The following is a 235,822-nucleotide window of genomic DNA, read 5'->3' as shown; positions in this document are numbered from 1 at the left end:
CGCACCCCGGCAGGGCAGCTGCGCGGAGGAGGGGTCCCCGCGTCAAGGGGCCAGCGGCGGCCAGCGGGGATTCCCACGGGCTGGACCGGGCTATGCCGCCGCCGGGAGCCGTGTGGCGCCGCGCCGGGCCGCGCTGCCATGACAGCGCGCAGTGCCGGAGCGGTCACCGCTCGGCGCCACCCGGCCCCGCCGCTCCCCGCGCCCGCCCCGCTCCCGTCCGCCTCCCTCCCTCCCTTCCCGGCGGAGAGGCGGCCGCCCGCCGGGCCCGTCCCCCCGGACCCGCGTCCCGCCGCCGCCCCCCCCCCCCCGGGGTCAACCGGGGACAGCGCCCGCCTCCCACCGCAGGAAGCGCCGCAGCCGCCGCTGGCGCTTCCCGCTCGGCGCTCGCCGGTGGCAGGTGAGACTCCCGCGTCCCTCCTCGCTCCCCCGCCCGGCGCGCTGGCGGGGGGATGCCCCTCGGGCCGCCGGGTGGGGCGGGAAGCCCGAGCGGGGGTTCCGCAGGCGCGGGCCGGGGCTGCTTGGCTGGGCGGCTGCGCAGCGACTGGGGATGGAGCGGCCCGGGCGGGAGCGGCGCCGCTGGCCCGTCACCGCAGCCCGGGGCCCGGCTGCCGCGGAGTCGGGGAGGACTCGGTGCGCTGCCCGCCCGGAGAGCGCTGCGGCTGCGGCCGCCGCTTCCCAGCCGCGCTGGACCTGCGCTTCGGCCCTCGGCTCCCCGCGCCGATTGTGGGAGGACTGGGCTGGAGCTGCCAGGGCAGCCTCAACTCTTGGCTGTCCTCCGGGTTACCAGATAGATTGTACTTGTTACATGGGAAGAAAATAGCCTCCAGGAAGGGCTACGTCGTGTTTACTGCTCCGGCAGACTTCACCTCTTTCCCCACCCACCCCCCAGGAAGGGCTGCTCCCCACGGCGCTGCGCGCCGCTTTCCCTGCGCGGTGCGTGTGGGAGCGCTGAGCTGAGCTGAGGTGGGAGCATGGGAGATGCCTGGGAAACGCCAGGGAGTTCGGGTCCCAGATGGCAAGGACCGCGCACGGTTATCGATCCAGATAGTATTGTGGCCAGCAGACAAACGGACAAGGTGTAAGGATCTCTCTGTGAATGCAGTATCGCTGTTTGTTAATCGTACTTGGGGCTATGAAGGATGATTAACCAGTATTTTTAAAATAGGTAGGTGCTACTGGCCTGCTAGTCAAGTGAACTTAATACCTCATGGAAAAAACACACAGTTGCATGGCGTGTTCTGTGGGATGCTTCTGCGGGAGAGATGTAAACAAACTCACAGGGAATACACGTTTTGTGGAAAACGCAAGACGCAGGAATCTGGAGTAATTTAGGATCTAAGTCCTGCGGCAACAGGTGGCAGAGCTGAGGAGAAGAGAGCGCTGTCCTGGCTCTGTCATAGCGCAGTGTTCCTCCATTAGGGGCAGAGCTTCCTCTCGCCAAATGAGCAGCAAAACACCATCAGCTGCAGGGAAGGCAGCTTACAAAGACAATATAATTATAAAGAGCTGAGATTAATTTATTATTATTAGACCAGTAAAGCACCAGGGGATAAGGGCAGAAATATCCCTGTAATTTGTGCTCAAACCGCATGACCAGAAAAAGTTTTCTGGAGAGGAAATTGGGGCTTTCCCGGGTCTGTTGTCATGCGTTGTGAGGTGACCACTGTAGTCACTGCAGGACACTCTACGAGGTCGTGCAGTGTGGGTCGGTTGTGCCCTGGAGCAATCAGGAGGCAGTCAAAAGCAGAAAGAGCCTCGATGAAATGAAAGCAGAGCGTATCTATAGGATAGTCAAATCACAGTGCTTTCACATTACATTCCTTTCCTCCCTAAAACCGTACCTGAAAGAAAATACTACAGGGGGCTGAGGCGCTAAGCCAGAGGCAAAGAAAAGCAGAAAGATACTGTGCTCATTAAAAAACTTGTTAGACTCTACAAGCAAGATTTCCAAAAGGAGTAAGACATGGTTATGAGTTCAAAGCACAACAGCATGCTGGGCTGCAGAAATTTAATGTCTTGGTCTTTGTCATTGAACCAATAAACATGAAATATACAGCTTCTAATACAGTTAATTACAGTTAGCTTCTAGTACTGAGCAGTTCAGATAAAACTTGAACAGGATAAATGAGAAGGCAGCATTGTTAGTTAAAAAATGCTTGGGAAATGCATGTTAGGATTTATTAGGGAAATGAAGAAAGACATTGTCTCAGATTTAAAAAGGACCTCTCAAAAAAATGAGGGAGGGAGGAGAGGAAAAAGGAAAGGAAGAAGGGAAGGGAAGGGAAAGGAAAGGAAAGGAAAAAGGAAAGGAAAGGAAAAAGGAAAGGAAAGGAAACTGCTGATACAACAGTTCTTTGTTTTCTGGAAAAAGCTGAAATTGGAAAGATTTGAGGAAAAAAAAAGCTGTGAGAAAAAAGAGAAATCTAAATAAATGTCTTTGATAATGATAGAAACCTCTACTAAAAAGAAGTTGGAGTGCTCCAGGTGACATAACACTTTGAGAAGGTAATTTTGAAGTTAGTTGATTGGCTTAAGACAGTCAAACAAAGCACAGGTTAGTGTTACTCAGCAGCTGAAACAAAGGAGATGAATTACATTTATAGACATCACACAGTTTCAGTCTGGAGATCACCCTGAATAAGGCACAAAAAGAGAGGTAGCTTGTAGAAAAGTTGTGGAAAAGGATTAGGAAAAGAGAGCTGGAAGCAGCATACGTAGGTAGCTGGACTGCTACAGACATTCCTGGAGACTTTAATCTGGAAGGGATGCGACACTGCTGTCCTAGGGAGCTGTGGGCTAGTTTTGCTGTGCGGATGACAGATAAAACTAAGATCTTGCTGTTTCATTTTCCGGGCAAATGAAGGAGGAACCTGAGAAATTCTGCAGTGTGTTAAGAGCTACATTTCCAGGAAAGGGAAAAGAACTAAGCAGGAAGAGAGCTGATACAGAATGATGTATCTGCCCCAACTGGGGGATGTCAGAGGGAAGGTCAAGAAAGTTGAGGAAAAATGGAAACTGCCTTAAGGGGCAGTGCAAACCAAGGATACCTACAGGAAATACAGATTATATATATATGTGGAAGAAAGGCAGAGAGTTGTGAGGTGGTTTCCTGGCAAGTATCACCAAGTAGAAGGGTAACTGTGATAAGGGCCGAGTTTCAGCAGCTCTTGTGCAGGAGCACGTACACAACTATGAGGTATGGTCTGTTACAGGATGTCTCAGACATGGGAGCAGCATACAGCTCTCCTGTACGAAGCGGGGCCTTATAGGCCACAGCAAAGCAACATTTCTTGTAAAGAACGGAGGGCAGGTACTACCCTCTTCATCCACCCAGAGGAAATGTAGCACTTTGAATGGGGTGTTTGCCACCATAACAGGAAAAAAGAAAATAATAATAAGGAAAATGCAAGGAAAGCTTTTGTAGAAAGACAAAAGTAGCGAAGTGGTACAGTTATGAGAATACAGACAGTTAAAGGCTTGACATAAATAAAAAGAGAGGAAAAACAGAGTAAACTTCCTGACCTTTCCAAGACAACAAAGCAATTTGCAATCAGTCATAAATAATGGCAGTCATTTTAACAAAGGTATCCTTAGATTAGAATATATTCTGACATAGAGCTTACACTTGGGTCTGGCCTAAGCTTCCTGAATACATAACAGTCTGTTTTTACAGTTCTTAATACTTCCTCTACAGTTCTTAAATTTGCAATTTAAAAAATGTGCTGTGGAAGTGAAAACATTAATAGTATTACGCCTAACCTGTACATCTGTGCCTATGGTTGAGCAAAATGTAAGGGAGAATACAGGAAACCTCTGAGCACATGAAACCTGAGGAACCTATGAAACTCAAGCCAAAAGAGGGGTGGAGATATGCAGGCTCTTCCAAACGTTTCCTGATTTTTATGTTTATAGATTAGTAAACAAGTAATCGGAGGAAGAAAAGCATCCACACAAAGCTTTCAACATATTAGCTGAATCATTACACTTGTCTGCATATCTCAAACGAGATATTGGGGTCTGTAATATTTGAATGCATTATATAAATGGTGTTATGAGTTGGGTTATCTTTCTTATGCAGATTAAAGTTTCAGCTGTAATGAAGAGGTTTGGTCTAGCCATTTTTGGAAAATGATAGAAAGCAAAAGCCATGTGGATACCTCAGACAGATGTTTTTTCTTTAGGTTTCTAGAGATGGGCACAAGAGAAACCCCTGACTTTCTTCTGTATGGCTAGGTCCTGGTGGTTACCCTTGATCAAGCTCATGGTAAAGTAAAACTTCAGGAAGTTTACTTCTCCTCCTGGTGAAGGTAAGGAGATTTTTATTAATAGGTTTGACTTCTGAATGACAGGTGACTATTTCAAGCATGAGTTGAGGGAATGTAAATCTTTGTGTGGAGATGAACTGATGAGAGCCAATTTGTAAATTAGACAGCTGAAGATCAAATGGCAGAGAAAACTGAGTAACTAAGACAGGGAGACACTTAGAGGGTTTCTGTGTCCCAACATTGTGATTAAGAGAGGATTGGAGTGGAAAATACTGGAAATAACTTCTGTGGCTTTGGCAAAAGAATGTTGTACAACATCATCTTCCTAACTTTCTTAGTATAATGACAGGTTAATAAGAAAAGGTTAAGAAAAAGAGAATTGTAAATAACTACATAAATAATATAATAACCAAGCAAATAACTAAGTATAATAGGGACCATTGCACTATGAAATTGCAGAACAAGTTTACATCTGGAATTGAAAACTCAAAACCTACTTACTAGATGTGTGCACATTTTATTCTTCTTTACCTGGCCAGGGTATTTGAAGTATGGTTCATTTACGGTGTTATTTTTTGAGATATAATAGATGTACTCTGGATTTGAGATGTGTCCAGTCCTCCGGGATTCAGTTGGATGATCTCATTAGATTCAGAGTCACTGCAGTAAATCCAGCAATGTGCAGATGCTAAACATAACGCTGGATTTTAATTATTGTTTACAGTTAATTAAAATGCTATTTTTGTTTGGTTTGCCTCCCTCTGTCTTCTTCAAGTTCTAATTAACTCTTAACTGTGGGTGGTGGGATTAAGCTTGGCAGCAAGACACACCTCAAACAGCCCACCAGCACCTATGGCTGTACGTGCAGTGGTGCTGCAGAAGCAGAGATCAAATTCTTGAGAAGTTAGATAAAGGTCGCTATTGTTCTTGCTGCCAAAATTATTTTGATCACATTGTCAACATATTTGTTAATGCACAAACATGCAGGTGAGATACAGAACACATGAAACTCATAACAAGTTGCAGACTTTGTATATGCGTGAAATTAGAGCATTGAAGATGGGATGTATAGAAAAGTGCTGAAGGGGAGCAAGTGTTTGCTTGGCAGATAAAGGAACTGGCTGTCACTGTTCCTTATGTTAAACCTCTTGGTGACATTTATGGCACTGATAAATAAAATCTATGAGGAAATATCATTAATCGATGTGGTTCAAGGAGTGGCTATTTGGCATGTTGCTATGGAGCTGGTATTTCAGGTGTATAACCAAATTACGATCAAAGGGTTTGGTTTGGGTTTTTTCATCCTATAATGTTGAAGTTATTTCAGAGATACAATGAGGTTTGGTTTTTTTTTGCTTAAAAGTGCTGCTGCAGTTGGTTTCTAGGGCTTTCTTGATTTGACCTAATTGAACATTTTGACAGGTTGCCAAAGTATGGGGTAAGATTTTGCCAGGTTCCTGTCAATGATTAATAAAGCTCATTTGGAGGATCAGTTAGAGTCCCAAAAAGAAGATTTTGAGTTGAAATTGTTATAAAACCAATGAATGTTGTTTTATCAGTGGACATTTTCAATGTTGAATGCTGAAACACGACACTGTCATTAACAGTAAATAAGAATCTCCCCCTTTAGATGATAATTACATTATTTCAGGAATTCTATAGTCAGCATGGAGAAACACTTTCATTCTGTTTTGTAATGACATTTTGAGCAAAATTCAAGTTGATGTTTTAAAAAATCATTAGACCATTAAAAAGTGGTTTTAACAGGTAAGATTTCCTCAAAGGTTTATTTCCTCCTCACAGGGCTGAAAGTGTAAATGCCAGCTTTCTGAAAGTCCTTAGAAAGAGCAAGTAACTGCTTTTGGTGTGCCTGAAGACCTAGTGAATTACAAGAAACAAAGTGATATGTTTGAAGGGAGGAACAGCAGGCAGTGTATGCCATTATCACTTCCTAATCGTCCCCACCTCCTCCCCAAGCTCCTTTTTATAAAGATAAAACAACGTGTAAGTTGTTCAGTCTGTCTCTGTGCATTTCTAATTTGCTTATTGCCCTGCTACACCAGTATGGATTTGTTGGGTATTTTCTCCTATAGTCAGAGGGCTGACTAGGGTAGGTAAGTTAGCAAGCAGGAGGCTCCTGCATGTTGGAATTAGCTACTTACCTGTCTCATCCATTGTTTGTTTTTTCATGTTTTGCTCCTTCAGAGGTATCCTAAAGAAATGAGATACCCAGCTATTACGGTAGTGCCAGGTTCTAATCTGTTCCAGGAGTTCGTAGCCGTGGGTCTGAGTGCACCAGGCAGGGTCTGTAGGTGTTCCCATGACGCTTCTCATTGCACCTGGGTCATAATTAGCTTTTTAATTTTATGTTATTGGGTTTTGGTTAACTATGAAAAAAGTAATAACACTGCTGATGAATGCTATGCTATAACTTGCTAAACTTCCCTTAGAAGTCAAAGATTTATGCACACTGGGTAACACTGCCACTCTCCTGCAGCATGTTTGTACTGGGTAAGGTCACTTGAAGAGCCAGAGTTTTGACTAAATTAGGACTTTCCTTGGCTGGTCCTACAGAGAGATTTTTCAAGCTGTCCTCCAAAGCATCTTTTGGGATTCCTGGCAGATCAGGTTTTCTACGGTAAGGAACTGCTTCTTTTTTTCAGACACTGTTAGCATAAATATCGTAACCTGAAGCCCACAATCACACTCAGAAGATGCTTTCTTCTTGTATGTCAGGCAAATTGTGTTTAAATTGGCATATAGAGAAACACGACTGTTCGAAGTGTTGCAGCGCGCCATATTACACTGAGCAGGTATACATACCACAGTACGTGCTGTGCTTTGAGCAAAAAATGGTAACAGCCATTCTAAATAACAGACTCATAGTGCTAAACCCTTATATTGTTTCTGCTGGCACCATGGTAATATTTCTGTTCCATACCTTTCAAAAGAACTTGGGAACCAAAACACTTCAATGAAAATTCAGTGCATATCTCTGAATTACTCCAGAAATTCAGCTCTGATTTGATTCAGGATGAAGGTGGTAAAGTGATCTCATTCACTCCATGTTTTAGGCCTGCTGAGATAAAGCTTGATTAAATACTGCTAAAGTAAGAGATGGAGAAGGAATGAAAAGATGATAGTGCATTATTTTACATTTTCACTTACTGACATGTGTAAATGTCTTCATCTTCTCCAGAGAAGGGATGCCAGGCTTCTATGTTCTGTGCTTAGTAGAAAGGTGAGAACTCAATTCTTAGTTTTTTGTTATTTTTAATCAGAGGTGGGGGTTGTTTCCCAGCATCTCTGTATTTCTTGATGTGTTTTCCATAGTGATGTTCACTTATGAAAACGAAGTGGATTTAGAATACAACAAGCTGCATGTTCCCTCAATTAATACATCCACCCCCCCTGTTAGTTTTTCTCCATATGGTTTTAGATCAGGAATGAGAGACCTTGCAAAGCGCTTGCTTCTGTCAGACCTCCAAAATCAAGCCTCTCCCCACTGGGTTTTAACTTTCCCTCAGTTATAATTATTAGCAACTGCAGGAGCTTTTCTAAGCCCTAATCTTTTAACTGAAACTGCAGGGGTTTGGGACAAGGGGTCTGGTTTCAGTAGGACTTCCAGCCATCTTCCCCCTCTGCCTTCTCTCAGAGCTGTGTTCACTCTTGCTTTGATTCTTCTCAAAAAGGGTATCGCCTATCCACCACTGAAAGGAAACTGTGCAAAGTGGTGCTATCACACCTACTACAAACTAGAGGCTTTTTCTGCAGGTCACTTCAATGCTATTTCTTCTTGCTTGATAGGCTGTCCTTACTAGTGTGCCCATCTCACCCTTTGTCCATCACATTCAGTGTGAAGGAAAAGCTACAGATCTGAGCTAATGAAGCCTATAATTTATCATCTGTTTTTACTGTTTATTTATTAATGTGGAGTTGCTTCTGCTGTGATTTTTGGGAAATCAAACTAGCTCCACTCTCATTTCTATGAGATGGAGCCGTGACTTGGATCAGGTGGCAGCATAACATAACAAGAATGGCCTTGATGACCTGCTGGTTTTGTTTACCCCAATAGCTCACCAAGCCATCTTTGACTGATGAGTAGAGGATGCTTGCAGAAAGACTGGATGAAATGGGACGAGTGTAGGATTTCCTAACTTCTGGCAGTCAGAAGTTATGGGGATTTCCTGAGCCAGAAATTCCACTGGATTGCATCATGTTTACTAGCCATTGATAGATTTATCGACTATGAATTGTCTGATCTCTTTTGAACTTTCTTGAACCTCCACATCATCCTTTAGTGGCAGTCCAAATAGTCTTTTTTTAGTAAAACAGCTTTTGCAATAAAGGGGGGAGTATACACAAATTCCTGTGTAGTCTGGAAGCCTGCTTCAGGGGTAAGGCTGTTTTCCCCAATATTTTGTACAATTTTGCACAATTCTAAATACAATTTAGAAACACAGATTTTAAAGATAATTTTTGGTGATAACTTAATCTCGCTGGTTTTCTTTCAGCTGAGGTATTTTTGCCCTTGTTCATTTGGTTTTGTGGGCTGAGCTCTAATGTCCTGTGCCATGTGCATCCCTGCATAACATGAGAAGAATTCCCTGCTGTGTTTCTGCATGGAAGATCAAAACTGGATATGAACTGTTCATTGGAGGTTAGATTGTGCCTCTAGGTTTGTTTCTCTCTTTCTTGCTTTCCTTCTTGTTATTTTTCTTTCCCATTTGCCTGATTTTCATTCATTTCTCTTGTCACACATTGGCTGTGGTTCCCCTCAAATTCTGATGGCAGGATGGAATTGGATCTCTGTGCAAAATGAAAGCATTATTACATTAGGTTATTTTCAGGTTCCTCAGAAATCTTGAAACAGACATATATTACACTGTATTGTAAAATGAAAATCAAAGAGGAAAAGAAATAGTGTACAGTATTAGTGATTTAGTTTCAGGTTTTTTTTCAGGAAGTAGATGTTTGCCCCAGAGAAAGACTGGAGACTGTTGGCTAACTAAGTACCTTCAGTTTACACCAAAATGTATTGAAGTGTTTCATGGCATTTAGAGAAGATTGGTGACAGCTATCATTAGTAATAAACAGAAATTAATCTGAAGTCACTGTATTCACGTACTGCCTGGTAGATTTGTTGTGTGTATAAGCACTGGTTATCCCTGGTTTAAAGAGGGACCCACACAGGATGCTTTCCTGCTGTGCTGACTCACTACTGGTGGTCTAAAGAATGAAAAGGCATCTGTAAGCTTCCTGATTTACACATTCCTTGTAAGGTTTCTAGACCAAAATGTCTTGGATTCCCTTTGTCTGCCAAAAGGTGAGGTTCTCATTTCATCAACAGACTCCAGAGTGATCTTAAACTGCTGATAGTTTGTGCTGCTCTGCCATAACTGGTTTAGTTTTCAGTCACCATTTTCCCACACACTGTAGTACATGCTATTTCAGACAGCTGAGGAAATATGAGGCCTGAGAAATTACAAACAGTAAGAAAACCTACATGTCTCATAAGGCCCTCCTTCAGAAAGTGACTAGGGGCTCTTCTGTCATAAGATAATGTGGTCCATTGGTTATGCTATCTGCCTGCTTGTGTATAAACAAATTAGTAGCCCTCCTCCTCAAACAAGAGCGGAACAGATGAAGTGTGTAATACTTCTGAGAAGACCACAAAGTTGTTTGTATCTGAACTGATTTGCCAAGCAACCATTCTAAAATCAAAGATCCATTGGGAAAACCAACCAAAATACCCAGTAACAAATTACCACTTGGTGGCAGATGGAAGATGTCCATTACTATTAGAAAGCCCAGCTGAACTGAGGTTCTCCCTTTCCTGCACAGCCCCAAGGGGGTAAAGCTAGACAAAAGATACTTAGGGAGAAAACTAAACTAAGAGTAATAAGGGCTTTAAAAGCTGAAATCCACCAAGGTACCAAGTTATGCAAAAGAAAAAATGCTGTTCATTGCAGAGAGCCTTATGCCCTGAAAGATGTACAGATTCTTTTCCAGGTCATCTCGGAGCTGGATTACATCTTGTGCACTTCTGGTCCAGCTCTTGGTTGTTTGTTGAGGTCAGTGTTAGGTTGCTTTTTAATTGAAGGGACTTTTTGACTCCTGTATTTGTGAGCAGTCAAGGTCTGTGGGAAACTAATGCAGTGGGAGCTTATGTCTGTAGATGACCTGAACTTCTGTTCTCAGGGAAAAGTAAAATGTTGTCGTTACTTTCCTGGTTGTATAAGCTATGCGCTCCCTCTCTTTGTCCCTCCTTCCCTCTTCAGTGCCCATTCTGGGGTAGGCAGTACAGACCGTGCATGGTTTCAGAGGCTCTTCTGTGTGCCCTGCAGTTGTACTGACCCCCGTCTCATGGTCTCTGCATAAGAAAAGCATTTATGTGAGTGCATGGTAGACACAGCACAGCCCTGGTACCAACAAGGCAAGCAGAGATTCCTCACACTCCTGGAGGGAACAAGAGGACATCTCTTTCTGCCAGGCAGGAGTAGTGTCTCAAGCACTGATGAGGGCCATTGCTAGTGAAAGTCACAGAGGTCTTAGGGCCCTGGATTGCCTAAATCTGGGGCCCTCTGTTCCACTGGTGCCCATAGCACACACATTGGACCCTGGGCAGCTGTATTGCCCTAAGTCCAGCCCCTCCTTGACTCGTTACCTAAATATTGTGGACTCCTTCCCACTTCTGTCCTACTGCATAGGTGGGAATTTTTGTCCATGTGTAGCTTCATTTGTCCGAGCAGGTGGAAGGGAGACTGTGGTCTTGTGAGGGCCCAGGGACATATGTCCTCATGTTAAAACACAAAATAGGTGGTTAGAGGAGCGCTTTGAGATACTCTGAAATACCTCGTCTGAATGATGTGGGGAATTGGCGTCAGAAACCATCTAAGAAGCCATCCCTCTCTAGTATCCCCAAATATTTGCCACTGCATCAGTGAATGCGTTCCAGATCAGTTTCACTTGACGGGGATGATGACACATTTTGAGGCTCCCGTTCTCACCATCACGTGGCTTTGTGTCCCTGCATTTCAGTCATTTCAGAGCAGTGCATCACCACCCCACTGGCTCAGGATGTGCTCTGTGTTTAGCAGCACATATTTATGACATGAGGAGCGAAGAATGAAGTTTAACTCATGTCCTTAACTAACCCATAAGTGAGGGATTATCTGCCTACTGCATTCTTTTACTAAGTATTAATCACTTCACATTATTTGCATTTTTTTAAAAGTCTTTTGCTTCTTTAGTATGTCAGCACACAACTTGGTTTGCAGTCACAGCCTTTGAAGGGCTGCTGATGTATTAGTCACGCCACTGCTGTCCTCAGCCTGACAAGGGGCCTGTTGTGCTGCTTTCTGGGTGAAGGAAAAACTACCCGTCGATGGGCTACAGCTGGGTTATCAAGGTTTGCTCTTGCTTCACAAACCTGTCTTCCTGGCTGTGGTAGAGTTAAAAAAATAATTACAAGCTATTCAAAGGATCACCCACATACACATGGTATGAGAGCTCTTTTCTTTGTTGGTTTCATTTTATTTGTACATGACTCACTCTTGGCAAAATGAGTGAGCCTCATGAGCCTGTAAAAATTCTGTTTGGATTAAATGATTTGCATTAAATGATTTATAACTGCAAGAAGGGTTTAATATTCCTGTAATTCCTTAAGGAAAAACAAACTGATCTTATTCTTTCAAGTACCTATTGCTTTCACTCCTGTTACTTCAGTCGCCATCTTACTCGCTCGAGCTGATAGCTGTTAATGAGACTCTGGGTGCTTCTCCTTCCTCACTTTCCATGCCTCATGAGTTAGAGATGGGTGGTGGGGATGTGCAGTAATCTTTTCCCTCGCACATCCTTCCTGACCGATGGCCAGGGAATGTAGGGCCTCCCAAAACTGCCGGCCTTGCTATGGCAGCGAGCAGCATTTGTGCTGGGCTGAGGTGCAGTGATTGTATTTGTGAGACTCGGGTTCCCAGGGATTTGGAGGCTAGGGGCCCATCAGCCTTCGTGTTCCCGTTGTCGGGGTAGGTGTGTTGGGTACAGCCTGCCTCATCCCTGCGGCTTCCTCCAGGGGTCGTATGACTGCAGGACCAATGGCCTGCCCAACCCAGACCGGGGTTCCCTAAACACAGGGATGCAGGGGCGCGGGAAGAGCCTCCACTGGCCATCCCCGCAGAGACGGAACCCCCATCCGGGGCTGCCTGTATCCCTGCGAGGGAGGCCTCGTGGTGTGGTGTGCTTGTGAAAGCCCATCAGGGAAAGGCACGGCGTGCCGGGGGAGGGGGGGGGGAATAAATAATCGGCACTGCCCGGTAGGATGCAGAAGGTGCAGTCAGAAGGCGCTTTGACACTGTGTTTGCGCAAAGCCGCGGCTGGGTTGGGTGCTCGCTTCCAGAGGCGGCGGCACAGCCTCCGTGCCCGCGGCGAAGTTGTTAGCGGGGGCCGCTGCCTTTAGCCTCTGAATACGGCGGAGCCCGAGTCCTCCTTCGCCAGGGTGACCCAGGGTCGCACGTTGCGGCGTTACCGCCGTGGGATTTCAATTCCCGTGGCAGCAAAGCGTCGCGGGTCCCCCCGCAGCCGCGTCGTCACACCTCACCGCCCGAGCCCGCGGGGACAAGCGGGGACCGGCGGCGCCCCGGGGCCCGCCCTGCCCGGGTACAGCCAGGGAGATCCCGGCTGCCTGCGGGCGCCCGCCCCGGTGGCGCTACAAGTGGCCGCCGGGGGCGGTTTGGGCTCCGGTTCCGCCGCGGTTTCCCTCCGCCCCGCAGCCTCCTCACGGCGACCCCCTCTCCGCGGTGCGGAGGGGCCGCGGGCCGCGTTGCGTAACGCTGCGCTCCGCTCCGCCGCGCGTCGCTCGGGGCGGCGAGGAGACGAGGCGGGTCGCCGCGGCCGGAGGTGAGCGGCGGCGGCGGCGGGGCGGGAGGGCCGCGGGGGGCGCAGCGCGGCGCGGCGTGTGCGCGGCCCTGCGGGAGGCGGCGGTGCAGGCGGGGGGAATCCAGGTCACGTCCGCAGCCAGACGGCGCCTGGCGGGAGGGACGAGGCGAGAGGCACCGCGCCCGGGCGGGCGGCGAGGGGCGCGGGCCGGGCCGCGCTCCGCCGGTAAGTCAGCCCGGCTCCCGCTCGGCGGGGTGCGGGAGGTCAGCGCAGGCGTGGACGGGCGCTCCGGCGTGGGGTCGGCTTGCCGGGGCGCCCCGGGCGCACGGAGCGCCGTCCCCCTTCGTGGACGGTCCCCGTCCTGGAGTGGGAAGAAAGGGGCTTCGGGTGCGGGAGAGGCGAGCTGCGCTCTTCGCCGCTGTATTTATCTGTCACCGGTGGCGAGCGCGGCGGCAGCGGCGAGGGAGATCGCTGCCCGTCGCGAGTCGCAGCACCTGGGAGCGGCGGGGGGCGACCGGCCCGGCCCGGCGGGAAGGGGAACGGTGACACCGCCGGTATTTGTCACCGAGGTGCCGGGGAGATAGAGGGAGAGCCGGCGGTATGCGTGTCTGCCGGCGGTTCCTTATTTATTTATGTTTGCAGCATAGGTGGCGTTTCCCCGTTAAGAGTTTATCCATGCAAGTTTTATTTGACTTTCTAAAGGAGCAGAAATCCGTGAAGTTAAAAAGTCAAATGTGTTAATTGTTAACTAAACATAGTTTGGAAGCTGCGGTGGGTGGGTGGATTGGGTAGCGTATGAGTGTAAAGGGAAAGGAAAAACTGTCGGCCGTGCGAAGCCGTTTGCCGGTAGGAAGGGTCGCACCTCCTCTGCTGAGCGCCGGGAGCCCGGTAGTTCCGTGGTCCCCAGAAACCTTGTTTGCACTCGCGTCGTGCCGGCGGTGGAAGGAGAAGGCCAGGTTGAAAATGCTTTAAGGAATACCGGCTCCGGCTCAGGAGGGCGAATGAGACTTCTTTTTCTACAGTATACACAGTGTTCCTTTTATTATCTGAACTTAACACCAAATTCATGCATTCGAACGGAGCCTTCTGCTAGTTATAGTAATATATTTAGCTTTTATTTACAAAACTTAGTCTGTCGTAAATACCTGTTTGCATAATTGGTAGACTGTGGATCTCTTTATAAAGTAGTTTGTTTTCCTTTTGCAGTTCAGTACTAGTTGTGTGTTGGGACAATTTACTAGGTTTTCTGGTTTCTGTTTTTTCAGCTCCAATTTCCAAATAAACAGTTGAGAAAAAAGGAAAAAAAAAAACCAACCAAAGAACAAAAAACAAAACCAGAGCAAAGGGTTTGATCTTTATAAGAAATCTATGTAGTAACAAAGTAATTTTCAGGGGACTTTATCATAATCAGTGCAACTTCATTAGTTAGCAATATTGCCTTACAGTGAGAGGCTTGAGTTCTCTCCCTTACTTTGGGCTGCAAATGATGTAACTATTTAAATTTATCGCCTTTTTTAAAGTGAAGAAGCTGGACGAAGCCCCTGGAAAGTATAGCACTTCATTTTCTCATACAACAGTGGTTTAAGCACAATGACAACAGAAGTTTTGTGAAACTGGATATGCCTACTTCCTTCCTCACAAGGGTTTTTCTCTTCTTTTCTATTAACTGGTCAAAATCAGCCTTCATATTAGTCCCAGGACCTTTAAATTAGTCTCAGCCTTCCTTCAGTTCATTTGAATTGTTGACCTTTGGATGAGCTGGTGTGTTCCGTTGTTACTGATGGATGGAATAATCTAGTCCTGACATACCAGTTGTGAAACCGAGAGCACTGCTACTTGATGATCCTGAGGAAATTTAAACGTCACATGAATCTGTGTTGGAAAAGGAAGGATTTAGCTGTGGTTTGCATCGGCTTCTAACTCTGCGGACTCTGATGTTCAGAGCTGAGAAGGCTCAAACTGGAGTCTGTTAGAGTCGATGGAAAAATCTCCCATTGATTTTTAGTGGTTTTGGATCAAGTCTTGTACGAGCTAGTGTTGAGCACATCATGGCTACTACAGATTGTTCAGTGCTTTTGAAATTCTTTGCATATCCAAGTCATTATGTAAAGTCAAGTTTACTGTGCTGTCTCCTCCTGTGTGGGAATGTTCTTTTGCTGAGTAGAAAGAGGTAGCAGTGTTTTCGTACGCTTTTTTATATGCTACAGCATATAAATTGTTAGTGGTAACAGATACTGGTGTTGCATAAAGAAGCTTGCAGAATAACACATACCTGTGGTAGGCATATATCCTCTCTTGGCTTCCCTATTGTTGATGATGAGCAGAATTTTTCCTCTTGGCTATACCCCAGCCAAGAGAAGTACGGAGGAGAAGGGTTACTAAACTTAAATCATGGAAGTTTGTCAGAGTTTATCGTCTAGTGTAGCATGTCTTGGAATTTGATTCTGTTTGGAAGGGAATCAAGAGATGAAACCTCAAAAAAACCCACCTGATTTGAGGCAGGACATCCTCCAGCAAGAATCTCATTTGCTACCGGAAGGGTGAGACCAGGAATTTTGGCTCCTTGGAAAAGGAAATTCTGGAGCATATTATCTCTCCTCCATCATATTCTGGTTTACTGATTTGAGGTTTGCTTGTTAGTAAAAGTTGAAGAAGGCAAAAGAGGCATGCATATGAAAGAAGGTCAGATAAATAGCCTCAGATGAGGGAAGGCAGGAGAAGGAAGGTAGCATATGAATGTGAGCCCTCATGTCTTTAATTTCCTTCTAGGACTTGGGAAGTTCAAATTCTTCCAGCCAAACTAATTTGCTCTTTAATAGGAGACGGCTGTCATGGCAGAAGGCAGAGCTGTACTGCAGGATGCAGGGTAGCAGTGCAGAGCTGTGTATTTTCTCTGTCTTACCCTTCCTCATGCTGGATTTCCAAAGCACAAAAGAATCTGGCATCCAGAGCAAAGGAGGAGGTGCTGCTGGGGCACTGTCCACCTACTTGCAGGGAATGATGTGGCATGTTGATGCTGTGGGTTTCTAGAGAGTATAGTCAGGATCAGAATTTGTGAATTTCCCATCAGACAGGACTGATCACAGAAGATTATCTTAATATTTCCACTGTTTGTCTTTGTTCCCTCCTTTCCAGATTTCAGAAATAGCTACATCTACAGTCCTACATTCTCTCCTGCATGGCCCCATTCACATAAATAAATGCATGCTTTTCAGTAGCTCTTCAGGTTTAGGACAGCAGAATTCTGCTAAGTCACGGAAGTACTCTCCCTCTATCTGCCTAACTGAAAGTAAGGCCTCTGAGGTGGCTGAGGAAATCTGTACTGGAAAATGCAGTAGAGGTATGTTATTCCAGGGGTCTGCTTGGGTTAATTTATCCTGTCTTTGATGGGATAAAAAGTAGAATAATTCACATGGCCATTAGTGTGGCAATACTGCTTCTGATGCCTTTTAAACTTGCCATTGTGCAATGGAGCACACTGTCTTCTCAGGGATGAGGTAGGATTTTACATGTTTTACAGGGACAACTAACTGAGCAGTGCATGTATTATGAGAACTGTTGTTAGAAAAATGAAGGGCAGACTATAAATAAATATAATTTCTGTGTAATGATTAAAGAATTGTATCTCTTCAATTCTGTGTTATTTCATTGGTTGTATGTAGTCCAAGAGGACATTCTGAATAAAGTAATTAAGTCTTGCTAAGTTGTTTCTCTCATTTAATTCACAACACGTGAACGAGATTCTTTCCACTACTCATCACTATTTTACTTTAAACATGGTTATGGTAGAGGGACAATGCAAGGAAAAAAGTTGTTTGGAAAACTTGATTCTGTTGTTAGCTTTGTCAGTTTGTGGTCATGCTGCTGAAGTGTGTGCAGCCTGCAACTGTATAGGATGAAATTATAAGCAAATACAATGTTGGAGGTTTTTTTTAAATGCAAAAATTAAACTGTTAAATTCTGAATGCTTTTGTTCATAAAAATTCTCATTTTACTCTGACCTATTGTAGCTTGTTAGAAATTACGGTCTTGTGAAACTTAATAAATTAGTCAAAGGATAAGGGAATAAATTACAGTTTAAAAAAACCTACAGTATAACCTCAAGTGTCTTAAGTATACAGAATCATAATGATTTTTACTGATGAACTAAACCAGCAAATACTCTTATGTTATAATTAGATTATACGCGTGAAAGCAGTGTGATCATTCTAGCTTACAGAGCTGTTCTCTGTCCTCTGGTGAACCTAATCCAATAAATTAGGGTTCTGTTTTCCATTGGAAGAAATAAAAGGACTGATTGTCAAACTGCCTAACAATAAGGTAGAAAACGGGGCAAGATTAGTGTCTCTTCAAGTGAATTTAAAGTCAAAATGTCTTTGCTGGATGAGGAAGGAGTGAAGTTGGTGGATGCAGAAACAAATTGCTAATATGTATGTGTTTGCAATGCATACACAGAATAGATAGAAGACCATTGATTTTGCTCACCTGCTAAATATTTCTGCCTGTTCTAACAGTGATGTTTGGATGTCTTCTTGGTTCCTTCATGGGAGTTGGAAGAAATGAACTGTAAGCCACAGGTACAGCAGCAATGTTGCTTGACTGTAGGATGTGCTTTGGAACAGCTGTGGTGTAAGGGAAATAAAGGAGCTCTTTGAAGAAAATTAGAAGTGCTTGTCAACTGCATAAGTAGTAGGATCATTGGATAATTGCTCAGTAACTGCAATCTCAGTGACACGCATATGGATGAACCTTTTTTAAAATACAAGAAAGATACACTTCTGTGGGTAAGAACAGCTGTTTCATCAGCATTGCAAGATGTCTTCCTTGAGACATGTCATGTTTGCTCTCATTATCTGCATTTGTACAACATTCTTGAATGCTGTGCCTTTTCTTTTCTCGTACTTCGTGGGTTTGCAGACCTTTATGTCTTACTTCCACTGACTTAGTCTTGCACTTTGGCTTCCTTTAGTATACTGTTAACTCTGCACCTCCCACCCATGACTGTTATTTCCCTTAACTCAGCTATACCAGCTACTTGCCATGTGCTCTTGCCAAGCTGTACCAAGCAGGTATGCAGCGCTGCTGCTACTGCTTTTTGGTTTCCTACCTATGGAAGGAATAAGTACTAATAAATTGAAGTTACTTCTTCTTTACCATTGTTTTTTCCTTTGGCTTTTAGCACAATCTTATAATTCGTAGCCCATTTGCCTACCTCATTGCCGCTCTTGACAGGTAGGATTGCCTTCATGTGACATCTTACCATCTGCTTTCTAGCTTTACATTAAAATAATTTTATTTCCATGGTTTATTGACTTATCCCGGGCTCTCTCATTTTTGGTTGATTGGTTGGGATTTTTTTTTTTTTTTTGTAATATTTCTGTATTTATTTTTAATATTTCAGTCATCTTTTTTTTAAAAATAGGGTGTGTTTGTGTGCAAGTGCTTCAAAGTGTATAGAATCATAGCATGGGTTGGGTTGGAAGGATCCTTAGAGTTCATCTAGTCCAGCCCTGCTGTCATGGGCAGAGGCATGTTTCACTAGATCAGGTTGTTCTGAGTCCTGTCCAACCTGATTTTAGGCTTAGCTTAGGCTAAACCTGTGTAAGGCTTTGAATAACTTTGTTCATGGCTTCAGGAAATGGCTGTCTTGAGCTTTCTTTTATAAGTTAGGTGTCTTACTTTCCATATTGTATTTATTCTCCTAACAAAGATAAGGTGTCACGCATTATCCAGCTAGATAAACAGGGAAAGATTCTGCGCAGAGTTATATCCATATAAATCCAGGATATACATGCCTACGCACGTAGCATTAAAAGAGTATTAGCCTATAACTTATTTGTGGCAAATTTAATTTTTGAAACAAAATAATTACTTTCATTAATTATTAAAATAGAATTTTATTTCTACAAATAGAGAGAAAATTATGCCTGGAACACTTCCTATGCAGCGTTAAACTGCATGTGTTTTATGTTATGCCAGTTTCACTGATGTGACTTACTGGAGTGATATGGTTTATTCCGTTGCTCAATGTGACCAGAATAAAATAGCTTAGTTGGGCCAGAAGACTTGGAAAAACTGTTTAACTCCATAAGTTACTGATTTCAAAGGTCAAGCACTAAGGAAAAAGACGCCAAAATTCACATTGATTATGCAACTTTAATTCAGGTATCTTTGAGTATATGCACAAAGCTAAGGTTTAGAATCCACAGACGGTACTGTTTCACTTTTAAGTGTTCTTAGCCATATGTAGTAATAGTTGTGTTTGAAAACTATGCTTCCTCTTATCTTTGTTTGAAACTGTGAAACTTCATGGAGAAGATCCTCCTGGAAACTATGATAAGGCATACGGACAGTAGGGGGGTTATAGGTGACAGGCAGCATGCTTTCACTAAGAGCAAATCATACCTGACAAATTTGGTGGCCTTCAAATTTGGTTGACAGCATTGGTGGATCAGGGAAGAGTGACTGATCTCATGTACCTGGAGTTGTGCAAAGTATTTGACGCTGTCCCGCACAACATCCTTGTAGAGACATGGATTTGATGGATGGACCTCTCAGTGGATAAGGAATTGGCTGGAAGATCCACTCAAAGAGTAGTGGTCAACAGCTAAGTGTCGAAGTGGAGACCAGTGGCACGTGGCGTTCCTCAGAGATCAGTAGTAGGACTGGCACTGTTTAACATTTTTGTGGCAGCATGGACAGTGGGATTGCGTGCCCCTTCAGCAAGTTTGCCGATGACACCAAGCGGTGTGGTTCGGTTGACATGGTGGAGGGAAGGAATGCCATCCAGAGGGACCTTGACAGACTGGAGAGGTAGCCAGTGCCAACCTCATGAAGTTCAACAAGGCCAAGTGCAAGGTTCTATACCTGAGTTGGGGCAACCCCAGGCACAGCTGCAGGTTGGGCAGAGAATGGATTGAGAACAGACCTGAGAAGAAGCACCTGGGGGTGTTGGTTGATGGGAAGCTCAACATGAGCCAGCTTCAGTGTGCACTCACAGACCAGAAGGAGAACTGTGTGCTGGGCCACATCAAAAGGAGTGTGTATGTGTGGGGTTGAACTAGGTGGTCTTTAAGGTCCCTTTCAACTCAAACCATTCTATGATTCTGAACATCAGATCACAGGGAATGCAGCTGGTTATATTGAATATGGGGACCTTATGTACACATTATTGTACACATGTAACAGTAGTTTGTCACTGGGTATTTGTGAATTTTGTGTTGAAAATCACTTTAGTTCTGCACCATGAAGGTATCTAACCTGATTATCCAACTTAGCATTCAAGTTTTTCTTCCCTTTACTCCAAGGTCCCCTGCCTCAGATACTTCACACTTTTCTCCTTTGCCAGAAATAGGACAGAGATAGTAGAGACATTTTCTTTTCTTGAAGAGGCATATTCATGGAAATAGCATCCTCAACCTCATTTCCGTGTAGGATGTCCCATCAGTTGGTCTGGTTGCTCAGTCTGGCAGATATAGAAGGCATCTGCCACATGCCTGCTGTTGGCAGAGTGGGTTGCAGTGTCCTTGGTGTCATCTGCTGTTCTCTCAATGGGGCCTTTGGGGTCTTCTTGCCACCAAAAGGGATGAGTCAATGACAAGAGTACTGCTTGCCATTATGTTGACCAGACCCTATGCTGTTGTCTTCTCATCTTTCTGCGTTACTGAGGGTTGGGTTCCTTGGTGGTGCTGGTTTGGTTTTTTATGTCTCCAGTCCTACTGCCTTTTTGGCATCTCCCTCCCTTGCCCTTCTACTTGGCATTTCTGCTGTGTCTGTATGTGACCACTGCTGTGATAGATTGTCAAAAATGGTGATAACCTCTGAAATGTACGAAACCGCCTTTTTCATCAAGTAGCTGTCTTCATTTCCATTGAACTCTGGAAGAACCCAGAGACTGTTCTGGTAGTCAGGCCTTGTGGGAAGCCCTTTTGCTTTCATCCTCTGCCCAGGGAAGATGAATCTCACCCACTGTTACTCTTCTGGTGGGATGCAGGGAATGTGCTTGCAGCCATTCTGGCCATGCCTTTCCAGTTGGTGGATGGTGGGAGTGTTTTTGTGAGACAGAAGGATCTTCTGCTGTGGTCTCTTCAAGAGACCTCTTATCAAAGCACTCTTCAATCTTGTGAAGGTAGGAATGCTTTGCTCAGAGGTTAGGCATGGGTGGGAATGGTGTGGCCTGGGGCAGGGAAGTGCTGGATTCCCTAATTCCTGAGTGAGGGGGGGCTCTGGTCATACCCTCTCTGTAGAGCTGTTCCCTGAGCTAGCCCTTCTGGTATCCCCATCCCACTCGCAGTGATGTTGATAAGGTGACTCCTTTGGCATAGGATACTTGGGAGGAGGGACAGCCAGGCTATGATGCTTCCCTTCCTCTGCTGCTTCCATCTCCTTCTCTCCTCTGCCCTACTTTCTCTTTAGGGCACATTGCCCATTCCTTACCCAGGCCTACAGGTGTTTGCCTTCAGCCCTCCTTTTGCAGCACAGCTGAGTGCTGTCTGTGTTCACTGTTTGTGGTCAAACCCGCTTATGACCGAACCTGTCAGTTGTGGAGTGCTGCAGCGTTTTCCCCCACCTGCCTAATCCTTCATTATCAAGCCCTTCTTTTACTTTCTTTGTGAGAGATTGAAGGGATTAGTGCCCAGTGGCCAGGCTTTGGGAGTACTCTTGTTGGCATCTGTTGGTGAGGGATGTTTGTAGCTCCAAACCAGAGGACATGGAGTGGACAGAGCCTTGCCAGTTCATCCAGGTCACGGTTCTGGTGTGGTGGCTGTATGAGGGTTGACAAGCAGGCTTTCCCCAGGCTGCCCTAGAGCTAGGGTTGGTGTGCCAGGCAGCTGCTCTCCCCTGGCCTCTCCTCCTTGTTCTCCTGACTGCAGTCCCAGAGGCAGGCACTGTGGGCTGGCAAGGGGCTGAACTTGTGCAGGCTCCCTGAACTCTCCTGGGGAAGAGAGCAGACCTGGCTGCACTTTTTCTGCAGTCAGGACCCTACCTCTGGCCTTCAAGGCTCTGCAGTGGCTTCTTTGCAGTGCCTGGTTCCTGGTGTGGAGCGATGTATATGGAGAAATGTATGTATATATATAGCATGGTTCCTTCTGTATTTAGATGTCAGATCTTCTGGAATCCCTGATAGCTGGTAAATTCAGGCATCTGAATGAAACAAGATGGATTTTTTTCCAAATACTGTAACAATTTTTGTGGAGCACAAACAAATTTAGGCAAGCCCCTCTCCCCTGTTTTCTTTTTCTGACTAGATTTTCACAGGGACAGCAGGATTAATTCCTGTCATAAGGGCCTTGCTTACCAAATTTCAGGTTCTGTGCCAAGGAACAGGAGAACTCAAATAGCTGAAAGAAAAAAAGTCTAAAATTTTGCATATAGCAAACCCCCCAAGCCTGCAGAAATAGCAAGACCGTTTTGACTTCTTGGACACCAGAACAGGTTACCCAGAGAGGTTGTGGCTTCTCCATCCTTGGAGATATTGAAACCTGAAGTGTACATGGTCTTAAGCAGCCTGCTCCAGGTGACCCTGTTTGAGCAGGGGGAAAACTAGAAAGTCTCCAGAAGCACCTTCCAGCCTCAGCCGTTCTCTGAATGAAACTTCCTGAAGAAAATCATCTTGAAATGGGCAGTCGGATACAGGGAATTGCAGTTTACTTGGCTACAGATGAGTGAAGTGGAAAATAATTTAAGACAGACTCACTTAATGGGAAGTGTAGAGAAAAATAAGCTGGTCTGCCAGGCGTGCCCTTAATAAATTCAGGGGAGTCAATAAAAACATTATGAATTCATACCAAAATAAAAGAAAGCAATTGACTACACAAACAGTTTAAGCTGCTCTGTAACTTTAATTAGTGCCCTAAATGCATTTTTAATGCACACACTGAAGTTGTGAGATTACTTAGAACCAGGATTCATGCTCTCACATTTACACATAAGGGGCCAATGCTCGAGATCATTACCGCTGATCCCGTAGAAAGAGTCATATGGGCATAAAAATAGCCAGGACTTGGCTGCTGTTTAGGAGTCATTTTCTGATCATGCTTTGCTCATGGGATTGTAAGCATAAAAAGCCAAATTTACATAAGCAAACTGCTTGATGAACCCTTGCCCTCCCCCCTCCCTTGACCTTTACTGCCTATTTGGCTCCATGGAGCTTTTCCAGAGATCTCATTTTTTGGGCTATGTGTCTCTCCAGCAAGAAACCCAAGTTCTGCAAGCAAGAAGGTGATGTAATTCAGCCACAAAACCTGAGAGCTCAAGCAGACAGTCTTCCCTCTCCCTTTGCTAATGCACCTCCTCACAAGGCAGCCCTGTGGGGACCAATGTGGACACTGGCTGGCAGCCAAGGCATGTAAATCTCCTTACCTTTGCTCATAGCTTGAGTTCATCCACAAATGGCAGCTGAAAAGTCATGCCCATAATACAAGTTCACATCAGTTTAACCCTTATTTTGCAACAACACTGCAGGCTTCTTTTTTTTTTTTTCTAAAAGCCTTCTATTTCTCAATATTTTTCACATATTTTATTTCCTCAACTTATGAGGACTAGCAGGTAGGTTTGTCAGCAGTTTACCTTGGAGATAGAAGGCAAAGGGGAAGTGGCTTGCTGACAGGAAATTGCTTGCTGTCCAGGCAAGCATAGCATGAAATAAGATGAAAAGCTTGGACTCCCCTTTGTGAAGTTCAACTCAAAGCCAAATTATAACTTGAGCTCAGTCTCTTCAAAATATGTCTGTGTAGATATAGCTGTAGACCGTTTTGATGATCATAAATCTGCAGCTGAATTAATTGGTGGTGCAGGAAAAATATTTAAAGGCAGAGATTTACCATTCATAAATCCAGATGTACAAGATCAGATCTGTAGTCTGATCTTTTTAATGTTTTGTAGCTGAGAGTTTCCTGATACATTATGCCTAATCTTGTCAATATTTCTTTAGGTCTTGCTCCTTTAAATAGCTTTGGATGAGTGGAACATCCTGCACTTTTGCAAAGACCTCCTGAAGTCAGTGAAAGCCATTTGTGAGCATTGTCAGCGGAAAGAAGCAAAAGTTTTGCGTGTGCTGCACAGTCATAAGCCAGGCTGTGTTTGGGAAATGAGAGTAGTATAGTGTTACTGTGTTTGCTTTGGAAAGTAATCTAATCTAAAAGAGCTTGAAACAATTTGCAAATTAGTATTGTGAAAACCTCACTGTCATTTTTTATTTCTTTAAGAGAACAAGTATTTAAACCCAGAAAGAGCAAAAGGCTTGAAGAATTCAGGAGATTCAACCTGGCAGATGTTGCGAGGCATGGGATAGAATAGAGCTACGCTTTACCTGTTGCTGTGTGAAGGTTAAGAGCTGCAATCTCTGTTAGGAGATCCAAATTTCCCAACAGTCGGGTGATGGTGTAACAGGAAGAAAGGTGTGGGCAAAACTACAGAGTGACATATGAGTAATTCAAGACCTCACCTGTTTTCCCATCTGGAGAGCAGGCCTAAGTGAGGAAAGCAGATGGGCGGATCAGAAGTTACAGTTCAAATGCTTAGTTTTGCTGAGCTTGTCCGTATTAAGGGTAATCTTTGGGGATTCATGTTTGTTATGTGCTTTTTGTGTGTTTGGATGGATGTTTTTTGAGTCAGAAAATGTGATGTCTGGTGTTACTCCTTTTATATACTGTATCAGCGTAGCGGATCTGAGTTGCTAGCTTATAGCCAGCAGTCTTTGTGATACTTTACTGCTAATTTACCTGGATGTGTTTTCTTCAATAATGTTCCCAATAGTGAATGAGCTACCTTTTTAATAATATCAAAGTGGTGGAATTGCTGTCTCATTTCCATGTGAAAAAGTCTTGGTGAATATCAAAGGCAGATTTTGACCTTAAGTGATGCTCAGAAGCATTTATGTCAGAAAGAAGAAGTTACGATCCCAACAGTGATTTTTGAAATTCAGTCGACATTATGTAAGTTTCATAAATACACATCTTCCTTCAGTGTTTGAAATCAGGGGTCAGGACTCCAAAATAAAACTTAATATGAGATTACCTTCTGTGGTTATTACTGCCAGGGAAATGAGAAGGGCAAAAGTAAAGGTAGGCGATACAAGCTCACCGTTTCCCAAAGTTCAACAGATTTTGTGAGCGAAATGATCTGCTTACAGTGTGTTTTTAAGGTGGAAGTAATTTTATCTACAGTGCTGCATTTGGAGTCAGTATACCCAGCCATCTGCAGCTGTATGTATGGCAAGCCTAATATCTTGATTTAGGGATTAAATTTATACCATGCTCTTGTTTGTTTGTCTAAAGACTTTTGCTGCATCACCTGTTTGGGGTTTTGTTTGTGATGTAATGCACAGTCTCAGTGAATTTTGTTGTATTTCTTGTTTACTGGTATCTTTATGAAAAACTTGGCAAAAGTTTGTGAAAACTCAGTATAAGAGTCGTTATACCTTTATATGTCAGTTGGCCAGTGGTATTAATATTTAAAGTAATTAATGCTCTTCCCTTTTTAATCCAGGCTAATGTCTTCTAATCAAATGATGTAATTCAACAAATATAGCAAAACCTACTGAATTAAGATACTGTACTCTTCTGTTATCTCTGGGTAACAGTATAGCACATGTATTTTGAGCATTTTGGGGATTAGTAGCTGAATTTCTGGTAGTAAATGCATTTTATTTTTGAGTCAATAAATTTCATTTTGTGTCAATGCTTACCTTCAAGTTACATTTCTGCTGAATTACCCGTTGTTAATTAAAAATAATTTTATCTTTTGGGTTAACATAAGAAATTAGGACATTATTAGGGCGTTGGCCTTGATGTTTCGATAACAGGTTAGCTGCTTTGATCTGGCTGTGTTGACAGTAAAATCGGGTCTTCCACTTGGACGTGTAGGAGAAATACGTGTTTGGTTAGACCGCTGTCAAATTGGACAAAGTAACTAGAGTCAGTAAAGCAAAGACAGGCACAGCAATAATAAAAACAGAGAAAAAATAATACAACACAGGGTCATGCAGGACGCTGTCACTTTGCCAGTATCATTTACGGCTGTAAACAGAGGTCATGACGTCATGCTACAGCAATCCCAGCTCTTCTCAGATTTGTACCATTTTCCTACAACTCACATAAGCCCAGTCCTAGAACATTGCGTTCCCTTTTGTGTACCAAAGTTACTTATTATTTTTTCTGACCAGAAGAGATTAAACAGCAGAGAGTTCAGGGAGGAGCTGGAAAATAATAGAGCGAAAGGAAAATGACATGACCAAAGTCTGCAGAGTGGCTGTACGTGTATATTGGTGACACATGGCTGAAAGTAGTTGAAAAAGGTAACTGAAAAAAGTGAAAGTGGATTGTTTGGGTTGCTTTCTTTCATTTTAGCAGAGGGATCTATTAGAAGAGTTTGTTCCCTGTGTTATCAGCTTGGAAGTGATCGATAGGAATCTTAAGGTGTATAAAGCACCAGCAGCTGTATAATATGGAATGATACAACTTTGATAGAATGAGGGATAGGCAGCTACTGAAGTCCCCTCTTATATGATTATTTTTCATAGTTTCAGATGTTCTGATTCTGAACACTAAATAATGCCTCTGATGTAATTTAACTGTGGTATAACAACATTAAGAATATGGACCATTTACATCACGAGAAGAAAAAAAGGGAAAATACTTTGAAGAATTTCCTGGGTTTAGAGTAATATTTTTTCTTAATTACTCATAATTAATTAATTAATATAATTAATATAAATCAAAACACAGGAAAAATAGGATTCTATTATATTTGCCTGGTGTAGGTGTATGTAATCTTGTAAGCACCATGTGACATTTTAGATTTTATTTCATTTTCCCTTTAGGCTGCAGACTGGCAGTTAAAGTGCCCTGAAGGGGTCTTTATTCTAGTTGAAGTACTCTTGATTGCACCCGTCTTTTTTTTACTTTCCTTTATAGTAGTGTTTTAAGTTTGATGGATTGTTGTTGGAGAAGTGGCATCTTTTCTGTTATGATCAGTGGTAGCTAAAGCTGCTCCGTGCCTTTTCAGTGATCCTAACAATCATCAATCAGCCAAAAAATGAGTACCTCATAGAACTGCAGGTTATGTGTGATCCTGATTCAGAAGTGTAAGTGTCTGAATTTAAGAACCTTTTAGGACAAGCTGTGCGCTCTGTTCGGTGGTTGGCCATCTCACTAGCTGTCCGGTTCTTCTCTAAAACATGCTATTTAAAATGTTATCACAACTTCTTAGAAACTTGTGATTTAAAATCACATATCTTCAAAAAACTGAACTGTGAATAACTATATAGACATTGTAGATTGGACAAAGAGGAGGGATTACATTCCAACACCAATATGCTAGCAAAATTACACAGGGAAGAAAGTGGAAAAAGAATTCTAGTCTTCATGTCAGAACTACCAGGTATGGTATATGTTCCGTTAGTTGCTTGGTACCCCAGCTGGGCAGCACTCCCCAGTCTGTGGTTGCCATACCCAGCTTTGAACAGAGTACCATGGTAATACTTCCCAACTTCCCAAAGAAATCTAATGTGACTATTTCATCCTCATGAATTTTTCACATATATCCTCTCTTCCTTGATTTCAGATTGTAACATGTCAAGTAAAGAGCGTTAATCCTAAAATTTGTACAACATGCATTTCAAGTTTCAGTCTGGGTCTTTTTCAAGTTCAGCAGTGTTCACAAAGAAAACAGGTTAGGTACATGTTTTTTCCTGCCTTCACATAATTCCTTATTGTCCTTAAATCTGATTGATTGTCTTTATTTTTTTTCTTTACAGTCCAGGTTGTTCTGCTTTAGTCCTTACAGATAAACACTTCAGAAGGTTATGTGAAAAGGCACAGTTACAGTAGAGCGTGTTTATGGTTTTTAACTCTTGCTGTCACTCCAGAGCCACCACTGTCAGCTGCTGAGATGTCGCAAGGGTCACCAGTTTCCATTTAATTTTGATTGTAAAACTGCTGATGAGCTTTATTGGTGTCTGGGAGGCTGTGCAAAATGGATGGGGCAAAGTGGCATAAGCAAAGTCCTTACACATAAACAGTATTTCAAATGGATGTGGTATAAGCATATTTTTCATAATCTTCATTCTGATGTCATATTCCCCAGAGGAACTTTTGGAGCCTAACAGTGAATTCAGAAACATATATAATAGCATTAGAAATGAGTATGGAAGTAGCAATAATAGGGGGGGAGAGTACTTCACCACTGTCAGTGATTGTCTGAAGATGAATTCCCCAGCACCAAATTCTCAAAGTGCTGGGAAGTGGTCTGAGAACATGCAGTAAAAATGAGCAGTTTACCTGCATGTTATAATTACAGTGTTAGATGATGTGCAGTCCTGGTTTCCTGCCTGATCGCCAATACATTGTGTTTCAATGGTCTGCACTGTTCATAAGGGTAGTGCAGTAACACATCAGGAATGACAGAACTACCATGGTGCGTTTGTGTTGTGAAAGCGAACCCAAAATCCCTCTTCCGTTTGTTCCTGCATGTATTTAAAACTGCATTTTGTTATTTGTATGTCTGTAAATGATGCTTTACAGGCATATGAAAACTGAGAGTTTTTCCAAGCTCTTATAACATAGTTTTATCTAATTGTGGTTATTTTCTATAGCCTTTATAGTTTTTTACACTATATTAGGGAAAGTGCACATAAGTGATTCAATTTTCAGTGCTGTTTACCCATGTTAGAAATTATTCTTTAACTCTGTGTGTTTGCTTTTTTAAGGATATCATGACTCATTATTTACTCATGGGTAATCATCTTTTAGTAAACAGTGCATCTTGTGAGAGAAAGAGCCCCTTCGATTCAAAAGTTCCTGCCAGCTGTCACCTCCACAGCTAGTATCACCTCATAATAGAGAGCTAGTTATGAAATACCAAAAATAATGGTTGTGTTTAGAGAAACAGGAAAGCTTCCAAATAAGCCAGAGCTCAATAACATGTCTGACTTCAGGGCTGCAGCAAAATATACCTGGGCATGTAATACTAGAGATCTCTATTTTGTGTCTGATACCTTACTGCTATGTCTGGTTGGTATTTTATACTTTTTCAATCAGTGAAAGAAAAAAAAAAAGTGGCATAAAATAAAGTTACTTAATCCTACCTTTTTTTCTGTTATGAGGAGAAGATAGACTTTGCCTTTATTGCCAGTTATGTTCCTAAAAACGATATCCTAGGTTTAGATTTTGAATCATTCCCTGGCTGACTAAGTGATGACTCTCTTGTTTTGTCTCCTATTTATAAAAGAAGGGAAAAGATTTAGCTCATGAATTTTTCATATAGAATACAGCTGTGCTGTCTGGGGCCAAATGCTGTCCTCGGTTACAAGTCAGTGTCTCTGGTTAGCTGTCTGAGTCAATGGCAGTGTTGTGAATGTATTTCAGGGTAGTACTGAGACTTAAATGTTTTGTTTCTACTGTGCATATGGGGGTAAGAATTAAGCAGATGATAGATAAACTGATTATAAAAATAGATAGGAAATAGAGGTTCATTTTTCAGTCCAACATGCTGCTGCCAGTAATGAAGTAGGAGTAAAACCATTACTCACTGCCCTGCGGGTGCTGCACCCTATAATGAATGAGTACCATGTTATATCCAGTAACATCATGAAAAACTCAAGTTGAAGCAGAAGTTCAGATCTTAATTAGTAGAACTGCCTTTCCCCCTTTGGTGCTGCCAACCAGAGAAGTCTGATTATATTTTAAACTTTCTGAAATGGACTTTGCCTTTTGACTCCTTAGGATCTGTGAAGCCGAGAGTGAGGAAAGGTGTAGTACAGGCTTTATGTGCCTTCATCGCCTGGTTTCAGGTTGGTAATGTCCCTCCGAAGTTTTACTTTCAGGGCAGCCTTTACACCTGTGTTCTTTCAGCCTCCAAGATTTTCTGTACAATCAGGTTAAAAATCAGGTTAACCTTTGACCAAGAATTTCAAAATCACCAGATGGAAAGCCCTTCCCTTTCTGCTGCCTGATTAAAAACTCTCCTCTGCATGTAAGACTCAAAAAGCCTCTGTAGAAAAGACATGAGGCTTTACTGATTCTGAATTGCAGTTTTTCTGAGTAATTCTTTATAGGAAGAGGCATCCTCATTAAGTGTTTGGAGCTCTTCCTTGCTTTTCAACCTAGAGAATAGGAAATCGGGCAAAAATAATTAGTGGGAAAAAAGTTAGTAGCACTGCTGTGATGTGAGGGCCCTGCCCGCAGCTGGGTCTGCCAGGTAAATACAAGGTTGTTCTCAGCCCTGCTAGAGAAATAGAAAGCAAACTCAAAAAAACCTAAATGGAAATACAGTGCTCTTCCACCTCATTTTATTGTGCTGTAATGAGGAAAAAAGTCCCTTTGTGCTGGGACAGCTTAAGGCTGATTTTCCCCCGTTGCTTGTCCCATTCCCAACTGTTTTCTGAAAAAGGGCTGAGCATTGTTCGTTGCTGGTTTTGCAGTCTGCTCAGCTGGTGGGCATAGGCAGTCTTCTCAGCCCCTGTACAAAATCTCAGTGAAAGACAGAGAGCATTGCCTGGTATAGGGTAGATGGTATATTTTATATATGAAATTCCAGTCACTGCTCCTTGCATGAGCATTGTGAGGTTTCTGAGGGGTTTTTTTTAGCAGTTTCATGGATTTCTGTCCTCCTCACGTAATGCTTTTCCAAACTCTTCCAGTGCTGTTGCTGGGGAGCTCACAGGCATGCTCATGCACTGTCTGTGGGAAGGTTTTTTGTCAGATGAGTGCTGGGCATCAGTACTGCCTATGTAGACCACCCCAGGGTGCTCAGGGAGCTAGCCCCACATCTGCTACATCCACCTCAGTGCTCCTGCCAGAAGGTTGCATGCAGAGGCAGCTTTCCATCAGATGCACATGGTAGCATCAGCAGCATGGTTCAGCAAATGTGCAGTTCTTCTTCAAGAGAGGGAGATTTCCAGGCTGCATCATGGTCATCAGAGCTGGTCAAGTGGTTTCTCTTGCACCTGAAGATAGTGCAGCAAGCTCTGCGCTTATATTCTGTATGTTCATGCCTCAGATTGAGAAGGTCAGAGGTCTCTGCTCATCATCTGGCTCTGAAAGCAGCAGAGTCAGGACATTTTTAGTACCCTTTCAGGAGGTGGTATGTTCCTGGAAGGGACATCTGTCTAATGCATGCAGCATTGTTTATTGTGGGATACACAGTGTGGGAAGGCAGGCGTGACACAAGCTATCTGGTACTATCAGGGTAATGCAAGATAGGTCTTTTAAAAGAAATCATAAACATGTTTGGCATATATACACAATAAAATGTCTCCTGTAGGACTCATTCTTCCAGTGTTGCTTAATCAATTTGGTATGTTGTTTTTGAAGCGTTGATCTTTTTTTTAAGCCTTGCATCTCCTTCTGATACTCAGATGTCTGGCTGATGAGGTCTTTTGATGCTATATGCTGTATTTATAGCCCTTATGAACTTGTCTTGCGAAATCACTAGATTTTAATCACTCGCTTCCTTGAGTACTGAATCCTAAATATGCAGACTTGTTAGCACTTAAAGAGCTTTATTTGTCTACCAAAGTACATTAGAAACAAGCCAGTCTATTGGAGCTGCCTATCTTGAAAGGGTTAGGATTAAGATACCAGCAGAAGTGAGGCAAATAACAGTAGATAGATGGACAGAAAGACTGGGAAGGAGCTATTAATGTAAATATCTTGGAGTTATACGCTGATGGTTTACCAGAGCAGGTCTGTCATTATCTGTTTTGCCCTTTTTGTGGGCAGTTCCCAGTCTGCTGTTGTATGCTACTTTGAAAATCTTTTCAAGGATAATTGCTGCTATGAAGGTAGACATTCCCACATTCTGTATGATGCCTGGGATGTAAAAATGGTGATGGCTCTAACTCCCCATTTCCTTGCTTTTTCATCTTTTCCTTGAAATTTAGAAAAAGAGGTGTTAGGGAATGACACTGGTAAAATGGATTGACTGTCCTTGATTTTTTAATTCCCAGTTTTTCTTTGTCGAATTTCTTGGATTATTCTTTACCTTTTAAGTTATTTTCCATAGAGAGTTAAACTTTTCAGGGAGGTTGTTAGGCAAGGAATGTGCACCATGATAACTAACAAAATAACATTTCCTATTGAAGCCTGTCTGAATTGATGTCTGCATGGCTATAAACACAGAACAGAAGAAAAGAGGAGTTCTGGAAGGAATCTCAAAAATCTGCTAAGTCCCCCCTCTTTTGCTGCTAAAATATCTTAAAAATGGAGAGAAAGTTGATAAGGCACTGTGTTGGAGATAGGCAATATGCTGTATAAAAGCAAAAGTTTAGCTTTCGACTTACATAATAAACATGGGAAAATGTCACTGCAGATTATGCTAGTTGCACTAAACGCTTGTCTATTAAAAGCAATTGAGTTCTTTTCCTGCTGTGCTGGCATATAGAGCTGCTGTCTTTGGTGCTGTAGCATTAAACCAACACAATGTTGAGGGGTATTTTTCCCCAAAGTCTATGTCTGCCAGTTACTTTGTAGAACTCGCTAGGAATTATGAATATAAATGTTGTGCATAAAAGAAGCAGGATGCTGTCCCACTGGTCTCTGCTTTTCAGTGTCTTTTCACATGAATGCGGTATTTTGTGCTGTGCAACACAAGCAATTGTATGTAAATTCAGGGTGAAGCAGAATCTTAAGAGTTTTGAAATGACAATTCTTCAAGCAAGAAAAGCTGCTGCTTATGGTACTTCTGCTGGGTAAATCTGGGATTTTGACCCTTTTTGGCCCTTATATTCAGTGATAGAAATACATGTTTGGTGTTAATGCCTAGAAGCACAGTGCTTGAAAAGGGATGATGTGTCATACATAACCACCATATCAATAAAAGTAGACAAGCTTATGTTACTACTGTTTTGATTTTTCTTCTAAAACAGAGGCCACACTTACTTAATTTGTGAGAAATCTACAACACAATTCCCCCTCCCACCCCTCCGTGTAAGAAAGAGGATTATTTTTATGTTTGTTTTCTTCCTTCAACTTTCATTTTTCCTGTCAGTTGAAACTCTTTCCTGTGGTGTTTTGTTTTAGGATAAAAACCAGCCAAAGTGGGATTTTCATTTTCTCCAAATTAGGGTGCTGCTCTGATAGTAGTGAAGGAATTTATTTTTTTGCTGCTTTTTGTTACTAGATACAGAATCTTTAATTTCCAAAAGTGATTAATGAATTTGGCATAAGGCCATTTTAGAGCGCATAACCTAAAACATCTGAAATATGGTGTTCAGTTCTTACTGGAAACGAGGTTCCATTAAAAACATCTCTGTTTGTCAGTGAAATGACCAGTCATCCAAAATCAGTGCTCTTATGTGCAAATGGAGCTTATGAGATTTCAGTCTGTTACTGAAAGCTTTTCATTACCTAAAAGTTAGAAGATTAAGACAAACAAAAAAATTACATCTATCTGTAATTAAATGATGTGATGTGATGATATTATAATTTCTTTTAAATGTAATTTATTATAAAACGGTTGCATTATTGCCTATGTTCTTGCAACAGGAAGGCAAGCAGGGATAATGGATGGCTAGACACTGTGTTAAATTTTGCTACTTTATGTACTACAGTCAGGCAGATGGTGTAGGTACATAGCTATAAGCTATTACGATTTTGGTTTCCTAAGCTCTAGACAATGCTAGATGGATGCTACAGGATCCTCTGTAATTTTCTCTTTACAGTCTGTACAACACTGACTCATTTAGTGGCTGTTTCATAGAATCACAGAATGGTTTGGGTTGGAAGGGACATTAAAGATTATCCAGTTCCAACTCCTCTGGCACAGGCAAAGATACCTTCCACTAGACCAGGTCGCTCAAAGCCTCGTCCAGCCTGGCCTTGAACACTGGCTGGGGATGGGGCATTCATGGCTTCTCTGGGCAACCTGTGCCAGTGCTTCATCATTCTCACAATAAAGAATTTCTTCCCAATGTCTAATCTAGATTCACCCTCTTTCAGTTTGCAGCCATTCCCCCTTGTCCTGTCACTACATGCCCTTGTAAGAAGTCCCTCTCCAGCTTTTCTTAGGCCCCCTTTAGATACTGGAAGCTGCTCTAATGTCTCCCTGGACTCTCCTCTTCTCCAGGCTGAAGAAGCAAGCCCATCTCTCTCAGACAACCCAGGTGCAGGACCTTGCACTTGGTCTTGTTGAACTTTGTAAGGTTGGCACTGGCCACCTCTCAAGCCTATCCAGGTCCCTCTGGATGGCATTGCTTCCCTCCAGCATGTCGACTGCACCACACAGCTTGGTGTCATCAGCAAACTTGCTGAGGATGCATCAATCCCACTGTCCATGTGGCTGACAAAGACAATGAACAGTGCTGCTTTTTCTTTTTTTTGCTTTTAGTTGGTGACGGAGCTGCTACAAACAAGTCATTAGGGAACAGCAGACATCAGTTTGTCAGTCTATGATTTCTTGAGGCTGCAGTGGGGGATGACAGCAGGGAAGAAGTTGGTAAGCTGCCTGACATCAAAGAGCTGGCTAAATCTAACAGGTCAAAATGTAAAACTGCAAGCAGTACCAAAATCAAAGGTGCCCCTGAAGGACAATTTGCTTATTGATAGGAAAAAGCAGAGTGCTGTGTTTGCACCTGCCAAAGAGACATTTTTCAGAACTTTTTTCACCAGTAAATGCTTCGTAGAATAAGCTGAATCAATCACCAGAATACATTTATGAAGACGTAAGTATGAGCTTGTTGGTGTGTTTCATTTCTGAACACTGGTCATTTCTGTTTACTGCCAAAACAATGGGGAAAATCACTCGAACATCGTAAATAAAAAGTTCTGATTTCAAATAGATGAGACTGTCGCAGTCATCTTTTGTGTTTATGGCATCACTTTTCAGCATAGCATAAAATGAGAAATTATGAAGTTACTTTAGAGTTCATCGTTGATGCATCCTGCAGGGCAGGTTTACAGTTCATTATTGTTTTGAGTGAAGAAACCAGGTAAAAAAATGCAAGGAAATTGAAAGTAGTTCCGTGAAACAGGCAAACGTTCATCAAAATAACCTGTTAACTGTCAGCATTTGTGCAAGACATGTTCATAGTTAATTGTTTGATTCTTTATCGGTGAGGAAACCCCAGAATATTCTATCCAAGTTGTTAAAGGTCCTGTCCAAAATGCCGTCCAAGATTTTGATTAAAGCAGAGTATGCCTTTTGCAGAATAAGATGTTATGGCTGGATCTGATTAACAATGAACAATTGGAACCATGGGAGAACAAAATAAAATAATGATTCAGATAAGTTACAGAGTTTTTCCATTCCATAGTGCATATGACCAATCCCAAATCATAGATTGATCTTGAAAAAAATATCCAAATCAGCCCAGACAATGTTGAAATATTATATGAAACAAAAGTTCTTTGTTCTTTAAAACGAAAAATGCAGATTTACTCCATTGCCATTGTCAGCTGCATGGACAGTGGGATTGCAATATTCAGTTGCTTTGTCATATTTTACTCATGATGCATTTGGAGAAGAGAATTCCTTCCTTATAATGAAACAAAACACATTCGAAAACCTTTTCTGAACTGTCGTGGTTTAAACCCAGTCAGGTAACTCGTTCACTCACTCCCCTCCCCCCCCCCCCCCCCTTTCCTTCCCCCTACTCCCGGAGGGACGGAGAGGAGAATCGAAAAGAATGCAACTTCCACGGGTTGAGATAAGAACAGTTTAGTAACTAAGGTATAACACAAATCACTGCTGCTACCACCAATAATAACAATGATAAAGGAAATAACAAGGGAAGAGAATACAACACCTCACCACCAGCCAACCGATAACTCACTCCCCCCAGCCCGACCAAGCACCGACCGATACCTCCTCCAACCCTGCAGTCTCGCAGCCCTTCTGGCTAACTCCCCGTTACCTCCTGGGCAGGACGTGCTGTGGTATGAAATACCTCTTTGGTCAGTTTGGGTCAGGTGTCCTGTCTCTGCTTCCTCACAGCTTCCCCTCCTCCCTGGCAGATCATGAGGCTCACAAAGTCCTTGGCCAAACCAAAACATCATTGTTATCAGCGCTGTTCCCGAGCTGAAAGTCAAAACACTGCACTGCACCAGCTACCAAGGAGGAGAAAAATGACTGCTACTGCTGAACCCAGGACATGAACAAATCAAAGAAAAGAGAAAGTAGGGTATTTTGTGTCTAATATCCCCTGTGGATATGGAATCATGCATCATAGCGATGAGGCTGGAAGACTGAACCTCTGCCTCTCCCCAGTATTCTCTACTTGTACCTTCTTTGCCCCTCTCCTCTACCAGCAGGCTTTGAGCATCTCCTTTTGGCTCCAGCTCTGTGGTGTCAAAACACGGAGGGATAGTGATGCTGCCCATTCCTCCCTCCTGTCAAATCAGGACCACTCAGCCCCCTTGTGCCACGAGTTTGCTGCACGGGCCCCATACCACTTTATTTCTGCCTGTGCATTGATGTTGCACTGGATTCCTGTGCCATGTCTGGTTCAGAGGTCTGTGCCAGAGCTCAAAACATTGTAATTAATGTATTAGAAACAGGTTCTGCATGGGAGACATATTACTCATGATATTGACATCTGTGGCACTGGATCCTGATTTCTCTTGACCATCTAATTAATTGTAGTGCCTGTCTCCATCAAAGAAATTACTAATAAACTAGTCGATTTTTTTCATACATACTGCTAGCAACTGTTCTGCTGTGTTCAAGGGTAACCTTGAAAATCCATAATTATACTCTGCATGCTGCTGCCCACTGATAATTAATTATGTACAAAATTTGAACTATGATAATGAATCACTGAGCTTAGAGAAGAGGTTTGGGAAAGAAATGTCAGTTTTATCCAATATAGTTTCTTGGATAACAGTCAGATTCTCCCATTTTTTCTGTAATAAGCCAGAAGAATCAAAAGAATCTCAGGATAAATTCATACAAAATGTCTTGACTTTTTTTTTGGTGATTCCCACCTCAGTGTTTTATTGTGAGGAGATGCATAAGTCTGCCTGACAGAACAAGAGCAGAAATTGTGGTAGCCATCGATAACTGAATGAAGAATGTGCACCATATTGAAAATAACTTCTCAGATATGTTCTGTTCATGAAATACATTGAAGTGAAGCATTACATTCTCTTTCATGTAGACAGTGGAGTGCTTGAAGTCATCTTTGTGTTTCTCTAGTCTTGGGACAGGCTGGCTGGCAGTTTGCTTCTCAGCATCCTCAGACACAACTGTAACTGGTATGTTGCACAGGGGAAAGCCACCGAGCTAGCCACGAGTCTCTTGTATGCAGGGAGTGCCTCAGGAGACTTCTGGTGAAGCAGAAAGTCCAAAATAGAGGCTGCATCCACCATGGACTATGGCATACTTTTTCTGTGTGTCCGAGTTCCTTTCTCAGAATCACAGAATGGGCTGCAAGCACACACTGCTGGCCCATGTTGAGCTTGTCACCCAATACCTCAAAAGTCCTCCTTAGGGCTGGGCTGCTCTCAATCTGTTCTCTACTCAGCCTGTAGCTGTGCTTGGGATTGCCCCGACCAAGGTGTGGGACCCTGAACTTGGCCTTGTTGAACTTCATGAGGTTGGCATTGGCCACCTCTCAAGCATGTCAGGGCCTCTCTAGATGGCATCCCTTCGCTCCAGCATGTCAGCCACACCACACAAGGTCCCTCTGAATGGACCAGTGCAAAGACAAGAACATGGTCTTTGTCTCTAGTGGTGTGTTACTCAGCTGATGCATTGTCAGTCATGTGCTGGTGGCCTGATGTGTAGCCAGAGTGGGCTCATAGGTCAGCTTTTCTGCTTGTGCTCATCAGGCAACCATGCAGCTTCTCAGTGTCGGCTGCTGGGGACTGCAGATACCACCTCTTGGTCTCTGCTCCTGTTTCACTGCCTAGACTTGCAGTAGCTGACATGCTTTGCCCGGTTGCTGGAGTGCATCTACCTTTAGTGTGGTTTATTGCTGTGGGCTAAAAGTTTGCTTGCTCATTCATCATCATTTGCTAACCGTAAAACAGGTATATGCTGCTAAGATCAGCCTGTGTAGGAGAGCTTGGCAGGGGCTGCAGGCATCCTTTAGAGATGACATGCATTTAAAATCCCTTTCATGGTAACATTACAAAATGGTCCTTAGTGTAAGTGGTGATAATGCTCAGAGGAATTTTTAAAAAAAGGTATTTTGTTATAGTATTTCTTTTAATATAGCCTTATGCATAAAGCCTCTCAGTGTAATTACAGCTTTGTAAATCCCCATTGTTTGTTCTCTGTAACAAAGGATTTGTCTGTTGAGTTACAACTGCAAATACCTCATAAACCTGGCAGCTGAGTATTATCTGTGATATACTGGTGGGAGAAAGCAAGCAAATACCGCAGTCTTTCTGAAAATACAGAAATGTAAATGAAGCCCTTTTTAATGGAACGTCCAAAATGGGGAAAATACCACTTTACCCTTTCCTGCTGATTGTGCATTCAGAAGTTTTCAACGTGCATGACTTCAGTTTTGAATTTGGTTACTTGGATAGATTTTATGTTTTTTTTCTGATCTCCTTTTGTAGAAATAAACATAAAAGGCAATTGCAGCACATTGACTTTGAGACATTATTGCATAGTTACTAAACAAATGTCTGAATCTTCCAGTTTGTCTGTTAATCAGAATTTAGCCCAGTTCCACCTGTCAAAAAACCCTGGCATTTCAGCATGCTTGGCCTTAGCTCCAGAAAATAAAGCAAATATCATGCCTTAAGGCTTTTGTCCTGTTAGCTTAGCCAGAAGATCTTGATTCAACACTGTTTAGAATTTAGTCATGGTTGGTTATCACTAGCAAATGATGTCATTGTCACTAGCAGTGTTTACCACCACCCCACCACAAATGATGAAGAGAAGTTAGACAGCTGCAGACATTACTTAAACTGTGTTTCAGTGAAGGTTTATATTTGCTGTATGCACTGGGCATAGGGAGACATTTTCCAAAGCCCCTGTTAGAAATACCTGTTTCTGTTTCGTTGTCTATTCCTTACATTGGCAACCAGAACTGCCATTTGAAAAACACTTCGCAGCAGAATTGCTGGCCTGATGATTATACAATGTTGTACAATACTCCTTAAAATCTTTACCATAAATAAGAAGAAAGTACTCTCTAAGCTTGCTTTCACTGACTTACAGTTGGCAATTTCCATTTTATTTATTCTTATGTTATTTTTCATAGCTTTGAAAATGTATGCAGAGCTTAAGGACATACTCCTTGCACAAACCATGCAGTGCCACAGTTCTGGACTGCATTGGGACATTTTACTGGGGCATGTGCTATACATGGGACTTAAATGAAGGCATGTGTCATACAGGTAGAAAAAGATAGAAGAAAGAAATATAGCAAAAAATAATCTTTAAATGAAAGATAAAGCCCCCAATTTACAGACTAGTTCACTATATTTTTTCCTTCTTTGATGCATTCATTAAACTTCTGCTTTCATAGAACTTTCTTACTTTAATTTTGGATGGACTTACCAGCTTCATTCCAGTGTGCAAGTGTGGTGGTTGCCATCCACCATCCCAAGCAGAACATGGCACCACCTACTCAGTTATTAGAAAAAGTACTGGGGGAAAAAAATAAGCATTCTGGATGTGTCATGAGTTGGAGTCAGCCCTGCTTTAAGGTCTGGGATGTGTTGGGCTGAAACTGGCATTCTGGAAAAGATAACAGGAGTCTGCCATGTTCCAGGACTTCATGATGACATTCACTGGCTGGGGATATTGTGCAGGAACATTCACTGCATGCTCTTTCTTCTATTTTTAATTCTGCCATCCCATAGAAGACACGCTATTAAGACAACCAGTCAACAATTAAGACAATTACTCTTATGTCAGTGGTGTGATTATAGTCAGAAAGATATGTGATACAAGATTTATGATTTCTGATACAAGGTTTGAAAGTCCAGATCTTATCTCTGATGTAGTTTGTGCTTACTCAGACATATGGACAAGGATAGAAATCAAGCGTCTGCTATAAAACAGTGTGAATCTAAGGATGAAGTTTTGGCTGTCTCAGCTTGTCTGCTCTCTAGGTTCCTCTTCAGTAAGCTGGAGGAAGAGAGGAGAAAATTCCACAGTGCTGTTTGCACCACTGATAACTGCAGTATATAGTTAAATACATGTGGGATTAATGCCACAGGATTTGAAACAATGATTTTTGGTACAGATTTTATTTTAAAAGTAAATTAGTTTAGTTTTGCCCTTTTTTTAAGTCAAGGAAAACAGTGTCATTAACATTTATAAAGTAAATTAAATATGCTCCAATAGATCTTGAAGGTCTACTAGCCAAAATATATTTTTATCTTGCTAATTTGTCATTTAAACAGAGAATTATAATGCAAATGCTGGCAAAAAAAAAGGACCATAGGCATTACTGTCTGTGGACTTGCCATTTACTGGAGTGGGTAATAGCTTCTGGGTATTGTATTCGTAGCATTTTCAGTAAAGCAGCTGTGAGTTTTTAGCTCTTTAGGATGATCTCAACATGGTAGTGGTGATCTTTGTTTCCTCATTGTTCTACCTCTGAACAGTTGAGTCGAGCTACCTGGCTGAAATACCAGATTTCTTAGACCCAGGAGGAGGCCTAGCTTCAAAAAGTCATTGAGCTTTATGATTTGAATGTCATCCAGTCAGTAAGAGAAATAATAAATAGTGGGTGTACAAAGAGGGATGTTCCTCAGCACTTCCTTGGGGAGAAGGACAGAAGTGAGACAGTGTTTCTGTGACTGGTTGTGCTGTTGGGGCAGCAGAACACGGACCACATATTCCTCTTGCAGCTGGCAGTTGTCTCTGTAGCTGTAGTTGAGGTTATATGCAATTTTTTGGCAATAACGGTTAACTTTTAATTTGTACATATGCTTTAAATGGAACGATTTTATGTGTTTTCTACCTTCCAGCTATGACCTTGTGTTTGCTGTCCAATCTAAACATGGGATTTCTTCTAGCCTTTTTATCCTGCAAAGAACATATACCATCATGGTAATTATGATTAGCATTTTACTGGTAGTAAACATTCTTGGGATGCATCTGTAGGTCCCAGAGTTTAGACTGTGCACACAGGCCTATCTGCTGCCTTGCCACACCTGCGCAGACCGGCTCTGGCTAAGAAGCACCAAACAATCCAAGGCATGCTGTGTGGAGTTCCAGGAATGAAAATGCTTGTCACAGATTAGAATTTGGCATGCTGCAGTCATGGCTTTTTGCTCTACAAAGTGCATAGCGCAATTTGCTAACTACTGCAAGTGCTGGAACTGTGAAATCAAATGGCCTTGAGTCAAGACTGGGGGGACAGGAAGAATTAAATTATGTTTCTATGCCAGCAGAGTTCCTTGCATCTTGAGGAGAAGCTTTGCTGTGGGGGGTCAGTGAGATCTTCCCCACTGGTGGTTTTTTGGTGTGGGTTTTTTCCTATTCCCCCCCTCCCCTCACTGTTGCACATTTTAATTCCTACTGAGAGCTGCTGAACAGCAGAACTGAAAGCCAAACTTCTGGAGTGGCTTTAGGAGTGAATTTGTTTCCTGCTCAGAATTCTTAGTTCCCCACCCCTTTCTTTTTCCTTTCTTGGCTTTGATGGAATGAGAACTCAGCGCCTTTTCCAGGCCTGGTTGGCTTTCTGTGATCTTTTGTGAAAAAGAAAATTGTAGTTGCTTTGCTCAGTCAGTCTCCTTGTGGGACCTCCGAACATTAGGGCATCCTGTGGGGGCTACAAAAATAAACTGAAACAAATTCTGGGGTGATGATGACTATGTTTAGAAGCCTGAATAGATTTGCATTTTTTGGTAACTTTAAAGAATTTTCCCCCTGCATATTTCTTTCCAGGTGAAGATGTCTGTGATGGGTTTCAGGAGCCTAAAAGTAATGTTCAGTAGGATGAATGGGATTTTGTTAGATAAGGATATATGTACAAGAAGAAGAGCAGTGACTTTATCCCTACTATGATATCTGTTCGAAGACATAGGTAGAATGTGTAATTTATATCTAAATTTTGTGAAGTGCACCTGGATGCCTTTTCTCCTACTGTGTACGGTGTAAGTGCTGAATCATTTGGAAATAACTTGTTTTAACTTATTGGTTGTATTTATTATAGGGATCAAACCCATGTTTTGGTTATGGCAAGATATGTTGCTGTATCTTCAGCTTTGCAGTTTTTACTAAACAGCATAAACAGAAAAGATGAAATAACAATGACTGAAACAAAAAGGAATGCTTTTATGTGTACAACTCCATGCAGTCAAGCATTTTCTGAGTCTGGTACAGGAGGAGATTTTCGATTCTCCTCTCCGTCCCTCCGAGAGCAGGGGGAGGGCAAGAAAGGGGGGGGGAAGTGAGCGAACGAATTACTTGACTGGGTTTAAACCACGACATACATCTATTCTGCTGTCTAATCGATTTGGCAGTATTAGTTTTCTGTGGCTCAGTTGGAGTCATTGGTGAGTCTTCTCTAAGAAGACTCATGAACAGCTTCAGTAGCAAAGTACATTGTTAAAACAATCTCTGTCAGTAGGTTTTTTTTAGTATTAGTATTTCCAAAAGTGATTAATAAGGAGTTATTCTGAAAGAGATGGAGCTTGCAAAAATATTTATATTTTTTCTTGTATCTGAATTTAAAGGATTCTGGTAAACCATTTGTTGAAACTACAGAGCCTTTTGTCACTGAGTGTGGACAGTGACCTGCTTTGTTTAACTTAATTGTACTGATGTACTTTTGAGGCAGTCTGCTAGAACCCCTCCAGAGTGCATACAGAGTTAGCACATTCGGTGACTGGCAACAAGTACAGTTTTTACTGTAAAGAGGCATATGCTTAGAAGGATGACACGTCTGAATATTGCAATGAAATGCAATTGCGTTTTTGGTAGAGATTGTTCTCTCCATCTGATCAAGGAGGTCAATAAGCATGAAAGCAGTGCAGGCAGTTAACAGGAGATGTATTTATGTGAAAGCAGAGAGTCCATGTGAAACTCTTTGCCAAGGTATCAGGGGCAGGTAAGACTAAGTCTTACCAGGCAAGCACTGTTGAATGCTTAGGGCCTCACTTACCCAGTGTGATTTTGAGAAGTTATCTCCACTTGGATAGAAGCCAGATCATCTGAAGATAGAGCCTTCCTGCTGCCTGATGGAAAACAATAATGGTCCATCTTTCTCTAGGTCCTCAGACATGGACTACTGAGGCAGGAAGCAGGGCCCATGAGAACATATGATAGGAGATACTCATGGCCCTCATTACAGCTTGTCCTGTTATCAACAGCTAGATCAGATAAGGCAAACTTATGCAAACTCTTTAAGCATGCTGGGGTTTGTTTTTTTTTTCTGGGAGTCATAAACCCTGCCAAAGTCAGCTTTCATTCTTCTTTTAAAGGTACGTAGGATGAGTTAAATATGCTTCAAAGCAGCCTGCGCTGTGAGTGTTTCTAGCATAGAAATACTTTGCTTCAAAAGCTGTGGATTTTGTCACAAATCCAGAATGACTTTTAGTCTTCTTCAGACTTGCGCCTGTATCTGCTTTGTGGTTACAGGCTATCCTGTAAGATATTCCTTTCCCTTCCCACAAAGAAGCATTCTGGTCCCATAAACTTTATGCTGTGGGCCGCTGTAGTATTGAGACAGGTGAGTAATAAAGAATCAGAGACATAATGTGTTCTCGGTTGCACTCTGGTTAGATTCAATGGGTGTTTTACGTGAGAAAAGTAAGGATTTGGTTCGTGCTGTAGTAAATCCCACTCAATCCTATTGAAACCATGCATAGCCTCCAGTGATAGAGTACCTACTGTTTCTGTCCCTTGATTACTGCATGCAAAACCTTTCTTAAGTTACCTCTCATGCGTGACCCACACCTAAAGCCAGATGTGAGGTAATCTGGTGCTGATGCATGTTTTAGCAGCTGATTATCAGAAGGAGTTGTAGAAAATTAAATCCATGAGTAAATCCTGGTTCCAGCTGTAACAGTTATTTTTCTTCTTCCTAGTAGCTGGTGCAGAGCTGTGTTTTTGTTTCCGTCTGAGAACAATGCTCATAACACGCTGATGTTTTAGTTGTTGCCCAGTAGCACTTACCCTGATCATGGACTTTTCAGTCTCATGCTCTGCCAGTGAGGAGGGGCACAAGAAGCCAGGAGGAAGCAGAGACAGGACACCTGACCCAAAGTAGCCAAAGGGGTATTCCATACCACAGCATGTCATGCTTAGCATATAAACTGGGGGGAGTCACCCGGAAGGTGAGATCACTGCTCTGGTCAGGCTGGGTATCGGTTGGCAGGTGGTGAGTAATTGCATTGTGCATCACTTGTGTTTATTTTTATTTTTTTTCCTTTCCCATTTTAGTTTTATATTATCTCCCCTTGTTACTTCTAGTATTATCATCACTAGTAGTAGTTTTATATTATCCTTTAGTTACTGGACTGTTACTGTCTCAACCCATGGGGTTTCCATTCTTTCTATTCTCTTCCACATCATGGCCTGGGGAGGAGGGAGTGTGGGAGGTGGGTGAATGGCTGCGTGGTGCTGAGTTGCCAGCTGGGTCTAAACCATGACAGTCCTTTTTGGTGCCCAGCGTGGGGCACAAAGGGTTGAGATGTATTTTACTAAGTAATGAAACTACCTCAGTTGTTCCTCTTCCTTTAAAGGTACACATATGCACCTCCTCAGCTGTGGGAAATCGGGCATTGCAAATGTCAGCTCTGATGAACTGTTTCATAAAAATGAGATCTCATGCCTTTTCTCAAAATGGATGGTTAATTTAATGTATGTCTGCTCTGCAGAAATGTTTCTTTTTACGTTTACCTGTTCCATTTCTGAAATAGGCTCATTTTATAGGTCTCCCATAAAAAAACAGGTGAACATACTCTAAGGGCAGAGGCACTTCTACTATTCACTTGAGCTTTGTTTCCCTCAGGTTGACAGATTCACAGCCATTCCTAGAAGAGTCTGTTGTTAACCCCACTGCCCCTCAAAACACAGTATTTTCACTGTAGAGCAGAGGATTAATTTCTTCAACCACTTCATTGATCACATGCTTCGAGGCCAAGCCTTAAATTCTTCCTTGGCAGAGATGAACAAGGTCTCTCCTTGTTTTCCCTTCATCTATAAATTTCTAACCATACTGACTGATGGCTAATGGAGTGTGTACAGAAAGTGCTAGAGGCTGAGATGTTTTGCCTGTGACTCAGCATGATTTCTCTGCTTTTCAACAAATACCACTAATAATTGTCATATTTTATTAGACTTGGCATTTTGTTTTCTGTTTTGTGCTGTGTATTATGCTAATTTTGAAAGTGAAATAAGATAAAGTGTGATTCTGTTCTTGCATATATTAGTGGCAAAATATACCCATTTAGTTCAGAGTTACCAGAATCCAATTCCCAGTTATAATGCTGATGCCTATAAATAGGTCCTGGTTGTAAAGGACTGAACAAAAGTCACAAAGAAATGAAAGGTTAATTAATATTTGCTATGCCCTCAAAAATCATTGATTGCTCTGAGTCATGCTGGAACTTTTTCAGCATAGTCTTATAGCTTTTTTGATTTTTTGATTTTGTGATGGATGTTGGTACACTGTTGGCAAATGTGCCATTTAGAATGGCTTAGTTGAAGCAGATGTTTAATGAAATGGCTTGATGCTTTCATTCTTATACAGGCTGACCCTACCTGTTTTGGGATTGAGCAGGAAAGAGCTGCTTTTAAAAGAAACTTTCAGGCTGAGAAGCAATTTGAATGAGCATATTGCAGGGCAAGTCCATCTTAGAATAGCAACTATCAAATGTCCAACAAAAAATAATAGCAATACCAGTGCCAGTCACAGAATACTGCTTGCAGTGAAAATAAACCTGTGAAGTCTACTGTTTAGGTGATGAATTGACTAGATCAGTTGTTTGTATTGATAGTTCCAAAGCATTTGAATTGTTTGTTCAGAAGAGCTGGTTAAGATAGTAAATAAATAAAGGCCTTCACCTGAGAGTGTTGAGAATGATTATCTCTCCAAATGAATGGAAATTTATTTCAGTTATGTGAAAAGAACCCCATAGTTTTGGTGTTAATTGAAGTGAAACTAAAATAATAACTTTACCATATAGATCTTTAATACAGATTTCTTTACTCTTTTCAGTGGAAGAACGGAAAATGAAGCTCTAATAAGGTAAGAATGTTTTATTCCACTTTAGTAAGATATTCAAGTTAATTGGAGGCAATTTTTAACAAATATGCTCAGCATTTCTGAACAGATCCTAAACATAGTGTGGGTCTGTGAAAAGGAGACAGCATTGCAGAATGAGTGTAAAAACATTTGACTGTTTTTTATTGTTGTTAAGCCACTGTTTGGTCTTTTAATCAAAATAAGATAGATTACTACATAGATTTGGAAACTTCTTTTTGCCTATGGGAAATTTGCAGGTCATTATTTTTCAACAGATTAGTTTTTACTACTCAGTTAATTAAAATCTTCACTTGTAAGGAGACCTTTCTTACAGTTTGAAAATTAAATGCTAGAGTACATGCTGAAATAAGTAGTATTGTGGCAAATTTGAGGGGTTTGACGTATGGCAGTGGGAGTTTACATAGTCAAATAAATGAATTACATAGTCAAATAAATGTACCTGTAGAGGACACGTGAACTCTTCTAGAAGTATTTCCTCTCCTATATGGCATGATTCAGGCTGCATCAGGAAGTGGATTCTCTGTGCATCTGCTAGATAAGCAAAAGGCAGAAGAAGGTCTTTCAGTACATTATCAACAGCAAGGGGTGTTAAAAAGTGGGGATTTATCTCTTTATTTCTTTCATTGCGAGTGAGGATGCTGACATTCATGTGCTGTGTTATCTAGAAAATGATGCAGCTACGTCAAATAACATAGCCAGGTGTGTGTGATAGCAAGTTGTTCTGACAGGCAGTGGCAGGATGAACCTGTTCAGAGCATTACAAAAATGCATAATTACTTTTCAGTCACAGGTGATAGTTTCAATTTTAATACCCATTCACAGGATGCCAAGGAAGGGAAGTGTTGTTGGTTACTGTTTTCCTTTCCTCCCAAATTAGCCTGTTTTGGTTTTTATAGGTAGTTCAAGTAAAAGCTTGCAGAGTTCTTAGTTGCATTTCCTGCACCTATTTCTAGTCAAACACCTTCCAAATGGAAGTGTGACTAAAAGGAATTTTTTTTTTAAACCTGATGACATTTTAAACCAGTAAAAGTCGATACATCTACATGAACTGTGTTCCTTATTTGCAGATGGGCATCCTTGGAATAGGGAAGAGGGAGGCTAAGAAGGAAATCAGTTAAGCTATGCAAAATGTAAGCTTTCTGATACCACAAGTGAGTAGAAATGTGAAATATTAATGGAAAAACAGAAGTGCTGTAAAAAAGTAATGAGGTGTCATATCACATATTTTTTGTTGTGGAAAATTTTAAAGTGATATAAGTAGCAGACAGTCGAGCTTTGCAGCTGGTGCATTATATTAGTACATGGAGAGCATGTGCAAGTATTTGCAGTTACAAAGGTTTGTGCGTACATAGTATATCTCTGAGACAGCAAGATGCTGCCGTTCTGCACCAAAACACTGTGAAGCACTGGAAGTCCTTCTGGAATAGGGCTAAGGAAGCTAAGGAACTTCATAATGTGTGGAGAATCACATGAGCTGTACAGGGATTTAGTAAATGCCAGAAGAAATTCTGGTTCTGAGCAGTCTTTGTACGCTGATCTCATCCACATCCATGATTCAGGGAGGACACAAGTCCTCCTTCAGTCTCCTTACCAGGATTGAGCCATACAAGAGCTGGGCAAACGCTGCAAAAATGGATTAAGCTTGCTGTGTTTGTAGTTGATCACCTAACACAAGAAAGCCTTATGTGAAGCCTCTGAATCCTACTGTAATATAAATGTCTAAGTAATATGCTTAAGTAATATGGCATGACAGCAGTAGTGGAATTTTACTCATTTTGTTTCCCAGAGTCACAACTGGAAGTATTTTCGGTACAGATTGCTCAATCCTGGATTTCTGCCTTGGCAGAAGTACTGGGTCATTCTGTTAGCAGGGTTTTTATATGATTTTGACATACAAGAACTAGAAAACCACCTGCCATCAGCCATCTATTTCTTTAACTATAGTATTCAGTAAGTATTGATCCAGTTTGAGCTGGAATTTATCAGTTAAGTTGAAAGTGAAACTCTGCAGATGGTGGTGCTATTGATCCCAAATTTCCAGGTCTTAAAAATGGGTGACTGCTATGAAAGCTGGAAAAGCTTGTTAAAGATGCTTAGTGCGCTTAAATTGACTTTTCTCTTTTTAGTCTCTATAGTCAAAAGCTATCTGTAATAGCACTGCAGCTGCTCTGCGTTGGATTCAGGAATCCCTGTTTTGATTTGCCAAACAGGCAAACTGTTTATCTCAAGTAAGAGAATTTTGAGGTGTGATGTGGTTAGTATCTAAAAATATCTGTGTAGGGAGATAGGATAGGGCTCCAACAGACAAAACCAGTGAGATAAGCAAGAGGAGTTCAAGTTGGAAATGTGATACTGTAGGTGTAATTAACCATTGGAAAAGCTTAGAAAGGAATGTGGTAGATCACTTGGAGTAATTAAATCAAGATTAGATCTCCTTATGAAATATCTTCTCGTAGAGTTACCAGTTTCTTGGGCTTCGTGAATAAATTGCTGTGTGAGGTATTAGAGCCTGTGCCAGGCAGGAAGTCAGACCAGATTATCATCAGAGTTCCTTCAGGCCTTTTAAATCCACATCTCCACCAACAAAGGCTCTTACGTGGTACAGGCAGCCACAAGATTTCCAAAATCAGAGCTGGAGCAGGTCACTCTTGTTTCAGTGGTGAAGGGTTGAAAAGTCTTTGAGCAGGTCCTTGAAGAAATGTGGTGGTGAGTACAGTGCTGCTGAGTTTGCAGGCTTTGTGTGCTACAGTCGTATGTACTAGGACTGAGCCAACTTCTGCTCTTTTCTGATCAGTCCATGGACACATCTTTCTGCATGATCTTCCAATATTTCAGCCAATTTACTTAGTAGCTTGCCTTTTGTGTTGAGTTCACTGAAAAGTCATGATTTGTCTGTGACGTTTATTGAATCCTTTCTGTGATATAACTAAAGGCCTGAATGAATTCAGAACCCTAACCCTAGCATAGGATCTTCTATAGCCAATCTTAATATCTGTATGAGCAGAAAGGGCAGGGTAGATTTTTAGCAGATAAGTAGAATTCTTAGTATAAAGTAATCTGCTTTCCCCAAAACTGGAAATAACTTGCATGTTTGCTCAGGAACCTCGATAGGATACTGAGAGACAGAGGAGGATGTTTCTCTTCCAGTTCTCATCAGCTAAATGAAAGTGTATCCGTGTGTTACTGGGTAAGAGGCAGCAGATCCTTTTTATAGAAAAGATAATAAAATATGGTTGATCCTAAAACTCATTTTATACTAGAAGAAACACCAAACACCATTTTGAACAAGAATAGCTCTGACTTTGTTTCTTTGACAAGCTCATTAATTTCCACATCCAAACTTAATCAGGAGTTATGGTGCAAAATCTTGCAAATAGAAAAATCCTTCAAGTTGAGCTCAGAGTTATGTCATCCTATTGCACTTACGTAGCATAGCTTCTGTTACAGGACTGTACAGCGTAACTCCACAGTAGCATGACAGGAGGAATAGGTAAGAGTTGTGCTGGTGGTATGCGTTCATGAACTGTTACTCAGGAGAATTTTTCATGTAATTCCAGCTCTATTGAAAAACCTGTGAAAAAGCTCTTCTGTATAACTATCCAGGTAATTTGAGAGTGAGCCCAGGCATAGCAGAGGATTTTGTGTTCCATAATACCTGTTAACCTACCTGCCGGCAAGTAGTGGGTTCTTGGTACCTGGCTTGTCATTCCTGTACTCTGACCATCCCTACTCTCTCCCTCCCTGGACTAAAGCATGTGTATGGTTTACACATGGTAGTCTAAACCTGAACTGAGAAAATCATTAGACTAAACAATAAAACAATAGGAAAATAATCAAAGTAGAGAAGAGAAATGCCCTTGTGTTTGATAACCTGAAGTAAGGTGGCTGAGGTAAGTCTGCATCCCTGCACAGGGAGGCATCTGCTTTCCTACATGTCCAGAGAAAAGAGAAAGGTCAGGGAGGGCAAGAGATTAGAAAAAGATAAAAGAAGGGTAGTTACCCTTGCTAGTAGGTAAGGGATTCGTGGCTGTGGTGAAGTAGAAAGGAGACTTTAGTTAGTCAGAGGTCAAACATTTTTGGCCGGTCGCTGTGTGCTAACAGTTGTGGGTTTTTTAGTATGATTTTTTTTTATGCACCATCTCTCCTGAAAATATATTCCATACCTCTGGTTTTCACAAATTCCTGATAGGGTAATACTGACCAAGGAGAGTATTTAAAAACAGACTGTAGGATGTCTTGTTTTCATATGTTTTTTCTACCACTGAGTCACTTTTAATGGGTACTTCAGTACTAAAAAGGAGTGCAGGAGGCTGTGCCATGGAAGAAAATTGTTCTCTCCATTAGTAAATGAATTTGAGCTATCAAATTGCTGCTGTTTTCTTCCATGTGAAAGCTTGTGGCTGAGTCAGTTAATGTAAAGGAAAACAGTCTTTCATACTACAGAAGAAACACCTCTAGTGGGCAGGGGTTCACAAGCCTGCAAAATTGATTTTGGTTATCCCTGAGAGCTTCTGCAGCATTTTTCTTTCTGTTCCGGCAACTCTGTAAGAGCACTCCAGATGACAAAAAGGAGGGGTTGTGCTGAGGTCTGGGGAGCTCCTTTGGCTGGTTTCCCATGCACTGCTAGTCCCAAAGTGGTTATTTATGCTAAAGAACTGAAGTTGCTTTAGAAGCTCAGTTTTACTGTGCTTAAAAGCTATTGAATCTTGTTTCCTGCACTTTGTTTACTTAATAACCCCTACCCAGGAATCCATGATTTTGCCTGGGTAACTTGCTGTTCTCTTCCGAGAAGTAAATATACCTTTTTTTGTCATTTTTAAATGACATGCTGGATTGGAGCACAGCTCACTGTAAAGAAGTACCCTGGTGCTTACACTGTGCTCACAGTGTCTGCTCAGATGAGAGTTAAGAGTGCTGTGCTCACTGTTACATAACTTTGCAAAAAGTGTCGATTTAGGGAAATTCTGCTGCTGTGAGAGAACAGGAGCATCAGGAATGTTCTCGCCCACTCAATGGAAATGTGGCTTTTGGAGACTAGTACATTTGAAAAATAGCAGATTGTGTGTATGTGCTCATTGATGGAGTGCAGCTTGAACATCACGATGGTGTTCAGGGCAGCAGGTCCTTCTGTTTGCTGCAGCCCTGGGAGGATGGATGTGGCCCCAGTAGCAGCAAGCTGCTACAGTATATGTCTGGCTGCTTCCAGAAGGGGTTTGCAGCCGGACAGTTTTGTTTTGCGTAACCTTTAGAAGACTGCCTCTGAAAGATTGCCAGGTTGGCCAAACAGATCAATTCCCATCAGAGGGAGACACAGCTGTTTATTTGATTATATCTACTTCACTTGGATGCGTGGGTCCTCCCACTGAACTGGCTGAGTTCCTAAGACCTACCTGTGGAGAAAGACAGGTAAAGCAACATGCACTGTGTCAGAAATTCTGTTCATCTTGTGGAGGGGTAGGTTGTTACTCTAATTTTTCTACCTTTACTATTTTGCATATAGCCCCTCTGTTTCAGCCCTGAGGGATCCTATTTACTATAGAATATTTCAAATTCCTGTACCCTTCTACCAGCAGTAGCCAAAGGCCCCCCTCCCATACATTACTGTGAAAATATGGACAAGAGCTGAGTTAATGGTTGGGCTCAGAAAGCCAATCGTATCCTGGGCTGCATCAAAAGGAACGTGACCTTTTGAGGTTGAGGGAGATGATTGTGCCCCTCTACCCAACTCTGGTGAGACCCCCACCTGCAGTACTGTGTTCAGCTCTGGTGCCCCAGACACATGAGAGACATGGACCTGCTCAAGTGAGTCCAGAAGAGGCCATGAAAGTTATACAAGGACTGGAGCACCTCTCCTATAAAGACAGGCTGAGAGAGCTGGACTTGTTCAGCCTGGAGAAAAGAAGGCTCTGGGGAGACCTTAGAGCAGCTTCCAGTGCCTAAAAGGGGCCAGCAAGAAAGCTGGAGAGGGACTTTCTTCCAAGGGCATATAATGACAGGACAAGGAGGCTTTAAGCTGACAGAGGGTAGATTTAGATTAGATATTAGGAAGAAATTCTTTACTGTGAGGGTGCTGAGGTGCTGTCACAGAGTGCCCAGAGAAGCTGTGGCTGCCCCATCCCTGGCAGTGTTCAAGGCCAGGTTGGATGGGGCTTGGAGCAACCTGGTCTAGTGGAAGGTGTCCCTGCCCATGGCAGGGGATTGGAAGCAAATGATCTTTAATGTCCCTTCCAACCCAAACCTTTCTATGATTCTGTGATTAGCTAGATTTGCTTCTAGGTCATTCTCATTAAGCAGCATCCTCAGAGCAAGCTTTGGTTCTGTTGTTTCGATTTCCTCATCTACTGCTTTAATCCAGTGCTCTTCCTTTAATCCCACCCTATATACACTTATCCTCCGAGTCCCATTTTGGAACCGTACTCCTCTCCAACTTTAGGGTCTCAGTTGTTTGCGCGGTTGCATGGGAGACTCTGTGAATGATTTAATTTTGTCAATTGAGGTAAACAGACAGTAAAAACATACACCGCAGCACAAAGTGTTCTCAAATCACTTATTTGACAAGTGCAGTTTAATTATTCAGCATAGCATGTAAAAGTAATGAAGTTCTAGTAACATGAGACTTAACACTCGCCTATTAATTTTTCCCTGAGAGGTGGGAAAAGACTGCTATATTTTTGTGTGCAAAATGAGAGCATGCAAACTAATGAGATTTGACTGAGAGTTCATAAAAGGGGCTGGAACCTTTCAGTGCTTCTTAATAGTTTTGCTAATAGGTAGCACATCCAAGAACATCCCACAGTTAGATAAGATTCTGCATCTGTTTGCAAACCAGAAGATGCTGTCTGATGCTTTGCCAAAACAAAACAGAGTTTTCTTGGCCCAGCTGTAGTTTTATTGAATGTGTAACTTAGTAAGAGGAAAAAGCTGAAAGTCACAGCCTTGCTGAAGAGGTGTAATTCAGAGTAATTTCTGTAGCATGATTGATTTCATGTTGCTGCAAAATAAATACTTAATCAGAGCTAATATTTTTGGTTCCCTTAGGCAGTGAGAGACGTAGAAGCTGTAACTTTCTGCTCAAGTAAGTGCAAATGCAATCTAGCAGGAAGTTTGAAGTAAAATGCATGTGTATCCTAGAATTTTTTTAAAATGGGTTTTGGGTGCAACCAGCCAGGATTGGTGGCTGATTTTGTTCCTGACAGAGAACTGTTTATCTCAAAGTTAAAAAAGCCCTCCTCCCCCAAAAAAGGAAAGGAACCCAAAAAGATTAATGTAAACCAAACTGCAAAGATAAATGTAAACCTAACTGCAAGCTAGCATGCCTGTTTGATCTGAGTTGTATGGTGATCTAGATCAGTTAGAATTACATTGGGGGTGGGAGGAAAGAAGAAGAAATACAGCCATAAACGCTTGGCTTTTCAGTTGCAAAACTACCTCAACCATTCCAGCCCAGCTCAGTGACTGAAAAGGGACAGTCTAGTGACTTGAGAGTCACACTTGCTGGTTAGTTTCTAACTCTTTGATCTTATGCGATGTGTTGGGCTTCACTTGTATAGTACAAAAGGGTGCTGTATTCAGGGCATATTTCTTATCTGAGCTGCTCCGTGAAGAGCAGTAGTGGAGTTTGGTCCTGGGAGGGCAGAAGCTTTCTGTGGGCTCTGAGTAACGCTGAAATCAGAGTGTTGTTGAGAGGTCAGAGATGGCTTCCTACGAAAGCCGTAGCTCTTATGATCCTTATCAGACAGGAGGATGGGAGATGAGGACTTTAATTGCTTGTGTTTTTTCTCCTGTGTTTTCACTCGAGATGATTTTGTTTGCAGATAGTGCAAGGACTAAATGGAGCCTACTATATTTTCCCTTCAAATGTGAATTTCTTACTTGAGGCTGCTTCTGCTGTTTTCCGTTTCTTCTATCAAGAGTCAGTAAGAGCTCTTCTCTGCATGATGAGCAGACCTGTATTTGTAATGAATCGGTCTTGAAACAGTTGTTGTGCTTGCATTTATGAAAACTTTCAGGACCCATCTTCTCATTAATGCTCTCTCTCTTTTGATCTGTTAGAAACATGTTCCTATCCATCTAGCCAACAACTAGACATCTTTCATTGTCCTTTCACAAATTAATTTAAAAGCCAGTCATCCCTTCTTTGATTTAATAATCACAAAAAAAACCAACAAAACAAAACAGCCAAACAACCAGCAACAAAACATCCCCAACCAGAGGTAAAGGTAACATAATGAAATTTCAGGGAGGGAAATTTACATTCATAACTTAGACTTGAAGTGGATGTGCCCCTCAGAGAAAGGCAGCAGGTTCCCGTAAAGGTCACTCAGAAACCAAGGGAAATGATCTCTGCCACATCTGACTGTCACCACGGAAAAGAAGGACTGAATTTTTGCTTATCGTGAGGGTGTCAGGTTAAAATGTGTCACAGTCCTTTAGTTATAATAGATATCTGCTACTGAGAGAGAATCCTGTTGAGCAGTTATAAGTTTTGACATTTCTGACTTCCTTTATATTAAGATGATAACCATAGACACCATTAGTCTCACCTCCTGACTGGGGCTGATTCAGAGAGCCTTATGTTTCACAGTTACATAGCAGGTATGTAAAATGTAAAGACATACAAGATAGTAAAAAATTCAGTGTAGAGCCATTTTAAAATACAGTGGCAGAACTAACCCATCAAGATTTTCAGCTATGTAGCCACAGTGTAGTTATTCACTGGCTCTGAATTTCTTGAGATATAGGAAGTTGTGTTTTTTTCTGGACAAAATTGCATTTCTGGAAATGGACTGATTGGAAAATACTGGGATTTATAGGAAGAGCTCCAGCTTCCGGGCAGCAAAAGCTGAGTGAAAATGGCAGGGAGTGCTCACTTCTTCCTCAAGCAACCTATCCTCAGTGGGAAAACGGGAGGCTGACCCTGATGTGTTCCTGTACTGCATGGGTGTATTGACATTCTGTGTTCCCAAAAGTTGATTAAAGCTGAAACTTTCATGTATAGGAAGATGATACACAGGTTAAATACAAGGCAGCTGTAAAATGTATTAGCATTCATAATTCTGTTTAAATTTTATTATTTCTTGCTTCCTGGAAATAAAATTAAAACAGAACCTGTAGGGAGTTTTTTGTTCCTATGGATCCTAAAAACCAGTTCTGACTGACATAGTAACTCAATCATTGCATCAAAACCTTTAGATCTTCTTAACTTTTTCTACCTTCCTTAGAATGCCAGTACAGTTTGCTCCAGCTAATTCTTAAATTTAGTGGAAAATATACAAATGGGAGTTACTTGAACCTGCAGAATGATTTTACACTCATGCTTACGCAATGAACTGGAGCTGCACAGCTGACCAGAAAACAGTCATTCCCAATACCAGCCTGTTTTTCACTTCAGCAGCTTTTTGAACTTCCCTGTAGTCTTCATGCATCGTTTTATGTAGCTTAACTGAAATTCTGAGAAAAGAAAGGAAAATGGACCATGGATGTGAAGAAATGTGCAAGGACAGGTGAAGAGAGAGGTTTCGTGTAGTGGAGAAAGCAGTGCTATGAGAACACGCTAAAGTGATGTATAGGAAAAAATAGATTAACTGAGGAAGAATGCATGTCAGGAGAGATGGGATTTATTGGACTGGAAGTCTTCCTGAAGGACACCAAGTCCAAGAATTTTCCTAAGAAAGTGTCTCTGTTCTTTTAGATTTCAAATCTTGGTTGAATAAACACTAGAAGATATCACTGTAAGACATGTGCTGCTAGAGGTGGGCTCTGTATGAGTGGAAAGCCTTCTCTGCCTCTGTATTCTGACTTACTTGAGACAGCTCTGCGAGTCTGGTTCAGACTTGGGATAAAACCATAAGGTGTGTTTTCTCTGCTCTCTCTTCCCCCTCCTAAATGTTATTATATTGCAGCTTGGCTCTGTCCGCATAGGCTGGAGGAGGCTGTGTTGTAACTTGCTTTAGCTGCTGCTGAGTTTAACAGTTTTTGGCTTTGTAAGCAATGCCTTAGGAGAACTCTTGCTCATCTGTTCCCTGAGCCAAAGGAAAACTCCTCCAGTAGCTTTCCCAGTGTTTTCTCTGGCTTGAACACATGGTTACCAATTGCTAGGTGAAACTACACTATCTTTAATCATGTTTTATTTTTGTATTTTTCATTTGTCTAGCTGACATATTCTAAGACATCAACTTCGGCTAGAATGGTGAAAAAGCCCTTTCACAATGGGTTTTTCTTTTGTCCCTTTTCCCTGTACTCCACATAATTCTTCCACTGGTGAGAAAAATGCTTTTCCTTGGTGTAAATGTGCAACAAGTACACAAATACTGAACCAGTTGGTTGCATTTCTCTGTTAAGCATACTTCTTCAAATATTTTTCATAACAAAAAGCTTTATCTTTGGAATCTTGTTCAAATATTTCTTTATATGGGTTTTCTAGCCCTTTGTGATTGGCTCTCCAGAAATCTGATCCTATTGGTATTTAATCCATTGACAGAAATGTGTCTACTGGGAACTTCTTAAATAGGATTGCAGTAAACATTTGGATTATATTTTGCAAGTACAAATCACTAGCAGATATTTTCATATTTACTTGTTGAATTTCAACTTCCACTTCAGGTTAGATGAGACATAAACATTTATACACCACCTCTGGCAAAGTATTAGTCTGAAAATCAAGTTAAAACAACACTGAGAAATCAGAGGAAGATTTCTGAAGTTTTAGAAAGAACTATCAACTGGTTGAACTTTGTTTTATCTCCATCAGTTTTATATCAAGTATGGAATTAATGTTGTAGGTTTTTTACTCTGATACATATTCCTTTTTGTTTTCCTCTAATATAATGTATCTTTCTAAAAAATATTCATGGCAGCACTGGTGAAAAGCAGGGACTGCACCTTCATTTACATCATTAAAGGAAAAAGTGGCTTTAAAGCCAGCTAAAAGATTCCTGTTTTTTGCCAGGATTCATGGATCAGTCTCTGCATTGGCCACAGATAAATGTGATCTGCCAGAAAGTGTTAATACGTTTTCTGCAACTAGTTCAGGGGAGGCTGGTGCAGTCAAGTGAAGTGTGAGAACTGCTGTAGTGGCAACCTAACTGGTGGTGATACACAACTGGAGTCTCAGGGATGTTTTCTGGCAAGAAATGTCTAGCAGTTTTAGTCTTCATGGTGTTTTTTATGATGATCTGGGGAAAAAAAACCAAACCTTCAAGCTCATCTTCACTTATGTCTTACATCAGTTTTAGCCAGAGGTCTGCTAAGCTAGGTAGGTCAAGTACAACAGCATGCTTCAGTGACCTAGCAGAGGAAATACCTGTTTGGATATATTCTTGGCCTGCTTCATATTAGGAAAATCACTGCAGAAATTAAGAGAAAATTAGTGTAATTAATTATAATTAGTATAGTGTTTATAGTGGATACTCCTTCAAAAATCTTTAACAGCAGTGAAGGATACCTTATGGCTCTCAGGAACTATAGATTTACAGGAGCAATTAGATCACTTAGGCCTGCCTCAGATATCTTTTGAACTTGGGTTTTACTGTCCATTTGCATCTTTGAAAATCATCCCAGTTACTGATAATTAAATATGGTGCCCAGGTGCTTGGTTACATAAAAGCAGTCGGCACACTTTTTCTGTCTGTGTTTTGGTGTGCCTTATTTACTTAGCAGCATTGCTGGATGTTAAGTTCTGGAGATAAACCAAAGTATTAGGAGCACTGGGCTTCCCTGCAGTTCATTGCTTGTCCTTTCCTGTACATGTGAATATGCAGGAAAGCCTTGCATTAACAGTGAAACTGGTAAATTCCCAATTCTCAAAAAAAAAGTGCTATTTTTATTGTATGATAAAAAAAAGTTCAGATGACACTACTTTGTATTCTGTTCCTACACATCTTCATGTCTTTTGAGGATCTGTCCTTATTATTTGCCTTATAGAATCTGTATTGTTTCAAGGGGAAAAAAAACAATTGTTGTGGTTTAAACCCAGCCACGCAGCCTCTCTCTCACTCTCCCCCCTTCCTCCCCCCAGCTCCTGGAGGGATGGGAAGGAGAATCAAAAGAATGTAACTCCCACGGGTCAAGATAAGAACAGTCCAGTAACTAAGGTATAACACAAACCACTGCTGCTACCACCAATAATAATAATGATAAGGAAAATAACAAGGGAAGAGAATACAACCGCTCACCACCTGCCGACCGATACCCAGCCTGACTGACCAGTGATCTGGTCAGTTACCTTCCGGGTAACTGCCCCCAGTTTATATACTGGGCATGACGTGCTGTGGTATGGAATACCTCTTTGGTCAGTTTGGGTCAGGTCTCCTGTCTCTGCTTCCTCCCAGTTTCCCCTCCTCCCTGGGAGAACATGAGACTCAGAAAGTCCTTGGTCAGAGTAAACATTGCTGAGCAGTAACTAAAAACATCGGTGTTATCAGCACTGTTACCAGGCTGAAAGTCAAAACCACAGCACTGCACCAGCTACTAAGGAGAAAAATGACTGCTACTGCTGAACCCAGGACAACAATAAAGTGTAGTATAGATTGTATGATCCAACTCTTTAATATGGTTTCACACTTTGATTGGAATAATCAAGGGTTGGAGTCTGTGCTTTGATTTGCAAAAAGATGTCTTAGTTAAGCCCTTGAATCATATTTACTTTTTAGCCACATGCTTCTGCAATTATTTCCAGTTTTGCAGAAAACTCCAATAATTATGTTCTGTATATGTGGTTCTTGTCAACTTTTTTTCCCCTCTATTTCACAAGCCTGAGGAGTTATCTCTTGACACCTAGCCTCTTACCAGACAATGAAGATTAGTCAAACTGGACTTACTGATCTTTAACATGAAATTCTTCCCACTACTTCTTTCATTTTCTTCTACTTAGATAGGTATCCATATTTCTTTAAGTTGTAGCTTCATGTACCATAATTCCTGCCCTACATTGTAGTTACTCTTTCTTCTTTTTCCTTCCCTGTTGCTTGCAGGACCTATTTGCAGTTGTCAGTGAATTAAACTTCTCATAGCTGAAGGATATGAAAGAGGTTTTCTACCCTTGGTCACAACTGAAACCTTTCGTCTAAGAGAGCTTGGTTCAGGCTGGGCAGATAACTGCCTTTCAGATGTGTCCAAAAATTTAAGAAGTCAGTGTCCAGAAGAAGCTAGCATTTACTGAAAATTTAGTCTGGATGGGTTTTCTCTGGGCCTTTTATTTTTCCTTGAAGGCAGAGACAGGAAGGATGTGCAATGATGCAGCACTGAATGAAGGATAGCAGAAAAGACACTGAGACTGGATGCAGGAATAAGCGATTTACTTTCTTCAATGTTACCTGATAGGATCTACTTTTACATAGAAATGTCACTTGACAGAAGTCAGGAGAGAGAATATCTAAGTAGTTTAAATGCAGCTAAAGGCAGGGAGCTAAATACATGAGGGAAAAGAAGAAGCACTTGAGGTGATGTGGATGCACAACTGTATATAAAAATACAAGTTGGAAGGGAGAGGTCTTTGAGGAAGCCAGCCACAGATGCATGTGCAGTGTGAAGGCTGTCACGAATTGGTAGTGGAGAAATCAAGTGAAAGTCTGTTACAATGGAGAACTCAGGTGAAAAAGGGAGAAACAGACACTAAAGAAGAAGAGTGGCACCAGAAAAAAACTAGGTTAAGATGGACATAGCTAGAGACTTGAGGCTAAGGAGAAACAAGGATGTGTTTCTACAGAAGAACTGTAGAAAATAGAAGATAGTTGAGCAGCAGAAGGGGAAAAGCCCCATGAGATCTGGCATTTATCATGCTATGAGGAAGATGCAGATGTGTGTTTCTGAAGACTCCTATAAGTTGAAAGACATGTCCACCAGCAGGGCTTAGCTAGGGGAAAGAGCAGTGTTTTGTTTTCCAGGAGCAAAGAAATACTATTCAGACTTAAAGCTGAAAACAGTCCTGAAGAAACTTGAGACAAAGATCTGTGTCCCTGTTGGAACAAAATGGAGGTTAATATGTCAAGCCAGAGAAAAGTCTCCTTAAAGCTGTTGCTGATGTGGTTGATATCAGTAGAATTACTTTGATCTCTGAGAAGACAGGGGATAGAATGACAAGCTAATGAAGATCTGGAAAGAGTCATGAAAAACTCAAGGTGGTGCAGGCATTAAGAGGTCTTCATGCATATAAATTAAATGTACTAGTAAATTAAATGGTGCTTGGAAGCATTTCCAGGCCCTGGATATCAGTTGTCTGTACTGTTAACTGGCCTACTTTTGGTTTATATTTATAGGAACTCACTTGAAATATTCCCAGGTAAAGTCTGAAAATTATTGTGGGATTATTCCCAGTAGGCAGTTTGAAAATAGCCACCTTGTTTTGGAAGGTGAGAGAATTTAATAGCATGGCACCTTTCTATGCCAGTTGGCCTCAGCAGTCTTGGCCATGTTTATTTTGCTTGTAGAAATACAGCTGTAAATGGCTCAGTAGATGCAATCCCTTGGAAGCTTAGGACACTGACTGCCTTGGGTGCCAGCTGTGACAGGCAATGAATGTGACTTCTTAAAAAGGGATTCTGAACTGAGATGTTGATGTGCTCTCTCAGTTTTCATTTTCATGTAGCATGAAGATACTATAGAGGAGTTGATCATACTAAATGATCTTGGATGAAACATACATGTAATTATTTCTGTTTAAATTCAATACAAACACAAGCAAACATAGCTCCTTCTAACAAAAGAATAGGCTTTGAAATTAAGGAAACAAGGTAGTAATGTTGGTAGGTAGTTAAATTGGCTGGACTAAAAAGCCTAAGACATTTAAAAGTAGAGAAAATATTTTTAAAAGTACTTGAAACTTGTATCAAAACAAGGCAAATCTCCAGTAATGTTGCCCTGGAAAGATCAGTATGGATCTAGAGTGGAATAGGGGTAATGTGAAAGTGATGAAGGCATGGAAATTTTACAGTCATTGAAGAAAAGCATATAAAATGAAATGCCATGTGTTGCGTTGTATGTAATTCTGGGTTTTGAATTCAAGAGCAATTCAAACGAGGACAGGTACAGAAAGAAAAGTATTTCTGAGAGCCTGTATGTTAGCATAATAGGCTAGCAAAGTAAAGCCTGAGGCATGATAAGATAGTTCATAATAAATAGATCAGGGAAAGGTCTGCTAGAGAAGAAGCTTAGCTAATTAAGCTAAACAGTGTTGACACATGGACAACGCTAATTACAGATTTCAATTTGAGCAGAAAGCAGCCAATTGATTCTGAAACTAAGTTAGATCATCCAGGTTACTAGAGAAGCAGCATGCATCTTAGCTCTCATTTTCTAAATGGGTTCATGAATGTGATTGATTCTTAATCACACTCATAGTGTTTTCTGACGAACTTCAGAGATGCGCAAGAGGAGCTGCACTTCCGATTTCAAATGCCGTAGCTTCTGAGGAGCCAAATGCTATGTTTTGGGAAAGGACTGTGCAGGGTATTTCAGCATGCTATCATTCTCGCAGCAGTCATCCCACTCTCACGGATGCTCTCCTCCAGATTTGCTGTGTCGTGATTTGATGTACAGGTTCCTCGTGTCCCTTCCATCACACGTGCTGCGCTGGTGTCCTGAATGACGTTAAGTATTTGGCTTTGGGGAATTAAGCCCACACAAGAAGTTCATCTGAAAGAGCTTATCTCCAGACAACTTGAGTTGTGTCAGACCATGTCAAACTTTTGCATTAGTTTTTTTCATGGTATGCTATGTTGCTGGAGTAGGATTTCATGGAGAGCATTTGAAATGTATATCAGTGTGATGCTGGGAAATGTTTTGTTCATATGTGGCTGAACTTGAATGGGAGTTGATAGTAATAATCCCTAATTGTGACAGAAATTAATTTGAATGTATTTTTTATTTCTGTTGGCCTTTGCATGTTTCCATAAATACTGGGTAGTTGGACAAATCCCAGGCTGATGAATGTGGAAGCCCACCTGTCAGTGTCTCAAAGGGAAAGCTTTCAAATATAAATAGCATTAAAAGTACAAATAACAAAATAATACTGTGTGTATCACTGACCACTTTCTTTTTTCCTTTCACTGCGTCTCTGATTTTATTTTTACTGATGCTTACTTAAAATAGTTTCCCTGTTTTCCTGTTGGAAATTAGAAGGCCACTCTGGAATCCATGTTTTCTAAGCCAGATGGTGAGGAAAGTGTTCCTTGCTCAAGCAGTGTCCACTTGAAGTCTTATCCCTTCAGGCCTTCTTTATTGAAGCATTGGCTTTGTCTGTTTGGTTGATTTTATATACATATTCTTGAACTAGTTTCAAAATGGGATTCCAGCACTGTTCAGGACCTCTGGTTCTTCTTACGTTGATGTTATTCCATGTCCCCCTCATTAGTTTGTAGCTCTGGTTTTAGCTAACTCTCTGAAGTCAATACTCTTCACAAATGTCACTGTGTTGGCTGCCATAACATTTTTCAAGTTTTGTTTTAATTCTGTAAATTCTAGAATGTGCATGTGTTGGTGATCACCTCAGCTGCTCACAAAGTAATAATGTGAACAGCTTTAAGTTTTTATGGCCCCGGGGCCTTAGCTTGACTTCACTGCTGCAGCCACAGCCTACTGTCCACTTACCATTTGCGCCATTTATATCCTTTCCCTCTTTAGCGAGTGTTAATAAATTCATAATTTTAAAGTAGGGTTGGTCTAGCATGAGCTACAACTGCTTTTTGATATGGTTTGCAAGCCAAAGTTGATCTTGCTTGAAGAGGTTGCAAATGGTTCTTTTCTCCTAACTTGGTTCTTTTCTCCTAAATTATCTCAAGGAGGGAAGTAAATCTCAGCAAGGACCAGCTTGTTATCTGTACACTGCTTTAACCATTTCTGCCTCAAATTGCAGGGCAAGATGAAATTAAGTGGGAGCTTCACACAGGATTTGTGCTTACCAGACAGCATTGTGGCCATCCCTGTAGCTGGAAGTGAGGATTCCTGGAAAAGGGTTGTATGAAGGGCATGGGGTTTTGGAGCACAGCAGGATTGTGCCTGCTGCTTGTAGCTGTGCTGGTGACATAGGTACTGACAACCAGCAACAGCTCCTGATGAGAGTGAGACCAAATGCAGGGTCACCCATATAGCTTACTGGGGCACTTTGGAGGTATTATCAGGGTCTAAGATTCCCATGGGAGCATCTGCTGTGCCCGGTGTCTGCTTGGGCACCCTGACCAGACAGCGTGGAAATGCAGTTATTTAAGGCAAATAAGGTCACAGTTGTTTCTTTGTATCTCTGACTGCATGTTTTCCACTTGGCCTGAAACACTGCCATGGGAAAGAATAGGAAGGAACCAAGAGGGAAGTCTCACATCAGAGAAGTAGGAAGCAAGTGGACTGTTTTGTGTTCCACACCATCAGCAGCACTTCAGTGCCAGCAGTTCCTCTCATACCAAGAGAAATGCCTTCTCCCGTGTCACTTTAGCCCAGCAGCCAGGAAGTAGATCTGTACAGGTGGATGAGCTGGGCCTAGTGTGCATGTCAGCCATGCCAAAGTCTTTGCTTCTGTTTTTTGTGGAGTTGGTGGAGTCTCAAGAGCAGTGGATTTGGGAGCTGAAAGTCATTAGGATGATGAGAGGATGTTCCTATCTATGCCCAAGCCTTTGCTATTGTAGTCACTCTCATGAAACCACTATACCTTGAACTTCTTGCAGCTGTGAAGAGGGAAAGGAGGAGGTGCAGGAGGCATTGCAATCAGTTAGTTAGGAAATCCCTGTAATGGCCAGCTCCCGATTGTAGGCTAAAGTTGTTTTCCTGCCCTTGTCAGGGGGGAATATTTTTCCTGCCAGTAGGCCGTCATGGAGATGTCTCAGCTTTACATCCAGGCAGATTGCTAATGCATCCAGGCAATGACAGGTAAAATGGTCTGTGTTCATGTGGCTCTGAGACTTTGGGAACTGTGGAATCATTTAATCATCAATCTTTATGCTTCAAGGCATGCCAGAGTCCACAAGCTTTTTGTTAGCTTCAAGTGCAATTTGTGCAGTTTTATTTTTATACAGTGCCCTGGGATGCTTGCTGTGGAAAGCTCTTAATATAGGTGTAACTGAGTGTGCTGTTCAGACTTCTCATTAATTTGCTTGTCTTCACTCTAACCCAGAGGTAAAATACAAAGCCTACAGAATGAGGAGTTTGGAATAAAATGATAGAAAATGTGGCTGTGAAATAAAGACATTTAGCACTGAGGACTCAGACTAGCAGTGGAGGAAACAGAACAGGATGTTCAGAAAGTCCAAGCCCTTTGGCGTGAGTTAAGGAGTTTGGAAATATGCAGGGCTACAGTGAATTTGTGAAACAATGTTTGTCTTCCTAAACTGAATGCTGGAAAGCACCCATTTCACACTTTGCCTTTGCCAGCACCCTGATATGTATTGTGGCACTCACAGCCTTTTTATTTTCTGAGAATTATTTGACTTAGTGTCTAGAATTTATTTGAAAGCTTCCTGCTTTCTTGTGGTGCTGACATGATTGTGTTGTGGCTACGAGTCTAAACTTTGGAGTTTTAGTCTTTGGTCCTGCTGGTACTGCCCTGTTTCTGATGTTTATATTTTAACTGCAGCATCAGGCTTGAAAGACTACACTTCCACTTTGCTTCACCACTGCTTTTTCTGCACTGGTAAGTTAATCAGGGCCAGGACTTGTATCTTATGATTGTCCGTATTGTTTCATTTCTAGCACATTCCGTGATATGGTTTTGGCCCGTGCCAGCTAGCACACCCCCAGATGACACCTGTGGCGGGATGGCGAGGGACTGTTCTCAGCAGGCATTATTGAAAAGGTAACCATATTTTGCAGGGGAAAAGAGTGTAGGGATGTGGATATGAGCTGGCTGTGCCTTTCCCCCCAGAGCCTCTGGATCCTGGTGCTAGACACTAGACAGTCTCTCTCAGGCTTAGCATTTGAGGAGGATGCTGAAATGCAAGCTTTTGCTTCCTATGTGCATTGGTAGCATTGTTATCCCTAATGATATCGAGCTGTCTCCTCTGACTGCCTGTGGGCCATCTGCTCAGGCTCACAGCACCACTCCATACCTCTGAGATCTTTTCTCTTTGGATAAGAGCCAGGTTAGGGGCACAAACCAAGTTTTACATCAAGCTAGCAACACAAGAGAACCCAACCTTGTGAACTTGAATGAGCTTTCAAGTGAGTGGTCTTCCATCATGCAGCTAATTTGCAAGCTCATAACAAAGCCACTGTTGTCGAAGGCCCACAACAGAAAGTTAGAGAAATAATGACTGTTCTGTTATGTATATTTTTACTTATCGCACAGGGCAGTGGTAATTGCACATACAGATTTGCTTGCACGTGTGTCTGGGGTTTCTTTTGACCTCACACCCCTAGTTCACTCTTCAGGCTTTGCAACACTTTACATGAAAATAGGTAGTGCTTAATTGTCTCTAGGACCTCTAGTTTGTAAAGGCCCTTTGCAGTTCTCTGTTGGAAGGGATCATGGAATTCCTGAGCACTGCTGATGTTTTGCCTGTGTTCCATAAATCGTGTGAGATACACCTATATATGTAATATTGTTTATAATCCTTGGTTGCTTTCTTTCTGATTTTTTTTTTCTGTTGTCTGAGTTTTTGGTTGCAAAGGGAGATGTTATTAAAAGCATTTCACTACAGAAAGTACTTCTTCATTTAGGTAGTACATGGTGCACAAGTAGGATGTACATCACTAGTAGCTGTAGGCTGCACAGACTTGTTGTTTTGTCTTGAAAACAATAGGATTAGCTGCATAGTGAACATGTATTTAGCATCACGATGTAAGCTCTCGAGGCGTTCTTGGTGCCTCTGCAGCAGCAAAGTTAGAAACCACTATTGAGTCATTGGACTAAGCAGCATAGCTTCTCTCCATCATGACGCTCTGAGTATAGCACTGTTACTGTGGTGTTTGGAAACACTGAGCAAAAAGGATTTTGTTGTGTCAGTGCTAGGTGAAATGGCATTTTTAAAAATTGGTTTGGTGGCCAGTTTGCTTTTGAGGCTGATGAGGGCCATGATGGTAATCATGCAGAAATTCTCATGAAAAAGACTGAGAGGTGGAGACCCTCCTGTGTAAACTGTGCTTACAGTTGTTGCCAGCCTATGTACTGCTCTCAGCATTTATTAGCTGAAGAGACTCAAAAGTCAATCTGGAAGGGATTGTGCTGACTGCAAGTTTTTGTAGCCTTTGGTGGTGCCAGATGCAGAAATAGGCAAATCCGGCTGCAGTGGAAGGGCGTGATGGGGCAGCTCCAGCCCAACTGCTACCCTGGAGGCGTTTTGGAGGCTTTGGCTGGGAGCCGTGAAATGCACCTCCCTGGGGAGGGCTGCATTGCAAACAGACCTTGCCCTTCCCTATCACTGAATTCCTCTGGCAGAAGGCTGGCACCAAAACACCTAAAAATATTTATGATAAAGCTGCAATGATTTTTCCCCTCTGTGAGATAGGGATGGGGTTTGCATTGTGTTTATTGATTCGTATCTCACACATGACTGTTTCAAAAGGTCTTGTAGCAGCCACTCATTAGTGGTGGCACTGTAACTGGCTGAAGGCCAGGTAATAGCATGTTTCTCAGTTTCTCCCTCTTACATGGCCTAAACCAAACACTTAACAGCTCCACACTGACTTAAGTAGCTGTTAGTTGGATCAAGCCACACTGTTGTAGGAAACAGAGGACCAAAGGAGTAGCTCCTATTTTTCCTGGGAAGTTCAGCTTTTATAAAGAGCAGAAGAAGAACTGAAAGGTCCTCTCCACCCCAAAGGTGCACCCAAAGGAGCACCTTTGAAATAGGATACGTGTTTATATGTATGAACAAATTAGCATTAGAAGTAACTTAGTGGTAATAATATTTATGAATGCTTCAGAACACTTTTCTCATGGAATTATGGTCCTTTGTAGCTTGGTCCACACTGTGTAGGAAATGCCTTTGTGGGAAGGTGTTAATGCACAGGGAGAATGCTGAACAAAGCAAGCCTGCTGCAAACTAAAAGTTTATAAAATTTAAGGTTAGTTTATCTGTCATCCTTTCACAGTTTCTTAAACTGAGTTAATCTTTTGCAGGGAATAATTTTTCTTGTTCATTTTATTTACTTCCTTTACTTATGGAGGGGAAAATGTTGGTATCACTCAGGAAATAAGAAGTCTCAATAAGAGCCAAACTCTGCTTCAAGCAGAAATTGGACCACAGCAAATGTAGATAGACCAGAGCTAGCTCACTTGAACTATAATGACACTTAAATTGTTGCTGAACTAAATATGCAGGTCAATGGGTAGGTCTGTCCATCCCATACCAGAGCTCATACTCCTGTATGATTTAGTGCTTTCATGACCTGCATTAGCAAGATTAAAGTCAGCACTCTGCTTTGCCTACCTAGGTCTTTTCTGAGTGTAGGGGGGAAATTCTGAATGCAGGGAAAAAATACTTGCGAAATTCTTAGCACACAGAGAACAATGAGATCCACATTTATCTTGTTGCAGTGATTTTTAGCCTTTTCCATGTTTTCCTGCAGGACAAATTGCTGTGTTGCCTCAGTTTAATTAGTGTTGTTCAGACATCATTTAATCACCCCTACCCTTGCACAAGTGCCAGAAGTCACAAATGTGGATATCTTGGACTCTGATTTTTCACAGCATTCATAACAAAAAGGCAGTTGGCTTCAGAGATCAGAGGCATCTTTGAATATGAAAAACCTGTTTAAGTGTATGTTTTTGTAAAGGCAGTTGCTCATTCAGAAGACTACAGTTCAAGTGCCTGCAGCCAGAACCCTCATTCCTCTGCTGCAGTGTGGTCTTGCTCCTGTTCAATCAATGGGTGGTTTGAGCCACCACAGCTCATAACCCAGGCTTTTCATCAGCTGCTGAATTCTGTTTATTTTCTGGAGTTTGGACCCTTAAAAATATGGTAGCCATTAGTAGAAAAACAACTGAAAGAAGAAGTGTCAAACTTGCTTTCTTTTTTAGGTACTATATGGTTCAATAACAAATAAAGGGTATAGATTATTTACTTGCATTCAAACAAATAATTTGCAGCAGCTGAAAACGAAGGGGAGCAGCCATGAGATGAGAATAAAATGCGCAGCACAATTCCATGTGCATTGTTGTTGAATCATTCCCATGCAACCCAGCAATGGCACAGAGATTTTGGGGATTATGTTCAGATTAAATGTCAACAAGAGCTGAGCCTTGGCAGTACGCCAGGAAGGTCATATGAGGAAGGTCCCAAACTTTTGCACTCAAGTTAAAATGTGTTCTGATTAATGCCCATAACATGCTGCAAATGTTAACGCAGCTAATGACTAATGACTTGGGTTAAGAAATCCCGTCATAACTTGCTTTTTTTAAAAACTGTTTAAAATTAGATTCAGGATTTTGTTGCTGCTTTTTGGAATTTAAGACTTTGTCAGTCATTTTATTTGGGGTTATGCTTCTACTGTAAAAATGCTTTCTTTTCAAGTTACACATAAATAGAACAATAACCCGTGAATGTTTTCACAACTAATATTATTTCACAGAATTGCCCCTATTATTGCTAAGATGAGGTCTAAGATATTTTAATTCAATGGCATTTATGGGAGAATATTAATGGAAGGGAATGAGAAAATAAAAATACATAGTTGGGAATTGCTCTTTCTTTTTATTTATCTGTGGTTGGTCTTTGACATTCCAAAACACCTCTGGAATTATGAAGGAATAGGCTGACATTGAGAATGTCTTATTTTGGTTTAATCTCATCTCTGTTCACAGTAGATTTGGTTTTAACTTTGAAAGGATGTTCTTACTCTGAGGGATATCTACACATGGAGTTGTATGGCCTTAGCTGTAGCACTTGAAAGAAACGCTCTTAATTTACTTGCCATCCCTGAAAAAACTATTTTAAAATTGATTTATATCCCTGGCGGTGTTAAACCAGGTTGGACAGAGCCTTGGGTGACATGGTTTAGTGTGAGGTGTCCCTGCCCATGGCAAGGGGGTTGGAACTAGATGATCTTAAGGTCCTTTCCATCCCTAACGATTCTGTGATTCTCTTAAATCCCTTAAGCACTATAAGTGTGATATTACTACTACATATGATCTTTTTATGTACAATTTTGTTTGCTCCCTTAGCACTAAACCCTGCAGTGGTGAGCACACCTTTCTCATGTCCCTCATGGGCATTGGGTTTTGTTGAGAGAATTTTCATGGGACTTCTGGATATGACCAACATACTGAATCAAAACACAGCTGTTGGATTTGGTTTACCAGTGAGCTTTGCTCCAAAACTGCCTCATGTGAACGGAAGCAAAACTTGGAGTCATTAGCCAAAGCAGCTAATGCTTCTGTGGATTCAGGAATTCACCTTTCATTCCTAATTTAGATATTCATCCCATATTTGTAAATCAGACTTTAGGTATACTACAGACACATAAATACACATTTATGTACATGTGTATGCATGTATGTATGTGTGCATGCTGAAGTTTCTTTTCCTCTTCCTTCCTCCTGTTTTTCCCCACTTCGCCTTCTGCAGTGAGACACAAGGGAGGGGAGAAAACTTTTAGCTGATTGAGGCCAACATTACCTTGGAAGGGTCTACAAACTGATCTGCAGTTTATTAAGCATGAAGGTTGGGAGATTGCAATTAGAGCAGTCAGGTTCTGGAAAGGGTCCCAGTGATAACAGTGGGGTAAAAAATCAAACTGACCAGGAGACATGGGGGGCTGCAGCAGCAGAACACAAAGGTGGGTGACCGGGTCCTGAGGCAGAGGTGCTGCTGGGGTTTGCAGTACAACACATTCAGTTGCTTTGTTATTTATGAAGGGTATGGTATGCATAAACCTTCTTTAAAGTGCAGGTTGAAGAAAGTACAGTTTAGAAGTCAGTCCTTTAAATGCTTTCAATAAATAAGGTAAATTCATAAATCATATTAATCAGCATTTTAATAAAACTTGTTTTAATAAAAATTTCATACCACTTATTTGTCCTGAATTATGAAATTAATAGGATTTTTTCCGTTATTTTTACTGGACCTTCATTTAAAGTAGTCAGTGAAATTTTATCATTCTGCATCCTGAGACGCACAGTAATAAATCAACCCTTATTCCTTATTTTCCTTATTTATTTTGTTTGAAGGTAATAGGACAACAAATATTCTGTTGGCATACATTATTTCTTTGTACTACAAAATATGCAAATATCTCAATGATTATACTTTTATCTCTCTGATATTTTACAAACATGATACAACGTGTTTCACCAATAAATGGAGTTACATGAAAGCAGCTTCAGATCTACATAATGCTTTTGCAAAACACTTCCTCTGTTTCAAACTAAAACATGTGTTCAGCTTGGGAATATGCTTGTAAAGAAACTTCATTTACTTTATACACTTGTGTGTTCTCTTAGGCTTCAGGTTTTTAATTTTAATTAATTGTTTTATCACTTTCTGGACTCCTGGCTGCCCAGGACTGGGAAAAGTTTGGTAAATTACAGTGCTGCTGAGTTCTGCAGTTAGATTGAGTTGGTTTCTTGTTTATGAGCAGCAGTTGCACAAACACAGAGCAGCCTCACTCTGCACGTGTTGCTGCACCTTGGTACCTTGCTCAAACAAGGACTGTGAAGGCAGCTGTGCTGCTTGGTACCTGTAGTGGATGTGGGTTACCTGTGTGTGCTGGCCACCCAGCCTGAGTTTCTTGGGGCATGGGTTAGTGCTACTTGAGTACTTATGGCTGCATAAGGTTGCATCCTGAATTATTGTAAGTGGTTTAGCCTAGTGTGGAAAGCAAAATGTGCTAGGGAGGAGTAAGTGTATTTCCCAAAGAAGGGAAAGAAACACATAATGATAGAGAAATTAATTACCTCTTAACTCTGGCTGTACTGTCTCAAGGTTTTCTCTTTATAAAACCACATAGCATTACTAAGGATCTGTTTGTTGGGTACAACACCCAGGTGTGCTTTATGTGCACAAGTGATTGTAGCCAGAAACATTGCTGCTGCCACTTTATGACTCAGATCATTCATTATTGCAATAATGGATTATCTGTGGCAGGCTTCTCACTGTGACAATTGCCCTTTGTTTGAAATCTGTGTTATACTTCCTATTTGCAGATTGCATCTGTGCTGCTGCTAAATTCAGGGTGTTACTCAGTGTAACAGTAAATAATTGGGAAGGTTCATAATTGAGTTAAAAAGCTTTAATCATCACTTTCATTGAGATGACACTGCTTCCTATTGTTCTTGAGGTTGTTTTGGTTTTTATTTGGGGTTGTTTTGGGTTGTTTGGGTTTTTTTATTAGTGTCTTGTCTTTTTGTTTTGAGTTGTTTGTTTTAAACTCCACCTGCTGATTAGAACTGGGTAAGTACTGCCAAGAGCATTTCGCTAGTTGTGACCTCGTAAGAGGTGTTCTCTATTGATAATGGTGATACTGTGTGCACATAATTTTTCATTAGTGTTTGGATTCAACTTAATTTTATTATTTACCTGAAATCTTATTTTATATATATATGTATGTATAAAATTACTCTAGTTTCATTAAAATGATTGCTGTTGAGTCCCCATGTTACAAGGTGATAATCTGCCACAGCAGGGTGATTACACTTTGTGATGGAACTGTGACCGGAGTGTTTTAGATGGTGTTTCTGCTAGTTTATGGCTGGGGCTTGTCTCCTGTACAAATGGGTGGTCAGGCTGAAACCAAGGCGTGATGAAAACAGACCTTTCCCCTGAGGGGAATGTTCCTGTGCAACCTTCCTCTGCGCAGAGTGTCTGGGTTGCTCATCCCTGGAGAGGCAGACTGGGAGCAGTTGGTATCGGAATCTTCCTCCTCTTTTGGCATCCCACGGTTTGCAGGCAGGTCTAGTGGCTGTGTGGAAAGGAGGCAATGATGAGTCCACAGGAATGATGAGTCAGTGTTGATGGCTGTATGCAGTATTTACACTTCCCTTTTAGAAAATGTACAGGTCATCCCAGCACGGAGCGAGCACTTAAGAGGGAATTGCCATTGCTGTTTGCTGCAGTAAAGTCTAAAATAACTGCGTTTCCCATGGAGGGTGTCAGCAGCTTGTAATGAAAATGCAGAGCAAGCTTGGTTCCTGAAAAGTACATCTGAAGCTAAAATAGTCCTTTTGGTTTTGATTCTTTGACGCCTTATTTTATCCTTGGAGCTCAGAGATGTCCTGATGTTCTAATTTGTAACTTTACTGTTTCATGCAGGGTGAACATGGCTTAAAATAAATCCAGTGCAATCACTGCAGAAACTCTGTCCTGTGCTTGGGCATGTGACTTCTCATTAATTCTACAAGAAAACATTGTTTAGGTTATCTGTGTTAGCTATGAATTTTCTGAATTCCAGGTCATTTTGTTGCAAGTAAACGTAGTATTTATGCACTCACTTTCAGTGATAAAAAAGCAGGAAGTAATTGTTTGACAGGTAAAATAAAGCATTTGACTCTTCTGCATTGTGTGGGGCGTTATGACAGATTTCTTTAGCTTGTGTGGCATTCAAATGACACATCAGTAGGGTAACATTACATTATGTTATCTGTCTGCACTTCTACAAGCAATTTCATTATTTTAGTAAGAATTTACAGTAACCTGAAAACCACTTTGTTACATATGTGGTGATAATTAAACCCATACGACTTTGTATAGTGTAACACAGATACACATTTTCTGCACCCTATAGCAAGAGATAGACAATTACTACTCTTGAGATACTTGCCGGGTAGTTGAACAGAAAACCTGAATTTTTTGCTGAAGGTTTTGGTGATCTCTGAAGGTATTCAAATTTTAGCCATTTCAGTTGCAGCTGGCAAAAAATCACTCTCATCACTGAGATAATAAAATTGATTTTACTGAAATGGAGAACAGTTTTTGAGACTTACTTATTTACAAATGAGATTAAATGGGAGCGCGATTTAATAATACCATTTGCCCTAAACAGTTAAAGGGTCAGTGTTCACTGATTACGTTTTTTACACATCTAAACCAGGGCTGTTTAAACAGCAGGCTTTCACCTAGATTTGGACCTCGAGTGTATTTGACCTTGCTACTACCACATGAAGTTCTCTGATGTTGTTGGATATGTGGCGCTTCTTGCTATTCTTTCTAGTATCTTGGAGAACGGATTTGCCTTTCCTAGTTGTCAAGATTGTGCATGACCCTTGGATAATGCAGATCAAGTGCACTACAAATAGCTGAACAGTCCTTAGTAAATTAACTGAATAATGCAGATTAATAAAGTGTTATATTGTTATTTAGTGCAAAAGATTTTTCACCTTTCATTCAAAAAATAAGTTTAAACTGCAGGATCCTGTTCGTGGTGAACTGCTTGATTTAACAGTTGTATATATGTTAAAAAAAAATCCTAATGTTTTTCACAAGAAAGAATTCCTTTGAAAACACATAAAACCTTTGTTGTGATCAGAACTTAGTTACCTAGTTTAATAGGTATTCATGTAATTTTTACTATGCGATACTTGAGGAAGTCATAAGGATCTTATGTTGGTTATAAGCATTATGAATGTCAGAAAATATATTGGGAGTCAGGGGTACTGACTTCTGATATTGTCCCCCATTTGTAAAAGTGCAAAGTAAGCAATAATTATATTGTGACTGTAATGATATGCATAAACTTTTAGACATAGGAAAAAAAATCTCCTTGGAGTTGCCAAGTATCAGCTTTCAGTTGAGTTGTTTCTTCTTATGTTTTGAGAAGTTCACAGATTTGCATTTGCAGTTTCATAGCAAATAGCAGATTTGAAGCTCTTTTGAGCAGGAGCACTAACACCATTACTGCCTGTTCACAACAGAGAAAAATCTTTAAAAGAAAACCCTCCCATTTCCAGTTTCCACGAAACTCTTAAAAAGGAACAATCGCATGAAAATATTTGCTTAAAATTGATTGACAATGCTATTCAAAAATGAGATGGTTTATTATCCTACTTGTTAACTCAGGCACTACCAGAAGATGATAATTCTTAGACCTGTGATTATTCACTGCTAAACTTATTAACAATGCTTCTATTTTATTCTCTTATTGCAGCTTTCCAAAGCAATCTATGTATTGCAAGGCAGTCTGTTCAGGTTTTCTTTTACCATCATAGTGTGCTTAATTATTTTTTTTTTATATAATTATCATATAGAAAAGGACACAAAATTTTAATACACAGCCTTACTAGAGAAGGAGGATAATAAGATAAATTAGCCCTAAAAGCAAAAGGCAAAACAAAGTTTAAAATCTAAGTAAGGCTCTGAACTGAACTTTGAGATATTTATCTAGATCAGTAATTATTTCCTTCGTGGGTATTGTAAAAGAAAAAAAAATAATCTGGAATTATTTGCCTAAGGTTGAAGCGTATCATCATTAGAAATGCGTCACTGCTGTCTGTGGACCATTCAGTGTGTAGCAATCATCTTATTTATAATATCAGAATTTTCTCCTTAAGTTGTTCACAAATGCTGAGGAAAGAGGGATTTTTAAGATTCTGGGGATTTTCTTGGTTGTTTTTTCTTCTTTTAATGTGGTGAAATTAGAAAGAAAAAAAAAAGGCAGTACCACTAAAACTTTATTAGTATACTTTCAGAAGAACTTCATTACACTCATGCAATGCTTTGCCCAAAAGCATCTTTTCCACTTCTCACTCATTTTTCTCTCAGTGTCCTGCAAGGGACACCTCAAGGATGTCTTCACTTCCTTCCTACCTCCTCCCATGTTATTTCTCCCATGACGGAGACATCAAAATACTTGTCTACTGAAGTGTTTGTTTTCAGGACCTCTGGAAATCAGTCTTGCCCTGAGACTGAATTGGTCCATTGTTCAGCTTAGCACTAAATAAAGAAAACATCTTTGTGCTTAGTAGGAATGGAAATGTATTTCCATGCTCATGAATTTCTATAGAGAAATCCATTTGATCAGTCTTTAATCTAATGATATTGTTGACAAAATTTCTGAATGCCTGCTATCGTTGTTTGCCATTGCCAGAAGAATTTGGAACTCACATGGTAAAGGCCATTACACCACACCATAATTAGTCTGTATTTCCCTCTGTTCTTCTATCTGAATAATCGTTCACTTGTTCACTGACTTTGAATAAGTGATAGTACAATACGTCTGTACCATACTGGTGAAATATTTAAGCAAAGGTACGAATGTGAAGAAGGGCTGTTCGAACTGGTCTGGCCAGGAGACAATGTTATTAAATCTTCTGCATGTACACACCCTTCTTAATCACTGAACATTTCATAAGGAGTTTTCGGCTTAGTGTGAGAGCTTGGCTGTAGAGCTGGAGTAACTGACCTTTGAAGCTAAAGACAACTTTGAAATCTATCTGGCAGATTATCTTCTGTACACCATAGCAATACCCTGAAACAAAACTCTGCCTGTCAGAAAAATGAACTTGGAACAATGAGTAAAAGCAAACACAATGCAGGTTTTGAACATCTAGTCTCAATTCATTTTATTAAACTATGGTATTTGGAAAGATACTGGCCAGTCTGTTTACAACAGCACCAAAGTATGCTCTGATCAAGACAGATATCTTGGTAGGCAAAGTCACAAAAAGCTTTTGGAAGTGTCCTTTCATCTGCTGGTGTGGCCTGTGTGGAATCCCCTAGAGGTTACTGTCATCAGTGAATCCCATGAGACTCCTAATGGAGGAGGCTTTTCAATACCAAATCTGAATCATGAAGTGTGGCTTTGATTGCAGTCTCATGTTTGGGAGTGTTAACTAATGTCTCAGTTCAGCTGCCAACATGCTGATGCCCAGTAATACTTGAGATGTTGCAGAGGGTGTCATGTCCCACTTGACCTCCAGCAGTGGCTCTAGAAGGTTGTCTTCTGTGGGAGATGCCCCCTCATGCTGGGGCAGTGCCTGGAAACAGGCAGTAGAGTGTAGTAAACTTTGTGTTACTTAATTGATAGTGAGATTTTATTTTCTTTTCATGCTTTTGCCTTTGATTTTTTCCTCTAGGAGTTAAATATTTATGTAAAAGGGGACCAGATTGGCAGCAAAGTTATCAACCACTTCTCACAAGAAAAAAAGTGTTAATCTTGGTATTCATCTGATGTAATAAGGGCAGAATGACCAAAACTTAGTATTTTTTCTTTAGTCTTTTTAACATGGAGATGAGCAGGTCATAAAATGTCTTTTGCTTTGGCTGGTGATCTCCTCATTATAGAATTGGAGGCTTTTAAAGGCAATTCAGTGAAGCTTTCAATGTGTTTCCTCTTGGATGAGAACCAGAGGATTCCAGTACGGTCATTCTGGCACAGTTGATATGTTTTATAACACAGGTGCCTACATGTGTGTAATAAATGTAGTTATGCTGTCCCATCTGAACAGATACTTTTAAATTATGTGTTATAGTGAACAAGGCTGGTAATTTAGCATGTCAGTAAAACAAAGTATAAGCAGCATTTGCGTGATGTGTATAACGTACAGTAATTCTGTAACATAACGGCTGCATTGTGTGAGCCATTTTTAAATTTATGTTCAAGATTTTCTTGATTAAGATCTTCATGTGTTTTTTTCCGTCACTAGCTGCCTTCCAGTTAAAATCTGAAAAACTGATTCTAATCTTGCTTGTAGTAGTATCAGCGAGACAGGTTAACCAGTAACAGTTCCTGACAAAGGGTATAAAATCAGTGAGGAAAAGAAGAACTGAATAATACACATGAGAAAGATATGTAGTAAACTAAAATCATCAATACCGTTGAGTTACCCTTGCATTCCAAGTGCAAGGTCCTACACCTGGGTCGGAGCAATCCCAGGCACAGCTACAGGTTGGGCAGGGAAGAGATTCAGAGCAGCCCTGCGGGGAAGGACTTGGGGGTATTGGTCAATGAGAAAATGAACATGAGCCGGCTTCAGTGTGCGCTTGCAGCCCAGAAAGCCAACCGTATCCTGGGCTGCATCAAAAGGAGCGTGACCAGCAGGTCGAAGGAGGTGATCCTGCCCCTCTACTCTGCTCTTGTGAGACCTCACCTGGAGTATTGTGTGCACTTCTGGTGTCCTCAGCATAAAAAGGACATGGAACTGTTGGAACAAGTCCAGAGAAGGGCCAGGAGGATGATCAGGGGACTGGAGCACCTCCTGTATGAAGACAGGCTGAGAAAGTTGGGTCTGTTCAGCCTGGAGAAGAGAAGGCTGCATGGAGACCTCATAGCAGCCTTCCAAGTATCTGAAGGGGGCCTATAGGGATGCTGGGGAGAGACTCTTCATTAGGGACTGCAGTGCCAGGACAAGGGGTAACGGGTTAAAACTTAAACAGGGGAAGTTTAGATTGGATATAAGGAGGAAATTTTTTCCTGTTAGGGTGATGAGGCACTGGAATGGGTTGCCCAAGGAAATTGTGAATGCTCCTTCATTCACCTGGCGGTGTTCAAGGCCAGGTTGGACAGAGCCTTGGATGAGATGTTTTAGTGTGAGGTGTCGCCCCCCATGGCAAGGGGGGTTGGATCTAGATGATCTTAAGGTCCTTTCCAACCCTAACTATTCTATGATTCTATGCCAGAGTCCTTTTTCCAGGTGATGTTCCAGTCTGTTCTGTGAAATCAAGAAGGCTTTTTTAGTCCTACCCATATCCCTTACATCAGACCATTGCTAGTTAAGTTACTAAGATTCAGCAATGTCTCGGGTGTTCTGGAAATCTTAGGGAACCGGTCTGGCCATTTTACTGCAGTAAGTTTCATCATTAGTATTGCGACTTTGGGGGCTTTTCTTACACATTTTCTTACATATTTTTAAAGGCTCAGTCCTTATTTCAGATTAGTGCTCTGCAGGATGGACCTAATTGCTGTATTCATTAGGAGTCCTGTGATCTTTCTGTGAGGAAGATCTTCAGTGTTTTTTAAAGCTCATGAATGGCTGAAAAAAAATTGGGCTCAAATGCAGTAACCTCCGTGGTTAACATTCTTGAATTAACAAATGAGGATTTACAAGGAGACAGTTAATACTGCATTTAATAGCAAAAGTTCTTCTAAGACCCAAAGGACTTGCTGTAGTTTGGACCCTGTTCCTCAAGTGCCTGAGGCATTCCAAGAGTTGCCTCCAACTCTGGGGAAAAAAACTAGCAGCTGTGACCAAAAATTTCAAATATGTAGAGAAAGTTCTGGATTCTCCACTGATTTGGGGTTTTCCTTAAAGGCATCCAGGAAAGTGTGCTGAAGTTGAGATTGGGATCTGTAGATGAGAATCTATATAGTGTAACTATATCTACATAGTATATCTTATTGTATCTGTATATTCAGGATCTATACATGAGTTTTATTATTTAAGGGGTGTGGCCTGCATAGCATGTTAAATGATAATCCAATTCCTCATTCCTTTAAACGCTCTATTTGGAAAAGTCCAACATCCCTAAGAAGCCACCTGGATACGAGTTAATAAATGGGATCATAGCAGACTCTTTTCACTTCTCTAGTGTTGTGGTTTAAACCCAGATGGTAACTCAGTACCAGGTAGCCATTTGCTCCCCCCCACCCCCACAACTTCTCCCCATCCCCAGGCAGGATGGGGAGGAGAACCAAAGGAATGTAAAACCCATGGGTTGAGATAACAAGGGAAATAACAAGGAGAGAGATATAAAATTAAAGGGGGGAAAATAGCAAGCAGCAACCAAAACAAAAAAAAACAACACAACAGTAAACAGCAGTGATGCACAGTACAATTGCTCACCACCCACTGACCAATACCCAGCCTGACCCAAGTAGCAATTAGGGCCTTCCAGGTGACTCCCCCCAGTTTATATACTGGGCATGACGTGCTGTAGTATGGAATACCCCTTTGGCTACTTTGGGTCAGGTGTCCTGTCTCTTGGCTTGTTGTACCTCTACTCACTGGCAGTGCATGAGAGGCTGAAAAGTCCATGATCGGGGTAAGTGCTACGGAGCAACAACTAAAACATCAGTGTGTTATCAGCATTGTTATTGGACTAAAGCCCAAACACAGCACTGCACCAGCTACTAGGAGGAAAATTAACTCCATCCCAGCTGAAACCAGGTCATCTGGGATGGTTTGGTTTTGCACTTGAGCCCTGAGGTATGATCCTGAGAAGACAAATCCTAAGTGTTTGGGAGAGTGTGTATGTTGCTTCCCTTCCTCCTGCTCAGGATACCCAACTAGAGCTAAGGCTAGCTTACATGAATTAGCAGCTTTTGCACTTTATTAATCATCCTGAGTTTAGGAGAATAGATTCCCCTCATGGTCTGGCTTAGCTGCCCGAAGAGACTGGGAATTGTTCAGTATATTGTCTGGAAAAGTAGATAAATGAATGCTCTTCAAGCTGGGAATACTGTTTCAAGAAAAGCACTTCTTTTATGTGTCCTGATGCAATGATAGTCAGTTAATTGTAAAATCTAGTTTTCCTGGCTGGGTATTGTGGGGAGTCTGCAGATGTAAATACAAACTTCTGAAGAGCATTAGAATCTGTATATGAAGGGGTCAATGAACATACAAAACACTGAGAACGGTTTGTGCATTGTGCTTAGATTCAGCTGTAATTACATTTTGTGACCAAGAGGAGGAAAGAAGAATGATTTACAAGTGTTTGGGATGCTTTTTAAGGGTTTTGGCACTGCAACAGTATTCAGGCTCTTTTATTGTGTATTGCAAATCTTTCCTAGATGAGGGTAATACGGGTGGAAGCAAGAAAGCCATGATATTGATGACCGTGCTTATAAGAGTTGTGTGATAATCCATTCTAAAGCAAATGATGATATACAATAAACACCTGCCACAAAAAAGCATTGGATGCCTACACCTTGTTGAAAAGTAAAAGTGAAATACCCTATCTGCAGTACTGCATTTCCCTTGATTGTCATGTGTATAAATTGAAACTAATTACACCTAAATCAGTGAAATTATGTTACAGATCTACAAAAGATGTGAATTAACTCCTGCTGCTGGTTTACTGGAGACCTGAAAAGTTCCAGTACACATTTTGAAGGCAGTGTATGTTGTGGTCTCCCTGTACCTGGCATTAATGTGGATAGTTAAGAAATTGAAATAAATAGAAAGTGTCTATGTAGCAATGAGCTACATATCTGATCAGGAGGAAGGATGAGAGCTCCTGTGAATTGTGTTCCTCCACTGGGAGCTGTAGGATTGTCAGTCTTCAGACATTTGTGGGTGATAGTTCTGAGAACAGGCTTCAGTTTAAAGCAGACACTGGCATGGGGGTAATCTTTGTCTGATCACTCCATCCTTTCCACCTAGTAACAGAAAGTAGTGTATTTGGACAAGCAGTTATTGTTACAGTTGTTATGTATGTTTGCAAGCACAGGATGATTTAGATTTCAATATAAAAAAAAACTGTGTAAGTTAGATAATGTCAGCTTGGTGTTGACAAGAGAGTAGGTGACCAAGCCTTAGGTGCTTTAACTTCTTGAAGTAAATCTCAAGAACATGCATAGGGTGCATCAGAATATGGGTGCAGTATGCAGTGGGTGTTATGCTTATAGTATCTTGGACGTCATTTGAATAAAAATATTAGAGGCTTTACGCCTTACAGGTTGAAAATGAATGGAATGAATGAAGAACTGGATGGATGTTGAATAAATTGTTCCAACACCACCTTTCAAGTGAGGCTGGATTGAAATTATCCTGCTTCTGGTTTAAAATTGGAAGAGTTTTTAGAAACCAAAACTAATAGAAACAGAGGATCGAAAGTTTTACCATCTGGTTCATGGAGAACAATCCTATGCTTTTGTCAACATCTACTGCATATATTCTTCATAGAAATATGATCAATGTAAAATTAGTTTGTCACTATATATTAATGTCTTTTGCTTGTATGGATACAATCTCTAGGCTTCAGGTATATGGCATCCATAAAACAGTGACATAGACAGTAAATATGACACAGACCAGATTAAGGAAGGAGCAAACCAGGTTTTATTGGTGATATCTTAAGTATTCAGAAAGAATTGCACCTGGTTTTGTCACTGTGAAATACAGGCAGTACTAGCAAAACCCTTCATGCTAGCCTTGCCTGGTGATTTTTTCAGTGGTGATGCACACTTTTTTGTATGAGAAGGGAAAGAAGCTAAGTCCTTTACAGGTACACATAAAGTACACAATAGACAAAAACTTGTAAGAGTGCTGCTTAAGGTTATAATGTTCATCTGTCAACCTCAGAATAAAACTCAAATTATAATCCTAGTGTGCTGAGTGGTTTATGTTATGTGTGTAGCACAGGTATCATAATAGCTTTCCTTCTTTGATGTATTGGTAATTTACTGAATAGTGGCATGAAGTACTGATTTGTTTTATGGCTAAGAACATGGTTTAATTTTAATGCTTCATATTCCTCAGACTGAAATTGTTTGGATGCCTTCTATGTGTTATTGAAGGCTAGTGCTATATTTAAATGTGTTTTACCTTACTGATTTATCAGCTTTTCATAAGCATATCTGATTTGTCTCAAATACCCTCCTATCCCAAATCATTCAGTCTGTGTTATAGTCACTCAAACACCAAGTCCTGACAGCTGCCTGTCCTGTATGATCATCTGTGCTTTTATTCTCTGGTGGAAAGTGTAATTAGAGAACAATGATTTAGCTTTTGAGTTGACATACACTTCAAACTTACTACAGTACTCTTCATCTGCTGCTGTCATCTTATCCAAGTATTGTAAATACCTAATCTTTCTCTTCAGTTAACCCCCAGCTGTCCAAGGTGGAATGCTGTGTCCATTAGCCATACAAAAACTTGTTGCCTACGAGAGGAAAAGATTAGTTATTTCTCTTAGTTGGCCTAGTATGGGAATTTGGAGTGACAGAATGATTATTGAGCTTGAATTTTGGCCAATGCTCTGTTACACAGAGAGTTACAGTTTATGTATTTCTTTCATTCTTGTGATGTTAGGAAGAGCAGGAGGGAGACAATAGTGGGATTTTATGCTAATATAGAGAGTTTGGACTCTTGCTGGGGCAATGTGTTTCAGTTGTCACTGTTCTAAGCTGGACTGCCTTAAGTGGCTGTGGCTTATGTGAGGATGGGGGGTAAAAATGTGAGGATGGGGGGTAAAAATGTGAGGATAGGGGGTAAAAATGATAGCATTAGCTTCAGAAGAAATTATGGGGGAAAATATGGTTAATTATATATAAATCAAGCACATGAAAAACAGCCAGAGCACAAAAGAGCTACAGTGTATGCCCTCTGCCTTTCACAGACCATTTCCAACTCACTTGGTACTTTGTCTTGCTTTTCTTAAGCAATCCTTTTCACTTTATGTGCATCAACACACATTTTGTCGTAATTCATTGATGGTAACTTTTGGGCCAGATCTAGCAAGTCTCTAGTAGGCTGTTTAGCAATTAGCTCAAATATAAATCAAGAAGTTGCAGTATTAAGTTATATTTTGATTCCCCTGCTAGCTCCAGAGTTAATTTTTATAGGGCAGAAGTAGTGACAGTGACAAGTATTAAGACTGAATGCGTCCAGAACTGTGGGGGATGGAGAAGCTATGTATCCACTGAGGCTACTCTTCTCCCACATTATTGGGAACATACGCCACATCAGACGGCACTGATGGGAATAGTTTTATGCAATAGAGAAATGCAACTGGAGAGTAGATCTGTCTTTGTCCAATACACCCCTTGTTAAACGTCAGTTGTGTTCCTTTTCTTCACCACAGTTCTTCAAATGTTATCTAATAGTTTTCATTGAAATGATGGAAGGAAACTTTTCAAGGTCTTAACTTTTCTGAATCTCTTGGGTTTGTGCATTTGTCTTCTTAAGCACATGGTATGCAAAGTTCCAGTATGTTTCTATTCTTAAATAATAAGAAGAATAGTAACTCACATAGAATTAGGTCTGTTTTATTTCTATCTCTAAGCAAATGCTTGCATTCTGAAAAGGTTGTAGTACTGTGTTGTGTAATGGTTCTGCCGTCCTTGTAAAATGAGATTTACTTTCTCCTGTTAGAACTACTTAAGAGACACTGCAGTTATGAAATTACAAATCACCTCTCTCCTGGGAGACGATAATGTTCTTTGCTGAAGGAAAGTTGGCATTAATAGTGTTGTCATAATGGGTGCTATATATCTGTGGGAATAAATGATACTGTTTGGGGCAAGAAGAAAAGCAGGGTCCAGCTGTGTGGCCAGCATGCCTTTTCATCTTCTGCCTTTTAGACTAATTCATCATATAATCCGCTGGTTGTGCAAAGTGGAATTCAGTGCAGAAAGGAGAATAGGTGAATGATAGAATGCTGAAGATTGGGGTGGGGGTAATATAAATTGATAGATTTCTGTGTATATTTCTAAGTATAATCTCTGGGCACAACCTTGAACCATCAGTCACAGAAAGTTTTCTGCCTTATTTAATTTTGACTGTGGACCATGGTGTAGTTGCATGTGCAATGCCTGCTCTATGTTGAGCAATCAACACAAGAAATGTAAATGATTAACCAATCCTTGCATTTCCTTTCTGACTGCTGCTCCAAAATCACTGCAGAAATCAGTGGAAGCCTTCAGCAATCCTCCTGTGCTGAGGCAGAGTGCCTGTCCCACTCACCAGCCTGCAGAGGAGTGCAGTTCAGGGCTTGCCTGTCCTTGCCACCGCCTTTCTGGCACGATGACCTTGGGTTCACTGGCATGTCATGGCTGTGATGAAGCAATCATGCTGGAGCTAGGTCTGAGCTCTGGCTGCTCAAAGCCAGGGACACAGGAATTCTGACCATGCCAGCACTATGCTGCTACCACAGCAGGGTAGTATGTGTCTAAGGAGGTGTGTGCTGGGCTATACAGTAGCCATAGAGTAAACACACTTTCTGAAGAGTTTTGTTTAATGGTTTGTTCTCAGTCACGCTTGGTAGCTTCAGTGTCTTCTCCCAGGACTGTTGTAATGAAATGTCTATAGCTGGATTTGTAAGGAGAAAGGGAAGATTTTCAAAGGTATAAATTTTCATTAAAAACTCAGTAAGAGGTATTAGCTTGGTTGTTGTTTGAGGTACTTCATCTTTCTCATTTTTTATATATAGGTTTCTAATAATTGAAACAGCAAAGGAAGTTTATATACCCTTCAAAAAGAGGAATCTTCTGATTAACAAGGCTTATTTCTGGCTGCAGTTATGGGGATGCTTGGAGTCTAAATAACAGAGTACGTGCATGGAGGTTCCTAAATATTTAGAAGCAGCATGTTATAGTTGGTACCTGAGAACATTAGCTTTGTGTTGTCCATTTATGAATTACCATGCCATGATGTCCTTTTAAGTGCATTTTATTCTTATTTAAGTGCTGTGCACACAGAACACACAGAGTTTGCAAACTCAAGCTCTGTACCCTACCCATAACCCTGTCTACATGGGCCAGGTATACCTTCTTTCTCCTCTTTTCAGCAGGTTTGGGTTTTTGTTGTGTCAGCCTGGTCCTGCTCTCGGCAGTGCCTGACCTTCATCCTGGGCTGCATCACAGGCAGCAGGAATGGTAGGGAAGGCATCTCTCCCTCCTCTCCTCACCTGAGGATAGTGCTTGTCAGTGGTACCTGACATTAAAGCCATTATCCAGCACCTCTTACAAGGTTTTGAGTGTTATCAGATTTGAACTGGTTTTAACTGGCATGGCAAAAGCCACTTCCCTGACTAAAATGCACCTTCTGCCTGTTAAGAATGAAAAGGGTATTTGAATTCTTGAAGAAGAAGCAACCGGATATTTTTTTTTTTTCATTGTAAAACAATATATTTTTTTCCTGGCTGTTATCTTGGAAATCACTGAACAGTTTTAGCTGATGGAAGAAAAAATTAGCCTGAGGCACAAATCCAACATGGAAAGTTTCAGCCCAAACAATTAGTCTGGTAAAATTATAAGTATGTGAAAATCATGGGAAGTATTGGATAATCCTTAGCAACAGTTTGTGTCACAATTCCCACCTATGTGTATTGAATTTGCAATAACACTTTCATTTCAACATGCATGCATCTTGCACACACTCTTACCCAGCGTGTTCTGCTGAAAAGTATATCACTTAATTAAATAATCCACTTAACACACATAAGAATCTCTATCTTAGTATGACAGCAACTAATCGCTTGTGTTGTTAAACCTGTTAATTTTTTATCATCAATTTGCCTAGTTTGAATTTTATAACAGCAAACGGACCAGGACCAAATGCTCAGTGTACTACTAGATATAATAGAATAATGATAAATTTTTGTCCATGCTCAAATATATGCAGTATGTTATCCTATAAAAGGCCCGTGTTTGAGATACTGTCATGACATAGAAAGCTTTTAATTAGTAATTCTGGAAAATGATAATGGGAAGCCTTCAGTCTTCATTCTTCTAATACATGATTTTGGTTATTTCCATATTGCATTGTTCTCAGTAGGAGTTAGAGGAAGGCTTTGGCTGAATATTCTTTACCTCTAGCTAAGAGATTCTTGTTGTTTTCATTACATTTGCCTCCCATAATCACTCACTGTTAATTTCAAAAAGCTTTCATATTTCTGTTGTGTGTCCTAAACGATAAGCTGGTTATTGCCTTCTGACCTTTCACAGACCTTGTCCTTGTGAAAAACAGTGTCTGAATCTGGGTGTTAACTGCAGCTTGAGTGCAGATAACTTTACTCTTGTGTATGGTGCCTGCATTCCTAGGCAAGGTCAATGATCTGGTCAAGTGAGGCTTTCTTGTTTGGATGGCTTCTCTTGCCCACATTCCGTATAATAATTTTTTTCCTATATTCAGGTATGCTTCCTGAACCAACTCAATCTTTGTGGAGGGATCTCAGTATTTACTGTAGCCATGGATTGGCAATGCTCTGCATCTAGCCTTAGTACTCCTAGGACCAGATTGAAAATGCCAGGGTTCTACTGCAAAAGCAGGAGTAAGTATGAATGCCTTTCCTTCAGCTTGTCCCAGGTTCACATTGTGCCACAGGGACAAGTCCAGTGTCAGGGATGCTGGGGCAGAAGGCTGAAGCTTCTGAGAGAGACATGGAGAAGGAAGTTTGTGTGCAGAGAACACTGCCTTAAAGCTTATAATTTTCAGAGGAGCTGTTTGCCGGAATGCCATAGGCATGGAGGAATAATGATCTTGGGAGATCACTCTGGCAGCACCCTAGGATGTATACCAATTTATGGAAAGAGTCATCCTGTAATGTTATAGGTAGAGCTGTATGAATTCAAGTGGCCTAGGTGAACCCAGAAAATCACTTCCCAGCATTAAGCAGTTTGATAGGGGACTTTGGGTCCAGGAACCCCTGCTACTTAATTTCCTGGTAGACATAGTAGATACTTGCCACTCAGGATGTAGAGGGAAAGGATTTAAAGAAAAAAGTGAACAAAGCATTAGGAAATTCAGTGTCTGTGCACAGCACATATAATCAAAGCCTGCTAGAAACCCTTTGTGAGAGAAAGGATGTGCAGTTAAAATGGTACTCTGTAGTCTGGGCAAGTTCTTTTGAAGAAGGAAAGTGATTGACTGAATTTTTGGGTAATCATAGTGGTTACTTACAACCAGTGGTGGTGGTTACTTTTCTGGTTCTGCTCACTGTCCTGGCTTGGCCAGTTTTTCTCCTCTGCTAGTCTTTTCAAGGTGGACAGAGCCAAGGATGATTTTGCCCCAGTATGATGGCATCATGCCTTGCAGTCAATTCTAACATAAGGGAAAATGATGGAAGAAGGAACAAGAAGGAGGTGGTGGTGGGTCAGAGAGATGAAGAGAGTGCAGTGGTACTGTCCTGTTTTGTGGAAACAAAGGATCATACATTAAGGGAGAAGTTGGCTCTTGTGTGCACTGAGATTTGCACCACGCATGCTGATGTGCTGATCACAGCCAGTGACCTCATCCATGTGCAGGTCTGGATATCGCAGTGGTTAAGGTTTGCCAGCCAAGGACTGACTCTGGAGGGAAGTGAAGCCTGACTGTTTTTGGCAAAGAATTCCCACTCTGCAGAGTCATTTGGAGATGTGAAAGCCATGAATCTCGTGGTCTTTCCTGTTGCAGGGCTTTAAAGGTGGATTGGCAGATGGAATAAATTCATCTTCTGGTTATTTCATTCCTCAGCTAAACCTGCTTTCTATTTGTGCCTGTGTGAGCTCACTCATTTGCATTCCTGCACTGTGCTCTCACTTTCTTTTTGCTTCTGTTTTTCCCAGACTATCTTATTATGGAGTCCCCACAACCCAATACCCTACTAAGTCTATTGAGATGGAGCGGTGAAACTTGTACCATGTCTAGGCCAATGAGAATATCAGTTCTTCTGTTGGAAGGGTTGTGACAGTCTGGATCAGCAAGTTTAAGTCTAGGCTGTTTAAGTCTAGGCTGAAGCCTCTGTCCCTACAGATGCTGTCAGCTGGATGCAGGATTGTCAAGATGTCTTACCTGAACTAGGACTTTGTCTGTAACTCAGCCTTTCCATGCATGGAAACACATGCTAACAGGAAACAAATGGACCACTGTCTACTGGCAAAGCTACCCAGCCCTGCTCAGGATGTGCCAAGGCCTCATAAACATCTTATGCCTGCTCTTAACATACTTCTGGGATAGCAGTGTTTGGCATTTCCATTTAGAACTACTGATATTTAGGTTCCTTTAATAGTTCTGTATCTAGCAGTCCTTGCTAGAGTGTACTGTAAATATGTATGAAACTTTCCTATGGTCCCCACAGCCCTGCAGTAAAGGTACAACTGTCAGTCCCAAGAGGTAGAGCATTTTCCCATAAATTCTTTGTCCCAAATTAACTGATGATGGAGGAGGGAGAGAATGAAGGGAAAGAATAGCATCATAGAACTCTTCTGTTACATCACTGAAAACTCTCAAAGCATGTTTGTAAAGATCAGTGGTGCGTCTCTTCAAGGTGCTTGGGGGGCACAAGTCTTCAGTCAATTAAATCCTCATCTTTGGATATTCTTTCTTTCCCCAACCAGGCTTTTTAACTGCCTTTGTGCTGTTATATGTGCCTGGTGTCATTTTATTACCTAGAATAGTCGGTCAAGTTTTGCATATTTTAGATATAAGCTAGATAAGCAGATAATAATGGGAAATGTGAAATATGGTTCAAATTAAGAATTAGAAGTTGATGTAATCTGAATGTGAGCCACATGAGTGTGAATTCCAACTAGTTTAGATGATGCAATTGGGAAAATAATGGAAAGGATACCTGAGTACACATGACCTTCCAAAAATTTACATTCCGTTATTCTGGATAAAGCAGAGTATTGTATAAAATTCCTTATTTCCTTTTGGGATAATGCTTTCCAGTCTTAGGAGAGCAATCAAGATAAAATAAGATCTGTGAGCTGCCATTTTCTCTGCTAGGTGTAAAAAAAGTTGTTCTGGTATCTGTTCTGGACAGGTGAATGTGGCTTTTCTTATTGTAGTCCTAATTTTTATTTTGAATAGAGATATTAATCTGGCAAGCAGTGCTTTGATTTGTGTTTCAAAAAAACAAACAAAAACCAACAAACAAACAAGAAGCCTAGAGGGATATCTGTAAACCAGATAGGAATAATTTAATCTAATAGTACTAGCTCTTGTAACAACAAGTCATCCCTTCTTCTCAGTTCATCCCACTGCTTTTTTCTTCTATTTCAACTCCTCTGAGGGCTGGTATCCTGAGAAGACTTCCATTCCTTGCACTTTGTGTCTGACCTCCCAACAGTAGTATTTGTTTACCTAAAGAGAGAATTGTTTTCTGGAGAGCATCCAGCTGATAGCTTACTTTTTCATTAGACCTCTTTTTCCTATTAGTTATCTCCTGTTAGTTGATCTGTGTCATTTGATAAAACTAATTACATAATAAAAGACTGCTTCTGAACTCCTCCCTTTAATTTTGGCATGGTGAAATGTACTTCTTGGCACCTTGCTCTTCGCTCATAAAGACAGCCTTCAGTTGACAAACAACATTAATCCTAAGAAAACAAGCCAGTTCACGCATCCTCTCGATATATCCCTGTGCCAGAACAAAATAGTTCCTAACAAATTATTTGTACCAAAGATAGTGACATAACACTGGCTCCATTTTAGAGTTTTCCTAATGTTTGCAGGGCATCTCAGGAGGCCAGGCTAAAAATACTCAATAAAGACATTCAGCATTCTACTAAAAGCATTTTGTTTCCTAGGACTTTCCTCCCTTCTGAAAATGCCCTCCCACAGCTACATTACATTTATTAGAAGGCGTTTCAGGTATAAGGCAGGAACATCACATTTTATATTTTATTTTAGAATTTAGCCTAGTTTTCAGGTTCCCTATTTAGAATATATGGGTTTTTTATGAAATATCAGCACAAGAAAAGTTTATTATTAGCTTCAAGTTGAAGTGTACCCATCCAATGAGAAAGAGGCTGATAAGTTTATCCTTCATAAAAAAGTCTTCAGTTTGAGGTATCATAATATGCAGCATTTCAAAGATAGAAGAGAATTATCATTTCTGTATGATCTCTGCCACATCCTAACAGGGTAGAAATTGCCTGGGAATGCTGGTGGTTTTTCTTGATTGCTGCATGTGTACACCCCAGAACGAAGGTCTCAAAGCTTCCTTTGAGAAGAATATGAATATGCTGTGCTGAGATGCGAGATCTTTAGAAATCACTGTAGTCATCTTCCATTTGTGATGCTCCAATATGTGGAGGAGAAATAAATCCAGGATCCTGAAGGGTCTGAATGCCCAGCCCACCAGAAATTGGAGGGAAACAATTTTCCAGGTTTCAGGTATTTTATAAACAGCAATTGGTTTGTGGAGGGATGACCAAGGATAGGTGTTTAGCTTGGCTGATTGTACACATGCCCTGCCTAGGTTCATACAGGGTCCAGAGCAGCTGGTGGATGCCAGGTAGAATACATGAGGTCATGTGTGGATGACAGAACTGAACTCTTACCTAGTTTTGGTCTCTACAGCAGCACAATTTCAGCCTGGAAAAACATCTTTCAAACCAAGTAACATTAGACCATCTGAAGTATCTCCTCAGAATCTGGCCTGTGTTTTACACTCAGAAATGTCATCCCTCTTTAAAAAAGTGACTTCTGTCTGATCATTATTCAGTGTTAAATGCAACCAGCACTTTGATCAGGTCTGAAGAAGTGTTTTGGTATTAGTTGTATATTTACTGTGCACTGGATCTGCTTCCCTGTCAGGGAGATGTACCGTGGGATATTCAGAATCCATTGTGCTCACAGAGATTTGGAGTACTACATCTTCAGGGATGCAAGAGCCCCAAAATAGCAGCGTATGAAATGTTAAGATCTGTGGTATGATAAACTCAGTATGAGGGTGAATATGTGATAAATAAATTATAGAGTGATAGCGAAATTCAAGAAAAGATTCAACAAAAGTTTTGACTTGCTGACTTGCTTGACTTTGCCCCTGAACATTTTTACATATCTTCTCTTGATGCACTTAAAGCCAACTCTGACTCAGAGACATTTAGCTAAGGTTCCTGAAACGGTTATTATCCTTTGGAGCTGCTGCTTTTTCTATCAGGAACACTCCTGAGCTATTGCAATATATAACCTACTGTAACATCAGCTAAAATGTTTGACTGTTTTGACTAAGATATGTTATATCTCAGGCAAACTTGATTCTGCATTTCTACCATTAAACATTAAAGCTTTCTAAGCAAGTACCAGTTACCCCTGCTAGTGAACTGAAAGCATGGACTAGCATGCCGTTGTGTCAAATCTGATAACTGCTTTTTTAAGCAAGGTAAGCAGTTCTGGAAATTCAAATGACCAAGCCTGTTTTTCCTGTGTCCTTTCATTTAATGTGCTGTTCGTTTTCACTTCAGGTAGCTTCTCAGCCCTCCTGGCTGAAATAGAGTGCCCCAGTGACCCTATCAAAGCCTTGCATTAATTGTTCTGGTGCTGTGATTAGTGGTGCATCAATGAACTGTATATCCTGCGTGGTGTGACTAACAGCTTACTGTGAACAAATTCTCCAGGATTACAGATCTCCTAAGAGGTAGTGTTGAAACTCTGTGTGTTTGTAGGCAGCTTTGATGCCTGGCAGCATGACACCCATTTCTCCCCAGGGTCCCTTCATTGTCTGGGCTGTGGATGTGGAGCAGTGCCAGAGGCGCTCTTGCCAGTTCTTGCTGGCCTGACCCCAACCAGGGCACAGATAAGGAGCAGAGGAGGCTACAGACTGGTTTTGAATGGAATTGCTGTTGGTTTCTCTGCCTTGACTCAGTGTTTTAAGCCGTGGTCTCTGCAGCACCGTCAAGATCTGATCCATGGAAAGGAAAAGAGGCTGCTCAATTTTTACAGCTTCAATCCTGTCCCACGCACCACAAAAATATATGAAGAGGTGCTGTTGAGAAGGAATGCTGCTCTGGGTGTCCTGGCAGGAGGCAGTGTAGCACCTCTTCTGCTTTCTTGGCTGGACAGAGTGAGAGAGCTCCCCTACCCACTGCCTGTTCATGCTGCTGACAGATGCTGCCTGTACAACTGATCAGATAAGCAAACTTCCCTATCCCCACCCTTGCATGTGAAGGCAATGCACTTCGATATAACTTAGCCTTTTCATTGTGTATTAAAACAAAGTGTTAATGTATTGTGAATTAAACCATTAACTTTCCCATTTTCACTCATGTGGGGTCCATAAATGCTACTTATATATGGGATTAAGATTGCATAGCTGTAGGTGTAATGAGTGAACAAGGAGAGATGGGTCCTTACTACCTGGCAGCCATGCAGCTTCTTCTCCTGACTTTTGCAGGATTTCTTCTATAGTAGGAATTGCAGTTGTGACACTGTATTCTTCCCAGGTTTAACCAAATTGTGCGTAGGTGTGACAATTATTGCATTTACTTTTTCTGAATGAACACATCAGAAAAATGCCTTAAACCTGTTAGAAGATTTTAAAGAGAAAACCACACCCTATTTCACTGCCACACTACTGTGAGCTTTTCTGACAATTCAGCAGTGAATGACATTTTGCACTGCTTTTGTCTGTGCTAAAACAAAAAGGCTTTCTGATGTATGCCATGTTACATAGAATGCATATAAGAGCTAAAATGGAGCATACCTCTTGCAAAGGAAAATTAAAACTGGAAGGAAAATATACTAAATCATGGTGCTAGTGAAATGTGGTAATGACTTTCTTCTGTGCAAATTTAAAGATAAAAGGTAAAGAAAATACAAAATAGCTATCACTAGTAAACAGTATTTGTCTTCAGAGGGCCCTAGGGATTTTCATGATTTTCAGAAGATCCATAGGAGGAAGAGATGATTTGGCTTGACTTACAGATACTGCAGCCAAAGCAAAGAAGTTAGGTAACTGTCCATAGCACAGCCAAAATGAAATCTGACTCGGGTATTCCTGGTTTCTCCCGTTGTTCTCTGCTCGCTTGGCTGTCAGGGCAGACTGACACCACGTTTTCAGGAAGTCCACAAGTTCTTCTCAATTTATTATTATTATTATTTTTTAACTCGTTCAGCAGCTCTGGCTCTCTGTAACAGACATCATTTGTACCACAGATGCATAAAAGTGATTTGAGCATGTCTGCTTCCAGATATATTTTATTTTTAGAAACTGCAGAACTTTCGCTCCTTCTAACCTTCTCCTGTATTTTTACTCTGGAGTGTGATGGCTAAGAAGGCTATTTGTGTGATTAACATAAGAGAATAGAAATCATATGTCCTGGGTTTACAAATGCAGTTCAGTTGTGATGGTCAGTCCCTTAAGAGTACTAACAACAAGTAAACTTCCTCATCTGTAGAGGAATATTTATCTTATTAGAAGCGTGTAGGAGAAGTGAGGCTGTGTTGAGATTTGAAAAGCCCTGTGGGATCCATGTAGGAAAGTGTCTGTAAAAGTGGTGCTAAATTAGTGAGAGTGTAGAAAGAGTGTGTTCACCTGTAGTAAGCAGTGAGAGAATTAAGCTGAACAGGAACAAGACGCACTGGAATGAGTGTTGACACATGTAGTTAATTGAGGACAATTAAGTCTGTGTGTAGACAAGATCTACATAGTCCATTTGAACTGCATGGTATTATGTTGAGTAAAGGGTGCAGGATTAGACCCATTGTTTACAGATCTACCTAATGCTTTAAACTATTTGGATGAATGGTGTTACACAAATCTTAGTCATAATTATTGTTTAATTATGACCACATGTTTACTTTGAACATAGTCCTATGCTTAATATGTAGAAAAGCTGAGATAATATTGCAGCTTCAGTGTGTGAGCTACTGTTTGCCAAGCAGCATTTTGCTAATGGCTTCTCCATTTGTGTGGAGAAAATGCCTCCCTGCACTGTGAAGTTGTGCTGGTTGTGGTATGTAACAGGCAAATAGCCTTCATAAAAATACCGTCAGCTAGAACATTTTGAAACAGATGCACCTGAGATAGAATACTGTCTTATTAAGGTTAATGCTATTAAATGTGCTTTTGAATCATTTCAAAATATCTGAGATGCCAGTATTTCAGTCTGGTTGCATTGAGAGTGCAGAAAGTGCATTTTATGGTATGATTCATGAGATCAGGAGTGCTACAGAATTTCTGTAATTCATGTGTTGCTACTTACATTTGCATTTAGATGTTTAAACTGTTAAAAAATTTCATATTCTTTAAATTTTAGTTTTTTCATTCCTAAGCAGGATGGAGTTATTCTTTCTGCTAGTCTGTGTTTGGAGGTTTTCATTTGCTCAGATCTTCCATTTCAGTACTGTGGAAATCTTAAGTTTATGAGTGGCTACAGATATGAGCAAGGAAAAGAGCTAGTGGGGTTTTTTTATCACTGAATTTTTTGATCTTGTTTTAAGGAAGCAGTGTATAGTATATCCTAGGTTGCAAGAGATGGAATGCAGTTCTGTCCTTTTTACTAAGTTAGTGCTTTTTTAAGTAACTGAAGGTAATGGAGAACGTTAACCTTTTATTTATAATGCTTTTTGTGCTTTGAAGAGAGATATCTCGGTCTCTCCACACATGCCATTTTACAAGCATTGTTGGTGCTACTGAGCAGAGAAAAAGACCTCACTGGATACAGGCTGCACACATGGATTTCCATGAGGGATCACCCTCATTAATTCAAGAAATGTTTGTCTTTCCTTTAACCCAATACGGGAATCTTCTAATTCCTGACTCTCAGTTCCCGAATCTCATATAGTGACTGCAGCTTATCTTTCATTGTTTAAGGCACTTGTTTTTCCCTGTGGGTCTCCCCTCATGTGCTTCCCTGTTGGTACATGAGCTTGTGAACCCTACTCACTAACAGGTAGAAGAAGATCTTGGCCATATAAGGCTTAAGGTGACATGACACTTACCATGTACACTAAAAAAGCATTGGTGTACTTCAGTTGTCCCAACTGCCTGTTTGCTTTGGTAGAAAATTACTTTTCCAATACATTTTAAAAATGTATATATATATATTTTATTACATATAAAATATGTATGTATTTTATAATTTAGAATACATATATTCAATCATTTAGAATAAGTGTATGTTTTCTAAGGGGAAAAGGGGAGATGTGCTGATTCCTGTAGGAGAGAAGAAACTTTTTAAGAAGTCCTAGGTGTTGAAAGTTTGCTTAAACTTTCTTTCACACAAAAAAACATTCTGTTCTAGATGACTGTTCCTACTTGAAATAAAGTATTTTGGTAGAGGTAATTTATGTTTTATTTGAAAAGATTTCTGAAAGGAAGCTTGGTTTTAAGAAACCGTTTTGCCCCTTCAATTTATTATTTTGGTGTAGAAATGAAGGTAAAAATAATTTGTGAATGCAGTTTCCTTGCAAGGGCTTGAGTTTGTGCCCAACGCTCAAGCATTCCTTTGCCTTTTTCTGTGTTTTCCCAGCCTTGCCATATGATCAAATGTTTTAATATTGTAGTGTCAACAGTTCCTTGTATCCTCGCTTGATACAGTTGGGAAAAAGTTTTGACATTCAGCTGAATTGTTTGAGGAGCCATTTCCAGCATAATTCTGCTTCTTAAGTAGATCTCATCTTGCTGCTTGAAATCTAAATGGATTAATATTTTTAATGTCTTGTTTACAATGCTGCCTATGAAAGCCTGTATTTGTCTACTTGCCAACCTTCCTTCTTGGCCAGGAACCGTTCTGGCGTGAATCTCCATGCTGGGCTCACATCCATTTTCCTTGAGTCTCTCTGGTTCCCTCCCTTTTCCTCAGGGGCTCTCTGGAAGTTTGTCAGAAGGGCTTTAATTTCTTGAGCAAGTCAGCTTTTTTTGACTCCTAAATATTTCTGCCCCAGCCCTGAATTTTGGAGTTTGCCAGCCAACCACAGATGGCTTGCCCTGGTGGTGTTACAAAAAACCACATATTTTCTCAGGTTTTCATGAAAACAAACCTAAAAACAAACCAGTTTTCACTTTGCAAGTGGGCAGAAAAAGATGGTTAAGAAAAAAGAATCTTGCACTGTGTATGTGTATGTGTCTTGACAAGGTACCCAGAAGCCATGATGGAGTAAAGGTGAGCTAGTAGATAACTCCTAATGTAGATCAAATACATTATAGCATATAATACATTTAGCATATGGTACAGTATTTTACCAGCAGAGCCATACTAGCTGGGAATGCCAAAAAATATACTTTTTTCCCCCACAAAAAACCCCAAACCAGTATTGTGCAGTCTGGTGGCACTGGCTTGGGTATGATTGCTAAATGTCTTCAGAGGCAGGCAGGCTCTCAGAGGAGAGATAGGAGACTTCTGAGTGTGACAAGCTCAAATGCTAAAGCAGCAAACAAGGTATTAGAAAGTAGAAACCAGAGGTGTATGATATCAGACTACATTACGGTAAAATTAGGCAGCTGTAGGTATGGTGAACCCTCACTTCTGAGCAGGCCAGCAAATCCTCGCTAGTGGTTATTTTGATATGTGATACCCTGATGCTAATCTAAGGAGTTGAATGCAAAACCAAAGAAACCCCAGCAACAATAACAACCCTTAGCCGAGTGAGGAGCGCTTGGCAGTGCTCACTGCCTTCTTAGAAACGGAGGGTGAGCATGAGCTAACTCAGTGACAGGGTGACAGTTCGCGTGAAGGGATGGAGGGATCTTTGCACAGTCGTGTGGATCGGGTACATGTGGAAGGAAGAGGTGGTGTCTCTGCACTGCAAGACTGAACCAGTAATTGAGCAGGGCTCCCCCTCAAAGCAACAAAACTTTCTGCTTGGTCTGCCTTTGGATAAGGTGGGGGTTTGCCGCTCTGCCTGGCATTAGAGAGAAGCAGGGTGGTAGCCCTGGAGCAAAGCCCTGACGGGGACCTGTTTCATCTGCCTGTCCCTGCCCTTGGACAGACAGGAGCTGCTGCGACCCGCGTTACCCGCTGCCATCAGCACACGCTGGCCTGTCTCCTGCCCTTCCGCTTCCTTGGGACCTGGGCTTTCGCCTCCCAGGAAGAATCATCCTGCACTGGAGGTGAAGACCAAGGCACAGATGACAGCAGACAGCTGAACCCTTGCGTTCCTGCTCACGAGGGACTGGAGGCAGGGGAGAGCCGTACCCCTGGAGTGAGTGAGTGAATGCATGTTTGTGCATGTAAGATGCTGATTTCCAGAGATTTCAGCTTCTGGTTCTTAACATGCCATTTAGTTTTGAAAACATGGTATTACTCAAAATGAGACGGATTGACGAGACAAAATAGTCTTGACAATGTTTCATTACAGATACACAAGATATGTGAGTATCGTTCATGTTTTATAGATTAGTGTGTCTGGCACTAAAAAATTATAAAAGAAGTAGAAATAGCAGGGGTAAGGAAAAAAGGAAATTTGGATTTAATATGTGAAGCAGCCAAGTGGCTAGCCAGATCGATCACTGATCATTCTCTCTGCTGTTCAGAAACTATTTGGAGGCTGGGATTCTCAGGACTTTTATGGTTTTTTTTTAAAGTCTCTTTGCCTTTCTCAGATATCAGGATTACAAAACAAATGTGCAAACATGAGCGTGTGAGTCAGGAAACATGGCAGTGGAGGTGGCTGTGTGAGTGAGGCTGTAGGTAAACAGAAATAAAGTTAATTGGCAGTTTTGTTGTATAGCATGGGCAGCTGAAGTCCATCTTGCTGGAAGGAATTTTCTTTTCCTATTATCCTTCAGCATTCTCTTGGAGGGATTGTCTCAAGGGAAGTGAGTGAGTCAGAAAATATGCCAAGTTCATGTCATGGCTGTTTCGGCATTTCTTTCTCTTGCTGGCCTCCAGGAGCTTTATTGGCAAGTGTTTTTAAAGGAAATGTTGGCACAGGAAGGCCTTATTGTTTATGTCATGAAAGTCTCTTGGCATCTTCTGCCTTGTTATTTTCTCCGTTAAATGGGGAAATTAGGAGTGGGGGGGGTGACTGAGAAAAGAAAAGAGGAGAGAAGCAGAGTATTAGCTTTGAGTCTGTTGAGGGTTGCTACCAAAACTGTTCTCCCTACGTCAGGATGTATCTTGGTGAGTCCTCTCTTTTCTTTTTCTCTGTTGCTGCTTCACAGGCTCAGCTGCAGTGAGTGGTTTGATTCCTAAATGTGTTTTCTCTCCATGCTCTTCAAGAGGTGGCATTTAGAGAGCTTTTGGAAAAGGGGAAGCCAGCAGTTTTCTGGTGGACTCTCCACTGCCAGAGCAAGGCAAACGCAGAGCGTGGCTGGGGTCACATCACTGCCACCTTCTCACATGCGGAGCAGGGATCTGTGATGGGCTGTCAAGGGCATTTCGTTAAATTCCTTTCACTCTGTGTAAGGTTTGCATACAAAATGCAATGTGATTTCAGGAAAACAAATATATCGGGAAGCTCTTGTGGAGCCGATGCAGTGGCTACAGACAGAAACAATAGCGAGGCGCTTTTAGCATGGTCAGAAATACTTCTTGTTGAAAGCTAAAGCAAAGGCATTCATTTAAATGTATACACATTCTTATAAAAAAAAAAAAAAAGCCAAAACAACAGTCCATGTCCCCCCCCCCCCCATACTTATTCGTATGCACTTAAGCAATTTTGGCATAACATAAAAGCACATGCAAAAAGAATTATGTCCAGTGCAGCAATAAAATTTGCTGTAACCTATTACCCTCAAATTAGGTGAAAGTTGTGAAGTCTGTGAGGGTGCCCTTAAAGAACCAGATGTTACCATGTCAAAGAATGTTTCAGTATTGAATATTTTGTGATTTGGAAAGTAAAAAGTTAACTCTCTGCTTGTGATACATCATGGCAGAAAGTCTTTCTAAACCAGGCTTGTTTTGATCTATGATACGTGCCCCTCTGATATTTATGTGTGCAGCTCAAAGATAAGGATGAAATATACTTCAGGTTAATGTAGCAAATATATGCATTGATGTACAAAAAGAACAAACTCCTGTTTCTTCGGACTTGTTACCAGCAGGAAAAAAACAAATAAATAAGCAAAAAGAAAAATAAGGCAAGTGTCTTGTTTTGTGAGCTGAACATAAAGAGAGTGACATCTAAACCACTTCTCTTTGTACCCAGTTAAACTAAGGGTTGTCTGTGGGATTAAGTATCTATTTCAAGGCTGTGATGCAGTTTTTGTGATGTCTCTTCAAACACTAAGTATTTGTTGGTACGTAAGACATCTTTTTATTGTGGTGCCTTAGTTGCATTTTGGTGATGCTTTTTTGGAATGCTCTTTTTCAAAGAAAAGAGAGATGATTAATCTTGGTTCTTAAAACCTACATTTTCTCACTTTTCAACTCTTTCATGTGTTTTTGTTTTCTGACCTACCTATTTGTGGGTCTGTGCAAAATTCTGTGGTGTATAATAGTTCAATTTGTGGAAGATTTTCCCTTTTGTTCTTTGATTTGCTTAGAACTTGCCTTCTCTTTCTTTAAAAATGTATATACAGTTGAAAAAGGTTACTTCAGAGTAAAAGCTCTCATGGAACATGCATTTCTTCTAGACCTGAATATTCTTAGAGCTTGTTGTTTTTTCAGGCTTGGGATCTTGTTCAGATAGTCACAGGAAAAGTAACTGGCTACCAGCATCAGAATCCCAGGAACTGGAACCTGGATTTTGCTTGGAAGGCATCTTTAGGAAAGGTGGCTGTGGCTCTTACATTCCTGATTTCAAGTATTTTTACCAGGATTGATCTATAAGAATTACTTTGTAAAATTATGATCATAAAGCCAGGGAAAAAAAAATACCCGTTCTGGTAAGCAGGAGCTTATTTATTCATAGTGTCTTTTGAGTGGGCATTAATCTGTAACAATGTAATGCTTTGTAACAACAGTCTGTAACACTTTTGAGAGGGCCTCCTTGTTGCATATAGCATCTTGCTAGTGAGCCACTTTCACTATATTCCAACTGGTTATCTAGAGTAAGGCAAACTTTTCCTGGTTTTCTCTGTGTGTCTATACATGTATCTGTGGATATACTCAAATAGCTACAAGTATCTCAAATGATAAGCGTTTATGGGAAGATCACTATGACTTTTTCTTGTGTGTTCAGGATTCTGCATTTCTCTGTTCTAGCAGATAGAAACCTTTGTGCTGTGTTCCTTGCATCTCATGTCATAACATGAGAAAAGCCAAACCATAAAACAGGGTGTGAATAACTGTACTTTGGCCTTTGTCTGCTATCCACTTTAAAAGCCAGCCAAAATTCTTTAGACATGACAGTAAAAGCACAATATTAAACCATCAGCCTATACCTGCCGCTCCAGTGTCATAGACACTTTGACAATATTGCCTTATTGTTATGTGGGAGCATGAAGTGAAATACATTAGAGCTCTGTTAAGGGTGTCACAATGACATTTTAAATAGAAAATTGCAATTTCATGAATTACAAGTTCAATTCAAAACCTTTTGGGTTAGGTAAGCCTGTGTTAGACACAGGGGGCAGTTCCCTGATGACCCTGTCTTCTTCCTGGCAGACTGCTCCATAGAGAGGTGCCTGTTGTTGTCTAAGCTGGTGGGCAGGACGTGCTCCCCAGCTGCCAGGAGCCGGTGACCCTGTACCCCTTAGCTACACCTGGCTATCTGGGGTCCCCAGCTGCACCTATGTTTCAGCTTCTCTGAGAGGCTGCAGGTCTAGGGGGTGCATGACCCTTGCTCCCCAAACTTGGTATTTGTGAAACTTTGGCTAACGAAACATTGGCAACAAATTAAACTCATCAGGAAGGATTTTTGTCAGATGAGGAGAGAAACTGTGCACAAACCAAAGGTTGCACTGCACCCTGTTCCCGTTCTCTCCTTACTGTGCTGCAGGTCACCCCAGGCTGAGTGCCTGCATGGTGTCCTCCTGCTCCTCCTCTGGGAGCCTGGCTGGAGCTGATGACAGATCCTGGCTTCCCACTCAAGGGAGGCACTGCCCACTTCTCTTACCCTATGTCCAGCTCCTGCCTTGCTGTGGCTCTTGCCAGAACATGCAGGTATTTCAGACTTTGGTGTCCCTGTCGAAAAAGGGACATCCAACAGACAGAAGGTATGGGGCAGAGGGAGGGAATGCGATACTGAAGTGATGCACGGTCACTGTGATAAACCCTATTTCCTCTGGGAGTTGCATTGGAAATGTCCTCTGAAGCTTTGAAGTACCTGAGAGCTTAGAAGCCCTCAATTTGGGCCACTCCATTGGGATTAGGCTTGGTTTCCGTTGCAATGAACTCTAACAAAGCCACTTTCTCCATTTCGAGAGCTTTCTCCTCTCTCCCATACCTCCATTCATTTTTATTGCATTGGAGAAAGAAGAAAAGAAAAAACTGATATGGGAAGTAATGGTCTCGTAAAAAAACCCTAAATTTTCATAATTCATAACCATTAAATTTCTGACAACCAAGACCGTGTCACATGTATGTAAAGAGCTGATTGAGATGATGAATGCTATCAAACCACAGCTACAGTTAGCACTGCACATTGGAATGAATGGGAAGAGGGTGTTACTTATAATTTAGGATTGTGTTGTTCATCGTGGAGGCTAAATGGCATGGTGTAACAGGGAGAGGTCACAGTTCACAAGTCTACTCAGTTCTCCAAGGGAGGTAACAGTTTTGGGGGAAAAGGTGATGCAGTTATAACCTACTTGGATTTCCAGAAGTTTTCAATAAGGCTCTTTACTGAAGTCTTACAAAGAGTTAAAGCTGCTGTGTGATGAAAGGGAAACTCTTGTAATGAATTAATAGCAGGTTAAAAGTTAGAAAGCAACAGGGAGTAAATGGTCAAGTTTTACAATGGCAGGAAGTCACCAATGGAGTCCCAAAGGCATCAGTCCAAGCATCTGGGTGGTTCAACATATGGAAAAGGGGGTTAACACTGCAGTAATAAAGCCTGCTGACAGTGTTAAAATCAACTGAGAAGAGTTGTAGAAAGATCTGACAGTATTGACTGTGACCCAGTAATAAGATGGCAGAGGAAATTCAGTGACAGTACACTGACAGTACAGGGGGCAGAGAAAAATCCCATATTCTCCGTGTTTTATTCTGCATAGAACTGCATCCAAGTGATGTGATCTTTGTTCTGATCTGTGAGATTTTCATGTCTGTAGTGTTAGAGTACATATACCAGCACAGAATTTTACATCCTTAGATGAATCTTTTTCTGATGTGATCTAGAAACCGTGTAATACTGAAGAATAAATTAAGATAGACCCTGATTTTTCTTTTCTTTTTTTTTCTTTTTTATTTCAGTATTAATGCCTGTCGATGTTGTAACACTTTGATGGAAGGATTTAGATGTTAGTCATACTGGTTATTAAGAAAGCAAAATACGAAGAGTGTGTCTGGAAAATAAAATCAGTAAAGCCCTATCTGTATGAAATCTCATGCTGGAAAGAATTACAAATGGCAGTAGCTTTATGCTGAACAGAAGTTCTCCTTAATAAATAAGGATAGTTCAGCTGGGGAAGGTTCTGTGCACTTTGCTGTAGCATGCCTCTCTTCCATTATGGTTTATTCCAGGCTGTGCTATTCTCGGAGGACTTTCTGAAAGGGTAGATTCAGATGTTGATGCATACAGCTGTTATACCTACCAAATCCAGTATTGAATCTGGGTAATTTTACCCAGGAAAAATTGTCTGTAGGTGTTAAGCACCTGTATCATGTCCATAAATACGTAAAATTAACCAGTTTGCCATAAGTACTCTGCAGGTACAGTAACTGTTACATATTTTGTATATATTTCAGTTGCTCTCTTAGTTACACATAATACACTTAAAAGATTTCCACTTCCCCCCCCCCCCCATCCATCCATCTGAAGATATTTAACAGAATTAAAATGTTTGAATCATGCATTTCTGAAGGCATTGGTCTTTGGATCACATCTCTGTTTTTCTATGATGTTAGACATTTACAATTTCTAACAACAAAAAAAAATTGTAAAAGTCTTTGTCACTTAGAAAAGGCTCAAAATCATACTGAGGAGACTGCTCTTCCAAATTATGTAGTTGCATTTTAATAGCTCAAGAGATTATTATTATTGCTTCCCTGATACTAAAAAAGATAGGTTATGCTAATGTTGTTCTAAGTTTCATTTAATATCTATATATAGTAGTAAGTCGCTTTACAATTTACATATATACTCTAATTTAAATAGAAAAAGATTAAGAAAAGCAGAATAAACTTTGATAATCAGTATGGTTTTTCATGGAAAAAAGTAATTGCCACTGTATAAATAGATTGTGCATAATGAAAAAAAAGAAAACTTATTTCTGCATTACTTAATTTCTTATTTTTCTCCCTGACATTTCGAATCAAGCATTAGTCTGTAGAACAGAATCAAAATATCAGAGGTAATACAAAAAGCTGAACTTTGTCTGCAGGATGCAGTTTCATTAACTTGATTGGGCATTACTCAGAGTGGATCCATTTTTAGCATATTTCATTTGCATACTGACCTTTTCTGTGCCATGAATGAAAATTGGTGCTCTGATGTGTTGATTAATCCTGTAAAATAACATTTAAGACTTCATTTAAATATATTCTTAGGTGAACAGTAACAGCATTTAATCCATGGCAATAGTAAAAATGTCCACTACAATAATAGAAGTAAATCTAGGTAGCTTCCAGATTGCTGAGAAAGATGGTCTTGCAAAGCTTAGTCTTATTTTCAGAAGTGCTAACCAACATTTTCCTTCTGTCTTCAGTAGCTGTCACTCAAGTGCAAAACTGCTGGAAGTTTAACCATCTTAGGCAGGATAGATCTAGACATCAGCTCTGAAATGGGGGAATGCATACATTTCCATGTGAAAGCAGACCTACTCCAGAGGGAATAATCTGAAATAGTGTAGATTGCTCTAAGTAACGACTGAAAAACATGTACGTAACTACGTTGTCCAGCTGAGGTCCCAGCTGGAGTACCCACCCAAGTACTGTATTGTAGAAGTAATGAGCAACAGGAAAGAGTCTAGGCAGGAGTATCAAGAAGTACCAAAGGCATAGGAAACTTGAGTTCAAAGTAAAGGTTTAGAGCAAAACACAGCTGTTTAGTTTTGCAAAATGATGATTGGGAAGACCATGGTAATAGTTCTCATGAAATACATAAAAGTTAGCTGTGGAGAGGAGGGAAAGCTAGCATTACTTGTGGATGTAGCAGGACACTCAGAGTTGAATTTGCAGTATGAGAACTCTGTATTGGGAAAAAAAAACCTCTAATTAAAGGAAGAGATGCGAAATAGAAGAAGTTGCTTAGGGTAGGTGTGGTGTTTGAAGCTAGCATTGATGGGCCTGGATTTACAAGAGACATACACCAGCTAGCAAATCTCCCTTTATCCCACATGGTGAGGTATTCCCTTGTCTCATGCAAGACATGCTATAGCAGTCCCAATTAATAACTGCATATCCTGGAATTTATATAAAACCCCATAAGATGAAAACCCTTCCAGTCTTTTCTGTCTTCCACTACTTCTCCCTCCATTTACTGCAAATCCTGCTTATGAATTCCAGCAGTGCCCACCTTGCTAGCATGTATGGACAGACAAAATAAATTCATCACTGGACTGGAGATGAAAGAATGAACTTCAGACTAGTCAAAATGCTAAAAGCCCATTGAAAGCTGCAATAAAGTTTGTAACACAGGGCTTAAGGATGCTTCATTGCTCTACACAAATTAGTAAAATGCATGCAGATTGTGTTATTTCAGAGCGGTTATTTGGTGTTTGACTTTCTGCTGCGTTTCTTGGAAAGAGGAAGCAGCTTTCTGTCCTTCATGCTCCAGCATTCATTCTGAATGCTGTTTGCTGTACAGCCTACCGTGGCACCTTCTTTAATTAGCACTTGTCACTTCCCTTCTTCCGAGAGTTTTGGTGGTAGCAGATTTCATGTCTTTATTGCCAGTGAGATGGGAAAGGCTCCTGTAACTTTTATAACCGATCAGCCGAGACAGTCTAGTTGCCTGTGGTTCCTAATGAGCAGCGCATGACACAGTGCAGAGTATTGGCAAGATTAACGAACCCAGATTTCCTTACCAGCAGACTGACTTGTAATAGCAATGTAAAGAAGGAGTGAGAGCATTAGCACATACTCAGTAATATGGCATTATACCAAAATGAAAATCCTTCGCAACCAGCTACAGTAATATGTAAAACTTCAGGTTTATATTTCCAAATAAGAATTCATTAAATGGTTGTGTATTGACCATTGCTAAAAGACTGAAGTGCTGAAGTGGGAATCTGCTGTTGACCTTATTTTGAGAAAAAAAAACAGATCAGAATATGCTCCCTCAAAAAATGCTTGCAGTTCTCTTGGCAATATCCAAGGGTATTTTATTCTTGAAGTCCCACAGTACTTTTGTGACATCTTTAACATCCCCTCTTGTCTTTTAAACACGAAATTATTATCACATAAAACCCTTGAATTAAATAATAGTAATTCTGTTGTCTTGAATCAATGGATTCCTGCTAAGTTTTCCTCCTTTTTGGTGAAATTGCTTTCTATGTGCTTTTGTTTGAAAGCTAGTGATACGTGCTATGGTTTCTGACTGAGAATTTGCAAATATTGGAATTTCATTTGAAGTTTCTGATTTGGCAATGCAAAAGCTCTAAGGAAGTGTAATCTTCTGGGTAATCTTGAAATGGTGAGGACACGAGGCATACTTGCGTTGAATCATATAATATAACCATTCAAGTCATACTTTGGCAACTAAAGTGCTTAAAAACACCCACTGATTTCTTTACATTTCCTGACTCTTAAGGCAGACTAGAAAGATGAAATGTTAGGAGTCTAAACTATTCTATGATTCTATATGAAGAGGGGATGAGAAAAGACTAACATACTGAATATGAGCTTTATCCTACGTTCCTTCAAGGAGCTGAGCATCTGTACACTGGAGGGACCAGTGACTTTATTTGGAGATCAAAACGCTAAGCACAATGCAGGAGTCCTTTGTAGATAAGTGCATGAAGGTTTTGCTTTGTGACGCCTATTTCTTGGAGTCTGAAGGTTATTTCAGGCTTAGTTCTTGGGGTTCCTTACAGCACTTACAGATGAACCTGCTCCAGCTGCCCATAGCAAGAGTCGCCTTGGAGAGGAGTGGAAGCTAAGTCAAGTCCCACCCCTAAGCTAGTGAATTCGGGCTGACAGAGCTCACTCCTGAAGCCAGGCAAGTGACACCCATCCCTGTCTCGCAAAAGCTAGAGGAAATGCTCTTATGCACAACAGTTCAAGATTGCAGCACTGAGGCTTTCCTATTCCCATCTCTCATCTTCTCTTACGTGATCTTCAGCTCTCCTTGCTAGGTAGGTAGCATTGGCCACAGTGGGGGTCTCTCGGTATTCCTGCTGAAGCTGTTCTTCTTTTTATATAACATATTTAAATATTCCCTGAAGCCACAGAAAGAAAAATGTCAGCCTTTTCTGGGAGAAGTCATGGAACTAAAATCAGCCTGGAGGTTTTACATGGGTTTAAAACCAGGACAAAACAAAATATCTATTAGCTGTAAAAGAAGATAAAAAGAAACAAATATTCTGCAGCGTCAAGTGAGGGTTCGTTTGGTGAATATCTGAAAATGTAGATTTCTTCAGGTGATTACATGGCAATACAATGATTTAAAGATGGAAGAATATTTCAGAAATCAGCTATCCAGAGCAGCTGAGACTTACAAATGATGGGTATCATAGCCTGGTAAAATTTAACCTGAAGCCCTTGGTCTCAGTCAGTACATTTGAGTTGTGAGATGGTGTACTAGTGAGGGCTGTGGAATTGCAAATGAGCATCACACTCCTCCTGGTTGGTGTAGGCAGCTTTCTGCTCTAGGCTGCTGCCTACCTTGCCTGCTGCCTTGAGCTATCTCTGTTTTTCTGTGAAAGAATACAAGCAGTGGGTAGAAGTTCTCTTCAGTTTAAATGGGAACAGGATCAGGCTGTGATTCAGGATCAGACTGCTTGTTGGCTTTTTGCTTTTGCAAAGTCAAAAGTATTTCAGTTGGGAATCTTGTTATTCAATTTGAAACAGGCAACTGATGATCATTGTAAAGAGGAGCCTTACTTGTGATCATTCTTGTGTAAAGCTACCAAGTCTTATATCTGGGCCACAAATAAAAAGCGAGGTTTAGATCAAAAACCTGGAGAACTCTAATTACGGATGCCTAAGATTTATGGAAAGTCATTGCTCATATATTCATCTTGATTTTTTTTTTTTTAATGAAATCGGTGCAAGTTCTTTCCATTTGATTTCATCATTGTAAAATCTGTTAGGAAATCAATAGATTATAATAATAATAATTTAAAAAATGTTTTATCTGTATGCCAGAAGTTTTCCCAACAGTGCAGTAACAACAAAAAAAATACAGGTTATTTTATATTGTTTAGTTTATAAATGTGATTTTTGACACTGCGTATAGGTTGATCTGCTTCCAGACTATTGGCTATTTCAGTGATGCACAAATCCAAACAAATAAAGCTTTTTCTTTAGCAGCTTAAAATCTTATTCCTATTAAAAAAAAACCACTGTATAAAATACCCTCTTCATGAGACAGCATTAAAGAAGAATGTATGGCACTGTTAAATATGCAAGTGGACTGCTAAGCCAAACAACAAAAACTCTAAAGGCAAAGGCTAACATCCCAAGTCCCAGATTCTTCCTAGGAGTGCCTGGATTCTCTGGTGTTCTGCTGCTTTGTGCAGCCAGTTGTAGCACTGAATGGTGCTTTGCTCAGTTGTAGATGTGCTATGAACTCAGGAGGTGCTATTCAGTGGAGATTCTGTTGCTGCCTTTAAGAAAATGGATCAGGTTTTCATTAAAAAACCTTGTTGTGAGTAAAAGACAATATATTTAGTGAAGTTTCTAGGTTTGTATCTACTGCCGATGTCTTGGTGTGGAGCCAGTCATTAATCTTTCTGCAGGCTGGTCTCTAGATTCTATTAGTTTTCTTGTTAATGAACAAGACCCTTTTTCTTCTTTTTGTCTATCTCCAGCTGAGAGTCGTAGGACTTGCCTTTTCTTTTTGAGGATATTGACTCTTGCAGATAAATTTTCTCTCTGGTATCTCACTTCACGTTTGAAGCAAACTCCAGAAAGCTGGCACCTGAAGGCAGCACATCTGTCTGCTGAATGTAATTTCACTCATCAGCATCAGTAGCCTACACTCCGAGAGGGGGTGTTTGGATTCATGTATCTGTAAGGCTAATACGCTGCATACTCCTTTTAAGGGCAATTTGCGCAGTGTCTAAAGACAGTAGTAATTACAAAGAAAACTGTGTCTGTATGAAACTAACTGACAAAAAATCTAGATTTTAGGAAAGTGCCAGTGGAAAAAACAATTTGGAAAGAAGAGACTTCTGTTTTCACCTAGTCCCTAACAAAAATAACACTTTCAATATAAGAATGCAATAATTACGTGTGGCATTTTTGTGAAGAAATATGGGCAGTTTGGTTTCGTTACCCATTCTGCTGCTCACCAAATTTGAAGGTGTTAACTCCTTCTTCATGACTAGGCAAGCAGTAAAGTGACTTTGGATGATTTGCCAGCATACATATGTTGCATAGATGCATATAAAAATAATCACCTGCTCCTTGCCAGTGAAATTATCCTGGCAAACCCCTAACATATATGAAGGTCTGCCAATAAAAAAGTGCCACTTCCTCTATTAGTTTGGCTGAAGCCATTTTGGGAAGATGATGCTGCATTGGTTGGAGGGGGTTTCCTTCTGCCTGTGTGCATTTGAGGAGAAGGTCAGGAAGAGACTGACACTGTCAGGCCTGGCACAGGCACTACCGTGGCAACATTGGATGCTCAATCCATCTGCCTCGAATGTTCCCCTGAGTCCATCCCACCCAGTCCTCCCAAGCGCACCAGCAGGTTGGCATACATAGTGTGCTCAGAACAACAGACTTGGTTGGTTGTTCTGATTCAGGACAACAGGCTACAGTAGTCAAGGGCATGGCCATCTGATGGATACCCCCAGCCAAGTGACATGATAGGTCCTGCTGCCCTCCCTTTCCCTCTTCCGTGACATTTGGCCATTACTTGCTAGCTCCCCTTCACCCATCAGTGAAATGCAGCTATCCATCATTTTTGTTTGCAGTGTTTGCAATGTCACTCTGCCCGCCCAGTGTGTTCCCCAGGGTAGTGATTCCCACCCAAGCTACACAGGTGGCTGGGGTTGACATCCCAGATCCTACAGGAAATTTTCAGCATTGGAAAGAAAGTATACCTTGGGTACTGCCGTGGGAGTGGGAGAGAGTCATCATATGACCTGCAGCCAAGAGCTCACGTGAAAATGGCAGGTACGAGCCAACTTGGCAAGACGTAAAATAGGAGCTGGACTGCAGTGCTCAACACACAGACCCTTTTGTCCCTAAGGTTACTAGCCCTAAATGATGTATTCCCATGGGCAAATACTTTGGGCCCAAATTTGAAAAAGCTGTCTTGTTGCCAGTGCTATGGTTTCCAAAGGGTTGATGTCCAACAAAGGACCAACCTCTTTGAACCTGGTGCAGAAAGTACAGTAAATAAGAGGGTGAAGCAAAGGAATAAACTCAAATGGGCAGAGGAAAAGGCTTTCCTTTGTAAAATATGAAGGCCTGGCCCCTTGCCCAGACAGACTACATAATGTAAGGTAAAAGTTGTGTAAAGGTTGCAGGAATGATGGTCCCAGGGGATTTTATTGAGCCTGCTCAATAAAAATGAGCTCACATGAAGAAGTAAGTACAGATTTTGGCATGAGAAACTCTTCTTTGTGTCCTAATCCATGCTAGATGAATGTGGTACAAAATAGCTGATGTCAAGAGAAAGGCTCCCTCTGCTTCTGTGGGCTTTCCAGCAGACCCTTATCTTTTCTCGTACTATCTTAATGCTAGCAAAATGACTAATAACATACAGATATCCTAAAGCTGACAATAACATTTTAAATCTGTCCTGGCGAATCAAACACATTATTTATTTCTACAGCTGCTCAGGGCTTTCAGGAATTGTAGCCCATTAATCTACAAAAAAGTGTAAGGATGAATAAAACCAAAATGAACAAAATATATGTAACATGTAGTAAAAGGATATATGATTTTTAAAAATTGAACTGGAAGAGACACACGTATTTTGGCTATAGCTGTTGACCACAATAGCTCAGAAATAAAGCTCAGCGTGGCTGTGAATTCCAGCAAATTGATGGATTGTAGCAATGTCAGTTTGTTCAGAAGAAAAGATGTCTGTGTTACTAAAGTATTTCCAATGATCCAGTACTGTCAATTTCAAGCACTCGGGAACTGTGAATCAGGTCATTACTGGCAGCTGTACTTTTTCATTCTGAATTTCTAAGACTTCTTTTTCTGTTTCATTTTATTGTCTGTATGTGAGCAAGGACAGCCCTTTATAGTCCACTGTTACCTGGACTATAAAGCTGTAGTTTCTGTGCCAGTTCATAAAGTCCTGATAGTATACCAGTCTCACTTCTGAGAGATCTACAAAGATGTTATTAAGAAACACAAACAGCTGCTTTGAAAACATACCTCATCCTGTTTCACAAATCTTTTTTTGCTGTAATTTGGTTAGGATACCTCAAAGAAAACTCTTAAGTCAATATAAATAACTTCTTATGTAAGATTCTTCAGCAACTTCACAGATACCAAAAAGTAAGCCCTCTTTAGAAGCTGGTACATTTTGTGCTTCCCTTATAAGCAAACTGCATTATTGTTCAAACCAAAGTCACTTAGTGGATGGCAGAACATGAAAATAAATCTGGGAATCCTGTTCTGATAAAGTTTTCCCATAAAAACCAAAAAAAGCACTGTTGGTTGCAAATACTTTCCATGGACAATATGAGGTTTTCCTCTTGTTCTCTTATTCTGTCAGTGTCTTTGGGGTTTTTCTGATTACTCTATCTGCTTTTCATTGTAAATACAATCAGTTTTGATTGGCACAGAACAACAACTCAGTAACCTCCATGCTGTATTTCTTTTCCACAGAAATTTTGCTATGAGCTTTTGCAACCTCCACATACTGTATCTTGGCACGAAACACTACCTCTGCTTATGGTTTGCATCATTAAATATCAGATTGGCTGCTCACTGTGTTTATAGGATACAACAAGAAATAGCCTGTTAAATCTGGCTGGTTGGTAAAACTGGTGTCATTTGAATCATTACGCTACTGTGTTCCCACACCATATAGAGAACAAAATCCCATAAAACTAATAAGCTGTAAAACAGAATTAAAATCAATGGCAAAGAATTTGCTCAAATGCAGTAAGTAAATTGGGAATAACTTTTCAGAAGTCTAAAAAAAGTGATCTCCAAAACACTGAGCGTAGGCCAGAAATGCAATCTATAAAACTGTTTTGAAGTAAAAAATGCATGCCAAGCATAGATAATGTTGCTAATAGCAGTTCTGATGGCTTATCTGTAGATCTTACTGGTATACTGTTGGAACTGAAGTGAGTATTATCATCTCCACCTTATGGATGAGGAAGCTGGGTTACTGTAAGAATCAATGTTCAACACAGAACATGAGGCAGTGCTGACTCCAATTCCTGTTGCAACTCACATCTTTAATTATTTTTCTGTGAGCTTCGTTTGTTTCTCTTCATTATACAGAACTTGTTCTTTCAGCACAAGGTAATTTGGGTAACACTGACTGTAGATTGGATCCATCTATAAATACTTATGAATTTCATTAATTCTAAAATTGCTCTGATAGATTAGCTCCTTCCCATCACTGGATGGGGTGATGAATGTATAATCTGAGATCCTTGGGGATGAAATGTAGCATCCAGTTTTCCTGATACACATTCCCACAAGCAAAACTAGAAACTAGGATGGAAAGATTAATTGGAAAATTGACAATTTGGAAAGCAGGAGAAGGGAGAGAGGAGAGAATTATGTTTTAAAAGAAAAGCCTGGCGCATCCCCTTAACTCAGGAGTGCAAAGAAACCCTAATTGATACCCTAGTGTTACCTTGGGCACACAGCCATTGTGAAGTAGTGTAGTATTGAGAGTTTAATGAACTTAATAAAGGGAGTGGATAAGAATTCCCCCCTGTAATTTTCAGTGCAGTCTCTGGGTAAAGTGTGTCTGTTAATACCAGGGTTTCGCTTAGGATACTGGAAGGATGCTGCTTCCATACTGACTTCCCTCTCAGGACCTCTAATGTAACTGCTTTAATAAATACATGCCTTTATCCCAAGTACTTTATGTCTGTTAGGGGTTGAATGCAGGCAACAGTGAAACTAGAAAGGTCTGAGGGCACCAAGCCAACAGCTGGCAATCAGGGAAAGCAGAAGAGCTGCACATGTCCACCTCACACCTCAGGTGAGGTGTAGAACAGGGCTTTAGCAATAAAATCTCCCCTGCTTGTTCTTTTCCTGCTGTTCTCTGGAGTCTTGGGCTGCTTGTATGTTGTCTTCAGCAAGGGCCTCTGTCTATGCACACCTGTGCATGAGCCACACTCAAAGCTTTCTGCTTCTTTCAGTGGTTTTGTTTTCTCTATTGATCTAAGGTTCTCGAACATATGCTCCGAGCCTCATCATCTGAAGGTAGGGTCATGGTAAGACTGGTTGTACAGTATTAAAACATTTTCAGGATACTGCTATTAGGGATATCTTTCTGATTCTTAATTCACATCCATTTCTGCATCTTTGCCCCTCTTCCTCTCTTCTAAGCAACCATAAGCTTTCTTATTGCATCCTACCTCTCTATGCAACAGATTTATCTGTTTAATGAGCTTTTGATGGCTTCTCTTTGACAGGCCGTGCTGTCCCCAAAGGCCATCCAAAAGCTCCTCATTAAAAATTTAGAAGACACCACTATGTCTCCTGCCCTCCTTTGTGTCATTCTGTAGTCCCACATCTTCCTCCACAGCTGAAGCATTGCTCATGGTGGAAGTGCTAGCAAAGTGAATGGAGCGATGGGGTTCAAAGACTGGGAGGTGTCAAGGTGAGCTTCCCAGGCACATTGCCAGTGGAGGTGTGGAGCTACTGAGATCCACAAGGGATGATGCAGGATGAATGCAGCATTAGAAATCTGGCAGCAGCAAAATGCTGCACCAGAATCTTCCAGACATGAGCCATGTCTTGGTAGCTAGAATGCACAGATGACATAGGCTGAAAAGGTTTTGGAAGGGCTACATAGGTCTTATTAAGGTCTGCTCCATAAACTCCTCTAATTTCTTCTGTATTTTTCTGGTAGGAGAGGGAAGAAAGTAATTAACATCTAGAGCTTATCTTGGATTTTAGTATTAAGTTCTCAGAGCACAGTCTGTGTGGGAAGTTCAGCTTGATAAATCTGTTATCTTTCATATGTGTGGTCTTTATTTATTTGACTCAGTTCCCTTTAGGTAACTTAGCAAAAGTGTGCACTTGGTTTCTTGCTGGAAATTTGCATGTCTCATCAGTAGTAGATTCTTGACTTTATTTAGTACTAAAGAGAAGTTTGGTCTTACCAATTCATATTGCTATTCTCTAGAACATACAGCAAGCACTTTCCAGTGTCCTTCAGCATACAAGTGTCTAAATACTAAAATAAAGTTATAATGAATTGTGCCGTCATTAAGTTTGCTTTTCCCCACTGCTTGCAATCTTTAAAGGTGTTTCAGAAGCCATCATAAATTATTTTAACAGTTAAAAAAGTTATTTCAGTGCACAGAGTCAGAAATAGTTTATTACAAAAAGCATAAACCCATACTGTGTTCCTTTAGGGTGCCATTTTATGAGACAAGGTGAACATCATCCCCCTCCTCTTCCTTTCCTGCAGCTGTGGGCTCCTGCCACTTACTTTATGCCAGCTGTGGTGCTCCCCAGCCACCTCGCAGGGCTAATTCATTCAACTCACTAACCCAGCAAAAAACTAACCTAGCAAAAAAGTGGGTTTTCTGCTGGGTCAGTGAAGCAAGTCAAGTCACCCAAGGGGAAGAAGGGGGTTGTGCTACAGAGAACATAAATCCTTTATGTCTATCCTCAGTTTTTATAGTGTTTTATATGAAGATATTAAAGTGTGTTGACTGTTAGCCCCATACTTAAAACTCCCTGCATCTCATGTGTTAGAGCTTTCCTATTCTATTTGAAGTTCAGCTGTTAATATTAAGTTGTGTTGCATTTCAGAGTTCTACTGTACAGCAAAGAAAGCATTGTGGTGATAGGCATGTTCTAGAACTATTAACGTAATTAATCCTTTATTAAAAATTATTTCAAGAAACAAAATAATGTCCAATGTGATTTATATACAAGGAATAAAAAATGCGCTCCCATATTTGTAGTAAACTTTCACCCACTAGAATACGCTATTAGACATTAAAATCAAATGACCTCAGGAAAGCAGCTTAACTTTTCTTCATCTTCAGCAACTTCAGCAGTTTTGCAGAGAGCACCTATAACTCAGAGTGGTTCAACAGCTCCCCACTCGTGACCCTGTACAACCATACCAGGAACTAAATAAACCCTACTTACTAGCAATTAAAGTGATTTAATTTAAAACACAATGACAGATGCATAATGGGTTAATTACAAAGGAAGTAATTAGCAAATAGGATAGAAAAGGTTAAAAGGTTGTGGACTTCTGTTGTTTGCTTGCGAAAGATAGAGAAATCATCAGTGATTAAACTTTTTCTTTTAATTTCTGGGCCTGATTCTACTATTGTTGGCTGTAAATGAGGCAGCAAACTAGGAGGTTAAAAAAAAAAAAAAAAAGGAATCACAGCTTTACTGGACAAACTGAAAGGCCATTGTTAATACTGAGGCTATGTGATTTGTTTTCAGTCTGCACCCAAAAGTAGGTTTGCATCTATGCTGTTTGTACTTAACATTAGGATATGTACCTCTTCTGAGAAGAAGTAATTATCCTCTCCACTCCCTGCACTGAAGCCCCAGTGAGGTCAGGAAAAAGAGTATAAGGGGCAAGAGAGATAAGAGCACATCTCGTAGGAAACTCTAACTGCCTTAAAGAGTAAATCAGTGAATAATTTAGTTGGCAATATGCCATAATATATTTGTTCTCCAGCAAACAAAAAGTGAGGATAAAAAGAAGTAGAACTTTGAATAGGGAAACCTCTGAGTGTGAAAATCCTCATCTGAAATACTGTTAACTTCATGCTGGTCATGTAGACAGAGCCATTACGGAGCGTGCAAGTAATTTTCTGTCAAAATAAGAGCTTCTACTTAATTTTCACAAGTATTACTCTTTTTCTCCATGACTCCTGTCTGCCCAAAACCATAAGCAAATAGGTATTTAGATCATTTTAATACAGTCATATTTTATGACCACCAGCTTATTGCCAGGTAACTTGAAACTCTTTATTTATTTATAATAGCTATAAATATATTTATGTATCTATAAAACATGTGGTTTGTATTTGGAAACTTCAGAGGTGATGTTTGCAGAAAATTTTCCCCAACTTGAGCCTAATTGTTACTGAAGTCATTGATTTTTTTCTTTTGAAAAATAAGCTTTTTGGTAAACCTCAAAAATAGCAATATGGGCTTCTCCATTTCAAAATATCGATTAAAACCAGGCTGGAATTCTCCTTTGTAAATTTAGCTGCCATCTAACCTAGTTACATGTCCACTAGTAACCGTTAGCATAATTTAACAAGAATTTCCCAGAACAGTCACATTCTTCCATCATCCTGTGCTCTCTTTTTAGGGGAAGTTTAGATTGGATATAAGAAGGAAATTCTTTCCTGTTAGGGTGGTGAGGCACTGGAATGGGTTGCCCAGGGAGGTTGTGAATGCTCCATCGCTGGCGGTGTTCAAGACCAGGTTGGACGAGGCCTTGGGTGATATGATTTAGCGTAAAGTGTCCCTGCCCATGGCAGGGGGGTTGGAACTTGATGATCTTAAGGTCCTGTCCAACCCTAATGACTCTATGATTCTGATTCTATTAAGTGCTCACTTCTCTGACGCTTTGCCGAGCCATAGTTAACACTCACCTGATACATGTCAGTCTAGCCCCTTAATCATTTAACTTCACTTGTCTGTTCCTCCTTTTCTATTGTTCATAATTTTATTGTATCTCTGATATGCCTTCGTCATGCCTCCAGGGATATTATCTCCCTTACTGCTTGACATAAGGCTTGAACCTACACATCCAGAAATGCACTGTCCCCTTTTGGTGTGTATCACACTGTCAACGTCTGTCTGATGCCCGTTTCCCTTGACCTGCTACTACAGGAGTAGGCAAAGGTTCCAGGACCACCAATTCAACTTGTAGAAAGGATCTGTGCAGATTTTTTGGTAGTCTTTGTCCGCCTACCATAGGTTTTGCTGGCTAAGGATACAGATTTCAGGAAACAACTAAGTTTTTGTTCTGGTCTGTTACCTTAATTTTGTTGAAAATAAGGTTCTTCAAAGTTTTTCCCCAATTAAAATCGAATTTAAGTCATACATTTCAGGTCTGGAATCCTATGTTGAACATTTCAGAATTCAGTGGTTTTGCAAGTCAGCTATCAGTTTTTAGGACAAATAGATTCAGGTTTGGAAACTTATCAAGTCACACAATATGCAGAACACGTAAGGATAAACCCATAGCTGCAACAGCGTATCTTGTTTCTTTTCCAAGGATTTCTGCAAGGTTCTGTGTATTTGCACAGTATAACTCAAGGCATTGCGATATAGATAAAGATTTTTTTCAGTATTTAAAAATTATTTTTTTAAGTTAAATGGTGACTTTGTGAAGCTCTGGTTAAGAAAAGCAGAAAGCCTAAGGCTGTATTAATTCTGCTGTTCATATCTAAGTCCCTGAAAATAGCTCAAACAAATGCCAGTACCAATCTTTAGGGTAATACTTATCCCTATTCAGAGTGACATTTGCAGTTTAGAACGTACTCATTTCTGCTTCACTGATTTTTTTAGGCATGGCATATGTAAGCTGGTCTGACAAAATGCATTCGTATTAACAAGATTCATCCAAGTACCTCCCCTCTTGGCATTTAGAAAACGTTATTTTTCTTAATGCATTTAATCATGAGCATGGAAAATCACCACTTTTCATTGAAAGTCTTTGAAATCTAGTATCTTTGGGGTTATCTGATGTTAGTTGTAGAGATTTACTGGATAATTCAAGACAGCCTTCATCTATTACACACTTTACAGTGAGTAATAAGAGAAATTAGCATTGAAGATAAACTATCCCCTAATGAAATATCAGGGAGAGCTAATGTTTCTGGAGTTAACAGAAGAAAACAGACAAACAAGAAGTTATATGTCAAAGCTGTTGTTTGAATGAAACTCCCATATGCTGGAGAACAAACACGTAAGCCATGAAGTGTCTCAAAGGCTCTTCAAAAAAAGCAGGAATAATCACTCATATACGAGGTATTTTATGTTGTCCCTTTTGCTTTTCTATCATCTTTGGTCCTCCAGGATCCTGGCTTATTTGGATATTTATGCAAGTAGGTAGAGGTCTTTCTGAATTAAGGTCTAAATCGCTAATGATTTAAACATCATTTAATGCACAGTTATGGATCAGCTACTTTTTGGTAAATCTGCCTAGCTTGCATTGTAATGCTCCATGTTAAGAAAGTCCTCTGCAGGGAATAAAGCTGCTGGTTATCAAAATAGTGTCTAAACAAGGCTGCTTCTAGTTCTGTGCTCCTCTCATGCCCTCCTGTGTACACATGTAGTAGGATAAAGCAAAGTGCTGGAGAGCTGACATTTCTGCAAGGGGATGAAGTAAAACAAAAGCTACAGCCCACTGTGCTGACCACGTTTTAAGCTGAAAATAAGCAGATTTCACAGAGCCTTTGTCTTAGAGCCAGTCAGTGGCTCCACACCATAAGTGACTTGAGATACTCTCTGAGATAATGTTACGCATTTCTGTAAGTACAGGGCAAGGGAAGCATTACATGCTCAGTTTTCTGCTTGATGCCAGGTGGCATAAAGGTAATGTTACAGTACTCTCAATAATACCTTTCAGACTGCCTTTCTAGTGTGTTCAGGCGACTGGGAAATGGACAGAAATACTAAAACTCTTTTTATTTTTGTCTGTGACAAAATCAATTACTGTATGTTCCATTAGCTTATAAAAAGATACATTTAACCCAATGCAATAAGACATTAAGTTCTGGTAAAATCATAAAAACAACTTCTGTCTTGCTTTTATGTTGCATTACTTCATTTTGTGGTGCTGTGTCTATTCTTTGTAGACACATTCAAAACAAACAGCTTTATCATTCAGCCTGCTCTGCAAACAACATGCCAGTCCCCCCACCAGTGTGGGATAATAGAAGGAATGGCTTTGTCCAAATTAACATTGTTCATCCTGCAGTTCTGCTTGTTGAAACACAAGAGCTTTCAAAAATCCGTAAAGCAGTGAGGTTGCCATTATAATTTATCTGGCTTTTTGTCTGCATATAATAATTTTCTGGCTTTCATGCTGTAAAAAAAAAACTGCTAATACCTGCACAGAGCTGAGCACATACCATATTATGCTCTGATTGATGCAGGACATCCATAATCTTCACCTGTTAGCGCTCAGCAATTTTTAGAGCTTTAAGAAGCACGTTAAAAAGCCCGAAAGGTAAAACCAGTATCCTATTCTGAGGAGCACATATTGAGTATGTGTGTGGAGGACAGTTTAAAATTACACAGAACTACTGGACATTTGTATTAGAAAGCTCAGTAGCTCCTTGCCTTTTGATTGCTTCAGGACAGACTGCAAATGTTTATACAGATAGTGTTCTGTGGTTTAGATCTTACGCTTTATTGCATGGATTTTTTTGTTCTCAGGAGTTGAACAAGACTAGCAATAAAAAGCATGAGTCAGAGTCCGTTTCTGAGCTTGCGCCTACAAGCCAGTTCTGATGGGGGCTTTTTATTAAACGTAGCTAGAAACTAAATAGATTTTTGTTTCTCATAGAATGCAGTTGATCAGTGTGTTTTACAAGGGAGGGAATGTACACACTGTTTGCTCATTGTATAGGTACCTTGTACTGTAAGCTATAGCCTAGTACATTTTTCACTGAATATGTTTTAGTACAGAATTGTCTGTATAACTCTGCTCTAGAATACTGATTTTATTTTGCTGTTAAACATTGCAATGTTAAATATTGAAACAAATTTAAAATTTCACATAGGCATCTCTACAGCCTATAGGCTACCTTGTCATTTTTCCTGCTGTGGAGTTTCTACTTCCTATTTTTCACTACACACAAAATTGAAAGTAAGAACAAATTTCACGGAGGGGGTGCAGAACAAAATGTTCAGATGATACATCCTGTAATTCATCACCCCCAAGCCCCCAAGAAAAACAAAAGTGCCAGGGCAGAGCATGAGGGGCTGGCATCCTCAAGTGCTCGGTCTGACTGTGCTGGAGCTTTCCCCTGCACTCCGTTACAGGACCTATGTGCTCTGTTATCCTGCTCTGGACCCTTGCCTCCTCCCTACACCCTGGGACCTGGGTGGGCTCCATGCCCAGCAGCCCTCCCCTCCTCTCAGCACAAGAGGCAGCCCAGCTCCCAGCAACGGCAAGTGTTGTGTAAGTGTTGTATAAGGATGCAGGGATAAGCCACCGACATCAGGTATTGCAGGCAGGGTTACGCGTGTGGATGAGCCAGGTCACCCCATGGCCCTCCTGTTGCCTTTTAAAAGGGGATGTCAAGAGGGAGTCCAGGGAAGGGTGAGGAGCCAAATAGCTCGAAAGTGCTTCTGAAAGGTGAGGAATCCCTTTTCCTATCTGTTGCTACCTTGAGAAAAGATGGGAAGCAGCAATGCTTGTCCCCAGTGCTGCCTGGGGCAGCCGTTTGTGGAGCAGGAAAGGAAGCCTGAGGATAGCCAGAAAAGATGCAGCTCATGATACAGACAGGGACTGGGATTTACTGTGCACCTGGCCTGCAGGAGACTGACAGCTGGTACCTAAACTTTGAAGCAACAATGTCATGTTTTAAGCACAGCCAGCAACTAAGTACCATGCAGCTGCTTGCTCACTCATACCCCCCTGGATGGGATGGGGAGAATCAGAAGGTAAACCCCACAGGTTGAGATAAGAGCAGTTCAGTAATTAACATAAAGTGAAGTAATAATAATAATAATAAGGAAAGATAGGAAGAGGCATAAAATTCTGGAAACACAAGTGATGCCAATACAATTGCTCACCATCCACTGACTGATGCCCAGCCCGTTCCCAAGCACCAGCTGGTGGCTCCCAGCCAACTTCCCCCAGTTCATATACTGAACATTATGTTCTATGGTATGGAATACCCCTTTGGCTAGTTTGGTTCAGCTGTCCTGGCTGTGCCCCCATGGCTTCTTGGGCACCTCCTTACTGGAAGAACACAGGAAACAGAAAAGTCCTTGATTTAGAGTAAGCAACAAATAAAACACCAGTGTGTTATCAACATTATTCTCACACTAAATCCAAAACACAGCACTGCACCAGCTACTAGGAGAAAACCTACTATATCCCAGCCAAAACAGGACACCGTAAGGCAGAAAACACCCTCATCCCCCGAGCAGTGCAATCCTTTTATATAACCGTTGGTTAATCTGATGCATTTGTGTGAAGGAGAAGGCACTGGATGAGAGTGGGAGAACACTTAACCACATTGATTAATATTAATTGGTAAATTGTCTTTCATTATGGGAAAAGAAAGTAAGTGCAGTAATTGGCAGTATGGCTTGACAGTGGTTCTGTATTGGAGACCAAAGCCTGAGAATTCCAAATACCACATTTTCAGGCCAGAGGAGATGAAGATCCCCACAATGTCTTCTTTTATTTGGGGCAAAATAGGAATATTCTTTTCCTGGTGCAGGGCTGTAGATCTGAAATAGAACTCACTATCAGAATGGAATCAGCATGTTCCTACTTTTATTTTCTTTCAAAACAAAACAAAAAGCAGGGTTGAACTCCAGTGATGGAGAAAGAACACACTGCTGGCTCTTCCACCTGAGCTCTCTGGCAGGGAGGTCATGTGAGGTGTTAGATAACAACCACTAAAGTTAGTGCTGCATGCTCAGGGCTTGTGGTTCAGGGCCATGAGACTTTGTGTGGGCGAATGAGCGCTCCACAGACAAAAGCTAATCTAATGAAGCCTGCTGCCTGTGATGTCAGCAAAGTTTAACCATAAAAATCGTGTCACTTTTGGCAAGGAAGAAACTTGCTCTGCAATGTCTGTGAAGGCTCCCAGACATTATTCCCAGACAGACTCCGCCTGGTGTGGTGGAGCCTCGCCTGTGACTCATCCACATCATTCCAATTTGTGCCCCTCTGTGTGCTTTTTAGTTACAGACTACAGAAAAGTTGTACAGAGAGTTTTAGACTGTGAAAAAGAGTCTGATTTCCTCCAGTATTTTCCACATCTATGTCTTGAAGTGTAACTTGGTATATAAAGTGTAGACACTGCTTGTTCTTCTTGCTTATGTAAAGTAGCAACTGTGCTGGGCCTTCAGAAGACAGGCAAGGTTCTGGGTGCCAGAATGCGTAAATAGTTCTGCGCCCAATGTTTGCATTCATGTGCCACGTTCCTTAGAAAGAAAAAACAGAAAATCACTTCCAGCATGTAAAGGGCAGGATTAAAGCATCATCTCGAAAACATTCCTGATACATTTGGAAAGATTATTAAAATCACCATCAGGTGCAATATTTACCTTTTGGCACTTGCTGAATGGAGCTAGTGGAGATGCTGGATGAGCAAGATGCTGATGCACACTCTCCATTTTAAACTGTGGGGCATAGGAAGACTGTGCCAAAGCCAGATGCATTAGTATGATGCCTTAGACAAAAGACCATCTTTTCTACAATCATTTCATAATTAGTTTTTTTACACAAGTGACAACTGCCTTCATGCCAAGTCCTGGACTCATCAGGGAAAATGGCACAAGTCCCAGGATAGCTAGAATTTTTCACTTCATACAGATTCAGTGAAGAACCCTGTATTTCTCCTTTCTTTTTTTCCTTCTTTTTAATAGATTGGTGCAAAAACAATAATTTGGGTATTAGTAGCTGATTATTTGCAGGAGGGACAGGATTTTTATTTGAAACACTACGTTGTTTACTTCAAGAGCACTTGTGTGTCACTGAGTCACCAAACCACTATTAAATTCTGGGAAATGGCTTATTGTTGAGGTTCATGGGGTCCCATGACACGGTGGGATGGATCAGAGTCTGATTTTAATTGGAGGCCTGATCTAAATTTGTATCCTCTTTAATCCTGTGATTGACAGACTGTGAAGCGTTATGAAGTTCCACAGGATGGTAGGAGTGGAAGAAAGATCTTGTGTTGTCACCTCTACTTGCATTGTTTGTACATGGCAAATATCAAGCAGAGCATTTGCTTTTCACTTAAGAGTTGAAGGAGAATATTGTCTTTTGTCAGAACAGCATAGATGTAGTCTTGGGTGGTTTGCCTGGAAGAAAAGACAAGGAGATTAAAAATACATTTTAACACTATGCTGGAGGAGATTTTACCAGTTCCTGCTGTAAAACTTACGGTCTTTTTATTGCAAATACAGTAAACATGATGGGGTGGGGGGGGGTTCCTCTTGCTTGTTTCTCTTCTTTTTCTTTTCTTTTTTTTTGGGGGGGTGTGATTTATTTGGGAATTTTTGAATCATTAAAACAATTCTGAACCTTGGAGTAGCAATTAATTTAGTTTAAAGATTTACTAGATATGCCTGGCTAATGTAATGAGGCATAAAGTGATTTTAAAAATAAAAAAAAAGACAAGGAATACATTACAGAGAAGATAATAGAAATTAGGAAGGTTGAGATTTGCATGGAAGGAACCCCCCCAGCAACGCTGCATGGCAGTTGCAGGTTTGGCACACGGGGGTGTGCAACGATGTGCAGCAGTGTGCACGGTTGTGCAGCTGTGTATATAGAGGTGTGTGCAGCAGTATGTGGTGGTGTGCAAGGTTGTGCAGTGGTGTGCAGGGTTGTGCAGCTGTATACAGCAGTGTGCAGGGGTGTGTGCAGTGGTAGATAGTGGTGCACAAGGTAAAAAAAGGGCGTACAGCAGTGTGCAGCAGCATGCAGGGTTGTGCAGTGATGCGCAGCAGTGTGTACAGCAGCATGCAGGGGTGTGTGCCGTGGCATGCAGCAGCATGCAGGGTTGTGCAGCAGTGTACAATAGTGTGCAGCAGTGTCCACTGGTGTGCAGCGGTGCCCAGCAGTGTGCAGGGGTGGGCGGCAGTGTACAGTGCTGTGCAGTGGCGTGTGGAGCTGTGCAGTGGTGTGCAGTGGTGTGCAGCAGTGTCCAGCGGCGTGTAGGGCTGTGCAGCGCCTTACAGCAGTACGCAGTGGTGTGCGGTGGTGTGCGGTGGTGTCCAGCGAGCGGTGTGTGGTGCCGTCACTGTGCCCCGCGGCAGCCCCTCTCTGCGTACTGCCCCCGTGCTACCGCCAGGGGGCGCCGCAGCATCGCACCGCGCTGCGCGGCGGCGACCGGAGGGACTCGGAGCGGGGCCGGGCGGGTGTCTGTGATCAGACAAGGGCGCAGCGGGGACCCCCGCGCCCGCCTGCCTCTGTGTTAGAGCGGGCAGGCGGCGGCTCCCCCTGCGCTGAGCCTCACGGGGCGGGCAGCCGCGCTGCCCTGGGGTAGCGGGACGCAAAGGGGCTCATAGAGCGAGAGGAGGGGGGTTCCGCCCCACGCTGTGGAGCGTTTGACGGGTTACTGCAACGCCTTAGGTGCCCGAGCGCCAGGGCGAGCTTTGAGCCCTCGTCCGTGAAGCGCTGTTGGTGTTGATGATGGGGTTAGGTGAAACTGCGAGGCTGCGTCCCAGATACATTAATTACACGGAACATGCGGTTGCTGCAGTTCACCTGCGTTCTCATTCTGGTGGTGCAGTCTGTGGCTAAGCGGAGCAGATGTGCGGGATGTTCTCTCAGCCTGCTGGTGGTGGGGGATATGTATTTCAAGGACAAGGAAAGGGAAACACTGCGAGAGGAGAGAATCACAGGATCACAGAATGGTTTGGGTTAGAAGGGACCTTAGAAATCATCTAGTTTCAACCGCGCTACCACAGGCAGGGACACCTTCCACTAGACCAGGTTGCTCGAAGCCCCATCCAGCCTGGCTTTGAACTCTGCCAGGGATGGCGCAGCCACAACTGCTTTGGGCAACCTGTTCAGGTAAAGAATTTCTTCCTGATATCTAATCTAAATCTGCTGTAAAGTAAAAACCACTAGTTCCTCAAGTTCCCTATTAGAGCTAAAGGAACTTTTTAAAAAGCGTTCCATGAAGTGGGCAGAAGTATTTTTTATTCTGCATCAGTAGCCACTAGCTTTTTTGACCTTGCTTCCAAATCCCTGTTACCCACAGCTCCTCTGGTTCACCAGGTTTTGGACCTGACTTGAATTCATTGCCTCATGCAGTTTAGCAAGGTGAATTGAATTTAATGTGTTAAGCCATCAGACATCAGCTGTGGTATTCAAGATCCAAAATGTTCCATGCTGTGTAAATGTTAATGGTATTCTGCAGTTTGCATTTATGGACGTATTACATGGGACTTTCTTCCTTTTTTTGGCAGGTGACATTGGTGACGGAAGAAGAACAAGAATGATTACATATCCATAACTCCCAGCAGCATGTCAGGTAATCATATTTAATAAGAGAATCTATGCAATATTTCTTGCTTTGCCAGAGTGATTATATTAAATGTTTACTGCAAAATACTGCTTTAACAAGTTCTGAATGCACAGACACTGGGAGTTGAAGTCTTTTGTCTACCCAGAGCATAGAGATGTGGGGCACATAGTAATCTTCCCCAGCATTTTTCAGCTGAAACTCTCATTCTGCTTGGTTTTCCTTCAGAAATAAAGTTGTGTTTTGTTCTAAAGACACATTCCAACTTCAACATTTCTGCTGAAACTGACAGTGGAGTGACAGTTTCTGCTGAGTACATTAGTCCAACTTACTTTGTGAAGTAGACACATTTACTGAGGTTCAAAATGAGACAGTTAAATTCATTTTACATAGATTACCAAGTAATCTTCAGATAATAATTGACAAGATCCAGAGTTGAAATTACTGTTAACCACTTTAAGTCCACTTAACCGCTTTATCTCTGCCAGATGCAAAGGACTTGAAGGCTATACATGCATTAACTGTGTCAGAAAACCCATATATTCTAATCCCAGAACAGGGTGTCTAAAAAGATGTAATTATTACATGGAGATCATATAGAAAGCCAGTAGAACTTCAGACTTCCAAAATTTCTTTCAGTATTCCTCAAATTGCATAAGAGAAGAAAATGTTCTGCTGATGCTGTTTCTCAATGCATATTTCAAGAGCCAAATGACATAAATGGAACCTTTTAAAAGCCTGTTTGTAAAATGCAGCATGTGAAACATAGCGAAGGTCATAACAAAAAAGACTGAATTTCTGGCGTTATGCTCAAGGAACAGTTTAGTTTTGCTGACTGGGCAGATCAAATATCCTTTCTTTTCCCCTAGAAAGCTCCCATCCTTTTGTATTGACCAGCAAGGCGTAACAGCTGCATTTACCAACAAAGCTGGTCCTAGATATAAGGTAGAGAGTAAAATTCATGAGGAGAAACAGCATTATTTAAATGCATTCTTTCATAGTAAAATGTATTATTTGATAATATGCGAAGATGTGTCATTTGACTTCTGGTTTTATGGGGCTTTTGCTGTCCATTGAAGTGAAGGTTATGCACAGATGAATAGAAAGTGGAGGCAGAGGGCATTGAGGCTTTTTGCAAAATGAAGTGGAATATCTGACCCTCACTTGGTGTGTCAGGCTCTGTGTTAGCATCACTGTCACATGAGGATCAGGAAGGTGTTAGTATCCTTAGGCCACATTAGCAGTGCCCACTAGAGTGTTTTTGCATTCTTCTGCAGGCATTCTAGACATGATAATTCCATTTAACAAATACCTGGTTTGGAATAAATTTAAAGCATTGACATGTAACTCAGTCTTTCCAGCTTTCTATTCTGCTTTCTTCTGTCTCATGTTAAACTGTGTTTTTTGACCTTTAGCTACAGGGCTTCAGGGAGCAATTAGTAGCTTGTGCTGTGTAATGGCAAATGATGGGGGAGGAAATGCAGTGTATCCACTTTATCCTGACCTTATCTGTTTGGGTGTAGCTTCCTATGGAGGGGGCTTTTATGGGTAATTCCCACTAGTGATTTAACCAGACCTGTCTGTCTGGACTTCTCCCTGGCAGGGCAGCTAAGCTGAGTGAAACAAAAAGCCCAATTGGAAGGGCTACATTTTTCTTCCTTCTTCTTTAATGAAAAGGAAAAAAAAAAAAAAAAAGAAGTGGGCAGAATAAATATGTGCAAAGAAAATAATCACCAGGCTGAAAAAAAGAGGTTCATTGCAGAGGATGACTGTTGGTACAGCTGTAGATGTCCAGCACTTTTCACTATGAACAGTTTATGTTTTCTGTTTCTCATTATCGGATTGAAATTCCCTGCATGAGTGTGAATGTGAAAAGAAGCATGGATGAAATAAAAATCTTTCAAGCTCTTTAAAAGCCGCCATCTACAGCCAGACAGGAGTCCTTTCCTAACGAATGAAAATGAAAATGAAAGCTTATATTCTGTTACTGAGTCACTGGAATATGAAAGCAGAATCTAATCCAAAACCAAACCAGTTGCCTAAAATAATAGGCTGTATTATTCTGACTTTTTGATAGATAATTTCTCTGCCCGTATGTTACATTTCTGCTGCAGTAAAAATTTTCCCCTTGTAGGCACTGCCCAAAAGCCTCCAGTTTTTGGTGCAGTCTAGAGTTTTTCTGACAGGAGATTGTAGAATTTGGCCTTAGGTAGTAAAGCTGGGCTTTACTACATTTTGCAGTTGCCATAGGAAAAATATTTTGAGTATTTTGACATCTCAGCTTTAAAACCACCTACTGGTGTGATTATTCTATGGCACACGTTCTGTAATTGTGTGTGCTTATGGCTTTTAATAGAGTTCAAGTTTTCCAAAACTATTTTGGGTTACTTCAAAGTTACAGGTAACATGGAAGGATGTCAGAGGTGTAGAAGCCATTAGTTAAAAGTGAATAAAATAAAAAGTAAACAGCTAAATGAATGCATCCGGTACAATTTTTGAATGCAAAAAGATAAAGGCAAATATTGGGTTAATGAAGTCCAAACTACTCTTCTTTTTTCTTCATATGCAGTCAAATTAGAGTTCACCCATCAATAGAGTTAACGAACACCTAACAGTGGGCACTTCCTGACATTAGAAGCTGACAAATAAAAAGCTGGACCTGCAGGTTTTGTAAACACTGTCAGTGTTTTTGTCAGTTTCTGTCAGTGTATTTTTGCAGCTGCTAGTTCTGAGTGTCAGAAGTTGCCTAACCAGTTTTATGTACACATGTATGTTACATATTTTACGCACCAGTTTATGTACACATAACCAGTTTTATGTACACATAACTCAGATGATGACCAAACATTGAGATAAAGGGATGCTTCTGGAGAGGGAGAGCTGGGCATAATGCTGCTTGCAGTTGAGTACTAAGTCTGACAGACACATTCTGTTCTCATAAACTGAAGCTGGGTACCTCGCTAAACAGAATAGTTTTGAGTGATTACATACCTAAATGTAACAAAGCAAATCTGAAAGTTCAACTTTCCTGTTTTGAAACCTAATTTTTTGTAGAAGTTCATTTTCTTTCCTGATGAAAGCTGGAGCAGATCTGATGCTTTAAGTAAAAACATCAAAAATGTGTTTAGGGAATGTAAGTAAAATATGGTTGGTTGGTTGGTTTTTTTAAACAGAAACAAGTGGAAAATGACTGATTGGATGCTTCCTCCATAGTTAAAAACAGCTTCACAGCTGGCACTAGCAATTACCACAGGGTAATACCTGGGGAAAAAAAGTTATAAGTATTTTAAAAATTAGTACTATCTTAGCAATAACTACAAGTCTTTCTGCCATATATTTGTACAATAGAATAGAAAAAAATTAAAAGTTGGAAACGATTATTTTCTAATAGAGAAGATAGTACTTTCAAATAAGTAAGTATGTAACATAGTTCATTAAAAAATCCTTGCTGCTTAAATACTATTGTGGAGCTTCTGGTTTTAGCATCACTGTTCACTGGCAATAATCATTATTCACTGGCAATAATCTACCACTGAAGGCTGCCTTCTGTACATTTTCTCCCAAAATGCAGGACAAGTTCTGAGACAGATTTTTGTCTTAATTTACTGGAGTGAGAACTGAAGAAGGAATTCAAGCATGGGTTCTAAACACCAGAAAATAGTATTTGTAGAAAGCAGTAAAATCTCATTAGTTTCATCTTCATGGCTGATGAAGATTGACTTTAAAGAATGCCATAGCAGTGTCAGTGAAGTCTGCAGCAAGTGATTTCAATAAGGCCAGGATTTTACTCTGCTTTTACTTGGAGTTTCATAATTGACTCCGACAGTGTGCTTCTGCTCTCAAATATTCACACTGTTCTGTTTGGTAATGAGTGTAAAGTTAGATCAAGATAGGAATTACAATAAAATTAAGTGCTTACATTAGGGAATGTAAATGTCATAAATGCATATTTTCAGTAAGTAGGATTTAATATGCAGCATTTCTTGTAACAGGTCACTCATTGGAAAAGCAGTGTCTCTAAGGGTGTTGCATGTAGTTTCCAAGAACTGGTAAAAGTAATAGGATAGGAAAGGTACCACCTTTTCTTCATGAGTCTTTTCACTATATTGCTCGTTACCTTGTAAACTTGATATTAATTGAGATGGAAGATAGTTTATTGTGTAACATCAGCTGAGAAATTATTTGTCCTAAATGTGATCTTCCTAGGGTAATTTAATTTGACATATGTCACTGTCTGACACTTCTTGTCTGCCAGACCATGATAAAATCCGAGTAACTCAAGTGTATTATTTCTTTTAAGTAAAGGACTTTCTAGAAGGACAATAAATACTTTAATATGAGGTTTTGTTATGCCAGGATTCATCAGCTTTGTAATGAGCTTTTGGGGATTTTCAAAAGGTTAACAAGATTTATATTGTGGGATGTTTTTGCATGAAGCTATGAATCACTCCATGATGGCTCTTATTACTTAGAAGCGTATTTTTAAATATGCAGTTAAAAATATCACACTTGGTAAGTTCTAGGTTACAGACATTCTGGTTTAATTTTAACTTTTTTGTTTTAAACTTTGATGTTTTTAAAAAGTGCTTTCAGAAAGTCCTATATAACGCAAGTTTCAAGAGGCAAGGAGTCTGTATAATATTTGTAACTTTCTAATTTTTTATGCAATTCTTTAGTAATGCATTGGGGTTTTCTTTCCCATCATGGGGAGAAAAGGCTCTAAAGAGTGTATTTTTCTGTAGGATAAACATGAAGACCTTTATGTCTGTGTGCTCCTAAAGGTGCTTAAGTTTGACATTTACAGTTCATGGATACCCGCTACATTTTCCAGCGAGGGTACACACATTTGAAACTAACCAAGCCAAAAGATCTGGTTAGATTTCACAAGGAGCAGAGAAAACAAACACTTTTTTTTTACATCTGCAACATCTGCTAGCCATTTTCTGAAGCATGTTTCAGCATGTTAGTGCTGAGATTTTTTCTTTTCTATTTTTTTTATCAATAATCCATCAGTGTCCTGCCTGTAGGAGTTTTATTTTAACCAGAGGTGCTTCTTTTTGTTAACTCATCTGCCTGAATTTTATTTCTGATGGGAGTGGACTGTAGTGTTTGAGATTATGAGTATGGTTATAAGACTGTGCATCACTGTTTCACTGCTGCCATCAGTCAAGAGGAGTGTAAGTGTTGTCAGTATCAGACACAAAGGGGCAAAACCCTTTTAAAACAGTTAATGAAAAAAAAACCAACAAAATGTCCCTGTGTTTTAATAAGTCTTCTCCAGTAGCCTTATAAAACATTTTCCTTTGCTGTGCTTGCCACAGGAGTTGCAGCCTGACATTTTATGGTCTTCGTATGCCTGACCGCAGACTGCTCAGTTCAGTTCTTCTGATGACTGTATTGCAGAGCAACGAACTTACAATACTTGTCCTTCATATACAGTCCTACATGTAGAGAGCACTGTATTTTTTTTGTGCCAAAATACAAAGCTGTCAATGAACAACAGGAAAGCTGCTATCTAGTCTGGCATTTTCTTGTTAATTTCGTATAAATTAAGTATCTTTTATATTCCCTAAATGCATTTCTGATTATGTTCTTTAAAAGCATCAGATTTGCTACAGCACTTATCATAAAAGAAGATAAATGTTTATGGAAATGTTTAGAGGTTGCAGAACAGGGAGGCCAGACTTTCAGATCTTCTTTGTTCTGTATGTGATCATGTGCTCTGGAAACTGTTCAGGCCTGTACCAAGCTTCAGTTTAAAGAATTCTTACATCCCAGTTTCTGTGTCTTTCTGAAGAAGCCTTTGACTCCATTATTTGAGCAAATTTTATTTGTTTATTGGTTTTTGTATTTCACAAATATATCTGTCAAGATTCCTAGTTTTACTACCTGCTTTTCTACCTGGCCATTCCTCAAACTTCAGTCCTTGAACAGGAGGTGTTATTTCAAGATACTGGGTAGCTCTTAAGCTAAAAACTGAAATATCTTGAACTGTTTCATCATCTTGAAAAAACAAAGAGCTTCAATTATGTGCAGGTATCCCCAGGATTTGCTGTTAGTAAATGGTGGCCAAATATACCATCCATTCCACAATGGAGAGGGGTGGAAGGGTCTAATGTGTGACTGAGGGAAGACCATGTGAGGTGATTTGAAAGCTCACAGCAAAAGCAGTACTCAGAATCGGGATTTTACAAAATGGTGGTAGTGATTTGAAGTGATTTGTGGAAGTAATCTGTGTGTTTTCCCAAGTGGTTTCAATGTAACTTACATGTTTTAATGATCTATTTTATGGTGTTTTGATCCTTAATCTGGAAGTGTCCTCTCACTTTTATTTGAGCACATTCTCAGCATTTAAAGAATTACATAACACAATATGAAAAGATAAAAATCCATTAACGTTCCCGTATTCACACAAGCAGTAGACGGCAAAATGAGTCCTGGAGAGGTGGATTGCTCTCTGTTGAGTATCAAATTAATCTTGGTTTAAAGCAAACAGGAGGAGGTTGTTCTGCATATTAGAGACTAATACTGGAACTCCTTGCCAAGGAGTGGTGTGAATGCAAGAAGTGTACACAGGAGGAGACCGAGCTGCACTTCAAAAAGAGATCCTTTGGGTATTACTACAGTTTAGGTAGGCTACAGGGGCTCAGGCAATCCCTCGGGCTGACAAATAGCTGGGGATTGGGAGATTATTGGTAGGAACTCATTCATATGTGTTGTCTTTGCTCTTACTCTTGTCTGGGTACCTGCTTATGGCTCCTGCTGGAGAATAGAAACCAGACAAGCATTGGGGTTTGAACATAGCTGCAGTGCTCAGGTATACCTTGTTCTCAGAAAAACTCCCACGTTGTACAGATGTATGAGAGGGTCAGTTGCATTTAGCATCTGTGTGACTGTCTGGTTAACATCACCTATCTAGTTCCATTCTGTAACCCAGTATCTTCTGTGGTGATCTTACTGGGAGCTGTCATCACTCATTTCTTCCAGTATTTTCCTGGCATCTGTAGCTGTCACAAGATTCCATAGTTGGGTATGCAACTCGTGTTCATTTCTCTAAGGCAAGGTTTTCAGGTAGCTCTTTACATACCAAAACCCAGAACCATTTTCTTCTCTGTGCTCAGAACTTACCTCTGGTTGCCTTACAGATGAGCTGTCATGTTTTTCTGGATATTCTTTTCCTCCAATTAATCTTATGTTTAGAAATTTGAGCATAATGTCAAAGCCAGGTTCTTGATGAGATAATTATATGTCTGGTATTACTTTAATAGTTAATAGAAATTCAGCATGTTTTTAAAAAGCAATTACACTTGTTCACATTGAGGCGCTCATTAAGATACCTGGTGACAAGAACAAGGATAAAGCTATTACACTGTGTATTACAAGTTTCTTAATGTTACCTTTTCTTACACCTTAAAAACTCTTTAAAAAGTTTACTATAATATCTGGAAAATCTTCTTTTGTGATGATTTAATCTTTGTCCAAAAGATTGGAAATACTGAAATTTAGTTTATAATGAAAGACATATTCTAAAATGTAGCATCTAAATATTTTATAATATTACCACTGTTAAAGTAAGTAACAGTACAACAGTCTTGGATTAAATACTCCTGGCTATGTTTTTCTCCACAAGTATACACATAAACGTATACCTGTAAAATACTGGAACAACCTAGTGGTTTCAGTAGACATCACTAGTCCCACTTGCAGAGTCCCTTTCTCTCATTGTACAATTTTTCTTACAGTCCCTGTCATTTTTACATTTTATAATTTAGGAAACAAACCACATGTTCTCAAAGGTTTTATTTATCACATTACACAGATGAAGGGTTTGCATATTTAGGAAGAAGAACCTGGCTGGTCTGTATTAGCTGTGCTCCATCCTGCTTGTTCAAGGATCACATGAACCCAGTTTAAAAGTTGAGAAACTCTGTTGTGAAGTGTTTCCAGTTTTCATAAGGAAGAATGAGAATAAAATGCTATGGTGTTATTTGGAAGAAAAAGGAAGAAAGGGAGAGGAGAAGGGAGAAGAGGACAAGGAGAGGAGAAGCAAAGTAAATAAAATGCTGTAAACTGACTGCAACGTTAATGAAATGTTAGTTTCAGTATTAACAGAACAGTTACCATTCTCAGCACAAACACATATAAAAACTTTACATGCTTTTACTTATAGTTACTTTGTGTGCTTTAAAATGCTTGTACAAAACACGAATCAGGTTTTAATTTTGCTGGGGAGACATCCTTTAATTGTAGCTTGCTTGTTTTTTCTTAAGTCATGAAGAAAAATTGTCTAGTGTTATTGGACTGGGTCCATACAAAGCTAGGCTGCTTGATCAACCTACTGTGCACCCCTCAGTCCTAATCCTGATTACATTTGCCTTAGCTGATCTCTCTGAAGCCAACCCACTTCAGTGTCCTTAGATGCTCACATACTTAAATGTTTAAAGAAAACCCCCGTAAAGTGCTGTTGCCCTTGCTTCTGTGTTTTCAGTAAACTCCAAGTATGAGTAGAGGCAAAACTTATATATAAAGTTTTGCAATCAAGTATGTTAATGACAGTTCAGAGACTGCTAATACATTCACCTACTGCTGCTGTTTTGATCAGCTAGGAGTTAAAATTCATATAGGCTGTGAGCAGTTTGGCAATGTTAAATTACTTTTGAACTGTTGACTGCTCAGATGCCAGCTATTGCTATGATGTGCTGCTTTTATATCTGTGAAATTACTTGATGATTCCTTTACTTATGTTGACAAAAAGAGCTCTAGGCCGTTCTTATTAGTCCTCTTTACTCTGAAAAAAGGCCTGTGGTTTTAGTCGTGATTCATCCCAGTAGGCTGTACTGCTTTCTGCCTTTATTATGGCTATTTTAGCAATAGCTGGAGGGAGAGAGAGATGCTTCTCTTACAATTAGGGAGCTAAGACAAAATTATGTTATCATCCTTTATCAAGGGGTTGGGTTTGACAAACCAAGAGCAGATGTAGGAGATTTAAACTGCATTCTCTGCTGGGGGGGGGGGGGGGGGGGGGGGCAGGAAAGGAAGAAGAAAGGGTTCGAAAAATTCAGGCAAGATATTTCAGACAAAATGAGTAGAACAAATAATTTAGTCCTGTGGTGAAACTGTAATTTAACATTTTAATAAGCTGAATGGTAATTTAGCACATACGTATCTGCTGGGCCACAGTATAGGAAGTCTTAGAAAAGGAGAGAAAATATGAGAGCCTTCAGTGGTAGTTCCTTACAACTTAACCCTCATCTAGCAAAATTTAAATGTGAAGTGTCGCTGGTGACTGAAGGGTATTTGTGAAATAAGGTGGAAGCTTGTAAAATTAAGTAAACAGTATCTAACACAGGAGTCAAAATAATGGAGCAAATTTTAGAGGGAACTAAAAGAAAAATGGTACAGATGCTTGATGTTGGCTTAGCCTTTGTAAACTCTGCCTGAGCAAATTCCAAATGATGGAAGCTGTAATAGAATCAGTTTCTTCTCATAGTTTAAATGAATCCAAATCATATTTTGAAATCCTACAAACGCTGGCAAATGCAGAAATTGGAAAATACGGTTTTAACTCTGTTTTTTAAGTTAAGGAGGGCTTTAGATTTCCTCGCTAAAGTTAAAAATCTGTAAGCCTTATGTGACATCCTGTCTGAATCCTTGGGGAACAAAATTTTTGCCATTGCAGTGAGTGAATGTGTTTTAATTAAACAACAACATCAAGAATTGTGTGGGGCCAGTGGTCTGCTTAAGGAATCAACAAAGCATAGAAATATCTATTTAGGATTGAATTACAGAAATGCCTTTATTTTATTTCTTCTGTATCTGTTGTACATGCCTGACTCTCACATTTACATAATGATTATCCATGCAGGGAGATAACTAGAATATGATGGAAGATGAGAGAGAGTAGCCTTGTACTGAAGGGTATGTTATCTAAGGTTATACAGAGACTGGTGGAAGAGAGAGAGGGTTATAGTGCACAGTTTCTCTCCCTGCCAAGAAGAATGAAATGGCCCGGTCTGGTTCAGATCTTAGAGGGGAGTTCTGTGCAGCTCCCAGAGTGTCTTACCAGAACAATCCAGTCTCTCCTTCTGAGATTAAATTTCTTATGAAATCTAGAAGATACAAAAGTGTCCAATTTATGGAAAAAAAAAAGTTCTATATTCTGTTCTATTTTAAAAAATTGCCTGGTATTTTCTGGGTTACTTTCCCTTTTCTATTTTAAATCTGATTATCCTCCTACAAGTGATAGTGTCTTGTCATATTACCTGCATTTAAGAGTTAGTTTTTAATTTAAAGTTTTTAAAAATCAAGTCTTTACTAGGAGCAGATAAAGCCAGAAGTAGGTAGGTGCAAATTCTGTAGTTAATTTACCTGCCCTGTGCATTGAAGTCTGAGATGCCAGGTACTTTCTCATACAAATTCACGTGCTTAATGTCCAGCTGAGATACAGTGGTATCTCCAACTGAGATACAGCTGAGTTAGAAGGAAAGGACCCTTAACTTCAAATCTCAGGTGCGCTTACACTCCCACCAGAAAAAAAAAAGCTATGCATTTACATTTAAAATCAGACATTGAGAAAAACTATATATACTATCAGGGATTAACATAGGACAACAGTATTTAATACCGTATTTAAGTCTGCTAGATATGGTCTATATTGGCAGTGTTCCACTTAAGAGTACTCAAGATAAAACTTTCAGGAACAGCAATAGCATGATGCATCTGGTAACTGAAATCCAAAGTTATTTACTATTATGTATGCGGATTTCTATAGTGAGTGAAGTACATGTAAAATTAACTCTTAGATCCCTTAACATAGCAGAATCTTACTATGATTAAAACCACAGTGGATGTCAGTCATCACATGTCTGGAATTTGATATTTTCTATGTGAAAGTTAGAAGACTATTTTGTATTTTTAGTTTTGACACACATAATGTGTAAGAAATAATTGGTTTAAATGCGGAATATCATCTCTGATGTTTCATTTTTATAGAATTTAGTTTTGCAACCCAAAAATAGAAAATGGGCTATATTTAGTCCTACAGATTTATCAGCCAGTGATATCTCATTTTCTGTATCAAAGAATAAATAGATTTACTTAATCATTATGACGAATGAGATCAAATCATGCAGCTTTAATATCGTTCATTATTTACCATGGACCCAAGAGTCCATGCTTCTGTGATAAAATTAGTGTCTCTGATACTCCACTGTGACCACAACTGGAGAAAGGCAGTAGGTAGCAAAAGCGGAACTGCTAAGCATGCCCACATAAGAATGTCACACTTAGGTAACAGAGTGTCCCTCAGGTCAGCCTACGATAAGAGCAAAGTCAAACAAGGCTGAATCCTTGATGTTTTGTGTTTTAAGCATCTGAAAATTGTTCACGACCAGCCTCGACCTACAAGACCTCAAATGATCATATGAGCAAGGCAATAAATTGGTGGTAACTTGCCCTCAGGTCCATGTTGTAGTTGCAATGTTGTGAAAGTTACATCTAGTGTCTGCCTGTCCACATAGCTCTGCCTACTTGTTCAGGCTTCACAGACGGGGAAATTTTGTTTACTTGTACCGAAGGGGAACTATGGTGGCTGAATGGGCATGGCTGAAAGGCTCTGCATCGTGTCAGTGCGGTCGAGTGGAGATGCACAGGAATACCACAGCATCAGGAGAGCTGGGGAACCTCTTGCTTTCCAGAACTCCACACCTGAGCAAGATTTTGGCAATGCCAACAGTTTGTAGCCCAGCAGTATTTGCCAAACATCCAGGACGTGGCCTCCTGTCGTGGGACAAACTGATTCACCTTCCTGACAGAGATCAGAAATGGAATGTAGTGGGCATAGCAGAAAACTGTTTGTGTAGGAAAAGGCACTCCAAAAAATATGATATCCAGAGGAATGGACAGCAGCTTTCGCAATGTCTCCATGCTTCAACTTGGAATAGCACAGTTTTACAGCCAGGCCATACAAAAGCAAACTTTCAAGTCATGCCAGGTGCCCAAGAATGCCAAAAAGAAGAAAAAAAGTGTAAAGGTAACTGGCATTATTATGCAGAGTACAGCAAATGCTGTATTAAAAGCAAGCAAACAAAATAGGTTGTTATATCTGTGTTTATGGTTAGGAGGTTGACCATTGGTAAAAGCATTATTACCTGAGGGGGTGTTTTCTTGTTGCCAATTATTTTAATTTTATTTTTTTTCAGCAGCAATAATTGAGATTTTTACTATTCCTTTTTATTCAGTTTAATAGCTTTGTGAAGAGCCCTGAGGACGATGTGATGCGTAGTTCGAGGTTTTCTATGTGATACCCAATATAAAATAGTATCTATTCCTTTAGCCCTTTAAAGATGTATTTGTCTCTCTGTGGTTTTGATAAGCTGGTCAAAAATCTTTTTTGACCTGGTCTTTTTAAATAAAGAATGCTCCTGATACATTAAGAATGCAAAGGCAAACAAAAGCATTCTTTTACTACTTTCAGGGTGTTCAGTTCTCACCTGTGACTGTATTATTTGCCTTTTCTTCTTTATTATTAATCATCCCCAAAGCCTCAGTAAGTGCATATACAGAACTCAGATAAATGGAACTTCTTGTTATGAGTCTTTGCCTTATTAGTCAGGAACCGTTTTCTTTCAGGTAGCCTTTTTTGTTCACAGTGAAGGGATTCCTTTTAAGAATCACAGTTGCTTAGGTATTAGCACAAATTTAGTGCTTAAGTTATTTTTATTTCTTTTTAAACTGGGGTAAATAGTTCTTCATTGTTCTTTGCTCAAAAAAATAATTAGTCCATATTATGAGGGAGGGATTACAAATTGTTTTCTTTTACTTAAATCTTACGTCACTCCAGGAAGAAAGATTACAGTGTCAGGCAGGATATCACCTCATGGAAAAGTTAAACTGGTCTAAGTACCTGATTTCTTTAGATTTACTTGCTCTTTACCTCAGAATGCCTCTTTGCTAACAGATGTCAGGTGTTGATCGCTTTAACGTCTTACTAAGGGCTGTCAGGAGGTGGCCAAACCCAGACAGTCCCACCCGAGAGTCTGTTAATTATGTTGTGTCAAGCAAAATTAGGTAGCTTTCTGCTAGGTTTTATTTTTGAACAAATAGAACTTTTTACCTTCAAGTTTTCATGTGGAGTTGGGGTAGGGACTGACGCAGAAAAGGTACATGTTGTAAGTATTGGCAGTTACTTTCTCAAGAGATAAGGCATGTAATTAACTGATGTCTGCTAGCAGGGTCTTCCAGATATGATATATTGAGAGGCTTAACAAATTGGGTTGTCTGGGTCACAGGTCTATAATTACTCTAGGTAATATTTTCTCAGAGACCATGTTAAATGTTGTCAAACACTATTCAAGGATTTTGTTACCTGGTGCGTTGGGAGACCTCTCAAAGAGCAAATGCTTTTTGACAAGACTGTGTGCTACCTACATATGTTGTGAATAGTGCAAGGAGCTAGTGCAAGATAAAGCAAGCACGAACCCTGGAAGAGTCCTGATCATGAAACAGCAAGCTCCATTCTCTTTTAAACAAATTTATTCAAGGTGTCAAGTATTTTCAGGGATATCTGGATTTGTAGTGAACCTGAACATTTAAGTGTAAACTATGACATTCTTTGTTATCCAAACAGACTAATGAGTTTAAAGTGTTTCAATAAAAGGCACATCACACGCTGGCATTTTGTGAGTCATATACAAATTTAGTGGCATGTCATAACTGAGGTACAGCAGGTTTTGTGAGGGAAACAGTTTTAGAGAAAGAACTAATTTAATACCTGTTGAGAAAAGAGGTGTGCTATTACGTAAGTAAGATTTTCCTCAAGTTTAAACCAGGGGCGGCTGGTTTGAAAGTTGCTGCATCTGTTGAAAATGCGAAGAGATGATTTTGTGGCAAAAACTTGAGCTCTTTTTTCCTCAGCTCTATCAGTTGCTATTATAGTGTAGACAAAATGACAATTTTTAATGTGTTTGATTGCACTGAGACTTACTTCAGGAACTGTCAAGTGTTATTGTAACTGTACGGCACTAGAATTCCATAATTCTACGTGCTTTATGATGTAGTCACAAGTAGAGATTTAAAAATAAGATAAATACAACATAGAATTAATTTTCCTTTCTTGTAAGTGCTCAGTATTACTTTGGATTCTGATGTTTGAGGTTTTCATAGTTTAATCTTTAACAGTAAGTTTGCATAGTCGTATGTTTGAGGGACCATTTTGAGTCTCTGGTCATAGTATGTAACTCAAGATTCTTCCATGTGGTCCTTTAGAAGTAGTACTCTGCCCTCGCTAATTTGAATGCTCTGCAGTAACTCCCATGTACTGGCACTTCTGAAGCTTTCAGGAATGGGGGGCTCTAACTGCAGCATTAAGGTAGCCAGGACTCCAGACCAGGGGTGCACAGTTTGGGAACAATCAGGAGAATATGACTTGCAGGTAATACATCACCCGCACATTCATGCAGATAGCATATGTACGCAGCAGAATGGATTGTGGTAAATGACAGTTCTTTTGTGGGTGTCGGGGCTCTAGGTTGGTGGGGTATACTGTCAGGAGGATAATCCACAGCAATATTGTCTTGCCTTAACATTCCTGTGGGTTCATTTTGGTGAATTTTGTAACAAAGAGAGACTGTAAGTGCCAAGAGAAGTGAAGTGTGGTGGGGGGTTTGATTGTTCATAATCAAAAGCTTTCAGTCAGGATTTTAAAATCAGGACTTGATGAAGAGCTGCATGATCTCATGTAAGGCAGTGTCTCCTGCAGACATCTTTCAGGCATTCCCAGACTGACTTCTTCCAACCCAGTGTAACATCACTAACTGCACCACATTTACTTCTGATTTACACCCGGGTGAGTATTTCACAACCTTTGGTGCATTCACTGCTCATGTTCAGCAAGTATTTCTGCCTTCTTCAATACAATGAACTGACACCTGAGACCATGAAGGGGTCAAACTTTGGATCCTCTTACGCTGCAGTATCAGAGTTTCTGTTTTATCACTGGCCTGTTGGCTCACACCAGAGATTGTATTCTATTGGTGATTAATTTCCGTGTGTTCACATAAGCAGACACTTGTGAACTAATAAAATTCCAAATGCAATACTACATTGCTGAAGGCAATGAAAGTTCAACATGACATAATTTAAAGACTAGTATTCAAATCAGAATACGAGACAAAGAAAAGCTCTTCATATTATTTTCTACTCCATTTTTAGCCTTTTAATAAAGACCCTGTCTGACTGTCTTTTATCAGATGATTTAATTCAAAGTGATACATGGAAGGGACCTGCAGGATTGGATCCTCAGAAATTAAAATGAAAATATTTTAGGAATATTTCAGTTTTAATACGGATGTTAAATCTTTGCAGTGTTTCTTGAACTGATTTGTTTCCAAGGGAACAACAATCTGCAGTGCTATAAGCCTCTTTAATGTTAGCATATTACAGGTAAGCAACCTCTGTTCCCTGGCAGTGTTTATCATTCTTTTGTCAGAAAAGGTTCTCATCCATTTTTCCTTATCTCCTCGTTCTTCAGATTTTTGTGTAATTTAATTTCCTTGAGGTATTGCAGCAATTCCAACAAAAGTACATATGCCACATTTCTAAACATTATTGACAGCAGTAGAAAATAAGAAATATTTGAGGGATTTATTTTGGAACAGAAAGTTAAGTTGCAGGTGTGCCATGTTGAGATTCCATATCCTCAGGTGTCAGCCTGGCTGGGATGGCTCTGTCTACACACTGTCTTGTTTCTAGTTTGCTTTTGTTTTTTTTTCAGTAATAAAGCTAAATCAGACTGGGGGCAGGGGGAGATGAGGGGGGAAATGGGAGAACAAGAGAAGATTCATAGGAAGTTTATTAGTCTGGCAAAACAAATCCACATGGGGAAAAAAACCCACTAAGGATCTCTAAAGCCCAGCTCTCCAAAGCTTTTCTGGGTGGTGTAGAAATACCTAGGTATTCTGCTCTGGTAACCTGTAAAATACAGCCCCAGCTCTGTGCACAATCTCACATCAATTCCTGTTAGCTGTACAGGGGATCGTGTAGTGGTAAATGAACAACCCGCGTTTTGTAGTCGTGGAATGTTTTCTTTCTGGGGAATGTGGAGAAGAAAGCTTCTCGGATTGCATGGGTTGCATTTGTGTGTACTGCAGTGTTACCAAACTATCACATAAATAAGTACGGTTTGGGGATTTCTGTGTAAACAACTACTGCAGAGTTTCTTAGGAAACGTGTGTGTTCTACGAAGTGCTGAACATCGATTTGGGGAAGGTCAGATCTTGCCTAAGACGTGCTTTTTATCACAGACAGAATCACCGTTTGTAAAATCTAGATCATGGGCCTGAGCTGAAAGGAAAATTCACTTCTGTTGTGTGCTTTTTTCACATGGTATATCACAGTGTTACTTGTTGAGTTAGATCTTTGGTAAAAATGGCATGGAGAATGCCATTCATTCATTCATTGGTGTTGTACTTCTTGGGATTTCAGTAACTATTAGTGCTCCTAATGAAGAAAGATATTAGTTTCAATTATCAGAGTTTTAGTCGAATAAATTCATTTTGGAAGCAACTCCATTGACTTCATTACAGTTGATCTTGATAGAGTTGATTTTGACTTATCAAATGTATTACTGTTTTGTGAGGAAGTTAATAAGAGGTGTGTGTTAAAGATGCTTTTTTTACAGTTAGAGGGGAAGAAAATAAAAATCCAAGCATGAATTTTAACTTCTCCAATCCTCCAAAGGCATTTATCCTGAATTCTGCTAGCCTGCACATTAGATACTAATTGGCAATGCTTCTTATTTAGATAGGTTAGTTACAGGTGTATGTTGGAAGGGAGAGCATTTCTGCATTGGCTCTTTGCATTAGACAAACATTAAACAATATCGGGTAGGGAGAAATATGTATATGTCGTGCCCAGTTCTTACCTATTTCACTGAAATTTTGATTGACATTTAGGTATACATTCATCAAAGTTGTTTGATGTACACTTAAGATCCTAGATGAAAAAGGGGCAACCTACATGGTAATTTTGGCAATCCTGTGCATAGTTTAAAATGAGTGGAATAAGAAAGCTAAAACCTCATTATTAAATCAGTAATAATTCTGCTTCCTAATAAGTACAGACATTAAAGAGGGATACCGTCTTGTTACTGACTTCACAGGTTTTACCTATTAGCTGTGCTGTACAGAAAAATCAGGTTTTGCCTAGTAAAAAACCAATAACAGCTAATGTAACTTAGAATACAACCATTTCTTTTAGATCAGAAAGAATGGCTGACTGAACAAGGTGTATTAGTTTTTGGTGCATTAAGCAATTGTAAGTTCATATAGTTTTTGTTGTAGTGACATTGGCTCATAGGTGAGCCAAAATGAGCAAAAACGCCTCTTACTCTACTCTGTTGTCAAAAAAAAGATACGGTCCTAAAAGTTCTTCATTACTGAAACATAAAAGATAATAAGGCAAAACAGCAAAGCAATTAGCTTATTGATAATATTTAAGCAGTGTTCTAAGTTACCCACCTGTTGAACTCGATAGAAATTACCTCCCCAAATCACTGAAGTTTAGAACAGCTGCTTTCCCGTAAATGCATTACCAGGCAGTGGGGAGGATTGTGTATGTGTGGAAGGCTGGGGAGATTCATGCGTGTAATTCTGTAAAACAAAATCAATAAAGCTGATGACAGATTAAGTTGCTAAATTTTGTAAAACTAGACTACTGTTGGGGTCATCAGCACAACACTATTGGATTTTCTGTGGTTTAATGCTGAAAAACAGGATTATTGATTTTAGGATTTTCAGCATATCCCCTCTGGGAGTTCTTAAGCAGTCTTTATAATGCTTCACACTTAAGTTGACAACTACAGTGACATAACTGTGTCCTCGCCTTAGTAATCATTTTCTAATTATATTGGAAAGGCTGGAAATGGTTTATAAAATGATTATTCCAGACAAACGGGGGAACAGGAGGGTTGTCGGGATGTCGCTTCTTTGTCTGGTGGTCATTGCTACCTGCCTGCCATCTTCCCGTGGAATTAACTTACAGTCACAGATTAAGACCTTTGACTGTCATAAATCTGCTTCCCAATATGTTTGACTGGCAGGGGAGTTCACAAGGCATCCCAATATAAATAGGATTTTAGCACATCAGGTGGTGCTCTGAAGTAAAACGGACTGTTTTTCAGTTGACTTTGTTGGTGTATATTCATTGCTCCTCTCCCGTTCTATGTGTATGCATGCCTGTGTGTGTATGCATGTGTGTGAGTACGTGAAGTAGAAGCTGAGATAGGGTAACAAAATGAACTACTGTATGCAAGAAATATATGAAGTGCACCCAGCTGCCGGTAGCAATTGCTACATGCAGTCCACTGATTATTGCACATATATTGAAGATAATCAGGGTTACAGCAGTTGTGATGCTCAGGTCCTGCACAGTAACAACATATATATGGAACAGGCCTGGGCGGTGAATCAGCCTTATACCTGTAGTTACCCTGGAAACGTGTTTAAAAGCGAGTACTCTGACATGGACATGGCCCTGAATCAGTACAACCAACCTGAATATTTCACAGAAGAAAAACCTACTTTTTCTCAAGTGCAGTCGCCATCGTACTCTCAGAAGAAAGGTAGGGGCAATTTATTTAAATAACAAAAAAAATATAATCTCTGTTTTTGTTTTTGTTTTGCTTTAAACTTACAGGTGCATCAGTTGGCTCAGATGCATCTTTGGATGTGAAAGCTGCCTGTTCAAAATTGAAAGCAGCAGTAACATAGGTTGCTAGGTGATTGTAAGGTTTTTCTGTGAGCAGTGAGCATTTCCAAGCACTTTTTCTTAATCTGTAAGAAACATTTGCAAATATATTGCTTGTTTTCTGCTTTCTGGGGCTATTAAGTTCATTTGCTATTCACCAGTGAGCTAGGTAAGAAAGTTTCTCTTAGAAAATACCGTCATGATATATTCTGAGTCTTAACACTGCATTTCTGGTTACTTACAGACAGTTTGTGTGAGTCGTCATTATCAGCAAATGTGGACTGTGTGCACTCGGCAACTCTTGTAAAAATATTGTGAAAGTAGAACTGTAAATATGTATTGGAAAATGATTACATTTAAGAGTTACTGTCTTGTAAGTGAAAGCCATGTAGTTTCTTATTATGCAAAGCAAAAATGACTGAAAACATAGAACGTACCTATGTAAGAAAGACTGTTCTGCATCCAAAAAGTTGATGTGTTTGTGAGAGACAGAGAGAAGTATCTGCTCCCTCCGGGTTAAATCAGTGCCTGCTTTTAACATTTACTCTTTTACTTTCAAGTAAGCAAAGCAAATTCAAAAAAGAGCCCAAAATACCAGCAAACACTTGGAAATGTTTTTGGTGCTCTGAACTCAGACAAACAAACTGATGCATACAAAGTGTACGTTCTATGTGTTCCTGTAAAACCATATTATTAAAGGATAAAAACACGCAGTCTGTTGTACCAACATAATGTCCTTTTTCTGTTGAGACCAGACTTTCTGCATGCAGTTATCCGAAACGCAGGTGAATCTGATGTACCTCGGCAGATAGAGAAAACACCATTTGCTACTTTCAGAGTAGCTTTGCAGTAAAAAGCAGGCTAATTGATCTTATGAACTACATGAAAAACTGCAGTATTTTCTTTTATGCAGGCAATAGTCATTTAGGACTTGGTGCAGTAAGTCTGCTTTGGCAGAAATCTATGTTCGGTAGAAAAATGTCTGAGTTTTGTTACTTTGAACAGCTTTGTATTTCATAATAAAGGAAATGTTTTTTAAAATCCTGTTCTAGGAAGCTAGCAGAGCATGATCAGATTGTAGACTAAATTTGGTTGTGGATAATGCATGTTTTTGTGTTGTGCAACATTTTAAATGCTTTTTAAGGCTATTTATCTACTCTTGGGTTTTAATTAATGAATTTATAACTCTTTGTGGACTTTTCTCATGCTTTGTTTTTGGTTAAAGAAAAATAGCACTAAGGATTAATGCAGAGAAAATAAAGACTTGCTATTGCAAAGTCAGTGAAGGAATACATTTTTCATAACATTAAAATTTATAAATAATAATTGATATACCTAGATCAGAGCTTTAATTAGGGTATTTCAGGACTCAGACACCTGACATCTGCTCTGTTTAAAGTTTTTGTCTTTGTTTAGTTGAAAGAATAGTTTTTTTAAGCTGCTTGTCTGCCCTTCCTTTCTGCTACCTCAGTTTCACTAAGAAATGGCTGTGAATTTTGGTGGAAGCTGGCTTTCAAGCAGGCTTTTAATTGATCATTCACAGAGACTGAGCAACGTGCTTTGGGATTCTTTCAACCCTTAGAACCTTATTATTGTGATAATCAATAAGAAGTTGCCTCCCTTCTGTCAAACCTTTACAAACACCGAGTTTGTTAAGCAGAAGGGATATAAACTCTCTGGGACATGTGCATCTTCCTTTTTGTTTTTCCTAATTTCCATCTTTTAACCAAGCTATCCTAAAACTAACGAATCTTTTAATCCTGTCCTAAGAACAGAAGGCTCTACACAGGGCATGTGTGTCTGTATTGATCCAGAATTGATTTGGGGAGGTGACGATGAGGGAGTTTGTTAGAGAAGCCTTAGTAATAGCCCATTAAAGCAAAATTAAGTCCCTAAGCAGGTGTTCATGATAAGTCTTGATTGTTGCAGTTGGTATTTCTGTTAGTCCTCTGAAATTTGTAGTAACCTCAGTAGTATGCTGTTCAAATCAGATTGTCCTTTACAATAGCACATGAAGTCTTTTCCTATCCAAGTTACTAAGTGGTCAAATCTTTTTACCTCTGGCCAGAAAAAAAAACCAACATTTTATATGCTGAAAAAAATCTTCTTTATGAAGGGGAGTTTAATTACTGCTCTATCTTTATGTCTTTAAATCTTTATCTTTTTATTCTTTAAAAGAAGTCAGAAAATAACTTTAAAAAACAAGAACCAAAGACCCCAACAAAGTGTTACTGAAGGAAAAAGGAAAATACTTTGAAAGTATGGCTAGTTATTCTAAAATATAAGGAAGCACTTAAGCTGCTGCAGTTATTACATTACATTAAAAACTATTATTTCCTGATTATCTGTCACAAATTCTGATGAAAGACTTGAAATTGTGCTCCAGAAAATCAAGAGGTGGAAGTGCAGTTTTAGCTTTACATCTGCTTGCTGCTCCTTTTATCTCTTGTGCTGCAGTGTATGCTTTTAAAATATAGCAGCGCAATATTTGTGCAAGAGCTCACTGTTTTATTAAGCAAGCCATCTTGGACCTGATACTACTGCAGGAGACAGGCAACCGGATACACTTTGTGTTCTACATGGGGCTGTGAAATCTGATGAGCAGAACAGGGCTCATCGTGAATGCTCCATCCCTGGCGGTGTTCAAAGCAAGGTTGGACAAAGTCTTGGGTAACATGGTTTAGTGTGATGCGTCCCTGCCCATGGCAGAGAGGTTGGAACTAGATGATCTTAAGGTCCTTTCCGACCCTAACTATTCTATGATTCTGTGATTCTGTGATTGTGAGAATGAGGTGCTATTTCCAGTTCTGTCTCAGAGAGCTTAAACTGGAATATTTTTCCCCTCTTATACTATCACCAGCCATGGTTATCTTGCAACACTGCACACTGGATGGATGATGCTCAGAGGCAGCCTATGCCACCCTGCCCTTGTGCCAAAGCCGAAGATAGGCAAAAGTGTTCCTGGATCTCCTCGTACTGCCTCTACAATGAGAAGTACCTGGTGACAGGGTAGAGGTAGTACAGCCAGAAAAGTACAAAATAATTAGGTACAGAGGTCCAGAAACCTCAGTATCTCCGTATTTGGTCTGTGCGCAGTGTTCTGGCCATTGGGACAATGTGAGAAGTAGGTCTGCAAAGTTAAAACTGGGATGAGTTGTCTTTCACTTCCCTTTGCACAGTTCTTTATGGACAGAATTAATGAAAGATGCCTGAGTGTCCGTGAGGTTAGGCTTTAACTTCAGGCTCTGTAGAGTGGACCAGGAGTAACCAAAGGCTGCCCCCCAAACCAAGGGTCTGCAGGTGGGAATTGTTGAGTTCGGCTGTAGCGGTGCCAACCCCTCAGCGCTGTGGCTTACCTTGCTTCCCAGAAGCAAAGTGAGGGTAATGGTGTCTTTTTAAGGGCTCTTGTTACGGTGGGAGAATGGAACTTTAAAAGTTATTATTCTTGTTAATGTTAGAATTGTAAAATAATAATGTATATAATTGTAATTGTCATTATTATTTCCCTTTATATTCTCAGGCAATTTAGGTGCAGCTGAGAATATGTGCTGTTTGAGTGCAAGAGTATGGGAATGAATTAGTCCAAACTGAGTTCTTAGTGGTGTGAAAACATTAGAGTACTTTCTGAATAGCTAAGAAAATACAACATGGAGATTATATCAGAATGCCTTCTCATCGGTACAGGCAGGGCAGTATGTGTGCATATAACCAATTATTCACAGAAACACTGACAATTTGTTATCTTGGCCTTTGCATCAGAGCGGCTCTCAGAATGTTAACAATTCTTTTGGGCTTTAAAATGATTAATTTTGCTCTTGACCATTTATCTAAGGAGATAGCACTGACCAGAAAAGTTGCATCTTACTCAGCAGATCATTGCAATTATATGTTTCTTTTTTTAATAAAAGTTTCAGTGGAAAAAGGGTTTTCAGCTCCTTTAGTGTAACCTTTCCACAACCAAATGAAGGGTGCAAAAGTGAACTAAGTCATGCTCTGCTTTTGCATCAGTAGTAAAACTGATATTCAGTGAGGCTTAGCTTTCTGAACACAGAAGTTACATGTGATACTAAGCAATGGTGTCTAAAAAACTTTAAATAATTTGGGGGAAAATTTTGCAACAGTAGAGCATTTTGTACCTGTGGTTGGCAGTGATGCAGGTACAGAACTGATCACAGCAATTTAAGTGATAACACAGTTTGGACTAAAATGTTTTCAGCACATCTGAGCAAAATGCATTGCTTTTGATAAGGGTTCTGACCCAGCCCAAAGAACAGGGGTAGTACATAGATAAATCACTGAGGGAAAAGAGAGTGTAAAATGTTCCAGATTCTATCTTTGCAGAATCTCTTGCCAAATTTCAGTAATTCTGTAAATTGAAGAATGTCAACAGCAATCGAAATTGCAGACAAGAAAGCCAGTTAGTTAACAAGAAATGTGTAAATCTGTTTAACGACATGCTCCGTGCTTCCGAGCTCAATGGAGAAATAAGCAACTTTTCTCAGTGGGAATAATTTAAAGGAAATGGGAAACAAGGATCAGTCTACAGCCTAGCCTTTCAGATCAATATTGGTGATAGCACAAACAAGAATGGAGTATGCTTTTTGTCACTCAGCTCTATGCTTTCTCTGGTAAACACTCAATTTAAGCTTTTTCTACACAAGGATGTATCTTGGATGATACCTGGATGGTTCTTGTAATTTTTTGTAATTTGTAAAGAGTTACAATGTGACTACGGAGTTGGTAGAACAGCATATAAATTTTCAGTTCTAACGCAGTTGAGGATTCTCAAGGTAGTAATTAATTTCATCTTTTTCATTTTCTTATTGCAGTGTCTGGTAAGTGAATACGAGCTTACTGGTAAATCCTAAACTACTCATTTTAGCGAGTGATTGCTAGTCATGCAGACCATACTAGATAGGGAAAAGAAAGATTTCAGGGAATATATTTAATACATGACTCTGCCAGTGTACAGTGATAATCAAAATACTAAATAATGGTCTTAAAACACAAGTGTCCTTGTGCAGTAGCAAAAAATGGCTTTTTCTGCTTGCACAGTATAAGTGTATGGTGGATCAAGAGAAAACTACTAAGGAACATCTGGTATACAGGCATAATTTCTGTTGATGTCACCCATATCCCTGTTTGGTAGTCAAATATGGTTTGGGTCCTAGAATCTCTTTAAGGCGTGGTTTAATCCCTAAGCCAGTATTACATTATCTGTACAGACGCAGACCTGGAGATGTAGAGTCTATGCAATGAGACTTGAACAAAACTGAAATTGGTTCTTTACTTTTCTCAAAACATGGGGTTTTTTGTTGTTTGTTTTTTTTTTAATGTGTGCCAGGTACAGAGTTAAAAAAATCAGTATCATTTTTCGGGGGTTGTTTTCATTTCAATAGTTTACCTTGTTGCAGGAGAGGGGCAAGAATAGCCACCAAGTGTCCCATTTGTGTCCCTCCAATCTGTCACATATAATGCTTTAAGGTATCATTCCTGCAAATGGTAATTTGAGAGTGTAGGCATACCATATTAATGAAACAGAGTACCTCAGGTGACTGCATAGGTTAGCAGATCTCATTCTGTCCTTGCAGCTGCTGGGGCAAACTCATGGTGCCTTTTCCTATCAAAGGGAATAATTTCTTGCACGAGGAATCATTTCTTCATACCTCTACAAAGCTAGTGTTACAATGTAAAAGATGTAAATCACTATCAGGATTGCTATAATGGATTATATAATATATTATTCTAGACAGGGGGAACTAGTCTTGCTGAGTACTTAGCCTTGCCAAGACAGTAAGAGTAGGTGGGCTGGCAGGTGGGAGTCTGGGGAGCAAAGGAGTTGCATTAAGCTGCATGGAAAACACTAAACATGGCAGGTCAAGGTAATTCACTGGTGGTCTCCACTCCAGAGTGGGCATTGGGATGAACAATATCAAGTCATACTTGATAGATTGTTAACTTTGGGGATCATGCAGGATACACGAAATGATAGTCCTTGAGGATGTTAAAATACAGCAGAGTCTTGAAAGACCAAGAAATTATACTGGTTATTGTATTGTACAGTTCAGTGAGATTGGTGTTGCTTTTGAATGGTTCTTCTTAGCTGTTTACTCAGTAGGTTTTGACCAATAAATACAGGATGAAATGCAAACACCAGTAATAGAAACCTGCGCAGCGTTCCCATGAGATTTGTTGTCATCATTCTTTGTAAGAGAGCGCCTGGGCTACTCTGTCCAGACAGCATCTGCTTCTTCCACACAGGATTTTTTATTTTTGGTTTAGAGTTATTAAACACACAAGATGCCAAAGTACTTGCTGATATGAGAAACAAGTCCCTATTAGTCTGCCTCTCATCTTTTTTCCCCATGTGCTGAATGAGTGAGAGAAGTCTTTTGCTCTTCTTCTTCCTCAAACCATCCAACAGGCAACTCTGCTGCTATCCATGGCTTCGCCAGAAATCTCCGTTTCATTATTCACAGCTTCCATGCTAGTACCAACTTTGGAAAAACACTGTTGAATTTCCTCCTGCTGATATTGTTTCTAACTCCTGGGTAGCAGCAAAAATGCACTGAGGCACTTACCTGCATGTCTTCCAAGTTAAATCGCATTGAATTTATACAGAGGTCAGACTGGGTATTTGCAACTGCTAGAAATTATTTTGAGTGGACGTTACTGTTTGTACGAACTGAATGTAAGTCTCCTTATTCCTCTTGGCATCATGTCTGTTTGAATTAAATATTTTTAAAATACTCCTGAAGGTCCAACTCTCCTAATTTCTTGCAGTTTCTGACCCCATTAGCTGTTGGAAGGAGGGTTAAAAAGATGTTTATTGCACACTTCTTTCGCCAGTGATTTCTTGGGATAAGATTTTTTTTCTATCCATGTTTCCTCTTGAATCAGTAGAAGAGTTTGAAGTGTGTGCTTACCTTGTGACATGGGCACAATCCTGCAAATGTGGTGAACATAATATTTAAGTATCTTAAATAGCTGGCACTTACTTCTGATGCTGCAAAAGCGGGAACGTGGTTGCATATAAGGATGCCATTTTTAATTTCTTACTAGGAGTGCCTGTAGGAGATACGTGTTTTCTGCCAGGTTGGAAACTGTCTCCTGGGTTGGATAGTCATGACACTCCAAGAAGAAAATAGACACCAAGTGGTTACATGTGCAAGCTACTGTATGTATTAAGGAAGCAGCTTAGACAAGTGGTCTCCTGCTCCAGTAGAACAAAGCTGCCGTTACACAAACAGCGCTAACCAGATTATGTACTTAATGAAATATCAGGGCATTTAATGCACAAGTGATTCTTTAAGAAGCAAGCCAGGGATACTGAATTTTAGAGGACATAGTCTGTGCTACACCAAGTCTCTGTTTCATGAATAGCAGTAACTAGCAATACCAAGAAGCCATCAATCTTCATGAGAAATTTAGTGTAAAATTCTGCATCCCTTTGCTGACTCTGCTGCCTCTTGTAACAGTTCCATGTTGTATATGTGTTGCATGCACAGAGGCAGGTGTGAGCAAAAGGGAGACAGGATGGAGATAATAGCTTCTGCTAATCCCCCACTGGCATAATGTCCATTAGGAGTCAGTGATGTAAAGTCGAAACCCTGCTGTGTCTCTTCCCTCAAGGTCACAGAACCAGCTCTGTGTATCCACCAGTCTTTATCCAAGCACAACTTGTTCATCATGGAGACGTGTAACCTGAATGTAAATCTGATCTTTTACTGTATTATTGACTGATGCTATACATCAGTAAGATCTCAGCTCAGTTCCCCTCTCCACTTTCAGATGCCAGTAGGCGTATTGGCAAACCTGATAAGCAGCTAGCTGGGCATGGCTTCAGAGTGCTCCTGCTTCCCAGCATTATGGAAAGGCAGGAAAGACTAAGAGGGTGACCAAGCACTTGCACAGACTTCCAGAATGGCTGTGAAGTCTTCATCCTTACAGATACTCAAAGCCCATCAGAACATGGTCCTGGGCAACTGGCTGTAGGTGGCCCTGCTTAAGCAGAGAGGTTGAACCAGATGACCTCCAGAGGTTCCTTCCAACCTCAGCCATTCTGGGTTTCTGTGAAATTTTTACTACACTTTAATAATCTTATGTGGTTATACACATAGCTGCACTTCCTTCTCTTCCCTCAAAATGAATCTGAGATCCCTGTATTGCATCTTTATGGATACATTTTTCAGAAGGAAAAGTTATGTACCATAGCTCCATTGATTGTGAGTCATGAGAACACTTACATTAAATGGTTTGTAATTTACCCTGTTTAAAAATTTTCTTTAGTTTAGAATTGCCTTTTGGTTGCCATCAGAATTGTTTTGGGTTTTTGCTCAAATTGAAAATACGTTTATGTTATCAAAATGAATGTCATTGTGGGAAAAGGATCAAGCATTGCCAATGTTTTTTATAGCAGTGATACTTGATTTCTTTTGTTGGGCATCCGGTAAACAACGTCAGGAGAGAAAGTATTATTCTAACACATGCACATACGCGCACACGCATACTTGTTTGCCCACGTATTTTGTCCTAAATCCAGGCTATAGTCAATGTTCTTGTGGAACACATCCAGGCCAGGTATGATCAGTACAGTTTGGGATGTCTATTGCTGGTACTTGTCTCCTGTGCAGTTTTCTTTAAGCTAACAATCTCTCAGTAAATACTTCTTATTACCAGGTCCATAAGGCACCCTACAACCAGGGATCTCATCTTCAGTGTACAACTATATCTGGTTTTATGTGAAACGGGAAAGAGAAATATCTAGTATGTTATTTGATCTTTTCACATCAAAACCTTTGAGGTAAAAATAAATATATTTATTTTTCTGAGGTAATATCTCACTCAGAAGAGAGCAATCATGTTCCAGTTTCTCCCTCTTGACCAGCAGATGCTGAAACAGTCTGAAAAGTAGAAGATACTCTAGACTGTGTTTCAGTAAGTCTGTAACATAGTATGAGCTTTTTATTCAGGAAATTCAGTGGGTTCAGAAGCATGGGGCTGGTAGACAAGATCTGCAGTGGATTTTAATATAATGTTTTCATATCAAATGTATCATGTCATTTTATATTGAGTTTACATGCCACATCCTCTTTTTCTTCACAGGGTATATACCCAGTTACTTAGACAAGGATGAGCTATGTGTAGTATGTGGGGACAAAGCCACCGGATATCATTATCGCTGCATCACTTGCGAAGGTTGCAAGGTAAATGGCATGGTGGGAAAGTGGGAATCAGAAATAGCTTTCCAGCTCCTCCATTATACAGACTTCCTGAACTGTGCTGTCATAGAAAAGACAGATTAGAAGTGAATGAGAACATCCAGTACTGATGATAAGCCGTATCTGGCTATGCTGCTGCGCTTCATATGCATAAGGAATGTAGTTGATTTTTGCAGTGTTCGCTTCTAAAAAGAAAACAAGAAATTTAGATTTCTGTAGCTGCTGTTTAACTGTTAGCTTTTACGTTTCCATTGTTTAATGCTTCTTTGGCCATGTTCTCAGTCAATGTACATCAGCATGCTCCCAGCAGCTCCAGTGAAACTTTTTATGCAATAGATTCTGCCTACGGCCATGAAGAGTGTGTAGCAATTAGCAGTGGTCCAGTGCCTCTCATCATCACTGTGAAGAAGCAAAAATCAAGGTCCCTTCCACATGCTTATACAATGGTAATATCTATCACTTTGGGAAGCATTGACACCCAGTTAAAACAGTTTCAAAAAGATCCTTACTTCTTTATCTTAAGCATATTGAAATGTGCTTTCAGCCCTAAATTGCATCCCAAAGCTACATGCAAAATTAGAAAAGAGATTGCTTTGGGCAAGCAAATAAATTAGAAGAAAAAATTGAGCAACACGCTCAGGCACATCTTACATGTTTTCACTGCTATAAATACGCCTGAATAGCTTGAGATCATGTAAGAAAGCTATTCTTTCCTGCAGAAAATAACAAATTATTGTATTTCTAAACAAATAGGACCACACATGTGTTGGACTGGTGTCATGGGACCAAGCCACAAAAGTCATATTCTCTTCATCCCCAAAGTCTGGAATATTTGAGTCTGAGATTTTGGGTTTGGATTGGCTTTAGAGCCCCACATCCCAGTAACTTTTGTGTTGAAGTAGTGCCTTCAGCTGTACAGCATTGTCCTACGTTACATTTATGAAATGCACGAAGAACTAAATATCCTATATACAGCAGATTTGTGGTAATATTCATAATGGTTTTATACACATGCATATGTAATAAGTATGAAAAAATATTTCTATCTGAAAAAACCTTGGGACTGAACAAGGGATTCTTACGCATTTGCATCCCATATACCAGGTGTCAACAATACATAAAATGAGTGAGTATGACTTAATTCAGGTATAATGAGAAGTAAGCTACACTGTGGCATCATAAAATACCTTTTGCTCCCAGCTGAACAGCTATATCTCTTGCCAGTTTTTCTATTAAGGTTTTTGTTGCTCCAACCAAAGTATTTCTCTTTATGTCTACCAAGTATTTTAAAGATACAGCATACAAAATCTACTTTTATCTTCAGGTACAGTTCTTCTGTCTGATGTACAATCTAAAACAATCCTTTGTGCACAAGGAACAGAGCTAACCATTTCCAAACAGTAATTTAACTTCTTTCTCCTATTTCTAGTTGGCTTACAAACTGACCATTTTGTTTTGTTTTGAGTTGTTGTTCTGGCAAATGTATTCATTGTACAAGATGGGGGGGTTTATGTGGACAATTTCAACACATACTTTGGAAGATCTCTCATGAGATCCCACGTGGAATACTGTGTATAGTTCTCGTGTCCCCTACGTAAGAAGACCATGTTGGAGCAAATCCAGAGGAGGGCCACAAAGATGATTAGGGGACTGGAGCACCTCCCGTATGAAGACAGACTGAGAAAGTTGGGGCTGTTCAGCCTGGAGAAGAGAAGGCTGCGTGGAGACCTCATAGCAGCCTTCCAGTATCTGAAGGGGGCCTATAGGGATGCTGGGGAGGGACTCTTCATTAGGGACTGTAGTGATAGGGCAAGGGGTAACGGGTTAAAACTTACTGAAACAGGGGAAGTTTAGATTGGATGTAAGGAGGAAATTCTTTCCTGTGAGGGTGGTGAGGCACTGGAATGGGTTGCCCAGGGAAGTTGTGAATGCTCCATCCCTGGCAGTCTTCAAGGCAAGGTTGGACAGAGCCTTGGGTGATATGGTCTAGTGTGAGGTGTCCCTGCCCATGGGAGTGGTGTTGAAACTGGATGATCTTAAGGTCCTTTCAAACCCAAACCAGTCTATGATTCTGTGATTTTTCAGCAAAGTTGTATGTAATCAATTCTCAATGAATTTGACATTTACTTGATGCTTCCACTCAAAATCACTTTAATTGTGTAACAACATTAATCAAGGCTGACAGCCAAAAATCTGCTTTGGCAAGTGCTTTCATGAACAAAGCATTCTTTTGCATTATTTCTGAAGAGTAAATTGTAAGGAAATTAAACACAAATAAAACAAGGGTGAGTTCTGACATCACTGAAATGTTTCTCTGGACTGTACCCATTGCATCTATTGCTATATAGGTGCATAGTAAAGGAATTTAGGAAAAAGAGTAGTTGCCTTACAATAAAATTTTTTATTTATGTTTATTTATTTATTTATGTTTTATTTTATTAACGAAAATTAACACTTCCATGATGAAGTGTTTGGACAGAGAACAGCTTCCTTATCACATTGTATCTAGAGATGATTAAAGAGGTTTTCTGCAAAAAGTTTCCAAGAAATGCAAAGAAATGGGAAGGTGAAATGTTCTGGTCCCAACACAGATGGTGAAGAGCCTTGTCATTGTAAAACTAGAGCTATGTTAAGTCCCATTCAAGGTTTGGGAAACACTTCCTGAGATTCATCAGAGATTTTTCCATCTCTTGCTGTAACTACAGATTAGCCTGTGTCCTTGGTTGTCCAGAGCCATCTTTGACCCTCAGGGCAGAGGGAGATGGGTTCTGTCTCTAGGAATTCGTCACAAGCTTGAGAGTGAATCCAAATCCAGCAGTTGGGTAGATGAAGGTTTGAGACCTGATCCAAATCTCACGTAAGGGCATCTTGATTGTGATTTTTCTGGATTTTGTCTCAACCCAGTGGATCCCAGTCTTGTGAAGGCTCACACACATGCCTTATGCAACTCATTTTAATTGAGTTTTCATGTCTTATTATTATTAAGGAAGAAAAAGTTGCACTCTTAGCTCAAGTTGTATATGTAAGCTAAAACTCTAATAAGGACAAGGCTCTTTATTATGTTCACTGGAATTAGAAGCTCAAGCTGAAATACAGACTTATCCATACATCTTAATACAACATTCTCTGTTAACAGAAATTACACACTCCTATAAGATTTTACCAGGTATTATTTAACATGATTAAAACCAGAACTTTTGCTTTGTGAAGTGAAGAGACCATTCATTAGATAAAATCCCCACTGAAGAGGCTATTTATTAGGTAAAATCTCACTTGAATTTTGCCATTTTCACTGAAACCAAAGCCATTCACAGTGGCCTCAGTCACACTGGAACCCTGGTCTTTATGTCAAGGCAGTTGCAAGCTGCACTGCTGGATGCAGTCAGTCTCAAACAATGGTGAAACTTGAAATTAAAGTCTACGTTTCTGGTTTACAGCTTGTCTTGTCCACTCTTGCAGAAGTCAATGAGAAAAGTGATGTTGGAATTAGTACCAGGATTATGTCCGTAATGTTCAGACAGAAGTTTTTGCTGATTTCCTTACCTAAGGCCAGGGTCTGTGGGGTATTTGCAAAATTCTTAGTCTTACCCAGATTTGGTTGTTTGGCTGGTTGGTTGGTTGGTTGATTGGGGTTTTTGGCTTCGATGGAAAGAAAGGAGTAGAACTGCTTGTTCTTAATCCTATAGTGGCTCAGACACACCACTGTTCTTACAATTTGCAGAAGCTGCTCTTTAATTAAAAGTATGTATATGTCTCTTAATATCCCTCTAAATTATTATGTAATTTAGAAAGGGGATCAAAATAAACTCTCTAGTTCAAATGCAAAAAAATTCAACACACAGAGACATTATCTCAAGAAGACATGTAGACAGTGTTTGTCCCTCGAGTGTTACTTATGCCTTTACTTACCCAAATGTCTATGTGGTTTTAGTTTTTAGAGAGGAAATGTTTTGTGAAACTCAGATAAGAAATGCCATACACTACAAAATTAGTTTTCCTCTATGAGAGTTTCATGGAATGAAGTATGTTATCTTGCATTCTTAGGTACATTTCTACCAAACCAAAGTGGCTCCCAATTTGAAAAAAAAAAATTGTGCAATGCTAATGCTTTCAAATGTATTTATTTATTGCACTTAGGGTTTTTTTAGAAGAACCATTCAGAAAAACCTCCATCCAACCTACTCCTGTAAATATGAAGGAAAATGTGTGATAGACAAAGTAACAAGAAATCAGTGCCAGGAATGTCGCTTCAAAAAATGTATCTTTGTTGGCATGGCAACAGATTGTAAGTACATTTGTCTGTTTTTCTTTATTTTTTCCTTTTTTAATGTGTGTGTTTGCTTAAAGTATGTTGGGTTTTGAAGCTTGTTAAAGTAGAGCAGAACTGCCAGTACTTTTTTAATAACTTGTAGCGGGGATTTTTGTCCATTGCGTCAAACCACTCTCATAAGGCTGTAATATTTTGTTTACCCTTCTCCAGACTGCACCTTCTCCTGGCCCTACCAGGCTGAGTAACAGTAGGAATGTTCACTCTCTGGAGGAGAGGAGGGAGAAGTACGTCTGAATGGACACTTTGCTTAAGAAAAAAGTATCTTGTTTAGAAAATTCTGGAGGATGTGAAATTGAATGTCATTGTATGAGTCATCCTGCAGTTGTTTGTTTTATTTTTAGCCCTGAAGAAGTTATCTGCTGCAAAGAACTCGACTCTAATTCTGAAGTAATAGAAAATATGGCTGTAAGATTAACCCTTAGGGGGTCATCTTTTTCTGCCACTGCACAGGGATTTATACCAATAACTTCAATTAGCGCAAGTGGGAGGAAGTCATGAGTCCCCCTGTGCATTGATGTTAATGGTTGTTGCTGGCGTAATCCTCTGCAGAAGGATTGACAGGAAATCGGGTCTAATAAACAACAGAAAAGCACTCTAACTTAGTATTTCTCATTGTTAATGTGATGTATAACAGTGCCTTCTGTCTAAAGGGAAATAGAAGAAATAGCACAATTTCATTTTAGGCAGGTAGACTTTCGGGAGAGGGGGTAGGTAACCCTGGGCCACCATTTCATAGTGAGCCCAGTCTGATGCAGCAAGCAGTGGTGAGCATCAGACAGGTAGTGGATGTATGGAGTGAGAAGTTTCTCCGAGGCTGGTGCTGACCTGCAGGCGCCGTTACCATAAAGCTGCTGTGGCCTTTGTGGGCTGCACCCCCTTATAACAGTCAAAGGAGCTATCACTGATCCCAGCAGACAGGCCAACTATTCCCCAACTCAGGAAGGGCTTCTCCCACCTTTGAGTTCAAACATGTGAATGGGAGCATGTAAGTAAGGCTTTTGTTTTGCCTGCCTGCCTGCCCGCCACCAGCTGTGAATCAGAACGGTCCTCCTCTGCCAAAGCGGGCCAGTGAGTTTGAATGGACTACTCACGTTTGCATGGAAAAGGGTATAAAACCTTCCGTGGTGGTCACAGATGTGCAGCCCTGGGACCTGCCTGTCTGGCATCACTGGTAATAGTGGGGAGCAAGGGGAGTGCTACAGAATGTTACCATTTGTAGGGTTTGAGGAAAAGGCCAAAGGCAGATTGTTTCGGATTGTGTCATGCAGCAGGTGATTGAGCCTCCTGTGAATAAGTGTTCCCAATTTCGTAAATCCACGTTACCTTCTGCTGGCTTACAAGAACATTCTACACAATTCAGAGCAGTTAGCATGCTGATACTACTTCAAAGAAAACAAAAGTGTATCTTTCCCATCATGGATTACTGCAAGTCTGTTATGGCAGCACTTTTGAGTCCTTAGAAGGCTTTTATGTATTAATTTTATAGGCAGAATGAGCAACTGAAGGTACTGGCAGTTAACAGAATGTTACCAGAAGGGTAAGTCATTCTTCGCAATCCAGGCATCTGAGAAAATTAAGTTCTTCTGTGTCTCCCTCCAAACTGTGTCAACTGCAGTTCTTACCAAAGTACTTCTTTACTGATCAGTTGAGGTGTTTATAACCATTTACTACCTCAGCCATAGAAAAGACCAAGGTTCAGACAGGCTTAAGAGCTTCCTTCCATTTCTTTATGCTTTTTCGCCTGCTAGTGGTGTTGGATGACAGCAAGAGGTTGGCAAAAAGGAAGCTGATAGAAGAAAATAGAGAGAAGAGACGTCGGGAAGAGCTGCAGAAAACCATTGGGCACAAACCAGAGCCAACAAATGAGGAATGGGAGCTCATCAAAATTGTTACTGAAGCACATGTGGCCACCAACGCACAAGGAAGCCACTGGAAGCAGAAAAGGAAATTTCTGGTAAGGACTGTAGCCTTTTACACTGCTCTTGGAGCCGTATTCCTTTCTTTCTCCTGAACTTTTAACTCCTTCCCAACTTTGGAACACCAAAGACAGTATAACTACCAGTGTATTGATGTTTATGAAAAAGGGATGATTTTTTATAGTTACTGCTTGCTTATTCTTGCCTTGAAGTTCAGGGTTTGATCAGACCACATATTTCAACAGATAAACAGCGTATTGCTAAGTTAAGACTTACTCAGATGGATAATCTTCATGTGCTATTATAAGAAAAAGTAGAATTGTTTCACTCCTGATTGACAACAGTAGCATATTATATATGTATTTAGGGATAATTGTCTTTATTAGGAGCTACTATGCAACATATTCTAAGTCTTAAAACAATCAAAGTGTTAGGAGAAAGCTGATTTTTTTATTAATAACTCATGGTTTTTCATTTCTTACTTGAAAGTGAACATGTTAATTAAAATAAATCTGGCAAAGAAAAATTAATTTCAATGAAAGCAGGATGATACATGCACTATAGCATTGGGATTACAGACTACAAGATTACTTAAATTTTCATTCAGCCTGTAACTAAGGATCAGAAAATAAATGGTGATTTGTGATGCTCAGCCTTAAAAAAAGGATTTATTTGATTCTTCTAAATCGATTTTTAAAGGAAATAAGTACAGAATCCAAGATGCTGATACAGCACAGAAGAGGGATTATAGACCATATTTCAGGAATACCCAAGGGTCTTTAACAGTCTGTGTATAGCTAATCAGATAGAGAATACTCATTTTCTCTAAGCCTAGGCTCCTGCTGCCTCATTCACTATTGGAATCTTGACCTACGGTTCAATTGATTAGAGAAGTTATATATTCAAACCAGCTGATCCCTTTTATAATGATCTGTTAATTCCAGTGGCACTATCTGAGTTTCTCTATGAATTCCATGTTTGTAATAGCGTGCAGTGGGGAAACCACAGCCAGCAAACAATGGCAAAAAGCAACAGAGCGCTTTCCAGTGGTGCTGCACAGCACTGTTTGTGGCACTGATTTTAGCAGACCAAGAAGCAGCTGCAATAGTGTGTTTGGTTGCTTAGACAGGAGGGCTGTTCTTTGGGTATTGCCTGGTTCAGGATAAAGCCTGGGCAGCTTGACACTGGGGCTGGGAATGAATACACTGGACCACATAAAATGTTCTCACTGAGGGACTTCAGGCTCTGAAAACAATCACAGCAGAGGGGAAGCCTCCGGCAAAGGGTGCCCAGAGGCAGAGCATGAGGTGAAGCGATGACAGAGCTATTGAGAGAAGGGATGGAGCAGATGCAGGAAGGGTAGTTGTAATGGGCAGTTCAGAAACCAGCTGTGACTTCCACAGGTGGTTCCTAGGTCAGACCAAACTGTTCTTGGTGCAGCACTCACTGCAGGGCCTCCTAGTTCTTTGCAGTGCTCACATGCTGAAGCCCAGTGGTTTCAAGGCAAGCATGCAAAGCTTGCTGACACATTGCAGTGAACACAGAAGGAAAAGTCCATGATGGTATACCAGCCCCAGGTGGAGGACTTTGAAAGCCCCAGCCACAAGCTCCTGAAGAACAATAGGAGCTGACTTGCATGTCCCAGGAGCTGTGGGTTGGTCCTTAGGCAGTTGAGGCTGATACTTCAACAGCAGGAGCTCCTTTGAGGTCTGGACCTCTTTTCTTACTGAGGTGAGTTACGTGGCAAGGGTCCTCCAGCTGCATGCCCTTCTGGAGTGTATTAGCTTTAGCTAGCAATCCTGACTTCTTTTGCCTTTCCCAAGAAAATGCTGAGTTCTTTTATTCCCTAACAATGTTATGCATGTTTTTAAGCATTTGGTCTTCTTGCTTGGAAGTTCTGAAGGTTATTTATCATGAGCACACAGACAATCTGGTTTAGTTTCCCAAGATTCAGGGAGGGGAGGACCTACAACTGGGATTATTTTAGTTTCTTACTGGGACCCATCAGATAATTGAGCCCAGTCCTCTTCATTGTTCTTTTACACTTGGAGCTTGCTTTATAAACACATTGCTGAGTTTTTTTCTTGCAAGAAGTTAGATTTGGATTCACATTGGTGACAGAGCTGTGGAATGATCTTTTATGATGTGTTGCTTAACAAAATAGCCGAGCACAAGTTTTTATTATAGATAGCACTTTCAGCACCTCCCCTGTTCAAGTGCCCTTATATAAATGTCAAGAAGTCTTAAAAGCCACTTTCTCTGGGTTTTATCCAGTTTTGGCTCTCTGATGTGAACAAAATTAAACCTCTGCATGGCGGCTGGCAGGTCTTTTACAACCACAAAGTCACACTTAGGGAACAGAACAGCTTTGATATGCATGTTTTTAAAATACACAGGAGCATTGATGCGCTGTCATAAAAATCAGGTGAACAAGTTCAAGTGAGTTGGAATAGAGAAACACTCATCGCATTCTGCTTGAAACTATTTCATTGTATATCCCTATGGGATTAATTCTTTTTTCAGCTTTTGGAGAAACCTTGGGCTGAAGTCATGCAGAAGGTGATTTTCAACCAAAATTTTACCCAGACAAGCTCAAATTCTAGTCACTTTATCCCGACTGACTTTGTGTTAGACAGTTCTTAGTCATCAGTTGGTTTAGCCTAGTTTTGGAAACAGGCCCTAGCAGCTGCCTGGAGCTCTGTGATGCCAGGCAATCTGTTCTGGTAAGGATTTCAGAACTTCGAGTATGTGAAGAGCCCAATTCTGCAGAGCTGTTAGCAACTTCTCAGGAATAATAAGCCACCTCAGCTCCCTTTTCTTCTAGAGAAACTTGAGAGTTCTCAGCACCTGTAAGAACCAAGAACAAGCCTACATTTTTAAGTAAAAAAAAAATTTGCATATAAGCTATACCCACAAAATACTCAGATACAGGCACAAGGAAGAAACTGCATGTGCACACTGTTGCAGCTGCCCACACAGGATGGGTCGCGGTGTTCTACACGCCCATCTCTCTGCAGTCACCTCTTTCACAAATGCCTTACAGACAAAAGGTGGCATAATGGGCATTACTTACAAAACAAACTGTGGTATTTTGCATTTCAGTGTAGCTTCCATTGCCAAGCCGGACTTTCTAGCATCTAAAATAGTTGCTGTAAGAGAGATTGTTCCTTTAAATATATCTGTTTATATCCTTAGCCAGAAGATATTGGTCAGGCACCAATAGTTAATGCCCCAGAAGGTGGGAAAGTGGATTTAGAAGCCTTCAGCCAGTTTACAAAAATTATCACACCAGCGATTACAAGAGTGGTGGATTTTGCCAAAAAGTTGCCTATGTTTTGTGAGGTAAGAAGACTTCCTTGCACTCCTCATGTATATACCTGTTGTTAAAAACTATCCGAAATCTTCCTGGCACAGAACTAAAAAAATCACTGTGTTTAAGATGAGTAAAGTTAAAGAGACTTGACATAGATGGGACTAGAATCATGTGGAATTTTATGGGTTTTCTTTTTCCTGTGATTACTGAAGTCCTGATTTTGTTCATGTAGAAGTTGTTGTGGTTCATTAGGAACTCAAATGTGTCTTTAGAGGCAGCCTTGAACAGAACAGATGAACAAAAAGCAACTGTCTAGAAGCATCTTTGAATTGTTTAATCAGATCTCCCAGCACACAGTTCCCTCTGTGCCTTATGACTCCTTGGCCGGTACGGTATAGTGGAGTGAGGTCTACATGGTAACAAATCCTTCAAATTCAGAAAGCATCCATATCAAGGAATAGCACTTGCCTCATTGTGTTACCTAGGAATGCTTTTCCTAAACAGGGAAGTTATGCATAAAAGAGTCTGTAAAAGTAATGGAATGTCATTACAGGTAGATACTAACATGTAAAATACACAGTAAATAGACTTAAGTAGACTTAATTGCACGTTAGGAATACAGAGGCACTAGGCTGATACTGAGCTATCGTTTTATTGAAGGACCAGGCACAATGGTGATGATATTTTTTTCCTGAGTTAAAAAATGTATTGGAACTGCAAACTGGAATAATATTTCAGTCTTAGTAATCTTAATGACATTTTAACATGGAAATATCCCCAGTCCAGCCATGGAAGAATGCCTGCTTGCTTGCCCACCATGCAGAGCAGCACTTGACTCTGCTGGTAAAATGCCAGTGGTGAATTATATTCAAAATGGGAGTGACCATGGTCAATGAACATTTGGCTTCCTAACTCAGGAACAGTGTTTCTTCTTCACAAGTAAACATCACTCAGGAAGGAAGTTTAAGGCAACCATAGCATTTTACTCTTCTGTGGCTGGCAGCTTTCCTTTAAGGTCAGTCAAGGAAAGCTATTTATGTCCTCTGGCACCTACAGCACAAGAAGAGGTAAATATCAATAGCTGGCATAGTGTAAATAGCTCTCCCTGGCTAACCTCGGCATTGGCTCCATCAGACAAGTTAAATAGCTCTCCCTGGCTAACCTCAGCATTGGCTCCATCAGCCAAGAAAGCATGAAGTAATGGCCAAGCATGAAGATTTTAAAATGCAGGGAATGTGTCCATAGATCAAGAGGCTACTGCAGCATTCAGTGTCTGAGGGAATTTGTCTCCTCTGATTTGGCATTTGTTGGTGGGAAGTAGCAGTTGATATGCCTGTTATTTTTCCATATACAGCAAGGTGTGATAGCAGAGTGAGGGACAACTTGTGAACACAAAGGAGTAGGACAGCTCTCATCCGAGTTGTCATATAGATCCTGCTGTAGCATAAAGAAAACAACAATGTTTGCTCCTTTTTGAAGTGGGCAAGCAAAGGGCAGGAAACTGAGGTGCTCAGCTCAGTTCCATGGGGCTGCAGTTACAAGTGTGATGGCTGCCAATATGTCCTGCAGGGGTGAGCACCTCAGGCTCCTGCCTTTTGCTTTTTCTCCCTGCAGAGAGGAAAGGAAAGGACAACATGTGACAAATAATCAGTCACGTTTGTTGACTTCTCTCCTGGAAGGTGCGCTGGTGGTAGCAATGCTCAATTGATGACCGTAGATAGCATTAAAACCTGCATAGCTGGGAACAAAACTGGCGCTCATCCCCCTGTCTTTGGTGACTGCTGCTACTGGCAAATAAGACTGGACACTTGGCATTGTGTCCCATATATTCTTCAGAATTAGGAAAGCAGATGAATGACAGGCATAGTCAGAGCACCATGATCATAAAGAAGTTCTAAGAAGGTTCAAGTAGGAAGAGAAATTCTCATTGGTTTTAAGTTACTAAAAAAACATCTAAAGCATCATGAAATACCTTCCATGTTGTTGTCTCTTTTCCACCATTCTTCCTTCTCCTTATTTTTATTCTTAAGGTCTCTTTTCTTTTTCCTTCGCATATGCTTTCTCTCTCCTCTCCCTTCCCCTTCTCGTCCTTTGCCTCCCTTTTCTTCCCCTTTTATTTAATTTTATTTAATGTTATTTCATTTCTTACTCTGTTTCTTTCCCTAATTCAGTCTCAGCAGCCACACAATGGCACTGTCATTGGGTAGTGAGACTTCCACTGTGCCTGTGCAGCCTTCCATACACTGCTGCTGAGCTGAGAGCAATCAGCAGAGAAGGTGATTTGCCCTGAACAGGATGAGTCATTTTTCTTGTGTACCAAACACTTCACACCTGAAGTTGGCATTGCTGGAAAAATAGCTGCATGATTCAACTCCTTTAACTGACTGTGGCTAGCTTTGTGCTTAAAACTGTTCTCTAAAAGGGAACAGCCTTCCACTTGAGTTAGAGAGCTGTCTGGCATCCACTCTGCACCATTTTACACCAAATCAGTGTACTTGCTTTGCGAGTACACAGTTGCCATGTAAACCTGTAATTGGTGAGGATTTTTTCATTTTGATTTGTGAAACGGGTAAATATAATAACTTTGTGTGAATCAGAAATTGATGGATTTTTGCCTCCCTTCAAGCCAAGTAGAAATGAGTTGCTTTTTCATCTATGTGACCATTGCTGTTTGAGACTGTTAGAGGCAGTCTCAAAATAGTCTTGTGGGTTTTGCTATCATTAAATTACCTATGAAAACATAAAGACATGATTTACAGAATGTGTCTGCATCCTGGTAGTACTTTATAAATACAGGACCTATTTCCACCAGTTCAGACAGCTTACCTTTCTTGACGTTGTGGAAAAGACATGTCTAGCCACATGCCCTGAAGATCGTGCCTTATGCACTAGTGTAAAAGCTGAAGTTAAACCATAGATTTTCTGTCTGTCCAGCAATAATATGGGGACCCTAGGGAGATCAGCCTTACTGCGCTAAAATATAGCTTAAATTTTCTGTTGTTCAAATGGGCAGTGAGAATTAGAGTACCTGCCCTATTCAGTGATTGAGGTATCTGTCCTAGAGACAAAAATTTATTTCACTCCTTTTAATTAAAAAGCTGTTCACTCTTACAGGCCCTTCCAAATGTCTGGTTTTAACTCTGGCCAGGTAAAAAATAAGCATGGCTGGCTGTGAGTTTAACTGGGATGGCTGAGGTCTGTACCAGCTCCAATTGTACTTTATTCTGTTATGCTATGCTTTAAGCTGAAGGAGTTCAGGAGTAGAAGAGAGAAAGGAAAACAGCTGAGAACAGTGACCCCTTCAGCCATCTCAGTGAGATCCACCCCTGATGGGAGACAAAACCAATAGTATATGTTACCACTAACCTGGCACCTGACAGGTCTGCTTCTCCATTCACACTTCGTTAAATTTTCTGCAAAATGGAAAGCTACATTCTTAAGGTTTATTTGGTTTAATTTTATAATGCTCCCACAAACTGACTGGTCCAACAGAGAGCAGCACATCTGCAAATTGGGTCACTTCATCTCAGCATCTGAAACAGCTTGATTTGCCTGGAGTATCTTGTCCAGGACCACTTGCCTATAGCTGTGTCATCACTGAAGTTCCTAATGGTGTGGGGGCGTGTTAACCTGCTGGCAGAGTCTGAAAGCAGAAGTATGAGTCTTGAAGGTCTGCATGGTGCAGTCAGTCAGCAATGTGTTTGGAGAGTAGCTGCACTATGCAAGGTAGTGTCCTGGGGAGTGACCCACAACTTCATGCTCATGGATTTATTGTAGTTGTAACACCAACTCAGTTTGGAAAACATATCTTTTCCTTTACTGTTTATAATTTCTGCAGCTGCCATGTGAAGACCAGATCATCCTTCTGAAAGGCTGCTGTATGGAGATAATGTCCCTCCGAGCAGCAGTTCGCTATGACCCCGAGAGTGAGACTTTAACACTGAATGGGGAGATGGCGGTGACAAGGGGCCAGCTGAAAAATGGGGGTCTTGGCGTAGTGTCCGATGCCATTTTTGACCTGGGTATGTCTCTTTCTTCATTTAACCTGGATGACACCGAGGTTGCCCTTCTTCAGGCTGTTCTGCTCATGTCATCAGGTGAGAACAGAAATATATTGGGAACCCAACGATTTTGAAACTCTTTAGCCTTTGTCGCAAACCTCTTTTTAAAATAGAGTATGTTAGATCTTGTAGTGCTGACTAGAGTAATGTGGGAGAAATTTTCTCTCAAAAAACCCTTGCAGCTTAGAATTAGTTTACTCAACACTAGGAAAAAAAAATCCAGGATATTCAGAGAGATGGGTATGAAAGTGGCTTTGGTAGCACAGCTTGATCAGTGTAGTACTTAGGGAGGAGGCAGGGATGATCACCAGAAAGAAATCAGATGTGGTTCTGAGTCAATTTCCCTTGAATGAAAACCTGGTAATTTAGCAATAGTTGTCCTTACAGTAAGTTCCTTCTTCCCCTATGTGCTGTCATGCACTGGGCGGGATGTACAGTTTACACCTATTTCCATCAGTGCTCATATGCTTTTGCATATGAGCAAGATGACTCTCATACGCCATCTTGCACCACTTGCTTTTGGACATTTGAGAGCTGTGCCATTTCCCCATGCAGACCGCAACTGGTCTCTTGGTGTTGTAATACAGAAGCAGCACATTTCATATGATTTCCAAAGTGTTTCTAACCTTCTCGAGTATGTGTTCAAATATGCTTCCATTGACTGTGCCAGCCCAAAGAGGAAATTCCATTCTTGGGCAGTGGCAAGTTTGGTAAGATTTTGGTTTAAGACCACTTTGAATTGAATTGAGCATTGAATAACAATACAAAGACAGGGATTTACAAGCATTGACTGTATCTGAGACAGAAAGATTTCCACATTAATCACAAGAAAGCACTTGACCTTCCCAATCAAAATTTTGATTTTAGTTCCCTATGCCGTGGTACATGAGTAGGGGATTCAGAAGGACCTGCTTTCAGTTCAGTTCAGAGGACCTGCTTTCACAAAAGTGTCTTCTGAAGAGTGACTTGTGAACGAACCTTTCCCAGCGCCCATCTGGGTGCCAGTTGAGACAATCAGGCAGACTTTTGATGGCGTTGTTCCTTGATGCTCCATAAGAGTTTCCTTTGCAGCTTTCCAACTGTGAGACACTGGCACAGGTTGCCCAGAGAAGCTGTGGCTGCCCCGTCCCTGGCAGTGTTCAAGGCCAGGTTGGACAGGGCTTGAAGCAACCTGGTCTAGTGGAAGGTGTCCCTGCCCATGGCGAGGGGTTAGAACAAGATGATCTTTGAGGTCCCTACCAACCCAAACCGTTCTGTGATTGACCTGTGGATCAAAGCTTGACCAAAGCACTGGTCATGCTGTAGAGAAACAGATATGAAAGAACTGTGATTTAGATATCTGGCAGGGAAAATATTTTGATTCTTTATTAGTTGTTTCATAGAAAGGTATAGATAGAAGCCTTAGCTGAGATCAGGGGTCTGTTGCTGTAGTCACTGTAAGGAAACTTCCCAAACATATATACTCTCTATGGACAAAAGATGATGAAAGGATTATCTCCTTGTTTTAATGAGGCTTGTACTGATAAGTGAGGTGTCCAGGGTCAAAGAAGTTATTTGTGGCAGAGCCAGATGTTCTTGGTTCTTCCTTTCTTTCCTAATAACAGAATTGTCCTATTTTTCCTGATTTACAATCAGGAATTTGTTAAAGTAGATAAGAAATAACAGTAACTGCTTCTTTGTATCTACAGATCGCCCAGGCCTTGTTTGTGTCGAGAGGATTGAGAAGTGTCAAGAGGGTTTCCTCCTGGCATTTGAACACTACATTAATTACAGAAAACACCATGTTGCACACTTTTGGCCAAAACTGCTGATGAAAGTGACAGACCTGCGAATGATTGGAGCATGCCATGCCAGCCGCTTCCTGCACATGAAGGTGGAGTGCCCCACAGAACTCTTCCCTCCATTGTTCCTGGAAGTGTTTGAGGATTAGAGACTGGAGCAGTTCTCCACACCCCCATCACACTACTGGCTGTCATTTCATCCTGTTGTCCATCTCTTCTCACCTCTGTTTGTTCTTCTTCTTTCATCTCTTATGTTTCTTGAGGTGGGGTTGGGTTTTCATTCAGTTTTTCTTCTGGGGTTACTGGGGGCAGTTGTATGCACATGGATGAAAACATCCCTTTAACGCAAGTACTTGTGACTTTTAACTATTGCAATTTGTTCTTTGGTCCTTTGATGTGAATGCTTTGACAGCTTAACAGTGAAAATACAAACAAACCAGTCTCATTCACCAGCACTAGCGTGGTCACCAGCTCACACATATCATTGCTTGGAAACTATGGGAGAGAAATTGAAGTGGCAGAAAATAAATTGGCTTCCAAGGTAAAACAACTATTGTTAATTTGACCCTGACAATTCTGTCTAGTATTACCTCATTTTGTAGGTCACAAGTGACCTGAGATGACAATTTCTAGTCTTCATGGTTTTTCCTATTGTAACAATCACCATTATGATCTAAGATCTCCATCATCATCATAATCACATTATTACTTGAGGATTGTTCCGGCAGATACAGTTTAACAGTGCCTCATAAATCAAATACTTTTATAACACAAATTTAGAAGGGACTGGCTCATTTTTTTCCACGTGTATCAGAAATTAAGATCCTTCAGTTCTTACTACATTTGAACTCCAGGTAACTTCATTGGAAGGTATGTTGGAGAAGGGAGGGGAATATGATCCTCTGAGGTGCTTTTCCTCAGAGTGGAGACATCTGCTTTTTGTGAGGTGTGTGTAAAAATCGTCACTCTGAGGGATAAGGCTCTCTATCAGGATAGCAGGCTTTCCTCGGATATGAATGCTCACAGAATGAGGACAAGGAGAATAAAGTATATGGAGTGACCTTCAGATGGGACAAAAACCAACTGTGTCATTAATGACACTCAAGACTGTGCAGCTTTATTCCAGTAATACAAATAGTGTTGCTTGGCAGTAGTCTTTTGGTGTTTATATATATATATATATAAAGTTTATATGCATGTATATATATAATTTTATATATATATAATTACAAATCATCAGCAGATGTCTTAAACATATTTCCATTGTTTTATCTTTTCTCTCTCTCCTACCCTCTCCTCTGTGTGTGTTGATCAGCCTGGTTCTCCCTCCTTGGTGTCTGTATGACTTTTGTTTGGCTAGGTTCTCTCTTTGAGTCTTTTAATTTATTTCCACTAACTGCACTAACAGGAACCAAACTGAGCAATGGCAGGATGTTCTGCTGCCAAAATCTGCAAGCCAGTACTCAGTCTTGGAATGTTTGGAGACTGGTGATGGGGGCATGATAGGTAGAGGTTCCTCTCTGTCGTACATCTCCATTCAGGGATGTTGTCCCTAGGTTCTATAAACTTGATATTAAACCATTCTCTGAATTTGTATGATACATCAAAAGCATCCTTCTGTTCTTCCTGGGAACCAGAGATTCAGTTCACCTGTTCTGCACTTCCTCATATCCCATGTTCTTTCATGTTGTACATGCATTTGTACCAGTTTCTTTCTCTGCCATTTATTGATACATTTGCCTGGCAAGTCGGTGGGCATTGTTAGGGTGGATGTGTTGACTTTCAAAGCTCATATGGGCCCATACTAAGCCCATATGTTATGTGTTTATCCCCTCATGAAAACATGATACTCAGGAAAATTTGGTGGTGGAACACAATATGTGTGTGTCAGGGGCTGAATTCTTCCCACCCCTCTTTCCCTGCATCATTAATAATGCATTTGCAGTGCTATTGGCTGTGGTTTCAGGGGTGTAGAATCTTGTTCTCCCTGTTCTTTGGTACCATATGCACCTGTGATGAGGTGTAAGCACTGATGTTATCACTTGGGGGGTTGTACCCTTAATTTTGTGAGAACATAAATTACAGTGGGGTGTTTAGGGTTTTTTTGCAGGTAGCAAGGAAGACAGATCACTGGAAATTTGTTCTTAAATGTTTTCTGAAGTTGAAGAACCTCTGTTGTGGGCTGTGTTTACTCCATCTTGAAGCATATGTATTAACAGCATCGGTCTCTATCTAAATTCCTTGTAGAGAACTATTTGTTGGGGGCAAGAAGTTAGAAACTTTCCAGCTTTTTGGAACATGAGACCAGACAATGTGATGAACTTGCATGTACTTGTGCAGAATCTCAGATAAGCAGCATCTGTCATAAAAGCATAGTCAGTAAAGAGTGCAAAATATCTGATTTGGAGGTGGTTTGATAGGGAACTGATAGCACATAGGGAAAGCAAAAAATCAACAGACCCATTACTTGTATCTATACCCACAGTGGCTTGCAAAGAAAAGAGAATTGTGCATGTCCTCTGGAGTTCTATTCTGCCACAGATCTGAGCATGGACTTCCTCATGAAGCCAGTGCAAGTATCTCACCTGTTTGCTAAATGTGATCATGAACTAGTGTACAATCTTTTGACTCTGATATGAATGAGACCCAGGAGAAGACACACCATGTTTCTCCTAGTAGTGCTTGCAATGATCTCACTACAAGATCCATAATGTTTCATATGTTTTTCAGAGCTTCAGTTCCTGGAATTCTGCAGCTGCTTGAGAGGTTCTTTCTGTTATTAAGGTCAATAATTCATACCCTTTGGGCTATAAAGAAAATCAGTAGCCTAGATGTTAAATATTTAGGTTGGAAGTCACTACCTAAAAGTGATTTAGCTCATAACTGTTGCGGCCCTCGTGCCTGGCTTTTGAACACTTGGGATTGTCAGGACTGCATTATTCAAAACATAAATAAAGATCAGAGGTTAGAAAAAAAATGTGAGAGTTACTGGGTTGACTTGGGGAAACAGCAAGAGGAGGAACAACTTGAAGCACCCTGGACAGAACTGCAGCTTGAGACAGTGCTGAGAATTAACACTTTACACACTGACTGCTGTAAAAATCATTGCTTGTATAGAAACTTGTCCCCAGAGCTCTACCATGGCAAGTTATAAAGTTTTAGAACAGCTTGCATAAATGAATGTCTGAATTCAGGCACGTAAGCTGCCTGAGTTAATGGCCTGACTTCCCAAGGTGCTGATGCAGTTTGGAGTTGTGCTTAATCAAGATTCAGAAAATAACCTCCTTAGGTGGTTGCAGATGGACTAAAGTACTGAAAAACAGGCAACCAACTTTGACAGGTTTGGCAGGGCTCTAAGCAGAAAGGACATATGTCAGCATACTTTTCTAGCTTTTTAGATTAAGCTGGAGTCTGGCACTGATTAACAGGGCAGGATTAGTAGTAGTCAATTGGAAACCAAGACCAAGCTCTTAGTTTGACAGATTTGATGTACTGACATCTAATGGCCTCTGATCTCCTACCGGTCTTATTTTGTGTAACTTAATTTACTCCCTCAGTATGATTTATGTGATGATGAGAGCAAATCTAGATCACATGAGGATGTTCTTGAAGATTCTTACCAGTGGATACTGACTGTAGTTCTGCAAAGACATACTTGGTTTTAACCATCTGAGTGGCAGACATCAGTACTGCAGTCAGCACGCTTTGCAGTAGCTGGCTTTCTGAGTAAAATAACAAACACACACTTTCCAGTGCAGTCCCGAGTCTCATTTCTGATGGTGCCACACAACTCTCATGCTTGCTTTGTGGTCTCTGCATTGGTCTCACATAGGAGATTCTTCCTGTCAAACCTTATTGTCACCATTTATAGTTTTGTCCTGAGTAACTCATGCATTTAGATACTTGTTTCATGTGTGATCTCAGTTATGATATTTATAATGACATAAATAGTGTGTGATAATGATTTTTGTTTACATTCTGCCAAAATACAGACCTTAGAGATAGATTTCCAAGGTCCAAAATAACTCTTGAGCAGACTGCTTGCTTCTTCAGAGGCAAGCATCAGAAAAGAGGAAAAAACTGTCAAGAAAGACCATTTATATCAGCAATCTGCCAGGACAGGGCTGTTGATAACAAGCAGAGCATGTCATTGCTAGTGATGTATTTTTATGCTATGGAACTCTAAACTGTATGTGTCATATTGACTTCTTGCTGCATGAATCATAAATTATACAAATCAGTCTTATGGTTTTGAGATGTAGCCAGCATTCCTAAGGCTAAACCTTTTTCACTGGTGGAATTAAACTCCACAACCAAGGAACATACTCCTCTCACTGCGAGAGTAATTGAAAGTGTTCGACATTTATCTTTTCACAAAGGAAGAGGCAACAGGACCTCTTGATGTGTCTTGTTATTGTGATCATCTGGAAATGATTGCCAGACGTTTCCTTTTGATACAGCGATGAAGTGATCTGTATTTAAATTTTATAGAGAGAATTTTATTCTAGTGTGATAGAGATTTATTTTCCATTTAAAAGACTCAAAACTATGTGAGCACGGTGAGGTGTTTTTTTTTACTATGGTATATTTTTGCTTTAAAATTAAAAACAAAAAAAAAAAGGTTTGGCCTTATCACAAAGTTCTAGCATAGATGTTAGCAAATGCAAAGAGTATGCATTATTCGTGTGTATCCACATTGACTGATGTCGCCTTCAAAAAGCAATATTGTGCAGGTAATAAGGTGTTTGTGACTGTCCATTGCACAGTTTACCTTCTTTAAAAGCTAATCTTGTTTATGCACAAGACAATCAAATGTAAATCTACATCAGCACTTGGGTGTAGATTAAATTCATGTAAATTACTGAGCACAATGTAAAACATTAAAAGACACTTTATTTAATTACACATTTATTGTTGGTAAAGATAGTATCAGGGCATGAACTAGCTGACATACTGTAATTTCTTTTTTTCTACTTCCTTCGCACTCTTCAGTTTTAGTTTGCTGATAAATACATCAAATTAGTCATTTGTAATTTTTTGGAAGAGAAGGGTGGTTTGGGTTGTTTATTTGTTGTAATGAAGCTGGTTGGGACGATGTCTTACTTTGTCTATGAGGTTTGTGGGTTTTGCTTATTTGGCTTATTTTTTTTATATCAGTTTCATGCCCTGAGGGTAAAGCAAACATTACACCACACAGTAAAAAACAAAGTACCTTGGATGATGTATTATTTTTGCAAACAGTGTTAAAAGTTATGCTAGATTGGTAATATTTTTTCAGCCTAAAATATATTAAAACAAAATCTGTGATCACAAATGTTTTAAACTATCTAAAGAGAAAATTTGTATATTTGGGGGAAGAAAATAATTTTTACATAGCTTTTGTATGCAGATATTAAAATGTAATTATGAATATAGTGGGCATAGATAACTGTGTAAGCTTGAATTCTAAAAAAAAGAAAAAGCTTATAACTGAGAAGTCCTCCTGGTGTCTCTGTCTCTTTGTTGCAGGCTGTTTTGTCAGCTCTGTCGCACACATCAAGCTGCTGGAATGGGAAAAGTAGGATCCAGAGCAAAATGTTGTATCAGCTATAAGTTGTTCACATTTCTGTCCTTCTGCATCGCTTTCATCATCCACATTGTATCTTACCTGCTCTCCTCCCCTCCCTTGGGCACCCAACCAAAAGTTTTCACTTCCCCGCTGTACACATTAGCCAAAATTACTTCACCCCATTGAATTGACTCTTGACTTATGTCTCATTTGCATTTTTGGAGGGAACGCCCTTTCTTGCCTTCTCCCTTCACAATCCAGAGGGGCATGGTATGACAGGAGCAATAGGCTTCCTGTCTCTTCACACTTTACATGCCTCAGTATCATACCTGTTGGAGAAGCTCTCCTCATTCAGATGTTATCTCAGTTCTCATATTCCTTTGCAGTTTTGATTTCTTCTTCAATTCGTTCATTTCCCTCAGGAAGAAAAGCAAGACCTAGAGTCTGGATCCAAAATCACTTCTTGGCCTGCCACAGATGGGAAACCTGTTTAAGGCTGTTGCCTCACAGTGATTTCCACAGGCACGTACGGGCTGACCGCCAGCTCTTGTTCTTGTTCCTCTTCCACGTGAGGTGCTGGGAGCCTTCAGGTGGGTGCTGAGCCCCCTGAACTCCCTCTGCCTGGCATCGGTGTCCCTGGGGAGCACTGTGCAAGCACCTCCAGGGTTTGCTCACACTGTTGGCCATGGGAATAGGGCCTGCCTTCAAAGCAGAAGCTCCATCTGAGGAGAAATTAAATCCACACTCTGCTCTCAGTGAGATGCCTTCCAGCACTCCATTTCAGGCACCTGAGTGAGGAAGTCTTGCCAAAGCCTCTGCTGGGTCTGCACTGAGCGAGCAGGGATGTGGCTGCTCAGGCCCTCCGGGACCAGCTCTGGAGCAAGGAATCGATTTGCTGTGTAACCACTTGTTTACTTGATGTGCCAAAATAATTGTGCTCCCACAGCCCCCAGTGCATGAGCTGTGGAATTTTCAGCCTTCGTTTGTAGTGGTAAAGTCTCTGTTTTTCAAAAAGTAGCATGAGATGTGTGGGGAGAGGCAGTGTTCTGGCACCCACATTTATTTGCTTCAGCGCATAATTGTCACCACAGAGAAGGACATGAAAGATGTTCGGTTCTCCCCCAGAGCAACTGAAGTGGCACCGCGTATGTTCTCCTGTCTGTTGTGAGCTGCCTCATGCATCCTGAGCCTGTTAACACACAGCTGCAGTTTGTCCTTCCTCTTTGTGACAGTGGGTGAGGGTTTATTTACTTCCCTGAAAAACTGAGCTACCTCTAAAGGGTTTTCTCAGTGTAAACAGTCTAACACTGAACAACCATGTGTCTTATGGTTGTGAGCTGTGTGGTATTCCCAGTAGCACCATTGGTTCCAAAGTGAAACATGTTTGTACTAACTGCACATACACCATCTTTGAAATAAGAAGAGGATAGGCGCAAAAGTCCCTCCACTCTATCATAGTGCACTACTCCTTTACCAGGTAGAGAAGACTTTTCCAAATTGGATCAGAGAGCGTCTTTCTCTCCTCTTATTTGTGTGTCTGGGGGAGAGCACTGGCCCTGCAGTTACTGACTCCAGCTGCCTTGGTAGGCACAAATAAAGATGTGCCAGAAGACCCTTTTGCCAGGGTCAAGAAGCAGATTTCAAGAGGAAAAACAAAAGAGGAAGCCCCTTTGGATAAATTATGAGAGCTTTGAGACTTCTGAGGTCCAGGAATACTGAAAAGCTTGTAGGATTCCTGAGTTAGAGCACCCAAAGGCAGAAAAAGAAAAGACTTACAGGTCATCCTGACCTTGTGGTGCCTTGGAATACCGCAAACTTGGAAAAGTGGTACAAGTTCAGTACCCTGTTGTGCAGAACTGGGGTGGCCTTTTTCAGGGAAAATAATACAATCTATAGCGGATTGTGTTTGGAAAATACAGTGTGAAAAAAGTAGAAAAGGACATCAGCAAATCAAAAGCAAATCCAGGAGTGAGTCATTTCATAAATGCCATTGGAATTTGAATTTGCAGGATGGTGTCTGAATGGGTATGGGAGTAGCTTTAAGCAGCGTCTCTCTGAAGTGAAGTGTTGCAAGTATAAAAGCAGGTTTGCAAAACGCAAACAAAAGCAGTATTTAAAAGGGAAAAGTGTGTGTTATAGGTAGCTGCAAGGTCTTTGATATCTCCCTGCTCAGAGACAGGAGCAAAAAAGGGGAAGAAGGCCTTGCTGGCACAACTATAGAGGCAGAAAGCTTCACTGCCTGATGTAATGTTTAAAATGGAAATGAAAGCTTGGGCATAGATGAATGTGTATATAATGCTGCAGTAGGAGTTGGCTAGGGCTGAAAATACATCCAAAGTGAAATCTCAAAGACATCTTCTTCACTGTAAGGAGCAGGAAAATAAAGAGTTTGAAAGTCAAAGACCTGAAAGAAGCCTCACAAATACAGCAGTGTCTGAGGAGAAGGCAATTCCTGGCAAGTGGCTAACGCACTAAAGAGAGGAAAGAAAGGAGAGAGAGAGAGAGAGAAGGAAGGAAAGAAGGAGGGAAGGCAGGAAGGGAGGGAAGGAGGAGGGGAAAAACCACTGTTAGAACAGAAAGCAGAACAAAATGTGTGCCCAGGGGTAAACAATTCAATGTGCACAGGGACTTCTCATGGTCCAGAAAATCCTAGGTTTGTTTGCTTATGATGAAAACATGCATTGCTTTAGGTTGTTATTCTCTCTCTCTCCAGAATTAGCCTTCTTAGGAACACGCAGAGGATAACATAAACTAGCCTTGCACCTTGGATCAGTGTTTACTAAGGTGTAAGAAAGCAGCTGCAGTAACTGCAGCTAATGGGCTTTGCAGCTTAATGGAAGCATGTGGCTGTGACCATGTGTTGCACCAGGGCCTGCTTAGCCAGCACGCTCTGAGGAGCAGTGCTGTCATAACTGTAAGGAAGATACAGAGAGAGGCTGATGTGCCAATTATCATCTCCTGCCTTCGCAGGACTGAGTTTCAGGTTAGCATCCTTCAAACTGGGAACCTTGATGAAAAGTGAAGTATGCTGAGTTTGTGTCTAGTCAGATTTAAAGAAAAAGCTGGAAATAATTGATGCGTCTCAAAGGCTGATTCTTGTGCCACCTGAAGTTAGAGCTGTAGTTAATGGCAAAATGTGAGAGCCAGGCTGTGGTCTTGATGAAGTTATTCCTTGCTTCCTGTGAAATGTAGGAGAGATTGCAGGTACTGTCAGTTGCTTTAAGAGGCACGAGAATGTGTTTGGCAGCTATGACACAGAAACATAATCCACAATTTAAGAAGAGCGTATCTTGGTGAAGTGGGTCAGAATCAGTGAATATGAGCAGCGGAGAGCCTACAAGATGCAAAGTCATGAGCATCCCAGAGGACTGAGTCGGTGAGTGGCTTGGGAACATCTAACTCAATACACTCTTGTGCGGCCAGGAGTTCCTTCACATCTTCTGGGCATAAATAACTGTTCACATTTCTAGCCTTGCTAATCTGATTTGCCTCAAGCCTTGGCTTCACACAGTTGAACACACCTACATGCTATTTTTCCCACACATGTTTTTTCCTGATCTGGATATAATGACAGTGTTTTGAGCTTCAGAACAATGCTAACAGCCTTCCCAATTTTTCCCTTTTTTTGGTGAGAAAGCAGGTTAGTAAGGATTTTAACCAGGAGATGTCAAGACAAGATGGGTGTCTAGGACAGGACAAGAGCCAGGTTTCAGAATCACTTTCATGAGCTGCGATGCTGCAGTTTTATCTCTCCGCAGCTCCAGGAGGCTGATGCCTGTAATATTTTCATTTTCATCAAGGAAGTAAATTAAGATTTTCTTTCCCTTTATTTTCTGGGCTTCAGCAGATACTTAGAGGATGTTTGGCTTCCTCAGAGCCAAGATGTTTGGTTTCTGCAAAGTCTAGGGAGCCCCTCTCAACTGTTGACATTTTGTGTCTGCTGCAGATGAAACTCTTCCTCTTGCTCAATGTGTTTTAAGCAGAGGTTGATCAGTAAGAGTGAACACTTTGCACTGACCTTCATTTGTCCTTCACTCCTACGTGTCATACGCATGCACACACTGACTCCTTGGGACTTTTCAGCATGTGCTACCAGCTCCTGCCTTTGGATCGGAGGTGAGGTGCCAAGCTCTGATAAGAAGGAAGGCTATTTTGGGTGGATGCCAGTACTTTTCATTGAATGGAAACTGCCATCACTCTAAAATTGCTGCAAAACTTTATATTCTTTGTGAGGGAAAGAAGATTTTTTCTATTGCATAAGTTAAGGATCAGCTATGAAAACCTTGCTTCTCTCTGCTGCTGCAAGCTGTAAGATAGCTCAGGACTGTGTTATTCTTGGACCAGATTTGAAGTAGTCTAGCACTGAACCCAAGAGCATATTCTGAGCTCTAATTTGCTCAGTCCTAATATTAGAAGTTGATGTGATATCATTGTATTAAGAAATTTGCTTCTTGCCTTCCTTCTGAGCTTTCATCATGTCCCTGAAATGGGTACTGAGTGGTTTGTACTGAATTTTCCCATTTTTTTCTTCTGCCACTTCAGGAAGCAGGGTGCCAGGAATAATTTTTGTATAATGCAAAGTAACTGATGACTAGTAAGAAGACCCGAGACTTGAAACGGATTTCATAATTCCTTTTATTTAAAGAAGATCCCCATTTCCCTCCTCTGTGTGTATCTGTGTGTAAAATGCCTTACCTAATACAGAAATATATCCTTCTGCTTTCTGTATTGGAGGAGCATGAGAATTTTTTAAGTGCAAAATAAAGTAGCTAACAGATTAAACCTATAGCCTGCAATAAGTAGAGAGGTAAGTGACAGCTTAAGGTCTGTCTAGTTTAAAGAGATGACCTAGCTGATGATGATGGGGTTGGTTCAGGCCAGCTTTTAAGCTCTTCAAAAAGTATTGCCTTGTTTTGTCAGGGCTTTGTCTGGGCTTTTGTCAGAGCAGGTGTACCTGCCACAATGGGCCATCCCTGGAGACATCCAAAGTCAGACTGGGTGTGTTCTGGGCAACCTGATGTAGTTGGAGATGTCCCTGCTCCTTGCAAGGGGTTGAACAAGATGACTTTTGAAGGTCCCTTCCAACCCAATCCATTCTATGATTCTATTATGTTTCAAACTGGGTTAGAGAGAAAGCTGATTTTCCAATTAAATTAGACGTTTTATAAAAACATTCTTCTTTCCAGCAACTTTCTTGATTCTGCAACTCAGACATTCTTCTTCACATCTGACACTGCAGTTTCTTCTAGAATGGTAATGACAACTGGGAAAACAAAAACCTTCAGCTGGAACAAAACAAAAACTCATTTTGGAAATACAACCATAGAATCTCATGAAGCCTATCTCACTTGCCAGACTGCCTCTCTCAATCCCTATCATCTGGTCCCTTTACACAATGGCAGAAAAACTGTCAAAGAAGCTCCAAACCCCAAGGATCCCAGCCTGTGCAACAAAAAGGGAACACATAGCACCCACATTGACCACTATAGGAGAGAGCAATTGAAAGCTTTTCTTTCAACTACCTTCTTTCCCAAAGTACTTTGCCAGAACTGCAAAAGTCACAGAAAGAAAAAAAAATGCAGGTAATCTAAACTACAGCAAAACTCAGGACAAGGAGCTTGACAGGCTACATGATGAACAAGATCTAAAGACTGCTTACTTAGATTTACCCTTCTGCTTCCTCTCTGTAGTCATGATTTCACAAGTTTTGCTAGGGAAACCGTAGTTTAAATAGAGGAGCTTTGCCCAAACCAGTAGCAGAAAGTACTGGAGAGCTTAAAGTGAAAAACAGGAAACTTCTACACCACAGGAATCCTGACTGTTCAGTTTAAAAAGGATTCACTGGTGGGAAAATGCTAAATATTGACTTGAGGGCAGTAAGGATGATAAATGTTCAGAGAAGAGGACATGAGAACAGTCTTTCAAGAAAAAAAAGGAAGAAAAAAGAGAGAAGGTATTTTAGCTTAAAAGCATATATTGCTCTTCACGGGGAAAATATAAATATGGGGAAATCTAAAACTCTATGACTATGCAAAAAACCTGGGACAAGTGTTTAAGACTTTACAGGCTGAGAAACTCTATTGAATACAAGGCTTTGTATGAAAAAAAATGAGTTGCTTGGGTTTTTTTTTTTTAGCTATGACTAGCTTGAAAAGGGATGATGAAGCCATGCTATAAAGGCCAGAGAATGTCCATTTACTTTCTTCCAAGTACCAGACAGACCCTCCACGGGTAAGAATGCCCCCTGCCACAGCCTAATCTTTGCTGCCTCCTCTCTGGACGACCGTCAGAGCTACACTGAGGGATGGTGTTCATGGAGGGCAGCAGTGAGCTCTTCTCTCAGCCCCTGGCCAGTGCCCACCTTGCTGCTCAGCAGGAATCACAGAATCATCTAGCTGGAAAAAGAACTTTAAGATCATCAAGTCCAACCTTTACCCCAGCATTGCCAAGATCACCACTAAACCATGTCACTGAGGGCCTCATCTACAGAGTTTTTGAACACTTCCAGGGACGGTGATTCTACTACTTCCCTGGGCAGCCTGCTCTAATACCTGATCACTCTCAATTTGAGAGGGTGATCCAGTACCCTCTCAAACAGGCTCCTGCTCGATTCTTGCACAGCCTAGAGGCAAGGATCTGGCACTGAACTGAATGGGAGGAACACCTTCATCCTGTTCTTGGGGCCAACAATTTTGCACTTGGCCCTGTTGGTCAAGACAACTAGTAGGGCAGGGGTAGTTGTAGAAGACTTCCAAAGTCATGTTGAAGGCTGGGGCACACAAACACTTCTGAGCTCTCCTGCCCACCTGAAGCCCAGACTCAATACCCTGCATGGTATTGAGACAGAGACAGTCTGGAGTTCCTGCACCACATCCCAGTGTGTTCAGCTCCACGGGACCACACAGAAACATAGCTCATCAACTCCCTTAAAACACTTGGATCTGAAATTGCCACCAAGGTACAAACACCTTCCCCAAAAATGTGGGTGAGCCCAAACTGGCCCAAGACAAAGAGGAGACCTCTCCAGCCTGAACTGCAACTCCATGAGCCTCCCTGGTCTCCGTGGCTAATTGTGGGGCTGTTTCTCCCATCCAGTGCACAGATCCAAACCCTGTCCTCAGCTCCAGCCACACATGAGAGTAAGAAAAACCATCAACATGTTAGTTGAAAACAGTAATTCCTATCTGGCTTGTGCCATCGCAGGGCCTCTTTCCAACTATTCCAGGTCTGCAGAACCAATGATCTATTTTCATCCTAACGCTACTCCATCTTCCTAGCATTAAGAGAGACCACGCTGTCGTTCTGTACATGGGTAAGTCACTTCTTTATTTCATATAGTCACATTTACTCTGTTTGATCTTTGTTGATTTTTATCACTAACTTCATTCTGCTTCCGTAAAATGTGGCGTGTTCTTTATATGCAGATATAAATTTCACTTCAATTTACTTTCCTTGGCAGGGACAATGCTGTAGTTTTTAATTCTTCATAAAAGTTTGTTGCTGCCTATAGTAATAAATTGTTTATCATGGATGGTTTGCATTTATGATCATGTGCTCATCCACCTTTAAAGAGTGTTATTTATGTAGAAGTAATTAACTCTCTGAGAAATCTTAGGTAGAACTTAATAATGCTCTTAATATGGTTTTGTACTTTAAATCTGCAGAGAGGTAACTCAAGCAGTTCCTGTTCTTTCTCACCTTTTTGTATACTACAGCATACAGACAGACTCTGCGCCAGGCTTTTTGATATCTCAAGAGCATGAAAGCCACAACCATCATCTGATCCAGTGTGTCATGGAAGGAGGTGCCCCTCCAGGTGGGCACAGGCATTAAACTGCAGTCTCCCAGCGCTCTGGCTTCTCTCCTATTATCTGACTTGCCTGTAAGATATACCTATCAACAGACTGCAGACTAAGCCAACCAGCCTCTTCTGGCATGTGGGGTCACTGACCAAAGAAGATCTCTCTTCTCCTTTTCAATATAATTAGAAGAAAATTAGTAGGCTGTATCCAACTGATAGTCTGTTCTCAATGTGTGAGATCTGACAGGTCTAAAAAATACATGGAAAGGACTGGTAGTCAGGACGTGTCCTCAAAAGTAGACCTGTCATCTAGCCTTATCTCACTGGTTTGGAGCAATTCAATACAAAGAAAAAGCATGAAAGGGGAAGACACAAAAACACCAGAGAGCACATATACTCCCAATAATAACTCCTGATCATTGAAGATCAAGATGGTAGAGAGTGATGCAAGTTCCCTAAATTCTGTTACAGCAATTACAATAAATATAACACAAACAGAAGCCAGAGGAGCTTTTACTACTAATACTTCTTTAATTAAAATGTCTCATATGTATGGTCAGGAAAAGAAATAAATATACTGTGAGGAACGAGGAATCTCAGCATAGCACAGAGAAGCTGTTTGGCAGCCTCTCATTTTTTTCCTTCTAAGATGTTCTGTGTTTTACACTGTAAATGCATTAGGTCTTTTCCCACTTGTGTTAAGGGAATTTAAGAGAGAGATGGAAAAAATGGCAGATATATTTTAAAACCCATATAATCAGTAAAAGAACTGCACAGTTTAACATCAACAATCTGAAATTCTTTAAATTGTGCACAACCAGAACATGACAGCTTTTGGTTACATTTTACACATTTGCACACAGATTATCAAATGCATCTCTACTGAACTTCTAACAAAAGGTAACAACTGTTTGCTCAGCTGGCAAGACATTTGCTTCTCCTATGCCAGAGTAACTAAAATAGAAATTGTAAAAATTCTGATTCTCAAAGGATTGAAGTCCCTCGATTCCCAACTTCCTTTCTCCGTTGTGTCATTTAAAATCCTGACTTCCTAAACCACCCGTAAGGCATGCTCCATTTGCAGAGTAATCTGGCTCCACCAAGTGACGATTGTTGTGATTGCTAGTCTACACCTGCGGATAAAATAATACAGATCTGGCACTAGGTACCACAAGCCAGTAACATTAATTTTTCATTGGAGAGCTTCCAATTCCAGTAATTCATTTCTCTAGATTATTTCACTGTAGTACCGACAAAAAAATCATCATGGGGTAGAAAGTTTGTGGGAAAGCAAACTCTTTCCTACAGACCTACTTCTAGATGCTGGGTGAGGTATGTGCCTCTAGAAATTAGATGGGAACTTGAGGACTGTCTGGAAATGACCATACTATATGTCTTTATTCATACAAAGGTCTGAAAACACATGCACTGAAAGGTTCAGACAAAGTAGAGAAGCTTGCTGACACACAGCCATGAGGCAGGATGTTCTCATAACTATTAAACACAACCATTTTTAAAATAAAAGGTGCTCTGAAAGAAATTATTGAGGAGGTTGAAGGACAGGGACAAACTGTGCACAAGACAGTGAAACAGACTGCTTTGGAAGCCCTGTTTATGCACCCACACAGAGATCCTACACATAATCTTTTACAAGTATAGAAGTGTGGGGGAAAGTAGATGTGATCAGACCTGGAACTGATACAATCAGATACTGGCATTGGATGCTTTTTCCACATCTTTTATTTCCTAGTCATTTGTACATTTTAGATGGTAAGATTTCCTTTGCCATCGTTGGTATTTGCATTTTTATCACATCAGGGTGAAGGTGGCTATGGAGCAGTTGAAGCAAGTTGCCTTTCTTTAGTCCAGAGCTCTCCTTCAGTGAGTAACTAGCAGAGAGGCAAACAAAATTGGTAGGCAGCAGTGACAAAAGGCATGACTGTACAAACCTTTGTATACAGATCTGCACAGGTGCACACTAACACCCATAAAGCATACTCAAAAGAAGTATAGGCCATTACAGATAAATTTAACATCTTGGGTATTACAGTTCTCTCTGTCATGTTCCCTAGCTGCAGTGGAGTACATCAGAAAGTTTACAGTGTTCTCAGCTACACACTCCTTTGAGAAGACTGCATGAGGTGAAAGAGAAGGAGAAATTACTCGTGTGCTCAAGTGGGATGAAAGTCAGAGGAATCACAAAAAAAAGAGTAAGGAAACTGGCTCCAGATAGGATGGAAAGAAGTTCTCAGGCAAGGCTAGGCAGAAATTGTTCCTACTCACTGAGCTCGCTGGAGTGACATCTGCTAAGACATGCTGATCAGGACAAGAAAGGAGGACCCTCTTTTTTCCTCTTGAATTCTGTCCCTCTGAAGAACTGGGAAAGTTTTACCCTGTTTTTTTCTCAGGCTCAGCCCAGATTTCTGTCTTTGGCATGCTCAGGTATTACTTGGTTTGAGTTACAGTCTTTTGGACTTCTGGGCAGTGGGAAAGGCAACCCTTGGGATTTCAGGCATCACAGTAAGACTAACAGTATCACATTCTGCTGGTCCATGAAGACAACAGCCCTAGAGTTAAAAATCCTAACTATACCAAACTGAAAACTGAACATTGAGGAAATAGCATCCAATATTCTGATCTAGAAGCAGAGCTGGTTTTCTCTTAGGATGCCAATGTCCACATAGCACACTGTTACTAATGTTCCTATTCTTCACTGTAGAAGAACTCAGTGATTCTGTCTTAAGGCCTGAACTCAGCTGAATCAGTTGAGACTCCTCCTAAAATCTCATTTCATCAACTAGATTATACTGCATGAAAATTCTGTGTTCTCCTCGAGAACTGCGGGGTGTTTTGCTACCACTAACTTTTCATTGCTGAGCAGGGAAGTGTCTATATTGTCATGCTAATGATGCCGGATTTCACCCTCAGGTCCCAGTCTGCTAAATCACATTCTTCACTGTGCTGCCAGCTTCCAGGTTTCTGCTTGCAGTCATTATATGATTAATATTCAGCTCTCATATCATGACAGGTATTACAACATCAGCTCTGTGCTAGGCTATTCTGTTTTACACGTGTGAGCTGCTTTCTGTTATGTCAGGTTTCATCATCATTGAGATCCACTGTACCAATCAGAGACATTTTTGTCTCATTATACCACTGTTATACTCTGAGCTACTTAATCACCAGGGAAAATGGAGAACAATTAGTGGAGAACTACATATTTTAATATTAAAAATAAAAAATAGAAAATATTCTTAAAAATCTATAAATAAAAAAAGCTTTGATAATTAATAGCCTGTTCAGCAGTTACTGGGAGATAGAGGTAAGAAATACTACTAGTCTTCTGGCCATTTACTTACTGAAGTTTTGTTTCAGTCATCCAAGGGACAAGGATAGTATGTGTGTGCACATTTATGGGGGGTGCTTGAGGCATGCTTTGTGTTGAAGGTGTTTGCTTGCTTCTGGCTGTGTGTTTTATTGCTGCTGTGTAATGGAGAAAATGGGGGGAGATGGCTAATGAACTGATGGATAATTTAAAGATACACACTCCACGGAGGAATTCAGAAAAAATGTTACAAATATATGTTTTATTGACTTCTGTTTCCCTTTTGCTCATTATGCATAGTAACATTATGCATGTCATTATTGTATTACTAACAGTATCAATGTTACTTTTTGGTATATGTATTTTTGTGACGGTGCCATGAGATGAGGGTATATTTGTGGCATTCTAGATTTTATCTGAACTTAGACCAGTATATTAAGTATTGGACCAATACCTTAAGGTATTAATAATTATGCATGTAGAGAGTAGAACAGACAACTGTATCTATATAATAACACATGTATATATATTCTTCTTTGGACTTTATTCTGTAAATCAGAATGTTTATTCATCTTTTACCCACTTACTTGCACTAAACTGGTGAATAACTGAAAACATTTTAGAATAAATCTGTACATCAAGAAGGCTGTGATGCAATTAATGTATTAATGTGGCTATGATGATTTCAAGCATATGCTTTTTACCTTAATGAGACATACGTTGTCTCACATGAAATTAACTCATGCTTGTTTGCTGTTACTGTGTATGTGCCATTTCAGTTGTGAATATGCTAAAATATATCACTGAAAGAAGAAACAGAGAAAGCAGAAGTCCAGAAAAATCTCAGCCATAGGAACTAAAATGACATTCTGTAACTCCAAAGGTAACTGACAGCAGCACAGTCCTACTTGCCATTCACTGACCAGTCTCTCCTTCCACCCAGAGGCGGGTAACATGCAAGTGTCCTTGCAACTAAGGAGAGGAACACCAAGAACACTTCGCACTCTAATTGCATTTGATAATACAAGTAACAGTGAACTACGTTTACTTTGTTCTTCATCTTCACACTTTGCTCCTTGCTGTATCTATCACAGTTTTCAACCTATCTCTTGTTTTGACAAAAATAGTGACATATGCATCATATCTACAATCCTGTCCAAGATGAGCTACCCTGGTGGTTTTACACCATGATTGTCCTTACCTGATGCAGGTCGTGAAGCAGCTGAAGTCATGGAAGGGGTATCTTAGCTGATTTTCTGGAGGATACCCCACTGTCTCCATCAATAAAAGCTTGCTACAAGGTATCTCTGCATGGTGGCCGTCCTGCCCTGGGTATTCCCTAAATGACCAACGGGCATCACCAAAAATATGCTGACAAAATCAAATACAGTGGGTCTAATCATTTAACCTGACAAAGCCATTGAAGTTGCTTCTGTAACTGAAATTAATAGAAATATTTAAATTATTTTCTACCAAGGAATGTTTTACCAGTTTCTCTTACAAATATCCAATAGAAATGTTATTATTCCCCTTATCTGAAGACTTTCACCATGGAAGAAATCAAAGCAAGTAATCAACATTGCATAGGACATTTTGGATCCAACTTCTTGCTTAGGTGGGAAAAGCAACTTTCTGACTTAAAAGCGCTTTAGTCAGGCCTGTAACAGCACATGTTGAACAACAGCATGTAGCACCAGTTTCAAACTCTGATGAGAAATGTCTGGAATGCTCCCAGAATCACAGCTTTGATTCTTTTAATTGAATATAATTGTATTTACATGACAGTAAAATGAGGTCAAACCTGAGCTGAAGTTATACCTTTTAATCCTCCACCAACTCCAGTCACTGCGACAGCTCTTTTGACATAAAAATACACCTACCAGCAATAAACTAATCTGGACACAATATAACATCATCTTCACAGAGGAAAACATTAATCTGCTTACAGTAGAGGGTCACTTGAGCTAGAACTATTGACTACTTGGGAAGATTCATTATGAAAGGACCCAATAATACAGAGGAGGTAGTTTGCAGATTAACAGTAACAAAGAAATAAAAATTATACAAGATATGAGTAATCTAGAACTGAGGACAGTTTGGTAACAGTTTGTCAGTACCACTAATACCAGAAGTCAGAAAAAAGTGATGAGAAATAGTATTTTTCTTGACAAATATAATTCTGAAAAAAAGGAGCAGGTAACTAGGGCTGCTTTTGGATAGTCAAAAGGAAAGCAAGCTAACATAGCTCTTTAGGCAGTGAGTGTATTTGTATTAAGCAAGTAGATGACTGAAGGCTTAAAGAATTTATCAGCATTGCTAGAAACAGCTAATTACTAGTTAGCCAAATGCAAAACATGTTAGCCATCAGTGAGGCAAAGTTTACAGTAAAAAGTATTATTTTGGTTAGACCAGCTGCTGTTTGGCTGGAAGAACCAGAAAGCTTAGTCTAATTGAATTATTAATCAACTAGATAATGAATTATTAATCAGTGAGATAATTTTAGAGGCGCCTGTTTGCAAGGTAACATGTAAAGATAGTAGTACCTGTTGTACAGTGGGATATGCCTAACTATTAGGGTAAAAAAGAGGGGAATGTTCATGGGGTGTCTGGATGAAGATAATTGTATTTTATCATGCAACCAGTACTGTGTTGAGTTCTTGTTCCTTAACATTCAGTAGAGTCCTTTCTACCCCAAGCTTGCAGGGCCTTGGGGACTTCTTAAGATTTAGTTAGAAGGAGGTTCATAGGAGCTAGGAAGAAGAAGCCAGGAGACAGACAGAGGTGGAAGTGAAGAGAAATTTCAGTGCTCTTTCGGCTTTCTGTGACATTACGAACTAAAACAGAGGCTTTAATTATCTAATTTACTCATAATTTTTCATCTTGAAGCCTACAAGATTGTGACTATGGTATCATCTCATGTCATCTGCACAAGGATAACATGCAAATTCATGAAGCATTCTATTTTGAGACACTGGCACAGGCACAGAGAAACTGTGGCTTCCCCATCCCTGGCAGTGTCCAAGACCAGGTTGGATGGGGCTTGGAGCACCCTGGTCTAGTGGAAGGTGTCCCTGCCCATGGCAGGGCATTGGAACTGGATAAGCTTTAAGGTCCCTTTCAGCTCAAACCATTCTGTGATTCTACGAAAACTTTAAAGCAGAATGTTTCTATGAAAATACAAAACAAAGAGGCTACGCTTTTGTTACTGTTCATGAAGTTTGCATGGTAGGGGTACTGGTCCCTTCCACCCCTAACTAGTCTATGATTATGTGAGATCAAAAAGGGCTCTTTACACTGGATAATGAAATGTGTATCCACAGCAACTTATTTCATAGAAGGAAAGTGAATCTCAACTTTTCCAGTGTAGACCAAGTTAAATAAAATAAACATACTTACAGCACTGTAAACCATCTATTTACACCACAGTGCAGACAAAGCCAGCAATTTTGAGCTAAAAAAATAGAATGTACAGAATCTTCTAAGGAATGGATACACGTAAATGGAAATGTAGCTTGACTGCGGGTTCCATTCTCATTCCATGAAAGGCTTTTCCAGTTTGAAATATGTCCCTGCCCATGGCAGGGGTTTGGACTAGTTGATATTTAAAGGTCTCTCTCAACCTAAACCATTCTACAATTCCACAATCCTATGTCCTGGGTAAGTACCTTTTATTAGCCTATATTTACATTTGAAAATTCTATATGGTACACTTATTATTCTGATTGGAAAACGGAAAGAACCCAATGCAGTAGAAATGGTTTTCTGCCCTAAAAATGTTGTTATTCGCTAAATTTTATCTTTTTTTCTTGAAGTAATTCCACATTGTGCTGCCCAAGGTGGTGAAATACTTCGAAGTGAAAATGAGGTTGATAGTAACAGAAATGAGCCTTCTCATCTTATTTTAGAGGTCTGCCAGCAGTCTGACAATACAATTTCTTTAATGAAAATGGCTCCAGACAACGGTAAACAAATCTAAGTAGAAATTAGGCATTGTTTCTAAAACATAATTACTGCTTTCGAAGTAATTGTGAAGTAATTTTCTCTTATTATCATAAAAAGAGTCCATTAACGTCAGTAAAGGATAAACCTTTTGAATGGAGATGCCTAGCAGAAAAGAACTTGAAGATGGGCTTTCTTACATTTGCAGTCTATTTTCATTATCTACCAAGCCGTTCAATAGAGACAACTATTGTTCAGGCGTGCAATTAGTATTTGTGTAATCAACAGCTGTTACAAAGTAAAAGATTCAGAAAACCTATTTAGAAAAACAGATGTGGCCTGCAGCTAAAGTTCCCAAACTGCAGTAGTTTAGAGGAATTCTCAATCAGTAGTCCATTACAAGTTGCTTTCTTGGAGGATGTCTTAAATATTATTTTGATTGCTATATACTGGGTCATACAAGTTTTTCTAGAAAATTCCTGTCAGTCTAATGGCTTACAGGTTCCAAATACAAACAAAACTACAGTTTTGGGCTGGTTTATTTTTCAATTATAGAGGCATACATCAGATTTTTATCTGGACAAAGTAGTATTAGAGCTGGAAATGCATTTTTCAAGTGAAGAAGAGAAGCCGTTTTACAGTATGTTAACAAAATTATGTCCATAGGGCATTACTACTCAAAAACAAGAACTCAGGATGTACTTTGTAGGTGTAACTTGGACCATTCAGAGACACCTGATTCAACAAGTGAATTTTCTAAGTTGAGAAGTCCACAGAAGTGCACTGTAGGAAATATAATTTCAGTATTTTTCCAATATACATCCAGGATGAAGCAAGTGGAAGTACAGATTGAGAGATCTTAAGAGAATCTCTCTCTCTCATGTAAATACTTATTTCATCTTACTTGAAAGTTACTTCTATGGCATACAGCAAGGAGCTCCTGTCTGGCGCCTTCACAGGCATTGTCCTTAAAGATCCATATTTGACTGATTCATCCTAAGTGCGTAATAGAAGAACCTTAAGAGCTATTTTCTGGTGTTGCCAAAAGCACTTCATTAACACAGCACTGTGAACACACATAATCATCCCAGAAAGTGAAGACCCACCAGCTCCAAAAGGCATGAGGATTATGTCCTTACTACATTTCAAGAGGCAAGTATTGAAAGGAAGCTATCTTAATGAAAATAAGCTGAAAAATAAGTACATCAAAATATTTTTAAATGGAAGCTTGGAGGGAGAGATATTTCAAGATGAAAAATACGTTCTTAATTAAAACATCTACAGAAGGATTAGGTAATAGCAAAACAAAAGAGTTCAAGTAAAAACAGACTTCATATGTCGCCAAATGTTGTGTTTCATGGTCTACTACCTGTTGGAGAAGCTCTCCTCATTCAGATGTTATCTCAGTTCTCATATTCCTTTGCAGTTTTGATTTCTTCTCCAATTCATTCATTTCCTTCAGAAAGAAAAGCAAGACCTAGAGTCTGGATCCAAAATCACTTCTTGGCCTGCCACAGATGGGAAACCTGTTTAAGGCTGTTGCCTCACAGTGATTTCCACAGGCACTTACGGGCTGACCGCCAGCTCTTGTTCCTGCTCCTCTTCCACGTGAGGTGCTGGGAGCCTTCAGGTGGGTGCTGAGCCCCCTGAACTCCCTCTGCCTGGCATCGGTGTCCCTGGGGAGCACTGTGCAAGCACCTCCAGGGTTTGCTCACACTGTTGGCCATGGGAATAAGGCCTGCCTTCAAAGCAGAAGCTCCATCTGAGGAGAAATTAAATCCACACTCTGCTCTCAGTGAGATGCCTTCCAGCACTCCATTTCAGGCACCTGAGTGAGGAAGTCTTGCCAAAGCCTCTGCTGGGTCTGCGCTGAGTGAGCAGGGATGTGGCTGCTCAGGCCCTCCGGGACCAGCTCTGGAGCAAGGAATCGATTTGCTGTGTAACCACTTGTTTACTTGATGTGCCAAAATAATTGTGCTCCCACAGCCCCCAGTGCATGAGCTGTGGAATTTTCAGCCTTCGTTTGTAGTGGTAAAGTCTCTGTTTTTCAAAAAATAGCATGGAGATGTTTGCAGGTGATGCAGAATGTATCAGAGTAGGGCTGCAAGACCAGTGCATGGCAAAAAGGCACTTGAGATGGATGGCATGAAGTTCAGGGAGAGGACTACTGCCTGCATGTGGTGGAATCGCCGTTCCTGGAAGTGCTCAAAAAACATCTAAATGAGGCCTTGAGTGACATGGTTTAGTGGTGGAATTAGCAGTCCTGGGGTAAAGGTTGGACTTGGTGACCTTGAAGGCCTTTTCCAACCTAGTTGATTCTGTGATTCTATGATTCACTGCCAAGCTCCCCAGAAAACCAAAAGTACTCAGTAGCGTTTTGGTCTGGGACATCAGCAAGTGTTGTGAGGCTTGGGGCATTTTGAAGCCTGAATTGGTCAATGGAGCAAAGAGCAGAGGGACACAGCGGGCAGCTAATGACCTGCCAGTGGTTTGGCTAGCAGTGGCTGACATCCCCCCCAGCTTTTCTGATTGCTCTTTGAATCAAAGGTTTTCTGGGGCTGGGTTTTCATTTTGGGAGCCAAGGACAACTTCAGTTCCTTGCACTAAGGGCAAGGGAATACATCCACATGGGAATATCCATGGTGAAATCACCACATGCCTTGAGCAGCCCACAGGCGTGCAGCCCTGTTAGAGGTGTGCTCCAGCAGTGGCACCGGGGCTTGACTGCTGGTCTGAACCCAGGGTGGAAAGGGCACAAAGAGACCACTTGGGGCATGAGGCATGGGATTCTGCTTTATCTGATTTCTTTTAAAGATGTACTAAAAAAGTCAATAGTGAAATTAAGCAATCACCCAGTGTTAATGATAACTTGTCACATTTCTAGCCTTGCTGATCTGATCTGATTTGCCTCTAGCCTTGGCTTCATATAGTTGAATGCACCTACACACTCCATTATTCCCACGCATGTGGTTTTTTTTTTCCTGAACTGGAGATGATGACAGTGTTTTCAGCTTCAGAACAAAACTAACAATCTTCCCAATTTTTTTTTCCTGATGGGAAAGCAGGTGGTAATAGGGATTTTAACCAGGAGTTGTGAAGACAAGATGGGTGTCCAGGACAGGACAAGAGGCTGGACTAATAAGCCAGGTTTCAAAATAATTTTCATCAGCCAGCAACTGTAGAGCTGCACTTCTCCTCAATTAGTCCAACTCACCAAGCCCAGGAATTATTTCAGGACTATCTTTACAATTCACCTGTTTTTACTAAGGAAGCAAAGACGTTCTTTCTCTTTGCTGGGCTTCAGAAGAGACTTAGAGGATGCCTGACTTCCACTGGTGAGCCCTTCTCAGCTCCTGAGGTTTGTGACAGCATTGGGAAGGGAGGAATCTCTTTCTGTGGTGTGTCTGTTACAGAGGAAATACTCTCCTCCTGCGTAGTGTGGATGTTATGCAGAGATTGCCTGTAGAGGAGATACTTTTCTTCACTGACCATTTAGCCTTCATTCCCACATCTTATACACATGCATACCCTGACTTCTGGGCATTTTCTTTCTTAGTGAGGAGCAGAAGCACCCATATTTGTACTGGAGGTTAGGTGCCAAGGTTTTGTACGAGGAAGCTATTCTGTGTGTATGTCAGTGCTCTCCACAGAATGGAAACCATCCTCTCTTTAAAAGCACTGCACTTGCAAAAAATTAATGCTCTTCATCAGACAAGTAAAGTTTGTTGTTTTTACCAAAAGCTGAAGTCAGTAAAAGTATGGATGTTAGAGAAGCCTGACTTTGCTCTTGACACAAAGCTGTGATTCATGACCAGGAAGCTGGGTGCTTGAGCAGACCTTGAGCAACTGTGGGGTAAGGTGCTTGCATCTCTGTTGTTCAAAATGTTCTTCTCACATGAAATGGTTGGTTCATTATGCTGTGAATGTTGGTTGTGCACCTATGTAGCAGAAACAATCGCTTTTTTTTGACAGACATATCAATATGCAGAGAATAGTTTATCATCTAAAATCTCCCTGTTGAGAAATACAGGCTGGTTGTGAGTCCTGATGCACTGGGGCTCTTGTCAGAGCTTCTGAAAGATACAGGGTAATTTTAGTCTCTGTTCAGACTTTTTCATAGCACTCCATGATTCTTGCAGCACAGAGTTGGTGTGGACATCATGGGCTGCCGGAAAGTCATGTAGTAGTTTTCAAGGCTGAAGGCAGATGACTGTGCCCTGAGCTGGCTTTGAGCTAACTGAATGGGACATAAGAAACCACTGGACATGACATGAGCAATGGCCAGACATGACAACTGCCAATGTGAGAAGCCAACAGAAGTTACATATAGTGCCATGAGGAACAGATGGGTTTCACAGATGGTTAAAATTCATTATATTGGGAATAACCAGACTTCACAGATAGCTGTAAGGGAGAATTGGCATCCTTCTGGGAAGTGGAATGTTGCAAGGCCTACAGTGCCTATGTAAGAGTACCAGTAAAGGTTCATAAGGTGAACATAAGGTCAAGATTACCTACATGTCATTATCAGAAGGACAGAATTTGGATAGGGATATAGCCAAATTTGGATCGAGACAGAAAAAATAATTGGGGGTGTTGTGTGTGTTTGGGAGGAGATTAAGGTGGAAGAAGGAGGATCAAAACATGGGAAAAGAGCTAATAGACGTAAATGACATAATCACAGCTATCCATGTGTACCTACACTTTATCACTACAGTCTGGGATGGAACAATTACCCAGATATGTTCATGTTCATACCATGCATGTCTAACTTGTTTCCAGAGTCAGGAAGCCCAGGATGCATTCAGTTGCCAGCAAGAGAACACACAGGATGGACAAATAGAGCATCACAGCATCACCACGTTGGTATCCATTCCAGGCCTGATGGTATCAACATCTCATATCAGCCTAACATTCATGGTACAAATGTTGATTACATACTTCATAACAGGTTGATTGCCCTGCTTCGAAATGCTGTGTGTGTTTTACTGACTCATCTTGGAAAGTTTCTTGTTACCCAGCCAAGATATAATGGGGCAATAATAATGAGCAATGACAGTCTCCAGACAGAGTCAGTAGGATGAAGTTGTCCCTTTGAGGACTCCAGACACAGAAATGAACTGGAAAGCTCAGATAATTTTTATGTTGTTTCTTTTGGATCTTTGCAACTCCAGCTAATCTAAACTACAGCAAACCCCAGGAGAAGGAGCTTGCCAGACAACAGGATGAAAGGGAATCAGAAATTACCTGGTCACATTAACCCTTCTGCTTCTCCTCAGCAATCTTTCCATTTCAGAGATTTTGCTAGATAAAACAGAGCAGTTTTTCCCAAGCCAGTAGTAGAAGTACTAGAGAGCTACAAAAAAAAATCAAAGCCCTACACTACAGAGATTTTGAACTTCAGCTGAGAACTTTGGTCATACAGCATATCACGTGCTTGGTACACTTTCATTCCTGCACCCTGTATCACGCATTCTCCTCACAGCACTCCATGTCTGAAGAGCTGATATCGCTCATTGTCTTGCTTACCAGCTTGTCACAAAATGAGCATGGAAGGGGGAGGGTGTACCAAATACATTGTTTGTAAATGGGAATCCAGGAGTGTAATTTAGTGAGAGATAAATTGAAGAAGGGATTCCTTCACGTTTCTTATTCAGGTCCTGGGACTCAGCCACTCCAAGTGACTTCTGCTCCCAGACCTCCAGCTTCCCTGCCTGTAGCTCCTAAGGTAAACTGCGAGACGAAGCCTGCATCACCTCTTACCTGCTTGTCCCTTGTCTCCCTTTGAGTTCTGGCCTGAGTTATGCAGTGCGCTATCATTGCCTTTTGGCTATAGACACTGGTCAGCATTAATTAAAAACAAGATAAGAAAGGGGTTGATGATGATGATTGGAACTGGAATTCAGAAGGTCAAAAATATACTCCCACCTTAGTCAGGGATTCTTTGTGTGATCTTGGACATGGGTCTTTAGCTAAACTGTCTGAAAAATTGAAGTAATATAGTCCTGCCTTCCTGGAGCACTGACGATACAGAAATAGCTCTATAATGAGAGTGACATTTATACCTTTAAAAGCAGTGTAGGACAGCCTGGTCTCTTCTATATGTGTCACACTCAATGTCACCCTTTGGCTACAATACGGTTAGCAAAACTCCCTGCAATTGCCTGAGTCAGCTTTGCTCATTTGGGTGAATTCCTCTGGATGGTGGATTAAATACAGTTCAATTCATCAGGCTTTTCTAGGATTTCTGACAGGGTAATTAATAGTGGCACACACAAAGCATTAGTAGGTTTTACATGGCTGTTATTGTGAAAATTCTAATGATGAAACTTCTGAAGACCTGAAGACCCAGTCTACAGGGTGTTAATAAAACTAATTGAAAAGAGTGAAAACAATCTCAGGCAGGGCAAGACCTTTCCTTCTGGCAAGCACGGGTATTTTGCAACTGATGTGTACTGTTCTGACACAGGAACAGAAGCAAAGAAGTAAAAAAGGTTGTTGGTTTCCAGGCAGAGAATGGCCTGGTCCTTGCTTTCCAGCCACTTTGTCATGTATGCGGAAGACAAAACTGTCCTGAACTCTTCCAGCAATCTCTTCTTAGTCTTACTGGCATGTCTTACTGCCCAGAACAGCCGTGTGGAACAGAAAGTTTGCTGCTGCCCCTGCTACACTGTTTTTCTTTCACAGGTCAAGTAACATAAATGTCACTGATATTACCCCTGTGAATTCTTGGGCTGTTACATTAATAGGCATATATTAATGCTGTGGAAAAAATCCTTATAGTGTGAGCTGTAGCTTCAGGATGTACTTTTCATTATAGTAACTGATGTCTGACCATGCTGGCAGGATATAGTCTGAGAAAAAGTTTATTATTCTGTGATTAAGGAGCTTAGATAAACTGTTGTCACTACTTTTATCTCAGGAGAAGATTAGCCTTCTTAAGAGACTGGCATCTTCATGCTTGATGTGAGACATAACACATGGAGTTGAAGGAAAGCAAAAATACTACAGGTTGAATGTTGATGGGAATTGAATGAGTGGCAGCACAGAACAGTTCTCTGATCTCTACTAGTGTTCTGTGAAGGACAGCAAAATTAATTCTGCCCTGCAAGTCCCAGGAAAATGAGGGAGGCATGGCCATCATGACAAAATGAAGAAGTAAATGAAACACACAGGAACTAAAAAAACTTATTCACCGTAAGCAATGTGGAAGGTGTCTCTGCCTGTAGCAGGGGTTTGGAACTGGGTGAGCTTTAAGGTCCCTTCAGACCCAAACCATTCTATGATTCTATCATAAAAATTACTTTTATTTAAATGCCAGTTTCTTAAGATACCTGCAACCATGCTTTCTTTCTCTCTCTCTTTCTCTGGTTTTGTGTAGCTCTGCTGAGTTTACCCTTCCCTCTCATCAATAAGATTTTACTCTTGCTGTTTTCTAGAGGAATTGAGATCTCAAGGCCAAGAAGCCTCAAGGTAGAGAAAAGGCCCTGTTCCCCTTACTGTTGTAAAATATGAGCTCAGTGCTTATGCAACAAAAAGGCTTCCACATGGGAGGAAGAGAAAAAGGGAGAAAGTGGATGAATGTCCAGATTGCGGAAGTGCTTCAGTTAAAGGTTACACAAAGTCACAGCTAATTATTACTAACACGCTCAACACTTTTTGTAGCCCATGATATATTCTTGTTACCAAACATAAAATATATTCTTTATCAGCAGTTAATAAGGTTGGATAAAATACATGCAATTCAGTTCCAAGGATGTTGGACTGGAAAGGTGAAGGTATGAGTATCTGGAGGGGGAAGAGAATAAGAGGAAAAGGAGGTTAACAAGTTATTTTAAGACTTTAGGCCTCACATTAAATATTTATGTTCTTTCTTGATAAGGATGATGAGAGTTGTTTACATTACTTAAGGGTGACACACACAAGGGCTGCCAGGAAAGCTTAGAAGAAGAGGGTTTCATGGATGAACTACAGCTCCAAAGGTTCAAACTATTAGCTGTAGGGTATGCTAAGGGGCATGTGATCTATAGGCTCATGCAGCTGTGTAGTGGTTTTGAGGGATGCGTGGCATACAGTGGTAGACTTTGTAGTCTGAAGAGGGATTTGGACGGTTTTGAACTGAATCTAAATACTATCCCTGCACAGTTTTGTGGTTTCATAAAGTTCAGAGAAACAGTTCGCCTTTGAAGAGCTTTAAAACCAACCTGTCAGGTGTATCTTTTCATAATTTACCCCAGCCCTCAAAGTGTTCTAGATATTCTGCAGATAGGTACAAAGGCCAGGGGGATGATTCAGCAATCTTTATTCACATTAGCAGCCTCAACAGCAAGGCTTACTCTTCTCTGAGGGATTTATGACCTCCTTAGAGAAGGGCCAGCTGAAGAAAGGAACACAATAAATCGGAGGTGCGGGAAACAGCTGTGTCTCCCTCAGCCGGCATCTTCTGGTTTCATCTCACTTTGTTCTTAATTTTTCTGTTTACATTTGGCATCTTTCTGAAGTGCTTCTTATCACAATGTGTGCTCAAATCATGTTAATTAATGAGAGCAGCAGCCAAAAAGAAGGCAGCTAGCTCTTCTTTGCCATAGTCAAGAGCTCTTGAAAACTTGTCCTTGATGTTGTTTTGGCTGATCAAAATTTAGATGCATAATCACTACTAGACTTGATTGACTTGATCTTCCTTTCTATTACACCGATGAAAAGTACATGGCAGAAATTCTCAGCCCTGTACAACTGTATTGCCACACACACATTGCTAAATAGCCTTGTCTTGGCCAGTTATCACTGAGGGCGTTGAAATGTCTGAGGTAATCCACAATAGCTTTAGAATGATGGAGAAAAAATCCTTCCTGTTGATGTAAAATCTCAGTTGGGCACATAATTAGGGTATGATCTGGATCATAGAACATACAGCACAGCTGGAGAACCCTTATGTTCAAAACATTTGATGACTTCTCACACTCAGATACAATCATATAATGAGCACAAATTTAAGTAACACTCTTTCTAACCCCAGATAACAACATGCTGGTCACTGTTGGATGCTGCTCCCCTGGCCAGACATAAGCCACCAGGTACCAAGAGACCATGAGTCTTCTTCAGTCACAAGTAGACAACAGCGCAGCATATGGATGCCCACCTCAGCAGGGAAGGCTGCAACCAGCAAAGCTCTCAGCAAAGGCTGCCTTATGTATCCTTAAATTCATAACCTATCAGTCAACTTTCCCATACCAGCCAAACATTTTACTGTGGGCTCAGTTCTAATAGTGAAAGAGAAATAGAAAATTTACCACTGGAATTTATTAAGTTCCTTCTCCGTTTTCATCTGAGGGATGGTGAAAATGTTTTACCAGGCTCATCCACCACCAGCAGCAAAGCCGTGCTTATCTTGGGACACACAGTGGTTGTCTTATGAATAAGAGGATACTTATAGTTCCTGGATAAACTGTATGTTGCAGGGTTGTGGGGTGATTATGGAAACTTAGATCAAAGTAGATAAATATTAACTTTTCATATCTTTGTAAATCCTCTGGAGCTTTTAAATCAACTTTATATGCAGCCAGAAGTTGCTCTCTGAAAGCCCAGGGGTGGGAAGGTTGGGGATGTATATTCTTGACCTTGTGAAATACACACCAAAAATCTCTGAGAGGCCAAGGGCCACAGGATATGTATCACAGACCACAAAGAGCCAGATGCAGGGAGAGATGGCAGCAGGCCCCTGTGTGTGGGTGGAAGGTGGTCAGAAAGTATGTCAGGGTCTCGGAGAGGTTTGGTTTGAAAGGTTCCCTTGGCTTACTTTATTTTCCAGATGAAGAAAAGGGCTGTGGTTATCCAGCAGTACCAGCGCAACCCTATGACAGACACATGGTGGTTTTCCATGGAAGCCATTTCTGAACTGCAGATCAGTCCAAAGGCAATACTGGAGTCACAGAGTGTCTGAAGGACAGACTTTCCTATCTGCTCCTACTTTTATCTGAAAGCTGAATCAGGATTATATGTAAACAAGGAAGAAAGTAAAGTGGATTTTGCCAGCAGAAAAAGATCGATGTAGCCTGAAGATTTTAATGCAAGACTGGTTCTGAATATACACTTACAAACTTTCTTTAAAAGTTTGCCATCATTCAGAGCTGCTGTCTTGGCATAAGTTACATGAGGCAAATTTGGGTTCTTGCCCTCCCACCTGAATGGATAATCTCTCAGTTCTCTAGTACAGTAGCCTGGTGTTAGAGTCAATAGGTAGAGAAACAAAGATCATTCAAATGGTTGACTCAGCTTAAACAGCTTAAAAGCTGTAAGTGAAACAGCTGGGTCTGTGGCATTACAAAGCTGTCAGTCATACACTGTTCACCTCTTGGTATGCTCTTGGTTCAAGTCATCCGTGGATTCTTTTCCCCTCCTTGGTCACTTTGTATTCAACAAAATGCCACTGGTTGCTGTTGGGTTCCCCAGACATAAGTCAGATTCCCAGTGCAAACACAAATGTTGTCTTTGTTGTTAACTCTTGACGGTGTTATGGTGTGGTGGGATGGGAGAGGCTGCAAGGGAGTGCCTTCATTAAGGAAAGGGAAGTGAAGCTGATTAGCAACAAGCAGGGAAGTTCCAGGAGGAGGGAGGAAGCTCCAACAGCCCTGAGTCATGCAGCATGAACTGGAGAAGGCAGCCAGACAGGCAGGATGCAGTGGGATGTGGAGGGAGAGAAAGATATGGGCCCTGAAGCTGGTAGCACACTTGCTAGCTAGAGGGGTTTTGGCAGGCAGGTAAGGAGTGGATAAATGATTACAGGTGCTAAGATATCAGTAGAGGTCTCTGCTCTTTGGCCAGGAAATGGGTAGAGCAGGAACAAGTAAGCTGTAGAAGACACAGTGCAAATGTAGCTACCTCATCTGGCAAGGATGTGGGGGTATTGCTGCATGTGGGCCTGCACAGCAGGGACTTGGGAACAGGCACAGTGTAGCTGGATTCTTTTCTCTCAGCTAAAGCCCAACCACAGAAGACTCCAGAAACACCTTTTGGAGTTGGGGCCTGTCATAAGCTGTTCAGGGGAGCAGAGAAAATAATCCAGGGGGCTGGCTCCACATCTCCAATCAGTCACACATGAAGCTCTGTTTACATCTTCCTACACAGCCAAGTGAGCTGTGATTAGCAAACATTAGCAAACAGGGCATTTTGAGCATTGCAGACTAGACTTGCTGTTACTTAAAAAAGGGGATGGAGAGGAAAAAAGCTACTATCCAGCTCCCCCGTGACTCTCTTCTGCCTTCGCTTTGTTCTCCCTCTCATGCCCTGTCTCCCAGCAGTTTATTATATTTAATTATACTAGGACTGTTTTGTCTTACAAGACAACCATCATCCCTGGGAAACTTATGAGTTACAAATCCTGCAAGTTCATGCCCACAGCTGATAGTGTCCATCAAGTCCCAAGTGCTGGAACCATGTATATATGTGTGAGCACGCACATGTGTGTGCATGTGCACGTGTGTGTCTGTGACCTTGCACAGCGGCTGGGCAGGGGGAATCTCTGTGCTTAAACATGAAAAGTTGAATTGTGAGCCTTCCTGGCTTGGGAAGGAGAAAATAAAATCAGGAAAAGGTGGATCCTAATACACAGCTAAGAAAAAATATCAACAAGAAAGGAGGAAAATTAAAGCATGATGATCTCCAGAGGTCCCTTCCAACCCTAACAATTCTGTGATTAGTATTTTCAGGCCCCAGGCTGAGAAGGAGCACAGAGGCTGGTGTTGAGCCCCATGCTGGACCTTAGGGCTTATGCCCTCATCTCTCTCTCACTGGAAAAGATGAAGAAGAGAGATGTGGGGCAAGAGGAGCGGGTGAAGGCAGAGACTGTACAGGGGAATCACTTTAATACACAGGCTCTATAGCTGCAGCATCCCCCACATCAAGTGCCCAGCATCAAGAGGGGCTCAGTAGACTACGTTGTAGTCCCTGTGATGCTCAGCACTGATTTAGGGCTCTTCCTGTCTTTTAATTCCCTGTTGCTGCCCTGCTTTCTCGCAGGGCCTGTGCCATAAGCACAGTGCCTGTATGGTGGGATGATGCTCTCCACAGCTCTGACACAGAGGCTGCAGTGAGAAATGGCTGTGCATCGCCGAGCAGCTGGAAGCAGTTATTAACCCAATTTGGCACCCGAGCTGAACCAGGAATGCATCTGGGTGGCTTGAATCGTTCTTAATTATATTTTTGGTTTATTGTTTTCATTTCAAGCTGTGCTCTGCCGCTACTCTCTGTATATCTCTGTGCTGTACATTTCCTTTGCTTCCAGCCCAGGGTAATTGCTCCTTGTCGTGCTGTGTTTGCCATTTTAATTTTTTATCATCTCGGTTACTTTCTTTCCTTTTCCCCTTTTGATTATTCGGTTATGTCATTCCCATTTGTCCTAACATTTCAATAAATTCACTGCTACATTACCTTTGTCCCTAGAGCTGCAGTTTATCCTTCTCTTCTAATGTCTCTGTCTCAAAGCTGGATATAAACTGTTCATTTTTTCCTAACAGCTTCCCTTTTGGGCTGAGGCGCAGGCAGCCCTGCAGCAGACGGCAGCGTGCGGCTCTGCAATCCTGGTACCAGAGTGCCCCCTTGCAGAAATACTGGGGAATAACAGGACTCCTCTTCCTTAGGGCAGGAGGCAAAACCAGGCAGGATTCTGCAGTTCAGTGGCTGACCAGAGGTTAACTTAGATAAGAGTCGCTAAAAGGATGCTGATGCAAACGATGTGTAAGAAAATGAAGGGGGGGGGGAAGGGGAGATTGACTACATTTTCGTGTTGAGGCAATGCCCTTTATCTGCTGGGAATGCACTTCTCTCGCTCCCCTAGGTGCTTGTATTTTCCTGTCACATTCTGTCATACTAAAGCTCACAGTAAGGGGCTACGCTGGGCATGGAGAAGCAAGCTGGCCTCCTGTGCACTCATACTGTGCATGGGGAGGTGGCCCTCCTGCAGGAAGGCAATTTTCCTTCTCCATTAGCTGATTCCACCCTGAGTGGCTAGTTTCTGTTTGGTCAAGTCTTGATGCTTTGACAGGCACTGACACATCTTCCTCTGTGATTGAAGACTGCTCCGAGCTGGCTGGTCCAGCCACTAATGGAGGGAGCAGCCTCTCTTGCAGCGTCAGCAGCAGCAGCTGGGGAGATGCAGGATGGATAACTGCTGGGTGGAGAGGCAATGGGGACAGGAGTATGATACTTTATTAACCTGCCTTCTTATGGACTGAGTAGTGCTTATCTTGCCACCACTCTCTGAAGCAAGGTCCTCGCAAATGGTTTGGTTTCTGTACCAGCAAAATGACTAAGACCTTGAGCTGTGGTTTGATGTGTGATGTGTTGCAGCCCTGTGTATGCAGCCCTTTCTGAAGTGTTTGTACTGAAAACATTTAGCCATCCAAAGGTAGAGCACAGACACTGAGCCAGGCCTTCACATTAAAACTAGTCAGCGCAGGGGAGGCTATGGTCCTACCTGTATCAAAAGGAAATATGAAGGAAACACACTGTCTATAATTCATTTATGGGAGGTATGAACCCATGTTTCACTTCAAACTGTAACATCAGGTTTAAAGTAAAGTTAACATCATTATTCAATCCTTCTAAAATTTTGTTCTTATTATTAGAGTTTATTCATAGAGATGAGAAACACCATTTTCCTTCAGGGTACTCCTTTCAGACTCTAATAAAGTCCTAGTTATGAACAAGTTGAGCTACTGGAGTCTTGCTCTCCCTTGTATCTTTAAACACTCTCCAGAGAAGGCAAAACCCACCCTGGTAGCTACTTTTTTAAGTTCCAGTGCAGGAAGATTGCTTGCTAACACGTGGCAGCTCTTCAGCACCTTGGGAAACACAAAAGCTCCTGTCAAGGCTCTGAGCTAGCACTGTTGAATGAAAGCCCATGGCATTCGCATGTGGTAAGTGCTTTATTATGCAGCAAGGGAGGCACAGGCAGAGCAAGGGACTGTGACACATCCAAGAGCACGTAGCAGAGACAGAATACAGACTAAACCCCAGCTATTCCTCTCCAGACCACTTTATCATTTCAGACCACAGCTGCAACAGCGCTGGGAATGTGGCCCATGGCCGTGCGGTCGCCCTTGTTCAGGTCTGTCCACTGCAAGCCTGGCTAGCCAAAGCAGCACTGCAGGTGCTAAGGTGGCTGCCTCCAGTGCCAGTGCATGCTCCTGAGGGCATCTTCCTGTGCTCAAGCCAGCCTGAGTGTGCACAAGGGCACGTGCACTGAGCTGGGAGAGCTCCGGCACTGAAATATGGCTGCACGCCAGCAGGGTGATGCTAAAGCTGATCTGTCCTCCATGGAAACCCCAGTGGTTGGCAGACATCCGGTGGTTTGTAAAGTTCAAAGTGCTCTGATTAGGTCGCAGGGCTGAACTAGCAACTGAGCCTAAATTATGGCCACCTGTAAGCCAAGAGGCAGTCATTGCTATCAGTAACTATGTGATGGAGAGGGTACGTATGCATGTCTGCAGACATGTGAGCAGGCAGGCAAAGCTGTGCCCTGGTTCTGGGCAGTTTGTTAGTTTATATATTTTATTTCTAGGGAAATGCTAGGACTGAACATGGAAACTGTTGTGGCACTGAGGCAAACTGAGCTCTGCCATAACTGCGACAGCAATGTTTCTGCACATTCTGGGGGTACGCTGGGTACAGAGGCAAAGCAAACGCTTAATGCAGCAGCTATCCAGGGGCTGTGCTGAGCGTGTTTGAGAGCCAAGCCAGGACTAGAGAGCCACACCACAGACAAGTAGAGCAGGGACATCAGAGCCTGCCAGTGCTTTGCTCTTCAGTTCCAGAAGTATTTTTAAAGATCCTGACCTAGTTATGGACCTGCAGCAACCTGGCGGGTGGGAAGGAGCAAACACAGAGACCTTCTCCATGATTTGAAACTAATTATTAGCTGTGGATGTAGTCACGCAGCCTCATTATCCCCACCCATCCCATGTTTTTCTTCTCCTCCAGCCCTCCAAACGTGACACTATCTTCTCTTGGCTTCAGTGCATTAGGAGGCTTTTCAGGACCAGATGTATGGTCTGAGTGTGGCCCAGGAGCTATGGTGCCATGGGGCAGCAGGGGCACTGACTCTCCTGCAGCACAGGAGCAAAGGCTGAGCCCACATCCTGCTTGTTTATGCCAAGGAATTTTTGGCTGCAGGTGCTGGTTGAATTCCTGGTATCGCTGGCAGGCGATCCTCCTGGCTCTTCACAGCAGTGCTTTAGTTCAGCCCACCTATGTTCACACAAGGCTCCAGTGCAAGAAAATCTCCATGGTTAGCTACCCCCAGAAAGTTCCATTTACAGTGAAGTTAAAAAGCGACACCCCTCTTTGTCTTAGAAAGCAAAGGAGGAACCTCTCCTGCGGTGAAGAACCTATAAGAAAAAATGGTACTTTTATGCCCAGGTTTCTGACAGCAGCCACTGTGTGCAGGTAAATGAAAAGAAAGCAGCCATTGAGTTACAGAACTGGGTTTCCTGATACATCATTATTTTAGCACAGCTCTTCTGCAAGCACGTGGCAGATGACTTCAAGAATTACAACTAAATTCCCCTTGTGAAATGTAAGAACCAGTATTTGTTTTCTGATGCGTTAACCCAGCAGTTTTGCTTATACTCTTAGAAAAGCACTAACGGGACAGATGCTCCCCTGCAGATGTCATTGTGGGTCAGGTTGGCCCTGTGTCAAACTAGCAACAAGGGGAAGCCTGTATGTGGGCATGCAGAGGGCAGATGTACACTGCACAGTAGGAAATAGGGTTGCCAAGCCACACACACCCCTTTAAGCATCATGAGATTAGGCTGGAAAGACTGGTATTGGGCAGGGACAGAAAGGTGAAAAGGAAAAACCCTCCATGCAGCATGGCCTGATCTCTGCACCCTAGACCAGCCTAAGAGGGACTGGAGTAGAGAAATGGAAAGGCAGCATTCTTAAATCATTTGTGTCATCTGTCACTGAGGACCCAAGCACACATTAAGTGGCCGTTTAGCCATGTGTTTATCCTGCAGAAGAGAAGCCAACTACCAGACTGTCACACTGGTACACAGATCTGGGTTGCTTCCCGGGGCTTCTGCAGCTGTATTTTGGCCAAAGGAGCAGAGAGAAGGGGACAAAGGGGTACCTGAAGTTCTCCTTGAGATCCTTTCATATTCTGGGACTATGTGAGAATAGGGTCAGTCTCCAGCCTAGGTCAGAAGCAATCTCCACCTGTGTGCTGGCAACCTAACCTGCCAAAGTGGCTTAAGAGGAGGCATTAGTGTCAGCCTTGTTTTATAAACCATCACCACTGCTTATACACCACAGAGCTTTGAGTGTCTGCATTAAGTAAATGAAAAGCAAGGCAGCAATTACCTAGCCTTGCAGCTAATCCAGGGCTGCCTAGATGAGGTCTGTTGGAGTATTACACATGATGGAGAAGAGCTCTGATACATCAGGAATCCAGCAGGCCTCTCTAGCTGTGCTTCAGTTTGAGCTGCACCTTCTGGGTCAGATGGGCTTTTAACATGTCATACTTCCCTCTGCCCTTGTGCCACCTTATTTGTAGCACTCAACACTGTTCTATGAAATAATTTGAGCTACAGTCTTCTTAAGATGAGGTGTGGAGAGCTGGGCAGAGAGAAGGGACTCTACAAGGGCATGCAACGATCAGACAAGGGAAAATGGCTTTAAACTGGAAGAGGGGAAAATTGAGATAGGAAGTTCTTCCCTGTGAGGGTGCTGAGGCCCTGGCACAGGTTGCCCAGAGAGGCTGTGGCTGCCCCATCCCTGACAGTGTTCAAGGCCAGGTTGGATGGGGCTTGGAGCAACCTGGTCTAGTGGAAGGTGTCCCTGCCCATGGCAGGGGTGTGGAGCTGGATGAGCTTTAAGGTCCCTTCCAACACAAACCATTCTGTGATTCTATGATTTAAGAAAACACTTCCCCAGTTTTAAGCATGAACACTTACAAAAAAAACCCTGAGAGTGGTCCTCCAGCCAGAGGCAAATGCTGTCCCAGAGAGCAATGCCGGGGAGCAACTGTCATGGACAGCCACACAGCCTGCCTTGGGGATCCAGGCCAGGCAGGAGTGTTTTGTTCCTATAGCCATAGGAGACCAGAGAGTTCAGTTCCCCATCACTGCAAGCTCTGCCTTACAACAAACATACTATGGTGTGCATTTGCAGTTGGTATAAACTGCCCAGTGAAGCTGCTTGGTGCAGCAGAGCAGTGTCTGCTGGAGTGCACGGACCTGTTTCTTCCAGATATCCAGCAACGTGCAGCCTACACACACACACGCCTGCTCAGCTCCTCTCCCTGACAACACTGCTGTGTCCTTGACCAACTTTCTTGCCGAGTGAGCACATCCTCCACACTGGCCTGCCCATTGCTGCTCAGTCAGCTGCTAGGGCTGGGTGTCTCCAGACTCTCCCATATCCGGATGTTCCTCCCTCCCCACTCCGAACTTCAACCTTACAAGAAACAAATTAAAGGGGAAAACAAAAGGTATTCACTGATGGAGGTTCTGGCAGCTGCTCCCTGTGCTCATCAAAGGGAAGGAAGTGCCAAGTATTTCCTTGTATGAACTGTTTCTGTAATCAAAGTGCCCTACGGTTCAGCTGCAAATGCTGATTCCCTCCCACCCCACGTACAGTCCATGGGTCATGAGCACAAGCAGACTGCCCACCCCCTCGGCAGTTTATACTTTCACACAGTGACACTCTTACCCGTTTTCCATGCGACATTGTCCATTTATTTCCTCGTGGAGTGAGGACAGAGATGGGGCAGGCTGCTGCAGGCACGTTCGCACTTGAGTTGGTGCTGTAGATTCAAATGCCAGCATGCTTCCCACAAACAAGCACAAATGCTTCACTTCCCCATCCCCAGAGCATCTTGCCTAACTGGGAGAGCAGGAAAGGGGGGAACGGAATTGTGTTTTTACTGGGAACACCCCTCCAGTCTGCCCCATTTGCTGTGGTGAGGCTCTTGGAGCCAAACAGGGAAAAATAACCCCTGGACCCTTCCAGCTGAAGCTGGAAAGAGCTCTTCCCAAGGACCTCCCACGCCCTGGGACCTCCATGGCTCACGGCCCTGCTCACAGGGTCTCACAGTAGGCGGCAACAAGCAAAGCCGCATGCGAACATGCCACTTTATAGTGCCACTTTATATTGTCTTATAAAAAGCATTTCTGTGCTATTACTCTTTCCAATGCTGGCAGTCGTAACTTTGTTTCTGTTTGGGGAGTTTGTTTTGCTTTCAAACACCAATAGACAGAACATTTCCTGAGAAGCTTGTCTCCTAACCAGTAACACTTCAAACTAGGAAATCAAGCTGTAAAAATCAAACACATCTTTGCCCTTCCCATGCTGTTTCCCATCTACCTCTCTTTTAACCTATCCTTAAGACTACATTTACCAGACATTAAACCATATCCTATTTTCAGTTTCAAAGGTAAATTCCTGAGGGTAATTAAGGTGTTTAAAATAACTACCACTTTTACTGACAATACCCCCAAAATTGCACCAGCCAACCCCCTGGCAGTGCAGATGTGTATTACAAGTGGACCAAGACACAGGCTCCTAGCCACCATACACCAGCGCAGCCCCTGTCACAGCAGCTGATGTTCTCATCCATTACTTCTGCTTTGTTCATCTCAGCATGTTGCCTTCCCCTCTAGATTTTATACAAAGAATACAGAAGCACGGTTTCTCTTGCTGATGTAATGCCCATATTTAATCTTTCAAAACAAGAATAAAATCAAGAATAAAAATTTTCATTTAAGTCATACAGTACATTAATCTTTCAGCAATGACCCAATCTACAGTACTCAAATGCCTGGCATGAAGTCTATTATCTCAGCATTTAACAAGTGTATAACCAGTGACACAGTAAAAGAAGAGCTCACAATACACAGCTAACACAATGAGTTTAGATTTTCTTCTAAGAGTCCAGCTAGGGTTGGTAATACATGGATCACTTTGGAACCGTACTTTAATCACCTTTTTGTTCAGTCAATCTGTTTGGGGCTTTTTTTTTCCTCTGAGTTTTTCCATTATGTACAGGAAGATTATCTCAAATGAAACTGCACAAGTTAGAATACCTATCTATAGACATACATGGTCAATCTAACTAAAAGTTTAATAAGCAGTAATTACTTGGTCCTGGTTATACATTCCTAAAGGCTTAATAATACAGTTTAAAGAAAATAAAACAAAACACAACAAAACACAGTTGTAGGGTGGCAATCTCTGTAAGAAGCCTCCTTCCCTCTCAAAACAACCAATGGTTAACTGTACTTTCCACATTTGAAATGGGGTCTAAAAAGAAGTAATTTTAGCTCCTAAACAATACAAAACGTAACTGTCCTTTCTAAAGTTTGAACGGCTCAATGCACCATTCACTGAAGTTATCAAACAAATAATACTGTTAGGATGCAGACTGTTAACAGAAATTAGGACAGTATGCCATGGATAGTACATTTGGACAGCAAAACTGTATGAACGAAGGGGCCATTATCCAGTGGTTAAAGCAGACCGATGCAGGAGGGCAGCTCTCCCTGCAGCAGTGGAGGAGGGTAAAGCGCTCTTCTCCATAGCCAAAGCTAAGGCCAAATGTGTTCAAGCACATGCCCTCTCCTGCTCTCAGGGTCCTGGCCAGCACTCCTTACCACTGTGCAAGGGGAAATCCCTAGCCCAAAGGTGACCAGAGCCATGGTAGGGTGCAAGCCTCCCATCCCCTGCCCAGCTCCTGATACTCAGGGGCAGGCTGAGGTCTGCCTCTGCTCCAGCTCCATGGCAGGCACACGGGCTCCCACTGAATCACTCATGTGCCAGAGCTGCTCCTGCACAGCAAGAGCCCTGCAGTCTGGTGGCTTCCTGGCTCCTGGCCTCAACTACTGCATACACCTGAACACAGCAATAACCAGAGAGGTCTCTCCCTCTGCACAGTAGTGTTACTAAGCACTACAGTCCCAGAAGGCTACCTACCTCTCTAAGGTAACTAAACACAGCCGTAAGGGAGCTGCTTCTTCCCACATTAGCAAAACATAAACATAGCTAATTAACACAACTGCTTTGACTTTTAAAAGTCTCTCTTTTCTGGTGCCAGGTCCTGCTACAAATGGAGGGGAAAAAAAACCATAGAGCGCCACTTTCCTAGATGGAAAACCAGCAGAATCTTTAGCCTTGAGGATCTGCTTTGTAATTTGCTACTGGCATAAACAACAAAAAAAAAGAAGTCCCACTTATTTGGCTGGGTTTTGTGGTAGTTTTAAAAGAAAAAAAATCCAGACCATCCATTGCACCTTCTCTGCACATACACACACACACGCACATGCACACGCACCGGTGGAGAGAAGAACAGACATGAGAACCACAAAGCCCAGATTGTGAAAAGACATGGGGAATCTCACATTTTCATTTTCAATTCTCATTTAGCAATGAAGCAGCAAAATGATGTATTGCAAGAAATAAACAGTCACAGAACACACAGACACCCAAATGCAACCATGGACACATTTTTCCCACTTTTTTTTTGGTTTTTTGTGTTTTTTTTTTTCCTCTGATAGATACTGTTATTCATTTGATAGCTTCTTTCTGGCTGTGCTGAAGTTTCTGAAGAGCATCTGGTGCTTCTTTAACGTTCATCAGAATATAAAAACCTCAGTGGCAACAGACAATCTCAGTTGCAACACAACTAACCCTCTCCACTTGAGATTCCACACAAACCCCTTCTATAAACTGAATCGTGCTCTGCCCCTTTGGTGCCATTCTGGGTTTGGTTTTGGTCTTTTTGTTTTGATGTTGGTTTTGTTTTTTCAAATTAACAAACACAGCATATTAATGCAAACTGGATGTTTTCTAAAAAATGGTCAGCTAATTAGTTCAGCAATATGCAAAGTGCATCTATTTGGTTCTTCCCATAGATCACCTTCTGTTGTAAGTTTAAATTCCTCCACAGTTTAAAATATTGTGAAGAAATTATATGTATACTTTATGTATAGAACTATTTATATACATACACATATATACACACAACTCTGTACTTTATATAGCCATAAACACTCATTACTTAATTATTTATATTATATACACATGGCATGAACACATGCTCAGTGAAGAGTTGGTGCAGGCTGAAATCATTCCATCAGGTTTAATGGAATAACAACAGTGGAAACCATGAGTGAGTTATCAAAAGACAGACATACATCTATAAGATAAGTGAAAGACCAATTAAATCAGCTCTTCCATGTTCCTACTAGCGCAGGATCGTTCCCACCCCATTCCATGCTCTGTATGCACATACACAGCTCTTCTGCGTTCAGTTTACATGAGAGGGCAGCGGTGGTTCTTTTTTTCTAAAGGAAAGAGCAGTCCATATTTACTGGGGCTTATCACAACCTCCTCCGCAGAAGTGCAGCACAGCTGGGTCTGGATGTCTTTGGAGGAGTCTGAATGCTGCGCCGCCGCTAGCTGAAAGCACCTGCTGAAGCGTTATTGCATGGTTAAGGGACAGCTATCAATTGTTCACAGTCTGTGAACTCTCTCTCTCCAACAAGTGGTACAACTGTATAAATACATATTTTAGCACAAAACATTTTAACACGAGGCAAGTCCAAGTACAAATGAGACCTAAAGGCCTATGGGTGAACTTTAAAGGCCAAGAGTTCTTCAGAGTGCATGTTGTTTAAGGAACGCAAGTCGGGCAACTTCAAAAGAAGTTTTGTGAAAATAGAGGCTTCGTTGGGGTGGTTTTTCATTATTAAGGTCCTTAATGCACGGATTAGTGTTTCCTGAAGCGCCTCCACAGAATTGACATTTTCTATTCCGGAGCGATCTAAAAAGAAAGGGGTGGAGGGATTGGCGGTGGAGAAGAGGGGGGGTAAGAGAGAGAAAAACAGGGAGGGGGAAGACTGAATGGATGTAGTTACATACTTTGCACCATAAAACCACTGCAAGAATCACTCACTACATTAACAAGCACAAGAATAATTAAATACTTATGTCAGACGTTTCAAACCCACAATACCAAAAGTCTTTCAAATGTTATTTACTTTGTAAAGTATTAAGCTCACGTGGACCTGGCATCATTCAATCACCTTTCCTGTAATCACTTACCCATGTTTCCAGCAAAGGACAGACTGATGCACACACTTAAATGTTTTGCTGATTCACAGATTTCAATGCAAGGAGAGAGGACACATGAAAGCAAGAAGCCCCAACATTTCGCAAGGCTGGACACAGAACCCTAAACTTAAACTGGAAGTTTATGCTTGAGTGAGAAATCCCACTCGGGACAACCCACACTCATATCTGCCCAATGGGATCCCCAAGACAAGGGAAGTACAAGCCTTGACATGACTGGCCACTATTTCCGAGTGTGTTCTGAAGCACCTACAAAGTGAAACATGATGCACCCAAAAATTCCCAGCTGAGGAAGAATTTCAACATGAAGAAAAATATTGTGCTTCCACTTACTGCACTCATCCCATGCTCAAATCACCCCTTTCCAGAAAATTGCATTTAAGAACAAGCCTGTTGTCCTTAGGTGGAACCTAAGTAACCAGCTTGAAAGGATGGATTTTTAAGCAAAATGCCTCATCTAACAACCATGCACAGGAGCTGTTTTTTCCAAACTGTATCCTGTCTTCTTAAACACTAAGTAAATTCAGCAGGGCACATACATACACGAGTGATGGACATGAATAGAAATGTGCTTTGATGTGTACACATACTTAAGCACTTCACGAACTGGGACACAGAATGACAACAGCTTTCTGGAATAACACTGAGTCAGATCTTACAGTCAGAGTGGGAATCCCTTCCTTATGCTGTCAGTGTCAATCCTATCAGATCTCTCAGGTGAACAGAGTCCAGGAAGTCCTACCAGACTGGTGCAGGTCCCTACTGCTATGGGGAAAAAATATTAAATAAACCACTTAATGATCCATCTTGAAGAAGTTAATGTGTTTTGTTTCTTCAGAAAGACTGTTCCAGAACCTTCTATTCTAACAATTAGGAACTTCGATTAATATCGAATTATTGGCACACATTCCACTCTTCTGTGATGTCCTGGATTCAGCAGTAGCAGTCATTTTTCTCCTTCTTAGTAGCTGGTGCAGAGCTGTGGTTTGTGACTTTCAGCCTGGTAACAGTGCTGATAACACCGATGTTTTTAGTTACTGCTCAGCAATGTTTATTCTGACCAAGGACTTTCTGAGTCTCATGCTCTGTCAGGGAGGAGGGGAAGCCAGAAGGAAGCAGAGGCAGGACACCAGACCCAAACTGACCAAAGAAGTATTCCATACCACAGCACGTCATGCCCAGTATATAAACTGGGGGCCAGTTACCCAGAAGTGCTAGATCACTGGTTGGTTGGGCTGGGTATCGGTCGGTGGGTGGTGAGCGGTTGTATTCTCTTCCCTTGTTATTTCCTTTATCATTATTATTATTGGTGGTAGCAGCAGTGATTTGTGTTATACCTTAGTTACTGGACTGCTCTTACCTCAGGCCACAGGAGTTACATTCTTTCGATCCTCCTCCCCATCCCTCTGGGAGCAGGGGGAGGAAGCAGGGGGAGTGAGCAAGCAGCTGTGTGGTTCTGGGTTGCCAGCTGGACTTAAACCACAACAGTGAAGACTGTCATGCTTTCTCCATGACAGCATGAGTGAGGAAATGCCCCTCTGCCTTTATTGGTTAAACCATCTACCCCAGTTACCCCCCACTTCACACAACCTGATTGTTCTACCCTGAGCAGAGATGACAACATAAGCCATATGAGACTTCTCAAGAGCTCTGTGGAGCGGCAACAGTCCTGCCTTGCCTCTGAAGGCAGAAGAATGCAGTCCAGTCTTTCCTGGCTGTCTCCAGCAAGTTACTGTAGGCTCCTCTCTTCAATTAGTGCAAGTCTTTCTTCTCCTTCCCTCTTAGCCTACTTCTAGTTGCTCCCAGGGGCCAGCAGAAGTTTCTGTTAGTACTATCCCAATAAGAAAGAATAATAGAGGGTGTGTATTATACATTCTTCTACCACAAAGTATCACCCTCAGTTAAGAGATTATCTGGTATCTAGTCCTGTGAAAAACACATTCTTTCAGCTTTGCTTCCACCTTGCTTCTCCCTTCTTTAGAGCCCATGATCCAAATTGCTATCTCTCCTTCATCTTCAACACATCTAGGTAACTGAAGCCAAAGGTTCTTTCAGTTTTGGAATGGTACAAATGTAATTCCTCAGCACCACCAGAAATACTCCCACGTCTCCACTGTATGGCCCCGCTTTTCCTCTCTTTGCATATGACACCAAAACAAGAGGTTCTACACAGTTACACGCACTCCTTGCTACTACTCCTGCTTCTTTCTGCACATTCTAAGTACCCTTCCTAAGACTGGGTATTCATCCAGTGTTAATGTGCAGATGCTTCTGACAAGTCTCCTCCCTACTAGCACTAAGAGAGTTCTGAACATTTCTTTTTTTCCCCACTGATGTTTAGTTTTGCGTTGGTTGGTTTGCTCATGGGTTTTTGGATTGTTTTGGGGTTTTTTGTTTTTTAATTTAAAAGATTTTTAACTAGTGCAGCATGGTATGCTACATTCTGGATCACATAAGCAGGATTCAACAGTCCGACACTCTTGTCTGCTTCTGGAGCTGATGTAAATCTTGACTACTTTGCTTTCTTCCTGACAATCTTTTCTTGAGTAGCTTTCTTTCTGAGATGGAGTCATCCTAATTGCATTAAGATTTTATTCTTCCACTTTCAGTTCTACTTTCAGTTACAGCATCTTTGCCTTTGCCTGCATCTCCATGTCATCTTCTTTAATGCTATTCCTGAACCCTTCCTCCTTCTCTAATTGAGCTCTTCCTCCACCTTATGGGAAATTACTCTACGCCTCCTCCTTGAGGGGCAGAGTGTAGAGGATCTGTCATTCAAGATCTGTTTAATCAACAAGTGCCCATGATCCTTCAGTTCTACCAGTACCTTCTCCTCCTGGCTTCCACAAAAGCTGTGTTGGGGACAATTCTGCTCTTCTCAGGCACCTGCCCACATATGAAGCTTGCTCACTTTACTCACTTGAGCAAGTAACAACCGCAGCACTTCCATTCAGTTACAAGTTACAGAGTGAAGTTGATCTGAAAGCTGCTAGACTCACAGCGATCATCAAGGATGCTACTGTGTCTGGAACATAGGATAAGCATTAAAACACTAGCAAAGCTGTATTTTATAAAGCCCTAGAAACAGCTTGTGAAGATGTCCAGGAAGGCTGTTATCAGACTGCAGATGAGATCACACAGCAGCTAAGCTAGGTAGCAGTGATGTCCAAACTATGATCTGAAAAATCCTCAGCAGCTGCAAGAAGGCTGAATACCAAACTCCACCTCTTTTTGTCATCTTGCACGATTCTGATATTACATGTTGCATGTTACAGACCATCCCTAAGCTAAGCCCTACTGGGAGCTAGCAACTGCATGAAACACCATCTAAAAGCCTGGAGGAGGCTGGTTTGGGGCTATAAGCACATTTAACAGAACAGATACAGCCACTTACATTCAAAACAGGTGACACAGCAATTGTGTCATTCTAGGGCCCAGCAGCTGAGCTAGCAAGAAGAGTGGTTGTAGCATTACACAATGAGGGAAGAAGCCTGGTTCTCAGTCCTTAGTTAAAGGTTATCTCCAGTTCTTGACAATTTAGGTTTTTAAGATAAAATTTGTAAAGCGGAGTCTGGAAAAGCAACTAAACCCCCAGGTTTCTCTCTGTTAACTGAACATTTTCACTAGCTGACTACAGTGCCATGCTTGCTTCATGCTGCCATTCATTCTAGCTTTCAAAGCTTGCAAAGTCTGTACCACCCTTTACTCATTACCACCACTTACAAATTGAAAAGGCTACAGCTGCCCATCGTGTGTTAAAACATTTCAGTTAGGCCTGAATAGCACAAAGCTATTAGACTAAATTGTCCTACCTTGTCTACAGAGGCTTCATGTGCCTACAGCATGATGCCTGGGGTGCCCCTTCCTGATAAGGAAAATGTGGGTCTAAACCACTCATGTGGAAGATGTACACTTGTTAAAGAAGCAAGTGGCCCCCAAATGCTGGCTTGTTGTTCAAGTAGGCACTACTAGCATTCCTGTTAGCTACCTCTAGAGAGCTCCTTACCCAGCAAGCAGGGATTCTGCATCTTGTATTTCAGGCATTATATGCAGAGTTAATGTGCCTAATTTGAGGCTTTAGATAATACTACAGAAGTAGGTGCTTAATCCTTCTTTGAATGTGGGCCAGGGTGTTCTGTATATCCAGTGACTGAAACAAGATACGAGGCTGGCAAAGATGTCAGTGGATTGGCAGACCTTTTGTGGTAAGAAGTCACAATGCAGATGAACAGGGCTTTCTTGCTGACATAGGCAGAGATCAAACCGCTGGATTTGGATTTAAGTAAAATATGCAATAGACCTCCGTGACAGTACTTGGAAGTAGAAATACTGCCTTTTCCCAAGACTTAAGCTGTGCAAGTCAGGAGTCATTTCACTGATGCTGTCCTGGGAAACTTAAAAGTCAGACAAATAGCTTCTAAATGGCCACCAGGCAGCCATGAGATGCATTTTTGCATTCTATAGAAAGTAGTAAGAAAATACAAGCCTACTGTCACATCTTCCCAAAAGGCAGTATCAAAAAAAGCAGATATGTAACTGACAGGCTGCTAGTAGTTTAAAGCCTACTAAGTTGCACTTAGATGTGGAAGAACAGGTATACATTTTACAGGAATCTTCTAATAAAAAGATGTATCTAATAGTTGGCAAAGGTGCAATTCAACTTTCTCTCCTTACCAGCAGATACCAGGACAACTGCTGTAAACAAACTCATTTCCTCATCACTAAGTTGCAGGGCATTTAGTTTCTCGCTAAATTCAAACATTGAGTTGAGCAGATCACCGGCTCCCATTGAATGCAGGTCATCCACACTGTACTTCTTTCCACTCAGGAAGGTGACGGTACGTTCCTTTGCATCAAACAGAGACGCAAACCGTACCATTAAAACCTGGTGGAAGAAAAAACAGAACAAAACCACATAAATATAGGCAGAATTCAAGGAAAGACAAAGAAAAAATTAAACCTTTTAACATCATCCCAACTGTCTCATTAACTGCTGTACAAGCATTCTACACAGACACTGACAGCATGCTATTGACCTGTCAAAATCAGTGCAAGCTCTGACCCAGTAGCCTGAGAGAAACAAACAAGTGAAGAAATTTGTCAGTGGATGCAGGGGAGGGGCTACAGCACACCAAAGGGAAGAAAATTAAAATGTAAGCCTCAGACAGACTGAGCCACAAAGACAATGCCATTCATAAATATGCCAGTAGGTCAACTTGCTTAAGCCATCGAACAGCCAAAGGCATACAGAGCATTAAAAGAAAGGCTTTCTTGGCCACACTCACAAAAAGCAAAATGAAGATACTGAACCAGATTCTTGCTTGGTGTAAAGTGGAGCAGCTCCATTGAAACAATGCTGATTTACACCACCTAATGATCTGGACCACTAGGCATTCTTTGGGAAAGTACCATGCTGCATCACTGTATCCACAGGAATGTTAAAGAGCTCTGGTAGAAAGAAGCCAGAGGTACAGCCTTCAAAAGTCAAGGGAAGCAGGGCTTGAAACAGCACCTGGTCTGTAGCTGCAGCTGGGAATACCCTTTTGGTATAAGCACCTGGGCTGGAGCAGTTGACATGTGCTGAACTTACCCCTCTGGGCTGAAATTTCTCTTGTGGTTTCTCAGTCGTACTGTGAACGTTTCCCTCTGGAATGGCTTGTAAAGTTTCATTTGCTCACGTTCAACAACCTTATTTACTTGTCCAAGGTTTAAGCTGCACAGAACAGCCTTCTTATTTAGAGAAAATGAACCAACTGGCACTGGTTAGAACTTCAGACTTGTGATAATCTCTTGGTGTGAAAGTTGTCTCTTGTCACTTACCCTACATAACTGCATGAATTTAAATGTGTACTACATTTGAGAAGAGAACCAGGTTTTCAGCAAAGACTGGTGCTTTTGACAAGCTTTAAAGAAGGACGGCTCAAAAAAATGAAGATGTTTGAGAATTTAAGCACCATTCATGCACGTTAAATGACCTGCTCCTAAATTTAAACAGCCAAATGACATGCAGCAATCTTGATGGACACATAAGCACTATATATTGTTCACCTTTGTCAGCTAAGCTATGTGTCCTTTGATGATATTGACTACAGCGTGCAGAAACCTAGGTGCAGAAGCCCTCAGAATACAAGAAAAGGACACAAAGGGCAGGCAGACACAGCTGAACTTGTGCATTAGCAGGGACCTACCAGGTACCCCAACCTTTCAGTTAAATATGGTTATTTCCCTTACCAAACTGGGCTTCAGAAACATTAACTTTAAATAATGAGCAACCAGCATTAACATTGTTATTCAAAACTGAAGCCCATGAAACTGTGTTGATTTACACTAAGGAAAAGACCTATAGATTTCAATGTCACCCTTCTAATCTAAGGAAGAATGGTTTAGACGGGCATAGCACATGATTAATTCACCCCATTTCACTTCAGGATTCTTATTTGTGCATGCTGAGGATATACCTGCTCAACCCCATCACCTGACCATAGCAATATAAGCACATGAAAGTCTCCACATAGGTAAGTGCTTGCTCACTTCTCCCCCAGAAATTGAGTCACTACCCCAATGGATCCAAGGTCCTTCTTAGTTCTGCCATCAACTACATCTGGAGTGGAGGCTTGTGGATGTTGGGGAGGACCAACTAAAAATCCAGTTGAGTTCCTTATTTGAGACTCATGGCTATTTCTAACCTGGCTCCCATTAAGGCCATGTAGATCCCACCACTATATAGCAAGGTCCCCAGTACCCCCAGTTTTAAGAGGGCTTCTTAGCTTACATATGTGTAATTATATACAGCTATGCTGCTTCTCCACCAACATAGTCTCCATGCATCTTCTTGTCCCCAGACAAACAAGCATTCCTTGAATATGAGCTAGTGGTAAGCACAGTGCCAAGACAGCCACACACTGGTGCCGAAGGGAGCCAGAACAGGCTCCGAGGCAGTACTTTTACTCAGCTACTTCTATTAACATGCAGATGTTGGGATATCCTAGTTTAGTTACCCAGAAAAAAGAAATGACCTTGTACGTACCAGGCTTTCAAGATGTTTTTGCATCTACTGCAATGATTTCATAAATCCTGCTGGGTCTGGTTTTTTTCCAGTGCTCTGCAGCATTATTTTTTCATTTGTTTGTTTGTTGGGATTTGTTTGTTTATGGTTTTTTTTTCCCTGTTGCTAAGATGCCAACATAGGCCTTTAACTACAGGTACCAGCTTGGTAACAGAAATCATTAATGTTTCATTAATAAGTGAACAGGGATAAGCATGCAGCCATACATTATTATTAATTCTCTTTGATATAGTAACTTATCAGCAGTGCTTGTAACTGGCAAAAAGGCATATGAATAGGCTTGAGGTGAATAAAAGGCAGGACCAAACATTTTACGTGCAAAACATGAAAATTTGATCTTGCATTCTAGGAACAGTTCAGGCTTGATTCTCTACCCTCCTCGCAGGCACTGGACAGCATACCACTTTACAGAGGAAGGAACTAACATTTTTGTGTAATGTGAACACCAGTTTAACAAGCTGTAGTGAAGAACTGAAAATACAACCCTTAGCTCCAGGAGCCGTAGATGACTTGTAAAAGGTCAAGAATAACTGCAAAAAATACATGACAGCAAAATAGAAGAAACAAAGAAACTGACATGCTCCAGGCACCAGGTCTTGCAGTGTAACCTGTACTTTCCAGCCCAACAATTACCCATTTTAGAACCAGGCTAAACAAATGCAGGTGGAAGACCCATCACATTACACAAGAAATGGCTTCAGTTCAAGTAAATATGAAATCCAGCATCTCTCTTTGAACGAATAAATCAACTAAACAAGAGCAAAAACATCACCAGTCCTGCCTTCCCCAGGAAAGCACACAACACTGAATACTTGGGATTTCAGCTCTACCAGCCCTTTATGTTTAAACTTGACATGTGAATACTTATAAAACGTGTATGGTTTCCAACAGATGCAGGAGTATGGAAGAGGAACTTAAACCTTAAGTAAAGGTCTCTTGGTGAAGGTCACTAATTATAAAACAGCATCAAGCTCTCCAGTATCACTTCCAATTTAACACCACTAATTCGTACATATGTCATGATCACAAGTGGATGAAATTAACCACAAGGACTTGGTGGGATTAGTCTGTGAGTCACGTTGCAGGTGGTACGACATCTACAGAACTGCAGTAGTACAGCTAGTTACCAGTGTTACTATGCTGGAGATGGAGGCTTCAGCAACCCCCAACTGCCATCAAAGGCTAGTGGTGGCTGGTCAGGATGGATGCCCTGGCTTTGGTAGGGAGCACAGAGGCAGAAGGAAGGACATACAGAGTGATAAAGACTTTCCTCTACAAAACTGGTCAATAGGTAACTTTCTAAACTAGCCACACTTCCAGATGCACTGTGCTCCTCTCCAGGCTAAGCAAAGACAGCTTTCAAAGTAGTTCCTCCTATGCAAACCCAATAAACTCCTCGCTACTCATTTATTACTGCCCAGGGAAGAGGAAGAGGTTGAAAGCCTGAGCAATTTTAAGCTTGTTGGAAGAGGGACAGCTCACCAAGATCTGACCAAACAGAAGCACTGGCACCATCAGCTTAAAGAAACAGCATCCACGAACAAGCTGGTTTTGCCCCATATAATCCAGTTCTATTTATTTTTAAGGGGGTCAGACTGATGCACAGCTTGTCAGGTCCACAATATACACACAGTGGTCTCACCTCAAAGGTCCCAGCCTTCAGAAGATTAACCTGGTCATGTTGGGAGAGATCTCGGAAACCTGGGATGCGCTTGGCAAACTCCACCACTTCCTTCACTGCAGGGGTAAAACTCAGGGAAAACTCTTCCCAGACTTCATGGCCAGACTTGTTTGGGTCCACATGGGGAGTCTTACTCATTGGGCAGACCTATGTTTATGAAACACATGCAGAAAACAACTCTTTATCATTACAAGTACTAACAAATACTTGAAAAAGGCAGGTTTATTCTTCAAGAAAGCTTTGCAATAATGATGCACAGAGAAAAAAAATTAGTATTCCTCAGCCAGTTCCCAAAGCAACTGGATTTCTCCCCCTCCCTTTAAAATGAACAAAAAAACCCCACCACAGCAGTAGCAATCTGTTTCTAAATTTGCTGACCTTGGCAACGTCAACATCACTTACAGCAGAAATGCTGAGAGAACCCAGGTTATGCTGTTCTTCCCTGATCTCAACTTCATGCCAGACCTCTGGATTTTTTGCTTGCATTACTCCTGTAATCTCACAATTAATCACGATTTCACAATCAACTGCAATCTCACAGTCACTACTACATTCATTCTAATCTATCTTTCTTGTTTTGCAGGCAATTAAAGTGATTCAGTCAAGGTGACAAACGTGTCAACACCAGAGCAAGGAAGCGAGCCTTGGCTTCCTGAGTCATGGGTTTACCAAGACAACCTTCCCCTCCTAGATGTTTATTTTTATCTGCATCACTGAAGGAGGATGACCAAGGAACTGATATGCCAATCTTGCTCAGTCACAAGAAAGAGCAAAAAATGCTCTTTCTTTTATACAAACATACAGCAATTTTTTGTAGGACAGTCTGAATCCATTACAATGAGATAAGAAGTATCAGTCAAGGCTGACTGCCAACAGATTCCCTCTGTAAAACCCAACCTGATGCGCCGAGATAATTTCAGTTCTGCTTTCTAAAATCTGCATCTTTTAATGAAGTTTAAATCTTTTAATATTCATTTCACCTGTCATCAAGGATGAGAATTCCTTTAAGTATTCCTCACAGGTATACTAAAAGGTGGATGTAATCCTACATAATGTCAGCCAAGCAAGTGAAACAGATTAGCAATTTCTCAGAGCTATGCTGGCTTTTTCATGTTGAAACTGATAATTGCCTAGCAATTCTTTGCATGGAAGATCCTAAGATAACAATATATTCAACAGATATATATACACACATGCAGGAGTGTGCGTTTGTGTATTTAGCAACGGCTAGAGAAAACAAGATGGAGATAGATGTAAATTTCTGATGTGGGTTTTTTTTGCTGGGTTTTGTTTGTTTGTTTTCAAATGCCAGTTGGTAACTGGGCAGTCAATACACAGAAAGCTCTTCCCTTTCTCTTTCCTCTGAAGTCGAAGAACAGCATTGTAGATTTCTTGGTTCAGCTGTGAATCACAACATAACTTCTATCTGAGGACAACACCCAAACCCAAATGATTACATATGGAGTAAAGGGGGACCTTTCCTATAAACTGAGAATCACTAAATATTTTGGTAAAATAACAGGTCTAGGCACACAACTAGAAGCACGACAGACGTTAAACCACTGCTCTGTTGATGGTATTGCAACAGTTCACACAAGTATTGCTAAAAGCACAGTACACTCTGAAAACAAAGAATCTGGTTCAGCACTTGGCTCTGAATCGGACACAAAAAGCACCTCAACTTCTCATCCTACGATGATCTACCCTAACTCCCAGGCACTCTGACCCACAGGAAAACCACCAGTTTTCCCCTCTATGTACTATGTCTAAGCTCTCTTGAGACCTCTGCCCAAGAGTCATGGAATATCTCAAGTTGGGCTTGACGTTCCTTATGAGTCTCTTCCAACTCCCTGAAATGCAGGACTACCTAAAACTACACCATAGGACTAAGAGCATCATCCAGACTCTCCGTGAACTCCAATAGGCTTCCTATGGAAGCAAGTGTCAACTTGTACAGTCACTAGCTGTCTTTAGAGAACCTTGTCAGGAATGACCTGTTCTTTTCTGTGCAGGTATTGAGTAAAAAAAACAAACCAAATTCCTGAACATCTGTCTCTATTCTGGTTCAGAGACTAACTGCACTCCCCTATTGCTACTGATTCATTTTAGACGTATCCTAATCCAAGTTCCCTGTCAACCCCCCCATTCATGTCAGGGAGGGAGGGTGCAGTGCTCGGCTGGATTCAGTTTTGTCTCCTCATCATCAGCTGTGTTAAACCTCCCTGCAGCTACTATGCACAGGTTAAAATGACTGGTTTGGGCCTCTACAGGCAGGGCCACTCCCTGCCTGCCCATACTGGCAGGTTTAACCTCTGCTTCTCAGGAGTGCCAAGAATGCCACTGCAGTGACTCCACATACTTTCCCTGCAAGGAAGAAAGGCTGGGAATTACTATTTGCCCAGAGTCTGCAATTAAAGTCAGAGCCTGCTAGCAATGGCATGGTCCACATCTGTGGTAGCCAAAGAGAAAAAAACAAACCAAAACTGGAAAAGAAAAACAACAAAAGAAAAACCCAGCATCAGGATAAGCAGCCTTCACTGTGTGAAGACCTTCAGGGGTCTTCAAGAACATGTGAAGAACCTTTACAAACTTAGAGGAAGAAAACCACTGGCAGCTCAAGTACTTCAGAAAGGTCAGGGGCTCGTGCCTCTTGACAGGAGTGCAGAATGAGAACAAGGATGTTATGCTCCCTCATCCCAGGCAATTCTAGTGATAAATAGAAGGACAATCTATTTTAAGGGGCTTACAGAACCAGCTGCCTGAATGGCAGAGGAACAGCAGGTGCAAGGCAAAAGGGAGGGACCTGTTAAGGAAAGGAAAAAAAACAAAATCTACATGCAAGAAAATCTTTGTTAAGAATTCAGTGAGAAAGTGTAATAGCAAAGTCATCTAAGGTTCCTAGAAGCGTGTTCAGAGCTACACTTGAGCAAGTACTACAGAAAAGACCCTCAACCAACAAGCAGTTCCATCTGTGCATGTTCCTCCTGCTTCTGTTCAGAGCTGAAGATGTTCTGGGGAGAAGGATATGCAACCTGTGGGTCCCACTGAGTCTGTATTTTACACTGCCTGTAAAATTGGCTTAGCCCTGTTAAAACAAAACACCACCCAAGAAAAACAAACAAACAAAAACCCCAAAACCAACACAAACAAAAAAACCCTCAAGAAAACCAGTAACAAAACCAGCCTATGCAGACTGGCTTAAAATCCTAGCCCCGAGGTTTCAACCCAGAAATTTGCTTCAAATGCCTTGAAGGAAAATACAGCATATCCGATTGTATAGATATCTTAAAGTGAAGCCTTCAAGACTGAGTGAAGAAGGCAATTTATAAGCTCTATTTATAAACATCCATTTTCATGTTAAGTCAAGCCAGGCAAAACCTGCAAGTTTTCTTCAACCTTTGACATCAGGCTATTTTCAGTTTGCTAAAAAGCAAGAAACCCCATCACTTCTATGATTTCAAACCCTCCACACAACTTGAGCCACTATTCCCCTTCATCACAATGTGTACTCTCAAACTCATGTCTCTATTTTAGGTTTCAGCAGTTGTGCCAATAGTGCGCAGCTTCACTGAAGTGGCACAGATGGATCACAGCCATCACCAAGCCTTTTACTAAGTCATATCAAACAATTGATATCAATATACCAGATGCATTCTTCCTCCAGTGCTGCAAGAGTAAGTGGTACTCTTGTTTGAAGAATAGCCATCTTCTGGGATCCTATCACACAGTCGCTGAGTATAACCACTGGTGAAGCTCATACAGTGGCCATTTGGGAAACACATGGTGTGCCCACTTGGATAATGCATTGCACTTCTTCCTTTGTACTGTCCACCAAGATGCTGCTCACTTTCAGGGTACTGAGGGCCGCCGAGCCCACTAACACAGTGGTTGCTGCTCAAGATGTACTGCTCAGTGTTCTTTGACACTCTCTCCCCACTCTGGGGCTGCATCACCTCTGCTGGGTTTTGGGACTGTTCTTGGTTGTACATGAAAGTGTCTTTATGGGCCCTAGTGACCATACCGATCACTTCTTCCTTCGCCATGTCAGCGCCAGGAGGGGAAGAAGGGCTTTTGATGGTTTCCCGCTCTTGCTTGGGCTTGGAGGCAAGGTCTTCTTGAGGTGCCTGATCTTGATGTTCTGTTAATGCTTCACTGGGTAAGTGACCGCTGAACTGGCTGTTCATCATGGTTTTCATGGCACTCTGCATTTCAATCAGCATCCTCTGTTTTTCACGTTTGGGAATACGGCCAAATCGAACAGCTACGAAGGTGGGGAGATGAAAGTGGGGGAGGAGGAGAGAAAAAGAAGGTCAATTCTGAAAGCGTTAACATGGCACACAGAATACGCACCCCCATCAAAAATCCTGCCTTTCAAAGGAAGACATTAACTGCTCTCACCAGTACTACAGCAGCGGTATTACCACTGAAGTCAAGGATTGAGCTATGAAATAGACGCTACTGTTGACATACAAAGAGAAGGCAGCTCTACAGCATATAATCTAAAGCCTTTTCCCCTTTTGCTACAAACCTGGCTATGAACCACACACAGTTCTTAGTTAACTGTCAGGCTTTAAGACTTGACCAAACCAGTACAACTTTGTGAGCTGACAATTAGCTGAACGCAAACACAATTCAGAACATATTTGAATATGTCCTACAAGACCGCTCCTCATAGACCAATTATATAACTTGCCAAAACAAGAGAGTCAGTGCTGAGTGCAACGGTACATTTTCCTGATAACTTTGCCTTGACATTTTCTGATGGCAAGGGGATGGGCATTATTGTGGCTGCAGCATTTTTGACCCTGTCCTAAGGAAACTACAACTGCCTCTACCAGCCCATCCAACCACAGCCTTACAAGGATTTATAACCAGTTTCGACTGATGTAATTATGTTTGTGCAGTAGTCCATCATTACTGTAACTAACTCTCTTTCATTAAAGCAGGTGCAACCTTATGTGCAAACAAGCGCCTAGGGGATGAAATAACTCGCATGCACGACAAGAACTCAGAACAATTATTTAGGATAAGTTTTAACACTCCACCCACTAAATTATTAACAGCCAAAGATTCCTGGTTCTTGTGAAATAAACACCCTGAGAAAATTAAAAAGTGAAACAGGAGGAAGAGTTCTGGTTTGTGACATCAAGCTGTAGCAGATAAATGAACTACAACTTCAGCATTACACTTTAAAATGTCACAGGGAGTGGATAGCAAGCAAGGTGGTCAGAGACACAGCTCGACATTACCCTTTCCTCCTTGCCTGCCCCCTCCCTCCAAGGGGAAAAAAAAAAAGCCCAGCAGGTACACGGTCATTATGCTCATCCCATGCACCCAAACCTAACTATTTAGGCTTTATAATGATTACTCTAAGACTATCAGCTTAGGCAGAATTCCCTTTCATGGAAAAAGCAACACTAACAACGCAAACTCGCAGAAACAAAATCGAGACTCTTATTACAACCATACCCCTAAGAGACCACTGCAGAGCATCCCACTGCATTAGCCTCCAGGGACAGTATTATGTTACCAGTTCAGGATGGTCAGGGAGCAAGGCAAGCTGATCTTAACACTCCCAAACAGGTAACCTGACCCTGACAACAGGGCTGGCAGCGTTATCTGCCATTAAGACCCTTAGCAATCGGTTCCAAGGTGGGCAGCATATTCCCTCTGAGAGGACCACTGCTCAGGAACATACCATCTCTTGACATCCCAACAGACAGGCATTTTTTGAAACGACACTGCTGGCATCTGTTCCTATTCATTCTCATTATAGAGCAATTGTTATTCTTCAAGCACTTCTTATACTGGATGTTTTGTTGAATGCTTCTTCTGAAAAAACCCTGTAAGCAAACAAAAATCCCAGAACTATTATTACAGCACATGTCAAATCCTCCTGCCAAGATTCACCTCTCCACAAGCATAGAAAACTTTCCTGCCTCCCATAAGCTGCTTCAGAGCCATCAGCCCAAAGTGAGTTTACAGAACTTGCTACTGCTCATGACATACTTTGTGTGTGATCTATGTATAATGCAAACTAATTATGATTTCTAATTATAGAAGATGCTAAGTTGCTTCCTGCATAGTCAGCAGCTAAGAGCAAAATATCTCCAGTATTACCTCTGTCACTGCACTGACAGTTTCTAAGAGATGCACTCAATCTCCTATGACATCAGCACAAAGATGAAAGTCAAAATCAGATCTTTTGACTTCAATCTCCAGTCTGGCAACAAAACCATCCTGTTGTCCCATATGACCTTCAAAGGTGGTTCCTTCACATAACCCTTAAGTTGATAAGCTCTGTCACCGAACACAACATTTTCATTGTTACAGTATTAGAAAATACAGATTTACTGATGCATGAACACGCAAGCACATAGTTCTGGCTTTCCCTGTGATAAAGAACTGCCTTTCTGAAGCTGTTTTGTTCTGTGTCCTAGCCCAGACGACAACTCACACCCACTATCTCTTAATGCAATTAACATTCACATGTCTGGCGTGACATGGTCCTTCCCACCTCTGTCTGCAGGTCTTGTTATCTGCCGTGCACTCCAGGTCAGGCAGGACTGGACAAGGGACAAGAACTGAAAGCACCGCAGAGTTTGGAAGATGCTGTGTCCTGCTAAGTGATTTGCCTTTTCCTGCAACTTACACACCGCCTTGAATTTCTCAGATTTAAATTTAACAGAGAAGCATACCAATATTTTTTTTTGGCAGCATCACCCCCTTTCCCCTATGGGGAGAAGTTGACAATTTCACCAGCAGAAAGGTGAGCAGAAACACAGCTCACCTTGCAGCCCTCACAGGCATGAACACCATAATGAAATCCTGAAGCGACATCTCCACAGACTTTGCAAAGAAGAACCATGCCATTAAATTCTAGAATCAGAACAGAAAAGTCAAGGATATAGAAAACCAATGACAACTGAAAAGAGTGTTTCCAGCTTTTAAAACCTAGACTGAAAGCAAAATATGTCAGGTCAGTTCAACATACAAAAAACACAGCAGAGGAACAAACAAGAACATACAAAATCCCTGACCAGTTCAGAAGCTACCAGTGCAAGAGAGGGCCAGGGGGGAAGGAGGAAGACAAACATGAAGCATTCATCAGGACAGGGAGAAAGCATGTATTCACTGGACTTTCAATCACAGCAGCATTATACTGAGTTGCAGAAAGTCTGGTTACATTCACACGCTTTTAAAGGGACCATTTAGTTAACTAGGCTACCAAAGTTTGGGCTCAACTTGTTTTTTCCATCAGGACAAAGTAAGCCCATATAAAGGCTACAGTTTCCCCAACAGAGAATTAACATATTTTCTTTAAAATGGAAATATTAAAGGACATTTATTTTATTATATTTCATAAACAAGCTATACACTCTACCTATCTGATAACAATTTAGAACTGGTAACTCAGTCACATCCTCATACGTAAACACTACTCAATTGAGTGCATATCCAGATCGGCACGCTTGCATGCTTGAACTTGAAAGTACTTTCTCAGCCCTGTAAATATGCTCATGGTTTGGGTTTTTTAAACTCTTCCCCACCTGTTTTATTTCAGCTTGTCAATACATTCAGTAAAGACTTTTTGCAAGTCCTAAGTGCTGGCCTAACACTGCTTTCAATGAAGCCAATGGGAGTCTTACCAGTGACTTCAGTAACCACAAAATTACCTTAACAGTGAGCAACAAAGGCAGCTGGAAATACTCCTGCAGAAACATATTCTACCAGGAAAAATAATGTATTTGACATTTGGGTTTCATTTGTAAAGAGGAACTAAAACTTTATTTTTTTCATGGTTTTGAAAAAGAACCAAACCACAAAAATCTGGTTTTGTTTTTGTTTTTTTTTTCTTTACCTAGCTAGTACTGAGCTAAAAATGTTATCTATCTATACATCCATGCATTCACACATCCGCCTGAGCAGTTTACAACAGGTTGCATCTTCAGGAAACTCTGCCGTGACACCAAAAACACAGCTGATAGTGAATTTTTAAGAGGAAGTAAATGTTCTTACTAAGAACTTAGGATAAGAACATTATATATAAGAAAAAAAAAAAGGGGGGTGGTGGTGAGGGAAGACTTTTAAGGTAGAACTGTTACATGTTTAGTCTAGATTCATAACAAATGAAAATGATAAAACAATTCTGCCATTAAAAGACTTGAGCCTTCAAAAGACTAGTCTGAATTCCAGCCGGGTGTGTGGTAAAATGCTCAATTCAGTACTCAGTTTGATTCCTGCCCTTCCAGAATTGTTTAAATATAGTTCTTTATCACTGATCCCCTCCAATTACCAAAACAGCACAAAGTAAGTAGCTGGAGCTCGACAGTTGAATGCATTTTAAAGGACTATCCTTTAGTTCCATGCTTACGGATAATTACAGAAATGCCTTCACAGCAAACCACACAGAGGATCTGGTCGTAATACACAGGGTTGCAATACACAGGGGGGAAACAGTGGTTACAGGAACTGGCACCAAACATACTTGTGACTCCATTATGGCCTTTTGTCAAGCCAGCAACACTCGACTGGTTTGTTTTAATAGTCTCCTCCAGCCGATCGCTCTTTGGTGCCCCATCAGAGCCCTCGCTGCCCCGGCCGCTGCAGCCACTTTCCGAGGAGGAGCTGTTTGGAGAAGATGGTACAGGCGAAGAGGACGACTGGAAACCGCTGTCTGAGCTCTCGCTGTGACATGAGGCTGGGCTAGATGCCGAGCTTGAAGAGCTGATGTAAGCTATCACACCCCCTAAGGCGAGAAAAAAAAGGCAGCACAGTGACATAACAAGCAGACATGCACCGCTGCCATGTGAGCCACACCATGACCCAGCACCACCAGACTCAGAGATCACGTGTTCCTGGGCACACTCCTTTCCCTGCCTCCCTCCCTCCAACTTGCTCCTCTCCATTTGTTTTCAAGGGCTGACCTCCCAGTCCGCCCCATCCCCTTCTTCCCTCTTATCAGCCTCCTCTGATCAAAGTCAAGCTGAAACAGGAGACCCAAAGGACAGAGCAACAAACCATGCTGCAGGACGGGGCAGTGGGGAGAGGCCACGGGGAGGCCCAGGGAGGGCTTCCCTGGCCACCCTCTGAGCAGAGGAGCCACAGCAAAGCCAGGCCCTTACAGTGCTGCGGAGCTGGAATGCAAACAAGCTAGGTTAGGGACAGAAATAGGGCAGGGAGAAAGACTTCGTGCAGGCTGCGTGCCAGAGGCACAGAAAGGAAGGACTGGGAGGTGCTCATGATACAGAAGGGAAGGGGGCAAGGGAAAGTAATAGCACTGCCGCCTGGTTAACCTACTGAGCACCATTTGCCCAACTGCAAGCCTTCGCAGTGCTTCTAGCAGTAGCTAAACTCCACCTGCTAGGCTGCTATTTGCAGTCTCTGTCCTGCCGCGTCTTGCTATCTGACGCACTTGAGAATCCCTCAAATGAAACAGCTTTTTGTCCTCAGATAGACCTCAGAGCAGTAATGGCTTTTCTCAGGTTCCTTTTTCTTGCTTCTAAGCAAGAGAAGGTTGTTTTCACTTCACTGGAGTTTGTCTCCAAGGCTCAGCATTTCAAAAGCCAATGTGAAAACATTATTTCACATAAGAACTTCAATAGTAAAAGCCACTCAACTGTTCAAATAAACTACACTCCGCAAGCTCATGCCTGTACTGCTATTTAGAGCGTCTTCACAGACAACTCAGTACAACTTCACACACCAGTAAGGATTAAAAAGTTTACAAGGGCCATATGCTGGCTTCCTCTGGAGGAATAAAAGCATTGGTGTCTTTAGGGTCCTTGGTCAACTGAGCTGGCATGGCAGGTTGGGGCTGCAGCTCCCCACATCAGACATCACCTCCTCACAGACAAAGGCAGCGCTGTTATACAACCCTGGAAAGATCACTGCTTGCAGGTAGACAAATTTTCATTACTTCTATCAGCTGTAATGGTCCTCTCAGCATTTCTGCAGCAGCTTCACTGGCCCATTTCCTCTTTATCATCTATGTTTTCTACCAAGGAAACCACCACCAACACCATAAAAAAGCATGCACCACAGGATCCCCTGCCTGGTGGGGCAGAAGTCAGACCAAGCAGCTGTGTGACACGTGCACTACATGCAAGTTGATTCTCAGACTCCTGGGCACCCGTGCCCCTATGCCCCACCACAGCCATCATTCCTGCACAGATTGTGTTCTGTTCCAATAAATCCTCCCTGCAGCACGGCACACATTCAGGATTGGGGGTTTTTGGAGCAAGGAGAATTGCAAGGGAGACACGGGGCCAGCAACAACATGAGGAAAAGACTTTGCCAAACACCCGTGTTAGTGCCAGACATCACCCATCTGACAAAGGTCTGGGTGCACGTGCCTCTGCCAGGTCAAAGCTCGCAGTCCACCTGCTCCGAGAAGCACCAGGCTCCTTCTTAGCAGGCACCGTCCTTATCTGCAAAGGGCAAAGCAGGGCACACAAACACAGTCCCTGCAGGGAACTCCCGTGTTCCTCCACGCTGCCACCTTGCCCCACTATCGCTAAACCCTGCCTCATAAACACTGATGTTCCTTTTCTCTCAAGGGTAACACCAATGTCACAGGGGAGCATGGGAAGGGTATGCCTATGGGGAGGTTCACTCCTTGTCTTCCGAAAGCCTAAGGAGCCCACAGAGTTGTGCTACTGCTGTATCCTAGGGAGCTTGTCAGTCTTGTCTGCATCACGGTCAAGACTCCCATTACTTTTCTTATTTTAGAAGCTATGTCTCCCTGTAAGCCTTATTTTTGTTTGGCCAGCAGTCAGAGTCAATTCCCATACAATAGCTCAGGGTGACAGCTCAAAACAAAGCCCCTGGTCTGTGCACTGGTCGGGTTTTTTAAACTGATCCCCTACAGAAAGGGACCCCCGATGGCCGGTGGGTAAGGCAGTCCTGGGTTTTGCTTAGGGAACCCGGTGCACGGATTCAATTAATGAGGGGAAGGGGGAAACACCGTAGCGCTCAAGCATCTGAAAGGAAGGTGTAGCGATACAGAAGAGCGAAGGAGGCGGCAAACTGGGTCCACGCTTAACCGCTTCCCCCGGCCCCAAGGACGGCGCTGCGGGGGCACCACTGACCGCCCTTCGCTAGCGGGGAAGAGAAGGGCGCAGGAAGCAGGACCCGGGGCTGCGCGGGAAGGGCCCGTCCCGCCGCCCCCTCCCCGTTACACAACGCCTCCCCCGCGCACCGGGCCGCTCCACGTGCGGGGCCGGCGAGCAGGCAGCCCCCGCCGCCGCACACGGCCGCGCGCGTGCGGGCACCTCCCCCGCTCCCTCCCCGCACCGGGACCTCACGCTCCCCCCCCCCCCCGCCCTCCCTCGACCGCGGCCTTGGCGCGGCTGGGGGCGGAGCCGGGCCCGCCGCAGCCCCACGTGTCCCCGTCGCGCCCCGCCGCCGCCGCCCCGAATGTAGGTCACCAAAACAGCGGCCGCCTCACGTGTCCGCGCCGCCAGCAGCCCCGCGCCGCCGCCCCGGCACTATTATGCAATCCGCGCGTCACCGCCCCGCAAGGCCAATGAGCGGGCACGCCGCGCGGAACGTAAACACAGCGCGCACATGGCTCGCCCGGCGGGTCCATGTGAGGCAGCGCGCCGCCGTCCCGGGCACCAGCGGGGCCGCGGCCGGGCAAGCGCCGCCGCTCGCCGTGCTCTCACTCACACACACACACACACACACACACACACACACACACACGCCGCGGCGCCACCGGCAGCCCTTGCCCGCCCGGCCCGGCGGGACTGCCCCGTGCACAAGCACCCCCCCGTACCCCCTGCCCGCAGCGGCAGCTTACCAGCGCTGACTTCCATGGCGGCCTCCTCCCGCAGGGGCAGGGGCGGCGCCGCGCTGGGCTCCGCCGGGCCCGGCACGGCTGTGCTGTGCTCAGCTCCGCTCGGTCTCAGTCTCTCCAGCGGCCGTCTCCCGCCGCAGCGCTACATGCAGCGGGCGAGCGGGAAGCAGCCGCGCTGTGTCCCGTCAGAGCGGCTGCAGCAAATGCCACCTGTACCCGCCGCGGCGCCCTCCCCTTTACAACAAAAGCGATCGGGAGCAGCGCGGAGTGCGGCACCGCCGGCCCCAGCCCCGGCCCCGGCCCCGCCCCGCCGGCCCCGCCCCGCCCCCGGCCGCCCCCCTCACCCAGTGACACACTTTCCTCCGCGCCGCGCGGGCCGCGGGAGCTCACGTGCCGCGGGCGCGTGCGTGGGGGCACTGCGGCGGTAGCGGTGCGGAAGGGGGGGGAGTGCCCCTGTGGTGAAGGCACCGCAACCGGTCACCACTGCCGGTGCAGTGCTCGCCCACTGCGGGGCACGGGGACGGAGCACCGCAGCAGTGCCAGCATCCGCCGGCGGCCGCTCCGCGCACAGCAGCGGCAGGAAATGCCGGTGCTCGGCTTGCCGCAGCTCATCAGCTCTGCGCGCCGGAGCGGCTGCGAGCGCGGGTGTGCTCTCTGCTCTTGTGAGGGAAAGGAAAGGCCGGGACAAACAGCTCGGCGGTGCGCACACCGCTTCACGCGCCACAGGCGCGGATCTCCCCCCGCTCCCGCCTTCCCAAAACTGGGAAAGGCACCTCTGGGGAAAAGCCCCCAGAGGACCCACTGTGGGTGCAAAGCAGGGGCTCTCCGCCAGGGTGGGGGGGACATCCTCCACTCTCCTACCTCCTGCTCCCAGAAGGGAACCCCTAAAGAAGCATAACCCCTGTCAACGCTAAGGAGGATAGGCTCTCCACGAAGTGGAGCCCAAAATGTTCTTCCTCACCGCCCCGGAGGCAGGGGGAATGCGGTGTATTTTGACCTCCTCCGGCTAAGAGGAAGGCACTGAGGTTAAATGAGGTCAAGGAGCGGGGGTTAAACACAGCTAAACGTAGTCTGCCGCCTCCTAATTTGGGTGAGTTTCCTTTCGTCTCGAATGAGGTAAACGGGTCAGTTTGGGAGAGCTTCCTCACTTCTCGAATAAGGTAAACGGGTGAGTTTTCCTGTGTTTCTGCCTGCAGCCCAGCAGCCATGAGGCATCCAGCTTTCCTCTAGGTCCATAGGTAGCACCCACCACCGTTCCAAGCCCCAGATTCCTACAGCAAAAGCTTCTTGTCCTCCTCATACCCTCAGCTTTCCTCCTCAAAACTGTTTCCTAAGCCCGGCTGCATTGTCCCCGGCGGTCTCACAGAGCCCCTGCCTGCTCAGCAGTGCTGGGCATGGCCAGGAACAGGGCACAACATCCCACCCTTCTTTCCCTGGTTGGGTGTCCCCCTCCCTCCTCTGCCTGGCTGCTGGTCTTCATGAACCAAGCACAAACTTGATGTGTTTTAGTTGTGTCATGTCAAACCTCTCAACAGCTGGAACTGGCCAACAAACTCCAAGGAGAATATAGTGTATAAACCAGAATCTCATAGAAAACCAAGCTGAACATCAGGAACAACAGCAGAAAGTCCTCTCTGTCCGTGCATTCTGTGTCTCTGGGATTGTTTTTGTTACTTTGGGATTGTAGCAAAGCAGGTGCTTGTTTAGTATCTGCTAACCAGTGGCTTACCAACCCTAGATGTTCACTTGAGATTGCCAAGAAATATACAGGACTTGAGCTCCTGCTAACAGTTAAGGCAGGAGACTTCAATTTGCAGGTGGTGGTAGAAGCACCCAGAGATGAGTATGCAGGCACTGGCACCCAGACCAAACGTCCACCTGGCCTCAGGCAGTCTGTGGTGCTCAAGGGTGGCTTCAGGGTTTTTGGGTCCATGGACACCATTCCTTAGAGTGGTCAATAAGAGGAAGGACTCCTCCCCCACTTCCTCTGTGGGCAAGCACAAATGCTGCTGCTCCTGCCTGGTGGGACAAATGGGAATGGCAACATAGGCAGCTTCATAGGATGCTATAGGGAGAGGCCATCACACTATTGCTCACAATCTCAATCTCTTTACCACCAGGACAGGACTTTTCCCCTCCCAGAGGGATTCTAGCCTCTCATATCTTCTACCATCTGCTTTTGAGACTCTCAGGGATCATTAGAACAGTTTCACCTTGTGCTGCGTTTGGCAGCTCTGAGCCACCCTACCTAGATCAGCCCCTTCGTTGGGGTTGCTCCCTGTGCTATCATACTACCTTGGACTGCTCCCTACACTCCCATACCACATCCTGTCTAGTTCCTCTCCTGAGGTGGCTCCACACACACACAAATGCAGGTTGGAAGAACCAAGCATTTCTCTCAGGGACAGAGTATGGGAAAAGCAAGTCATGGGCCCACCACCCAGTTTTCCACTCAGGGTGCTTGTCTACAACAACAGAGGAAGCCAAAAGGTGTGTTTCCTGAGAAGGTCCAGCAAGCAGAGCTGGATGTGGGTAGCCATGGGGTGGTGCAACTGATGTAAGTCCCATCCTGGAGTTCCTAACGGGGAAGGTCTTGTCCACTCCTGTGGACAGCACAGAGATATGTTCTGTCACAGTAGTCTGTGAAAGGCACTTCGGTGTTTGGAGGAGAAAACTGTCTTAGAGAGTGTCAAGGGTTCTATTCTTCCCTGTAACCTGAGGGAAGACAACACTCTGCCAATGGGCTGCAATACGGAAGCTAAGTTTTTCTTCAGCCTCTTTCCACCTACCTTTTCCAAACCCACACGAACAGCTGGCATAATAACCTCTGGCTCTGGATTCTGACCAAGCTGTGGTGCCTGGGCTTCTTCTTATTCTGCAAGTAACATTCCCTTCAAGAGGTAATGGTCAGTGGGTATTCCCTGATCCCCATGCAGAGATGGGGTTCCTTCTGTGTTGTTCACCCTTCCATGAAGGACAAAGCAAATCCTAGCATTACTGAGGGACAGTGTACTGCTGGCATTCACCTTTCCAACCTGAAGGTCGGGTGGGCACTAGGATGATTACCTGAAGAGCAATTGAGAATCAGCATGTTTGTCCGGTTCTCTGAATCCTTCAGCCTCCATTTACCGAAGGGGAAGCTCTCTGCTGAAAACACTGAAGTGGGACATTGACAAATGAAGGGGCAGAAGAGGAGAAAAAGTACAGAAAGTGGGACAGGTCACAAATATCTCCCCCTCTTTCCTGCTACCCCACACAGGTGGAGCAGCTAAAACTGCATGTTTAAATTCCAGAGGTTGCAGAATGACTCCCACCTGTACCACAGACTCTCCTATCTCTGGATGGGGGACGGCACAACAATGTTGCACCAGCTGATGCTGACTTAACAGTTAAGTGCAGTTGATAGCTGGATGGTGGGACAGGAAGCACTTCGGCCACCTCACCAGAAGTATGTGGAGGATGATGACTCCTTTTCCTCAGGTGTGAAATGCTGGAGGTTGCTCAGGTCAGGACAGAATGCCTGCACCTATCTGCCCCTGTGGAGGGGCCCTCCTAATCCCAATAAACATCTACACACCGTCCAGGAACGTAGGAGTTCCCATCAACAGGCATTTGTCTGCTCTTGGATGAGCTGGATTTCTTCAGTGCCTGGCACATTTACAATAATATTTATTTGATCCCAAACACATACTTTCCAAAGAGAGAAAAAATTGTTTACAAGAAGAGTGCCAAGGAGCAGCATATGTTCATGCCCCAACAGCTCCTCATGTTTTCTGTTTCTTTGTTCTTTACTACCTCAGGAGAAAATTCTTAACCTCACATTTGTCTTTTTGACTGATGCTAAGAACAACCCTGACATTTGCACAGATCTGCAGTGAGACCATGTTCTCTTCCCTGGTCATTTGCAGCTTATGATGGCTTATGTATAATAGAAGTTATCTTCCCCCATAGAAAATTGTCACTGTTTTTCTGTCTGGCCAGTCTGACTGCTGAAACTCCCGATCATCTGTCTGTACTGAAAAATCTGTGCTCCACAATTGCAGGTAGAAATAGTTCATACAAGGACACTTCTCTCAGGTGAGGCAACTGATACCAAACCTATCCTTGCTTTTCAAGCTTCTTTTAAAGCAAAGGTTTACTTGCTTTCTTCGGTTGCTAGCTTAAACATTGCCCTCTAAAACTCCTTATAATGATAGCTATAACTGTGACTTCTTTCCTACATTCAATGATATAAATAGCAATAACTCATCTAACTAATCTTAGCCTCTGAAGCCAGTGGAAATTTTTCTATTGATTAGAGTTGGCTTGGGTCAAGCCCTACACAGTGTTTTCTGACCCCTTGCCCTACTTATTCTCCAATTCTATTTCTCATATGTTTAGATTACTGATTTTTTTCTCTCTGTTGAACAGAAATCCTGATAAGATGGTCCCAGAGGTCTTTAGCTTGTCATTGCACCCCTTCATAGGCTGAACGTCTGTCGAACGCTTTAGGAAGAAGCAAAAGCTAAATATAGGGTCATTTAAAGCCTACCCATTAAGGGCATGCCTACATGACATGAATGCAACTAGCTTAGGTACTAGCAGCAATGTAGTCATGGAGCTAAGTATAACTGAAACAGAGGAACTGGCTCACAAACTCTCCCCCTTGCTCACATCCTGTCTCTCAGTGCCAAGTATCAGCCTTGGAGGAAGATAGAAAAGCTCATAATAGACAGTTATATGCTAACTTGCCCATAGGGGTAACTTTCTTCCCAATTCGGGTCTTTAGCAGTCTGCTAATGGCCTGAAGAATGTAACAGGTCTGCTTTTCTCTCTTACCTTAGTGTTATTGCAGCTGTGCTTTTTATTCATATAAATTGATAATGCAAGTGGCCTTCTAGGCTGTTTGAAATGATGGGAAATAACCTCACACAGTAGTGACATATTACAGCTAAGCTTAGGTGCTGCTGCAGATTTTAATGGAAAGTGAAGACTTGGACCTTTAGTCCAGAAAGACAAAGCATTAATTTTGCATTAACTAAAGCTATGTTATATGGCAGTAATATCACTGTTCACCTTTTCCTTTTTGTGCTACGTTACTTAATTTGCTGGTACATCATCTATTTATCCAGCAATAAAATCATCAGCCACTGAAACAAAGATGACAATAGTTACTGCTTTATTGGTGATTTTGGGGAGCGAAGCAGAATGGATTGTGCAAAGA

At 41.5% G+C, this 235,822-nt stretch overlaps 2 protein-coding genes across 12 annotated transcripts; one reads left to right on the top strand and one right to left on the bottom strand.

Moving 5' to 3' along the window:
- The first annotated feature begins 262 nt into the window (after positions 1 to 262).
- Positions 263 to 168,339, top strand: THRB (thyroid hormone receptor beta). 11 transcript variants are annotated; one of them, XM_061464948.1, is made up of 12 exons: positions 358 to 397; positions 1,166 to 1,264; positions 4,182 to 4,307; positions 46,219 to 46,248; positions 64,939 to 65,041; positions 123,913 to 123,977; positions 151,818 to 151,918; positions 156,071 to 156,218; positions 158,012 to 158,217; positions 161,375 to 161,521; positions 165,331 to 165,589; positions 167,242 to 168,339. In XM_061464948.1, exons 6-12 carry the CDS (start codon positions 123,971 to 123,973, stop codon positions 167,481 to 167,483), a joined length of 1,110 nt encoding a protein of 369 aa, XP_061320932.1. In that variant the 5' UTR covers positions 358 to 397; positions 1,166 to 1,264; positions 4,182 to 4,307; positions 46,219 to 46,248; positions 64,939 to 65,041; positions 123,913 to 123,970; the 3' UTR covers positions 167,484 to 168,339. The 11 variants fall into 11 exon arrangements, with proteins under 11 accessions (XP_061320930.1, XP_061320938.1, XP_061320932.1 ...); XM_061464947.1 differs by lacking the exon at positions 64,939 to 65,041; XM_061464946.1 differs by lacking the exons at positions 1,166 to 1,264; positions 64,939 to 65,041 and having other exon boundaries at positions 263 to 397.
- Positions 168,340 to 208,731: 40,392 nt separating this feature from the next.
- NR1D2 (nuclear receptor subfamily 1 group D member 2) lies at positions 208,732 to 230,897 on the bottom strand. Its single transcript, XM_061464942.1, has 9 exons — positions 230,714 to 230,897; positions 230,623 to 230,683; positions 227,308 to 227,568; positions 225,610 to 225,698; positions 224,518 to 224,662; positions 222,464 to 223,080; positions 218,781 to 218,966; positions 214,747 to 214,957; positions 208,732 to 209,764 (listed from the first exon to the last, which is right to left on the bottom strand). The coding sequence occupies exons 2-9, from the start codon at positions 230,636 to 230,638 to the stop codon at positions 209,568 to 209,570; spliced, it is 1,722 nt and encodes a 573-aa protein (XP_061320926.1). The 5' UTR covers positions 230,639 to 230,683; positions 230,714 to 230,897; the 3' UTR covers positions 208,732 to 209,567.
- Positions 230,898 to 235,822: the final 4,925 nt, after the last annotated feature.

The sequence above is a fragment of the Pezoporus flaviventris genome, unplaced genomic scaffold (genome assembly GCF_033815535.1).
Source record: "Pezoporus flaviventris isolate CSIRO_AGI_PZ_B2104156 unplaced genomic scaffold, CSIRO_AGI_Pfla_v1 ptg000037l, whole genome shotgun sequence".
NCBI lineage: Eukaryota > Metazoa > Chordata > Aves > Psittaciformes > Psittacidae > Pezoporus > Pezoporus flaviventris.
The sequence above is the reverse complement of the archived record's forward strand: the minus strand, read 5'-3'. Positions and strand labels throughout refer to the sequence as shown.

Bases quoted from the DNA above. Each gene is read 5' to 3' on its own strand.
- NR1D2 (XM_061464942.1), bottom strand. The intron at 223,081-224,517 runs GTATGTTCCTGA...CCACCTTCGTAG, and splicing joins TGTTGGGATGTCAAGAGATG to CTGTTCGATTTGGCCGTATT. The intron at 214,958-218,780 runs GTGAGACCACTG...TTCTTCCACCAG, and splicing joins TGAAGGCTGGGACCTTTGAG to GTTTTAATGGTACGGTTTGC.
- THRB (XM_061464944.1), top strand. From the start codon at position 135,552: ATGGTGGCTGAATGGGCATGGCTGAAAGGCTCTGCATCGTGTCAGTGC. The intron at 158,218-161,374 runs GTAAGGACTGTA...TTATATCCTTAG, and splicing joins AGCAGAAAAGGAAATTTCTG to CCAGAAGATATTGGTCAGGC. The intron at 165,590-167,241 runs GTGAGAACAGAA...TTGTATCTACAG, and splicing joins TGTTCTGCTCATGTCATCAG to ATCGCCCAGGCCTTGTTTGT.